The sequence below is a fragment of the Hylaeus anthracinus genome, unplaced genomic scaffold (genome assembly GCF_026225885.1).
Source record: "Hylaeus anthracinus isolate JK02 unplaced genomic scaffold, UHH_iyHylAnth1.0_haploid 12000, whole genome shotgun sequence".
Taxonomy (NCBI): domain Eukaryota; kingdom Metazoa; phylum Arthropoda; class Insecta; order Hymenoptera; family Colletidae; genus Hylaeus; species Hylaeus anthracinus.
The window spans coordinates 7,491,789-7,710,362 of NW_026534347.1; the positions used below are offsets into that span (position 1 = coordinate 7,491,789).

Here is a 218,574-nt window from a genome sequence, read left to right on the forward strand (position 1 = left end):
TGCAAACTATGTTTACCAACCAACGAATGAATATTGTTCCACTGTACAACTCGTAACAGGGGCTTCATCGCCTAGATTATCACAGGAGCCTCGATTATTGCAAAAATTTAGCCTCCATTTCGTGCATTTATCAAGGTCCGACTGCAAACTATGTTTACCGACCAACGAATGAATTCTATTCTACTGTACAATTCATAACAGAGGTTTCGTCGTAAAAACGGTATAGAAAGCAACCCCGCAGTGAAACGAGTGACCATGGGAAGCGTGAAACGAATTCGCCTAGCCAACAGTTTATGGCACACGCGTCGATTGACCTACATTGTTGTGTCACAGGAAGAGATGCCGGGAACTGAATTACCGGAACACCAGCGGGGGCAATGGACGAACCGTGAGGGTGACTTAATTAGCCAATTATTGTCATCGCGAATGGTACACGCAGAGGGTACAGAGGAACCGTCAGGCTCCCCTATACAGCTTTACCTCTAACGACTACCCGTCGTTACCGTTGGTTCGACTAAATTCAGGACAAAGCGGCGTTAACGTCAGGGCCATCCTTGAACTGCTATAGACCCTCCGTTTCGGACATTCCAAAGGACAAAAGTCGTCTAGATATAAGTTCCGAGTAACAAGTAGCAGATAAATTTCTCTGATACGAAATTATTGAGTCTTCAATGTCTGCATGCATAATGTTTTGGATTAGATATAAATTATATCTCAGATTGAACAATTTGTTCGGCCGTGGGGTTCATTTCTGCACTCTACTTGGGGATTATTTTAATAAAGAGAGGTCCAGTAGTTAATAAGGGGCCACGAAGTATATCGTAGACCAGAATTCATTGAACGACAAAAACGATTTGCAGAACATCGATTGTTGCAGGAAAGCGAGGGTAAAGATTCTTGCAATAACCGAGGTTCTTGACGCGTTGATTACCAGACTAATTATTTGTTTAATCACGATAGAAATAGTTACGAGAAACAGTTGAAAATTGTCGATATTGTTTCTATCTAAAGATTCTTGCAATTTCCTCCTAGTAACAACGAATCCTAACGGTCCTAACCAAAAACCACCCCCGAACCGTAACCGTTCCAGTTCGCCTCGAAAATTCGTCCCTCGGAAATTCGAAACAGATGTTAGGACGGAATGTCGATAGGTAAGAAAGTTTGAGGAAACCCGACGTCCTTCGAGAACCTTGTTAGGCACGATTGGCACACGCGGTTGCACCGAGCAACAATTTCTCGGTGCTGCGACTAATGCGCCGCGCGTTGCAAACGCGGCTGCCTACCGCGAAATCTTGATGACTGTCATTCCGTCCCTCACCGGAGGAGGCAAATTATAACCTGGCCGTGGCTTCCACGAGGGAATTACATTTTTTTCAAACGTTACACTCGCGCGCAACCGTTGGACTCTGCGAGGCCTCACCTCGCTAGACCCCTCATTACTCTCGATTTCTTTTCAGAAAGATTTTATAAATAAACATGCCGCGCCTATTGAGTAACGCTACCCCGGACAAGGTTGGGTTCGTAAGTTCATTCACGTCTCGCTGTTTACGTTATTAATCTGCATAGTTTAACGCGGTTGGCTCTGTTTTTTCATTCGGTTAGCGGAGTTTCGCCTGGTTTAATCAACGCGACCCTGGCGTTGTTTGATACGCGCCGGACGAAGAATATTTTACAGAGATACTAATAATCAATGCGTATTGACATTCGTGTCGAAATTGGAGTCAGAAAATGAACAATGAGTGTGGTTGTTTGCGATACTTTAGTCAGTGGTTCGCTTTGTGAAGAATGAGTTTAATTAATTTTTTTAGAGTTTTCTATTGTTTCGTGTCACAGATGATACCATGACGAGTGTGCGCATACATTTAAGTATAGCATGAATATCAGAAAATTTCCTGAATAGTTCTATCAGAGTATCATATCTTTATTTTGCTTAAAAGTAATTACTTTCGTATATTGCATGCCGACATTATTTTTGTTTTTAAATCATTGTTTTACAAAATGTGTAAATTATTAAAATTTGCTCTTGGGAATGGAACCGTTTGAATTCTTTTCTTTTACATTTTCAACTGCAAAATAAATAAGTAAATACCCTACGATAATAAACAAAATAATAAAAAGAAATACTGTATATCTAGTGGATCCCATTGGAGGTTTTGTAAAAGAGGCTTTAATTTGAGAATTTATCTTTTAACGAACACACAAATGGGAGAGAATCTATCTCAATTTCTTTTATCCTCGTACGACAAGCATAACACGGATAACAGCATCTTGCTTCCGTAAGTTAAGGAAAAAAGAAAAGTAACAGTACGGAAGGGACACAAAGCGAGCAGTTACACTGCGACTGAGACGTTATTTGTCGAATGCAATTTCGAGTATTGGAAGCATACCAAGAGACAGGGGAAGCAAAACGATAGTTTTAACGAGCCCCGTCCACGACTCTTTATAGCTACGTGTAACTTCCGTCTATGAATTCTGAGATACATTGTGTTCGGTCGAGCTGACCTATTTTCGTTCGCGCATCACCTATTGGAGAAGGTACCTAGTTTTCTATTGTAATTTTGTTTCGAGAATCGAGAGCGAAAGCTGCGGAGATATTCGCGTTCGCGGAAACGACTACCGCGAGAGATTCTTTTTGTTAACCATTCGTTCAAACGCTTCTCAATTTTCCTGTTCGAAAATAAGTAGACTGCGGATGTTTATGCACGATCATATTTTTATATGCATAGACGAAGAACAGAAAGTTATGTTAAATTATGTTTTGTCTTATTAATGTTGTAACTTGTATATTTTTCTGTATTTATAATTGTCACGAGTGCATAGATATCAATATTCCGAAAACAATTATGGAAATAATTGCTGGAGAATAAACTTTGCAATGAAAAGAAATGTACAAAAAATAAGCGTACTCCACGTGGTCTCAATTGTTTAAATTTGTAAAATGAACGACACGCTTCAAACACCACAAAGAGAATTGTTATCTACATAGAAAACAAGGGACAGTATAAATACGAAAGGAATAAAATAAAACTCAAACTCCTACCAGGTGAAACTAAACAAACCTCAAGTTCATAGCACTGAAACGTTAAAATAGATAGCAAATTGCTCACTGTAGTGCACCAATAGGTCTCCAATATTTGTGTTTCATATACTCGACGTAATATTCCCCCTGTAGCCTCACCTATGAACACCGAAGGGTTCAAACTTGAGATCTCTACTTCACGTGTATCGAAATATTCGGGTACACTAGTAATTAATGGATCCGTCTCTTAATCCGCGTATTTTTACGCTGACACCCGGATATTTAAATACACGGATATCCAGGTACGTATACGTGCATCGAAAGACACGGGTACGCATACATCGAATTATAACTTTTACGTAAAAATGCTATTATTCTAAAATAATGATCCTTGTTAATTTTGGAAAAATTGATATGCAGTAAAATAAATAAATAAAAAAAAATATAAACATAAGAAGAATAAATATAACAGAATAAATTTGTTAGCGTCATTTGTCAAACTTTATTTACTAGTTAAAATAAATATTCAAGTCACGGGTAACAATAGATAATTCGATGTATGCGTACTCGTGTATTTCGATGCACGTGTACGTACCTGGATATCCGTGCATTTCGATATCCGGGTGTCAGCGTATTTCGACACTCGGATACCCCCGTATTAAAAATACCCGTGTTCTTAATCCCTTAACACGTTGATCGCCATGTCACCCACATGTGGGTGACAGTGCTTTCCACTGAAGAACTAACAAAATTAATTCCGAATGTCAAACATCAATGGAAATGAATTTAAACCAAATTCATGAATTTTTATGAAATTACAAGAATAAATACGTCGATAAATGTTTGATTATGCAGTCTTCAATAGTTTAAACAATATTTCATTTTAGTAGAAACTTTAAAGAATATTTGTCTGGCAGTCAACGTGTTAATACACGGTACACGTGTTCCGTGTACCCGTGTATTTTAATACCCGTTCAAACCTGTGATCTCTAGTTAAAACCACCCCTAAACAAAACAATAACAATACTCACGGTCTCGAAAGGGTCTAACTCCCTAACTCTCAAACTCGCAACGTTCAGGAGCGAAATAAACGCGACACTCGCGTTAACTGTTTCTTATATCGACCACGGTGAATTCATAAATGAAAGTTTCTCAATAGCTTTCTGCATTGATGCTAGTAATGACCTTGGGCGGTGAAGAGGAAGTGAAAGAGACCAAGAGTGGGAGGACGCGGCTGACGTTCGATATATCGGTTTTGCTGTCATCAATTTCCGGTTCGGACCGATGAGATATCGGGCAAACCCGATGAAGGAAAATACAAGTTCTCTTGACGCGCCGCGGCTGATATGTGAAATAGTTTATTCATCGGCCAGACATTCATTCTCCCCTATTTCTCGCTTCCGGCGCGTCCGCGTTTATCTATCGAACAGGCATTTCACGATCTGTCTTGCGGCGATTGTTGCTCCGCTGGCGTTTCCAAGATTTTCGTTGCGCGATCAAATTCTTCTTTTGTTTATAATATTTTATAAACAAGTATTTTACTTTTTCATAACTCGCTGGGAAAAGTTTGGAATAAAGTTTACGAGGTCCTAATCGCAATGCCCTTTTCTATTTTTTAGGCGTAACTCCTATTAATTACGAGGAAAAAATTCCCAAAGAAAAGAAGAGAAACAATTTTGGAAGGAAGTTGTTACACTTCTCGATAAGACACGAAATTGTGGTCAAATATATTTTTTCGAGAAAAATATTTTTCGAGTATCACCTTTTTCAAACTTTGCTTTAAGTGAAAGTACACGTACATAAAATCGTAATTAAACCTAAAATATGATATCGTTAACACGTTGATCGTCACGTCACCCATATATGGGTGACAGTGCTTTTCATTGAAAAAGGAAAACTATTAATTCTGAAAGTTAAGTGTCATAGAATATGAATTGAAATGAAATACTTGAATTTTGATGAAGTTACAAACCTAATAATACTAAAATAAATGTCTCATTACGCAGTTTCCAAAAGTCTGTAAACAAACTTTAAACACGGTAGAAATTTTCAAGAATTTTAGTCTGGCAGTGAACGTGTTAAAGTGTCCACAACATGACAGCAACTTTGTTATTAAATAAAACCTAAATCCCCTTTCCGAAAATCCTTTACAGTAACCAGCAAAATTTGATTACAGCTAAACGCGAAAAACGATATCGTTCAAGTGTCCAACCTATTCAACGGCCACTTCGTTACTAAACAACAAAATCCCAAGTCCCTTTCAGACAACGCTCCACGTACTCGTGAAATTTTATTTCCTCGGTCTTTCACTTGCCTCCATGTCAAGGTTTCCATTACTATTTAATCTGGCTACAAAGAACAAATACCAGGGCACGCTTCAGTAAATTTCAATGGAGTTGAAGAAAAGGAAACTATTCTTCCGTACAAGTTTCACAGTGTCTTGTATTCCCCCGAGGAATTCTAGGACGTATCTTTTGTTTGAATAGGAACAATTCACGCAGAAACGTTAAAGCGTTGTCTCGAAAGCGTGATTCTCGGAGAGTCCGTCTTATAAATGTCCTGTCGGCACCGGCTTTCAAGTGTGTCGCAATAAGCTCCGTGTGATACTCGCTTATGAACTAGATTCGGAACGTTGATCCATTCTTTTATCGCTTTTCAAACCGCGTTTCGTGACAATCGATCGAACAACACCAAGGGGGGACTGCTCGTGGTTATTTTCCATTGCGTAAGAAATACATACATTTGTTTGCCTAAACGTCGGTGGTTGGATCAGTAATTTTAGTATTAGGTTGCCAAAAAGTTTCTTTCGTGAGTTGGATTCAAATTATTTTCTGTGACAGTGTTTATATAAATAGACAATCTAATTTCTTAGACATAGATGCTGTAACAGTAACGAAGCGAAATGAATCGTACACAATTCAGTAATGTACCATGAAAACATAAAATATTGTGTATATATTAATTATTAATAAAACGAAAGAAACTTTTAGGACAACCTAATACATTGATTTTGTTTCGGAGCGATTTATATTTCACCCCTTTAAACTATAGGCCGTTCGACTTGACTAGCGATGAAGTCAACCGAAGTATAATCAGGTTCCATAAGAGACACGGTGCACTCATTTTGTCTTGGTTTGGTCTGGATCAGGTCTCAGGGTAATCCATAGTATTAGGTTGTCCCAAAAGTTTCTTTCGTGAGTTGCATTCAATTATTTTCTGTGGCAGTGTTTATATAAATAGACAATCTAATTTCTTAGACATTGATGCTGTAACAGTAACGGAGCGAAATGAATCGTACACAAATCAGTAATGTAACATAAAACATAATATATTGTGTATATATTAATTATTAATAAAACGAAAGAAACTTTCGGGACAACCTAATACATCATCTTCCACGTTTTGGGTTGATTCATGAATAATTTCCGTTTCTTAAATGATGATTCTTTTCCCGATATATTATTTATATATTTAACATTGCTTCTACAGATGATACTTTATTCCACACACAACACGACTCTGGAAATATTTTCTTCGTTTAAGTAAGCCTTACAAGTGCCAAGCATTGATCAATCGGAGTAGGTCGACCTCGAATTATATTGGAGTACGTTCTTGTTCATGTCGTGTGGACGTTTAATAAGATTTCAAATCAGTGGTCTCCGTATCAAGGAGAAATAAACAAAAGGAACATTTCTAAACTCGAGATTTATAAACATTTTCATTGTTTTTTCTTTTAATCCATTCGTGAGCAGGTCGATTTAATAAATATATATTAATTTTCATTGACAAATGGCACCTAGCGTGTCCTACCTTATAACTAATTGTTGAAGATAATTATTTTTTCTGTTGAATGATTGGCCATTCTGTCTGGTGATATTTCTCGTTCTTTTGTTTTTTTTTTCTTTTTTCCGGAGGTCTGTTTCGTTTCTGTCTTTACTTCAGAGAAAGAACGCGGCTGAAGCATGTGTTGCATGTGCATGGTTTGTTCATAATCTGTAGTGTTAACAATTATTATGTGTTGAGTCATTTGTTCATATTATACATATATTTTATTATATCAATTAATATCATGAACGTCAGGTGCTTTTATTTTCCCTTTACAAACCTCGTTAAAACTTAACACTAATGTTCTTAACTAATTCTATTTTTGCCAACTTTAATACTGATTGCCCTCATTCTTGATCCAACAAAATTATACAAATACAGTATATTAAAATCAGCATTTATTAATACAGAAATATTGTAAGCTAGATCTCGACTAGATGCTTTCAAAGCATTTGAAAAATTCCATAAGCATCAACTTGCTCAACTTGCTCAACTTGCTCAACTTGCTCTTGAATAAATTAAAATAAACAAAATAAAATTGTTTTAACTGTCTTGCAAATCTCAGGCGTAAAAATTGTAATTTTGTTTGGAGAGGGAACTCTTTCCAACGAGTTTGGAAACCATTGCTCCACTACAGCGTTAAAAAAATACTCTTTTCGGAGCACGTCGGGTTGTCTAACCGTGTCTCCTGTCTTTTCGAAGCGCTCGGGATGGTTATAAAAGGCCGGACAGGAAAACAAGCACGGAAAATGTCACGGCCTTGTTTCCCCACCGTCAACGCCTGTATAAATATCTGAGGTTAAATCACTTCCCCCGTGTTCTGAACTTGAAACGAAAAATTATGTTTTACTGTCATCGTTGGAGATTCAGAGTAGTCGCTTGTAAAATTGATAAACGCGCGCTGAAAAGCCGCTGCTTTCAAAGGAAACGATTATGACAATCTGGAACGGTAATCTTGTAGGTTCTTTCACCACGAGGTAAATTTGATAAACTATTCTTTTTGTGAACCTCATCGAGCCATTCATTTTTAACTTAGAAAAGTAGAAATATTAAAAAAAAGAAAAGAATGATCGAAGTTTCGACTACCATATAATTTCATATTTAATTGAAACACGTTGATTTGAAGTTCTATAAATTAATATTGAAATCATAAAATGTCAAATACATATAATATAATAAACATAATAAAAGTATTTTAATTCCTCCGCAAATTGAAATTATAAAATTTTAAACACACATGTTTCGATTAAAACTGAAAACAAATAGAAAACAATTTTCCCTAATTTTTACGAATGTACTTTTCTTGCATCCAAAATATTCCATCGATTTTAAAATCAATCCCAAATAAAATTATACAGATATGTTACTTCTCACTCGTTAGCAGAAAAATTCAGCAAGCGTTTAACTGCGCCAGAGGTTGCTTCTAGCGATTCGCGCAAGCTGAAGCAACCCTGTCGCAACTTCTTCCCTTTTCTCCTCGCGACGGTAAGTCGGTGCAACAACATACGACTGCAAACCTCAAGTTTCGTTTTAATCAATACCGTCGCGTGGTCGCGTGCAGAAATTTCTTTCCCTTATCGCGGTAGGCCGTGCGAACGACAGATTCTGGCGTGCAGTTAACGGGGGCAGAAAGTGCATTTACTTTGGGGGCGGGCGCCCCGGGTTATACAAACTCCCCGCTTCATTTATCCTTCTGGATGATAGTTTCGGACGTGTTAGATAAAAAATTATTTCTTTCTCCTGGTTCGTGCTCCTTATCGCGTCTCTCCCGTGTCGTTTATCTTGTATGAGCAACGATAAGGGGATGATATAATGGTACACCGTGGTAGCCTTTGACTGCTGTTTTCGTCGTTTCTTTTTTTTTTTTTTGTTCCATAAGAGGGCCAATTTGGAAAATGATTTATTTATTCGTTCGCGATTAAAGTGGTTGAAACAGAGGAGGAGGTAGTTATTTATTTTGTTTGACAGTGACGGTGCACTGAACTTTTCTGAATATTCTCAGGTTAACGATTCTCATTGATTAGTGATGACTAGCTTGCGGACTTTATGCACTCATGATGCGAGTTAGTATCGTGATACATGGTAAATGTAACGGAAAAATGTGTGCACTTGTGCAAAACGAAACAACGATATTATTATATTAATTGTAAAATGTATTCAGTGTGCATTATGTATATTTTATGAATGTTTTCTATATTACTGTACCGCCATAATAGCATAAAATCTGTAGTCTAGTAATGGTAAATCAACGAATTTTTTTTATATCAAATTGTATATCAATGTATATCACATTCCTGAGATATATGTTGTTTGTTATATTACTTATGATGTTGGATCGCGAAATGTTTAATGTATTAATAGTTGAGGCAGAACATTTAATCGCGTAAAGGAGGGTGTTAAGAAATGCTCGTTTTTGGCATCGCCTGGAAATGAAAAATTCATGCAGGACCTTTTAGAGTCTCTCCCAAGGAACAAAAAATGTCCTTATCACTTTCCCGAGAAACGATGGGAAAGTTGTCAAAAATACGTTCAAAGTATGAATGTGATGATAACGGATCTTATCATTAATTCCTAAAAATTACTGAAAAAACAAACTTCTAGACGATAATACCCCTTTAAACAAAACGACTCGAATGGTCCCTTGTATAGCTCGGGTACCTCGGGGTTGCTAAACCCGTACTGTAGCTACAATCGTAGCTACAATCCCTGAGGGCTACCTACAAATAGCTAAGCTTCTATCAATAACCATTTAATTTCTGACTATCCCTCAATTTCTAATGATCCATTTCGTGACTATCCACGCCTCAATTTACAAACTACATCGATACAAAAAGCACGAACGACCATTCCGCGACAGAAATGGCTCCGATACGTAAAGCCTCGGAATATCACGCGAATCGGTCCAAGCTTCCGGTTTCCCACTTGGAACCACCACGCGTATGGTTTTAATTTCGAGGCAACAGTCGCCGTATGGTGTGCCAACGCTTTTGTCCAGTACTATATGATTTCAGAGGCATCGAACGGTTTCTATGGGCGCTTTTAAAGCCAGGCCAGCCACAGACACAAGAGACAACTCATCGTCACGAAGATCGTGGATCCCCGCGACCGTGAATCGTTTTTGATCGCACGAGGGAGGGGGAAACAAAAAACGAACCGTTTTTCCCCGACAGGCTTGGAGTCCGAGCCTTGAAGCCGTCATCTGTTGAACAACTGATACGGCTGGGACTGGCCTGTGCCGGTCGAGTGATCGATCTCACGTGGACATTCGCTGCCATGGCAGCTTTGCCAGCCAGTCAGCCAGCCAGCCGACGAACGCGTCCGGCAACGAGGTCGTACCAACAGGACGAAAACATCCCAGCCGATCAATTAACCCGAGAGCCCGCTAAAGCAGCATTGGATATTCAAACGAAGAGAATCCCTGTGATGGCTGTGCCACTGTGCAGGCCTCGTCGTGGGTCACCGCTTGCCAAGCGGCTCGTTTCAACGCGAGGGCCAAGAGGCGAACGTAATGCGCCTGTGTCTCTTCTTTTCTTCTGTTTTTTCCTTTTTTGCTGTTCGGGGGACCTCGGAATCGAACGGTCGACTTTAAACGCGTGGACTTGAACGGACGCGGTCGGATCGTCCCTAAAGGCTTGTTTTCACGTGAACGCGAAGTCGTGATTTTTGGAGCTGATAATTTGGTTAATTTGGGTCGCGTGCCTTCCGAGTTGGCTCGGATCGGTGAATTATTAACGATAAGCCTTCATTTTAGGGATGTTCGATTCACCGGAAAGAATCGATTTTCAATCGGAATGAGAGAATCGATTCCTCCTAAAAATCGAAACCAATGAATCGATTCTGCTAGAATCGGTTTAAAAAGAATCGGCTTTTTTGTTTCCTTTTTTATTTTTATTTTTGTAAACAGATTCCCGTACGATTCTTCCGCTCGGCATCGATTTTTGTAAAGAATCAATCTTTTATTCTTTTACTTTTCGTCCTCTTACACCAAAGGCAGACTCTACTTTGTTTATATTTTCATCGCTATTCCTATACTTTTTTTGAATAGTAATGTAGAAGCGAATGTGCTTTTATTGTTAAGAAAAATCGATCTTCGATTCTTACATGAAAGAATCGATTCTGGGGAAAATCGAATACCAAAGAATCGATTTAAAAATCGAAATCGAACATCCCTACTTCATTTGTAACTATTTCTATCGCGATGGGACGAACGGTTAGTCTTGAAGAGACTTTGTTTAATGCGAAAATATTTTACGTGGAATTAAATTGAACAGCATACGAAACAATTGTATATGCTTCGTGTTAGGTGGACTGGAAAGTAATGTCGATTTTGCAATTTTAAATATTTGTCTATCGCTCATCGGGTCATTGATTTTTATCGATCTGGCATTGAAAATTTGCACACTAGATGGCAAGAGGCTGTTGATAACGAAGGCGTATACTTAAAAAAATTATTAATTATATAATTAATTAAACAACAATACAATTACAAAACAATATAAGTTACAATACAGTTACAAATATAACTATATAAATGTAACTATAGCAATATAGTTACAAAACAATATAATTAATTAAAAATAGAAATTTACCAAAAATTTGTTTGGATTTAATGTAAAAGAAACGACATTACTTTCCAGTCTACCTAATATATTGCATATAAGAACTGTATAGAAATATTTGAAAACGGTCATTTGAAGGTTTAGCGTTCGCAATTTATCGACTGGAAGTCTATCAACACATTACCGACTGGTTGGCTATTAATCAGGTTTTTACCATGGTAACCAATACTTGGTTATCTATTATTGAAAATGTTATGCTCCTACTATTACATGAATTACGCAATATTATGTAAATATTGATAAAAAAAAAAAACAGTTCAAACAGAGAAAATAAATATTAAATAATACTATTGTAAAAATAAATGATATTATTGAATTTAATTATATGATCAATCGCTACCGGTCGGTAAAGTGTTAACAATGATTTCGTGACAATGATCCACAGTACAATTATTGAATAACAAGATTTTGAATAAACAAGATAAATAAAACTTTTGATTAGTATACATAATAGAGCACGCAATCAAACGTGTACATAAGCAATAAAATGTTTTTCAGCGTAAAGTTTGAGTAGCTACGAGACGGAAAATTGGAAATGGGAAGTGAGATAGCAAGTTCCGCGAGAAACAGTTACCCAACAATCAAAACTCTGTGCCGTTCGTAAGTTGCAAGGAAAACGTGTTGGACTCCGTAGGCCTCTTGCGAAAAGGACAAGTCGTTGCGTAATAATTTGAATGTCAAGTGTAGGCGACCGTAGACAAATAAATTGATCGATGTCCATGATAATAAATGTAATTTTTAAGAGTGTAGTTCCGTTACAAATTTCATTATAAATTGCGTAATAGAAATTTGTTGAAATGCGTTATAAATACGTGTGCAAAATAGCACACGACTCGTATGAAATAGACTACGATCCAATGAGTTGGTCGAAAAAGAAAAAGAAGACACTGTTCAGCTAGTCTATGAATAGTTGCGTTAAACAAAAAAGTGGCATTGTTAAAGGTCGAGGGAGATTATTATTATCGACTCGATATAACTTTTAAATAATATTTATCAAGAAAAATTTCATTGCCACCGATAGCAGCATAAGAAAATCGAGATTGTATACATAAATATTCACGCAACATTTATTACACATACTCTATACTATTTATGATATCAAATATATAATATTCAAAACTTCTGACTAAAAAATGTCACAACCTCGACAGAAATTTCTTTTAAAAACTCATTGGCAAGTATACTTTATAGATATAAAGAAGTCATCGTACAAAATTCCATGACAAAATTGCATGACAAAATTGCATGACTAAAAAATGTCACAACCTCGACAGAAATTTTTTTTAAACTCATTGGTAAGTATACTTTATAGATATAAAGAAGTCATCGTACAAAATTGCATGACTTTCTGATAAGCAACTTGTTAGGTATAAAGCATAAGAGAGGCCAACATACATGCAGAATTTTGTAACCGGTTCTGTGCATGTTTGTAGCTCAGGATATTTCAAAACGTCGAGAAATGCAAAAAAAATCAGCTAGGTTAAATTTGTACCGGTAGCAACAGTTCTCCTGTGTTGTATTCAGTAACAATCAGTAAATGTCTCGATTCGTTAGAAAATAAACAACTGCTGCATCTACTCGGCAATTTCGTACGTCTCGTGTCGTACGAACACTTGTTAGAATTATTCAAGACGGTTTTCATGGAAGATAAAGATAGTAGCGTCGATAACAGTTACATCAACGATTTTCATCTCATAATTTCAATTCTCATAGTTTCAGTTACGATAGGATATTCCCTCGGATAAACTAACAATGTCAACAACCACTACGATAATCTTCCAAGATACCTCGAATCCTGACGTCGATCAACAAATTTGGCGGTTAGATCTTGTTAGAATCGTTCGAGACAATTTTCACGAAATATATAGGTATAAATATAAAGGGATATAATCGTATAATCGTTCTAATTTTTAGTCAAGATAAGGTATTCCCACGCCTAATTAAAACTAACATCAACAATCGTCGTAATAATATATCACAAGCATAAAGCCTCGAAATCGAGTCACGATATCGGTGAAAGATTTGGCGGCCAAATTACTTCCAACTATCGAGCCTCGATCTGCCACGATCGAAATACAAGAGAAACTGTAAATTTTCACTTTCGCCAAATCCGTATACGTGACAGACGTGTTTTCGGTTTGCATCAAAGCTAAGAGGAAAAAAAAATACATGGGAAGGAAACACGTATCCCAGGATTCGATGACAGTGAACATAGACGGTGAAGTTTGACGATTCTCAATGAAATAGTTAAAGAACGTGTCAGGTGATTACTTACAATTGATGTTGCAGGGTCAGCATGATTTCTTTGAACGAGTAAATACAGATACATGCATTTGTGCGAAGACGACACGAAAGCAGAGATTCGTGGAGGATTATTCAACGTTAGCACAAATTTAACGCGAATATATGAGACGAAGGCTAGTTTCTAAATTGCATCGAGCACCACACTGAAATCGTATGAACGCGCACTTTGCGATACTTCCATGTACGAGAGCACAGCGAATCCCGATAGTCGCTCAAGTTCGTAACACCACTCCGTTTGACATAATTTGTCTGGTGACCCCACGGCTGGTTACCCGTCGACCGACGCAAAGCAACGCAGCGAGCTGCTCTGAAACGTGGTGGGGATATGGCAGGGATAACGAAAATATGTAGATGTCCTTGCAGTTCGTTAATTCGAAGGTAAAACAGAGCCGTCGATTGGCCCGACCGATATCCCTCTCAGGGCTGGCTCTAGCCGTAAACCAATGGGCGCTGATCTCGGGGCGGTAGGCTTCACAGGATGCTCTAAACAAATTATTAGGCGTAGAAATTAATTTAGGGCCTTTATCTTATATAATGTATACGATTGAATAAAACTGCGTACTCGAAATCATACCATTTTTCTGTATAAAACATACTTAAACATCAAGAATAAAGTAGCATTTTGTTAGCAAATACTCTTGCATCAATTTTAATTTTTTCTTTGATACTATTTTATGATCATGTATGTTATAATTCTTCATAAAATAAGATATTTTGTGTACGCAATGGTAGTTTTGAATAACAGCGAATTCAAAAATTTGTAACAACGTGGCAACTGTTGTTTGGATCACTAATGCCCTCTAGTTGTCTTTCATTCTCGATGCGAAATATATATATGTATACATACAACCAATACAACAGACAGATTGTTATGACAGATCGTAGGGGTTAAGTTACGATTTTCTTGTAAATAAAGATTCTTTCTATTTATTCTAAAACCCGAGTTGTATTAAAGATGGAAAATGATAGTCCTGTAATATACGGACTTGAATTCCAAGTATGGGCTTAAATATATCAAATGTTAATTAATTGAAGTGTACTATTAGACACATGAAAACTTATTTTTATACAATTTTATGAACAATAAATTGATAACAATTGTTTAATCTATCAACTACAGTAACATTGTTTTTTTAAATATTGTAGACTAGGGCATTATCAGCCCAAACAGCAGAAACAGACATTGTTAGATTCTTGGTAGGAACACAGTCATTGAAATTTAATAATAACCAAGTTCATTTGGTGGAACTTAATGAAGAAACAGGTGGTTTAAAGACTCAAGTGTTTCATCATCCTATTGGTGAAGTTTGGTGTTTACAAGCATCGCCAACAGATCCAAATGTGTTTCTTACATGTTATAATAGTTTAAGTGGTAATTATAAAAGTACATTAAATTAGATAAATAACAAAATTTATCAACTGCATTCAGACAAAAATAAAATCATAGCTTTTTTATTTAGATGATGGTAGTTGCCAAATGAAAGGAGCTATTTGGAAACTACCAGAATTAAAGGAATATACAAATGATGTGGAGGATCTTAAAAAAGTAGCAGATATCAATACAACATCATACGGTACAGATCTGAAAACTATTGCTTATCATCCTATGGATTCGACAAAAGCTGTTTCAGTTGTAGACAATAAATTTGTATTGTGGGATTTAGCTGATAGTGAACCTCAGGTAATAATAAATCTTTTGATTTATTATTCAAAAATTCATCTTCATCTGTTATATTATTTAGGCTACAGCTTCTGGTACTTTAGCTAGCAAAGGTCAACCACGCTTCACAAATGGAAAATGGAATCCTCACAATGGTTGCAATCAATTTGTCACACTGAATGAAAATAATGTTCGTGGATGGGACTTTAGAAGTCCTTCTGAAGCATCTTGGACAATTTTATCTGCTCATTCTCAAATTATTAGGTACCAAAGAAATTATTTATTATATTTTAATCATTGATTTTATTTTTGTAAATTAGTAGTTTAATATTATATTGATTTTGCACCTAGAGATCTAGATTTTAATGCAAATCGTCAATACTTTTTATCTACTTGTGGAGATGACGGGTATATGAAATTCTGGGATATACGGTCACCTACAGAACCAGTTTTATCTCGTATGGAACATTCACATTGGGTGTGGAGTATTAGAATTAATCGTTTTCATGATCAATTGGTTCTAACATCTAGCAGTGACTCTAGAGTAATATTATGTAGTATTGCATCAATTTCATCAGAACCATTTGGTCATATGGTACCCCCTGAAGATGATAGTACACAGAATGACTATACTTGCAAAAAAGACAAGTAAATATAACGGTTTATTGGAAGGAAAATAGTAATGACATTTTAAGAATGATATGTGAAATGAAAAAATTGTAATATTTTTAGGTTATACGATGGAGTTGTAGGTAGATATGAAGAACACGAAGATAGTGTTTATGCAGTTGAATGGTCATCTGCGGATCCTTGGACATTTGCATCATTGAGTTATGATGGTAGATTAGTCCTTAATAAAGTTCCCAGAAAATATAAATATCAAATACTTCTTTAATTTAAATTTGTATATAAAACTAACCTAAATAAATTTTGCATATATACATACATTTGAAAAGTAATTTTATTTATTTATAAATAAACGCTAATGTTCTGTATACATGTATAGCAGATTTAACAAGTCTTATATTCGAAGTCATTCAGTTTTTTTAAATATTTTACAATCGCTCTGATATTCTACTTGCTACATTCCTCAATTGTCCATAGACTTTGGAAGGTGGACTACCCAAAATTAAATTACATATAGCCCGTCGTGCTATTTGTATATTTTGAAAAGAACCAAGTACATGAATTTTTTGATCTGCTAATACAATTCTCGTCTTTGTTACGTTTTCTATAGTATACTTGGTCCTTCCACCCTTTCCTGCTAATCTCCCAATTGCTCTAGAGAGATGATCTCCTTTTAAAGGTTTCACATCTTGAATTTCAAATGTTTCCACAAACAAGTCATCTAATCGCAATAAAGCCAAAGCATCTTCCACTTCAAACCCATAAATGAAAGCTTTTACAAAATCAGCCCCCTTTTGTAAATTGGCAATGTCAGGAGTTTCTGGTGATGTACGTAATTCTACGTTTCGCGATTTCAAATTAAATCTTATTTGTAATTGTAAATGTTCCACGATAGGTGTAAATATTTTCATCCAATTTTCCTTTAGAGGAGTGTACCTATGTGCGGGCACGGATATCTGAAAATATTTTACTTTAATGATAGTATAAGAAAATAAAAACATGAAAAATAGAATACTGTATTTACCTTTCTTTGTTCTCCACCTTGTACATTTCTAGCTTTTTTGAAAGTTGTATGTGATTTCACTTTACCTTCTACGCCATTGATTACTTCCACCTAAAGAAACATATGAGATATACAAGATATTGTAAATCATAAATTTATATATCAACAATAACTAAACATAACCTCAATTCATACCTCCATACGATTTTCGCTTGCACGTCTTTTTTTTCTTTCCTTAGGTTCCATGAACTTAGTTGGTTCCAAATTATCACTTTTCTCTTTATCTACACTCATTTTTATGAAAATTACTTGGTTAATAAAATAATTGTTTGAATACAGTAGTGGACATGTGTTCAACAAATTGCCACAAATGTTATACAGTCTATATATGTCGCCATATTAAGACCAGGCATCCCTGGATGTAGGCTAATTACGATTCGTAATTTACAAATAGTACAGAATAGAGTTAAATAGAGTGGCAATACCACATAAAATATCTAATTAAAAGGGTTTAGGCTACTTTTATCGACTTCTATAATTATAATTATTTGTTTTCCCGATTTATTTATGCATGTAAAGTATGTTTTGGGCTACTTTACAGTCTTGCTAATCATAGAAATTAGTAAAAATAAATGGTAAACATTTATGTACTTTTCTAATAAAAGTACTAATTTGAATGTATAATCATGTAATCATTGATAATTCCAATAAAAATCAAAGAATTAACATATTAATTGTCGCGCTATATTTATCAGGAAGTTCTACCAGTTAAACTTATGTCGGTATATTGCGGCATGGCCATAATAACAGTGATCGAATTATCGATATTTCATTTCCGATACTTTATGAATTTCTATGTTTCGATAAGTTTTCTTAGAAAAGTAACCAATTTTTATTCTAAATGACATCGAAAAGGTGAGAGAAAATACTTTCTAACGACTTCGATATAATGATAATAGATCTTGTTTGACCTTTTTAACGATTTAGGAGCGTAATATCCAAAAGTATTTAATTCCTACAAGTCTATAGCTAATAAATAATCATATATTCTTCTAAGAATTATATAGATATTTATTAATATCATTCACAATTATTTAAATAAGATTGTCGACGAATTAAAAATATTTGGATAAAGAGGGTCTAACTATTATTACTTTCAATTTCCTTCGTAATTATTTGCACTTGGAAAAGTTTTAAAATACAAAATTAATGCCATACATGTATTACTTCAAACACCGGATGTTTAATGAAATAATTGAATGTATTGACAAATTATTTTTCCATACATCATTAGCAAACGTTAATGTATAATGTGCTTTAAAATAAACTGTATCTATAAAAGTTTATGTAATATTTGACAGGCAAAGATGTATGAAACTTATGATTTCATGTAATATACTTAGTAACTTTACTTACTGGATGTAGCTATACATAAATATTTAAAAATTTTCTATACTAATTTCATAGAAAAGAAATTTCTTCATTTTTTTTACATGTTGACATCTTTTACAAAATAGTTTAGAAGAGAATTTATACTAGTAGACATGTTGCTATATAGTTTACTTTGTTATATTTCCTTACGAGGTGAACACAATGATGTAATCATAATATTAAAAATATACAGAAATATTAACTTGAATCTTGTATGGTATCTTTTATCTTTAAGTGCTTTAGTAGCAAGTGTTTTTAAAATGCTGTTTACTTTCCTATCATAAAATTAAAACTGAAGAAATTCATACAACTACAGAATGTATTTCTGCATTATAAATGGTGGTAAAACTGTTTTGATTTGACAAATATGCACACAGAATATCAGAGTAATTTATGAAACTGGGTACAATACAAAAGAAGCAATTGCATTTTTTATAACACATTTTTCATTATCTTTTAAGTCTATGGTAATAATTAATAACAAGAAAAAAACCTTTTTCATCAATGTGTCTACAGTAATTATTAAAAGGTACAATTAGCAAATTACTATATTGTGTATCCACTTTGTGTAATAATAGGTAATAATATAATTATAATATTTTTTTTATAATCATAGCACGATTTTCTTTTCACGTGCTCAATCGTTTTCTACAAATATAGTATTGTATCTAATTCTTTATATTTATATATTTATATATCCAGTTGGATTATTATCAATTATTTACTTTTACTGCTACTTATATCAATTAACCGAATACTAAAAATACAAATGTTTGCATACAGCAAGTTTTAAAGTCATCAAACTTGATTTTGTAGCTGGTGATCTTAAAACGCACATTCATGTACATGATAAAATATTTGTGGCATTGCAAACAAAATTAAGGAGCTTGTAATGCGTTCATTATATATATATTATATGTATAAATGGGCACTAAAGTGAACATTTTACTCAGTATAATTATTATAGTCTGCACGAAAATGGTGGTATGTCAAATGTGTTTACAAACCACACACTCTAAACACCAATTGTTTATTGAGCGTCATAAATACACCATTTTTGTTTAAAATTGTGTTGAATATCAACAATTGTCACATATTACAATCAACGCGTGATTTTTGGTGTATAAGTATTATTTTTATTACAATAGATACACACTATATGCAATTATATGGCAGACAAACTTTAGAAGCTCCTTAATTATGTGAACATGCAAAAGATTTACTCATCTTTAAAACATTTATATTTACACACAAAACTTGGTTTGTTTATAATCTATACAATCATATAAATGTAATATTCAATGATAAAATTGTAACATAGTAATCCCTAGCTTAGTGATCTAGTATCGAAGAGAATATTTTACATCGAAATTACAACTCTTTTTTTCCCGTTCACGCTTAACTTCTGTTATTAAATTACTATACTTTACATTATACATCATTCCATTACAATGTAGGGCTAAATCAAATTAAACGTGACCTGAATATTCATTTCTTTATACGTTTTATGTACAGCATAAATTCCCACCATGTAAAATAAGCATGCTACTATTTACAATATATAATTCAAGATTCATTGAAATAAATTCTGTTAAACAAGAAATGATCTAACTAAATAATTTAATGTAATATTAAAAAGAGAAAAAAATAAACAAAATTCCAATCCAGAGTGGTTATGATTTTATGCAATGAATAAATTTATTAACATTTTTCCTATTTCGAATATAATTAAATTCGGTACTCAACATTCATATGACAGAAATATCCCTTTGAAACATGACGTGCTGCCCGATAGCCACCAAAGCTTTAATAGGCAATACGAACAAAAGGTTTTCATTCAAGATACTTCGAAAAATTTAACGATCTTGGACTAAGAAACAAAACAATTTTTCTGGAGAAATGAAAGCATATTTTTAAAAGATTCGTATGATTCTGAACCAAGTTCAGATTTATTTATTTATTTCTTATGCATTAATGTAAGTTTGACAATACTTACAAATTGCTCATGATACAATTTTTTTAATGTTTTATGTCATATAAAACAATTCAATATAAAGTAACCGTCACGATTTTTTTATTTTTAAGGTAATTTAATTTGCAAATACATACTTAATGAAAATAATGGAACGTACGTATAATTACAGAAAAATTAAAGTAAATAAGCAGTAAGACTTTCTAAATGCAAGTTCTCAATATAAAGTGCTATGATGGCTATCACAGGCTCACTTAGAACTTCCAACTCTCAACTGTATAATTTACATTTATACAATATAAAACTAGATTATCTGTTCACAAAAACAATAGGTCATATACATCACACACATACATATGCATTATATGTACGTATGTATACACATCCTCGTATCTTTTAAGTTTGCCAAAAGGGTGCTACTAGCGTTCTCAGTGCACAATCACGAAGAATAATTAATATTATGACGACGTTGCACAATTTGAATTATTACTAATTTAATAAAAATTTAAACAGTTCTTATATGTACAACGAGGGGTGCTTTATGTATCTTTACAAGAAATTATTTACAAAATATATTCATTCATATATTACCTATCAAATTAACATTGTTTTAATCGCTTTTCTATTATAATTATTCCTATTATTCTCATATATATTTATGCACGATGTATCCCAACATTCTGTTTATGTTTCATAAATAAAATAAATCCTTTTTAATAACCTTATACCCTTTGACCTCTGCAATATTGTAACCCAAGACGAACTTCCTACTGAAAGACCATGTTCAATAAGACAAGAAAAATAGAGAACTTATAGTACTATGAATTACATAATTTTTGTCATAATTGAGTCAAACTTAAGAAAACCATGAAGGAAAAGGTATCGTAAGCAAAGTTTAGCAAGTTTCAATGTGTATATATATAAAAAAGTATGATTGTCCTACAAATATTTTTGAGAAGTCTTGTTTTATGAATATACATGGATTTGAAGAAGTATTTTCATTTACATCCTTAAAGAGAGTGTATTGTTTTGAGTAATAATGTGGCAGAGTCTTTCCATTCGTGTATAATTATTTATGCGATAAATGAATTAAAATGTAATTGAAATGTAAACGAAATATTTTCAAACAAAGTCTATCAGTGAAGTTGTCGGAGTAGCGACTTAAGCCCCACCAGTTAATGAAATTTGTCTTTCAGAAACGTACATTATTTACGGCAGTACAGTCAGATTTTATGTTTAATAGATTATAAATTTCGACTTTCTTTTACCATTAACCTGTATCAACAATTGCTAATAACGATACCGAAAAAATGAGGATTCCTCTAAATGTTAATTGATTTTTTTATTCACACGAACTCTTTTGATTTTGAATAATAATTAATGTATTAATACTTACTCCAATTAGAGTCTAATAGGGTAATATTACATAGTCAATTTAAAGATTTAGAATGCACTGGTAATGTAAAGAAAATATTTTATAGATTTACTATTAAATGACGTCCATTTAAATTTCGTTTAAAAATTAAATACAGGATCACAAAAGCTTGGCAAAAGAAAGTTGCACATCGACTCGGCAGTTTTAGATCAGTTCAGTTACTTAGTTTTAAAGTTTCATGCATTGAGCAGATTATTCTGAGTAACTAAACTTTGCTGTTTAGGAGTACAGTGTAATTGAGAACGCTAGACGGTCAGGAAAATAGCAAAATTACTTTTATTTCTTGCTTTTGTCGACGAATGGTTTAAACATTTAAAAACATAACAATCATGGTATTCCTAAGTGTCTAAGAAATTCACTTCCAATAGTAGTTTTAATATTATAGAATACAACGTGTACACATTTATAGTCAATGAAACTCAACGTATGTTCTACTGTAACAAAAAGAATTTGAATACCATCCAGCACTCCAAAACACGATACTCCTGCTACATGTACAGCAGCATTGTGCGCTATTGACGCATACAGTTTCACCAGGTGGGGTCCAGCCACACGGCGATCACATAACCACTTACAACAGATACACAATCAGTCGGACAGGCCTTGACGAGCGACGGTAGCTAATCACTGTCAAGGTCACTTCCCGAAGGTCATTTGTTTTCTCGGGATATTCGTCTCCGTTTCGCCTGCTCTGCTGCCTCAGCTGTTACTAAAACAATGTTCCCGCTGTACGAGGTGTTTTCAATTAAAATGGTATGTGAAGTACACAGTGTATAAATTATACTGTCATAAATATTTATGAGAGAATCATCTATCTTTGAAATTTTATATATCACGTGCAAATGTGAAGTCCAGCTTATCCATAGTAACATACGAACATTTTAAATGAGCGTGAATATTTATTTGATTAATAATTAGTTATACTTATAGCGTGTTTAAACATTTTACATACCAGCACCACTTCGAGTTTTCCGTCTAGTAATATCTTCCGTAGATCTAGTTGCACCTCTTGTATTGCTCGCTGGTGTTGCCAGTGGCGATGCCGTATTTTGGCGTACAGACCTTCTCGTTGTTACCTCTCCTAAGGATTCGTTACTGGACGCGGAAGTACCTCGTAGCCTTTCCTTTCCAGCACTAACTACCGCGGTTGTACCCGGTTGTTTGGTTGTTAATAAACGGCTCTCTCTTTGCACTCTATTACTGGCATTGAAATTTGATATATTACTGGAATTAATTTGACTGCCAGAAACAGTTGTGCTTGTATTTGTTCTAGAATAACAGAAATTTATTTACGTAGCGGGGCTCTCAAATCTCTGACATATTCAGATATGCACTGCTGCTAAAAGAATGCACCGGTGTTGCTTACTTTTGATCTTTAGATTTTGGAGATGCAGCGGATGTTTCGTCTGATAATCGCATTCTTGCTTTTCCTACAGATTCAATCAATGGTTCATCATCAGACGAATCAACTTCTACCACAATGGGACCTAAAAATACAAAAACGCTCGTATCAAAATGTTCAGGTCCAATTCTAACACAATATTAACAAGCGATGTAAAAGCAATTTGTCATAAATTGAGAAACGCACGACTGAGATTAAGAGATACTTATGTAACACTTGATTTCTTGTGCAAGTGAATTATGGAACTATCGAAATATATCCATATTCGTATACGCAAATACACATACGTGTATGTATCTCAGCTTCATTGACACGTGTTAATGACAATTACTTTCAATATTAACACAAATTTTCATGGATCATAATTGGCACTTTGAATACTCTGTTTTTGGCAGTCTTTATTATTTTATAAGAAACCATAAGCGGAAAAAAACACCCATCTAATATTTAATTAAGACATTGTTATGTATACAAGGCATCCCATACGAATAAAACATTTTTATTCGAATAACAATGGCGGACGAATAAATATTTATTTGTTATGTAAATAAGAAAACAGTCCTTTACATACGCGCATGCATATGCATGAGTTTTCTCGGTTACATAACGACATACATATTCATCTGTCCATTTTCGTTATTCGAAGAAAATGTTATTTAAATAAGGTATAAGGAATAATGTATTATTCGTGACTCATGAATAAGAGTGTATCTAAATAGTATGTTATTCGTTACTCATTATCTAGATAAAAATATGCCCAACTTTACTTATAATACACTAATACGTCAAATCATATTAATTCAGTGAATTATAAAATAGAATAAACACCTTTCTTAGCCTTAGCCAATATGCTGAATCCTTTTTTTGACTGTTCTTCTTTGACAGGTACTTGTTTCTTTAAAGAACCAGTTTCATCTACACCCATGCAAGCTTTAATAAGTTCTGCGGCATTCTCGGAACATTTTCGTTTTCCTGGTCTTGGTTGTGGATCATCAGCGGTACTAGACGCTACAGAACTCTCGCTTTCTTGGCGTTTTCTTTTTCCAACTTTTATTGTCGTGTTAGGAGATAATTTTGACACTCCCAACTTAGGACTTGCTTTAGCATATGGCGATATGCTGCGTCTTTCTTCTAATTTATTAGGACCATGAGGACTACTTTTCGGAGTTTTTACGATATCAGGACTGTTCAATTTTTGAGATCTAGTTCTCAAAGATCTTTTCTCGTTAGTGTCATTTGGAATTTCAATGAGAAGTTGTTCCAACAATGACTTCGGTGGTCGCTTAACATAATCGTCCGAATTGTTTGAATTCAACCTTTCGACAAATTGTGCCTCGTCGTTATCTTCTATACATATGACGTCCTGTCGCCCTTCTAATTCCTGTTTTCTCCTACGCTTCCTTTTAACATGTTCCACGTCGCTAGAATCTACTTCTGGATTTTGTGCTGCTGGGCTTGGAGTCTCATCCCGTTGTAAAACTACCGAATTAGAGTACGTATACAATGGTGGGGTAATTCTAATCGGCTGAGGATCTTCACCCAGGGGTGACTGAATACCTATACTTATATCACTTGCATCGTTTACAATTTTCTTAACCAAATCATCTGTAACTTTCTGAAGATTCATAGAAGGCTCTCTAACTGATATTTGTTGATGACTTTGTACATTAGATTTTTGGTTTTGATCGGAACATTGTTCTAACTTAACGGTTGTTGTGCTTAAAGAAATGCTAGAGCTTTTCGAAGTATCCGACCGATCGTTTTGCCTTGTATCGTCGACCTTTGTATTAACTTTAGATTCTACTTTGATTTCAGAACCGAAACTCTGACTATTGGAACACGAATTGTCTGTCACTGTGCTAGCCTCATTTGTAACCGTATTATCAAGTTTTTCTGTCTTTACATTACTATAAGCAACATGATTTTGTATTACAGGCACACCATTGCTATTTTGTCCACGAGGTTCGTCACTTAATCTAATTGCACTGTTACCATCTATGACTGTTTTTACATTGTCTTCGGACGCACTCTCGACGGCTCGCGGTACATCGTGTTTAATATTTGTCTTACCCTGATCGTGCTGATTAATAGAACCTTCTAATTTAATGCTACAACTGTCTTTTTCGGAAAAGTCATTTGTTTGTTGCTGCGCGCATTGCAATAAGTTATCACTATCCACATTACTGGGTACAGAAGTTGTCACAATAGTCACCGATCCCGTCACCAAAGGACTGGATACACTTTTATCGTTATCGGTTGCTTCTAAACTAGCAACCAAGTCACTACGACCACCAGTTCTCGATGTCGATGAAGTCGATTTTTCACTAGGTACGTCTTTTGTATCGTGTTCACTGGAGTTTGATATATTGCGATTTATATGATTCTCAAGATAACTTGCTACGGATACAGGACTTAACCTTTGCGGACCACTGGACTTTAGAAGTTCCGAATGGGAATTTGAACACATATCACTACTACTAGTTGAGGAAGGCACGTTCTTATTGGTGGTTGATAGGGAGGATTCCCCTTGGACAGCAGTCTTTGCGCTGCTTTGCGTTACTGATTCGGTCGCTGGCCTATGCAAAGGAGACTCCCCTTGATTCGGTGACTTCTCCGAAAGAGCATCCATCGACTCGATACCTGAATCTTCACCGCCTCCCCCGCTGCTGACTCTTTCTGTGCTTGGATCTACTCCAATTGCGATTGGAACGGTAGTTTCAAGCAATTTCTGCTTTACTTTCGCTTCCGTCACATTGATTTCCCCGATTGGTAGAATTGGTTTGCTGGAAGGTAGATCAATGGTTTGGGATCTGGGAACTTGGTCCACTGAGTTTCCTATTACCGAAGCTTGCGTGGTTTTCAGTAAGCTAATCCTTTGCGTATTATCCACCTTGTTCTCTATTGCAGATCTATCGACTTGTTTCATATGATTTTGAATCACTCTTTTGTGTCCAAAATGTTCTATTTTATTATGCCTGTTAATCGCGGCATGGGTATCACTCTTTAAAACCATATGGTTTTTTAATTTTTGACCGATATTTTGACTTTTTGTTGCCATGCTAGAATTTGTCTTACAATTATCCGATTCCATCTTATTTTTTCCAGAGATAATCCTATTTACAGACGACTGTGCAGTTTTCACCGCAGTTTCTACGTGCACAGATACTTTACTTTCAACATTGGTAGACAAATTCGTATCGTTCTGTGTGGGCATACTCGAAGGTATTAATCCAGGGTTCTCGTTTTCAAACGATGGTTTGTTGGCAGGTTTCGTATTAGTATTTGGAACAGTATTAGCAGAAGAACATTCAGGGACGGTCTTCTGGCTATTAAAATGTGTAGCGTCTGCATCTTGAGATTCTGTAAGGTATTTAGAAGAATTAATTAATAAATTAGTATTAAATAACTCATTAAAAAATGAACTAAGAACATGGGAATAATATTTACCTCCTAAGTGCAGATCTTTTTCATCCATTAAACTTAATCTTCTTCTTTTTTCTTGACTGAGTAGATTCTTTTTTACACCATTTACTTCCGTTAATCTAGAAGCAATGGCATTCAAGGTATTATTCTTCTCGATCGCTGATCTATTGATCTCGCTATCGCTCGTTCTCCTAATTTCTCCCACTTTCTTCACTGCATTAAAATCATTTCCAGCCAAAAGGACATCAGTTTTTCTTAGCGACTGGCTCGAATCGCCCTTATAATTAAGTTTCCTCCATTTCGCTTGGTTATCCAAAATTCTACCACCTGATAACAAATTTTGTTCACGATGTAAACCATCTCCTGATTCTGATTTCTTTTTGGAGTCTCTTCTTTTGGTTTTACCTATAAAATTGTATATAAATATGAAAAAAACCACTTGAAAAAGTAATGTTTTTGTCAAACAATAACGATACGGAAATCTCAATATTCTTACGTAATTATTATAGAATATATAGAATATATTATATAGAATATATAGTATGTCTTACCTCCGCCTATTTTATGTTCTTGCATATGGTTTTGGACGTCCAGTTCCACTTGATTTTTTGTCAAGGATTGTTGCGTATTCAAAGACTGATTCAAAACAGTACTCTTATGTTTGGAAGGTGATGGTATTCTACTATTCAACGGTATGTCATCGACATCGTTGCTTTTACTTGAACTCGGTTTCGTAATGCTAGCTTGAACGCGTACATCTACTGGTAATTCTTGTTTTAAGGCATTAGGTTTTGATACAACGGTTTGAAGTAAATTGTTGACTTTACTAATAGTGTTAGTGCTGTTGATCATCGTAGAATTCGATAAAGGTAATTTGGATGCAGACGAGGTACCTATAATCATGCTTAACGATGACTTCTTTTGCAATAATTTGTTCCCATCGATACACTCTTTCATTTTCTTCAATTTGCCCCGCCTTTTTATACTAGTCGGATCAGATTCGCCGTCTTTCAGTGATTTTTTTTCCTTTTTTCTGATTTGTACTACCGAAGCATTACGTCCTCTTAAGGAAATGTGTAATGGAGGCACTCTTGGTTCATCGCCGGTCCCAGAATTGGGAATACCAGCGTTAAACATTTTATTTACTGACTTATCGGCTTTTCTAATCGGTGGTGTGTTCACGAACGAAACGTCGACTTTGTAAGCTGGCGTGACGGGTTCGGATTTTTCCAATTTTAGTCTTAGTTTGATTTTTTCTCCAGGCATCGGACTTTGGGTAGTGTCTCTAGATTTTATTCTACTGTGCTTTAAACTTCCCTCGCTGGCAGTAGATTTCACCGTGGTCTCTGAATCCGACTGATCTGTGTTTGTTGTCGTGTCGTTCCTTCTTGAGAAATTACTGTCTGCGTCGTCGTCGGAAAATATGGAATTTGATCGATCATTCGATGGGGATGGAAAGGAAAAGAAATCGTCTTGGTTATCCACCGCACTTTCTGGCTCTGAATCCGAACTTTCGCTAGGCATTGGTTCCAGATGTCCGGTTAAAGGGTTAATGAGAAACTGCCGTATTTTACCAGTTGATGTGTATTCTGGTTCAGGTGTCTCTTCTTCGGGCTTAGGAGATTCGGATGGTTCGACCTTGGTAACAGGTGAAGCGGCGTTATTGGCAGAAACGTGATTGGGTTGAGATCCACATTGAGTGAAGGCACCTGAAACCTGGTTCGTAGTTGGCAGACGAGCAGTGTTGACCTGAGCACCTTGTGGAATTGTAGTACTTTGTGCGTTCCACGTGGTCCCGTTGGCATTACTAGGTGCAGCTTGATAATTTCTACTGAGAATGTTTTGACTTTGTCCGTATCGGAAATCAGTTGTGGTACTGGTATTAACATTCATGTTTTTAAGTTGATTATGATGCAATTGTTGTTGCACGTTCAGCGCTTGATTCTGCTGTCCTAAGTGAGACTGCTGTGGAACCGGTTGTCGCGAATAGGGAGGAGGAGTTTGTTGCCGTTGATTGTTTAAGTAACTTAGCCGTTGTTGTGGAACATTAATGTTTACCGTTGAGTGCTGCATTAATTGCTGTTGTTGTAAAAGCGGTTGACTCGAAACTGATGTGGATTGTAACGATGTATTTACAGTTTGTTGCTGTACCGAGGGTTGTTGCTGCGTCGAAGTTTGTTGTGTAAGCAGCTGCGAAGTATTTATATTCTGTTGCTGCTGAGTTAAAACTTGATGCTGTTGTTGTAGTAGCAATTGTCGTTGCTGCAAAGGTGTACGAATTTGTTGTCCATTCACCGGATGCCTGATCGGTAGTTGACCTTGCAGTTGCACCTGCGAAGGCCTGTAAGCCAACTCTTGTCTAATGGGATATTTTTGTTGTATTTGTACTTGAGCATGCAACGAGGATGCAGATTGTTGCATTTGTCCGCTAGTCGAGGTTTGATGCACTATTTGTTGTGCCATAGTTTGTCCAGATCCGCCAATTACATTGACGGGAAGTTGTTGAGGAATAGTTGAAGGTTGATTAACATTAACAGTTGCAAATGCAGACGTAGAAGATTGAGATAGGTCAGGAATGACTGTCGTTCCTCCGATGAGGTCTTCCGTCCTAAGCGAATCTAAATTTGGTGGCGATTCGCTAGGCGAGGCTAAATCTTTCCTTCTAACCGTTGGTTTCTTAGTAGGTCTCATACGACTGGTGATTCCGGAACTATCGATTACAGCTGGTGGCAACATTTTCTGGCCAGGTATCACATTATTCGGATGCGCGCCAGCATCGTTTTGCAAAAGATTTACGAGAAGTGGACTGGACAGAGCAACTTGATTTCCATTACCATTTGAATTCCCTGTCAAATTGTTATTGTTTGGTGACAGACTAGATGTAGTGGTAATCGAAGACTTGTACTGATTCGTCAGCTGACCAACCGATACGACCGATTGAGTAGTAGTATGACCAGTCGTTAATGTTGTTACTGTCGCCAAATTCTCTTGAGCAGGATAAGGCGGAGGTGGCTGTACATGATGCTTGAATTGCATAGCATTTTTAATTGTTGTTGCTTGTGACTCGCGACTATGTATCGCTTGGGCAGCATGAGTCATACTGGCAAATGGGAATGGACCATTATAAGTATTCCTGGACGAAGCACTGGAATTAGTTACTGTTTGTTGATTTCCAGAGGCACCAACGTTGCTATTGCCTGATGTTGACTGTACAGATTTTGCAAGAAACGATGGGATGGGATCACAGTCCGTAGGTGCAACTACGTTTGGAGAACGGAACTGTGGAGCTTTTTCTGACGATGTACCTGAAATAACGCGAAAGTTATATATAAAAGTTTACATATGAGCTGATAGAAACAATTTTAATTTTATGTGAATGATAGAAACATACCAGCTGCTATTATTTGAGCCACGTTACGTAATGCAGATGAAATACTAGATGTATTACTTGGACCAGGTAAAGCTGTCTGAGGATCACTGTCAACATTAGCTGTATTGCTAGTGGGTTCATTTTGAGATTTGGCACCACTGTCTTGCGAGGGTCCTGAATGTAACACAATTTCTTGTGTCTCTCCACTAAAGCGGTTGGCTATCCTCAATGATATTACCTAATACACCAAACCCACAAATTAAACATTTAACGGTCTTCTTTTATTTTATTTTGGATTAAATATATGTATAACATAAAAAAAAAAAAAAAAAACTATTAAACATACAATTGATTTATATTCACACATGTGTATTACCTGATCTCCTTCAACTTGCACCGAAAGAATCCCAAGCTGTGTAAGTGTCGGAGAACCCTGAGCTGCTAATTCTCTAAGACGTAGTGCAGCTTCTCTGGGTATTGAAAATGTGACTCTGACAGAATTCCATGGCTCTACTTTATTTATTCTTAAACCATCCCCTTTATCTACAAATTGTAAAATAATATAATTCACCCATAACATTGTTGTATGTTGTGCTCTATATCAATGTTATTTTTAAATTAAAAAATTTAGAATAATTTTTATATGCAAGAGTTACCTTTGCAAAGCAAAGATTTCAGACGATCGATAATAATTTTAAACTTGTGTGGAAACTCAGGATCTTCCAGGTCACCCACACACGTTACCACCGTCTCAATCAGATCACCATCGCTATCAGCCGCCATGACTAAAATGCACAATAAATTGATACCTAATTGACTGAAGTAATGTCATCATTGTAATTTCATAAAACACTTAAACCAATCTACTGTAAAGATAAAATAAAAATCATACTTATGACATTTAATTTGTTTTGTTTATAAAAGAATCAATAATATATATTATATTCTATCTTCATTCCAACTAGGTGCATATTATTATGTCAAATAAACAACCACTAATATTTATTTAATACACTGCATTAATTGAGAAACAAATTTTCATACTTACCAACTACAAATCACATAACTACCCAGAGAGCTTACGAACGCCTCAGGGTATCACTATAGTATGTAGCGATAGGATGTTTGCCCGTCGGTTCTAAACCGACAGCTCCAAACCACTCCAGCACTAATTAATATGCTTAATGTTTCTATGGAGCAAAATAATACATTTTCATTAGACAATCTGTATAACATATAGTTGTTATGTATAATAATATGAATACAATATAAATGTTTATGTGTTTAATACTAATAGAAACTAATAATTGTTTGGACGATAAAATTTAAGGATAATATAACAATTACTTTTCTAATATTAAGAAGACACTCTGTTCAAATAATAAAATGTTTGGCAAATTGAGTGTGTGGATATAGGAGGTTCACTTTAATTTGACATAATAAAATACCAATATTAATTTATACATGTTATACAAAAGAAATCTATAATCTTTGTTCAATAAATAATTCATTTACAAAATTTAAAATGTTTATTAAAAGTTTTGAAAACATCCAAGATGTAATCACACATTGCATTATCTATAGCATTTCTCATTAATTGTATTTCTCAATATAGAAATACACAGTGGATGTTTAATAGCTACACTACTATACCAAGAAATTTATATTAAGTAATGTAAAAGGTGCAGTGTATTTATTATTAATTACTAACAAAACAGATACAATAGAAGTGCATAATGAAGTACAAATAAAATGAAACCAAAAAATTAAGGAATGAGAATATAACATGAATATTTAAGTATACACTGAACTTATCTTAATAAAATATGAATTAATAATGTATGCATCTGAAAACTTAACATAATTATCAACATACATATGTTCACATTAAAATTTAAATATAAATCAAAAGCAAAATAATATTATATGATTCCTGAATGAGTCTCCAATTACATTAGATAAATTTACATTAAGTATAATCTAAACATTTGGATGCTTAATGCAAATGACAAAGCAAAAGTACAAACAGAATTTTGTAATATTTTCGTGATTACAATTATTAAATTAATGGTATAAAGTTTTAATACGATTTTATTTTATTACAGCAATTATCTAAAAGCTATAGTTGAGAAAATCATTAGATATTTGCGTAAAACTGGGTGTAGCGATACTATAAAAATATAAACCGTACAGAAATTTTCGCAAAAAAATATATTGTAAATAAAAAACTTGGTCATTGGTGGCTAAAAAGAAGAGAGCAATAGCATAAATTGAAATCCCATGTCGAAAACATAAAATTCGAACATAAAATTGACATGTGTTGTCGAAACAAAACACTTACGAAAACATAGTGCATAAACAAAAAGTGAGGCCAACGAGCATTACTATTTAGGTTATAATTTGATCGTGATTTTCGTCAAATTACACCGATTAATGAAAAAACTATACAATTAACATCGATTACTTGGCCGATATTTACAGAATCGTCGGACATATATAAAGTAAACGAGTTTGGATTAAGTCTTACCACTCGCGAACTGCAATTAAAATCTTTTGGGCCATAAGACGGGGGCACAACTTCTATATAGAAGAAAATAGGTTATAGAATACTTTTTTTAATCGGACGCGTTAACGTCAATTGTCGCTTTAATCGGAATTTAGTATTTTGATGAAGAAATGACTCGTTTTAACGATTTCCATAATGATTTTTGGCAAAATAGGCATCCAGAGCACTGGATATCGGGGGGCCACCATTTTGTCCGTCGGGGGAGGTGTACGTGAAGTGGTCTCAAGCATGCTCAAGATAGACCGTCAAAAGTCGAAACATTTTTATTTCGCAGCCTTCCTGCATGTTTTCCAGTCGCGTATACTTATCGAAAACAACATTAAAAACCGAAAACGAACGGCACAGTGGCCAACGAGCCTCACTTCAGTCTTTGCACCGAACGATTCAATACCGTATGAATACAAGAAAATTTTAACGTTACCCCATTTCTTTCCAACTTCGTGCGGGATTTCTCGCGTCCAAAATGCACGCAGCCACACCACAGGAGCACTAATTTTAATCTAAAATATGCCGCGCAAGTCTTACTTCACTTTCTGCACACAGCGCGCGGTAGGAATCACGAAAAAACTCGACATAATCGGTAATATAAAGGGACAAGTCATAAAACGCCATGAACAATAACAAGGAGCCGCCATTTGCAATGCGAACAACTGACATGCGCAAATCAATCGCGCGGGGCACGCTGGGTATTTAAGAGGCGCCATCTTGCCAATCATTTTAACATTGAAATTTTCTAACCTCTTGCTACTTAGATTCGTTTCAACTTAATATTTATTATTGCATTCATAAATATTCCATTACAGCCCATATTTCTTCATATTTTACAAATACAGATACTGGATACGAGTAATTTACTACAACTTTCGGTGTAGCACGAAGTATATTATTACTTTTGTAAATGAATAGTACGTTTCGGGTTTCAAAATAAATTTAAAAAAATGATATATATGTATCATGAATATACACATTTTCTTGTAAAGAATAATTGAAAATATGAAATTCATTTTTCTGTAGGTGTATCCCCTTTAGCTAAAACATTCATACGAATAATAAATGAATTTTCAACTGTACAATAGTTAACATATTCTTTATTTCTTTTGAATTCATTATTACTGTAAAAAAATACGATGCAAACAAAAATAGTAACTTAAATGATAATTATACCATAGACAACACTTAAACTGAGGATGTACCACATAACATTAGGTTATACCAATCTTTCAAATGTATGTCTCAAATAAAATCAGTTTCTATTATATTTATTTATTAAATATGTACATGACTTGACAGATGCAATCTCTTATTAACACTAATCTTTTCATCTTTTCTCATTTATTTCGGGCAAGACTGCATAAGTCCAGCATCGTTCATTCTTTTTAATGCTGCCTCAGCATCATATGTTCTACAACAAAACATAATATTTGTTAAAAATTGAGAGATATAGAAAATATAAGCAAATTATTGTTGGATTTTGTTTACTTGTAAAAGTCTTCAAGTCTTTTCTCATATGGATCGCATATCAACACCTTATAGAGTAAACCAGCAGCTATAGAAATTCCTACAGAAATTGGCAAAAGCCTTTTAGCTTGTAAAGTATGCAAATTACGAAGGTTAGGTTTTGACAAACGTGCTTCCGACATCTGAAATTTAGACACATTGTAAATTTACATAAAAGTATTAAATTGTTTAATACATATTACACATATTTTTATACAATATATTTTATAATAAATATTATATTGATTTCCAAATAGTCATTTGCCTAGTTTTTCGTTTTCAATCAAAACTGTTATCGCGTGCTGCAAGTACTTATGTAAAAAATAATTTTCAATAGGGTGTAACTACAAGCTTTCAATAACATTACATACTACACGAATTAATTAAATTTACACAAAAGACTTTTATATATGAAACATAAAAGATGACTGTATGTCGAAGCAGTTGAATGTATCATTTAATTTGTATTAATTTTAACAAATCGATATATTGTATTATGACAGGTTAAGAGATTTGTAAGTGTAAAATAGATATTATGTAACATTTGATATTTTTTCGAACGAAAGTAGAAATCGATTCAATGTTAAGAAGAATCAGATATCGTAAAGAAATACATACTTTTTCAAATGAAATAAGCAGAGTACTTTATTGAACTTTAAACTATATACTTTATTACGAATCGACGTTATAGTTGTAGCGTATCACCTAGTATCACCTGGAAACTACTGGAAACTGTTCGCAAACTTACAACTCTTTGACTGAGAGTAATTTATGTGTTCTTAAAGTAACATTTATTTCTATGAGCTATCCAAAACTATCTAATGAAAAGATGAGCTTTAGTAGTAAACCAGGTGCTTCGTGAGAGAATCCCATTGGTCAGCTTGCATCTGTGCTCAGGACATCCGAATTATATACAGGGTGTCCCAAAAATGTTGTAACACCTTGAAAAGGGTGATTCAGGAAATGATTTGAAACAACATTTTCGCTAAGGAAAAAGTTGTTTCAAATCACCTCCCGAACCACCTCTTTCAAGGTGTTACAACATTTTTGGAACACCCTGTATATAGAAAATACATTTTTTAAATAAAATGTAAATGAATTTTATATACTTAGCTTAAAATTAATTTCAAGACACTGGGATAACGATAAACGATAATTGTCACCTTTCACGTCTTAAAATCAGTCCTCGAAATTATTAAGCGTTTCTGTTTTCCAGCGAATAGGACTATATTGGATTATATAATTAAGCCTTTGTTAAAATTGTTAATTAGCTAAAAGTAGATAAGAAAGGAAGCTTATCGACATTTCTCACTTCGTTAGTCATTTTCATCATCTTACGTTACTATTATCAATGGTCGACAACCAGAGAAACGAGAACGTCAATTCGCACTCTGTAGGTATAAAGTACACTGTAGGAATTAAACGCGTAATTCGATGACAGTTTATTTATAGTTCTGCGTTAGTTTCGCCTGAAAATGTTGAAAAAATGACCAGCAATGACATCCAATTGATCTGATGTCAGTACGTATTAAAAATGCAGTGGCACTGACAACTGACGAGGTGCTAAATTGTTGCGTAGGTGGCTTGATATTAGAACTACACTTGGACTGTCTCATTATATTTACATTAAGAAAAACTAAAAGTGACTACGGTGGATTGTACGATTCGATAGTGAGTTTGAATAGCATCGAAATTATTCTTTCGTTTAATTAATCTCGTATTGATTGTTATTATTTGACTGCAATCAATTTTATGACATTGTTTGTAAAATTTATTTATGAATTATTTTTGTTATATGTACTTATAATCCTGTGCATAATGTAATTTATCTCTTCTTCTTTAATTAAATGTTTCAATAGCAGAAAGCAGTATTCATAAATACTTCGTACACCATAAACAATACAATGTGTTATCATTATCTGTAGTAAGAGATTATTTCTTTTGTTTTGTTATTTTTTATTATGTCTGATATTTGAATCATTACAAGATTTTGTACAAGTTATAATAAACACTATAGACTTCCCTTTCTTTCTGATATATGTAAGATATTTGTTTTTTCCTTCCATTCAACAGATTTTAATTACGACTGTGTAATCACAGTCAGCTTACCACGCAGCAATCATGGAACAAGTGATTGCTTTAAGTACACGGAGTCCATTGTCTTTATTGATAAAGTTCGGGATAATGACCTGGAATGATACTTGCGGTAATGAAAATTGTTCTGGACATGGAGAATGCCACAATGGTACTTGTTTATGCGAGGTAACATTTATAAAAACTATATTATAATTTTTATCCTTATGTAAATATTAAAAACATACTTGTTTGCTTCTCTAAATAATTATCCAAGTGTATGTGTAATTAGTTAACAGTATGAGTATATGTTACATATTTTAAAAGTAATATTTATATCATATTTTATAGATCCAATTCGATGGATTAGAATGCCATGTTCCAAATTTAAGTTACTACATTGCATTCGCAACAATATTCTTTATGTTGGCATTTGTGTGTCTGATACAACTTATTATGTGTATTGTTGCTGAATGGCAAAAAATGAAAGCACCATCTTTTCTTAGAGCTTGTAGGGTCACTACACAAAAAGTTTTGTATTTCATTGTATTTCTGGCCTCATTAATTCGAGGAGCATATTTTACTTCTCCGGTAAGTAAAAAACAACTTCTAACTATATTCAATGTGCTTCATTATTTAATGTATGTTCTACATTAAACAACTGTAATTGTTTTACTTTTTAATAGACTGCTTTTAAGGAAGGATGGTCAAGAAGTTTATTATCCGCATACTATCCACTTGTTTTAAGTGGATCCTCGTTAATTGTATGCTTCTGGGCTGAAGTATTTCATTTGCGGGATGTATCATGGGACAAGCCACAATTTCTATCAAAATCATTTATGGGGTTTGTTGTATTCAATGTGTTGACATATTCTTTGCTATTGGCAGAATTTATTACCGCTCAAATATATTCACAAGAGGATCAGGTAAATTAAACAAAAAAATAAATAATATATTATAGTACAATTATTAATTCCAAATACATACAGAAACTTAATTTTTTCAGAGCTTTCATACCCATATCTTTAACGGATGTTATGCAGTGCTTTTGTTCATTGTTGTGGTCTTTTTCTTGATCTATGGAGTAGAAGTCTTTTTCAAGGTATGTCACCTTATATACACATGAAATGTACAAGTACATTATATTAAAATAACTTGTTTTAGGTTCGAGGTGGATTTTTGTATGACTATCAAGGTAGTACAATTGTGAACAAACGCATTGTCTCTGATTTAAAAGATAATGCTGAGGAACAAGTTACTGCAAAACTGTTCGATCCTGTTCCGAGTACATCGCAAATATCGGAGGAACAACAACAACAAATAAATATGTCTCAATTGCACCAGTCTCGTATTGGATTATTATCACAAGCTTTTATGCTTTTCATTATTGTTGGATTTTTGTGCAGCGAAATGCTTAGCGAATTTTGGAAAACTAAGTGAGTCCAAAAATAATTTAAAAGGTTCATCCTGTATAAATTGATTATTTTTCATTTGCTCAATATTCATTCGTTTATTTTTTTTTTTACAGAGTTCCTCTGTACAGCAGAAATTGGCATGACGTCGTTTTCCGTGTCATTGAGGTTGGAGTAGTATTGTGGTTTCCCTGCGTGTTATGGAATTGTTTTAGGTGTGTATCGGTATATAATTACAATTTGCAACAGAATTTCTTTAATTCAAGTTACAATTATTTTATCTAATAATGCATTCTTTCATATCAAATACATAGTCCAGAACAATTATGGATTTTGAATCCAAAGCGTATTCTGAAAAGACTAGATCACTCAAAGTACGTTAAAGAAATTGAGTTACAAGACAAAAGTGGAGAACAGGACGCTGCACTCTTCTCGGACGGAGCTTCGATTAGTAGTAAAGATTGTTGGATTTGTTACGATAGCGACAGGCAAGATGCTGGCCCATTAATTCAACCTTGCCAATGTAGAGGTGACGTAAGCGCGGTTCACCATAATTGTTTACGTCGATGGTTAGTCGAGGTAGGATATTGACATTTATTTTTTGCTTCTTTTGAACTCTTTTACTGGATATTACATCTATTGTATACATTTCAGAGCTCTGCAAATACTGATAGTCTCACGTGTAAAGTGTGTGGCGCACAGTATAACGTTGAACATGCAGATAGGTTGGATTGGCAAAATAGTATAACTTCACGTCATTGTTTACAAACTATTGCTATTGTTACGACAATGTGTGGGTCTTCAGCTGCAGCCTGGACACTTATTCAATTAGTAGAGGGTCCCATTATTAGAATGTTTGCAGCTGGTACTGCATTATTGGTGATGTACGTGTGTATAAGGTCAGTTTGCAATGTTTTTCTTGATTTTAATATGCGACTTTTTTATACCAGACTATATTAATGGAACAATTTATTTTCAGGTTTTTAAGTTTAAATACAGTAGTTGCATATCAACGTGCCAAAATTTCGTCTTTAAATATTATCAGTTCCGACAATAATGGATCTGCGCATGTTTCAACTATTAGTCACACAGTTTGCGTGGATCTGGTAAAGTCTGAAACAGCTACGATATAATTGAGACTTGCCTATTTTATTTTCATTCATAAAAATAATTTCCAGAGAAAAGTAGAACAAAGTTCTTAAAATTTTAAATAGATGTAAATAATGCGTGAAATTGTTTTACACGCTAAACATTTTTTTACAATTCCGTTCGTTATTTGACGAATTGTGAAGAAATGTATAGCATAATTTACAACTGTTCCGAAGAGAAAAGCGATTGCCAAATTTTCAAGTTTTCGTATATTTTTCGACTAGTCCGTCAGCAAGTTACCGTAAATTTAAGAAATTTTAATTATTTTCGTGCTTTTAGTAGCAAACGATACATTTAGGTTATTAGACGACACTAGCGACATGTTTGCCAGTATAAAAATTCGTGCTACTAAGAGTTGACAAATTTTCGATCTTTTGTTATCAATATCAATAATGTGATAATTGAGAATATAATTTGAGGGTGATACGAATTTAATATTGGACTTAATATTAAAGTTATTTTTTATATTATATAGTATTATTAAAAATATTTAAAAAAGAGAAAGGTTCTAACAAAAGTAATTTTAATAATGAAATTGCTTCGCTTACATCAAACGAGAAACTTCGATTCTGAAATGGCAAATTTTCAACAGTAAAATTAGTATTTCCTAAATAAAGTAGGAATACGTAGAAACAGTGAAGATTGCAGGAACAAGTATGAATACAATCTTAAAGAAGGGGTTGTTATCAATATAAAAGTAACAAGTTCATAGCATGGTAACGTTTATGAAACTACCATATTCTCGTAGATGTTAAAATAAAATACTTTCCTTTCATCGTAAAATGTAAATATAGTAACAATCATATTGCTAAATATATAGATTCACGTTAATAAGAAGAGAATCAACAAAACAAGCGTATAAGAAAACAGATCATTTTGGATTGCAAAATTAAGTTTCAATGAATAATTATTTTTGAATGAGGTTAAATGAACTTATCATCGTTACGAAAACAAAAATATTGAGAATAGTTACCTGTGTTTTATGGACTATTCATTGATTTGTATTACTTTTTAACAGATTGTAGGACTTACATTGTTTCCCCGTTATATGAATTTTATATTTGAAAAATACTCGTATTTCATATGACATTTAGTTTCGTAGAGTGTGTATATAGTACTGTAACTGTAAAGTGATATGTATTTTTTCTTTTTGGAAGGAAGTATACTATGTAATATTATACTACTAGTAAATTTGATTATGTTATATTGGTTTCTTTTTGTAGAAGTATAAAAGCATTTTAGGTGTAATTGATTATTGTAACTATAAATTTAGAGCAGTCATTTATATGGTGGTTCCATTAACAAACTATTAAAGATTACATTTTGTAGGTTATAACAATATAAGTAATTAGCCATCCTGTATTAAAGAACACTAACAAAATATTTGCTTGATATAAGATGGTAAAATATTAATATATACTTATACGACGCAATAAACAATACCATTTTTAATATGGCGTCTATCTTTTTTATTATGAATTGGCTGTATTTGAACTGTATACATTTTTACATTATAAATGCGATTAAATTTAATATAATACACTTTTTTACATCTGAAATTTCAAACGAGACGAATTCTTGTTATTATTTTCATTACTCTGCGGAAAGAACTTAAAAATAGCGCTTAACTTAATTTTAATAAATGTATTGAAATTAGATCGAGTGACAATTATTATGATCATAAAAAGTAACTGTAATTAGATTAATTATCTATTGGGATTAAACTATAATTTAATTTTAATAAAATAGTTTCACTATATTCTCGTAGAAATATGAAATATAAATGTGTATCAATATTAACCGTACGCGTGTTACTGCATGTTCACATAGGAAGAGAAGGAAATAGTGATAAGCTGTGATAATATGAATTGTACGATATTCGAGTAAGTTGACTATTAAATAAAAGAAGCCAAACGAAAGCATGTTATTGATTATTAATTTTATTGTTATGTTTACAAAGACAATACTTAACAATGTTATGAATGTATCAAATTAAAATACTGATTATTAAAAGACAAAAGTAAATTTTCGATTGGTGAATGCGGAAGAGCAGATTATGATAAGGTGTCTGATTTCAGGAATGATTCTGAGGTACCTTTTATTATTATATTATTTTTTTAGATAAGTAGGTACGCTTAAGAAATACATTTTACAAATTAAATTGAATATTTAATAAGTAATATAATTATAGATATACAGATACAACAGAACTTAAAATATCGTTTAATATGAACTACTAATTTGAAGTTTATATTTCTCGACATTAAAATCTGCTCTGACTGTGCAATAATGTTACCTGTTGCCATGTGTAAGTGTAAATATTGCGGCAGGTTACTTCTTGAGGTTGAAGTTGAATATTGAAGGGTAAATTTTAAATGCAATTTCTTTTTGTTCAGCCTACCCTGGAACACATTACACATGCAAAATAACAAATAAAGTATATATTTTGGGACTGTGAATAATTTTGTGCCATTTTCGTAACGAACGGTTCAAATTAAATTTAATAAGTTTTACCTGCAATGCCTGCAATTGCTTCTGAAGCAAAATATTTCACATCGACGTCGCTATCTGTATTGAGCTTATCAAGCACAGGTTTTACTTGAACCTGCACTGCGCTAGGCTCAAGATAAGGTCCTATCTTCTGAAGAGTTTTCGCAACATTAAATCGTACATTAGCAACATTGTCAGTAGCCATTCCGAGGACAGTTGGAAGCATCACTTTCGTCGTTATTTCTGGACCGCATACTTCAGCCAATACCTGTAATAAGGCACATAACAAATGGAAACACGATTTACATATAAACTAAATATTGTATTGTAACGTTACTTACGTTAATACAAAACAGACACGTCATTCTGTGAAGGTAATTTTGATCCCTCGACATTGCTAACACTTTAGGTATTACTGTATTTTGTGCCCACTCGGGTCCGAATTTTTCTACCAATTTTTTCAAATTTAACGTAGCTGCTTCTCTGATAGCATAGACGTGATCCACCAACCAGGTCATACATAAAGAATTTAATTTTTCGTCAAAGAATTCAACTCCAAGCTGTCCAGCTAGTAGCGGCATGTACCTAAAAATGTGTACATATTATATATTTATTATCATCTTGTGTTGCATTTGTAAAATTATGTAGCATGAAAAATACTCACTCTATAATGGCTAATCTTACTCGCCATTTTGTATCCTCAGCTAATTCTACAATAGCTGGCAAAAGAGATTGTGAAAGCTGTTGTATACCAATGACTTCATTAACGCATTCTAAATTACTGATAATATTTAAGCGTACTTCTGAACATTCATCTCTCAGTTGTGACAAAAATAATGGTAGTAGATGTTCGATTGTACTGTGGATTCAGTGAATATTTTATCATCAACATGTAACAGTTTTAATTATAACTTATATTTAGATATACAATATTTACTCACTTATGTTTCCCAAGTATTGGACTAAGACCCATTATAACGCTCGCTAGAGCTGATTTTACATGCTGATTTGGATCTGACACAAGTTCTTTGACTATTGGTAGTATGTTTGTCATGATAATAGATTCTTGACTGAATTTGTCAAGATTTTGACAGAAATCACGAACTTTGTCAGCGGCTGCAGCTCGTACTTCAGCCTCTATATCTTTTAATAATACTTGAAATGCTGGTACGAGATCTGTCTTTGTGATCTCCGGGCCTACCGCTTTTTGAAGCTAAAATAAATAAGAATTAAAATCAATAAACAATCGATATACACATCTATTCAAAGAAACTTACATCAGTGAACTTATCAGCAACCATATAACGCACACGCCATGACTGATCGCTTGCACACTGACGAAGTGTAGGCATAACTAATTGTTCTACATCTTCTTGTGGTAGTAGGGCTGCGATGGTAACACAAGCTTCAACAGCCAAAAGACGCACCGAATCCTATGTGATTTCATATTGTACATATTAACAATTTATAAAATTTACAAATATACCCTTTAACTCTTTGGATGCCAGCGGGCCGTTGCAAAGGGTTCGTGCATCGGCCCGCTGGAACTTTTCAAAACGTTAAATTGTGAAATTTATATATTTTCTTACTTGTTCGTCTTGAGCTAGAATGACAAACATTGGAATTAAATCTGCTTTTACATATTCAATCTCCATAACCTTCGCGAATTCTCCTAAGTTTGAAGCAGCAGATCGACGTGCCATTGGTGTATCATCTTGGCACAAATTACGAAAATGATTTCGTAAACACGCTGTGAAGATAAGACAAACAACTCTATATTTGTACAAGTGAACTTTGCTTTCCCACATTTTTAAATTAAGCTTTTCTTACCTTTCACTGATGGACTAACTCTAGGGTAACAAACACTAAATAGGCCACATGCAGATGTTCTTGACGTAAACCAATCTCCTGTAGCTAAACGATGTATCAAAGGAACAAACTGCTCTTCCAGATCTGTTGAACTGTGTTGAGCAGCAATTGTTCTTAAAGATTCCATTGCTTTGTCGCGAACAATGGTTTCCTCCACTGTTGCTAAAGTCTCTAGAGGTTGCTGAATGAAAATAAATTCTTCATTATAACTAATAAATTAAATAATATACAATTTTCATTCTGCCTTTCAAGGTACATGTAAACATTATACTGTTGTATATTAAGAAATGCAAGATAAGATATACAATATTTTAAATAGCATTAACATTCATAAGATACATATCATCTTCTTAATTACACAAATTTTCATTCTACAAACAATACTTGGAATTATTTACTTTATTTCATTATGACAATATATGTATAAAAATAATTGAATCATGTTCATTGTTATAAAATATATCATACACTTCTTGGATTAGTCATATTTCTCAGAAGTGAATGTATTTCATCATGGTGGTAGCTAAATCATAGGCATAATGGAGGTTATCAAAGTTGTTTATGTGTTCTGATAAACAAATAATCAACATTTTAGTATCTACTATAAAATTTTAAAAACATTAACACAATTTCGTTGGTATTAATTAATCATATGAATACTTTTTCAACATTCTTCCAGAAAATTCTTAGAAGTTGAAAATCTTATTTCTAATGGTACTCTAATTGTATAAGATTATAAACAATAATATATACCAGTAAGACATGTACATATTCCGGACCTCCTACAAGAGGAGTAAACTGCCCAAGTTGTTCAGCCAGTGCTAGTAGGACTTCATCCTCATCATACATAGAATCTGTTAGAAATGGTATCAATTCGCTACGTGTCCGTTCGATGCCTAGAGCAAGAGCAATCGTGGACAATTTTTTTATCGAATTCAACCGTAACTGTAACAAAAGAAATCTCATGAAAGTGCTAAGCTAATCCTTTGCAATTAATTCAAACGAATTCTCAAATGGAATGGTATTCTAAACATAATATTTGTTTGAGTAAATATTTATAAGCTCGAAGCTTTCGACGAAAGCATTATATCATGATTAGTTTATACTGTCAGACGTACTAACGTACAAAGCAAAACGTTGACGGTAAACTGACAGCCGACTGAAAGAATATTTTATTCAGTGGTACGCTACCGCTTTAGCTACCTTGACACTATGTTTTGTCCTGTGACTATGGACGGTGAAACAAGCCGATTGTCGTGCAATCGTGAAATAACGATTATGAACAGTTTTCGAATTACCTGGACATCCTCGTTTTTTAGTTCGTCGATCAAAACTGCAATCGGATAAAGGCTATCGTCTGTGATAGAGTCGCTCGCTGCCATTTTGCTGCCGACCACACCAGAGCTTGGAAACTCCTGTGCATTCAAGTAGTGTTCAAATTACTGCGCCATCTGATGGTTACTACTATTACAGTGAACTAGCGGCATATGTAAAATTTACTTCCTTATACTGTTCGGAGCTAAAATGATCTGTTCCGTTGAGTACCATGAGGCAGGATGAAGAATGCTTCTTGAGCCCGTCCGCGGACTGTTTCCTTATGTCTGCCGCACAACACTTGTCTGTTAGGAATGACTATAGTTTCCACTTTTACTACTAGATGACATTCTATGCACGTCTTGCTAAGCCATCAAGGAAGGGTGAACCACTGAACTATACTAAATTCAGGGATATTAGTATAGTTTGGTAGCTTAATATCAGTGGCGCCATTAGTGGCAAAATGCCCAAGTTTGTAGTAAAAATAATTCCCATCTTTTTTTATAAGATAATGTCACTGATATATGTTTATAAATTATTCTTTATTTCTCATAAATGCATGATTAATACGATTCATTGCTTTATAACACTACAATATATTATTTCAACTTATCAAACATATGTATTCAGGTTTGGGTTCAGACTGCGGACCTGTAATCACCATTTGCAATAAACGTAACAACGTATTTTTCCTAAAATTAACTTCAATTTAAATAAAGTAATAAATGTAATAGACAATCAAATGGCAAGCGCATGTGTTAATATGTTGAATTGTTCATTTTTAAGAATATTTTTGAATATAGTAATGATACTGGTTTTAGTACTAGTAGCGCCATCGGTGGGAAATCGTCCAAGTTTTTAGTGAAAATAGTACTCACTGTTGTCAGATGATATCACTAACTAAAAGGTTAATAATTATTGCTGCATTAAAAAACTATTCATAAAAATGACAAATTTGACATATTAACTAATAAAATCGTGTATTTATCAGAGATAAAAAAATAATTTGATTAAAGTATATCAGTGGCGCCATCTTATAGGAATCGCGAGAACTATTTTCATTACAAACTTGGGCGTTTTGCCACCGATGACGCCACTAACCCTGAAACTCAGTATATTACTAACGTTTTTCGGTGCCCCTACCCACGAGTAAATTTTTTTATGTCAAGAATTGTGTGTCTAATAAATAACGGTACTTGTATATGGATGTAAATCGACAGGTTTTTTTTTTAATAATAAAGGATTTTCCAAAGGAGGGCCATATGGCAGTCTTTTAATAAAACACAAATGGTTCAGCAAAAGCTTCTTTCAGAAAATTCATTGTAATTTCATGTTCAATTATAATTTGTATTAAAGGAGTGTAGTATTTCTATCAATAGGAAAATGAGACAATTTGTTATAAGCAGTTTTTCTTATTCTTCGAAGTTTTATTATATTTTTTGTAGTTCAATTAAAATAATTAAAAAAATAACGTATCTCATCATAATTTTTATTTTCATAAAGCAAGTAGGTATTCTAAGCTAGCTGTCGCCCAGAATTTACGAAATAATTATTCTAACGCTTCAACTTTGTATATGATATCTAATATTGTTTATCACAGTGCAAGTCCATTTTTCTTTTATCTACCATGCAGGTTCCTCCAAGCATGAAAAATAGTCATGTTTTTGGTATTAATGAGGAATTAATTTTTATGACCGGTACAAAAATTGTAACTTTGTTTGAAAATCTTCGAAAATTAATATTATTCTTTCGATTCATCCTATATGACAATTGTTATCGGAGAGTAAAAGTGGAAAAGCGAGAGCATTTTCAAAAACAACAAAGATTAAACGATATCCATTCGATGCCCACCTTAGAAAATAGTCCCAAGTACATAAACGTAAAAAAAATTCACATAAACTTGATCAAGACTGTTCGATTATTTTTCCTTAATTCGTTATGCATGCAAGGTTTACCTGCTATCATTTCCGTCGAAGTTCATAAATTATATGTCATTTGGTATCGTTAAAAAATATATACTATTAGTACACTATGTAGCTCTATACTCGAGGACAAACTGTTATATGAATCACCTGAAATTCGTTGGTTAAAATGAAAAACTATGAGAGATAAGGATTAATGAGTAAGCGTACATTTCAGAGTGAAAATAATAATTTCCAGTCGATAAAGGACAAACTGGAAAAAAACAAATTGTAGGGGACAGTACTATACGTGTAAACTAATGTAATCGTGTGTGGAGAGGTTTGAAAGTTAAACCAGTCAGGGAAATACAGTGCCTTCACATTAACTGATAACATTTTATGACAAATGCCTATATAAGGCTCGTGTCTACGCCATTATTGGGAAATTGTATAGAGACTCTAACTTCGGGAGGTAACTTAATCACTGTCTATTTACACATAATAATTTACACACTTTTGTTTAATTAAGCACTTTGCTAAATCAGTTAATGAATGCAAAATGAAGGCTACATTTAATTTTTTTTTCATGGCTAAAGAAGATAAATAAAGATTCCATTTAATTATTTGCGTGTGAAATTTATTTCCCTTTGAGGTTTATTTATGCCTTTTTAGAGTTGTTTAAAATAAAAAATCGAATTAAATAAAATAAAAATAAAAATTGAAATAGAAAACGTGATTGAACTGAATTATCAACTACAGGAGAAATTCATGGTTCCGCTCCCCAAAATTGTCTTACGATGTGATTTATGAATTTTAATGTAAATAAATAAATTTATTCTGTTTCAGTCCTTCACTGTCTACGGAAACAATAACGTGCCTTTGTCGCATCGGTCACCATGTTCACAATAAATTCGATTGGCGCAAAAGTATTTGAGGATACAATGAACGACTTTGATATAATAAAAAGCATCATCGATACCGACAGCAAAGAGGATCCCTTTTACATCCTCGATGTAGCTGATATAGTAGAAAAACATCGGAACTGGATCACAAAGATGCCAAGAGTTTTCCCTCATTACGGTAAATACGTTTCTTTCGTTGCTTGAATTTTGTTTAAGAAGCAACGATTGATGCCTTTTGAGGATTCAAGAGCGTAAACAGGCGCTTTATCAGCTAAAATAATACCAGTCCATTAGTTTCGATTTTGAAGCTCGATTTTAGCTTCGTTCGTGTCGCAAATTCTGTTTATATTTAGTAAAACAAAAAAAAAAAAAAAAAAACTACAGAAATTTTATAGCGATGGTATAATGACGTTCCTAGTATAAAGAGATGGTGAATCAATTTTCACGACGTAGTAGCAATAGTAGTTACTATACAATACGCGAGACACGTGCATGAGCTTCTGGAATGATTTAGTAAAAATTTGTTAAAAAATCCTCAATGGTCCCAGCGATAATTTTTGTAAAATAATTAATTGGACGCCTTAAACGTCACCGATTATAAAATATGGTCTCGAAAGATATCGAGTACTTGTTAAAAATTGCAGCCATTAAATGCAACTCGCACGCGACGGTCATAAAGGTCTTGGCGGACATGAACACCGGCTTCGACTGCGCTTCTGAAGTACGTATGGTGTCCTTTGGTGTCTTATCTAATCTATTTCCAAGTATCATTCATTTACAACTGCGTTTACATCGGTGGTTCGGAACAGCAAGAAATAGAGCAGGTGTTGAAGCACGGAGTGTCCCCGGAACGTATAATCTTCGCGAACCCCACGAAATTGCCTGCTCACATACGGTTCGCCAAGAAGGTGAACGTCAAAGTGACCACCGCGGACAGCGAGAGCGAGCTCTTGAAGATTAAAGACCTTTTCCCAGAAGCTAAGTAAGGGTGATACGAATTCATGCGATACTAATTCATGAATTTATTCGCGAGACACGTTTTGGAGTAGAGGGTTTCCAAGTATGGGGGGGCTCATTTCAAGATCAATCTTTGAGTAGCTGTTGATAAATGTTCAGAATCGGGGAAGAAATTTCGTGGCACGAAAATCACATACAGTCTGTGTAAGAAGTATTCGTACAGCAATTTAAAATCAATTTAAAATAAAAACTAATAAGAAAAGAAATAGTAAGTTAACATTAAAAGTAATAAACTTTAATTTACGTCTACTCTAAAGATATGCAGGAATGTTGGTAAATTATTTCTTCGCCAGAAAATTGATTAATAATATAAATATATGATGTTTTATTTTGAATCGGTTCCTGTACGAATACTTATTACACTAATTGTACATAATAAATGTATTACAGATTAACCCTTTGCACTCCGAGTTATATTTCAATTTCTTTACCAGCAGCTCCCGACGCTTTCAAGTGTTTTTACTTGAAATTTACTTTAACTAAAAAATGGGGCAATTTAAAAAGGAAGAAACAAATTCACTTAAATACCAGTTTTTTTTTTTTTTTATTTAAGCTTAAATTGAACTCTCATAAGAGAATTATAAAGCTATACATGAGGCTTACAACTAGTTAAACAAGAGATTATATAAATTTATGGGCTTAATGTCTTTCTGTGAAACGTTACGATAGAGTATAAGTATTTTTACAATAAATGGCATTCTATACTTTTACGTTGTTTTTTTTAAAAAGCTGTGGATTATGAGACACGCTTCGATGTTCGGTTTATGGAGCAGTGACTTGACATTAAGTGACGGAAATAGACCGTAAATACCAGTTTTATTCATACTTTTGTTGCATTTTGTAATTTTCAAGTGTATGATATCTCTTGAAACGATTTCCTTTGCTATTGATCTCGTAAGGGTAAAAAACAGTTACCGTTGCCATTTTCCATCGTTAAAATGCCTTTTCCCTTTCTCACAGGATAGTGATTCGCATCCGATGCGACGCGAAGGTCACACAGGTGTGCTTCGGGACGAAATTCGGCTGCGATCCGAACGAAGAGGCCGTTGATTTGATAAGGCTCACGAAGAGCCTCGGATTGACCTTGCACGGGTTCAGTTTCCACGTTGGTAGCCCCTGCGGCGAAATCGCTGCTTACAGCAGAGGTATCGTAGCGTGTAAAAGGCTGATCGCCTTTGCCAAGACGATCGGGTGCAACGAGGTTCAGATGATCGATATCGGAGGGGGATTCTCTGGCGACACTGGCACCGACATCGACCAAGTGAATCTCTTTGTTTATTCGGGGGTGGTGTTTGGAAAGCAAATCATTTTGTTTATACACAGACAGCCTCGTAAGCCCAATTTTTCTATACAGACAGACAGACTCACAAGACCACGTTTTACGCATAGCCATCTCATTCGTGTCTCTGTGTTTATTAAATAAATTTGTGTAAATTAAACGATGTGTTTGGTGCTTCCAAATAAATTTCTCATTATAAATTTATTACATATTTATAATGAAGCATTTATTTAAAAACAAAACTAGCATCTAATTTAGAGAAATTTCTTCGATAAACGTGGAGGGTAGAAATACTTATGCAACTGTAGAAAAAAATGGTTAGTTGCGTCTACAATGAATTATGAAGCATAAGAAAAGCAGTAGTTCCAAGGAGAATTATACAGCGAATCCTGTGTAAGAGGCGCGTGGCTATCACTTCCTGGAACTGCTGATTTTGAGCGAGTACGATCGATACGTAATAAAAATTGCTTTCGACCAGGAGATTTAAAACTGTGACGTTATTAATTAGCTCCCCTATGAAGGGACATCATTATTCCATCAAACTTTGTTATTTAGATAGACCTTTCGACATATCTCTTTGTACGTGAGCTAGATGAATTTTGCAAATACTGCCTCAGATCTCTTATGACTTTATTCTTGTTATTAAGTATAATTCCACATTCTTAGTTCGCCGCTGTCATTAACGAAGCCATCGAGGACATCGATTCCAGCATCAAGATCATCAGCGAGCCAGGTCAGTACTACGTGTCGTCGGCGTTTACACTGGCGTCGTGTTTGCACACGAAGAAGACCTTGTTAAGGGAGGAGAAGCTGATCAGAATGTACTACATCACGTGTGGAGTGTACAGCTCCTTCATAGATGAGCTGTTGAAGTTGAAGTCCCGAATCCCTGTTACATTGTGCGTGGTACGATTATTAACCTATTATTAACCTATTATTAACCTATTCAATTAAAATTTATTTCAACACGTTGGCTGCCAAGCTGAAACTCGTGAACATTTCTACGATCTTAAAATCCTGTCTGAAAATGATTGAAAATTAGATAATTTAATCGTTATAAAATTCACGAATCCTAATCAGATTTATTTTTATTATTGTCTCACCTGCGGAATTAACTCTTTTAATTCCCAAGTTCTGTCACCCATTTCTGGGTGACTTGGCGATCAACGTGTTAGTAGTAGGGGCGTGCGGGATCCCGGTCGGGACGGGAATTCCTCCCGGGATCGGGATGGAATCCCGAGAATTTCAAAATCCCGAATACATCCGGGATTCCCGTGAATTTCCGGGATCCCGAAGTCATTCGGGATTCCCGAGAATTTCGAGATCCCGTAAATGTTCGGGATTCCCGGGAATTTCGAAATCCCGTACATTCGGATTGCTGAAATTTTCAAGAATAACAACACTTTCGGTAATCACAGATATTATTCTATATCCCGTACATTGCCGGGAATCCCGAATATTTTCGAGATTCCATACATTCTCGGGAATCCTGGATTTTTGTGAGATCTCGTGAATTCTCGGGAATCCCGAATCAACTCGAGATCCCGCATAAACTCGAGAATCCCAAATATTCTAGGGAATCCCGGATTTTTGCGGGATCTCGTGTATTTTGGGGAATCCCGCATAAACTCGAGAATCCCGAATATTCTCGGAAATCTCGAATATTCTCGGGAATCCCAGATTTTTGCGGGATCTCGTGAATTCTCGGGAATCCCGAATCAACTCGAGATCCCGCATAAACTCGAGAATCCCAAATATTCTCGGGAATCCCGGACATTTTACGGGAATCCTGAATATTTTCGGGAATTCCGCACACCCCTAGTTAATAGGAGTAAGGGGCCCTTGTGGATAAACGTTAGCTACGTCGTTTCATCAGTTTCTAACTTGTGTATCTCACTTGTTCAGCCAGAAGGATGCGAGACATTTGCTTCGTCTGTTTTTGGCCCCACGTGTGACTCTTTGGATTGCATAGTGAAGGATGTGCTATTGCCAGAGCTCGAGATTGGGGACTGGTTGGTTTGGAAAGATATGGGGGCGTACAGCCTAGCCGCTGCTTGTCCATTCAATGGTTTCTTGCCACCCACGGTGTTTCCATTCGTGAGGAAACGTCAATGGTTAGTAAAAACATATAAATTATTTTTATAAAATAAATAAGAGAGGAATAATCTGGTAAATTATGGTTGAATATTTGTCGATTTTCAGGACAGAGATCACTGAGTTCATAAATTCACTGCCAAGATCGGAGAAGAACACTGATTAGGAAAGATTGACTAGAAAATTAATTAAAAATCTTGAAAACGTGCTTACCTAAAGGAGATTTGTGGTTACCATAATATTCCGTCCTCTAATTTGTAATAATAATTTGTTTCAGAAATTCTTAATAATTGATAATTACATACAAATATTTAAACGAGACGTGAATGTTACATTTGATAATATGCAGATTTTTAGCTAATTTACATAATACTTTGCAGGTCGTTACTCAGACATTTATTCCAGTATATTATTCACGTTTATTTCAATATTTTACCAACATCGTATGAATAAATTTTCATACAGGAATTCCCTTTGGGCACGAAGATGATTAGTCTAAATATTTTTGTGAGAAAGGTAGTCATCATGAACACGAAGAGTATACACACTTTATCAAATTTTCTTTATTTCGATTACAATAGGAACATACAGAATGAGAAAATAAATCTTTCGCCATATGTCGCGTAACATCGTTTGCCTTAAATAAATCATTAAAAATTCTCATCATTCGTCGTAACGTTAAGCCCGTGCCATCTGTTTAAAAAGAAATAAATAAAATTATTGTATTGTAACAATAAAAAGATCCGTGTAAAAAGAAATAAATAAAATCAAAAAATTGTAATAACAAAAAAATGTTCGGCAGTGTTACTCTTACTTACTCTTTCGCAGTGTTGCACGAGCCTGGCTTCATACCACTGTTTAATTCCGCGTTGTACAAATCCATTCCGTTGATGATATCTTCTCGTGGGGGCTCCGATGCTAACATATCTCGGACCTCGATGTGACAGAAAAAAAAAATGAATGAATACAAAGTATATTAAAATTTTGCTAATCGTCTAATGCGACGCGATCATCTTTTATTTACCAATTCCACAGCTTTGAATACGCGGATTAAATTTCTGCCGGCTAGTTTCTCGAGTTCTTCTTTCGTCCATCTTGGCTCCACTTCGCTTTCATAAAGACGATCGAAAAGATCTGTGTAGGTGGAAACGTCATCCAACCCCTCGGGCATCCTTGACAATTTTATAACATGTTTCGAATTAATTGGGTTGAATTTTAGTTAAATTTTTTATGTAGTCTGTGTGATCGAGGATGAAAAATTGTCCTTTTGTTTAGGAAGGGTAATTGTAGTCTTGTTTGGCTTTATTTTCTATTTTAATTACGTGACAATTATAGTATGGAATTTGATGTCTCTTATTTCTTATATATTCTAAAAGTGGAAAATGAGAGATAAAGAATTCTTGTGAATGAATTAATGATACCGAGTACTTTATAGATATAGAAGTTTAATTTTTATGATTAATGAAATACTCACGACTCCACGCCGTCATAGTCTGCTCCAATACCAACGTGGTCCGCTCCGATAAGATTGCGAATGTGATTTATGTGATCTATAAAATTCGTGATAACGATATACTTTGGTTAGTGAAAAGTAAGACGGTAAACTAATTGAGATAAAGTGTTACAAGTGATACACTATCGGCTACTGGAATTCTAATCAAACCAATAAGTATTATGCTTTCCTATACAAAACAAAAATCCATGTATGAATAAATATGTTATATAATTTATATAAATTCGATATGTTTCACGTCACTTGTGCGTGTTATTAAAAATAAAGTATCTCATTTTAAAATAAAGATGAAGCAAAAGCACGATAAGACAGAAAAAAAGAAAAATTAAATAAAACAGGATAGATATTGCAACACAGAATAAAATAAAATTGTAATCATACATCGTGTGTATATAAAAATTAATTTAAAGAATATAGTACTAATTATTCATACCTATGACATCCTGCATCGTCGCGTTTCTAGAGGAGTTGCAGTTCACGAAACCAGAGTAAAAGTTCACCATCACGACACCGTTGTTATTTTTCTGAAAAAGCATTCCTAATTATGTTTCACGTATCGTTAAAAGATGCCCAAGTAGACTGAAGAAAAATCTTACGACTGAGTGGAGCACGTCGTCGGGAACATTACGATAATGGTTGCAAACGCTGAACGCTGACGAATGCGAGAACATAACAGGAGCCTTTGTTATAGCAAGGACTTCCCTCATAACGTTGTGGGAGACGTGCGACAGGTCTACCATCATTCCCAGTCGATTCATTTCGTAGACAACCGCCTGAATTGCAACGCAGACATTGTAAATATTTATGTAATGAACTTGATAAATAAACGAAACAATAAAAAGCTTCAACCTACAGCTCCAAAGTCTGTGAGGTTGTGGACAGAACCATCGTTTACTGGCGATGCATCAGCCCTGAAAGGATGACAATTGGTATTAATCGTTGAGTTATGTATTCCATCTATCTATTAACACGTTGATCGCCACGTCACCCATATGTGAGTGACAGTGCTTTTCGCTGAAAAACAAACGAAATCAATTCTGAATGTTAAGCATCAAAGAAAATAAATTCGAATGAAATTCTTAAACTTCAATGAAGTCGTCAAAATAAATACCGTAATAAATGTTTGATTATGTAGTTTCCGATGGTCTGGAAACAAAACCTAATCAAAGTAGACATTTTCAGGATTGTTAGTCTGGCAGTCAACGTGTTAATATATTTAAAATATTAAAAAATAAAAATTAAAATATATTATTCCCTTTTTCTCGGTTGTTTAAGATCGATGATTCCGATCAGAAGATAAGATATATTGCTAATGGTTTGAAGTTTATTATTGAGCTAAATGAAAATTTTTGCTTGATCCTTTTTTATCATACCACGGCGTGTTGCACGAGTGAGTCAATGTAAGGTAGCGCACACCGAGCTGATAATAGAGCCTTAGAACCGCCAAACTGGAATCGATGGAGTGGCCTCCTTCGACGCCAATCATCGAGGCAATTTTTCCATTTTTAAACGCTGCCTCGATGTGGTCGGCCTTGGTGACAAATTGCAAATCGTTCGGGTATCTGGCTACCAGTCTCTGGATGACATCGATTTGTCGCAACGTCAGTTGTACCGCGTCTTTGAATTGCGAGGCGCACGATACGTACGCAACCCAGAACTGAAATTCACGTGTTCCACTCGTTATTCTATGTAAGTCGCGTGAAACGAACCAACCAAAATTAAATCGAACCAAAATATTTGTAATTTTGGTTTGGCTAGAATTATTATTATATTATATTATTAATATTAGAAAACTTTGAGGAAATTTTCATGGCGAAGCTTAACGTTGAATAAAAAGATTTTGTAGATACAGAAGGAAACGTACCTTAGATTTAATTTAATTTAAATTTAATTTCTGATATGTGTTTATAGATATACTCGACGATAGTTAATCTTATTGACCGTGGGTTGGTAGAAATATAGAAGTGTATGAATTTTCATTATGAAGTTTAACGTTTACTTAAAAAGATTTCGTATACAAAGAAGCTTATAGTGGTCGATATTTAAATTTTGTGTATTATTAATGACACGAAGGTTTAACGACTGAATAGTGTCTGAATTGAGAGAGAAAACGAAATATCAAAGAATGACGCTGCAAAAAAAAAAAACTAATTAATAGTTCCACAACGCGAAAGATAAAAAGGAATTCCTAGATATTGTCTGTTTATCATATTCGCATGTTTCTGACTCACTTGTCCGCCCACTTTTCCCTTCCTCAATCGAGGGAGATCTGTAAAGCAGAACTCGCAAGCGCTTTTCCCCCAAGTCGGGTCGCTGCTGAGATTCTTATCGAAATCGAATCCCTGTAACTTGTTGTTCAACTTCGAGTACAAATTGTATGGGAAATCGTTGTGTCTGGAACAAAGACAGAACAAGTATTTCCATTTATCAATCTATACCACTTGCAAATCTTAATTATCAGAATGCGTTCTTTTATTAATTACAAATCGAAGGCTTTCATTTACATTTTTCATTCAATTACAAATTATTTAGTGACTCATAAGAAATCTCTTTATTTATTTTATCTTCGTCATCGCGACAAGACGCATTCTTTTATAAACTACAAATTCAAGGCTTTCGTTTATATATTATATAATTATCTAGTGAAATATAAGAAATCTTTTCGTATACAGTACAAAAGTTACAAGACCTCGGATCATTCTAGCCTCCACTTATAAAAACGATAACAGAGTATGATGAGATTATTTTCTGTAATGTGTTCACTCGATTTAAATGTATCATATATAATACCGAAACGATGTTTCGAAAATTGTTGTCGTTTACCATTGCGATATAGTAGTCTGGTATGTTTCAAACAATAGCAGAAACCGTCTCGTAGAAAATTATACTATATCATACTAATGTTTAAATTATAACATAGATTAATCACGATACAAAATTGAAACAAAAATGTGAAAGATTATGTCGTTACCCATAGTGTCCGTTAGGAATTTTGTTATTAAAAAACCCTAAGATTCCAAAGCTCTCATCAGAAAATCCTTCGTCTCAAAGAATACGTACTTTAAATGTCACTGTACTTACCAATCACTTTTGCACCAATGCAACCACGTTTATTCTGTCAATTTCTACGGTTATAGGGGAACACTTACCCGTCGATAAGTGGCGCAGAGTTGAGGACATCGCTTCCTTTGAAGTTACCAACGCTAAGCCCTACGGATAGGCCAACTACGAGCAGCAACACCGAGATGCACACCGCAGCGTTCAAGTACACCATCTTTCCAGTGCAACACGTCGCTGCGAACTCTGAAAAATAATTCAGCAGCAATTACTTCGGCACTGAGGCTTCCTCTCACTGGCCAGTTAATTTATAGAACAGATAGAAAGTGACAAATGCGAATCGATTTCTTATCTCTGGAAATTTCGCATCGATCAATCACGTGCAGCGACGGATATCGTGCTAACTCAATCTGGAAATTTATGTTTGTATACACGCGCGCTGGAGAGGATTATTTTGTTTATAATTTCAATGGGAAAAAGAAAACAATTTTTGGTATAAGCGACAAACGACAAGAGTTGTACGAATGATATGGTGTTAAAGGTTTTACTTGTGAATATCTCTAATTAATTAAAAACTCCGCTGATCGTATCGATACGGGTCAATCAATCTATGTTGATAATGACTCTGTCGAAGATGAATCTCAAAGTTTCCTTTCGCGAAGGTGACGATGAAATGCGCCGAATTAATTTGTATTAATCTATCAATCATGTCTTATAATGTTAAAAAATGAATTTAGAGTATTATAATCTGCTTTAAAATTAAAATGTCAAACTGTGAAAATTGCAAGTAGAAATGTTTATATATAATTAAATACAGAAACTGATAAATTAACGAAGAATTTAGATATAATACTTGTACACAAACATATGGTTGCTCCTTGTATAGGTTCGCTGTACCGTAGAGATACGCTGTAACTTGTTACGTTACTTTCTAATTCGTAAATATTACAGGTATCGCGATATATTTCTGATAAGAACACAATCCGTGGTTTATATTACGTATGAGAGGATAGACGAGAATTTCCCGAGAGAAAAGACACTATCGCGACTTCGATAAATTTGATAAAAGTAATAGCTTTCTATTACATCACGCACGGCTCGTTCCTCTCACTTAGCTTGTAGAAATCGTTCGTTATACTCTCAATGAACTCTTGCAACCAACTGACTCTCCAGCAACTCTTTTCGACAATAACATCATCAACATCCCTCTCGAGCGCGCACATACACGTAACCGACTCAACAACGCACATTCTCCGAATTTTGTTACATTAATTAATGCGTTTACGTAAATTAATATACGCCTATGTAGTTATTTTATTAATAATCGTTTATAGCGATTGTATTCACTGTTTGTTTAAAATATATTTTGCAAGGAAACGTCTACCGTGTACCACAATAATGTAATAATACGTAGTAAAGTACTTAATATATTACTTAGTATAACCATCATTACAAAGGCTTCATGATTTTGTTTTTCAATTGAACATAAATAGTTTAGAACATATCCTATTTATACACTTTAACAGTTTTATTCCAACAAGGACGTAACACAATACAATAATATTTTCATTTTAATTTCACCAAGGCGCGCACAAAGAAAATTAATTGTCTCCAGATAAATTTAAATTAATAACGAGATAACGAATGATTACATCGCGATTACGGTAATTAATTAACGTGATATAATATAACAAACGTCGAACCGTTCCAAGTCGAATGACCAATAATCGATTCATCCATCTCAAAACGTAAAACAGAACGTTCTTTTGATGACACTGTTCACGTTCGTTCCTCGATAATGACTCGCTTCGTTATGCCTTTAGTGCGAATCTTTTACAAGTGCTCGCTGTTTATCCTCTACTTTAAGCGCATCCAACGATTTATTTGCGGTACCTGCTTCTCCTCACTTCGACGTGGTTCGACGAGTTTGATCCTTTATTTATTTAATGGATGGAGAAGGATATCATATACGTATCATATTCGTGCGCGAACATGAGAGATCAAGAGAGTGATCAAGTGCTTCGCTTTTATAGGCCAATAAAAGCATTAACTCTTTGCGCTCGTATTTTCCTTGGGCATAGTAGTCGCACTGGAATTACTTTTTGGTATATCGAGTTCAGTAAATTGTTGCTTAAAAGACGTATAAATTGTATTTGAACTAGTTCGTTTAAGCTGTACATATTATTATTTACATGGGTATCATTTACTATGATATATTTTAATATACACATTGTAAAATTATAAATATTATTATTTCTTTTGCTAAAAAGATCGTTGTACTTCCAATTAATCCAAAATGCTTAAACACAATATCGTTAAGACAATTATGTCTGCGTACAATTACGTATAAATTTCATATTTTTATTATTAAAGTAGATTTACCGTAACTGTTACAGAAAAAATAAATCTTAGTATCACAGTAGTATTCTGGTTTTTATGTACATTACACAAGATAAACTTTCTACACAACTTTATCGAATAATACTGCTTACGATGTTCGATTAAATTTCGCGCGCTTTTTCTGCGATCATTTGAACCGGTCACGTGATCCATCAATTTCGGCGCGCACTTGTTGCCTTCAATTCATTCCAGTTGCCTCTTTGTTAGTGTGACAAAATGTAGTTTATAATCCTCTGAAACAATATTAATATTGGAATTAAGGTATGTACAAATGCGATAAACATTCTTCTTCTTTGTAATACTCAATATTGTTGCCATACTTTCATTGTAACGGAGGTTTATGACTTTTTAACCTAGTCAGTGAAACTTTCTTGATGACAAGCCGACAAGTAATTGCGTTTCATTAATATTCTAATGGTGTTAATGTTTTTAATAAAGTTTGATGAATAACGACGAATTGTTAACTAAATGGTAAGTGGTTAAATAATAATTTCGTGTTTAATAACGTCAATAATAATAATACTAGGAAATGTCTACGTATGTAAGGTTAGAATCGTTGAAATCGAAAGGAATATGTACAGAAAACTCTTGTTATCAAGTTAATTTTCGCTTCATTATTGATAGACTGATCTTTTACAGAATATTTCATGTAAAGGAGGAAACAAATTAAAGTAACAATGGCAGACACCGTGTATAGATATATGAAAGTGCAGAATAGACCATATAGTGTTAATGATATAGTGTCTAGTTTACATAACGAGTATGGTAAAGTAGCTGTTCAAAAAGCTATAGATAAGCTGGTGAACGATGGGAAAATATTTGAGAAGGTAAGGATTAGTAGTATAGAGAATAAAAACCAAGGGATATAACTAAAGAGATATTTACATTAGGTCTATGGGAAGCAAAAGGTTTATTGTGTAGTTCAGGACTTAAATCGTGATGTTGAGGAGTTGATGAGGATAGATAAAGAATTGCAGTCACATGCTAACGAAGTCGAGAGTCAATATCAAGCATTGGAAAACGAGATAAAAAAACAGGAAGCTTTCCTAGCTTCTATCAAGTCTAGCATCACAATTGAAGAAGCAAAGCAACAAAAAGCTGCACTCAAGGAGGATGTTAATGTGCTAACGCTTAAATTGGATGGGTTGATGGAGGCAAGTGGTACAGAAGATTTGAGCGAACGTAAGAGGAAGGCAGAGAGAGCATTCAGTGATTACTCACGCGAATATGCAAAACGAAAACGTCTGTGTACCGAAATTATAGATTGCATCTTGGAACACTATCCTGGGACTAAAACTGAGTTATACGAGGAAATAGGCATGGAAGTAAAAATTGTTAAGTGACACCAATATTATGACATGTTCCATGATATTTAGATATAAGTTTATATTTTTATATTTAATATAAGTAACTGTTTAAAAAAGTTAACTATTTATTATTACCTGAAAATGCATTTTCTACTGATACTCAATTTTCCTAAAACATATAATTAATATTACTAGTTATGTATATGTATTTTATAAGGTTACAAAGTTTAATAAATTAGAGGAATTTAATAATAAATAAAACTCTACCTCTACACACTCGCCCAACTTCCTCATCAACACATACCGGAAGTGAATTTCGATACCGCTTGGACGATAGAGTGTTCATGTTCGAAACTTATTAATTGAAAATTATTAGATCTATGGAGTTCTAATGTTTAAAACGTGTTTTTTAATTTCGGTAATAATTTCGGCGTATATTTTAACATATTTTATTAATATGAAAAAGACAAAAAAAGCTGAAAAATTATGGCTTTGTGTCGATATCGTTGGAACACTAAATTTATTACCTATAATCCTCAATTCTTTCAGACTTAACACTGTTCTTGAAAACTTTAAAAAACTTTTTTCGATGCTTTTACTTGTTACAGTCACTTATAAGAAGTATCCTTGCTAGAGCTTAAACGATACAAAAGAGGCAGAAGTGATAGTCAATTTTTGCAGTGCAGTGTTGTGTTTCCTGATCGACCCTATCCCTTCCTTAAGAGAAGCATGAACCATAAACGTTACAGCCCTGGATATCATCGGTTTCGAGTTCTACGTGGAAAAGGATCCGATGTTCTCCCTGGAGCTGAATTAAGAGCACCACCAGGTATTTAATAAAAATTAATTTATCTATCATTAAGCTTAGGTTGACGCCCGAAGTATTAGGCTGTCTGGAAAGTTCATGGCGCTTTTTAGTAGGCGGCACAGGATCTGAATATATCAGAATAGCTGAAAACAATTAACATGTGTACATTCCTTAAAAGGTGGGAAGGTTGTGGAACAAAATGGTACATATATCATTCAATAAATATACATTAAAATTCAAATATACCTTTGAATTTTTCTTAAAAATAGGCACGAACTTTCCGGACAACCCAATACCTTGATTCGTGATCACTAGATTGGGGATGTTTATGCATTATTTGTAGCAAGTGAAAATAAGGGAAAATTTATGAGGATGTTGTGTCTTTTCGCTCGTTACTATTAGGTTGTCCCGAAAGTTTCTTTCGCCAGTTGCACTCAATTATTTTATGTGGTCGTGTTTATAGAAATAGACGATCTAATTTCATAGATATTCATGTTGTAACAGTAATGGAGCAAAATGAATCGTGTACAATTCAGTAATGTAACATAAAACATAAAATATCGTGCATGTATTACTTATTAATAAAGCGAAAGAAACTTTTAGTACAACCTAATATTTCGCAGCCATTAGCTCTCGATATTATTCGCGACGAAGGATTGTTTAAAAAGCTATCTAAGTCGCGAATAATACCGATTACCAGGTCTCACCACGTGGAGGTTGCTGCGAGGAGACCCGGAGATAGAAGGAATCAAAGTTCCTTCGATCTCCCTTTATATAGAGTATACATACATAGATGCATACTCTACATAAAGTCGACGAGCTTAATACTAAGTAGGAAACCGTGGAAATCAAAGAAAACAAACTCCCTTTGATTTCCAAAGTCCATGTCTGACTCTGCCAAATAATTATTTGAACTAAATGGAAGCTAAATGGAAATCGCGACACGACGCGACCACGTAACTGGACCTACTGAGTCAGTTCCGTTTCCTCCTGATGGATCTGACTCGAGAGGAAGACGACCGACGCCTCCGAGCCAGTCCTCCACACCCAGCACCCCGTTGGGAGCCACTATAGGACCCGACTTGCACCCGTCTCACTGCGCTTTGGACTTACTGCACTGCGCCGGGAGCCTTGGACTACGTGATAAACGTGATGCAGGAAGTAGAGAACCGATCCGGAGGAACCGATTGTCGTCCTCTCGAATCAGATCCACCAGGAGGACGGCAACCGACCTTTCTGTCTAGTTACACAGTTGATCACTACACTTATCACATGAAGTAATAGTGATCGAAATGGAGAACGAAGTTGCGAGTCCAATATGGACCTACGAACAAACAAAAGAAGTTGATTAATAATTCTTTCGTAGAGGACAGACACTCGTACACGCATGCCTTAAAACTAACTTAACCATGCCTTAAAACTAACCAAACCAAACTAAGCTACTCACACCTATCACCAAGCAAACTAAGCTACCCACAACCAATAGGACGGACGCGAGACACGGACGCGCGATCGCGAGATCCATATCGACCGATGGATCGTCGAAGAATGAGCTCTCGCCCCTCGTATACCTGTGTCGAGGGTCGCGGCTCGCTTTTGTCTCTCAAAGTAGAGAAGGGGAAGGGCGAACAACACCCCGTGACGCTCGATTCGAAGGCTCGTTTTCACAGCAAAATCATATTCCTCATCATTGTTTAACACGTTGATCGCCATGTCACCCATATATGGGTGACAGTGCTTTTCATTGAAGAAGTAAAAAAATTAATTTTGAAAGTGAAGCATGAAAGGAAATGAATTTGAATGAAATTCATGAATTTTGATGAAGTTACAAAAATAAATACCACGATAAACGTTTGATTATGTAGTCTCCAATATTCTAAATAATATTTCATTGTAGCAGAAAGTTTCAAGAATATTTATCTGGCAGTCAACGTGTTAAATAATAAGTGTTGTTAATAAGTAGTTCAACTATTGTCAGGAATTCATTTTTAGTTATTACTATGTATAAAATTGAGAATATAGTCCCATTTTTCTCCGTTGAGAAACAACATTCAAAAATACCGTCATTTTAGAATTGGTCGATTAAAAATTATTTTAAGATTATCCGTACAATACCAAGAGTAGACTGCCTTTGCTACGCGCAATAGGCTACCGGCACATGGTTTTATAGAAAAATGCAGGATAATCTTAATGCAGTAACTATTGTTTAGTAATAAATAAATGTAATTGAAGGAGAGTCAGCTTTCAATAATCATTCTCCACATTATTAAAACAATCGTTATTATACAATATGGAGAATGTATAATTAAGAACTGATTCTTTTCCAGTTGCAATCATTAATATAGGTACAAATATTAACACTTGTAAAATAACATTTGTTGCAGTCGGTTTGAAAGAAATATTTCAATTACAGAAACTATCGAAGAATTGTGTGTGTGTGTGTGTGAAAAAAAACTGCTCTTCAAACATCTGTAAAATCCATAATCTACGAGATTTAGAAAAATTCTTTGAGAAACGTTCAAGTATCGACAAAGCCCGCAACGTATTCAAATTTGCACAAAATCTGGTGCTCCCTTTAGCGTCTAATTTCGCGGGGAACAGCCCACAAGTAAAATAGTCACTGACGCCCCGACTATCGCTAGAAACTATCCAATTCGCGTGGTCCCCTCTTTCATCCCCCTGGCACGTCCTTAGGTGAAATTGCATTCGAGGTACGCGTAACGCCTCGGTACGTCAGGAAGCGTTTGGTAACCTATATCGCAGGTAGTAGGGTCCGATCTTGCATGTGTACGGTCCAGAAACTGCGCAGCATCCCCCTTGCCGCCGCGACGAGGGGGGTAGACGCCACGCAAACGGGGCACAGGCGGGGGCGGTAGGGGAAGGATTTCGGTTTTTAATCCGTGGGTGTGGATGCGCAGTGGGGTGGGGTGTGGCAGAACAAAGTAGGGAGGACTCCACGTCGGGGTGGTGCACGCGCAAAACCGGCGCTCGTCCTTCCGCGCCCTCACCCTCGCCACCTTTTTCGCCCCCGCTTTTACACCCCCACCGCCGTGGTCCTCCCTACCAGCGAGCATCCCTCCACGTCGTCAGACGTTCAGGCATCCTGTCTCACACCCTCCGGTCTCCGCGGCAGGCGGGGGTTGCCTACTGGCCTCCTAGTGACTTTCGTGGGGTCGAGTAACACGTGCCAGAGGTAACAACACCGGTCCAGAACCGGTGCTCGGCTCCTCCAGTCGTTCGCGATCGGCCGATTTAACCCGCGTAATCGATTCGTCTCGACCTCGTTTAATCGGATCGCGAAAAAAAGTGAGCGTCGCGAGTCGTTCTAGTCGCGGTTGTTGTTCGCGATACAGTGATCGGTTCCGATAAAGGCGTTCAGACCGGTCCTGATCGTCCCGATCCTTGCGATCGCGGCGATTCGTATGTGACGGTATGGACAGGGTGTTCTGTGTCTGTGAACGGGTCTGGAGTACGCGATGCGGAAGATACCCTGGACAGCTGGGAGATCAAAGTATTATTGGTTCCGGAGGCTCGATGAGTCGCGTCGGGTGATTCGACACTGCGTACCGATGATTTTCGATCGGGGTTTTGAATACTTTGTGTTTGTCGGTGAAGAGAAGGGTGTTGAGTGAATACAGTAAGTAGAATGTTCGAATCGTCTTCTTCTTTGGAGGAGAATGTTTAGGGGTGTGCTTTTGGTAGTTTGAGTTGACTGATCGGTAATTTTTGGAATTGTTTCTATGTAATTGAGATTTGAGTTTTCTAGAATGAGTTGTTGTTGGTGTAAGGAAGGATGTTGTATTCGCGATCGAGATAAAGTTTGATGAGAGGTTGTATTGAGCAATAGGGCTGGTTCGATTTGTTTGGTAGCTAGAGGACCCATGGGGGTGAACTTTGCCTGTTTCAGTTTAGAATTCTGAGGAATTCTACTCCCACCAGAGGATAATTTAAGGGCGAAATCGTGTAGGACGTTGTTTGATCTTCTCTACCAGTGATTGAAATAAATCTATTTACGTGTAACAATGAACAAAAGCTTTGGTTCGATATGTTCGTAACTAGGGGAGCCATGGAATACGAATTTTATTTATTTTAGGCTGATTTTAGAGTTTGAATGACAATTCGATGTTAAATTTGTGTAGGGCGTGTTCTGTTTTTTTTTATCAGTGGTTAAAATAAAGATTGTTAAGTGGATAAACAATCAAGAAAAGATTTGGCTAGACTTCTCCTTGCCAGAGGAACAATAAGATGTGAACTTTATCTTTTTCAATCTATAATCCTGATCGAAATATTCCTCTTCTATGAAAAGGCAATTCGAAGTTGAAAGTGTGTAGGGCGTGTTCTATTCTTTGTTATCAGTGGTTATAATAAATCTATTTAACATAGTAAAAAAACAACAATAAGACGTTCGGTTAATATTCTTCCCAATCAAAGGCCCCGCAGGCTACATAATTAATAATTTGTTCGTTGTAAGTAAACGTATGTCCTAAATAAATGAACGTACCAATTATTCTCGTAATGACATTTTTACTTCGCTGCACAATGATTTTATTATGATTCATGTCGTATAGGGCGCAGTTGCCCTCCTTTTATTTGTGGCTGAAATAAAGCTCGTTAAGTGACTACAAAGCATACAGTAAGTCATACAGTGCAGTTTGTTTCATACTCTGACTAGTTAAAGGCGATATACTGTTGGCATTTCGACTCCATATAACAATGTCTCATATCGACATTTTGTGAAATATGTTGTTTTATTAACCACCATTCCCCTTTTCAATACTTTTAATGCAACTTGAAATTCATGCAACTTCTCGATACTTTTAATAAAATGTTCATTTATTCTTCTTCCAAAAACTCTTTCAAGTGCTTCGGAGACATTTTTCCTCTCTCCTGAAGATCCTCTCTCTCCCCACAATCGAAAACAATCACAGATGATATTAGAACGATTTGCCTTTGATGGTTAAAGATGTTGAAATTTATCCTAGTGCAATCGAGACTTGAATTTTTCTCGATGCAAGTGAGCATCGTTACCTCGAAAAAAGGAAACGTTATTAGGAAACAATATGTCATAGATTAGTTATCCATAGATTATAGTTTAAGCTTGATCACCTGCACGAGGTACATATTGCTAGTTACACAGCACTCAGGATAATGATAAGGCCAGAATGCCAAAATATAATTGCGTAGATTATCAAAGAGCACCACCGTGTTTAACAGGAAGGAACAAACAGTCCTAATTGTAGGTGTTCGAATTACTCTAGCTAACCCCTGTACACTCGCCACTTCATCCCTTCAAATCAACGGATGTTTCTCGCCCCTACGAAAATATTGCCGCTGCTATGCCTACTATTGTCGAAGCTATTGTCGATTTTAGAGCGATATCGCGTATGTTTCGTTATCCGTGGTTGAAATTAAATACGTTCAATTCACAAACTAAACAAAATGTTCGGTTTAAACTCTTCGTAGTCGAAGGCTTCGTAAAACTGATCCCATTCGTAATTTTCACGTATACTCTATATCGAACGATGGTTTCAGATTGGTATCGCGTGTCCTCTCTATTCTTTCTTGCGGTCGTAATACTATACGTTAAACGGATGCAGCAAATAAAACGTTCCGATCGTTCTGTTTATAGTTGGATGTGGGTCATCCGTTTGGTGTTTCGTTGTTAACCTTTTCGAAATTTACTCGTTCGTCAACAGCAGTTTCAAAATTTCATTTGATTCCTTTGTCAGTGGCAGTTCTTTCAAAAATGTGTTCTTTTATGGCGATTTAAATTTGCTTTTGCAACATTGTTGGGCTCTTGTTTTACTGTATATTTCAGGCGTGGTTTGCCAAAATATTGTAATACTTGGCATGGTGACTCCTGTATATTGGACAATGATGAATTTAATTTGTAGAAAGGGTTGGCGAAGGATTGACATGGGGGTTGCTATATTTCTTCGATGGTTTCAGAATATTTGGTTAAAATTAAGGCTGTTAAAGGTGAGAAAATGTGGTAGGTTTATAAATAATATTGGAGATGTTGGCACTTATTTAATTGTGATTGAAGTAAGGGTTGTTAAGTGGATACAGTGAGTAAAGCCATTGATTCACAATTTTTGGTTAAAACTTGAAGTCTTTCGAAAGTAAGAAAATATGATAGGTTCCTAATCGATATAAAACTTGTCTTATTTTGTGATTTTTTAATTACGATCGAAATAAGCGGACACGCAGTTTAGTGGACAGTTTAAAATCTTTATTCTCGCCTCCTCTCATCGAAATCAGAGCAGTTATAGCATGCACCTTTCTCACCTCGACGGCCATTGTTAGTCGCTGGATGTCCCGATCAGTAATTATCGCAACAACAGGAGTAAAGCCGGCATTTCTAATTGGATGGACCCCAATCTCGTCGAAGGACGCTCGTTTTTACAGAGAAGGGAGGTTTCCAATAAAGTCTTTGTCGCGTGGAGACAATCATTCGCGGGGCTAGAAAAGCTCTGACCTCGGGCAATTCCAGCCGATCTCGATTTAAAATCGCGTAATTTATTTATGAGAAGCGTCCAGAAATACTGGCGCCTTCTACTCGACGCTCGCAGATGACAAGCGAACCGAGGAAGCGGAACGGGGCTATATTTGGATTAAATGAGACTTAAAGTATCAAATTTTTATTTAGATCCTGTTACTGGACGAGGGTAAACGTTTCTTCATCTAGAGCAATCAGGTTTATTAATTCACGCGAGCAGTATTTAGGTCGTTATTTTGTAGACCTAATCAGGTTCTATATCATGTTGCTAGTGCGTGGCCATTTTTGGACATAAAATAGTGTAGAAGTTGTTAGAAGCGTAGGCATACTTCTTTGGAAAGGTCGAATGGTTTATTCAATCGACGTTTTTCTATAAATTATAAATGATATCATAAAGTATGTAGATTATAAATAATATTATAAACTATATTAATTCTAAATTATATTGTAAATTTTATATTTGGAAGACTTTACCTTCTTACCATTTTCGAATTCTCTTATTTCGTATTTTAATTCGTGGTTACAGTGTCGTATTATTTTTAAATAATTTCTGCCCTTTCTAAAAAGAGTCGCACCCTTGCATAAACCATTCTACAGCATTCAAAATGCTCATAATTTCCCCTCAAAAAAGTGCAATTGTCCTCCTAATACTTTGCCTCGTCCACACACGCACTGCAGCAAAGAAAGAAATTTCTAATTCTCAATACACATTTGTTACTGTACCACGATAAAGGACTCGTATCTTCACCGATTCGTCGCAACTATACTTCAGGTGTGTTCTTACATGTTTTCAGCTCAGGTGCGAATTGCAATTTACCGCATAGATGTTAGTATATCATAATAAAGGACCCGTGTCTTCGACGATTCAAGGTGCGAGCTATAGATAATTTCAGATGTAGCGAGGATAATTCACCTAGGTCGTCGGAAACGGCGACCTCGTATATTTGGATTAGTTCGACGTTGCTGTTATCGTATGAAATTGGATGCTAGACGTGCATTCTTGTCGGGAAAGGGATATCTGCGTTATGTGCGCCCTATTCGTAACAGTTACGCGGATGAAAAAGGGAGGCAACCGAATGGGGTCAATGATAGGATAAAGGGAGAGGAGCGCTGGCCAGAGATTTTTCCAGCAGTTTTTCTTAGGACAGTTTAACACGTCGATCGCCATGTCACCTATATATGGGTGACAGTATTTTTCACTCAAGAACTAGAAATATTAATTCTGAAAGTTAGACGTCACAGGAGATGAATCTAAATTAAATTCATGAATTTTGATGTAGTTACAAAACTAAATACTACGATAAATGTTTCATTACCTAGACTCCGATAATCTAAATAATATTTAATCTTAGCAGAAATTTTCAAGAATATTCGTTTGGCAGTCAACGTGTTAACACTTTGGTAGTCTAAAGCCCAAATCTAAAGCCACGAATACGCCAACGAACATTGTTTTTTTTTTTTTTTTTGAAGTGTTTTCCCATGCAATTTATTTTGTAATTTTTGCAGAAAAAAAATGGTAATTCGTTAGTGTACATTTCGGTCGGTTGAAATTGTGTAGGATACTTTTTTTTTTCAGAATTTTGAGCCATTATTTTATTCGAAATCGTGACGTAATCAGTCTGGATTATATTCCACGACTTTTCTACGTGTCGTAAGTTCACGGTTGTAACTCGCGCGTCGTTCTCGCCTCGCAAAGTAACATTGAGTCACGATGCGCGTAAACTTTAAATTCGGTACGTGCCTCTGGACAAGGATGTAAATGGTATATTTATGTCCGTTCCGTTTGTTTCGCTCGGAGCTGACTAGAATATTATTTCAAATAGTAAATAGTGAATCCATTCGCTGGGATGAGTTTTTATAGTAGTAACGATTAGTGTATTGCTGTAAGGATACTGAAATTAATCGTGTGTTTATTTACTTTGATTTATTTTCGGTTAATTGAAGTAAGACTTGTTCTTTTTAATTTATTTTCAGTTCGTTCATAACATTTACATATTATTGCTAAGGATATTGAAATAATCAGAAATATTCTAATCCATCTCACGTACGAGTCATACCTGACTCCAAAAATTGATTTACATCGTCATATATTGTAATTACTTTGCATAACATTCTTTTAAAAATAATTGTGGTTTTTGAATTTCACTAACGACCAATTAGCCTTGATGTGCCAACAAAAAAATTGAGTATTTGTGTAAGGGCGGCGCGAGAAGATGGGAAAGGGCCAGAAAATGGCGAGGTAGACATAGTCAGCATATAGGTGACGTGGTCGAGGACCTGGTCATGATGTTTCTCCCTGGTTTCCATGTGTGACGTGTACTTATGCATTACAGTGTGTGCTCGTTAAACAGCGGCAGCAACGCTGTCAACAGGGAAGGATGTACTTGGTTGGCAAATAATTGTCATCGTTAAAGGAATTGGTGTTTTGCGATTTAGTCGAGCAATTAAGGAAATTGCTGACGATTTCTTTGATTCTTTCCGAGGTCCTTGAGGTAGACTGTTTCTCGAGTGGATTCTGGAGCAATATTTTCTCAGGTCGGTCCTGGAGTTTGTGAACGATTAGGGGCTCCTTTGATCAGGAAAGACGGGATTTGGAAGGAAAGGAGGGATTTGTTGGTGTTAGAGGATATTTTATATTATGGTTGGAATAATTGTTCGGTACATGGAAAAGACATTAGGAAATTCAAATTAATTTTCTTCTTGAATATTCCTGGGAATTTTATATAAGACTTCTACAATTGCAGTAAATTTTACAACTTCACCATTTTCAATGAATTATTTTTATTTACTGGTTCTTAGGATCATGTGCGATCCTAAGTGTGATCCCTAAACTACTTTCTGTTATCAATTAATATATGTGTACTACTTCAATAATTTTCACCAAAAATTCCAGTGAAGTCGTTGTCAATAATTCAGTAATTTTAGAAAAAAGTCTAAGATACGTAGATCAAATCGATTGGCTTTATTAGTTCTGTAGAGGTATGAATCAATTAATATACACGTCCCTACATATATTACTTCAATAATTCTCACCAAAATCTCCAAGAAAAATATTGTCAATAATTCAATAATTTTCGGAATAACTCTAACATACACAGATTAAATAGTCTAGCTTATTAACTTTATTATCAATAACCTAAATATTTTCCACCTCGAACCAAAGGAACCCGAAATCACCACGAACAAACTCCCAATCCCCCTATCCTACAATCTCTCAAAGTTTCATAGACACCAAAAAGGACCGCTCCCCATAAGTCCCTTTGATACTTCCTCTCCGCGACCACAATTACGAACATATCTCCGCGACAAAGGAAGATGATCTCCCAACCATATTCGTAACGAACGGCTGGTGGCGTCCCTTACGTCCTACCTTGAATGTTCCACCGAAACCGAGGAGGGACGGTCCCCGCAGGCCCCTTGTTAGCCCCTTTGGTACTTCCGCTCCGTAACTATAATACAATTAATTATGAAATTGGCAAGCACGGGTCGTGAGATCGACGTGGATCGATATTCAAAGGCAGTTGTCACACAGCGGGGGAGTAAAATCACGGCGGAATCCGCGTAGGTGGCACGTTTCCTCGGGGTAGCTGGTCGCGCGCGCAGTTTATGATAATATTTAATCCAGTTACTGGGAATAGGGAATATAGAACGGGCACTTCGAACCTCGTGGTGGTTAGTCGATGTCCCGATGCACGGTGTCGTTGGTGGCCGGTAATCCAGTTATGCTCGAGCTTTGGACTCTACTCGGTGGTCTACTAACGTTTCGACCGAGTTCTCGTCGCCGTGCTGGCTCGTGCTACGTTTATCATTCGACGTGTCGACGCGCAGCCTCGTGAAAAACCTTGAAAAACTACTTTCCATCGAGATTAATCGAAGGATAGAGGTAACTTGAGCAGTGGATATCGAGGAAGCGTCTAATTTCACTGTCGAGAGGATTACGTGGTTGGCCATTGACGCTACCTTTTCGGGGGTTGATTCGACTTGATATAATCCCGGGTCTATTGTTGGGTGAAGCAAATTGCCTCGATCTCGTTTCGTATGCGAAACGCGCCCCTCGATAACGTTAGGTTCGGTAATCCGTCGCTAATCTGTCAGTTACAGGGAAGAGCCGAGTAGATAACAATGTCGAAGATTAGAGCATCGATTGGGAACTTAACTTTAACGTACTTAGACTGTCTCCGCGGGGTCGTCGCCACAGATAGCTCCAGAGTCGCGGAAACCAGGAATCCACTCGTCACGTGTCTTTCGTTAACCTTCTTCGTTCTCTCTTGAAGGTGTCCCGCGACGTTCCTTGGGACTCGATTCATCGAACCTCACGGATCCGAGAACCGTTTCGCCAGGGTACTCGGTTCGAAAGTTTAACTTCGGTTCTGTAAGACATCGGTGGTTGGACGGCGTCGGTGGATCTTGTGTTGTGATTAAGAACTAGGAGAGTGAATCAAGATCTGGATACTTTCGAGGAATTAACTTGTCCGTGAAGAGTTACGAAGTTGTCGCGGGGATTCGACAGCCTGTAATTTATTGACATCGAACGGGAAGTCCGTGAATATTCCATGGAGAGGAAGAGGTATCTCAACAGAGACCTAATAGAGATCTGAGTTTAGGGAAAGAGGACCACCAGGTTCGTCGACTCCAGGAAGCCTGTGAATATTCCACAAAGACCTAATTCAACAGAGACCTAACAGAGATCTGAGTTTAGCGCAAGAGGACCACCAGATCGATGGAATCCAGCCAGATTGACCTAACCCAGACCTAACTAACAGAGATCAGAGTTTAGAGGACGCCCAGGTTGGTCGAATCCTATCCGGTTGATACGAGGAAGACGTCGAGGAACGGGATCCTCCCGACCGAAGGATCCAGGCTCGAGCGACCAATGGTTCTTCGAGGACTCGCCGAACACCATGCTCGATCACATCCTTATTCCGGTGCCGAGGTGGCTGTTGGCATAGAATCGATCATAAGGAGCCAAAGGGGGGAGAAGACCCGTGGAAGACGTCCAAGCGAAGTGGCAGCCAGAGGGCCGAGCAAAGATCCCGATCTTTCCACCGCAAAAAAGGATTTCACCCATAGCGTTTGGCACGCTCGATTTTTAATGAACACTCGACCTTCTAGCAGGCGCCGAATAAAGAGAAGCAGGAAGAAGGTGTTCAAGGAACAAATGGTTCGTCGGTACAAGTGCTTATACTGAAGTAGGACTCGAATTTAATCAGGGGGGTGGTTAGTCTCGAGGATGGGGATACTGGACGTGAAAAGGTGACGAGGAACATTGAACCTAACCCAGATCTAACCCAATTTTCCAGCGTCAACAGGCGCCGAATAAAACGAAGCAGAAAGAAGGCGTTCGAGGAGCAAATGGTTCGTCGATACAAGTGTTTGTACTGAAGTAGGACTCGAATTTAATCAGGGGGTTGGTTAGTCTCGAGGATGGGGATGCTGGACGTGGAAAGGTGACGAGGAACATTGAAGTTCGCGCCTTTGAGATACGATGTTAATATTAGGCTGTAAACAGTGAGTGTTATCAATTTTGGAAGAGGAGTGAATTAGAAGTATCACTTATTTCTAGGGGTGGGAGATCCTGGAAACTTCCCAAGGGTCCGAGGGAGTGTGTTTATCGTTTATGAAATCGTGTGTTCGCGACAGGTTGAGTGGAATCTTAAATTCGGTGTAGACCAGGAACGTGGACAGGAGTAAAAGAAGAGCTTTCGGGATCGATACTCCGAGTCCATCGGGAGGAATTCACTCAGCTTAACGATACGGCTGTAAAAAGGAATTCTTCCAGTCGGACCGATATCTGGTTGCCTTTAAAACCCGGTTGAAGTCGTTTTGCATAAAACGGATACGTTGAGGGCTGTCGAAACATGAGAGGACGCGCAAAGAGATAGAACAGGACCAAACAGTCGCATGTTCTCATATTTTTGAGAAGGGAAAGGGGAGCGCTACTCTCTCGTGACGTCAACGAAAAGATAGGTGGTCCAGGTTTATTTAAAAAAGAGTCCACGAGTAGAGAAGAGAATTCCGCTCTGAAATTCCTGTTATAGATGGGAAAATGGGATTGAAGGGAAGTATTGGTTAACGACTGATTCTCATCAGGAAAAAACAGGTGCTGGAGACAGAACCGAGACTCGTAGCAGACTCGTGCCAGACTCGAGGGTGGAAATAAGGATTGGGAGACGAGCAGGAATTAAAGAAGAAGCAGCGACAGAGGAAGATTGATTAGGACGTCTGGAGCTGGATAACGCAAAGAGATAACGCGGCAAATGCGATTCGCCGGGGTTCCTCGGTCCTTCTTTCATCCCCGTTGGAGGGATTTTCGTCGCGGCGATTTGGCTGCGTGGCGCTCTTTAAGAAGGCTTAAGTTCACCACGAAGGAACGAGGATGTGCACCGGGCGGGGCATCAGGCGAATCGGACCCTTTATCGGGAACACGAAGAAATGAAGTTATCAGTGTCGGCTTTTAGAGCACAGGCCAGCGCTCACAAAAAGATCCTTTCCAACTATCAGCATCAGCTGAGTTACGGGGCCACCTATCAGGCGTCCTCGGCCCGGACCCCCTCTGATCCCGCGACGTTCCTTACTCGCCTCAAGGTGAGTTACTTCAAGTACCTTTTCATTCGCTATTACCTACTTTATTAACAATGTCAATTATATTATGATATTATTCGTTTTTTTTATTCTTATTGATGAGGATACACAGAAATCAGACTTACTTCACTTCGTTACTTCAAGTATCTTTTCATTCGCTATTACCTACTTTATTAATAATATCAGACTTCAGACATCAGAAATCAGACTTCATATAGGCTGTAGGATCTAGGCAAATTTTAATTAAAATGAAAATTAGAAATGACTGTTCAAAATAACTGATTACATGGTGGGCCATTCGTGGAGTATTTCATTTTATTAATAATATTGTTTATTCCTCTCAATGATGAGGATATACAATAATCGGACTTCATATGGGGTATAGGATCTAGGCAAATTTTCATTGAAATGATCAATTAGAAATGACTGCACTATAATTCTATTAGATAATAATATTATTTATTCCTCTCAATGATTAGGATATACAGTAATTCTGTCAGATCAGGTCAAATTTTAATTAAAGTAAGAATCAGAAGTAATTGATTACGTGGTGGACCATTCGTGCACTATATCATTCTATTAACGAAATTATTCATTTCTCTCAATGGTGAGAAGACACAGAAATCAGACTCTGTATAGAGTGGACCTGGGTAAATTTTAATTAAAACGGAAATGAGAAATAACTGATTACATAGTGGACGATTCGTGCACTATCTCATTCTATTAATAATATTATTTACTCCTCTCAATGACAAGACCAGGCAGAAATCAGACTTCGTATACTGACAGAGAAAATGAAACGTAACTGTTTGAAATGATAGATTGGTAACCATTATTTTACAGTTATTTAAAAATGAAAAGAATAGCTACTTCAAATTTCAGAGACAATCCTCAAAACAGTACGCAATAAAAAGAATGTATACAAAGATTAGTTTCATTCATTTATTCAAGGAAAATATTTTATTCTTTTATTTTAAATCGAATATATCGAAGGCATTTCAAGTATACAAGGAGTCAAAAAAATTCACAAAATTCATCTCACTTTCGTTCGTCTTGGTTGTATGTAGTCCTTTAAAGAAGATATGTCCCTGCAGTTGACCTTGGAATCAACTATATACTATTAAAGTATATAAAAGTCTGCCTTTTTTAAAATCAGCTGTCTGTTTTGGACTTTTCATTATAGACAAATATTTTTTTGTTTGTGAATCTTATTATTTGAAAAACATTTCATACATTCTAATATATAATTTATATATAAATATACAATACTTATTATATGAATATACACTCAGTATATATTATAACAAATGTAATTAATTCGTGAATAGTATAATTTCATCTACATTAACATGAATGGAATTGGTCAAACTGCGATGAATTATTAACAACGGCCCATTATTTATGGATTCGCATTATGAATTAGCTGAAAGTACTTTCGAACGAACCGAATAACTAAATCGTTCTTTTTTTTAGAACTGATTGTGAGAATGAAAATAAATGACGGTGAAACGCGGCGAGATAAAATTAAGTAGGGCACTCTAAAAGGGTGCAGAAAAGAGGAAAATATATAGCGGAGTCCACCCACCTGGTTTTATATAAAACTTAATTTTTACTTTCTTTCAGTTCAGGTTTTCGTAATGCTCTGGCCTCCTTTCCGACACCATCTTCATTTTCATAGCACTTCCGACACCGTTCCCATTGTGGAGACTTCGCGCGATGTTCTCACAGGAATATTTAGAATGTATACGCAGCTGTTCAAAAACCACCAAACGTTCAAATTATTTCTGCACGTTGTTTCTTCAAATTATCGGAGCATTGGGCATGCTTCGTATCAAAGTTATTCCAAATACTTGTTACAAATTGGACAACCTTCAAATCTTGAAATTTAATTTTACGTTTCAACTGTAAGTTCAGTGTCCAATTTTTATCAGTGATATTGATATAATATTTCTATAAAATACCGAATAATAAAATAGGTAGAATAAATTTCTAGTAAAATAGTGTATATTCTTCCAACTTTATTTGCATAACGTTCATTTTTATTTCTCTACTATGTACAATATATTCAAAGAATTCAATTAACTTCTCCTTCTGTTTTTTCTTCTTTTGTAAATTCAAAGATGGAGATTAATTAATCATTTTATTTTTATTTTGCAAAAGAACGAATACTGTATTTGGGACATCTGCATCGAAATTGTTTCAGGATAGAGTTTCAAATATTCGGTAAGAATTTTCGCAAAATGAAAAATGGTTCAGCTATGCAGTTTCTTATAGTTTCACGAAGGGTTCGGTGAACTTCGTACCAATTCCTTTTTCCCGCTACCGATTCATTTGGTACGTAGGTCGAATCGAGAAGTAATCCTTTAAATTTTGACAGAGCGATTTCTTCAGTCGCTGGCTTTTTATTCAGCGGGATCTTGTACTCCGTTTCTTAATGGTATGCTCCATTTGCATTTTAACAAGGGAATTTAAATTTCAAACGAATTTCCGCCACAGCGCGCGTATTGTAGACTTATAAATGACTTTGAACTCGCGAACATGGGGTTTGTCGAATGAAAGACGCTTTGCTCGAATGAAAGAAACTCATAGAAAAGTGATCAGAATTCTTAACCAGAGACTAATTAATTATATGGTTACTAGAGGAATCCGGAATATTATTTTATTCAGTCACTCAATAGATATTATCGAAATGTAATAATTAGAGGTAAAAGGGTATTTAATTATTTAGTTATTAGAGATATCATTTTATTAATTTCAACTCAAGTTGAAGCCATTCAACAGATATCATAAAAATGTAATAATCAGAAATAAAAGGGAAGATTTTATAAAAACTAGTGTTGCTCCTCCAGACGAGACATATCATTCCAAAAAGTACAACTAAAAATAAACAAAAGTCCCCGTGAGATACAATAGGTGTACCAAAGTGTTCAAAAATTGTCCCCAATCGTTGTACATATTAACATCCCCCTGTTTCTTCGTTCGACAACTCGAACGAATATTGTAAATAACAGTGTGCATCATAATGTTTAATGCATATCAAGATAATCATTAGATTCTTCGGTTAAATTGATTTTTTTTCTTTTGTATGGATGCAGCTCTGAGTACGCCAACTAGGAGCAAGGGCGCGCAGTGATAGAAAATGTCGAATAAACTGCCAGTGGTTCGTATATCGGTCCCTGTAAGTGTTACTGCTACCTAAGCTCGTCGATTGCAAAACCTTTTTCCTCGATGTCGACAGGAACAAAAAAAAAAAAAAATAACGCTCGTCTCGTTTAGCATCCTAGCTAGCTGTCCAACTATCTCGCTATCAAGTAGTTCCCCTTAATCTTTAAGTGTCGCGACCGCGCAACGTGTAAATATGACGGACAGTTTGACTTTTATTTTTGTTGTGTACGTGTGGAACCCAGTGTCCCCAAACTTGGTACGAGTATTTTGAATACGTCGAACTGGACTCCAATATGTAGTTACTGTTCCGTGGGTAGATCGTAGATTGTGTGCATTTGTAAAGTATGCTGATATGGAAAGTAAATGGAAGATATATGGAGAGTGTACATACTTCGTAATGTAATATAATAATTTCTAGCATTGTATAAGTATAAGGGTACACGAAGATATTTGATTTTGGAAGGTTTTGCAAGTTCAAGGCTCGCCAAATTGAAGTAAATAATATATATGTATATATGTATATATGTGTATATGTATACATATTGGAAAAATATATATATATATACATATATACATATGTGTGTATCTATATAGTCAGTCCCAGAAATATTTGTATCATATACAAATGTATGTCTATTGAAGAAATTTGTTTAAATTAAATGATAGGAATGATGTTTCCAAGTGTATGTTTCTATAAATATATAGATGTAGAAGCTTATTCATATACATACTTATAATGAAAAATTCATTTGGTAAGATTATAACCGTCATTTAATTCAGTCAAACTTGTTCAATACACATAGAGGGTACGAATATTTATGGCCTTGACTGTATATTGTATTTTGAGTATCTATAGCTGTTGATTTTTCCAATTCTTTATTTTATTATATCGTTTGCATATAGATTCGTTTTTGGTTATAGGAGTAGATTCAATTTAGATAGTAAAAATTCGTTTCCTTTGAGAAAAGAGTTCACAAGTGAGCTTTTCGGTAACACGAATATGAAATTATCTTTTTTTTTTATGGAAACTCTTATAAATGCAAGTTTCTTTGTTCCTCGTACCTTTGCATGGTTGTATATAATCCTAATAATATGTATTTGATTTATTCTTGAAGCGAGCATTATACTCGCAAAAAAAGTGAATGCTAGTTGAATTGAATTTGATCGTATGACTAAAAGAAGACTTGGTTTCTTCGTCTCGTCTCTTATATCATACAGTTGAGACTGGCGCCGTGCGACTTTCGACCTTTTTCTAAAATTAAAGGATTACCTTCTTGGGCGTCTGTTTCACTCAAATGATGATGAAAGAAGAATTATCAGGGTCTGGCCGTGCAGAATGATTGCAAGTATAGAGTTCTGCAAGAGGGACTTCCAGATACTTGTCTCTCTTTGGTAGAACGAAATATTATGATAATTATGATAATTACGTGGAAAAAGAAATGTAGTAGTTATAAAAGGGCTGGTTTTTAGGATTACTTGCTTGCATCGATCATTTATTAAAATTGTTTTGTTTAAATCATGTTTATAGTTTTAATCTTTATTAAGTGCAATAATCAAGGTCGTAGACTAAGCACTTTCTAAAATATATAAACTTGAACTAGTTTCAGTCTGAGCATAAATTATCTAAAATACAAAGGAAATGATTAGGCAGTTTATATGTATAAAATCATAGTATTTAATAGAATACTCTATTATGATACAAGACTTGTAGTATAGATGAATAAAAATGAAATAATTGGAAATTGTTTATAAAACTGTCCTAGGAAGCATTGACTCAAGCAAAACAAAAATAAAATTAAAAATAATTTTCTATATCAAACGAACTGAATCAGCGTTCAATTATTCATAAATTATTTCTGCTCAAACATTGCATTTGAATAATACCAAAATCTGATTATGGAGGCGCAGGTATTACTTCTCATCGAACTTTCATGATTTTAGGTATTGTCGAAAATTATTCCCATAAACGTTCATTACATTACCGGATTTTATGCTTGCCGTTTAATGCGGCTTTGGCGCAGAATTAACAGCTGGCGAGCTATAAAACTCGCAAATATAATATTTTACGGTTATACCTTGACGAATTTCATAGGATAGCAAGCAAGATCGAAATGATCGATATCCCAACAACATTTTATTCTCAAATACAATTCTCTAAAATTGTCTATAATAAATATACTCATCCATAGTACACATAGTAATGTTCATTAATAGTCACTTTTGATACTCGTCAAAAAATTATTAATTCTAAGAAATTTAGGAATTCCTTCCTCCCTTTCTAAAAAATTTAATATTAATCCCCAAGGAATTAGGAGAGATTAATTTTAATTAACGAACGTGGATATTGTGCCTCACGAACAACACAAAATATTTCTAAAGATTACTGTTGGACATTCTCGCAAAACGTGCCTTTAACTTTCAAAAAATATTTACCGACAATGTTCTCACGTGCACGAAATTCATCTTCGAGAGCAAATACTAATCGCATTTTGAAACGGTCGAAGTCTGTTTGTTAGTTCGGAGACACTTTGTTACTAGAGTGCCGTCGCAGTGTCGCATCGATTCGTCTCTTTCGAGACAGATTCCAGACTCAAAGTGGCAAGAATTCCTGAAACTCCCGTGACGCGATATCAGCGAAAACTCGTAAAGATCCTATCTCGCAAATGCGATTTTCAATTCACTTTCGGGAACACGATGCTTCCCAAACCGATTATTTCCGAACTCGTGAACCGCAGATTTCTATCAGTTAGAGAAGAGCCGGAGATAAGGACCGATGCAATTAGATATCGACGAAGTAGATATCGATAAGCGTAATATCTAATTGTAAGTACAGTAGAGTCTCCTATATTTGAACGCACCATTTGATTATCATAATTTCTGAATGCTCTTCGCTATCTGAAGGTTTTGTTATTCGGGTTCTTTTTTAGCGACAGATTTCGTTTCGCTAGTTAAATATAATAGTTATTAAGATGGTCGTGTTTTAGGAGAGACGATTGTATGATATGGGATTCTAAACAGCCAAGTACACGAACAATGGAAATTACGGAATAATCTGCAACGGTTTACTACGGTCTTTTTTACGTTGATGTGTAATAGTAACTTTAAAGTGTCTTGAAACTTTCAGTTACCGAAGTTGTGCAATAACTTTGCCGTAAAGGAGCGTTTACACTCCATCGTAACGGTGTTACTTGGATATCTGAATTTTTCATGTAAACTGATTGCTCGCATCGTTATGTGTATAGAAAGTTTAAGGTCGTCGAGAAGACGATTTACAACTCGTTTTACTTTAGCAGATGTTTGTTTTATTAAATATTAAAATGTTACTTAAACGCCTCTTATTCTAGACATTCGTTTAACTTCAATATTTCCTTCCAACTATATGTTCCTGAATTATTTATGAATCCAAAAATTAAAAGAGTAAATGAAAATAAAAATAGCCCAAATTTCGTACAAATTCTGAACGTTCTGATTCTCCATTATTCAAAAAATATGTATTTCACTTCAAAGTAAAACGTGATATTTGACAAGTTTAGGATCGAAGACATCTAAACGCTCCAGTACTAAAAAACAAAAACCAATATCTTTCAAAACATTGAATTCTCGATGACCCAACTTTATACCTTTCACAATTAAGTTCAACTTTCTGGCTTTCTTTCGCTCATCAGCTTCTTGTTCCGCCAGGGATAACGCTAGAAACGTCAACCGAGTGGTTCGACCACGAACTTTTCGCTACAAAGGGAGTTTCGCTTGTAAAACTCAAGATAATCGAGAAGTATCAAGAACAAGGGAAGTCAGGTTCACGCATGAAATATTCATCCCTTGAAAATTAATAACTTTGGTACCGTTAATGAGCCTGTCTCCCAGTTGTGTAGGTTCGAACTTGACGAGGCGAAGGCTACGCTAATTAAAGCAATGAAATTAAAGGTAGCGTTAAGCTTCGTTACTGCCTGATTATCATTTATAATGCAGAAACTGTGAACGATTAACTAGTTGCTGGCGATTTCATGCGGAACAGTTGCGGCGCCATCATTTTTGACGTATCAGTGGCAAATACAGTTACAAAATGGGAGCAATTTGATAATATGCATTAATTATGTATAGATAAAAAATATCGATGAAATGACATTGCACAGTAATGTGATAGGAGAATGATATATTATAATGTTATGATACAATATGTACATGTTTTTAAAAATCTTTACATGTTCTAGTATTCTTTATAAATCATTTATACATATTTATTATTCAACATTCTATATAATACATCATTTTATTTTAATATAATACTCTATAATAATACGTTCTTTTAATATTCTAATTTTAATATTCTGCACAATATACAGTTTTAATATATTATATAAAGAATTCATAAAAAATTTTACATTTTATATACATTTTATATATATCGATAATGTACTGGATTCTACAAACCGTGCAGACCAAATATGAATACATATTATAATATACCATTCTTCTATCAATTTACTTTGCAATGTTGTTCGATCAGCAATCGAATGTTTCTCTATTATTTATCCAGCCAGTCCTACATCATCCCAACCAGCTATAAATCCGATGATCGATGGGGTGTATTTATTACTTATCGACAGTAGCATAACAACCATTCCTGTACAACTTTTGATTCATGCCTGATATCTTCCCAAAACTAAAATCTGTCAACGCGTGTTAGAAAATTTAAGATATCCACTTGATCTCAAATAAAACAAATCTTCCCAAAGCCTCGCTTTAAAAACGTAGACTTTCGAGAAACTTTTAAAAAATCCTCAAAGTTGGGGTCGAAACAATCCAGGGAAAGATTGTCTTAGGTAGTATAATATCGAGGTGAAGTAAACGCCACGGTACTAATTTCGCGGCGCTTACCTTCGTTTCCGCGAGATTTCGTTGCGTACGAAGAAATATGGAAAGACGGGGCACGATCGTAAATTCTCCGCCGGTAAATTACACAGGACGAAGGCCGAATCCTCATTAACGTCGCTCGGTTAAGTTAATTTTCCTCCCTTGGCTTGAGTCTCGTGCCGGTTCCGTTTCTGGCGTTCCGCGGATAAATAAGTCGCTCTTTTAGAAATGAGGAGCTCACGTTTGTCCATTTGCCGATTCCCAATTACATCTAATTGCCGTCGAACGTTCTCGTTTCAAAGCGTCCCCGCGGGAAACGTTTCGGCTATCGTTGCGTTGCGTGACGCGCAACGCGCTACTTCAATTAACCGGGAGCGCGGAGGCAATAACTTCGATCAGCTGGTTCATATTTTCGGTTCAGTCCCTCTCACGATGATCGCCACCGAGTCTGCGAACATCGATACCGCGGTAGCATTACAGTAAAACGGTGCATCGAGCTCCCAGCGACCCCAAATGAAATGGCTTTTAAGAAAATAAGAAAAACTTCGAGGGCAACAAAAAAATCTATTCGGTTGAAATCTAACGAAGCCGTTTCGGTTGCTTTTGTTACTCCTCTCTCAGGACTTTTTATTTTATTTCGTATTATTGAAACAATGTCGAGTTGGATATTTGGCTTCGAAAGCTTTCGATTCATAGTGAATAGTTTAGGGGATATTTAAAATTAAGGTTTCAAGCGGTATTCACGCGTATATTATAAGAATTGTTTTGGAGCAGCTTGAAATTCTGTATTTTCGATGTGTTATATGAGTTGGTAATGTAGGACACTCGGTTGATAAGATAGATCGTTTTGTTGGTAATGTTGGTCGCTCTGTGGATAAATACTTCTATCAATAAATTAGGGCTCTGCATTTCCGATAGATCGCAGTATATTATCGACAGAGTACCTTACTGGCCAGGTATCCTCTTCTCCCCTTCACTAGAGTATATATATTATTACTGCAACGAATTCTTACAACACAGCCGACAAATACCTTCTGAATAGCCATAAATACATTCTAAATTATTAATTGGAAGCCTTCGAGATTTAAATTACGAACGGATTCACCTCTTCGATCTTTAATAGTAAGTGACATTTATGAAAGAAACCGTGACACGACGTGTACCCATTTTTTCAATATTTCTTGTTTAGACACAAACGCGTGCAAAGGCATAAAAGTGACAGGGCGGCTGAGAATGAAAATCGCGTCGCGTCCGAGGCGTTAAAGTAAATTGATGTCGTGCAACGGCTTCAAATGAGGAGATTAAACAGGCGATGCGTTGTCGATAACGAAAAGCGATAAAATATACAGGGTCTTTCTAAATTGTTTGCCCGGTTTAACAATCTGCTGATCAAAGTTTGCCATTATTTTACGTGTCGCGTAAACGAAAAATGATTGGGAAGGAGTCGAACACGTAAAAGAGAATGATTATAGTTAGAAATTATTTTATATTAAAGAGTTTTTAGGAAGAGTTTTTATCCCTCGGAGTTCGTAAGGAAGGGTACACGTATATAAAATCATGAAACTTGGTTTAGAGGGGTCTTTGAGGGCGTTGATCCTAAATTTAAACTCAAAATTTAGAAATTCAACATGGTTGATCCAATATGGCGTAGGAAGATGTAAAAAGTGACTCGATTTTCATGAAACTTGTTATGTTGGCCTTTTGGGAGGTATTGATTCTAACTCTGAACTCAAAATTTAGAAATCCAACATGGCTGATCCAACATGGCGGATCAAAATGGGAGAAGCGCTTTGTGAAGTCCCTTCTCCTACCAACTTACTTAATTTACCATTTCATTATAAAGCAAATAAGATATCGCCCCGACACAGAATAGCATTAACCCGTCGTGGAATCGACAAATATACTATCGAGCTTCTCGCAGCTGATGTACGGGTTGTTGATGTTGACGTTTGTAATTAATGGCTCGAGGAAATGTAAACCTCGCGATAATTGTGCCACGGCATGTGTAAATACAAATAATTCGCGTACACTAGCGAATGAGTTTTTGTATTGTTTTCCTGGGCAAACGATCGCGCGTGTGAATCAAAACATACTCAGCGCGAATCGTTTCGTGTTCAGTACTTGCAATTGTACGCCAGTGACAGAGACAAAAGTTGATCCGAAAAATTCAATAATTAGACGTAAACATTTAACTGTGCTCTTTTTAATTTAAAAATGATAAATTATCGAATTAATAGTTTTAGACTAAAATATCTAATATCGGTTAACACATATAGACAATTAGAAACACAATTGAGAGTCACGAGTAAAATTATGCACCGATGTTAACAACTCTTCGGTTAGTGTGCTTTTCATTCGACACCTAACAGCTTGTAAATGTACAGTGGCCTAGCCATGTGCAATTATAGTATTCATTCGAAATACAAATGGCACAGTAGACCGTTACAGTAACTACGTAAATGATCAACGAATTATCGTCGCGTTAATGTAGAAAGGTAAACATATTTCAAGCACTCGGTGCATAACATATTTGACAATCGTGTTTAATCGACGCCTGGTTATCGTTGGGATATAAATTAATGCAACAAATGGAAATTGATTGCGTTTGATTGAGTCTCAGCTATATATTTAACCACTCCTACTAACGAGTCAGATATACGATTTCCGAGGAATATTTCTGTAAAATATACGAGTATTTACAGTATTTTATTTGAAAATTGTTTCACTGTCATTATTACAGTATATTATGCCTGTGAATTTTTTCCTAATTTTTACATGCATCCCACGATTTTCTTCTACTCAAATTTTTGATTTCGGTGATATTATCTCTGTATTCTGGTCATCCTCAGCTCTTGTCTGCATTTGTCATTAACTCCGTCTACTGCACAATTTCAAACGATACTACCAGCGTGTTCTTTCGCTCGAATCTAGCATCAGATGTTCTTAAAATCATTCATACATAATTTTGGAAATACATAAAATGAAAAGTAGAGACTGTTATGAAAATTTTCTTAAAAAAATTAAAATTAAATTCTGAAAGGTCCACGGTATCGTTTCGCGTGTGTTACATTTTTTCCAAAGAGCAAAAGTAATTGAAATAAAATTTAAATATGGTACGTGCTTAATAAAATTAAATTCTGAGAAGTTTACGTATGGTTCCACGTGTGTTACAATTTTTTCCCAGGCAGCAAAGGTTATGGAAGTAAAATTTAAAAATGGTATGTGCTTAGCGCAGAGGTCTTCGTTAAATTTGTTTGTTGGTAAGGACGATGGGAAGAGGACAGCTGTTGAAACGTACCGTCGTCGGGTTCAATTACTCGATCCACACTCGAGTTCTTCGTTTCCACATCGACGAGCTTAATAAAGTCCTCGTTGTGAATCAAGCGCACGTTTTATTTGTCCAAGTTGGGACGTCTCTGTTCGGAACACGTCGACCGTGCCTCCTTTGACATGCGTGACTAAGCTTGAAGCGTGCTCGGTTAAGTGCTACAACCTTCGGCAAACGATGTCTACGTACAGCGACATCGTTTACTTCGTTAATTAATTTTCGAATTAATGTGTGCTCGCTAAACGCCGCCTAATCTTGCTAAAAGCCCCGATCGTACGTACGGATCGCTATATTCCGAGATATCCCCACGCTACGACCGTTTAATATTTTAATGCTTACAATTAACGATTTCGTGGGTTTCTCTGTGCTTAATCTCGTGGAACGGTCGCGAACATAAATAATGGAATTGATAATTGATTCCCAGAGGGAAGTAGTTATTATTATGGTTATTGTTATTGCCAGATAGGTGGGAGGTAGGGAGGATTGGTGACAAAAAAGTGTGACGCTTGTCCAAGAGATTGTGACTTGAAAAATAACAGGAAAAATATTTTGAGCCAAGAAATCAATCGAAAATGAATTTTTAAAAGTATACCTATGTATGTTTAACTTGATAGTCACTCTTGGCAAGTATACATACACAAAAATATACAAGGATGAGTTCAAATGCATAATTATATAAAATATAAAAAATAAAATTACTCCATTTGGAAGACGAGACATACTTGAATGCAAGTTTCTATTCTTCATCTGTGTGGTCATAAAAATATAAATTTAGATAAATATTCACAGTGATTATCTACGACACAGTAACTCATAAACAACAGAAAATGATCACTCACGCGTTGTGGGAATCGTATCCACGCGTTGTTCTTAAGGAAGCGAAAGAGTCCCAAGGGAACATATCCCGAACCGTTGTTCCCGTTCTAAATTCTCCGCGCTAGCGGCCGGTTACTCCCACGTTTCCGTGGAACAAACGTAGCTATCTTATTTGCGACGCCGTCGACCCGTTGGGACCGTCGCGCGGTATATTATTATTCGATTACATTTGCATTGCACGCAAACGAGAAATAAACGGCGCGACGTGAGGCCAGGTGAGGTAGTAATTCGACAGGAGTTCGCGGCAGAAAATCACACGGTCGCGAACAGGACGGTAACAGTCTAACGACCATTTAATGTTTTTTTAAATTGATATCTTTCGTCCTTTCTTTTTAGAATTTTTACTCTGGCGCAATTCTCTTTGATTATCGATGGGATATTGTATGATATTCAAGGTGTTCCTTAATAAACGATTTGGTTCGAAGGTAACCGGGTGCAAAATGGTAGCCAACGATTTGTTTGGAAGATATAGAAACTTTAAGGGTCCTAGAGAACCTGGGCATTCCCAATAGTTCAGAGTTCTTCTAGTCTAGGGACCTCTAGGGGTTCTAGATCTCGGAGGTGCTCAGAAATTGTGAAGTATCGGGAGTCTCCAGACTCTTCGGGGAGCCTCGAGGACTTTTAGGGTTTCCAGCGTATCCAGAATCCATTAAATATCGGAGATCTTCGATGCCTTCGGCGTCCTTGAGGTTCCTCAGGGTACAAAAGTATTCGAGATTTCTGGAGCAGTAAATCTCCAGGATCTTCGGGATTCTTATAACTTTTTGGTCTGTTTGAATGTCTTGGACCTCTAGAGTATTATTCTTGAGTTGAGGACCTTGGGGACACTAAACTATCTACACTTTCTAGGTACGAAGGGTAGCAGAATTCTTGAAGCAATGGAAATGATGCCTTGATGTTTTGATGTCTTGATCTCTAGAGTAATCGAAGCCTCAAGGTTTTTTGAAGCATACAAGATCCTTAATATATCGAGGAGCTCCTTAGACGTGTTTCCAAGTCTTCTGAGGTAACCGAGATCCCTGAAGTACTGGGAGTCTCTAGGGTCTTCAGATATTCTATAACTGTGGAGTATTAGAAGTCTTGTGACCAGAGTTTCCAGCATCTCTAAGAATTTTTAGTCTCGAGTTATTTGAGATTCCTGTGGTTCTAAGGGTTCCTAATGCCTCTAAGGATCCTCAGGTTTATAGATCTTCTGGAGTGATAAGAATGACTGGGGTCTTAGCAGTCATTGGGATCTTTGGGAGTTCCCAAGGTTCTATTGAAATCCTGCAATCATAGAATTTTAGAATCTTAGAATCCTAGAATTTTAGAAGCCTAGAATCCTAGAATCCTAGAATCCTAGAATCTTAGAAACTTAGAATGTTAGAATGTTAGAATCTTAGCACTCTAGAATCCTAGAATCTTAGAATCCTGGAATCTTAGAATCTTAGAATCTTAGAATCTTTGAATTCTGGAATCCTAGAATCCTAGAATCCTGGAATCTTAGAATCTTAGAATCTTAGAATCTTGTAATCTTAGAATCCTAGAATCCTAGAATCCTGGAATCTTTGAATTCTGGAATCTTAGAATCCTAGAATCCTACATTCTTAAAATCCTAAAATTTTTAGCTCTTCTCATAATTAGTCTACAATATCTTCCAATTTGCTTTTCAGATCCAAGTTCCGTTTTGTGTCTAGTAGTAAGCGTTGTCCATCAATGAACTAATGAACTTTACGAATGAGGGGTGGATCTTTGCGTCGGGGGTCAGCGATTGGAAGTGACATGATTCGTGGAAGCATTTGGAGTAGATTGCTATGCTACTCTGTCAGAACTTGTGCAGAGTAGGGTTCGAATTTCGGTTGAGTGTATACAGGGTGGCCCAACCAACCCGTGAACATTCTTGCTTCGAGAAATTTCATCGCAGAAAGACGCAGAGACTCGAAACTTTAACAATTTTTGTTTACCTTGATGCATCTGTTCTACTTTAAAAGAAAGTTTCTAGATGGGAATGGCACCGTTTCCAAGAGATTTCTTTTTCCGTGCGAAAAGAGAATTCCATCGAGAAGTGGTCGTGCCGAAAGTAAATTTCCACTAAAAAAAAAAAATATTTTCTCAAGCATATCGCCGTGTTTTATGATTCTGGCACAGTTAAATAGAATAGTAGTGCCGAATAAAATGAACATGTCTTCTACCTTTAGAACTATAATTATTTATTGCGATTTTATACAAATTTTATACAAATTTTATTAATAATATCTCTAATACGTTACCTCTTCGTTTCTACGAGCATGATCGTGCGTAGTTTGCCGCATGTCTTGGAAAATTTTCCTCTCCCCCGTATCGACACCATAGTTCTTACGTAGTCCTGGAAAATTTCGTTCTGTTGCGAGTAGGTTCGCAAATGTGTGTGTCCAATGGTACATTTGTATGCGCATAAACTGCAGGACGACCGTGACCTGCGCATAGTGATGGGAAAAGGACGCCTAGAGTTACTCGGAGTATGCGATGGAAACTTTTATGCTCACTGGTACTAGCTTGTCGAACTGAAACTCAGGTAACTCGATGCTTATCTTACAACAAAAATTATTCGAATGAAAGTGATGTAATTTTATACTATTAGTAGAATTTATTGTATCACTGTAATATTATAAAATTATACAATTGTTATATTAACTGTTACATTATAATTTTATAATATGGTAGTGATAAAATAAATTCTACTAATTTAATAAAATTGTACCACTTAAGGTATGCATCGAATCACCTGAGCGTGATTTTACTATTTCGAGATATGAGGATATTTAATAAAATACTTAAACCATCATCCAAACTCGATATAATTTCTTGAATAAATCCGGAACATGCAAACGAGTTTGTTGAACGAGGAAAGTAAATATCGAAAATCGCTACCCGGGGGAAAGACGATTCCGCAACGTTCCACGATCTTCGATTCTCATCAGAGCCCCTCGATAGCTCGAAGATCTACAAAGCATTTAAATTCTCTCGCGGCCCCAATCCTTTCAAGAGTTGAAACGCTTCCGACGTTACCGATCGTCTCGATAACTCCTCGCATCGGAGGTTGAGCTTCATTAAACGGATAGTATCGAGTATCGTCTAGCAGCTATCATCGGCCATCGAAGACTCCTGGGGAGATTACAATTCATCGAGAATACCAATTGACCTAGACCTGGGAAGACGGCACGTCCAAACGTCGGTTGACATGCTGGCATTGTTCCTGCGTTGAATGGAATAATTTTCAACCATCTGCCAGGACAGTTCGAGACGTCCGTTTGACACACACAGATTGGAGAATTGCTATTGTAGAACTTGCTATATCAGGAAGTGCCTTGCAACAAGATTCGTTTGTTCTTGGGACCTCGCAGAGGGTGCAAAGACAAATTTAATTTAATTCAGTTCTCGAGTTGTCTGCTTACGATATACAGGCAATTGCTGTTGTAGAATTTATATTAGAAAATATCTTGCAAGTTTTTTGTGTTCTTGTGGCCCCACAGGGGGATGGAAAGACAAATTCAATTAATCTCTCGAGACATCTGTTGGAAAAATAGAGATAATTGTTGTTGTAGAATTTATTATATTTGCAACAAAATTCGTATGTCTTGTGATCTCACAATGGAAAGAATAATGAAATCAAAAATCAGATGTGAAAAATGGAAGAATTTATATTAGTAAGAAAAATATTCCCAAAACCTTGTCATGTAATTTATTAGACAGGGTGTTTATGTAACACTTGGTCCATAAAAGAGTTGAATACCCCTCGGGTATGGGTCACAGAAGACCCAGTCTTGCAAGTGCTGTAAAGGAAACCCAGCAAAGGAACCAGATATGACGAAGTGGCCACGATTCGCGACTAATGATGAATCGTGGCCAAAGGATTCGTGGACACGCATGGAGTGACCCATGAAGGGGACAGACTGTCAAAAGGGAAGGAAAGCAACGGGTCCAGACGAGTCGTCTCAGAAAAAGAATCGCGAAGTCGAGCCGTAAAGGACTCGAAGCGACCACCACGACGATGCTGCACATGACAACTCCCACGGAAGATCAATATCCCCACCAATCGTATTTCTCTCTTGACTACGGCACACTGCCTCTCCTCGGTACCACGATATAAACGCCCTTTTCCCCTTGCCTCGTTCTTCATGGTTGCTTATTCCTTGAGGGGTCATTTCTCTGACGAACCTATTACACAAAATTCTACATATAACAGAGCCAAGAGTCCAACTATGCCAACAATGTTATAGTTTAATATTCTGGGATCGTGCAATAATAATAATAATTTTCTTCGTGGTTGCTTATTCCTTGAGGGATCATTCCTCTGACTAACCTATTATATATTAAAATTCTATAACATAGCCAGGACTCCAAGTATACCAACAATGTTATAGTTTAATATTTTGGGATCGTGAAATAATAATAATAATAATAACTTTCTTCCGACGTAGGAATGTTGGTACCGTTTGAAAATGGTGGAGTACTACCATCCACGCCTTCGATTCAATATCCATAGCATTAATTATTGAAATACCTCACGTTCGCTTAAAAGAAAAGCTGAACCTTCCGGGACGGGAGTAATCCAGGGTAATGCGAGGAAGGTGGAATCGCCAGGAGCACTTAAAAAAATGACGCGGAGGATTAGCAGCTTCGAGAAGGATTAGCCTGCAAATTGGATTTCGTCGAGCCATAATTTTTGACATTGGCCTCCTTGAATAAGGGAAGTGTAAAAATTCATACATTATTCAATGTTCGTGTAAGCAGATATATCATCAGAGCCATGGGTAGTATTTTTGAAACTTGAACCAAACTGATTTTCATCCATTCGAAGAGAGGCAAATATTTCTATAAATATTCCTATTTTCATAACAGAATACATTTCACTTTGTGCATGTCGTTACGAAGATCAGAATCGAACCTGAAAATTTTGATTTCAATGAAAGGACAATTTCTTTTTCTTGTAATTTTATAACGAAACACGTTACGTACCTTCATCTTCTGACCAAGGAAAGCAGTCTCCTCTCCAAAATTACATTCACCCTGGTAATTTCGCAATGCAACAGCATAATAATTTTCTATAATTTCTACTTGGGCATTAAGTAATTATTATTCCTAGCGTTGTGCAACAGACGAGAATTCAACGATACCGCGTTATCACTGGCATTTATAGAATCGATATCTTTCAATTATTTTATCCGACTGTAATTTAACGTTTGAACCGACTCGCTCCCTTCTTTCTCGCTCATTTCACGTTTGCTTTGGGTCCACGTGCCAATTAAACGCGCCTCCTCCTTTAGATAGTTCATCAATTTTATAAATCATCGCTCGACATTCAAAGGCTTCCTCCACCTCTTAGCCTAGCGAAGTTCGAGAGTTTTTCCCTTCTTCTTCGACGGCTCATCGGTTTCATAAATCGACATTCGGAGCACAATGCTTTCGCTTCGCTAACGTCCGACTCTCGTCTTTACAGATAGTGATTCGAAGTTCGTGGATTTCTCGTTTCCCTTTGTTCGCCATTCGAAACTTGTATCGTGGCCAGTTGTAGTCGAAACCAACATTTTAGTTCTCTGTTTCTCCCAAAGTTGCTTGGAAACAACCGAAACTTGTTTGATACAATAGGTGATGTTACTTCATTTTGGCAAATAATTGTTGGAGATAATTTGACTTTAATAACTGAAACAACTGGCTGTAGAACATTACGCAGAATAAAATCTTTGGAGATCTACAAAAATGAAACCTAACTTTACCTTCAATATTTTTTTTATACGATATTTATTTGAACTCTACTTTCAATTTTTCTTTTTTTTTATATACTTTCAAGCAGTGTACATTTTGCAAGTTTTTGTTGATTTAGATTTTCTACAAATGCTTAAAGATTCACAGTTTAGAAATAACATTGTTAGTATTCTTTCATTAATTTGTTCTTTTATTAATATCTCACGACAGTTTTGTAAATAAATGTTTCCTTCGGATTTCACTGATGAAATAGTATTTTGTAAAGAACGTTATCTTAGAAATGGTCAGGGTGTAATCAAGGGTGCTCGAATTCTGGTTTCCTTCAATAATCCACGCGGAGATTACCGAACCTTGATTACAGCAAAATCCGCTACGACTTTGGGATTTTGAAACAAAGGTACCGCGAATGTTCATTGTCAGCATCAGCTTGCGAATGCATCGAGGTCCTCGGAGGATTTATGGAATAATTCGCGAGGTTTTGTCGACAATGCTGACTTCACGTGAATGGTATCCGAATTTACACGTTCCGAATGCTTAGTTTACATTTCACATTATACTTGCGTTAATAATCAATTCATAACGATAAGCACAAGCCACGAAACGTATGAATTATTATTCCTATTCCTCTTTATTAATAAACATTGTTAGAATACACTCCTGGACAAAAGGATAGCACACGCGTGCTATCATTAATATGAAACGAGAAATAAGAAAATCTTCGCATAACTCAAAAATAGAGCATCGTAGATGAAAATTTGCAGGATGAAGCAATGTACAGAGAAGTACAAATTAGGATACAAAAGAGTTCGAGATGCTTGCCATTGGATTTTCTACCTATCGTTAACATGGTACGAGAAATAAGGAAATCTTATACTCGCATAACTCAAAAATAGAGCATCGTAGATGAAAATTTGCAAGACAGAGAAATGCACAGACAAGTACAAATTATGACACAAAAGAATTCGAGATACTTGCCATAGAATTTTCAGTCCTTGGCTATTTGAGTACTACTAATTAATAGATAAACAACAGTAAAGGTTGTTTATCTTCCATTCGCCATTCGATAAGTTTCCCCAGATAAGAAATACCCCAATCTGTAGGTGAATCTTTTCCTCGAAGAGAGAAATGTGGATCCTCCTTTTCGTGAGAACGCACTGCTTAAAGTTTCGCAAAGACGCGCGTGATATAATAGCGAGTTGTTATTTCCACATCATTTATCCAGAGCGATAAGACCCGTGGCTCGGGGGCGGAGGCGAAGGATTTCCGGCAGATTCGCGGAGGAACAGGAATCTGCTGCCCTCTTTTCCATGAATCTTCGCCTGTCGTCGGCGCGAACGTTCCGCCTGTTCGTTTCTACTGGAACGAACGAAGACAGTCCCGTTTCGAGACGTTTCGCTGTTTGTTCTGCCTCGTTGAAAGCCGTGAAGGCGTCTTCCCCGTCCAGAATTTACTTACCGTTACGCCAGCGACATGTTGTGATACGGTCCCGAGGGTGTCTCTAAGGAAACGTGTCTGGAGCACGAGATTAATCTTTTTTTTGTTCTTTTTTCATCGTGTGAGGTCTGTAGGCCACTTCTGGGGAAGAATTTGGGACGCGGTGGAGGTGGTGGACAATGGTGGAGTCTCAGACGACACCCTGTTATCGAACCGTGGACGTGTTTGCGCGATAGTAACGTACTGATGCTCAGTTTTATAGGAATTATGTAAATAACAAAATTCGGAGAGTTCCTCATTTCTTTAAGTGCGCCAGGTTTATCTAGATGCTTCAAAGTAAAAATAATTTTTTGAAAAATGTAGTTATCCGAATAAAATTCTTTTTTGCACCATTTAATTCACTGTTGAAAACTATTTGAGAATATACACTTTGAAATTTTTATCTAGAAAATTACTAGTAGTTGATTTCCACGTGAACGACCATCCTTAGCACTGGACCAGTAATTTAATATAATTAATAATTTATTGATAATATATATTAATAAATTAATTAATTATGTAGATATTATAGAGAATATGTCGATAATCCAATAGTTTTGAGAAATCTAATGACCCTTCCGTTGCCCCAAGGTATATAATGCAGAGATGAGGAATTGCCAAGCGAGTGTGATTAATTGTGGTACAATCTCCAACCTGCAGCCCTGCCTTTCATAGTATAATCTAGGAGGCTATTCAATGATTAATCAGACCTGCTAGCCAACTTCTCATTTCTGGGTAGCATTGTACATGGTTAGCAATTCCTTCATTTTTGGGTTCAGTCGGAGAATCATCCTCATAATTCACGCATTCGATCATTTTCTATTTTATCGCTAGTTGAATTCTGCATATTCCATAAGAGGAGGATTTGTCTTTTAAATATTTGACATGTATGTGCAGTCATAATTAATTTCTCGAGTTGGAACTTGAAGAAGGTTAAAGAAGTATCGTTCTTGCAAAGAGTACAATGAATTTTCTTTATTTTATTTGCTTTTATTGCTATAATTATTTTAATTATTTGCATCCAAGTAAATAAAAATTATTCTCAACGAACCTCATCGACTTATCCCACTGTTAGATTTGAAACGAAACCTGTCAGAGTTAGTGGCCCGCAAAGGTTTCTAAATTAGCACTTGGACCTCTTCGAGTTTCTTCTTCCTCTTCAGTAACGAATGGCGAGTCGTAAAACCGCGCTGAAACACAGCTATCTACCGAGTTTCCCGAATTACGTGGTTTCATTCGGAAAGTCACCCCATAAAACGTCACCTTGGAAATTGATTGATTTTCTAATCCCTCCTTGAATCGTGCTCCTGCAGGTAGTAGTAGCTTGTCAGAAATCTCTGTGCACGAGAAAGCGTACTTCCAGCATCGACGCAACCATAACTTTTACGTACTGCAAGGTGCTATAAAGAGTGACCTTGTTTGATATTAATAGTGTAAAGAAAATTCGTTTTTTCTATCATGAAATCCATCGTAGTCTTTCTTTGCATGTGTTAAATAATGTTTTGAGAAACTTTGATTCAATAAGTTGTAGTACAAAAATGATGTAGTTTATTACATTCGATACATACTTGAGTCAAATAACCTAAATAAATTTTTAATCAATCTCTTAATTCGTAATACCCTTCGTGCTCGTTTAAAAAATTTTAAAGTTATTCAGGGAAGTTATTCAATTATAATTGAAATCTAGTCGTACGATGTATTTCATTTAGAAGCATTGTATCAAAAGACCATGCGCAAGGTACACACCAGCTATTTCAGTCCAATGTAAACGTACCCGGATAAGGGTAAAGAGAAGAATTAATAAAGAGCTGACGTACTTAGCAGAATGAACTCATTACCGTCCGACGTTACGTACTGTTTTCTATTCTATGGTCATCCTTCGACGTTGAATTGTTTCGTAACGGTCCACAATTAGTACATGTGTTTTATGAAATGAACCAGTACACTTGTAGTATTGATTCATTTTAACTAGGTTATTTATTTCTATCTATGTTAGACATCTTGTGAATTTTTTCCAACAACATTGTCCTTTACGAAAAATATTTGTTGCATCTGATGAGGACTTGTAGTCAAATTTTGTTTGTTAAAGGCAGTTAATATAATTCAAATATAATGTTGAATGTAATTAAATATATTTAAAAATATTACTACATATTAGGTTGTCCTAAAAGTTTCTTTCGTTTTATTAATAAGTAATACATGCACAATATTATACGTCTAATGTTACATTATTGAATTGTGTACGGTTCATTTTGTTCCATTACTGTTACAACATCAACATCTAAGAAATTAGATTGTCTATTTATATAAACACTACCGCACAAAATAATTGAGTGCAAATTACTAAAGAAACTTTTCGGACAATCTAATATATATTAAATATATTTGACAATAAAAATTTAAAGAGAAGTCATTAATATTACATACACATTTATTTATTTAATCTGTACCAATGTCGCGTAAACAAGTAAAGTAGCTATTCTAATCATTACTCTTCGTATCCTTTAAAATAAATAAAATTGAATTGAATACCTTCCTAGTGTATAATTCACAGAAATCACTGCAAAACATATTCATCGTCATCCTCTTAGAAATATGTTAGAACCACTTCGCATAATTTCGCAACACGTCAAAGCGTTTCGGTAGTAAGCGTTTCCCCGCGAATTGTCGAGCAATATTCGCCGCGGCCTCGGTAAAGGGGTAGAAAGCAGAATTGAAAGCCTCCGCTTCTTTTAGGTTCGCCTAATTGGGGGTTTTGCCGATGCATATTGACCTAATTATCGTTTGTATAGCCTCAACCGCGTGGCTTTGCTTCTTCAATTAACTCCCTCTAGCTTTGGTCCGTTTTCCACCCTCTGTTCACCCTTCCACGTTGCAGGTCGCACGTGAAAAATGAAGGGATGAATCTTCCTTTCGTTTCAGCCGCGACGCGGGAACGTATCACGCTTCATCGTGATACGGTGCCAGCAACTACCCACTTTCTTCCTTCAGATTAATTCTGATCAAGGTGGATCGAAGGTGGAGAGATCTTTCGGTGTTTCGAGTCGATTTGTTCTCATTATGTTTGCTTCTCGAATGGGGAATCATTTCTAGGATGAAGCGTTTCAAGTTGTCAAACTAACGTTACACAGTAGCCTTTTCGAAAACAACATTTTTAATTGCTATTACATCGTTAAAAATATTACTCAACATGGCTAAATTATTCCAACTAAACATAGAGTGATGATTTTTCTAGCAAAAGTTCATTGAAAATTAGGAATCGTGACTCGGCAAAATTGTATTTATTTTTGTTTTCGTTCGATAGTGGTAAGAAGCTTGATACACACTTGGATAAAAACACCGAGTCTTGGAGGGTAAATGCGTTTAGTAGCAAATAACTGGAAGTAAGCAAACTTAGCCGCTCGTTATCAAGTTCTGAACTGAGAATCTTTCTGGTAAACTTTGATATTGGGAAGCAGAGTTTACGAGGAACTTTTTATTTATCCAAAATTTGGAGTTAGCCGCGATATTTTGGTCAGTGTTTGCAAAAGTGATAATATTCTTTTTATTTTTTACATATAATTGTACAAGATATAACATCTTAAACTTTAGTTACATTATTATATTCCTACCTTTGAAAAACTACTTATAATTAATTCTATTACATATCGTTCTCCCAATAATACATCTGACTATACCAGAAAATCCATTTACGACCCAGCAGCATGCATCTCGTGATAACGTTCGATACCCAAGGGTAAATTACATTGCACCCTCGAAATATGGCCCTATATTTAATATCGACGATCTTCCACGTTTCAACGACCAAAACTGTTCATTAATTTAATTGTCGACAGCCACTTTATTCAACTGTTACATTCTGCCCACTCTTCGACGAAACAGTCCCGATTATATTACCATTTATTTCACTTTTTTTTTCTCACATTTCTCCTCATCGACTTCCTTCCACTGGTTGGACTCTCGCAGATAAGAATTCGAAGGTGGAAAAAGGGGTGGAGACACGTAAATGATCGCGCCAATTTTTCATAGGTGTTCGAGACAGCTGCGAAATTAAGTTCGCTTCGAATAATCATGGCCCTTTTGACAAAGAAACGATAGAAAAGAAATTGGAACGTTGGCTGCGCTTCTCACGGTGGAAGAATAACGATGCTCCGGGAAGAACGTGCTCTTAACGACTAGAGTGGTTACATCGTGAATAGTTAATGCAGTCTGTGTGCCAACAGGAAACATTTTCTTAAGGGGGCGCGCTTTTGATTCTAACGGGAGGCACGTTTCATGATCTTTTTCTTGCCAAAGTAGTTGACGAGGATTTTTCCAAATTAAGGAGGTTATTTATACATGTATACAGAAGATTCTGTAAAATTTCCAACTGCCCTGGTCGATTATTTTCAAAGTTATGACAGCTGGAATAGGTCCCGTATGTCATAGGGATCCTCTGTTACTTTCTCTAGTTTGGAGGCAGGCTGTAGATTTTTTTTCCTGCCAAAGTAATTGACATAGACTTTCGCAATATTCTGGCGTTATTTATACATGTATACAGAAGATTCTGTAAAATTTTCAACTGCCTTGGTCGATTATTATCAAAGTTATGTCAGCTTAAAAAATGTCAGCATGAATGTCAACAGGGGTGCCCTTTTACCTTCACCATATTTTCTCCAGATCCCCATGTATATAAGGTGACACAGGCTACTCCAAGCATTCTGTAATTATAATACTCAGTCCAGCCACTAAAACCGCGAGACCAGTTACATTTATTTCGAGAAAAACCAGCGACGTTTTCGCGTTTGCGATAACTTCGCCGCGTTCCCTATTAGCATGGAAACGCTCTTCGCGCGAGTCGGTCTTCCGAACAAATTAGAAAAATCCCTCTTTGCCACGAGAAGCCTCGTTAGTGCGGCTGTTAATGAAAAAACGTGGTGACATATCGGCGCAAACCGGATAGCACCGTCTATTACGCAGAAATGCATCCCCTTTGTGACGAACGCGTTCGTCGAAAGCAATTTACGGGATTAAAAGGCATCACGCGTCGTTTCTTCGCCGATTCGTTCGATTCGTCCACTTTTGGTACATACTCGTCGGCCCTGGAGGAACGTCGAACGCGTCGGGTTCGACTTGTCACCTGTTTCGACGAAATTACCGTCTCCCTTGGCTCGTTTTGTTTCGAGCCTGATTGCTTCATTTAACGAACGCTGAATAACGAGTCCATTGTGTATCGGGTCCATCCATAGTGGGGCGAATGGCGTTTCTTTTTTGTACCATGGAAAAAGAATTTTTGAGTGATATAAGTATAGTATGAAACAAGCAACCATGCCTTTGAAATGTATATCAAGGATTATAGATTTGTATCAAGCAGTTTGTATCCCTATGGTATGTGTTCTACTCGTATTTATAGGTTCCACTTATCCATTTTTAATATATTTTCTATTCATGTTTTTTTTTTTTTAACCATTTGTATATTTACATTTTACACTCTACATTTATTTTCAAGAGACTACAAGATGTTCCCTAACTTTTCCGGAAAGGATCGATAAGTCGTGAATTTCAAGAGGCTTTTCATCGATTTCAGAATCGTCAAAGCACACTGCTTTCTTATAGCTTATTATAGTCACGGATGCACAGGCTCGTGGGTATCGAAACAACTTTTATATTCGATCTCAAGGACCATTGGAAAAGAGGTTTGGAACGAGCCTGGAATAATTGATGGCTATCCGGTATTCCATTTCGCTCGTTTCTCAACTTTCTCGGGTGCAGCTCGTGTCAGTTCTTAATTCAACAGCTGCAGCTTTAGTGCAACTACGCCAACACTTTATACGGTTGCCAAGAATAGTTGGGAGATCTCGACAGCGAACTACTAAAGTGGTACCTCGGTCTTTAACTTCATGGTCCGTTAAAACTGTTCAATTTAACGAAGTGCAGGCTTCTCGCCATTTACAATTAAATGACCACCATGTATCTGCAGTATTAAGTCATTACTGAACCAGTTAAATACATTATTAAATCACAATTTTGTAAACACAGCATTCATAATAAAACGACGACTCCTGTGTTAAAATTTGTTGGCTGATTACCACCCTAGCAGATGACGCCATTTCCAGAGAATCGCATTATAATCGATTCGCGCATCAATAATTTAACCTCGTCATTATTACTCGTTCATGGGCGTGGCATTAAATCCGATTTATGTAATTAGTCGATCAGTCGCACGGAACAAACGTAAATCCTTGTAATCGTTGCGGCAGATCAAAGGTTTCTGCATCTAAAACCATCGAAGTTCCTATTATTCTATAACAAATGCCTGGAGTCACTTTTAAATATATTACTGACTACAGAAATTTCACAATAACTTGCAAATTTAAAAAAAAATTGTTCAAGATACTTTTGTGCAAGTTGGTGTATTTTCAATTATTGTGGAACAGAGGAATATCATTTTTAAATACTATTGAACAGAGCTTTGAAGAGAAGTCTATAGTTTGTTCTGGTTATTTAAATGATCCCCTGAAAGGAAATATAATATCGAATTTAATTTTGAATTATTGTTGTACAAAGGTCTAAAAAAGGTCCATAGCCTGTCCTAATTTTGAAAAACTGCAAGGAAATACAGTATCAAATTTACGAAATTCACAGAATATTGTCCTCAGGTTTTATTTTCATCTCCGCCACGTGGTATCTCACTGACGTTTAACGTCGAAGCAAGAAAAATGCTGAAAATTTTAATTGGACCAGATTCATCGACGTATAGAGAGATTCATTGAGTAATTATGTAAGAGTTCGCCGCTCCAAGGTATCGAAAATTGCGATAGCGAGGGGGTTACGATCGATTGTTCACGTATCGGTCTCATTAATCACTATGGATGTTTTAATTAGAATGTCGTGTTCGTGCTGAGTGAGAAGTGTGATAGTCATTGGATTTAATTCGAGTGTAACTTCTATTGAAACGCGATTGAATTGTATTTCCACGGTCCATACTCTAGGAACGTTCTGTGCTATAATTAAATCCCACCTGGCCATTTGAATCGATTCGAACGATGTGTCTTTGTAGGATTCTTAGGTAAGCTCAGTGAGAGTATGTGGTAGTGAACTCTTGATGTTTTTAAGAACAGCAACTTCTAGAATTTTTGGTTGTCTTCTTACGGGCTTCTTCGAAGATACGTACATACACGTGTGCATTGAAATTTGAATACAGAAGTTCAGAAATAGCAAAAAAGAATACAAAAAAGAAATACAACTATTGTAAGAAATATAATAACAAGCTATTAATTAAAAATAGAGTGTCTACGTATATAATGTGTATATGATTAATAAATCTAAGGTCTATTGATATTACATACCCACGTATTTAAAAATCGAATAATATCGATAAATTATAAAATTGAAATTAATAAAATAATAAAATAAAGTATCAGATTCAGATCCTATAACAATTACCTACATAAATCAATGTTCTTATCAACTGGGAATTTGAACACCACACGTAATTTTAAATAAAACAACATTCAATAATCTGAATGGTCCAGATCTCCTAAAACACGTTCCTCACTGACAATAAAATTCAGTTCTCTACGTATCAATAATTTTCAAACGAGTCACTGCCCCAACAAATATTGCCACGAAGCTCGCGTTCATTCGTTCCATCCAGCAAATGGTAGATCAGATTGCAGTGCTGCACAATGAAACACGATATCAATGTACTATTACCTCGTCGAGGAAACGACTTCGTATTACCCCTCATCGAAGCCACCTTTCCAACCCCCCAACTTATCTTTCTTTTTATCCATCTCGTACACAGTGCTGCTTAGCGGATTACGTTGACATGGCGCACCGTGACAGTCGACGCTTTTAAAATGATTAAAGTGGCCTTGATGCGACGGTAAATTATTGAGCGTAATTAATTGACACGGGACAACGGCGACGATTCCATCGCGAGGCTATTAATTAGTTAACAACGACATCGATTGATGGATTTCTCTTTTTGTTCCGACTGTAGAGATATTTTGCAAAGATCAGGTTTGTTTATTAATTATTAGGATGGATACAGGCGTGGTTTAGATAAAAATGTTTATTTGTTGTTTTCTGAGGAAATTACAAGGTGTATGATTTTTCTCGAGATATAAAATTAATTTCTACATTTAATATTATTGACAAGTCACTATATATAGTAATTGTATTGTGTGTGTTTTCTTTTAAATTTATTTTTTGGGATTTATCTTCTCACAGTATTCAATTATAAGTATATAATTCTTAACTTTCTTTGTTTCACATTGTTTAGAATTAAGAAAATTGTGCACAGGAAGCACCCTCCGTGAAAATAATTGTACATGATACAAGTATTACAAAAGTTGGCCCAAACGTTACAGTCTTCAAATATCAGATTTGCAAGTGAGCGTCCTCGCACAAAGCATTCATTTTCACAGGTATGACAGGCAGAGGTTTCCGCGCAATTCCCTTTGAAAGAACCGATAAAACGAGAACTTCACAATTACAAACTTTTTCTACAGACATGGTTTAATTGGCCCTGATTGTCGACACAAGACGGTCAATCAAGCTGGAAATTTAATGATACCCACGCGTACGAGATTAGCCTTTTAATCAAGAACTCGTTCTCGAAGTATAATATTTCGAAAGACTTGTTTACGTTTCATTTGAATTCAGCTGCCATTGTGGAGATAGTAGAGGCATTCCAGATCGATTTTCCTTTTTCCACGAAGCTGTCACAGTGGAAAAAAAAAAATAGTAATAAATTGTTAATGATGTCCACGCGAATTTGAATTCATATGCTATTGTGGCGATAGTGGAGGCATTCCAGGTCGATTTTTCTTTTTCCGCGAAGCTATCGCAGTGGCAAAAAAAAAAAATAGTAGGAAATATTTACCGCTGTCCACACAAACGAAATTAATATTTAAATTAAGAACGACGTAGAATTTTTGAAAGTTTTGTTTACGTTTCATCTGAGTTCAATTGCCGTTGAGGCGGTATTCCAGATCGATTTTCTTTTCTTCACGAATTAACAGTACTGTTGTGAATGAAAATAGCGCGATCAACGTCGATCAAGGTTCACGCGGGGTGGCTTTCTACAATTTACTGGGGCGTGAATGAAATCACACTAGGCGTTCCAGAATTCCTCGAACCGCAGTGGCAATTGCGGTTTCCGTTCCTGGGGATTTCACGTTTCGAAACGATGTTGAATCATACCTCGGCTGCACACTCGAGATCCATTCAACGTTGCCACGCCGCCTAACGACTTCCTCCCTCGTTACTTTCGCTAGTTAATAATTGCAATTGTAACGGGGCATTAAGGGATACTCGAGATTCTTAAAGTGCATTACGTTTCGCAAATGAATTTCGGTATTTTAGGGAAACGACGTTGGCGTTTCATTAAAAGGCACAATTACAGGAAAACCATCGTTCTGAGGAGATTCCCAGTAATCCTTAAGTCAATTTCAACTCTTTAGAGCCTTAACTGTGTAATTTAGATTGCAGTTTTTAGTCGACGAGTGAGCATTCGAAAGTTTACCTCTTATTCGAGATTTTCACCTAGGTAGAGAGATTTTCTTCTGAACTTTCCATCTCTGTTTTAAAGTGGCTGATTTAAAGCTGCGTGAGAAGAATTTATACGTCAACCTTAATCGTTTTGGACTTCAACGATATACTAATTTGGGTCCAGATCGAAGACAGCTTGTTTTAGAGAAGTAAGTGCGAGATAAGGTTGCGATATTTCGTGCGCAGAGGCACTAGGGTGCAAAGTTTACCGACTAAACTGCAGCTATGCGATGAGCCATGACCGAGAAGGTCCTTAGGCACGCGTGCAACACGGTTAAGTGGTTTCTATCTCATTACGGCGTGAACCACGGCAAGACTGTCCCAAGTGGAGACGGTGCATAGAACATTGTAGTTGGAAAGAGCCGAGCTTGGGTACCACCCCAGATGCTGTTCCACGTCAACTTAACGTAATAATACGAGGCAACAAAGATACGACAGGATAACGTCGACAGGTTTGGCCCGGTTCTTTTGCTGCACTGTGCTAACTCGATGAACGTTGGCTTCGGATCTTTTGATAGCCCCCCCCCCCCTCCCACTCCCCTCGAAGCTCTTCAAACGGCAGGGATATTGGGTGTTCATTAACGAGCTTATTTTTAACTTTGGGATCACTTCACCTCTGACGACATTTGAACATTTTATTTACTCATTTATTTATTCATTGACGGAGTAGGGGTGCATCTCGGTACTCAAGATAAGCAACGTGAAGACAGTTTAAAATAAATAAGACAGTTTAAAATGAATGGTTGCCAGAAGATATGGGTTGCCCAGAAAGTTCGTATCAATTTTTAAGGAAAATTTAAAGGCACATTTGGATTTTGATGTAGATAGATAGATAATTTATTCTTTGTAATTTTTAGATAAGGAAGAACTTTTTGCTTACATCACATTTACAAATCGTAAAAATAAAAATAAAAAATAAACATTTAACACGTATTACATGAGTCTGAAACAAAATAAGTCTGACTCTAAATTTATAGAATTGTGATATATATTTATTGATTCATATTGGGTTGTCCGGAAAATCCATGTCGATTTTTGATAGTTGGTGCAGGTCTGAATATGTCGAAATGGCTGAAAACAAATAACATATATATGTACCCCCCCCCCCCTTAAAAAGGGGGGTAATTCCATTCTTTAAAAGGTGGAAAGGTTGTGGAACAAAATAGTACCTATATAATTCAATAAATATACATATAAATAAATGTATATTACAATTGAAATGTGCCTTTGAAGTTCTCTTAAAAATTGGCACGAACTTTCTGGACAACCTAATAAAAGCAACATTTTGCTTCATAACTGTTCCACCTTTCAAGTGGATGTACACATGTTATTTGTTTTCAACCATTTCAATATATTCAGATTTGTATCGCCAACCAGAAATCTGCATGGACTTTCCAGACAATCCACTATATAAGTTTTTATTATATTATATGAAAGATGAACGTCGATGGATGAGTTAGTACTGTGGCATTTTATTCGGTTCAAATTTGGAGGATTTATTGTATCGCAGAGTAGAGAGACATAGTACATGGCAGGTTCCACTATTTTTATTTTTTAAATTTTCATTTCGAACTTGTGATTGGCGATCTCAGATGATCTAAAATGCGAAGTTCCAACCAACTCGAGTCACTTTTCCCATTTCCCTTTAATTTCAGTTAATTGCAATGCACGATTAAACGCAGGATGAAATATATGAAAGCTGTGGTTGTCTTAGCAGTCCTAAAACTTGCATTTATTAATTTTTAGTACACTGGTTATTGTCACAATGAATGCGATACTTTCCAAGCGTATTTTACTATCGAAAAACAAATTCCTACAGGCACTTTCAATTTTTTTTACGTAAAGAATTTTCTTCGAAATACAGAATTTCACGACCGACGTAGCTTTCACTGATCGAACATTGTAAAGCAGATAAGACACGCATGTTGTTCAGCGGTAGGATGGGTCTATGATCAAAGATCGAATGCATAATACGACGAGTCCTCAAATTCCTGCTTATCGATCAGCCGTTTCGATGTTGACGTAGTCCGCAATGTCCATGAGGAATATTTATATTTCCAAGTGAATTGAATCGCGAGGAAATATTTAATTCGGTAACAAAATCTCGAAGCCCCTTTCGGAAAAAGCTCTTTGGTATCGATTAGCCTTGACATCCTGCGAGGGTCCCCTCTCGACTCAGTTTTTTCTTTTCCTTTTTTTTTTATAGAATACATGTATCGATTGATGTTTGATGCGAAGCTGAGAGATTTGAAAATAACGAATTGAAACAACGCCAGCGAGGAATAAAAAGCGTACACCAGTTATAACGCATCGGTGTTTCCATCTGACATTTTAATCGGGAACAGAGGAATGATCCCATTCACGAATCGATATTCTGATAATTGTAACTACAATTACAAGTTAAATATTCAGTGCTTGATAGTATTATAGAAATTGATGCATCTTTTATGGAATAACTCGACGATTAAAAAAAGTAGGCAAAGTTAAATTTCTAATTGAAAGACAATTATATTATTTTATTTTATAAACATAACAATAACAGTATTATTTCAAGTGTTTCTATTGCAATGTCTCTTTCATGATCTGTTCTGTTGCTTTGTTATCAAACTATTTACTTTACTTATTTATTTAAAGAAAAATGAATCGTGGATATGTGACATCTGTTACCTCCGGAAATTAATTATTTCATATTAAAAAATAATATCAAGGTCTCACATGAATTATGGTGCACAGCAGGCCAGAAGACGTTACAGCTACTTCGCTGCTAATGAAGCTATGAAACATATGCGGGAGATTCAAGCATGTTGACCTAACCGTATCATAACCGCACCGCGTCGGAGATATAACAGGTTACGATCAGTATTTCAAATCTTTATGGCTGATACATCACAGGGACGCTTAATGTCATCGTCAACTGTGTCTAAATTGCGAAATTTGCGCAGACACACGTGCACTAAACAGGAACTTGTAACCATCGTTGTAAATTATACAATGCTCCACTAGCCTAACCGATGCGTTTTACCTGCTAAAGCGCTGGGCTAAGCCTACACATTTGAAGTACTTGATTACTCGTTTGTAGTCGATAATTTGCCCTATATAAGCAGCGATGAGGATATCAGAAGTCAGTTGGTTGTCTGCTTATTGTAAACCATCCTGTTGCAATTGTTCAGCTGGGATGTGCATAATATTTCAAATTGACTTTATCGATCTCTGTGCATCTGTTGTGCATTGTGGCGCATGTGGACTCTAAAATCAAGTTCTTAATACAAAATAATAATTCGGTTTCAAATTATAAGGTACTAAAGACACTTTCTTGGTTGTAATTACGTATTAAAAGAATAATAAGTTGATAGTGGGAATATTTACTGAGTAATAGTTTCTGTTCTCAGGCTTAGGGTAACAAAAATAATAACAGAAGGGTTAAAGATTATAAAAATTTAGATGTGAATTGATGGATTTCAGATATCAACCACGAAATGCGGTTCTTCAAATGTTTCGACTCTGTAAGTATTTGCTTCGTGACTGTTGGAAACTCACAGCACTGGTAATCGATGTTCTGTAAATGCACAAAATTAATCACTTTTGCTGTGTGAATATTAATATTTCCTCTGGTACTATAACAAACATGTTGGTTCGTATCATCTATTCCGATACTATAACGTAATATATATATATTAGACGAAGAAATTAATTCTGGGGTTAATTTTTTCACCTAATATTTCTTCAACTTTTAATTACTGACTCTGAGACTCTAAAACTCTAAGACTCTGAGACTCTGCAATTCTGAAACTCTGAGACTCTGAAATCCCGAGACTCTGAGACTCTGAAATCCTGAGACTCTGAAATTCTGAAACTCTGAGACTCTGAAATTCTGAAACTCTAAGACTCTGCGATTCTGAGACTTTGAAATTCTAAAACTCTAAGACTCTGCGATTCTGAGACTTTGAAATTCTAAAACTCTGAGATTCTGAATTCCCGAGACTCTGAAATTCTGAAACTCTAAGACTCTGAGACTCTGAAATCCTGAGACTCTAAAACTCTGAGATTCTGAGACTTTGAAATTCTGAACCTCTGAGATTCTGAAACTCTGAGACTCTGAAATTCTGAAACTCTAAGACTCTGCGATTCTGAGACTTTGAAATTCTAAAACTCTGAGATTCCGAAACTTTGAGCCTCTGAAATTGAAACTCTGAGACCCTGGAGATGGATAAGCAGAAAATCTCCTCGATCTCGAAAATGGCATAAATCCCACATACGCATCACAAACCGAAACGAATCCCAAACAACGACGATTTCTAATTACCCGATAAAGAAGTCCATCCCTTAATTGTCGCACCTGGCAGCGATACCGCGCTCAGACATACGACTCGCAAAGGAATCGAACACATATACAGAGCTCGCACACGGCTAATTAATTTCGCAGCGGGTGGAGATTAAACCCGGCTTATCGCTGCTCGTCAAGACTGGGCTAAGCTGATATCCATTTAATTAGGAAGCTCAAAGTACGCGGTAGAATGTCATTATCGTTTCAGCCTCGTGGAGCTGCTCTTCCGTCTGAACGGAACTTGGATGAAGTGCGCCACTGTACATTAACCGCGTGCAAGTCTTGCGCTGTTTGCGAGCGGGGATCGAACTTCTGATATTCGTCGATAAGTTTGTGCCGTGGAAACGGGCTTCCTGTGCGAGAGGATTCCGATATCGCTAGGTGAAGAAACGTCGACGACTCCCGGGGTGCGCGTTCGAAACGCGAAGAGGAATGTCTGATGAATACACTGAGGATGTTTGTACAAATCGTATCGACGCGGCCAGGAAAAGGAAACAGGCAGCAAGTATGCTGAAAGGAATATGTGATAAGGAATATTTTTGTTTGGTTAAAGGGTGTATTAGCTAACTTTGTAGATATTTCGATCGTTGGGAAGTACTTCAACATCGTTCATATTGAGGGGTTGGTTTTTGTTATTGGGATGAACCTGAGCCTTAAAATTGGAGCGAGGGTTGATAATTATTAGAATGCAGATGTTTGTGACTTTATGATAAGTATAGATAGAGGAAAATGCACAGGGATGTGCATAACTTCAAAATGTTATATATTTAAAATAATCAACAATTAAATACATGTTACACTGTTTGCAAATGTAATATTATTTCTACGAACTATTACATAATTATTTTATGCTTATACAGCATACAGGAATAGACCACATATATGTATTTATACATGTAGATATTCTACGTTTATATCAATTTTGCATTAATTCATACTTCATTATCGCACTCATCAGGGCTGATCCAACTACACATACGCACTTATACTAACTAATTCGCTGTTTTATATTATACGTTATTAGCTCGTTGTTTCGCGATGTTCTTGGGCGAATTGCACGTTGAAGCAACGGTAATCCATGCGGGGATTTCTGAATTTTGCATACGCTGCGCGAAATCCTCCGTAAAGCGGCCGAGTATACAGAACAAGGTCCGTTGTACGCGTCAATAATTTCGTAGAAAGCTGGCTCGTATATCTTGCGGTTCATTACCCTCGAGATGCGTTGAAATCGCGTGACGTTTACATACATTACATCACTCGGTCCCGTGAAGAAGTACAATCTTCAGGAAACGCTGAATCTTCCAGGTTTTACAGGTCGTTTCGATTCTTGAACCTCTAGGCTTGTTATCAGATCAGCTCGATCTGAATATCTGAATAATATTCTGTTATTATATTGATATTAACCCTTTCAGACCTGAATTATTTTTTTCTCGTATTAATGTAATTTAATTTTGTGGGTTAACTTGGACTTAAATTATTATGAAACGAATAAAAAAAAAGCCTAATACCGTAGTCATCGAGGAAAATTGGTATTTTTTCATGTGTCGGTAATTTTTAAATTTGTTGTGCTCAATTGTGGACGCCAAGTCTGAAAGGATTAAATCAATCTGAATGATGTTCTGTAAACAACTACACCCTCGTTGTCCAAGCGTTACACTTTAATGACCTCGTAACGAGGACTGAAAACGACGTCGTGCTATCGTACCTCTTCCTATTAAATTCACTCCTTTGAAAAATGTAGTCGCCATGCTCGCGATGAATGGTTCACACAAGAAGTTAGGCTCCCTTCTAATTTAATGTTGGTAAAAGTGGTGTATTCGTGGGTCGCCCCTAAGGTTATCTTGGAGTTGTGTCGACGAGTAGGCGCACACACGACCTCGTCGACGATCGACGTGACGACTACTGGCGATAAAGTTTCCGCTACTATGGAAACAACGCTTAATACGACTACAACGCAACGAGATGGAAGGCGATCTGACGTAACGATCGCACCCCATTGAATATTTCATCCGCTTCGAGCGGAGATCCCTCTCCCTTGTTTGTGCATACGTGTGTTTGGACCAACCGAAATGCGAAAGGAACCTATGGGGGAGGATTGTCAACTATAATATGCCGGTTTTGTTGAAACTTTGCGCAGAAATTTATTGGCATTATTTATTATTAGACTGGGGGATGTTTATGGATTTTTTTGGAAATGAAATTACGGGGTATACATGAGAAATGGTTTCGTTTGAATTTCAATTATTGGGTTGTCCGGAAAGTTCATGCCTATTTTTAAGAAAGATCCAAAGGCATATTTGAATTTTGATTTATATTTATTAAATTATATACGTACCATTTTGTTTCACAACCTTTCCACCTGTTAAGGAATGTACACATTGTTATTTGTTTTCAGCCATTCCGATATATTCAGACCTGTACCGCCTACTAAAAATCGGCATGGACTTTCTAGACAGCCCAATATTTTTCTGTATCTGTGAAAATATACATTTGCATAAATAAGGCTGTTTGCTATTACTTTAACTGTGTATAATGTAATGTAGTGCACAATGTGAAAAATAATCTGAAGAGTATCTTTAGTTAATTTAATCTGAAAATTGTGGAAATCGAGGAAGTCATAGTTGAAATTGTAATTGGCAATAAATTAGGTGTCCATACATTGTTGTATTCTGGTTACTTAAATTTAAATTGAACGAACTCTACAAGCTCCAAAGACACTCGATACATTTATATGTTTCTTAATTATAACTCTTCACCTAAAATTATTCAAAATGCAATTAAGTCAATTTATAAAGTGTTGCCTAATAACGCTCCACTACCCCTCAGGGGCTGTAGCAGTGGTTTTACGAAACTACAGTACGGGCCTAGGAACCCCGAGGTACCCGTGCTAGACTGAAGAGATAGATGAGAAGTAAGAGATACTGTAAACAGTATTAAAATAATGCAGGAGTCATGTAAGACGAAAGTAATGAAGTAAGTAATGAAGAAAGAAAATGCAAATGTAAACAAATAAAGAAAGCGGTAGTGAAATAGCTTTGTTAATTCTAAAAAACTGATCACTTTAATAAACGACTGAATTGAACGCTCCGCTAAAAAGATCTGACTATCGAAATTCCACCCTGGTTATCTAAACCTTCGTAATAATTTTATTCTGAACATGTAAATGTTCCTGTGAAAATTTATATTCATGTAGAAATATTATATCAGCTGCGTCAACATTTTGTACAGTTCCATATACGTCTTATAATATCATAAGACATTCTACAAAGTCAACAGGACTCGGTGTACCTGCTACCGTTCGATGTTACGATTGTCGAAAAAAACATGTCCGTAATCGGGACGTTTACCTTGTGTCACGCTCGGAAGTGGAACGTACGCACACGTCCATTGTGAACTTCTTGGCTTCCGTGTTATGGAAACAAAACGGAGCCAAGGGTTTAGTAAACGACGCTGTTCTTGAATGGATTCACAGTCTCCGACGGTGAGAACAAAACAACCTTTTGTAGGAATCTCAATAGGAAGCTTCACTCGGTGTTCTCGTTACTCTTTGAACGTTCCCTTTAATAGAAGATCGAAAAAGGGAGCGCGTCAAAACCTTCCTATCCATTGTGCCGCGACGGTGTTCGTGATCTTCCACTGATAGTGCACTCGTTGCGCGAATGTCTCTCGGGAGTTCGATAATTGTTTCAGATATCGAGACGTGTGCGCCACCTTACGTGGCAAGGTAATTTCCGAAATGGAATTCCTTCCATGTCCCGTTACATGGTTTCTTCTCTTTGTTCTGGGCAGCCAAAAGTCGTGTGTCGAGGCGCGAAGGCTTCTGAAATTTTAATTAGGTCACTAGTTGCTTCTATAAATAGGTTCATAATTTGTATTTGCCTAAGATCACAAAAGTGAAAGTTTATCGCTAAGAGTATTAGCAAAAATATTCAGATAATAGTATGAATGCACATTATATTTGTACCGATATTCAGTAAGTACCAAGAGAGAAAATTAATTTACTGAAATTAATCTACAAACATGGCACAATGATTCTCTTCTCTGGATCTACATAAGATTTCAAATAATAAGTTTATAATCATCATAAAAATTCCTGAAAATCTTTCCCTTTACTTCCGCTGAATTCACCATTTATTGAGCACGCAAGCTCGCCAATTATTTCCTAATTAGTGTTCCAATCGAACAAAATCCGGCGCCGTTTCCCGAACAAGGGACGTTCGTTTCCGCGTGGTCGATGATCAGTATTATCGGAATAGTTGGTGCTTCCTGTGATAGCCGCCACGGTCTCTGTTAATCGATAGGAGCCTCAATAAGGAGCCACAGGTATGCGTTCACATGTACGCGGCTTTATCGTCGAGTGTCTTGTTGGAGTGATCATCCAAAATGTCGATGACAGTACGGGCCAAGTGCGTTTAAAGAGGGTGGAAGCTCGCTGACCCCAAAAAACTATCGTACAGACACTAACGATAGAGTGCAGTTATTTGATGACTCACTGGAATTTCATTTTAATTGTACAACCGCCACCACTGTCGTTACAATATGTTTAATTAATACGAATACCTCACTGGGTAGCAATTATAAAATATAGGAAGTAACTGGAATATTGAGGTGTATTAAAAATATTTTTGTCAAAATTTTACGATTTATATTCAACCCCCAAAAAATAAATATCGACTCTGTTACTGTTAACACTGGCCTCCTCTACGACCCCTTAAACGTTTCAGTAATTCCGTTGGCTTTAATTTATTTCTCGAACCTGCAAGAGACCTACTGTCTGTTATCTTTTCGTACTATTCCCAGAGATCCTCCTACACCTAAAAAAAAAAAAAAAATAATAATAAGGAGCTCAGACCTCACGTCGTTTTTTCTTGCAAGACCCAAGCGACCTCTTCGTCAGCATCGATTCCAATTTCAGGACGTCTTCCCTGGCACAAAACGCTTCTATACTCGTGAACAAAAAGATACCACGCCCGTGGTGTCGTGTATTTACGAACGCCAGACCTCGAACGTGCATCGAAGATGGCCCCGTATAAATATCCCAGTTTTAATAGAAAGAGGGTTAGTCGAAGCAGAAAGTCGATAACGCGTGACCGAACGATGCGTGCGGAGACGTCCAACGACGTTTTGCTTGCACTCCATCCAACCAAAACTCGGGAGACCTATATAGAATTATGAGATCCCAAGACAAAACTCTCTTCCAACACCAAGCTACCCTGGAGCCTTTTAACTATAGCGATAACTTGTTTCGCAAGTGCCAGGAGGGTGAAACCAAAACTAACGAACAAACGAGATACCACAGATGACGTTTGCAGAAAGGAAGCAAGGAGAAAAAAGGATGACAAAAATGTCGACAACGCGTAATAAACTCCGAACTATTCCAAGTGAAATGCATCACTGGCCTTTGAGTGAAGTCTCGAGGGTTTTCGTCATTCCAGAACCCTGAAGTTTGGGACTCCTAACTCAAATCTAACAATTCCTTTCTCCAAATTCGACACTGCAACAAAATGATCAAATTATAATCCAATTTCTTCGTGCAATGCTCCCTTGATGCATCTGCAAACGTCATAAAATACAAAACTACCAAGAGTGTCAAATTTCGAATAAGCAACGTTCCCCTTCCCTGTAATCAATGATGAGTTTTCCCTATTCATTGAACGTTGTATTTTACATACAGTTTCGATTCATTTTCATTTCGATATTATGTTAACATATTAGAAACGTGTGCTTTTCTCTTTCTTTCTCAATCAGCCCAAGCCACAGCAACTCGTGTCCAGGTACAGCTAGTTAGTAATAAAATTTCTCCCTGTTACGCCATCTTAAAGCACCTCCAATAAAACGCGAAGATACCAAGGTAGTCAAACTTCGATGAAAAGCAACGTTTCCCTCCCCCGTAATCAATGAGAGTGGGCGAAAGTAAAAAGAAAAATGGAGTAGGGATAGGGACCTTGATCTTGCCCGTTGACAGTTTCGCGGGAAGCGTACCCTTAGGGCGGGTTTCCCCGTTGAGCGTCCCGGTGGCAAACGAGCGTCGAATGCCCCAGCTTTAATGTGTATCACGGGGCTGGCTGCCCCCTCTTTCTTTATTCTCCCGCAGTCTCCCGGCCTATCCTCATCTGTCCTCGTGTCTCCCTTCATCTCTTACCCTCTGCCGCTTTTCTCGGTCCCGTACGGAGGGACGATTGACGTATCGATTCCAGTCAGGGTGGTGGTGCAACCAGTCTGGCCTTCGCCGTCGTGTCTGCGTGGTCCAAAAGTGCTGGCGTCGTCTCAGCGCCAACGGTTCTCTCGGTGCTTCCTCCGTCGATCCACCCGTCGCGGGGGAGGATCGATGCCGTCGACCGTTACGAGCGAGTCGCGACTAATCGCGCGCGCTCCACGCGACCAGTTATCGTGGGACCAGGGATTGGCATAATTTTATTCCATTAATTGGTAATCGATGTAAACTGTGCACGATTACTTTTCTTAGGTTTTTGTTAATTTTCTGTGTTGGTTGTCATGTGTACAAGATTCTGTTAAATTTACAGCTATCCTGCTCGATTTATTTTGATTAATATATATCTTTTATTTTGAATATTAGTGTACGAAATTGTTGAATGAATCATTGCTGGATGATCGTCCTAAATAAATGTCCATTGTTTGGATACATTCAGGTATCGGTGAGAATATCAAGAATCTGTATTGTTTACTATTTCATGATCTTAACTTCGACATTATGAAACCCAAGCAAACATCTACATTATTCAATAACAACAAGCTGAATACGTAGATACTATAAATATAAATACATACATAGTATGACAGATGTATAATATAAAGAAAATTACAATTTATCGACTTAAATGTTTGACAATTAAATAAATTGATAGTAAGATATAGCTACGACCAAATTACAATTAATTTTCTGAAATTTTTGCCTACAACCACAGAATTTTGCCAATCTCTGCGTCTTCCGCAAGAAAGCATATTTCTTTCCCGTGATTCTCGCGACAGTGTTCCGCGAATGCAAATCGCGTGTGACGGGAAAGGTTCGACCGCAGCCCATCGTGGATTCTTACTCTTCGTCCTGCGAGCGGGACTCTAACGAAGGCTTCCCGAGCACGAATCCCACGAACGGAATTCGAGGGGATAGTTATTGGAACCGCCAGCTCGAGCACGTGACTGATTTCCAATCGGATGGCATCGAGGCTGGTTTCCTCGATGACACTTGGAAGTCGACGAACGGTTTCGACTCCTGGATTGGTCGTCCGCGGCGATTCTTCGTAGAAGTGGTGAACCGAGGGAGGAATGTTTTATTAACTAGTTTCGTTAACGGTTTCGGGGTCAACCGCGACCGTTCGTGCCGATATGAAATTCAATTTCTGCGAAGCTATCGTGAAGGAGTGTCTTGTAAATTAACGGTGTTTTGAGTCTCGCGTGCGTTCGAAGATAATTGAGAATATGTTGTGAGTTATTTGGTAAGTTCGAGTAATAAATCTTCACACAATGAAACGTGGTTGGACGTCTATTATACGATCAGGGATAGGATTTATTCAGGATTCATAGTACGAGGAAGTGCAAAGTTGGATTTTTGGTGTTTGATTTAGGAAATATGAAAGTGGTGAATGTTTCGGTTTGAGTGGTAAAATTGTTAATTTATGAATTGATTGGATTTGAGTGCATCGATGTAGGTACTTGTCACATTTCCTTAAATATTCCTAGTCTTTTCAAGGAAGACTATAATTCCAACATCGCACCTACTAAAAAAGCTATGTATTAGCTTTTTAACTCTAATGCTTATCTACTGGTATTTATTAACAGTCTCGTTGATTGTCTACTTACAGTGTATGTACAAAATTCTCTTCTAAGTTGTAAACTCTTTTAACAAACAGTAAAAGGGCTAAGATCCTCCTCTCAAACGTTAAATATATATGAATGTAATACAAATTAAAAGCACAATCAAAAAGAAGTATTTTCATGTACATTACACTTGTGCATCATTATGTTTTCTTTTTGTTCTTTTTTTTAATATTTTCATTAAACGTGACGACTACTATCTTTACCTTAATTAAAGAAACAAACGTTTTGGATCGTTCGGACAGCCAATTTTGGCGTAACTATCATCTTTGATTGCCATTACAAAGACATGTTCTTCGGGAACAGAATGTGATAATTCCCGTCGAATCTGCATTTGACGTTAAATCGAATCGCTCGCCAGCTTTCGCTTCTCTGAAACAGCTTGATGTCGACGGGTTGTATTACCGCAGGACGAAATTTAATAGGAGCGTTTAGGGGTGTTGTGTTCACTGATAACATCCACGCGTGTATAAATACCCATCCGCGGCCGTGGTGGGGACTCGGATGCGGTGTTTATATCCGTTGGTTCCATTCAACGCCGTTGGCTTTAAGCTGAATGCCCCTGACACACTGCGCCACCCAGGACTCTCGAGGACGAGCTAGTCAATTGTTTAGTCGTGTCCTCGTGTGATGAATCCAGCGCGACCTTAAGTGGGCAATTGCTTGTTTTCGGACAAAGAAACCAGTTTCTTCGTTATTTTTTATTGACGAAAGTATGCAAGATTTTAATTGAAAAAAAAGGGTATGCGTTCTTCAAGGATTGTACCGTTAGATTCTGTAATAAAAGGACAGTATTTTTGGCCAGAAAAAAAATTAATTTCTCCCATTCTGGACTCATTATCAGCGAAAGAAAATCGACGAAACGGCGCGAGCCTACTTATTGGATGCTCCGAACAGAGCATCCCCGCAGACTGACTAAGAGGATTCTGTCATTTAAGAAGGCACTCCCAATGTTGGAATCTATCCGGAGAAACGGAGCATCGATCGAAAGAAGGAAATTACCGTGGGGCCGCAGTAATTGGATTTCGCGAATCAAGCGGTTCGATCGAGATCCCTTTTCTTCGCTAAACTGGAATCCTTTAGAGTCCGATGGCGGACGTAAATAGTGTTGCAACGGAATGCTGGCGAGACGAATTAAGTGGTTTGAAGATGTTGCAGGCAGTGGCATTTAATCCTCGAGAAGTATCGTTACTCTTTTCATTTTAGTGGTTCGAGTCTTCTTCTGTAGTCAAATTTCATGTCGATTGGAAATAGTGTGTGTTGCAACAAAATGTTGGTCGATGCTTGTCTCGAGACAATTTAAGTGGTTTGAAATGGTTAGGAGCATTCATATTTATTTCTTATCAAGTGTTATTACCTTTTTCATTTTAGTGGTTCGAGTCTTCTTCTGTAGTCAAATTTCGTGTCGATTGGAAATAGTGTGTGTTGCAACAAAATGTTGGTCGATGCTTGTCTCGAGACAATTTAAGTGGTTTGAAATGGTTAGGAGTATTCATATTTATTCCATGAAGAGTTCAACATTTCCCACTCTAAAATACTAAAAATACTTTTTGGAATTAATTGTACATATACACAGTGTGATACAAGTTCTGAAAACGTAAAAAGAATTTGCACTGGAAGTAAAAGTATGTGCCCATTAATCGCTACGAAAACTAAAATTTTAATAAAGATACTCTAGCGAACTTGGCATTAAAAAAAAATCCGGACAATAACTACGCTGCCCTACACAAGAAAACACAGCTGAAAACTTTTCAACATACTTGTCAATCGTTCAACAAAACAAGCGTGTCTGACTTGGCCTCCCCAAATGGAAACCGTCGTCCAACTAACCTAAACGTGGAAATCTTCGACCTCGATGCTCTCAATGCGCGATGGGTCTCTCAGTGTCAGGCCATCGCTCATACAACGATGAATTCGGATCAAGAACATCTCGGTTGGAATTTACGTTCGCGGTATGATCATGTTTGGTGCAAGACGGGCAGACGTCGTGACCAGAATCCCACGGGGATCGTACGCGTCGAAGAGTCAATCTCCTGACGCTAACGCGAGGACAGAACCACCCTGTCGTCGTGGGAATCGAGAACAGTGCTCCATATTCAGCAAATGACACAGTGCGCGCTTCGGTTCCCATCGGAAAATGCTAATTGGACGATGATCCGGAATTTTCGTTCGCGGTGATCAACAGCAAAAACCACGGAGTCGTCGCCAGAGATCGGTGGCGATCGAGCGACAGCTCTATCGCGATCACAGGTTGGTGTGCCTTATTTAGAACCACGTTTGGGGGCTACTTTTATTATTATTTTTTTTTACTAATTTCGAGACAATTTTCATGATTTTTTGATGGAGAAAGCAGTTGACATAAACTGTTGAAATTTGGAAAGTTTATTTATACATACATGTACAAGATGAATTTTAGTTCCATTAAGGAATTTAGAATTTAATTAGAATTTTAGTCTGTCGTAAATCAGGTGTATGCATAGGTTTCAGGTCCTTCAACCTAACGTTGGACTTGTCAACAAATTATTGATTACTTCTTTCATTTCACTCTTGAAATTAAACGAAACGCTTTGGAGGCTCATATTGCATAGCTAAAAATAATTTGACGTTTCTGTAACCAAACTGATGCAAAATTAAAGGATAAAGTTACTTTTTAGAGTTTCTTATGGTGGTATTTTTAAAATCGTTTGAAAAGTTTGTCACGCAATTTATTATGAATCTCTGCGGAATAAAGGGAAACTAAAGAAAATGAGTTTTGGCACCTTTAGTTAGCAGATTAGTTAATAAATTCATAAAGATATGAACCGAAAAGGAGTTTTATTCTCCGTTTCCGTCTAAAAACGAATTTCTTCCGCTTGTCTGGCTACACCAACATTTATTCTACTTACTAGACTGGAAATACTATTCTACGCGTCTGACCATGCGTGACCCTATTCTCCTTATCTGGTGATATATGTTCCCGCGCTATTTGTCTGGCATGGGTGGGACATACACTACTTGTCTAGGTAAAAATTGCTTTATTTCTGGGAGGTACGATAATGTCGAATGTGAAAACCAGACGAGGGAAAAATGATCTTTTTCGAGTTTCCTGTTAAATCGATTCGTTGATATTTACATCAATTTGTTTCCCATTACTACCTGTCATATGGTCGCCTATACTATATTTTTCTATCCCTTGTAGCTTGAAAAGACGAGATGAAGATCAAAGTGTATTATAGAATCCACATATCTATTAAAAATAAATAATGATCGTTAATTATTTATTAATTCGGTCGACATTATTTTAAACACCTGTAGAGTTCACATAGTTGGTTCTAATTTATCGTTGAGATTTCTATGCACCTCGATATTTCCGAAACGAATCGTTTTTAAAATTGGAAATATTTTATTTCACTGAATTCGCGTGTTTTATTTAGAGATGCAAATCAAAGTCGTATATCAGCCAATTCATTTTATCGGACGTTCCATTTTATTGAGTTCTCGTTTTCTCTGGATTTCGCTGTCCTCTGCTACGACTATCTCTCGAATAAATTTTTTATTAGTCGCACTCAAAGGCGCAGTTAATTGTTCCACTAAAGTTCTTTTTATCGCTAATAATTTTTCTTCCAATATCCCGAAATGCTCGCTCGAGATAACGGTAGCGACCATTTTTATTTTCGAACATTCACGCTTTGTCGTTGCGATCTTTCGAGCGGTATTCTATGTTACTGATAGCAGCACTCTGTTTTTTACAATTTAAATGCAAATGACTGCAGGCAGATGTGTTCACATTTTTCCATTTACTTACTGTTTTATATTTTTTTAAATTCATAAGAAAAATATTATACCGTATGCAATGAATCTTTATTTTCTAAATAGATATGTTAATGAAATTCACTTACCTCTATCAGTTACGTCCGGGCCTATTTTAATTTTTAATTGCAAATCTGTTAAGCTGGTGCCAAACTGCATTGCGAAATTACCTATCTGCGCTAGGCTATTTCGAGATTTTTTTCATTGGCGTCGATACGTCCCACACATACGATCGTACTTGAAGCGTTTTCCATTTTATCTGTTCAACAGGTAGACCACAGCTGCAACCGTGGTTGCATTACCGACATTCCGTTAAACCGAGCGAATCGCAGTGCACGATGAAACTACCGCATTTTATTTGTCGAAACTGATACAGGCTATCTGTTCTGCGCTAAAATTTAACGCACCTTTAGGTACAATTCCGTACATACTGCCATTCAAATGCATTTCATCCCTTGCCATTTGTAGGGAGAAATTTGTCCGAATTAAATGACAGGTTTTATGTTTACAAATCAATTTTTATTTATTTTTATTTATTTTCATTTATTTTTATTTATTGTATATTTATAACGGAACATTTATTTGGAAACGGGTACGAATATTCACCGGACTGAATATATGTGAATATTTACATTTTAAAAATTCTTCGCAAAGTAAGATGATGTAGTCTTCGATTAACGCCATTTTGGTGAAATTATGAGACCAGCTTTTCCCTATCTAAATCTTCAATAAAACATACTAAAAGTTTCAAAGCAATCTAACTCTATAATATTTTTCATAAACAATTTCTGGAAGCACTTCCTTTTGGAACCCTTCGTCGGGGTTGTTTCTTCTAAATTGATTTGCATTGCGTACTGTCTTTGGTCGTCGTTTCTTCTGTCTATACGTGTCGAGTTCTCACCCTTGAAATCCATTAATCACCCTGGCCGGAATCCGGAAGGTAAACGATACGAGTTAACAGTCCCAGGGGTTCAACAGGGATGCAGGAATAGTCGCCTATGGAGAACCCTTGATTGATACGTGCAAACCGATTGGCACTGCTTTACGCCCTTGGGATCCCTTCTCGTGGGCTCGAGATTTCCGACAGGAACTTCCGAGGGACGCGCCCCCGAGAGTTTCGTTTCACCCTGTGGCAAATAGGGATCGGAGCTTGATGGATTACCAAAGTAGCGTTCGAGTCTCAGCATTATCATAAAGTAAAGAAAGAGGTCGAACGTCATTCTGTTGATAAAACAATGATTCGACGTCAGGACATAGGCATAGGTGATGTTTATTTTTCGGGAATAAGAGTAGCGTAACTTTCAATCTGAAAGTTTTTGGCGGTAGTTTCTAGGTGGATACTTTTGGAATCAAAGAAAAGTGTGTTAGGTGTATGCATAGGTTTTGTATAATTTTTGTTTGTTATCTGTCAAATGATTGTAATTCATATAACGTGTGCAGTTTTAGAAAAAGCTTTTGAGAATTTCATAGAAATATTTATACAAATGTTTTAATTGGAGTAAAGAGTACTTTATATATATTATATCTCGTGATTTTATATGTCTATCTCTTCGGTGAATAAGTTTCATGTATTATATATATGACCGTATTAAAATTACCTGAATACCTGAATACATAATATTTCCTGCCTGCCAGCCCTTTCGCTTTTGCTACCTGCACCTGTTGCTTTAGGGGGTCTAATAATTCACTCACATCAAAACGCGATTTAAACGAATCCATGTGCAGGTAGTTTATAGTATTCAAATCCTAACAAGTGTAACTTTAGGGAGGTGGTAAATCAACTATACTGTTCATTAGAGATAGTCGATTAAGTGTGATCTACATTAGAGCCAGACAATTAAGTATACTCTATATTAGAGACAGTAAATCAATGTATCTTCAACATATAATTGACAATTGATGATATATAATTGTCAGTTGATAATGCACACTAGAAAATAGCGAATCAAATGTATTCTACATTAGAGAGAGTCAGTCACCCATACTCGACATTATCCTCCCAAAGTTGGTACAGCAATGCAGCTACGATGACTCCCAGATGCCACTGACGTCGTCGAATGGGAACAGCTGGGACCAGGATAAACAGGACCCCTGGATATCCCGGATTCCATAGATAAAAATCGATGCCAGACCAGTTATCGGGTTCGTATAATATACCGGTGGCCACCGCAGTCTCGTGGAAGTGGACAAATTGGAAAATGGAGCTGGAGCTATCACCCTCGGTATTGGAAATCATCGATAAAGTGGCAGAGTGGCGACGTCGTCTTACACTCTGGATGTAATAAGGTCATATTCGAGCTGGAATGTCACTTTTGCCTGAACTAGCTCAGGAACAAACAAGAACGGGGTTAAAATTCAAGCTGGAAATTCTTTTTGGCTCCTGCAGTCGTGCGAGGATCAGGGCAATGGATAAAAATGAGATTAGAAGGGTCTCCGAGGGTGAAGGTAACTCGTGAGGTGCAATTGAGTGGAATTAAGTTAGTTGAAGTATTATAATAGACATAACTGCACTTCATTCGTTAGAATTATGAACTAGTACTTGACATTTCGATGCACTTTTAAGAATATTCAAAATAAATTGAAGAATAAAGAAACGAAAAGTGATAACCACCTACTTCAGCAATATTATTAATTATAATAAATTAATAATGAATATACTTCCCCACTAGTGGTTAATATTTTTTTCTGCACGGTGTAGATTTCTCACATCTTGAACTAATCATTCTTATCACAACTTCATGCTGTCTAGAAACGTTTCTTGAGACTCGAGCACTGGCTTATTTTTCAATCGAACTTCTACAAAAGTGGCGATCTCCACTCGACGCCGAGGAATCGAAGCCAAAGTCGAAGACAAGAAATAGACCGGTTACAATGGTCGACGCAACCGCTAAAAAGTACTTTGCTGGAATGGAAAAATGAAAGGAAAGTTGCTGTCCATTCCATCGGAAGACGCTGTCGTTATCCGATAAAGTGCGAAACGGAGCGTTCCGACTGATTAGTTACAAAAGTCCCAGACATAGGGTAGAGTACAGGAATTCGTAAATCAAGGGTAGTCGTGGAAAGTTCGATCGTGAAATTGAATTTACGCCGGCTCGGTTACGAGAGGAGGATAAAAATAAACGTACTGTACATGTTTGTACATGTTTGTTCTCTTGAGTAACGTACAAGGCGCTTATCCACTTGTGATAAATATTTTAGTTGCATGCATTCATATGTACAGGGTGACCAAGATAATGCAGACGTACAAATACTTACAGAAAAGTAAATTACTAATATATTATAATTTCTATTGGTATATATATTGTATTTTCATCAGAATCGAATTTTAGGAATAACCAACAGTATTGCACTCTGCATTTTTCTGGCATCTTGGCAAAGTTCTCCAAACGTTGATCAATCTTTCGTTTCGATCCATAAAATTCTCCAGTAATTCGTCACTTATTCCCCCAGGGAGAACGGTGAGCGTTCCACAACACCTGGTTCCGCCACTTTTTGTTGTCTTTATCCATCGACTTTTATTCTGGCTATCGCGGAGTGAAGTTCAGCCAACGTTGGTTTCAAAGTTTCCCAACAACGTTAATTCTCCAGCGGCGAACTTGGTTGGCCCAAGTGTACGACACGGGTCGGCAATATCTCTATAAACGGACGCAGCCGTGTATAGCTTAATGTCACGGTAACATTTTTGTTGGCTCTAGAATTACTTTACCTGAAATAAAATGGAAGTTGCTACGCCCGCGTGCGGGAACGTAGCGAATCCTTGTCGAAGATTTTCAGTTCGAAACCATTAGCGAACTGTTGGGTAGTAGTCGACTCGAAAACGTTATCACTTTCATTGTTCATTGTTCAATGTTCATTGTTTCATTAAATCGAACAGTTGAGTTTAAATGGGCTCAGATAAATGTTTATATTCATTACATCAATTTAAAAAAAATATCAGCTCATAGGGGATGATGAGACGAAACTTTTTTATATTTGCAGTTTATTTATAGGAAGCTTAGTTTCGAAAATAAAAATTGAAAAGTTAGAAGTTTGTTGCGAAAATTGAATTTTAGGATGGTCTTCTAAGTTTTCAATTTTTATCTCTGAAACTAAACGTCGTATGAATAAACTGTAAATATAAAACAGTTTCGTTTTGTCATTCTCTATAAGCTGATAATTTTTTTTTTATTCACACCTCTACGTCTCTTAGAATCTCCGGCAAAAACCATCCCTCAGTCAAATGGTCAATGATGACTAGACTGCGGATTTCATGCACTTATGTAAAATGAAATAACAATATTACTATAATAATTGTAGATTATATGAAACATAGATTATGTATATTTTGTGTTCTTCGCGGTCTAATGATAACGTTTGATTTTTTCCGAGAATTCATCAGTTCATTCATATTTCATGTTACTAGTACATTTATTTACGTCATACCTGTTAATCATATAAATTCATTTCTTGTCTGGTAATAAAATCATATCATTGCACTCAGTTGAATATATTAAAGAAATAATAACAAACTTCGGTACGATCGCGATAGTGTCAAATATATTTACACAAAAAATCTACCATTTAAGCCAGGATCTTCCAACCGACCATTTCCCGATCTATACGTTTTCGTACCGTTCCCCAAATCTCAGAGCCGATCCACGTTCTCTTAAACACGTCAGTCACGTACCAGGGAACAGAATGAAGGGCGAAAAGGGTTGCAACTTTAATATCCCACCTAAGTGACGCGCTTTGAGGTCAAAGCGTTACGTTTCCTCCTCGTTTAAAGGGGAGTCACGTCTTGAATTAGATACACGGTCTCCCTGAGCCGCTTTGTAACGTGTGACTAGAAAACGAACGGTCCCCCCACCGAAGGGGTAAAACACTTCAATAAATACGAGTGGCGGTCCCTTTGACGTCTGATATTAAATTCATGGATTTTAACAGGCGGCGCAGGAGCACCGAAAGTGAGTTTTTTAATTGGCTTTTGTCCAGCATTAAAGCGAATTAGCGATGCTACTGTCTCACCTGTTGAAGTACCTGTACTACAGGTGAATTTATGATTCGCCATTACAGCTCGACAATTTTGTCTTTTTTGTCTTGCTGTCATTTCTCAGTAATAGATAGCTTGATACTGTTTAACGTTAATTATACACATTTAACGTTAATATTTCTATAAATTAAGAGGGCTACATTTTCTGTCCAGGCATGAAGAGCAACTAAGTAAAATTTCATCTCGATTGAACAGGAATAATTAGAGTTACAGAATCGTCCCAGACAAATTTTGATTTTATACATAACTGCTTATGGAACAATCCTGCAAATGATATAAAAAGAACAGTATTACAAAATAATAAATATTTGTGTTTGTTCATCGAACATATTTGCAGATCAAATATTAGGTTCTCCCGAAAGTTTCTTTCGCGAGTTGCGTTCAATTATTTTATGCAAAATGAATCGTGTACAATTCAGTAATGTAACATAAAACATAAACCATTGTGCATGTATTATTTATTAATAAAGCGAAAGAAACTTTTGGGACAACCTAATACGAAGAAAGAGAAATTTTTGTATTTAGAATAAAAAAAATTCCGCTAAAAACGGTGGTAGTTAAACGTAGGACAGCGTCCAATTATCGATTTGCAAAGCAAATACGGCTACCACCAATCAGGAGGGGATTAATCGTCAGATAGAGTTATCCAAATAACGTTTTTGTTTAACGATAGTGTCTCGCGGAAATGTTTTTTTTTTTTTTTTTTACTACTGGCCACGATGCAAATATTTCCGTGCATCCCTTACAATGTTTACATCTTCCACTGTATGTATAAAAATATGAATTTGTGTAAATATCCGTAATCTAATTATAATTCCGCAAAGTAAACACGCTAGTAAAATTGTAAATGTCACGCTCGTATCGATACACGGCCTATTCTTTCGCGACGCTTCCGCGTGTAATTGCGCGTCAAGCGATCCGCAACGGAATCCCCGAGGAGAACAAAGTTAATTTCATATCTGGTGTACGTGGGTGCAAGCTTTGGACCGCTCGTCGCGGAGATTTCGTTCGGAACAACAGCACACGGTTGCAATAAGGTCGCGCTTACTATATACCCCGGATGCTCGGTGAAGCGCAAGAAAAACAGATACCGCTCGAGTATACAAGTTTCTGTTCCATTGTACCTCAACATGTTTCAAACGTGTCGTCGAGCTTGTTTCGCCGAATGATTCTTTGTGTTTGCCCGCGTCAAGTGTGCCAACGTCGCAACTTTCGCAAATGTCAGGCAAAAAAACGTAACGAGCGTGTTTACTAGTTTCCGGGAAATATTTAGAGGCATGTTAATATTTACATTAATATTTTTGTCACTTCTCTTGTTATCCTATCGGCCATCCAATTTGATTTTTCATTATCGTTGAATTATTATTTTGACGTTCGTTCATTGGTGTCCCTTTGAATTTCAATTGATTTATAAAATTATTTTTTTTTTCGTGTTCATTATTTGACGACCCATTGAGTTGAATTGATTTATTCAATTATCCTTTTGAATTTCAATTGATGTTTATTGATGCTTGTTATCGTTATCAAATAATTATCATTTTAAATGGCTCCATTGAAGTCATTTATTAATATGTACATATATAGTACACATTTATAAACATATAATGATATAGATATATATATACAAATTACATTGAATTACAGTTATAAGAAATCATACATAAATCTGCCAGAAATATTTTCCTGTTCTTCCGACCCACATCATTCAATGTTTATTCGCTCGTACGGCAGACTCGCATACGAATGCCATGAAAAATATTATTCTCAGACCTATCGCACAATCACAAAGGGCCTCATTTCGTGATACCAGTTGTTCCCACGTCCTCGTCTTCGCCTCGTCGCAGGAAACGGAATCTCCTGGCGCAGGAACGTCTATCGCTCCTCGTTTCTCACTGCGAAGCAAAGGGGTACAGAACAGGACTCTTCACTGTATCGAACGTTGCCTCGTTTCTTTTTTGGCTATATAAGGCGCAGGCACAAAGGGGATGGTTCCAATGTATCTGGCGAGAACGGCTTTCTTTTGTAACCGAGAACTTCGCAGCGACGTTTTTCTCTGGTGAAAACTTATCCAATTACGACACCCTTGTGATCTATTAAATAGACAGCTGTGCATCGTCTCGCATTGCGAGTTCGTTGTTGTCGAGCAAGCTTGCAAAGCTCCATTTTACCTTGGAAAAAAAAGATACGATACTAATTGTAATTAAACTCTAATAATTAAACTCATTCAGGTATTTTATGATTACCTTATTGCACTGAATGGAAAATGAAGTTACAAACATCACCTGAAAATATATGTACATATTGAGTGCATATAGGGTTTAAAGAAACAAAATAAACGATACTAATTGTAATCAAATTCCAATAATTAAACTCATTCGGGTATTTTATTTTTACCTTGTTACAATGAACGAGAAATGACATTGGAAACTTGTTTAAATTTAAATGTACGTGTACATCTGTATATCGAGTATACATAGGATGTCCCCCACGAAATGTATAGACAGTTAACCGATTGTAACTTCAGTCTTAAAAGGTCAGAATTGATTCCTACTCCCACATTCTACTCCTACATAAATCGTTTGAGACTCCAGCAAGGTGTCAGCGATCGAACGCCATATGAGAACGTTTCGCATCGCTTTACGACTTCCAAATCTCTCGAAGCTTGAAAGAATAAGCACAGAACGAGTGTATGTACGTGTTTGGGAGTCGATTCGATGAATGCATGGAGTGTCTCCAGACGCAACCCGATTACGCTTTAATGCATTCCGAGGGAAGTTCGAGGAGCTCCTGGGTATTCCGGGTGTCTGGCATCAACGACCGCAATTCCGGTGCTCCGTGACTCGCAGTTCCGAAAGCGAACCGTGAATAAATGATCCACGGCTTTGAGCGCTCTTCGCAGTTTCTGCTGTCGCTCTGATTCATAATTGACCGAGTTTGGGAAACAATACTTTTAATGACCGAAAAGAGAGACTTCTTTCTGCGTGGCGTAATTTAAAGATAGGGTAGACCAGGTCTTGAAGTAAAATAATAAGTTCGGTATTGGCTTTGCTTAGCTTTATTTACAGTGCGTTATTGTTAATTTTACAATATATACACTTGTTCTTTACTTCTGTTTTTTTTTTTTTTTTTTTTTTTTTTTTTTTTTTTTATAAGATAATATCACTTTCATGTTCAGTATTTACAAAGAGGTATTTTCTTCTCTGGATTAAAAAATATATTTCACGTCTTGTTCATATTCTTGTTGAATGAGGTCTATGAATTATTTCTATCGAACTACATTAAATAGATTTTAAAATCGTTCATTTTCAGTTTCTTGAAAACTGAGAATATTAAGATAATTATTTACTAATTATACCACTCACATCAATTTCGAAAACAGTACATCATAAATGTACATAATCAGTAACCAGAGACATAAACTTGACAGTCAAGAGAAGGAACTAATTCTACCATTTTCGAGATCTACCACTTATTTAATCTTTGAAAACTGTACATATGCAACGATATTATTCAAATTTGTACAGCTCTTTAAACGTAAACTTTTCTCGGGCCAATTTTTTTTTTTATTTATTTCCTGCTTTTCCCTACGTGAAATCCGTTTAAAGCGAGCGACGTTATCTTGGCAACGATATATCCCAGTGTCTCAGCCCGACGCAAAACACAGCGTCGCGAGAAAAAGATATATCGAAGCGTCTCCGCGCTGTCGAAGTGCATTTTTGCGACGGACGATATTCGCCGGGGATTTTTCGAGCAGGAGTTTTGAACCTCCATCAATCATCGATTGGAGGGTAGACGGCGGATGACAACGAGGTGGCGATTTTCCGTTCAAATATGTCGACCATCGTTTTCTTAATCCATCAATCATCGCCGCGGGGATTAATAGCCGCGATGAAGCCGCGGTTTCACGGATTTTTAGAGCGAACAAAATTTTTTTTCCCAATTTTCTACACGCCACGGAAGTTAACGCGCGGGTTTACTGGAGTGTCTCCGATTTTCATTCGACCTCGAACAATGGGCCATCGCGGAGACGAATCTCTCATCTCGACATTCAAACGTACGATTAAGTATGATTAATCTAAAAATTAGGTTAACGTTTATATGTGAGCACTTGTGAAAATTTATGTGGATATACAGTCAGTCTATGTTGATTAAAGAAATTTGTCTAAATTAAATGGTAGGTTTGATATTTCCAAACGAATTTTTCTAGCATTTTCAAGAGCTGCGAGAGCCCTAAATATTTTAGAATTTAGAATCCTTCCGAACCAATAATTAATTATTAAATTAACTTTTTACGTTTCCACCACCTCATTCATGAAACCTCCAAAAATATTGCTCAATTTTAAATACATTCCCACGTCTCAAACTTCCAGATATTTCGAAGGATAAACAGAGAAACAAAGTACTCGGATTTTCCTCGGGTGATCGAGTTCCTCAGAAAAAAACTCATCATGAAAATGCAAACAGCGTGTCGCACGAAGCGTTTATACGTCCCTTATCTTTGAGTGGGTTTTTGCGAGCAAGAGCTGTCTGCGTAATTGTGCATTCCATAGAAACAGCTCTTTTTCCCCGTTTCTTTGTTCGTAACGAGGTTAGTCATTTCGCGGCACCTCTCGGAAAGGTAAAAACAATTCCTTCGTCGCTGAAGAAGCAGTTTTTTCGCTCGCGGAAGCGTTGGACACCCCAAAGCTAAATAAGGGAAAACAGAATTTTTTAAACTGACTTCAGGAGCCAGTGGCATCCTTGCATGAAGAGGAAAGCTTCTCCAACCATTACAGAAATTAGTGTTACCACTCGGATCAGCTCAAGTTACAGGTACAAGCCTTGAACTCATTCAGGAATTAATTTAAATTTAATTATTGCTGTTTGATGGCAATCGAAGGGATTTAGTTCGTTCAACTCGATTCGTGTTAATCGAGAAATATAACGAATAGAACATTCATAGATCAACTCAAGTTACAGGTGCAAGCCTTGAACTCATTCAGGAATTAATTTAAATTTAATTATTGCTGTTTGATGGCAATCGAAGGGATTTAGTTCGTTCAACTTGATTCGTGTTAATCCAGAAATATAACGAATAGAATATTTATGGGTATTGCATCTGCAATTTTTTGTATAATATTTTATTACGAAATAAGAAGAAGTCAAATGTTTCGTGCTTTTAACGATTATCCCACTCGATCACGGGAAGATTGCTTCTACAGTCCTAATCTAGACCAGAATACCCTTTCAAGACTAACCCTGGTGCACGTTCCAGGACGTGAGCGAGGATTGAGCTTCGAGTCATCGATAAATCTCTCTCGACGCTACCGCGATTCATCCATTCTCTCGAGGCTGTGCTCAATTTAAATTTATTCGCGCGGGGGCTAACCTCTAACGCGAATCTATTCTCGCGAGATCTGGCACCCCCCCCCCTCGCTGTTGTCTCATCTAAAACCTGTAACTGCTTATTTGTCTCGACGGCTTATATATCACGATCAACCTTCGAAAGACTGATGGAATATCGCGAGAGGTAGATCTCATACGTCAGAAATGTCGGTTCCACCGTGACCCGAATCTACCAAAGTAACGTGCCAAGATTTATCTCAGCCCCGATATTACTAACGCTGGATCATCTTTGTCAAATACCGTGTCATAGGCTAAAATTACACCGCGTCTTCATCATATCGACTGCGACGCGAGGTTCATCCGTATTCATAAGGCCACGCGATGGGGGAGGTCGTAGACATCTTCCTGATAACAGGAAATTTTCTTTTTGGTACTTTAGGCAATCTAGGAGAGAAATCGATGGTGTTCGTATCGTAAAGTACAGTGTATTATAATATACAGTCAGTCCAATATTCGTACCCTTTATAGAAGAACTCCGTCTAAATTAAATGATAGGTTTAATATTTTCAAATAAATGCTTCATCGTGGCTCATAATCAAATACACTTTGAAACATTAAACCTATCGTTTAATGTCGAGAGATTCCGTTAATAGACCTAGATGGTACGAATGTTTATGGAACTGACTGAATGCATGTTGTGTAGCTATAGTGGAGTATTACACCTTTATTTATTGTACAGGCGAGAATTTTGGGAACACTACTTTTAAATAATAAATATTTTGTGCCAGGAGCAGTGTAGAAATATTAGAAAAATTACGCAGAGAAATTCTTGGAATAATTCTGTGGGTGCAATAGTAAACAACGTAAACAAAATATTCGTTTACCCAACGCTAAAATTCAGGAGGATAATCGAAATATAAAGGGTAGACAACGTGCATCGCTTTTATTTAGTTGAACAGCTTTCGGAGTCAGGTCGAGTCCATCAAAGCAACCGCGTTTGTAACCTGGCTGGTGAAAAGTTAAGTAGCTTAAGTGTTCTTTTAGTTCGGTTTGCTTGGAAAAAAAGAGAGGAAACCAACGAACGCTTATTACTGGCGTGAGTGCACCGAAGCAAGCCTCGATAGAGAAATGTGCCAATCGCTCCCTGGTAATTCGCTTCCTATATAACAAGATAACATTATTAACGCAGACCCCTACGTCGCGGTGTTGGGTATGCATTAAACGTAGCGCAGTTTGCACGTACGCGAACGAGTCTGGTACGTTTACGTGCGCCATCAATCGTTTTCGCTGAAACGTAACATGATCGCGCCCACCCTGCATCTTTGTCGAACCATTTAGCCCACCGCTCGATAGTATTTCATCACTTGTTATATGTCTATGCTTGACGAAAGAATAAAAGCAAAGAAATTGCTGATGGTCAGCTGCTAATTTAATTCGGAGTTTGTTTTTATTCAGTAATGGACATAGCAAGGAGGAATCATGTTTCTATTAGTCGAGTGATCAATAATTGATGAATATAGAAAATATGGTTGGGCCTTACTATCTTTGTTGAGACAAATAGTGATATGTAATATTATGATACTATACAGAGTGTCTCAGAATTAGTGTAAGAACCGAAAACGGGGGTAGCTGAGACGATTTTAAACGACAATTTCCATTGCAAAAATTTCGGATGGTGCTTCGTTCACAATTCAAAAACGAAGCACCACCCAACATCTTTCCAAAGCAAATTATGGTTCAGAATCGTCTCAGCTACCCCCTGTTTCTATACTGAAACATTTATTTGGAAACATCGAACCTGTCATCTAAATTAGACAATTTCTATTGATAGACATAGATTTCTTTGATAGACATAGAGTATAACCCCAAAGATAGATCTCGAAGAGAATTTCGTGGCGAAAAATTGTGCCGAGAAATTAACATAACTTATATTATTCATAATTCGCCGCCGCGGGATCGCGTCGAGAGCCACGAAGCGCCGGACGCGTAAAAGAACGAAGGGTGCCCGTCGTTCCCTGTAATTTGCTATGTAAATTAATGCGCATTTAAATTCCCTTCCGAAATTACGTGCGTTAATCAGACGCGGCAAAAAGTCAGTCGTCCAGACGCTTGTTAGCCGATATTGTTTCGCTCTGGCAGAATTTAAGCCCGTAACACAATGACCCATATGAGCCAACGGTGAAGACGTGACGCGCATTCGCGAACCTTTCGCATTGTGGCTCTCGTTAACCCTTTCGCTGCGGAAATACACAGTGGGGGTGAATAATTGTAGATCCGAAGGTAAATACTTAATATTTTAACGAAAAAAGGAGGTGAAATTATTGCTTTTTATATTTAACTAGTAATCTACATATGTAATATTAAAAATTGTAGTTGTGAAAAATAATTTTTTCGTAGTAGGAAGACATTGTTTTAAATCTTTAATTATTCAAACCACTGTATATTCGGCTATTTTATATTCACCAATGTACAGTCAGTCTCATAAATATTCATACATTGCTATGTCTATTACAGAAAACTGTCTAAATTGAATGATACGTGCATATTTATATTAATTGTATCCAATCTGACATTTTTCATAACCAACCCAAGTGTTGCGTTCGATCGTGTAACTGTACGTACAAAACGAACGTGATAAAATGACTTGCATGCAGAAAAACACCTAGGAAAAATACCAAAGGAGCGTCTAGGAGAAAAGTTGCATGTATGAGTATAAGTGATCGTAAAACGTTCTTAACGCGTCATCCGGCGACTTTTATTCCCGATGTTTCAATAACTCACACGACTTCCATCAACTCCCGTTCATTTAACTTCTTCGATCGAGCGCGCTCTCTCAGCTGATCCCGTTTGGAAGTTAAACGGAACACTTTGTCCACATGGGCGGCAGTAATGTTCATGGGATGCTATATAAAATTTCAACGACCTCTTATGCGTCATGGGCTATTCACATCCCGTGTGTGCCTAAGATCTAACAATTCCAGATGATATCGCCAGGGGCAGAAGTAAGACTGCTTCGCGAAATAATAGTATTTTAGATACTTCACGAAGCTTCTTTGAAAAATAAATTACTATTCACATTTTTGGCTCTTGTTGTGGCTCGAGAATATTTTGTAGAATGGAAATTTTTTAATTGAATGTTAATCGATAGTTTGGTTCCATTAGTTAGTGATCTCCTTGTAGGTGCAAAGATATTCTATGAATAACATTATACATAAAAATTGAGAAAATATTCTTCGAAGAATATTCAGTGGAATATATTCCTTAATGTCGTTCCTAGAATTTTATTATAGACGATTTGATAATTTATTTTTATGGGTCTCTTTGGTATTTGAAACTACTCGATCAATAATTGATTATATACTTATATTAAAATTGTAAAGGTGAGAAAGTCTTGTAAAATAAGGGACATTACCTAATTTTATAACGCCTAAGAGTATATTTCACATATTAATTTGAGGACGACCGAGTGCTATATAATTCATTAGCGATTGAATATTTTCAAATTATAATATAATTACATAGAATTACACAATATACTATATTTAATCAAATAATCACATATAAATGTGTTATATATTCCTTAATGTCGTTCCTGGAATTTTATTATAGACGATTTGATAATTTATTTTTATGGGTCTCTTTGGTATTTGAAATTACTCGATCAATAATTGATTATATACTTATATTAAAATTGTAAAGGTGAGAAAGTCTTGTAAAATAAGGGACATTACCTCATTTTATAACACCTAAGAGTATGTTTCACATATTAATTTGAGGATGACCTAGTATTATATAATTCATTACCGATTGAATAATTTTAAATTATAATATAATTACATATAACTATACAATATACTATATTTAATCAAATAATCACATATAAATGTGTTATAGTACAAACTGTTATTGCGCAAACGTACACCTTCTCTCAAATTCGAGCCAAACGTACCGCATCGTTCATGAAATATGTAAAACGCAAACGGGACAATACTCCTCCAAACACGAAACGTTACGAGGACTGATTTCGATGTAACTCGAAGGGGAGAGTGAGGAATCCCCTGAAAGCTTTACGCGAACACGTACTTCACAACGCGCATTAAAGCGCGCCCTCGTAATCACTAGACTGCAGCACCGCGGAACAAAGGACGCCAGATCTACACGTAGCGTGTAGCAGCATCCTAAATAGAGACGCAGCGTCCGTCCCTGTCTCGCAAGCAGCGATATTCACTTGGACGACATTGTCTGCGACTTCGGTATAACGTCGTATGCAGAGCTCGATCAAGAGTTGGCGATGCGAGACAAGAACACGATCATCATTAACCCTTTGCACGCGAATGTAACCTCCGAGGAAGGGGGTAGGTCTAGCAAACGTTGGTGGAGATTGAAAGCAGGAAAGGAGGGAAAGAGTTGACAAAAAAACTTGTACGTTCGGGGAATAATTGTGAGAGGAATAATGGGAATGATTAAAGGGATCGAAAAATGAAGTAAAAGATTGAAGGAAGATTGGTGGATGTTCGAGAAATTAATGTAATTTCAGAAAACATTATTACAGGTTTCATTCCTTGGGGAAATTTTCAACGACGATATTGATTTCATTCCATTTAATTCCTGTGGAATTATTGCAGTGTAATTGTAACGTTGATTACAGATTTTTTAAAATATTTATTGAAACTATGTTTTCACTGTTTGTTAATTCTATACAATTTAATTAACGGAATCACGTGGAAATTAGTTCTTGCCTAATCAGGATAACATTTTTTTTTTTTAAACAAAGGTATAGACAAGCATGAATTTTAAATTGTATATTTTTTCGAGGAAGTACTCTGTTATATAATTACATAACGATATTTCGGTTTAAAGAGAAAAGTACGGACGGTAACACACAAAAATATAAACTGGTAAAAAGAATCATTTTCAATAAGAAATTCCTAGACTGTCCTTTTTGGCGATAATTTTTTAAGGAAAGATTCTGGCCCAATTGGGGGAGAGGATTTATTTCTGGATCTTAAATTTCTCATCATGAGCATCGATCGATATCCTGCAGTCGTCACGCTCGAGTTCACTCGGATTGCAGCATACACGAGTTTTCAAAACGACACGTGTTTCGCTGCGGTCAACCGAACCGATGGAATACAAGCCCTACGGGGCGGAAAATATGATCGCTGAATCGAACAGTATTCTTTTGTTTGCTTATAGGACATTGATTTCTAGCTTCGAAGCCCAGAACCTCATAACATTTTATTCATATGATAATATTCGAAGTAGGACAACGATTTCTGACCAACAATCTCGTCGGGCTCTATTCAGATAATGCGTTACGAATTAGGACAATGAGCTTTTAAAAGTTTCGCCCTGAATCTCATAAAATATATACGATTTTTTGTTCATAATGAAAATTCTTTTTGTAATACATTTAAAAATATTAATCATGACCGCATTAATCATGAAGAACATTTCTTGTAGTAGGATCAAATATAGAAAATAAATTTGTATACGAGAGGAAAGTCTTATTAGAAATATATATAGTCTCAATTATAGAAATATAAATTAGCTATTTTTTGGCCTTAAACAGTTTAGTCCAGAATCTCGTCAGATACAGATAGTTTATTACGAATTAGGTCAATCTTAGGTCAATCCAACCTCTCGAATTTTAAATAAATTATTTGTTGTGCTCCGAATCGATTTTAACACACAAATATGCGATCTCGCTTCAAGATTATATATTTGTTAATCCTCAAAGGAACTGTGATCGTAAATAACGATAATTCTGATATAAACCAGAGGTACATATGTGTCAATATCCCTCGAGAAGTTAATGTCTCTCTCATAAACTGGATAATTTCCCTTCCAATCGATACACTATTTTTTTTATCACATCAGACATAAAATTTCGCGATCGTCGCAATCAACCGCAAACCCTCGACAGAACGAGGACCACACGGTCCACGATTGAATCTGCGAAAGGCAAACCAAGGATTCGAAGCTTTTCCCGGTGTTTATATGATCCTCTTTATGTCAGGGAAGCTTGAGGACCGACGGAACGCGTTTCGCGAAAATAAAAGTGGCGTTTACGGTGTACCAGGCGAAATCTTCGAGCTCCTCGCGTCACCGCCGTTTACGAGCCGGATTCGCAGCTTTGGTCAGGGAACCACGGTTATTTATTCGATAATGACGCGCGGCGATTAACGAAATCATCATTTCGACGTCGAGTTCGCGCGATCGTTGGAAAAGCTCTTTCGGCGTCCTCGGTGTCCGACGGATCGATCGATGCTCCCGATTTTCGAGGACCCCGTCGGCCGTCGATTCGATAATGAAACTAATTGCTCGGTAGTCGATCGACGACGAATTTCGTCGTGATACCTTCGATGCCGTTCGACAACTCGACGACGTCCCGCCGTAGCTTGTTAATCGAAGAGGCGAGAGAAATTATCTCTGTCGATGAAAATCAGCGGTGCATAGCGAGGCGGAAGTGGCGACAACGCGACCGAAATTCTCGAGTGCAAAGTTGGCAAATATTCTACGCGAGCGTTTTTCTTAATTATCTGCTTAATAAACACTCGCAGCTGTCGTGGTCAAAATTTAAGAATTTTTTTTTTAGGATTTAAGTGCACGCTTTGACACGTCGATTGCCTCGCAAATATTTGTGAAATTGTCTTGAAATGAAATCAGAAAATCTTTGCAAACGATTCGCAGATTGTATTTATGGTAGTGTAAACAATACATGTACAATAAAACGAAAAGTCATACAATTTTAATAACACTGCACGTCTGTATATTCTCTGAATTCGTTTGGCAAACAAGTGTTTTCATTCGCATTGTCTCTTTGTGAAATTGAATTGTTTCGAGTATAAGCGTACCAGGGAAACCTAACGCAATTAGAGATCCACAATACAGTCGCAATGTTGCGAATGTTAATAAAGGCCTTTGATTGTTCCCGTATTTCAGTGTGCCATAATCGTTCCACGCTAAACGGGGATATTTCGTTTAACGCCAGGTGCTTCATGCGTTCCATTATTACACGTGGTAACTGACCGCACTTCACAAAGCACTGTAAACGAGCAATTAACTTAGTCCTGTTGAAATGCATTTGCGGCTGCATTTCCACGTAAGCGACTCGTAACAGGGTGCTACAGAACTTAGGGTGGTCCCAAAGAGATGCATATTTGGGAATTCATACGGGACAGACCCGTTCTTTATGTATAAACAAAAAACTAGGCTAAAGAAAAAAATAAAACCTCTAGATAGCGCTTAGATAATTTAACAGCAAAGGGTTGACAAGCATTTTATAACGTTCACTCCCATTCATTTTCTCGCAATTCCTGTTTAAACAAATGGAATACATAAAAATAATATAATACACACAAGATAATAATAAAAGTAACTAAACAACTAAACGAAAAGACTCCTACTACCACCCAGAAAAATATCCTTGAGTCGAGACTCCTTAAATCAGTAAACGATGAAAGAATAATCATCACACACAAGATAATAATAAAAATAACCAATCAACTAAACGAAAAAACACTCCTACAGTCACCTGGAAAAATATTCTCGAGTCGAACCTCCTTAAATTAGTAAACAATGAAAGAATAACCCACCAGAATTTCCTTCATCACCCTCTGTCACCTTAACTAAATCCACGGAAAAAAACACGAGGCAGGAATTCCGTAAAAAAATATTCGCGCAATTCTTGTCGTCACTTCGCGGTCTGAGCATCGATCGTCGAGATCGAGTGACGTTAACGAAAATATTTTCGACCGTAGTTTGGTTTCATTCTGGAAATCTCGCGAACGCAGCCGTTGGCGGCGACAAAAGCGTATCGAGGCACAAAAAAAAAAAATAACGATTTCTGAACGACCCTGGTTCTCGTTCTCCACTTTGCGCACTGTTTGTGTTAAATGACGCATGAACGCGTAAAACTTGACACGTTGGCGAATTCGAAAAAGTTCCCCCTGGCGTGAACCGCTCGTTTGTCGCGAGACTTTTGCCCCCAGGAAGTTCGCCGCAAAGTTGAAAGCGAATTCTGATATATTTTCGCGATGCCTAAGCGCCGCTTGGCCTTCGTCGGAAAATTCTTTTGCAAGAATGACGGGAACAGCGGATCTGGAAATTATACTCCAGCTGTTCGTGAGTTATCGCCAGCAAACACCGCGTCACTGGTTAACAATGTGTCGGAACATTTATCATTCGAGGCTCCTTGACCTGCACGGAGCATTCTGAGCCTTGCGCTGTGCAATTATCTTCGGTATTGGTTCCGTCATTTGTCAATTTTGTGGCAATTCGAATTTTAAAGCTGTTCTTTTGGCTCTGGAAAATGTAGAATGTTTTATAATTTTATTGCGTGGCATTGACTTTAGATATGGAACGACTACTTGATAGTTGCTAGTTGATAGTTGAAGGGGGTGTTTTTTTTAATTTTTACCAGTTGCAGAGACAATTTTCGTTATTCTTTTACCGCCAAAGCAATTAACACTGGCTTTTGAAATTTGTTATATTTATTTATATAAGGAAGTACAAGATTCTATTCATTGATTTAGGAGAAGTGTTTCAGAGCAGAGGAATTATCGTGATTCTTTTGTGGCAAAGCAATTGACCCGGGCTTTTGAAATTTGTTATATTTGTTCATCTAAGGAAGTACAAGATTCTATTAATTGATTTAGGATGAGTGTTTCAGAGCAGAGGAATTATCGTGATTCTTTTATGGCAAAGCAATTAACACTGGCTTTTGAAATTTGTTATATTTATTTATATAAGGAAGTACAAGATTCTATTCATTGATTTAGGAGAAGTGTTTCAGAGCAGAGAAATTATCGTGATTCTTTTGTGGCAAAGCAATTGACACAATCTTTTGAAATTTGTTATATTTGTTCATCTAAGGAAGTACAAGATTCTATTAATTGATTTAGGATGAGTGTTTCAGAGCAGAGGAATTATCGTGATTCTTTTATGGCAAAGCAATTAACACTGGCTTTTGAAATTTGTTATGTTTGTTTATATAAGGAAGTACAAGATTCTATTAATTGATTTAGGAGAAGTGTTTCAGAGACTTTAAGCGATAGAATATTTTTTAAAAATTCATTTCGAAATAAAAGAATTCTTTCATAATACATATTCTTCCGTACGTAAAGTCCGATCCACCCGTCCGATACGTGAGAATTTCGTTGGTACGTTTATGACATGCGGCTTTTCGAGGATGAACACTTCCCCATCCGCTGGCGCCAGCGTGACGCCATACGCGAGTTGATGCTCGATTCCAGGTGGCACCGCGATGGTGCCATACGCGAGAATTTGGGAATTACTGCGACAAAGGCAACTCGACACGATCCACTTGGACGACTTCTGTTTTATTCGAAATAAAATATTGTAAATAGATATGATACGATGATTAATTTCAAAAATCAGCTATTCAGTCTAGTCATCATTTAAGAATCCATAATTAAAATCAGCTGTTTCGACATTAATTTGACACATTTTAGATAAACATTTAGTAGAATTTGAATTACGAAAGAGTTCTTACGCAAAATATGAAACTGAGGGATAGAACACCCTTTTTTATATTTCAACGTCCATTTTGGTTTCCTTTAAATCGACGCTTCGTTTCGCGGATTTACCTAAACGCGAAAGTTTGAGGACCATAGTTAACCTACTTGCGAATTTCTAGTCGACGGAAAGTGGGACGTTGTTGGAAACTCGGTTGACATTCGCCAAGTTCGACGCAGATTTCTGATGGTCGGGATTTGTTAAAGTCGGTGAAAAATTCAGGCTGAGCGATGGGAATACTTATTTCTCCAAGTTCACCTGATAACCAACATTAATAGTGCGATTAGCGACTATGTGTCCATAGCGCATTTGTACTTCTTTGTTTTTAATAAGTCAACTTGCAAGAATTTTTGTTCGGGTTTCAAACACGTATGCGAAATCGAAAGAAAGATTAAATTATAATGCTCCAAAAATTGTAATATAAATTTATAAAATTACTGTGTTTTTAAACGTGTAACGTAACGTAGGTATCAGAATTTTTTTTAAAAACTGTAATTTTCTAGTACACGTATTGATATATACAAGATATATATACAGCAAATACTTAGGAATGTCTTCTTCTCACGACTTTCTATTTTACGACCATAAAATATGTATTTTAATCATGAAAAATAATTAGTCAAAGTTTGCAGGGAAGTTTTATTGCGAAGTTATAGCGAAGTAGACAACGGCGAACGTTAATCTTTTTCAAACGAATGCTGCTTTTTATTTACCACCGTTTAACATCTGCGGCGTGAATCGAACACTATGAATCTTGTCTGCCTTGTCGCTGAATAAAGAATTTAATTTAAAGCGCGGACGTGCACGAATTCCCACGTTTCGGTTCGTTAACGATCCCTAACACGTGCTGCCGGGTACAGAGAAATCATATTTTTTTTCATTCCGACAATCAAGTTTAACTAACGTGTCAACGAAGAAAACGCAGCGCGCTTCGTTGTATGTACGTGACATTATCAAATATAACTGGATGAGTTTCATGACAAGACAATTGTTCAAAAATATTCTCATACCTAATTAAATTTCACGTTTCAAAACATCGTAATTTTCTAAATTTATATCACAATTTTTGGAGCATCATAATTTAATTCTGAATATTATTTAATTTTTCTTTTGGTTTCAATTTTTCAAACCTCTAGTTCCTTTATCTTGTTAAGGTTTATTGTATTTTATTTTACATGTAAAATATCCTTCTCTTTAAATTCTAGAACAGAGTTTCGAAACGTCGTTAATTTTCTAAATAATAAACAATTCAGATCGCTGCCTAAAACTGGGAATATCACAACTCCCTCAAACGATAAAAACTAACTAATAGAACGTACAAAAATCAACACAAGGTATTTTTTTTTTCGTCGCGTGGTTAAATATGAATTTACATAGAAAATAAGTGTGCAGAAACGTTACCATAAAAAGCTTTTCACCTCCCGGTATGGCTTTTCGCGTTGGTCCAGTCTCGCGAAGAAAATAATTGGCTACCCGAAAAGAATCACATTCAGCCTTCAATATTGAGAATTTTGTATACTGCTTGCTTGAAATTCGTTGGACCGCCGCTTGACTTTTTTGGTCGAGGGAACTCCTTTCAAAAAAATTTCAGTTATTCCTTTCGCGGCATATGTAACGAGTCCACGTATACTGAAATTCACATGTACGTGTGTAAAGTGAGATCCTTAGTGCACTTAATGCACAGGCTGTCCTACAATGAGTACGAACGAGGGGGGAGTTACTTCTAAGGCAGGTTGCTAACAGAATATGACTGCGCTAGGCTCTCGCATCGTAACTATACATTTCTCTAAAACCTCAGGTGCAATTAACACGTGTTCCTATAGTTGTTAAAAACAATGTTAATAAACAATGTTAATGTCAAAAATGGCACTTATCGTTAAACATACTCATTCTCATTTATAAACAATTCACGTTCTCATTTATATACTTAGGTATTTATTATTCAGTTAAAGCCTGAGGATTTTTTGTTATTATTTTATCTTCCTCCATGCATCAGTATAATATTACAGAAATGATAAATATGATGCAAATCGTGCAAAAGAATTTTGTTTTCCTTATCATTCCAAGTAATGGTTAATTCATGTATTTATTCGTGTAAATTATTTTTTAGACACTTATTATTATGTCTCAAGCCTATCTATTACCTTTTATTATCACGCGTTCCAAAATAATTCTTACTTTCCTTGAGAAAAATGTATTTCCTTTTGCCAAGCATCGAAGAAATCATATGGCTCGATAGTTTTGTTCGAGACTGTACATATGTAAGTATGCCAGCGAGGAATTCAAACGGCTCCTCGAAATCGGATCATTTCCAGAAGTGCTTTTAAACCTGGATACTCGAATCTAAGGGCCGCTGCATCCAATTTCGTCGTCGTTTGTGATCCCTGGATATCACGAAATTTGTGGAAACACTCGCGATAGATATTCTTACCATGGATCGAATAGAAGTGCACCTCTAGCGCTCGTCACTAGAGCATAACCAGCCGATCCTCTTTCAGCGAGTCCTCGATCCTTTCCTTTCGATACTACCGATCGTTATAGTCGTGATCATTGTACTAGCGTATACAAGTGGTCACCGTAATCATCTGTCAAAATTCTCCACCGATTCAAAACTTCGATCATACATATCGCAGCTTGGTAGACCTTTGTATTTTATTATTATATTATACTGATACACGAGAAAAGATAAAATAATAAAAAATAATACGTCGGCTTTAAACAGAATAATAACTACTGCGTTTTCACGACTGTCGATAATTATCAAGTAAGTTGTGAGAGAAATTAATATATTTAAGAATAGAAATCACAAAAGAAAAATAGATTTTTCCCAAGTAGAGTGGAATTGAAAAAATGATCCAGTGTACTTTGAAACGTAAATAAAATATTCGCGAAGTTATACAAGAATCAAATGAATTCTACACTGTCAACAAAAATTATGAAAAACATTTAATATATCACTAACCAAGGAATCCAATTATCAAAATTTAAATTAGGCGTCGGGACACCCCTCCATAATTTTCCTCAATCTGACATATCTGCTTTCCCTTTCTGCTACCTTAAATCAAATCTCTGAGACCCATTCTACATTACAATCGAAGAATTTCAAAGATCCTTTGTAATCAAATCCCTTTATTAAAATTTTCCCAATCAATAAGAAACGCATTATTATCATTCCTCTTTACTTCTATGCTTGAACGTTCTTTGTTATCGCGAAAGAACGTTCTGAAAGTTCGTTTAACGTAGTATTATGTTTCACCAGAACATCATTGTTGCGCGATCCCCATTGATACTCGAGAAATTGTAGGTAAATCGAATATGATTCAGGGGGAAAGAAAATAACGCGAGTTATGGCACGTAAAAGCGACGTTTGCGGAGCTATAGTTTAGCTTGTGTACGAATCAGCATTTCGATAATCGAGCACTCGAGGAGGAAACGTTCGAGCGACGAAGATTCCCTCGAGGCGATATCGATGCTTGCTATTGTCGGTGAAAACAATGGCGACGATTTTCCAGAGAAATTCGTGCAGCTTGAATAAACTGTTTCGACTACGAAGATGTACGAGGGGTATCTGTGGAAAAATAGAACGACACGCCATGAATTCTTACGTCGGTTACCATAACTCTTCCTAGAGAAAATACAAGCGGAAAGTAAACAGCGGAATACATAGGTGAACATTGAAATTATCAATGAACACGTGTGACGTTTGATATGCTTGGAGAAATGGGGGATCATTTGAACTGTTTGAAGAATTTCACTCTCACTTTTTCTTACATAGAAGAAGTCACTACGAATTTCTTGTTGGAGGAAATACGCTGTCAGGTTTGATACAGTAGCTCCTATAACTTCAGTTTCTGGACTTTTAAATTTCGTTTCGAATATACTGGCTAGAGATATTGTATTAGGTCGTCCCATAAGTTCGTGCCGAAGACTGTGTCGAAATTTAATAAAAAACCACAGAAATTTTCTAGTAACGGTATAATGACTATCTGAGAGAGGTGAGAAACTGTTGCGAAATGAGACAGATTATCTTTTCTTGTGACACTTAAGAGTATGTTTCACATATTAATTTGAGAAATAGAAGTATAAATGGCACAAACTTTTAGGACGACCTAATAGAATTTAATACTGGAACTGTTGAACATCTGTGTCCTTCAAATTAAAGGGAGAAGGGACACATTGATTTATCAGGGTAGTTAGCTTTTATTCCATTTTAATATCTGCCATTAAAAATTGGAGCAAGAACAGTGTTAGTAATTGAGTGATTTTTAAAAGCAGTTCGAGATGTACCTATTTTATATTAAATTAACTTGCTTGATTATTCTAGCGTCAATCACAATAAAATTTAATATTTAACACATACTATTTTACCTTATGTCCAATACCATAGACACATAAATCAGCCAGGAATGATTTTCTTTATGCAAGATAGAATAAAATTCATGTAATAGATAGCTAACAGACAGCTAACAGAAAGCAAACAGAGTAAATACACGTACGCGCATATATAATATTGAATTTATATGCCAGTGCACGACAGCGTTGCATTTGCATACCAAGAAGCGTATTTACCCAACTCAGAACTATACAAAATATTTATATAAAATTCTATTTTCATGTTGATACGTAAAATAGCACAGCACACAACTTATGGCGGATTTGCATATGAATAAAAATGAAATATAAACCCGAAGGATGAGAATCGGATGAAAAATTTTCTCGCGTTGTTTTATCTCGAGAAAAGGAAAATTAGAACTGTGCGGATAAAAGTCTAAGAAAAAATTGGGTCAGATTTACCGATTATTTTCAAATATTTCAAACGAAGAACCACCGCCTGCTGTACCATACTTAATGATTTTCCGCGACAGGATCATTTTTTTTTCGTATACCTGTGTCGCGGGTCGCGACTTGTTCGTACCTCTCGAAGTAGAGAAGGGAAAGGGCGAACAACAACCGCGTTATGGTCGATTCGAGGTCTCCTTAGATCCATTGAGAAAATAATTCGTGAAACATTAATATCGCAGCAAAATCATATTCCCCAGCATTCTTTAAATAATAAGTATTGTTAATAATTAATTTAACTATTGTCAGAAATTAATATTTAGTTGGTGCATTCGATAGATATTAAAATATCGACAAATTTCTCACGATTAATGTCTCGAATAAATACTTATTCTGAACCATAATTGTTATTAATGTTTAATCGAACACTAAATGATACTGCATGTATCACAAATGTTTAATTATATCGAAGATACTAAATTTTATTCGTTCCAATCAATAGATATTAAAATATAGAAATATATCTCACGATTACTTATTCAAATTTTATTCATAAATTAAATTGTGCGTCTAACGAGCGTTTCACGGTTGAACAACTCGAACGTTTCTGTAATTATTAGTTCCTCCCGCGTAAATAAATGACGCGAAAGTACCTAATTAAAAATTTCTAGATCTGACACTTTCAACAATTTCGTTAAAAATCCTTGGAAAGTGTGGCAAATAATATTCAGAAAATTTGAGACGAGAGAAGTGAAGGATCTATTTTTATTTTTATACTTCGATCTTTCGTGGACATTTTTTTTCTAATCAAAGTTAGGTATTCTTGCATTTCCTCGATTTTAGCACAAATTTCTATACCTACATCATTATAATTAATATCAGATAAATTGGTCACGGAATAAATTGTTGAGATTCTATATTCGTTATGTTTTAACATTCTGCAGCGAGGCGAGTTTATTATAAAAATTAGAAAATTTCCAGTTAGAAATAGCGATAACTGCGAACTGAACTTTCGAAGGGCTTAATTAGTGTTGCGACTTCGGCAGAGTACTATAAAATTCCATCATGCGTGAGTTCCCTATATATTACCCGAGCAGCAAGAAATATCTTCGTACTTCTCTCGAGGTAACTCATGAAAAGTATTTCCCAAGGAAAGCTAGATATTACAGCGATGGGAAAGCTTCTACCGAGATGGAAAATTTACGAGTAGATACATCTATATACCTACTAGGTAAAAAATACAAACGTTGTCAGTGTAATGTATAGACATTAAAAGAATTTATACTTGTATCATACTTGCATTGGGATGTGTAATTGCATCATTTATAATAAGTATAAGGAATGAGTTTATATTCAACGATTTAAAAAATATAAATTATGGTTATAATGTGACATATTGTATCACATCATACTATATTATTTAATATTATATTGAATTGCATTGAATTATATTGAACTTAACCAAGTTCCTTCTTCCCTGAAGAACTCTCAATTCCTACCGTAACTTCGTTACATCTAAACATTAAAATTCATTTCACTCGTTATTTATCTTCAACAAGCAATTGAGACAATACAAGGAAGAAATGACACGAGAGGAATGAAAAATTGCACGATCCCAGGTGCTCGTAAATTCACATCAGGTGTATATTATTACTGACAGTCGTATTTGCAACGCGATTGTCCATTACGCAGATGCATCGCCCCGCAAGATGTCTCTTTCCGTGCGAAAAGGCAATATGCATTTGAAAGCGCGTTGGCGCATGGGGAATCTGTCAGCAATAATATCGCAATCTAAACGTCACTTATCCACCCCTTGACGAACGAACAAAACGCTCTTTGTTCGCTTTTCCACGCGCCGTCTCCAATTTGTCTCGTTCCTGTTAGACGATGCTTACCAAATTAAGTATTCCCAGTTGATAATGGACAGGAAACCGAGAGAAACAGGATGCATCGAGTTATAATGCGTTCGACTAATAGCCTTGCTTAAATTGGGTCAACGGGTTAAAGTAATTTAATTGTTCCCTCCAACTATCGAGGAGAGTCACTCTCTGCCGAATCAGCTCGTCGAAGGACTTGTTAATGGCTACGTTAATTTAGTGTGTCTACTTTTATTTGGCCGATCAGTTGGAATTATGGTCCTGGATTCGTGATTAATTGACTGCGGATGTATACGTGAATTTATATTTTTATATACATGGATAAGGAAAATGGAAATTTAAATTCAAGTACGGTTTGTCTTGTAAATTGTGTAACGTGTATTTTACTTTTTGTATTGTATGGATCTATGCATTTGTACATATTTTTGTACATATACTTGCAGTCTAGTGATTGAATATTCAGCTAGCAATATATATTCTTTTTTGTCTTTTAAATGAATATTATTTTTCTGAAGCACTTGAAAACCTTGTCAAATGATTATGTCACTATCAGCCTTTCGATACCCTCATGGAGACTTTACCTAAGACATCCTGGCTTATCAAAGATTATTCAGAAATTTCAAAGCAAGCACCTTGACACGTAAAAAGAAAACACTTTAAAGTAATATTATATTTAAAAAACTCAGAAGCTGATGTTAATCTTGAAGCATAAATTAGATGCAATCTTGTTTCATGAAAATCAAATTTACAAGCGAAACGATAATAACGTTTCCGACCTTTTCGTTTCACATTTTCGGAACATCGATCAGTTACTTGTTATAAAAAACTACAAATAAATATATTCGTTGCATTTACTTAGCAATTTTTCACGTTCCATTGGATTCGCCACGATAGCTGTCAAGTATTAAGCATAATAGATGAAGGGTTTAATCGATGAAACAGATTAAAATAATCGTGTGGGGCTATTACATCTTCGCTCTTTCGATCAAGACGAGATTAGCGGTTAATCGATTGACCTAATTATTCGCGTAATCCCCGAAGGTGACGTAACGTTAATTCTAAATGCAATGTCTAATACTGCACTTAATTACTGACCTTTTTCCACGATAAATTCTGGATTCTCTCCTATTTTATGCAGGAAGGGCTTCTTCGATCAATATTTAACACGTAAATTGAACTCGATGATAAAATAAGATGAATGATAAAAATTTGAATAAAAACGTAATAAGTATGAGTAGTATGGAATACTTAGTGGAATGCCACCTGCAAGTCCATTAATAGTCCAAGAGCCAGTAACGATAAGATAACATTTAAAATGTCTAATATTCACAACTGTATTTTAATACAAAACATTTGATCGAGGTCAGATAATATATCCTTACGCTCAATCCTGTAAAATAATCAACACAAAACATTTAATCATTTTTATACGCAAGAACACGAAATGTTATTTTCATTTCAGAATGACGTAAGTAACCTCGTCGCTGGTTCTTAGACTATAACAAACTCTTGTTTTATTTTTCTAACCCAGTCGTGGCACGTTTTTTTAGGTGGATCGTGCGGAGAACGAGGAGGGCCAGGGAGGGGGTGGTCTGTCGACGTCTTTGGCGGGCTACAGCGGTGCTTCCGGTTCGAGGATGGGCCCTGGGCCCGATTCCGGTAGCAGTGCTCCCTCTTCTGTTCCCCACTCGCTGGCGACCTCGAGGGACGACGAGGACGACGAGGACGAGGAAAGCAGCGGCAGACGATCGAACGGCCACTCAGGAACGCGGTGAGTAAATCCGATCCCTTCGATCCTTTCTGGATAATCGTGTTCGCCCCCTGACAGTCACCCCTGCACCGTACAACCCCCCCAATTTGATGAACTCTCCGAGTGGAGGATCCCCGAGTCTCTTCGAGTGTCGCCGACCGATCCAAGATCCATCCACGTGCGATTAGACGTGGACTCGACGTCCACTTTGGAACGATTTTACCCTGTAGGATCGATACTGTACCTGTCGTTCCTCGCTTCCTCGTAGTTAATAGTATCACCCTGTATAGACTACGTTTGGAAAGTACCCGACCTTCCCTTTCTTTTATAATAGATGCAGTTTGGAGTGTCGTCCTGATTCACTCACGCGCTCTCTATTTTGTTCATTGTTTTCTACCATGGTCCTGGGAAGAAATTATTTTTGTCAGATCTGAGAAGAACCCGACCTTTCCTTTCTTTTATGATAGATACAGTTTGGAGTGTCGTCCTGATTCACTCACGCGCTCTTTATTTTGTTTATTTATTTCTTTTGTTTCCATGGCCCTCGGAAGAAATTATATTTGTGAGATTAAATGCGATACTTGTGTGGAAAATGTTTATTAAAATGTTTGATTTAACACATTATTCACGTGGAAACGTTGTCCCTGCAGATTCTGTTCACTTGATTAACTGAAACATTCATCATACAGGAATCGATAAATGACCAAGGATACTCTTTTTCATATGGTACAATAAAATACATATGGTAAATTTCATGGAAAACTTTATTTAAATAATACATGACAAATAAGAACACAGTATGTATGCTAATTTATTGACATCATTTATTCGAACAAACAGGCTTACAAATGAGTTTTCATTCATGATAAAGTATAGTATTCATCAGGAAAATAAGTAATACATTTCCCAATCTTTTTTACAATCTGTATTATTCTCTGTATTATTCTCTGCAACTGATTAAATAATTAAATAATAATTGGAACAACCGCGCAGGGCATTAAACAATCTTAGAAAAGATAATTCATGAAGGAAACTACTAACCAGAAACTCGTAAAGTTTTCTTCGATTCGCGCTCCGATTGGTCGAAAGGGATATCTACTCGAGCGTTCCCATTGAGCTTTTGACTTCGATTTCTCCGCGGGATCTTCGGGGAAAGTTCTGAGCGACAATCGCGAATCCAGTTGGTCGCATCGCTTGTAGCTCGATGTCCTTATACTTCGATCTTGTGGTTGTCCGTGGAAACTGGTCTGGAAGTTCGCTCGTAAATAGAACGCGGAAGGGAAACAATTTCATTCGCGAAAGGGCATTGATAACTTTAGAATGACCGGAAAGTGTTGCGCGATGTACAGCAGCGATAGTCGCAATTCATTGTGTAGTTTCTTCCTCTTCCAGGTCACTGTTCAGAGAAAACTAGCTGACAGAGCTTTAATTTTAATTATACTGAATTCAATTTAATTCAATTAAATGTAGACCTTATCCATTTTTCATTATACAAATAAAGTTAGTTTCACGAAATTGATGTTCAGTAGTTTTACATAAAATGGGCCATGTATATAGGGTGCACGAAATATATCGATTTTTACATATAACTCTTTAAATATAAATGAGAACGTTGGATGGGCCACGTAGTTGTCCCACATCGTAGCTTCTCGTCCTTCCTCGGAAGGAACAGGTTTTTCACGTACAAACACGTTCCAAGAGCGTACGTGATAACCGCGATAGGAACGTGTACAAAGCATGTCACTAATCCTGACAAGTTTCTTCAACATTTATTTTTTGACTCTCCAAGCATCTGGGAACTCCTTTCTTGTAAACTAACGTACGCTGCACAGAACCACGCGATAAGATCTCCAAGAGATTGAAAAATGATCGTTTTTCTTTAAAATTTTCTAGATATTCTTACGTTTTTCTTTACATTTTATTTGTATTCTGTGTATTGTATTGTGCTGTGTTTGGATCATTTCTGATACTCTGTAACATGAGAACGTTTTGTGTGCTAAATTTGTGGTTCACCATCATTTCTGCAGTGAAATGTTTACATTCGTTAAAGACGAATTTTCAGATGATAATTTATGTTTTACATAAATGTTATGTTATGCATCAGTAAAATTAGAAGAGTAGGATTCCTAAAAATGTTATTAAAATTTTATTTTTATTCTATTCTATTAATCTTTGAATCTTATTCTTTTTGATGTCACGGTTCTACTACTTTGAGTTTCATCAAATTTTCTAAAGCAGAAAAAATACTCTATTAATTACTGAAAGTAAATACAATAAATAAATAAACAACATTGCCTTTACACCGTAGTATGAAATATTCCGTGCTTTACAATTGTCCTCGTTGAATTGCAAAATAAATATACATATGTATCCCGTTTTTATTCCACCCGGTGGGGCAAATCCTTCGAGCATTAGCAGGATTCGAATTAATCCAGCGAATTTAAACCGTTTCATCGGCGCTGAATGCATTTAAATGTCCCGTGATCGTGGTCCGTCATCGAACCGCCTTTGAATATTTCATATTAAAATTAAAATTCATAAGACCCACGCCTCTAAGTCCCGATGGAAAGTTTCTATCAGCAGAGGTAAACTAAGATTACCTTATATTAAGAATTCCGCCGCTTCGCGGACGACCGCAAAACCCTGAATCCCTTGCCTTTGACAGAATTAAACTTCGCCCCCAACTTTGTCACAGCCATCGTTAATTTCTTCATCTTCTTTGCGATGCGACTTCCCCAGCAAAACATTCGCCCCCGTTTCGCCGCATTCTCCACTGAAAAATTACCCTCGCGTTACGCTTTCATAAATTTCCCTGCTTCATAAAAAAAAAAAAATATCACCGAGATTAATTGTACGTTCCAGTATTCGCTCATTTTAAATTCGAAAATTCAACATACTTTCCGACGCTTTCACTTTTCGTACGTTTTAGGCCACACGATATATCGTTTGGAGTCGCGAAAATCGTCAAAATATTTTTATTCGATCGATGTCGTTAAAATTTGATTTTTATTTTATTTCATTAACTTTGAATAGAGAGTTTCAATTTTATTGTATCATCTTATTCTTTTACTAATAAGAATTTACGAAAAATTTTGATATCTCGTCAGCTCTTTCGACGAATGTTTATTTTTTTTTTATCAGCCTCACTGCTGCTCTACAGAACAGACCATCCTCATTGGATGGAAAAGGGCGAAGTAATACATTCCATGGGATTATTCGACGCATCCTGCTTCGTTTCAAAATGAAAAGATTGCATGGAAATCGTGACCGTCTGGTAGGAAGTTTTCCGGCCAAGTATTTAATTACCTCGTCGATGTTGTTACGGTTTCCACTCAGACGCAATAAGAGCTTACCATCTGGAATCTTTAATCAAAAGTCGAGTTCTCGGAAGTCCTTGCAATAATTCCTTCCAACTCCGATTTAACAAGCACCCTCGATCTTCGAGAGGTAAGTCTGTTCAAGCTGGTGCGTAGGAGTACCAAGGACGCCTTCTGTTCTGGAAATCTGCGAAACTCTCCTCTGCGCAACTCTTGCTCGCAGCTTCTTTTCTTCGACGCACGCGCGAAAATTTGTCTGTGCTCATCTTAATTAATCTTATTTGGATGTGCAGAAGAATATAATATCTGTTTACTCGAGTGGATACCATAGAACGGTACAACAATTTTTATGAAGATTGAGGATTTCGCCTTTTTTACAAAATAGCAAATATTACGATTTATTCACGTACATTATAATAACAATGTTTATAACCGAAATATGGAATTATTGAATATACTTCATTTTCTATTTTTCGTTTTAAATAGAAATGATCAGCATCTGATATCGCTATCAGTATCTTTTATGAACACAATCTGTTTATTTCCATGAAAATTTAACGTCCAAAAGTTTTTGCAAAAGTGATCGTCATTTTTTCGTTAATATATTCATTCGAAGAGTTAACCTCTTTCAAAGTTACATACACACCGTGCAAGAAATTTGCACTTCGTTCAACGTTACCAACAAACTTATTTTCAATGCATCCGGAAGCAACCTTCGGGTGACACTCGCCATGGTCCGTCTCTTCCAAAGTCAACACTCGCTCGCGTTCGATCAAACTTTGTCAATTCAAACAATAAGTCAACCACTATGCGTCAGTCTCAGTTTACCATAAGCAAAGTCGCTTACTAATATGAGTACCACAACATTTTGTCAAATTAAATTGTTCACCAGCAAGCATATCTCTACGTCGAAGATATGTCTACACATTTGACCAAATTTTGAAAAATTATTCTTTCCATTTAGATTACTATCAGCAATTTGTTTCATACACATTTATTACATTTATTAAATTTATAAAAACTTATGTATTTAACAATTACCCACGTGTATTAAGTAATTTATTTTTATAATTACCAATGTATATACTCTTTAAATACATCAATTTGTATAAATTTAATAAATGTAATAAATGTTACAATATCTACTTAATGGTAACCTATCGTGAATTATTTAAAACACAGTTTTATATTGAGAATAAATTATAAATTTCTTTGATCTGCATTTATTATGCATCGTATAATAACTTGTCGACTATGCTTGCTATTTTGGAGTAAAGCGCCACAAACTCGAAGATAAATGTAACTCGTGGCGAATATAAATTACAGAGACGAAACATTAATCGCGCGTTGCGGTTTCATTTACATATTTTCCCGTGATTACATAATACATGCACGCGTGAATTATTTGTCATTTGTTGCAATGTACGCAGTTTACACGGATTGTATATACTTTTAATATTTAATTTCAATTTCTCTTGTACATTATCCATAAGATATAATATTTTCTTTCCTACAGACGAGTACCTAATTTATAGGTAGCAACCACATTTAATATGTAGTTATATACTACTGTAAATAATGTCTATAGCATGACAAATTATTTTTGTACATATGTATAAGTATTAGTTTCTAATCGAGACAGCGATTTTGGAATAATATTTCATAAATCGAATATTTTTAATTTTTCAGGTAAAAGATTCGAATCAATTTTCTTCGAAACGTATCCTCGTACAGACAAAAATTGTCCAACATTCTCCATTTGATTTTTTTACACTTACAATCATACCTTCGTACGAACTCCATTTTTATGTCACCCAACAAAATTAACATAAATTTATTCAAACACAGAATTCCCAAAGAACCATGCCTTAATCCATCAACGTTCCAAACAGTAACCATCCTCTACCAAATAAAACACTTTCCATTTTCCACTTTCATTATATTCTGTCCATACAGGGTGATCCTTAATTAACCGTGAACATTTCCAGAAGCAAAACTGAACTTGCCCCTCTCCCTAGATTTAACGCGAATCGAGTTCTTCAGACTGCACAGGTCCATCAGGTGAACGATTCTCACCTTCAACTCTCGAAAAAGAACGCAATTACGAGCCTGATATCGCGTAAAAATCGCGCATACAAAGTGCACGTAGGAAACGAAGAGTGATTTTCCGAGTCCCAGACGTGGCGATTAACTTCGCAGCGGAGTATCGGTGTTCTTTGCGAAGGAAAATGCGCAAAAATTGTTCTCGTTCGTTTGGAACGAATCGATATAGCGTCCTATTAATCCCAGTGAGATTGGCCGTAGAATAGAGGACCTCGATATATTGTACAATGCGATGGAGATGGACAGACGGACACAGAGAGAAAGGATGAGCGTGATGGCACGCGTGAAAAAAAAAAGTACGATAGACAAACTGTATGGTGAAACTGTGAGATAGAGATTGAAAGTGAGAATGAACGATCAGTTTTTATTGTTTGCACTGTTAACGATCGCTATTGAAATGCCGGAAGGTTAGAATGTCGCGCGCGAGAAGCGTTTCGTGCATTGGACACTTTTTGGAATTAGCTTTTTTGTAATCTTCGGACGATACTTCATCGTATCGTGAAATTTTATCTAAACTTTCGAAAGTGGTAATTTTGTAATGGTTCGATGAATAGTGAGATTTACGAGACGGTTTTTCGAAGCAAATAGAATTTATTGATGTTTGGAGTTAGTATTTAATTATAATGGTTTTACAGTATTTAATTGCTCCATTTCATGATAGTAAGTGTTACGGAGGGTCTTCTAAGGCAAATAGAATTACAGAAATGGACATAATAGAATATTCATTTATTGACGTTCAGAATTAATAATAAATCATAATCATCTTCCACTTTGTAATTGCCTTATAATAGTAGCGAGTAAGTAAAATTTATTGATGGATTATACATTTTTGAACGTCGATAAAGAAATTATTGCTTAAAAGACCAACGAGTCTCACTGTGTGAAAAAGATATTTTATGTTTTATTCGTTTTCGATGTTATTATTTAGATAATAATTTTGTCCATTTCGACTCGACATCATTCATTTACAGGTGACAGAACATTCTCTTTAAACCAGGTACATGTTTTCAATTCTTCTTGTAATAGACACCCGTGTTTCTCAGGTAGATAGAGGTAAGCTGGGGCAAGAGCAGGAGTCGTAACTGAGTTGTGTACAAAGTGGCCTCGAGCAGTCAAGTGAATTTGATCCGATTATAGTAACCGCGATCGCGTTGATACCCTTATCATTCACTGTAATGGATGTTTGAGCACTCGCAGCTTAGTTCTAGCCCCATTTCTCTCGTTGAATTCCAAAATTACCTTCCCTGTATAATTGCAGACATACGTTCTTTGAAATGTAGAATTTCGTTAAATTTTTGTTTATTAATGAATACAGAGAAAAAGCTTAAGGAACTTTTTTAAGCAGAACTCAATTCTCTTTGAGATACACTTGTACCATTTTTTGATATTTTTCCAAGTTTCCAAGATATAGTAGAAGAAAGAATAAAAGAGTAATGGATAATCATTATTCATCATTGATCAAGTCCCTGTATGCATTGAAAGATTGTTCTAACCTCTGTTTAAACATTTAACAAATAAATAAAGTCTGTAAAAGAAACGAATGTGTACCTTTCACCAGACATAAATGACAGTTTAAGTTGATTTATGAACTAAGAAAAAAATATTGATGCATACGCCTATGAAAGTCGTAAATAAGCTGATGCATACACCTATGAATGTTGTCGAGTCCTTCCAAGAAAAAAAGGGGCAGACAGCTGCGTCTACGGTCTCCCCCATTTCTCATAATCACGTACGCATTTCCAGGAATTTATGTAGGTCACTGGGAGCATCATTCATTCATTAATGGATGGATCAGTTACGAAACTTTCAAGTGTCGTAGCTCACCGTAGAATCGTCCGATTCGGTTCTACCAAAATTCAAATTAAAGGGTACGAGTTCTCCTATCTAATGAAAATTTATTATCAGTAGCAGATATCGTTAAACAATTATTTGTTTATTGCCAACATGTTTTACTTTCGAATGATTTTCATGAAACTTGGTATCTAGGGGTTTTTCGGGGCGCTGATTCCAAATTTGAATTCAAAATGGCGGATCCAATATGGCGGAACAAAATGTGAAAAGTAACTCGATTAGAGTGAAATTTGGTATTCGGGGGTTTCCGGGGTCGCTGATTACGAATCTGAACATAAAATTGCAAAATTAAAAGCGACGGTTCTACATTAGAGATTGTCATAGTCGGTAAACAAGTAATAATATGCAAACCGTTCACGAGCATAGTCCTACAAATAAAATCTTCCGAATACAATTACCAATAAAAACATAGCCAACTCTACCAAGCACGATCATCCAACGAAACAACCAATTTATTCCAAAGAGTGTCCCGTAAAGAATGAAGATTAAGTAAAATCGATCCATACACTCTATATAAGTCCTCGTCGAGGCTCGCTGGCCTGCAGCTCTAGCGCGCTGGTGCGTCTCTGTGTGTGCAAACGAATGAAGCCGGCAAACATGGGTAAAAGCAAAGAACGATGCGAAACTTAAAGTGCGCGAGAGTAAAGAGACGGTCGAGATGTGATGTTGGTCGGGTGTAGGCTTGGAAAAAATGAGAGAAAGAGAGGGATCCCCGGAGGGTCTGGAGCGTATGGGCTAAACGAAAGGAAGAGAGAAAGTGAGTGAGAGAGGCAACCCGTCGGGGTTCTGTCTTCTTCGCAGGTTATCGGAGCTGTACCGTCGTGGCACCTCCTCGAGCCATGGAGGGTCCTTGGAGAACGATGCCCCGGGACCTAGCACAACCTCGACGACCTCGGAGTCCTTGGAGAGCAATGGCCTCGATACCGAGATACCAGCTACAGCCAGGAGACCCCGTAGTACGAGGGGCTCGCAAAAATGGAGTAACGTACGCGCCGTCATGGCGCTATATTCCTCTCTACGCAAGATCAAGAGGTACTCCCGTCATTGCTCGATATGGACGGTAACCTCTGAACTCTGCACTCTCACGTCTGTCAACTACACTGGTACACACACGTACACACGTATTATTGGGAGATGGAAGGAAGATCGGTGGAAGGAATTCGGTTAACCCTTTGCGCTCCTATGTCGAGTGTGACTCGGCATCTGCTTTTGTCTCAGGAAATCCTTTGTCGAGTCCAACTCGACGTTCTTTCACGTCCAATTCAATAAGGAAGGAAATTGTTTCGAGAGATATCATACATTTGAGAATTGGAAAATATAACAAAAGGGAGAATAAAACTGGTGTTTAAAGCCGGCGACTGACTTGTAACAGAACGCTGTAATGTAAAGCCGGCGACTGACTCGGAACAGAACATTGTAATGTAACGCGAGCATTCGCTTAGTCTGGACGGACTCTAGCGTTCGGTTCGCGCTCGACCGTGTTCCACTGGTCTGTCGGTTTTTTGACGAACCTCTTTGACCGTCTACTTTTCACTGAACTGAGTAGGAAGCATTGAGAGAGAATTCAACCGAAAGTTCGAAGCGAGCGTGATTCCAAAAACGACCTTGTAATGTAACGCTGGTGCCGAACTGTAAAATTCGTACCGAGCAGTTACATTACAGTGTTCTGTTGCAAGTCAGTCGCCGGTTTTAAGTCCGAACGTACACGGGCGCAACCGATTTGAAATTAGTGTTGCAAACCGTTTGCGCTCTTTGTTTTACCTAGATCCACAATCGCATGCAACTAGTTTCAGAGTGGTTTGAAACTGATCGGTTGCGCCCGTGTGCGATCGGCGCAAGTGAATTTGTTTCTTTCTTTATTTATTTAAATTGCCTCATACTTTAGTTAATTAAATTTCGAATATAAAACAGTTGAAAGCGTTGGGAAGTGCTGTGTAACGAAATTGAAATATAATTTGGAGTGCAAAGGGTTAAGATTGTCGACAGTGGGACATCTCCAAATCCATCTTCAAATAGTACACAGTAAACACACACTCGCGGTACATTGGAACAGATCACTCGAGGATGAGCAGGAATGAAATTATTTTGTAAGTGGACAGAGGGAATTTGCGCCAGTAGTCGACATTATAGAGAGTTTTAGGAAGAACCTGCCATTACGTGCTAGCAGTACCACTTTGTAAGGAAATGTAGTATCCTGTCATCGATTTTCAGTTGTTGACGCTATTAGCGAAGAGCGCACGATGGGAAACAAATGGGAGCTTATTTGTCTGAAGTGTTTACGCGCTTGGAATTGAGGAACACACTGTTGTGTAATTGTTTATTTTCGAAGTGAAAGGGCTTGTTCTGGAGAACATGTCGCGCTGGTGAGGTTTTTACAGATTTTTCCAAGGATCTATCAACGAGATACGAAGCGTCGATTATTGCAACTTTTGAGGAATATAGAAAAATTTGGAGGGATAGTAGATAGAATTAATGACTGGAAAGTTGGATTATATGAGTGTCACCCTGTGCCTAATGATTTGATAAAGCATTGCGATAAACGATAAATAAATTGTAGTAATGTTTCTAGGGAGAGTGAGAACCAGTATTTGGTGAAAATTATTGGAATACAAAATTAGGTACATGTTTATTAATTGATTCACCCCTTCGCTCTTTATTTACAACAATATAGTAGCGAGCATAAGAAGTATGACTTTTTTTTTTGTAAAATCACTGTGCTATTGACAACGTAACGTTTTTACCGAAATTTTTGGTAGTATGTATATTAATTAATTCAGCCCTCCACTCTCTATTTTCAAGGATACAATAGTCTCCATAAGAAAATATAAATTAACCCGATAGTTTTAGTGTTAAAGTAATTGTGGTGCATGGGACAACAATTCCATAATAACACCATTTACGATTCATGATTACGATTTACACCGTTTTTCTGTTAAATATGTCTGCTACTGGTGCTTTTCCCTAAACTATCGAATAGATTCGTAATCTTTAATTTCCAAGTAGATTACAGATTAACAAGGCATTCGTCGTTTGAATAGTATCTGGAACACATTTTGCACATCCCTGTTCTGCGCATACGTAGTAGCTCTCTCTTTCTCTCTCTCTCTCTTTCTTTTTCTCCATACTTCTCTCTCCTATTAGTACACGCATAGACACGCGTACGTACACCACTTGGCCTCGTTCACAATGCAAATCTGCCGCGGAAATTCGACGACGCAGAAGCCAGCGAAATCCGTCGCCCTGGCATCGCCAGAGGAGTAGAAACCGCGACCGAGCCTTGGGGAACGCTTTGTTTTTCCCACGGTCCACGGTCTCCTTGTCCCCGCGACGATATTCCCTGGATGACGTTTACCGGGAATTCCTGCCGGAACGTTCCTCTTACAATTGGTTGCGACAGAGCCTTTAAGGGGATTCTCCTGTGTCTAAAAACGCCCGACGATCAGGATTCTTTTAGGGGAAGAGTACTTACTTATGGGGTAAAGTCAACTGAAAGTTTTTCTGGTTATTCTCGTGCCACCAGAGAGAGATAATAATTTTATACTTGATACAATGTATACTTAATTCATATGAGTAGTTCATTGCACAAATTGATTAATGACCTCTGAAATAAATTATTTATTATTCAATGGTCACAAAAATTTTATCGTTTAATGGTGTTAATTGTTATTATTCGTGAAAGTTATTACAGATGTTGATGCACTATACATAATTGATTAAAAATAAATAAATAAATAAATAAATAAACAGTCGTTGGCCAAGATTGAGCTTTGCTTTGTACTAAAATGAATTGGGAAATTATAAAACAGATAAAATAGCGCCACTTCGACGTCACAGTATGATTTTTACTGTCCATTTCGAGAAGCTCGAATATCGTTTCTTTTACATTAAATTCTAACAAATAAATTCGTAACAAGTTTTTATTTTTAATCAATTATGTTCGCACTCTTTACCAACAACCTTTTTCTCTCCAGTGTGCAAATTTTCATACTCAGATCGATAAAAATCAATTGGTACACAATGACCTGACAAATGATAAACAATTATTGACATCTCCAAAAACGACATTACTTTCCGGTCCCCCTAATACTACGAATTTTAATTCTTGCATAAATGTAGTTCCTCATTCTATACCCCAATCGAGCCAATTCAATAATAGGGGAAGGGTGAATACATTTTTTTGGGGGACTTTCGCGTCAATTGGAATTTTTTTTACTTCGTCCATGGTCCCATTGTCCTAGTATACGGTTGCAATCGATTCGATTTCTCACGAAGCTTGACCTACACGTCCACGTGCCGTGGAACTCGGGCAGGGGAACGACTGAAGCGTCTTCGACGTCCCGATTTCCTCCATTTTTGCTTCGTGAACGTGGCAGTCAGAGGAATCGAGGCGACACCGCACAGAAAGTATTGGCTAGCCGCTGGTCACCGCAACGCCATCCTTTTTGCCACTCCATCTTAGTCTGCAACGTCGACTTTACTGCACAGTACATACGCTCCACTTTGTATTAGATGACATGGCTGATGGCCGATCGCTGTACCCACTTCTTTTTTTTTTTTTTTTTCTTTTAGCGATTTTGACCGCCCACTTTCAACGAGAGACGGCTCGATGAGAAACGGACAGCTTGGGCTTCTTCGTGTTTCGAGGAAGAGTATAGTGAATCGTAAAATTATTGGGTCGTAGGGTACACGAGGGGTAGATAAATAATAGAAATGATAGAAGATTTTACTTTCTAGTTGAGGAATATAATAATATAATATTCAGTGGGGTTATAATAGTGTGAAAATAAAAAGAAAGTGGTTGTGGAAAATATTTGGGTCACGGTATACAATTAAGGGGTTGATATAAGAAATAATCGAAGATTTCGCTATGCATTTTATTTGAGATATATAATATACAGCGGAGTTGTAATAGTGTGAAAATAAAAAGAAAGTGGTTGTGGGAAATATTTGGGTCACGGTATATAATTAAGGGGTTGATATAAGAAATAATCAAAGGTTTCGCTATGCATTTTATTTGAGAAATATAATATACAGCGGAGTTGTAATAGTGTGAAAATAAAAAGGAAGTGGTTGTGGAAAATATTTGGGACACAAAATTATTGGCACAGACTGTAAAAGTTAATAATTTTACTATTATTGACATTTGGTAGAACAATTTTTTTCATTGGTCACTCTGAAAGGTATCTCTGGCATTGATTCTATTTTTCAAATAATCCTCTTCGATATGATATCGTTCTTTCGTCAATTTATTTTTTAATGCTTCCTAATTGAGAACTTTTTGACAGTACGACAACCATTTCAGCACAATTTTTTATTTGTCTTTAGATTTCTTATCTTAATAAAACTGAAAAGTGTGTAAAAATCCGTGAACTCGACCGAGGAAAATAATTTACCACTAAATGATTCCAATACTAAATGCACGATTCGCAATTGGGGAACCAAAAGAGTTTTCTCTCAGCTCTGGATCCAATCGTTCGACGTTTCAACCTTTATAGGGGAACATAAATTTGTGCGTCTCAAGTCCGAGGAACATCCGTTGGAAGCTGCTGAGCTTTACGATCGGTTTTACTGTCTTCGAAGGAACACTGTGAAGACTCATCGCTGTCCGTTTTCTATCTTTAGCGGTTTACAATGCTAACCTTAGCGAACAACCGATAGAAAGAGAGGGAGAGAGGTTAGGGCGACCCGAAGGGAGTAGTTTTTCTCGAACGATTCCCGCGATTACTGTCGACGTCTTTAAAGAACGATTTACCAAATGAAAACGACTGTAAAGAATAAATTAATCGATCGGGACAAGAATCGTAAGAATTTCGGTAATTGGGAAGCGGTAAGAAGGAATCTAATTCTAATTCTCCGTTTGAGCGAGTGCTTGAAGAATGATAGGAAGATATTCGATGAGATTGCACGCATTGAAATTGGATTGCAGCACTCTCTGGCATTTGGCATGGATTAATAAGAGGATCCCCCGTTCGTTCCCTTTCTCGAGGAAAAGGATGGAATCCAATCGACCGGAAATTACAATATACTTCCTGAAAGCCTTTTTCACTGTTGCAGCTAGGAAAAGGTTGGAGGGTTCGGTATCGAGTATTCTATCCTTTCGGGGACGGGAAGCATTTGTAATCGCGGACGGATTCGGCTGTAATTAGAGTTGCTGACGTAGAGACAATATTCTGAGGTTACTCTTTCTTTTTACTGGATTAAAAAAGTGTATTTCCTTTTTTGTTGCTGGTGGTCCTTAACATATCTCTACCAAATTACATAAATCTGGTAGAAAAATTGTAGTCGTTACAATAAAAAATATATATATTTCATATAAGCAATGATGCAATTATAATTATAGTCATTTTATGTATTACAATTTATACGTAATGATTATATGTATACAATTATTTTGTTTCAGTTTTGATACATATTAAACTTTTCAAATATATATATATATATATATATATATATATATATATATATATATCAAAATTAGAATAAAATCTGTACCTACATACGTATGAATAAAAAGTATGTACATACATATACATATACATATACATATTAACTTGCCAAATTTTACAATTTTATACAGCTGCAAAAAAATCACGAAAATTGTCTCGAAAGTGTTAAAAAAAAAGAGTATCCCTAAAAACAAATTATTCTATCATTTTGCACGAATTTTCCAAGGAAACGTTCCGCAAGGGACGAATCATTTTCACCTTCAACTAGGAAACAGTTCTCCCTACCTATTCTCATTTCCATGGGACTCCCAAAAATATAAATAACTGTGTTTCAACCCAGACCAACCAGATCGAGATAAAATCTCGCACAGAAAAACCTTATTGCCGAGTGAAATTGGTTCTAGCGTCGAGAATGGTATTCCTCGCGAGCGAAGAAAGCCATTTGGCGGTCGGTAATGTATTAAAGGTGTCTGCGAAGCACAGTACCATCTGCATGAGAAATTAGAATGCAAGAAAAGTAGAATTCTGTACGAAACCGTAGTTGCAAGGAAACCTATATATAAACATTCTTGAACGAAGGTTGACGATTGCTATGAGTAAACGACAAGTAAATAAAAAAATAAAGCGCAATCGCTGTGGGTGTTCTAGATTAGATCAACGAATGACGGTATGAGTATAGCGATGTTTCTGAACGGATGTTGACGCTTGACACTGTCTGAACTGCTTCCCTTCTACCAGCTCGGCCGATTAGAGATGAAAACCTAATTTCCCAAGCGTACTCGATCCGCCAAATGATCCGTCAGACTGTAACACGAACAAACGTACACGAACACCACGCAAACACCACGTCACCACGACGACGTACACGCAACATGGGTGTATTAACGATTAAAGAATGCGTAGTGGCATAAATAAAATAAAAACAATACGTTTACACCTTTAGTTTCGTTCTGCCTCTGTCTAACGTACTTGACAATTCTCTCGATGTTTCTGTCTCTGTCTGTTTGTCTATATCTGTCTGTCTGTCTGCCTCTCATCCATCTGATGCTCTGATACTGAACTGATCTTACTCGATTCTCGCTCACTTCTTACTTCAAGCAAGAATCGCCTACCATCTGTCTCACATAGAACTAGATTAAGGAAAAAGCAAAACTAATAAATATGGATATCGCGTACGATGATATTAATAACCGACGACGATCCGTCGATTGTATCGCAAGGGAATGGCGTGCTTCTCTCGTTTCACTGGGTTTGCCGAATGGAACGAAAGTAGGATTAATTTTGTCTGCTAGCAACCAAGCATAGATATGTATACGTATGTGTGTCCATAGCGAAAAGTGTTGAACGAGATGCAAGAAGGCTTGCAACGACGACCCGTCACGCATGGACATGGTTTATGGTTTACAGGAAGGTTCTATGGAGCTTCAAATGACATAATTATATTACAGCGATACCACTGTTACTTTGTTGTTTAATCGGTTTGCACGATGCATCCCGATAGGAAATAAGTGAAAGTTTGATGGATTGGCTCGTTTTGATAACCAAAGGTATGATAGGATTATCGGGTTTGTTATTAAAAGAGTAATGGAGTCAAAGTGGAACATAAGGATCATTGTTTGATATTTTGTGACACTATTTGGTATAATGATTCAACTCGGGGATTCGAATCACGTTTAGACGTGTAATTAATTAAAATAAATTCTAATTTTTTAATAACTGAGCATATTCGTTTCGAGGTACCGTTAATTATAGCAGGAAATAAATGGAAATGTAACATGAATTAGCTACACATAGAATTTAAAAAATTTGTTTTCAACGAAATAAAGCCTCATGCAAATTTTATTCGCCACAGTTTACATTGTGCAATGAAAAGAAGTATAAATTTGTTTAAATTAACTACGTTTTCTGAATTTTATTAAATAATTCTATTTGCTCCTTTTTCTATGAATCGAAAAATAATTATACAAAATATACAGAGTTCTGTAGATAGCATAGACTTGGTACGAAAAGGTTTCGTTTACATATAGCTTGTAAAGAAATACAGAATTGAAATTGAGATGATTTAAATTTTGGCGAGGAGAACGCATCGTCCTCTCGATACTAAATTCGTTCCGAATTCGTCGAAATGGGAGTCTCTTCAAACAGTAAAACACGTCTAAGCCAGGGTTTGCCGAGTCAGCATCACCGAGTCCAACGGATACCTAAACGAAACGCCATCCTTTCGTCGACTAATCTATATTCTGTATAGACCAGTCGTACAATTTACCAACAGAAAATTGCTCCTCTAAAAATGGATCCATTAGTGTCAGTTCGGTTAACACAAGTCTGCAAATGTTTCAACTATTTTTCCTGGCGCCACGTATTTCTTGTGGTAAAGTTTACTTGTATTTTTGGAAATTAACTAAACAAAGAAATAGAGTATTGTAAGGTAATCACGAAATTGTTAAATGTTGAATGTTCTAATGCTCACTTCTGAATCTTTTTTGGTTACAATTAATTAACTTAAATTCAACATGTAGGAAGGGAAAAACTAGAGAAAAATATTTGTCAATGCTGTTCAAGGATATTTACATATAAGTTAACAAAATTCTCTTTTATACATTTGCATTTCTTTAGAACTATTTGAGCGAATATTTGTTATCAAAGAGAACTATTTAAGCGAATATTTGTTATCAAAGAGAACTTAAAAGTGAGGTCGATTCTTATTTATTCAAAGAAAAATTAGAACTAAATTAGTTCGCATATTTTATAGTAATGATCAACAACTGTTACGATCGAACGGTTCGATATAAGCCTTCGAATCGCCATGTTTGGTAAAATAAAAGGTACGCGTCAAGTCCAATAATTCAAGCCAGTTAGGGATTTATTCCGAGTCCGTGAGGATTTGCACTTATTCAGCCTTTCCTTGCGAGCGGAACGGTTACTGGAAGTACGGCCAAAACGAAAACGCTGTTTATCGAAATGGCGAATAGCAAGCGATCATCCAACCCCCTCGAGGATAACACGGTATTACGTCTTTGAACTCGAAGACGGCTATAAATGCGCAGACCTCGGCTTTTCTCGAACGTCTTCGTTCGCTGCTCGCTCGTACATAACCTGAATTTACTACTTTCGAAGGGGAATTCGCGTCGTAAAATACACTTTTAACGGCGACGCAGGCAATACGTATCCTAACATTAGCGTTCACCAGAGCCTCCGAGGAATTAAAATGGATGCTGATAGTACGAATTACGAGCTGAATCACAGTTAACCCCTTTGCCATGTTCAAACTGTGTGTACAGAGCGTTTTGAACAAGGGGAAAGGACAGTTTAACACGTTGATCGATAGACAAATATTCTTGAAAATTTCTGAGGGTGTTAAATATTATTTAGAATATTGAAGAGTACGTAATCAGACATGGTGAATGTAGCATTTCGTTTTTTAATGATTTTGTTTAAGGTCGCATCAACGTCCAGGTTATTAGCAAAGCTACTAGTTGTTTATGTAAATGTCATCCGCATACTTGAATATCTAAAGTCTTTAGGATATGTAGACTCCTTCTGCATTTACTTTTGTAACCATCAAAATTCATGAATTTCATTTAAATTTATTTTCTGTAGTGCTTGATGCTCAGGATTAATTTTTTTTCTTGTTTTTATTCTTCAGTGAAGAGCACCCGTATATAGGTGACGTGGCGATCAACGTGTTAACGGCATGCAGGATAACGAATTCGAGAATGAAAGAAAAATGTTCAATTAATGTAGAGTCGAGGCTAGAGAAATTGCATCACTTTAAAACTATCAGTGATTTTAATTTAACTTTCACACGAGAACCAACTGTATTATTAGCCATTAAAATTTTGATGTGCAGTATAGAAAACATGTTTTGTTAAAAAAGTTTGACGACGTATAGTTAAGTCGAGAACAGATGGAAAATGTCCAATTAACGACAATGATGACTATAGACATTGCATCGCTCTAAAAATATCGTTTTCAACTTAATTCTCATAGGTACAGTAACATTATAATATTACAGAAAACACATTTTATTACAATACCTTCTAGAGAGTTCCTAGTGCAGAATGAAATTGTCAAACATTTCAGAAACGTAGCCGAAGTGACACTAAAAATAAATTTCAAATCAGCTTTTCTTCCTTACAATTCCAAGCACACTCTCGCCAAAGTCTCTCGAAACAACCCCTATTAAAATACGAAACCGTTTCTAGGTAAGCAGACTCTTCCATACCTAAAAAAAAGAAGAACCTCGAAAATCGCCAATCTCGGTGACGATTTCTCTCATCTCGGGAACTCTGGTGCTTCTCCATCGCTCGTGCTACGCCGCGAGCCCTAAATCCGTCCTTGACTGTCGATCTATTCCTCTTTCTGTTCCCAGAACGAAGAGCAACCAGCGGTGGATGAAGCTGCGCACCACCGTCCAGCTGTCCTCCGCGATATCAACGATCCAGAAGAAGCCTCCGCTGAAGCGCGAGGACTCGTTCCTGAAGAGATTCTCCACCAGACAGATCCCGGAGAGCCAGGAGACGTTGGACACGGGCGAGGGCGAGGGCGACGCGAACGACGACAAGGATTCCAGCGGTCGTCGCCGTCGGCGTCCTCGACGACCGCAGAAACCGCCGAAGACGGTAGTGAATCCCGACGAGAACTTCTACTACTACTGGCTGATGCTTCTCTCGGGCTGCGTCCTTTACAATCTCTGGACCCTGATCGTGAGACAAAGCTTGCCAGAGCTGCAGGCGCTGGCGCCGGCTGGCTGGCTCGCTTGCGACGGTTTCACCGACCTGGTCTTCTTCCTGGACGTAGCCGTTCAATTTCGCACCGGCTATCTCGAGCAGGGCCTGATGGTCTACAACAGCAAGAAGCTCGCCGGTCATTACCTCAAGTCGAAGTCGTTCGTCCTCGATTTGCTAGCGTTGCTCCCGCTCGACCTGCTCCAAGTGAACCTAGGCAGCAACCCCATGCTCAGGTTTCCGCGGTTCCTCAAGATCTACCGCGTTTACAACTACTACTACATGGTCGAGTCGCGGACGGTTTACCCGAATTTGTGGCGCGTGCTGAATCTCATACACATACTGCTGATCCTGGCCCACTGGTTCGGTTGCTTTTACTACTTGCTCAGCGAGGCGGAGGGATTCCAAGGGGACTGGGTCTACCCTTACAGACCCGGCGAGTACGCGACGCTTACCAGGAAGTACCTCGGATCCCTGTACTGGTCAACCCTCACTCTGACGACCATCGGCGACCTACCCACCCCGGAGACCAACGCCGAGTGAGTGATATCTCTCTTCGACCGTACACACACGCATATGCGCACATGACTTTTTTTTTTGTGTCCGTTACGATCCGTACCCGGGCGTCCCGTGAGACGTGACGATTAGTTAGCGCTCTGGTGGTCACCAGGCCCCGGCCACTCTTAACTAGACTTCACCCTACAACTTGAGACTCGAGAGAGAATGGAATACCATATTGGGCTTGGAGATTAAAGGATACGTTTTGGTTCGGGTTCTTTTCGGAGGAGATAGGGGTAGATTTTGTGGATTTCGGGTGTCCATGGTTTTCGAGCTGTGAAGTTGGATTCGACGTTAAGTTAAATGAGAGATGGAGGTACGAATTAATCGTAGATTGTAGAGAGGTTTTAGGGAGGTGGTTTGGGAAAAATTTGTGGAAGAAAGAGTTCATGTGTATTCATTGGAAACGGGGTAATTGAATTGTGAAGATTTTGGGGGAGGATTGCACCGTCATCGGCTCTTTGGGTTGAGTAAAACGAGAGGTGGACATATAAATTGATTATATGTGTGAGAACAGGTTTATAGAAAAACGAGTTCATATAAATTCATTGTTAAAAGAACAATACAATTGCAAGGTTTAGAGGAGGATCGTAATTATAGATTAATTATATGTACGACATGAAAAGGAAGAAGAGAAGTATGTTTGCAAAAATTGATAAAATATAAAAATTCAACTATAAGAATTTGTTGTAGGGAAGGATTGAATTTTTTTTTATAATTTTTTATAATCAGTTCTACTAGACTGTCGTATGAAAAAAAGAAACATTGTCCCGTTTCAAAAGATGATCTTACATATATAGAAAGTTAAAAAAACAAGTAGAAATACAAGTAAAAGTGGATTTTAAGACCGACAGATTAATTTTGACGACAGGATAACATCAATCATCGTGTTCTGCTATACGATAACGCTCTTTGTTCGTAATTCTGATAGTAACAAATCTAGTCGTTACGTGTAACGGTGCACTGCATTTGCGTCAATTAATTTTAACGCAACCATCAATCTATTCAGTTGCCATACAGTGGATAGTCGCTGTAACTCGAATTTAATTGTTAACCGAATCTATGAAGTGTGGTAAAGTCTATCTCCCTGGTGTCTTCGAGCTCAAAATATTTTCTGTTTTACGAAATAAATTCAATAGTATATAAATTCATGTATACACGTCGATCTTGATTCCACCTATTGAATGAAAGATAGCCTATCGAATGCAGCAGCTGGTTATCGGGCGACGAACGCGCGCAGGTATTTCCATTTTCTCTTGGGTCAAGTCTCTAGCGAACTAGATGCCTAGGAATTAGATTCGTGAAGCGGCCTTGTTGTTATTGTGTTGGCAGAGTCGTAGCGGGCGGCAATCCCCGGAGCCTCGCTCGTCGTGGCCGACTGTCCCGGCTTCTGCAGTTCAAGCATAACGGAGGGTATCTGTATCGTTTCCAAAACAAAACAAAAAAGAAAGAATAACAATGAAAAACAAAAAAAAAAGAAATTACCAAAAAGAAACAAAAAAGTATAGAACAAACAACCGGATAACAAGACGAGAGAACGATATACGAGATGTATCATAACATAAAGGAGCCAGTTCAATGGTGGATTCGGAGGGATGCAGAGGGAGGGGGGAAAAAAGTTCGTGAAAACATGCGACCTAGCCTTATTCCCGAGTTATAGCCAATCTTGTGCTCTTGTAATATGCAGCTGCTTATCTTTATGGAAAGTGCTCCGAATGGCCAACAGAAGTATATGCTTAGACGTCGGAGCTCTCAGCTCTTGACGACTCCGAGTGTCTCTGGAATTCATTGGCAAACTTTAGGATACCTTCAGGAAATATTCAAGCAGTAGGCGTTGAATGCGAAATTGTTTAGGTGACTCTAGAAATAGAAATCTAGCGTACTTAAGTATCGCTGTATATTAGGAGCAGACTAGGTAGCGTTACAGGACACGTTTTCGTCATTTTCTATCTGCGTTCCTAGTCCACTACCGATGTGGGTCCCATATTTTATGATACATCCTGCATGGATAAGGACACTTAAGATCAGGTCACTCGAATAACTTGTTTAGCTACGATTATAGAAATGGTTCGGACTGATCTTGCTTGGTTTCTAAAGGAACGTGATCTGATGTCTGGCAATTTGTTGTGTAATAGACGAGGACAGACAGAAAATGATTAGATCAACTTGCTTTGTTAATCGAATTCCTAGCTGTTTATGACATATTCGATCTAGTGTTGAATTTTGAGAATAACGAATCGAAGGAATAATTTTTAAAATGTTTTGAATCAAACTAGTCCTATAGAATCAAATATTAGGGATAATAGATTCTAATGGTGATATAGAAGTCGTATATTTTAGAAAATATTCTGTTTGAAGAAAGAAAATTCAGTTGATTTACAATTAAAACCCAGTCAAAATTACTTGAAGACGTCGAAGGTCGATCAAGATTAAATAGTATTACTTTAATAGTTGAATATCTAAATCGTTACTTGTAGAATGAGTATACCTTCAACTTTTATTATTACAATTCATTATTCATAATTGCATAATTGTCAACAGTCTTATTTTAAAGAAGTTGACTCACGTGTCTTCTTTATACTTCTTCGCCAAAAGATTTGTATAATTACAATTATAATTGCATAATTGTTAACAGTCTTATTTTAAAGAAGTTGACTTTCATTTCTTCTTTAAACTATCATCAACATCAGACTCTTCGTTCCTGACACCGAGCAAGAGATGCTGGAATCATATTTGTCTATCAATGAAGGCAAGCATGTTATTCTGTAGGTGGCCTGTAATGAAACGGAGGGGGAGAGCATGTGCCAAGACAGCGAGTGAGAGGGATTCAAATTGAGATTGAACGGTCGAATGGACGAGTGTTGCGAGGTTAGACTGGCTGAGATGGAGCAGAAATCGGGAGCGAAATTGGCGCGAGAACGTGAGAGGAAAGGTTGACGCAACGAACAAAGAAACTAGAGTGGGAATCAGAGAAATAGAGAATAAAAGCCGTGGCGCATCCAGAGATTTACCGGGAGGGTTGCAGCTCAAAAACGGATATGAATACGTCTGGGTAGATTGCGACACCCTAAAAACTTTATGGTAAAAGGTGGAAGGAAAAGTTTATTCGACTTTTTTATGTGAACTCAATTTTTATTTGGAATTATTTGAAATGTTTTTTTTTGAATTCTTTACTAACACAAAGTTTAAATGGATTGACCCAGAAAATTGCACAAGATAACCGATGTTAACAGTGGTACAATTTTTAAACAAATAGACTCTAAACAGATTTTGACATAAAAATATAAATCTTAGTTCTCGAGTCTTTATTTATTAACTTTTAGATTTGGTCAGTCATTTATTTTGTCTCTGTCATCTGGAAATAGTATGTCATTTGACTTAAGAAATTCTGAGTATCCAGGAAATACTATCAAAATTGGAAATTAATAATTCGATCCCGTTAGAAAAACGTTCTGTCGACTGCAATCGAAATTTTAATAGACTTTCACCACTCCAAACAAAAGAGCGATATCTCCATTAAACCCCGGAGTGCTTTATACATATAAATCATTTTCATTGAATGTTTTTTTAATTAAAAAAGTTTCGTTTAAAAATCCAATATGGAAAAAACCGATGAACCTCGTCATATAGTATCCTAGAAAAATGTCAAGTTTACAGAGTTCCCACGGTAACGATCATAGGACGATGAAAATTTACATAATGGGAAAAATGACTCGCGTAGGGAACAAAAGGAACACTCGTTGATTGAAAATTGGGTGTTCGCAACCAAGGAGGAGGGGTTGACGTAATTGTTCCCTCGCGCCTTCTGGGTGCGCCACTGGGTGCGAGTATGGATATTGGAAAAATGGATGAGATTGAAGGTGGAAGGAATGGGTGGTTAGAGAACGAGTAAACAGGAAACGCGACAAACAAAATAATTTCTCGCGCTCGTTCCGGCAAATTACAAAATTTCCTTCGTCAAAGTTGACCCTGGACGAGCCCGAGCGATACGTCGAATTTACCTTGATGTGGGTGAAATAAATTAAATTTGCAACGCTAATATTTTCGCGAAATTCCGTTATGTGAGGCTGAAGTGAAGTTTGCGATACATCTGTTGGTTATGCTCTTTAAGTGCATACGCAGGGAGTCGATTATTGGTACAGGAAGCAAGTAAGGAATGTGAAAGATAAGAAAAATAAGAATTTACCTTTTTTCCTATTTAAGAAAATATGATATTCAGGCAATGAACCTCTGAAACTATGAAAAAGAAATAACTTTTAGTTGATATGAAATAAAATCAATTGCACAAGACCAAATGTATTTGAAATCTGAAGTTTGAAAAGTGTAAAAATATTGGTGGCGGTACGGTCACGCTCCAAAGTGTATTGCTGTTACAATTCGCTCATGAAACGTTGCGTAACTAATTTTAAAGAAATGGTAAATAAATTTCACACGCTAACGCACTGATGAGGCGGTTTTCAAGAGTTATTCTCAGAACCGTGAATTTATGCGATGCACACGGTGGCCACGGAGGGCATTTACGCACGCTAATCAGGGTATTCATGGCCTCTGGCCGGCGGAGGCTTTGACGACAGGACAAGACCATGCAAAGCCAGCAATTACTCTTTGTCGGTAAAGGTATCGGTAAATAGGTGTCGATGCTGCAATGACACGCACGGGAACGCCTTCCTATCTCGCGCGCGCGCTTCGAGTGATCGATGAACGACGTCGTCGAAAAGAGCCAAAGGCGGAGAACGGATGAGAGTGCGAGAGAGGAAGTCTCCGCAGATATCCTATTTATTTATTTGGGAACCTCAAGCCTACACTTCTTATATTTCTTGTATCTATTACACTCTAATATAAATCTTTGCTTGATCGATTTTATATATCCGCCAAAACCTGTAACGCTGCAAGGCGAAAAGAAACAGAAAGATGAATCAGGTGGATTTATGCAAGAGAAAAGTATACAGGATGATCGTTTGCTTGATCGATTTTATATATCCACTCTAATATAAATCGCAAGAATTTGTCGAATATTTCAATAATATTGGAAACACTACAATGTCCAAATATTGAAGCAAGTGAATGTAATAGTTCATTGAAAGGTGATGTTGCAATGTCCACGAAGGACATTATCCATGATAGATAAGCAGACTTGCGTTAACATCAATCTTTCTCTATGGGAACGCTTCTTGCGCAGACCTCCATCAACGACAGTCGTGAATGCTTTTTGCCAGACAGGAGGGAAGTATCGTGGAAGGAGGATAAGATATAGGAATGACCAGAAATAATCTGGACACAGATATATTTGACATCTCCGACATTTCCATATAAAATCAGCTGAGGTGCACTCTATGTCTACCAAAGAAATTTGTCTAATTTAAATTATAGGTTTGATGTTTCCAAATAAAGGTTTCGGTATAGAAATGGAGGGTAGCCGAGGCGATACCGAACCATAATTTCCTTTGCAAAAATGTCGGATGGTGCTTCGTTTTTGAATTATTAACGAAAAACCACGGACCAATCACAGCGCCCGAGTAGCGCGCGCTCCGACGCAAACTATGATTGATTGCTGGTTTTTTGTTAATAATTCAAAAACGAAGCACCATCCGACATTTTTGCAAAGGAAATTGTGGTTCAGAATCGTCTCAGCTACCCCCACTTCCAAGTCTTACACTAACTCTGAGACACCCTGTATAATTACACAGCATAGTATAATATCATATTTTTCACCCTTACTTAAAAGTCCGAACTATTTAAAAATATGTTTGCCAAACTCATCCTCCACACAAAAGCTACGAATACTTATAAGACTGACTGTGAGTCACAAAAGCCATTGCACATCGCATTTTTTATCTTTCTATAGCATTCAGTGATATTCTCGTCTACTTATGGTCGCGATTGAACAGTTCATTACAAAAGAGTAATACGAGAATTTTCTGAAAGCATGCCAAGTACCAAATAAAACAAAACTCCACGAAATTCAAATTTGTTTTGGGGGGTAAAGGCACGGATAATTTTGCTTCGCTTTGGCTCGAGGGGTTGACGCGGAACTATGATTAAGTTCTACTGATATTTGATTCCGAACTACGGTGCACAGGAACGATGGAGCTCGCAAATAAATAGGATTCTGCTTGCGCCTTGCGCGACGATGCGTAGAAGCGTCGAATATACGATTCTCTCGTTCGACTGGGAGTTATGAGCTGTCGCTTGATGAAGAAACTTTTGTATGGGTGTCTACAAAGTCTATGTGCAATTTAAACTTTGCTAACTTGCAATGCGTATGTGATACAAGCAAGCTCAATGGCGGTTAGAAGCTGGCTACTTAAGGGAATACTTTCATTTTTAATTTTGAAATTTACGTTAATTGACGAAAACATCCCTGATTAAGTTTACTCTTAATTATAATTATAATTAAAATTTTAATAATGTGTGAACAGTCTTCGTCGATTAAAAATCTATTTATATTTTTTCCTTATAGTTCAATTACACGAAAAGGTGTAATTTGGTCGCAGCATAATCAGAGATTACGTCGTTCAGAAACCTTTAATTCCTGGAATCCTATTTACGTGCGACGCGAATGGATTTAGATTCCGTTTTGTCGCGACTGTCCAATCCCGCGTGTGGCTTTGAAATCGGATTTCAAGTGATACTGAGCTTCCTGTCGTAGAAATTAGCCTACTCGCGTAAAATAGGAGAGGAATGTATATTTAATCCATGTTTGGAGGTACTAGTATTATCTTTTTTTTTTTTTTCGAATTCAGTAACTTTTCCTAGCGCATTTATCATAGCCTTGACAGGGAGATGCTGAGGTAACCAAGATAAACGAGACTCTCTGTATGTCATGCTCTAATTGCTTCGACTACTACACGAGGCAAACTTGATAACAGATTGGAATTGTTATATCACACTTTATAAATAATGTGTAACAGCAACGACAAACAAGTGACCGTTAGACAAATAAATTTGTTCGAAGAGAATGTGCGATGTTTCAGAAGGGACGTTTCAAAAACTTATTCACCTGACGCGCGAGGAATGATTAGAAATTAGAAAGTCGGTGCTATTCGTCACAGCGTGCCATGAATATCGTAGTTTGCGAGCGAGAAACAGTAGCGCGGTTAATTAGTGTTTGTTCCATGATTGCTAATGCTTTCGGTACATACGTGACACCTTGATACTTTGGTAATCAAGCTTTCAATATTATCCTTCCATCTTAATAACGTGGGTAGGTAATTAGTTAGCGTCAATTATGATTTAAAAGTAGCAGTATACCTATCATCGAACGTCACTGTTCACTCGAACATCTCGTTTCAATTCTCGATTAGTATCACGATTTAAAAATTTCAGGAAGGAACTATCTGGAGCATTCGTCTTATGAAATTATATTAGGTTGTCCCGAAAGTTTCTTTCGCGAGTTGCACTCAATTATTTTATGTGATCGTGTTTATATAAATCGACAATCTAATTTCATAGAGATTCATGTTGTAACAGTAATAGAGCAAAATGAATCGTCTACAATTCAGTAATGTAACATAAAACATAAAATATTCTGCATGTATTACTTATTAATAAAGCGAAAGAAACTTTTGGGACAACCTAATAGTTTTAATTTCTAGGTGCCTTTCATTGATCGTCACTGTTCACTTAAACATCTCGTTTCCATTCTCAATTAGTATCACGATTTAAAAATACTAAGGAACAAACATTATCCAGAGCACCCTACTTTTAAAACTACCCTTTTAATTTCTAGGTAGCGTCCATAGAACGTCATTGTTCACTTGAACCTCACGTTCCAACTCTCAATTATTGTCAAGCACGATTTAAAAATATCAGGAAGCAAATATTATCTAGAACAGCCGATTTTTTAAATAAAGCTTTTAATTTTTTGGATAGCTTCCATCGAACGTCATTGTTCACTTGAACCTCACGTTCCAACTCTCAATTATTGTCAAACATGATTTAAAAATATCAGGAAGCAAATATTATCTAGAACAGCCGATTTTTTAAATAAAGCTTTTAATTTTTTGATAGCTTCCATCGAACGTCATTACTCGCTTGAACCTCACGTTTCAACCTTCAAGGAACGAACATTATCCAGGACACCGTACCTTTCAAATTACAATTTTAATTAGCAGATACCTCCGAACCTCTCCTTTACTTCGCGGATCGAACGCGATCGTTCGCTCGAACGTCCCGTTTTAATTTCCCCGCTCGAATCTCAATATGTCTGAAAGCCTTTAAGAGATTGGCCGAAGTGGTGGATTACGGTTCACAGAATTTAGGCTAGCGGACAGTCGAGGTCTCGCAAAACGCGTGTCGAAAACGAGGGGAATGTTCTTGTCGGAACGTAGCTGAACCTCGTCCTTTATCGATGGCATTTGGAATTCCGGCCCAGCCCTGTTGCAAACGTTCCGCGGCCGTGGTCTAGGACTGTCAGTTCATCCTAATTTGAATAATACCTCGGTAGATATTCTATCACGTAGCAGGGGCCAAAGCAGCCCGCAGGAAAGCCTTCTCTCTGTTCCGTGGAATTTTCATTCATTCTTCAATCGACCGTGCTAAGTCCACCAAGGGGGGCATTGTCGCGAATCGAAGCCCTTTTTCTTCGCTCGAGATAGTGTATTACAAACGGGGGAGGTCCATCTTTTACTGGATCGGTGTTTTCCAAACCTCTTCCGCCAAGAAACGATATTTACTTCAGTGTGTTTCGCTTTTTACTCAAGTCCACTGGAATTCTAATCTACCAAAATCTACTAATTTATCAAAATTTACGTGCAATGATTAAAGTGATAGTTCGCTCTTGAACTAGAAAATTCGACGTCACGTTCTAATCTAAACTTAACCAGTAATATATATGAAATAGACATTCTTTTATCTGAACCGAAGCAAAAGAGCGGCCAATCATCGGCGAAAAGAAAACGGAGATATCACAGCTGAAAATCAATTGGAGAGCGAAGGAATAGGAAGCAGAGGGTCCCGTTAATAAAAATTCGACGGTATTGCGTTACTCGCCAGCGCTAATACCTTTAACTCGACTTGAATTGCCACTCAATTCCGAATGAAATAAACCCGTACAGTTCCGATACGGGTAATTTACTGGCGAGCTCTCCTGGTGGTCGTCGATACCGGGAATCTTTGACATGGTTAACTTTATCTTTCGTCGGCTCGCAGTCGCGGAGGATGGATGGAAACTCCACGGGGAAAATTCGACGGCTAGATAGAGCCTGGCATTGGTAATTCGTTTCCCGAATTGAACCAACTTCCAGTGAAAGATTGCCGGCTGGGATACTTCCTCGAATATCAATATCGTTTAATGAAACCAAACAATAGTTCATTCAACGTTTTCGATCGACCAATTTTGCTCGACGATGGAATTCGATTAGATGGTGTATTTGGATCATTTATTCAAATTAATTCTGTGCCTTTATATTTCGTCACTCATAACTGTAATTTCGTTAAAAATATTTTCGTCAATATTATTCGCTCCGTTTTTAATCAAACCAAACAATACTCCATTCAACCTTTTCGAATGTCCACTTTTGGCCGACGATGGAATTCCATTAGAATTCTAGTATTATTGTTTATTACGTTCGGAAATGAATTTTGTGCACTTTTATTCAACGACTTGTAACTGTAATTTAAGTGCAAATATTTATTCGTAATTTTCTTACGTTCAATTACCAACCTTCTAAGTTCTCAAGCTGATCTATATAACAAATGAATATGGAGATAAGTAGATGAATAAGTAGATGAACTTAGTTTCAACCTGATGGTCGTTACAATTCATCTACATATACGAAATTCAGTAACCAATAAATTTATTATCATTGTTTTAGTAACAGATTATAAATATACTTGGCAATTGCTACCCATAGAAATTATTTCTCTTCTTTCACATTGAATTAATTACCAACCCTCACAGTAACAAATGAGTGCAATTTTCATGATCACTACTATACCTTACACATTTATCGTTTTATTTCGAATTATGTCGGGGAAACATACGTCCATAGCTGTTGAAGTTTCAGGGCTGGGCGAGTTAACAGGAACGAGGGAACAATTTTTAGCCTGAAATTTCATTTCACGCGGTTCGGTAACAGCCCCATTTAACCGTTTCCGGTCTCAAATTAAGCCATTACGCAGCGGGGGCAGGAGATTTAAATAACGTTCATTGCTTTACAGGAGTCCGCGATAACGGCAGCGATGTAAAATTTAATCGAATCAAGGGGCAGATTGACATTTCCGCGCGAATCCTATTTCAATGTTCGACTGAACGTTTCAAAGAGGCTCGACATTTGGCAACGCTGCGTATCGAGACGTCCCGTTTCCAATTACATAAATTTTCCGCTCCACAAAATTCGACCGAACATCAATTTCACCAACCAGGTTGCAAAATTGGACGGGGGAGTATTAAAATTCTACAAGAGATTACGCGAAGCGAACAAGAAATCGTCGATTAGCATACGTTCGCTTCGTATGCGTACTGGATCAACAATATTTTAGCATTTATTAAGTGCAATGATCTTAGAATTTGCAATTCTTTGTAATTTCTGATAATGAATCTATTTGATGCAGTTGGTAGAGTTTCAAGCACTTTGCAAGTATTTGCAAACGTACCTACAAAAATTTTACCCAAATAGGAATTCATTTCACTCTGTAATTATTATAATATAAATTTTACTTTTGATATTTCTTGATATTTTTACATATTCTCTGCACTTTACAGTTTCTTGGATATTCAAATTTCCAATAAATGTATAAAACTTCGCAGTGCGATGATTACAGTGAACTAAATAATTTGAGAAACTTGGATCTCGCTATTATTACTACTAATTAAAGAACACTGAAGTTCAAGTACACAATTAATGATTAAAGAAATTATTTTACTGCTGCATCGAAAACGAAATTCTATAAATCTTCTTAACGCGACAAACATGCTCGACAAAAATCCAAGAAATTATTAAATATTGCAATATAACAAAAAGTAAGGACTTGGGCACGTGAAGGGGTTTCCAAGTCACCCCCAAAGTTCGTTTTCCCCCGTTTCAATTAATTCGCAGACTCGAAGCGAGGAATCAGTGGCCATCCCATCGATTCCATTCTTCCCAGTAATTGTCGATTGGCGATGTTACAAGTGACCGTCTAACGAACTCGATCTGTCGCCCAGAGCGCGACAGCATTCAAATCCCCGACGGTAGAGTTAAAGTTTCCAAACTTTTCGCGATTACGTTCGCCAGCTCTAGAGGGAATTGTCCGCGTTTCAATTAAAATTAAACACCGAAGTTCCGCGGGTCATAATTTCATTCGATGGTAGGAACTCGGATGGAAGCGTCATAAAAATTTCACGATCCACTCGTTTCTCCTCGGAGAGTCTTTCATACCAGTGGCTGATACTCGACGTCGTCCACCATCCTTTCTGTCGGTGCTCATAAAGTGCATAGGTGGGACACTTGCCGTAAATGTTGGAACGCTTCGGTTGTACTGTTCACATTTTGTGTGTGTGTAGTGTGCTACGATGTTGTACTAAATGTATATAACGTACCGGGTGAAATTAGAAACTTGGGCAAACTGCAGGTCTCTCGTAGATATAACAAATTCATGCAGGGAAATATGTTCGATGTTATTCGTGTGTAACAGTGCAGTTACTTGTTGCAGTTGCATTTTTTTTTTTTTTTTAAATTGAAATGAGTTGATATTATAATTTTTATAGATTTAAATTTTCTAGCCTATGTATTATATCTGCTTTATTTGTAATTCATTAATGAACAATATACCCAATCCTTTTTAGAAAAACCATTTGTAAGCGCACGTAAGAATTTAAGATACCATGGAATGGGTACATAAGTGCAATTGCTTGTTGCAGTTGCACTTTTTTAAACAATTAAAATCAGTTGACATTCTAATTTCTATAGCTTTGAATTTTCAAGCCTATGTATCATATCTTTTGCCAATATTTAAATATGATATATTCCACATCATTCATAATTTCAAATCTCTTTTAGAAAAACATTTACAAACATACCGAAAAATTCAAGACACCATTTTTAAACTTAAATATTGATTTAGACACGACGATGTCGTCGTCAGAATTTCTGGCAAGTATGGCCAACCACCCTGTATAATTTTCCAACCCCTGAAAGGATTAATTGAGTTTTCAACTATGCTCGACGTCGAGACTCGCATAATTTCCCCTAATTTCCAACGGAGTCGCAGAATTCTTTGGTTTCGAGCGCATATTTCAGCGTCGATACCAAATTAGTAACACGCCAGGAGATATTTGGCTGCTCGGTTATATTTTCCACGGGAATATAGGGGGTCGAGCGAGCAGAAAACGCGATACCAGCTTTCTAATACCACCGGGCCATCGTATATGAACAATTGCGCGGTCCACCGTGTGTTCGATCGGTTACTTGGTTGACCTTAAGAGGGTCGGCCGAAAAACGAACGTATGAAGCTGAAAAACGCTTGCCCTGTCAGCGTGATAACACTTTAATGATTATAATTACTTTAATGTATACAAAATACTTGTGTCATGCATCGTTGAATTTGTCTCGATCAACGCTTTCATAATATTAAATAAAAAATACATAGTTCCGTTTAAAAATTATATCAATGACCTTGATAGCTTCGAAAAACGTGACCCTTTAACAAAAGCTTTTCTTCCATCAAGTTTGGTCGTTGATAGTCTTCGAATCTTTCGCAAACTCTTTTATGTATCTTCAAATCCAAGGCAGATATTTAAGTGTTCTGTTTTAGGTGACACACCCTATATATTAATATCCTATAGCTCCACTAGAGAATTCCTTGACCAACAAGGTGTTGCCACTCCCCCAAACCTGCTAATTGCAATTTGTTCAAGTTTGGTCGATGATACTCTTCAAATTCTTTTGCAAACTCTTTTACGTATCTTCAAATCCGAGGAAGATATTTAAGTGTTCTGTTTTTGAGTGACACGCCCTGTATTAATATTGTATAGCTCCACCAACAAGGGGTTACCACTTTCCCAAACCTGCTAATTGCAATTTTATTCGTACAAATAAAACGTTCAAATAATCCTAGTTCAACTAGAACCTCGACAATGTCTCCATAGGATGATTGAATTCACAAGAACCGCGAAGAAGGAGGGAGCCGACAAAGAGTATAGCGACCCGGTGCCTGAAAGAGGCCGAACTCTCGAGGATTTAAATCCAGCTGCTCAACAACACGGAAACGCGAAAGACTTCTCGAGATATTTCTTAGTTTCGAGGCTCTCCTGCTGCGGTACTCGGCGAAATAATTTCAACGGAACGAAGTCAGGGAAATTGCTTTGATTAAAATATTGAAGATACCGAACGAGACGCCCGAGGCTGGCCGGCCCTCGGTCAAGGCCAGCTTTGAATTGCGATTTTAATTGAATGGGAATAAGAAGTTACGACGGCGATCCGTCGAGTCTTCCGCTTTAATTTCTTCGTCGGTCGGGACGGATCCACCGAATAACACGCGGACGTTCCTTCACAAAAGGCACGCTAATATTGTTTCCCCTTTTCAAACCGTTGCGTCGTTGTCTTCTTGAGAAACAAACGTTCTCCAGGAAACAATTCCTTGATCGTCTCGCGGATATTTACCGTGGGTACACTTGTTTTTCAATTGTTTCAACCATCCTGTGATTTTTAAATGGAACGAATCTCTTCCAGCAGTGGAATTCTATTTGAATGTTTCGTTAAGGTGGCGGTCTTCTCTTCTGGGTTGAAAAATAGAGTTTTTGTTGATGTTCTCGTTGATTAAATGCTTGGCAATATTTCTACCAAATTGTAGATAGATTGATGAATATTTGTTTCTAGCAAAATATATATTTAGAAAAATAAATGATCAATGTTGTACCTTGCCCAATGGAAGATTTTAGAAAATCTTGCGTATGCATCTACAAATGAACATACCAAAATTCAGAAGTGTATGTCAAGTTCTCTGTTTGTTGTACAAACAAAGAGTAAATAAAAAATTGTTGACTCCTCGTAGGAATTATTTTCTTTAAAATGATTTGAAATCGAATATCAATTGCAAACGTAAATATTATAAAATATACTATAAATTTTCAACTCTGCATAGAGGATATTTTCTGTAAAATACTTTCACAAAATGATTTTAAAGCCATCGCAAGGACGTCTTCCACCGCAAATAGATTTTCCCAACACGCCACGACGGATCGATGGCTCTCGTCATTAAGATATTCCAAGGGTGAAAGCGTGACGCATAAAAAAACGAAATACATTCCATTTCGGTGGCATCGGAGCTGACCCGGCGGATATTTCCAGCTCTCCGCGTTCTGGCAGCACGCCTAACGACTCGACCGCTTAATGACCAGAGATGCATAGTTGTACTCGATGAAACTTAAGGGTTCTCTCCAGTTTTCAACCCCCAAAAATTGGATGACACTGAAAAGTCTTGTTTTTAGAAAACAATTGGACGATTCAGTTTAATACTACAGTTTTATTTATTTATGGTTCGCCATACTACAAGAATTTAAATTATAAATAATTGGTTAGACGTTTACTTTGTATTGAACTAATTTAAAAGTTTTGTGGATGTATTTATTTATGGTTTGCCAAACTGTAACAATTTTCATAGGTATAAGTATAAATAATTGGTCAAAAGAAAGTAATGAATTTTGTTTTAGAACCAAATGATGCGTTATTAAAAAGAATGAAATATTTTATTGGTCAACAGAGTGCAAGTACTCATTCTATAAAATTGCAAAGGTACCCGAAATTAATAAATAAAATGAATAGCTCAGAATAGTCGGTTGAAGCACGTGAATTCGAGAAACGATCGACAACTGCACTAAATTAAACGTCACATCTCTTTCACTTTGCCACAAGTAATTCAGTCAATAATTTTTTTTTCGCGCCAGTAAATTAAAGTTTTGAAACGCGCATAGTTTCCACGACACCGTAACGCGACGTAGATGAGTCACCATGATGGATTAAATGTTGGAATCGTAAAAAGAAGGGAACGAGGTAAAAGCTTGGAGAAGAACTTTCGAAGGAACGGTATAGTCATTACTCGCAGGATATGAATCGATCGATTTCTTTATCTCCTATCTTCTCGGTGAAGACTTAAAGCGAATCCTCCCTTACGAAATTTTTCTTGCGAATACTCTGAGAATCGAACCCGTAGAGAACACTGGAAAACCGACTTTTGTTAAGCAAATACAGGTACTCGAATCCTGTCTAAACATCTCTCAGCGTTAATGAATTCGTTAACGACTTCAATTCTTTAATTTGAAGCTGAAGTTACGTTTGTGTTCGAGATCTAGAGCAAGCAGCTCGGCGAACAATCAGAATCGCTTTCGAGGGTTCCTTTCCTACATTTTTCAAATAATTAAAATAGGTCAAATAAAATAAATAATGAAATATTTCCGCGTGGAAGCAGATTTTTTATATAATTTAACAAGACGCGTATAAAATTGTACGAAATTGCGTATGTACCCTAGATAGTTAGAGCAGAATAGCCCCTATAAAGCAAATGGCTGCGGAGTTGCGGGGGATTCGAGGAGGGTTGTATACACTACGAGAAATACGATCGACAGGTCAGGAATCTCGATCAAGAACGGGTAAAATTTAATCTGCCGTTAGCTTGGAAGTACGTCCTACGAATCGCAAATCGAATTTCCTCGTTTGCAGCTGACCTTATACCCCCGAGGCGAGACTCGGGATTTTCGAAGATAGTTTGCTCGACACTCTACTTCTGTAATTTGTTACCGAAGACTGCCCGCCAAAGATGGCCACTCGAAGCTGTACCCAGCTGACAAACGATTTCACGCGAGTAGAGATCGTTCTGTTTTGAAATCGATGCACAAAGGCCCATTATGTTGTTTTATAAATTGAAAATAATTAACGGTTCAATATCTTTTAGAATTAAAAATCTATATATATATTATATATACGATATTAAAGTGAGGCAGTACGTACTTGTGTACTTTGAATAAAATAAATTATAAAAAATATCTGTCGCAAGAAAAATTCAATATTTAAAAATCGTCCCTTGGAAAGTTAAGTTTAATCACCTTCAAATTAAAAATAAATTACGGTCATAGGCACACGTGAGTCTATCAAACTGAAGCATAATGGAGAAGCACACCTCTAAAAAAAAAAAAGCGAGGAAATGGTCACAGTACAATATCCCCAAAAATGATGGCATCTGTTAGACATGGAAGTGGGAAAAAGAAAGATACCTAGCAGAACTGATTTACTACGAGTGACTCTAGAAGAACAGCCAAAAACATGAAAGCCAGAAACTGATAGAATCTGTGCCAAGAAGGCTATAAGCCATTATTCGAGCTGAAGGGGTGCATACTAAATATCAGTTACAATGTACGACTTGCTTAATTTTTATGTTTTCAGTTTGCACATTGTGCACAGCAGATTATTATTCAAAATAATTCTTATTTAAGCGTCACTTGCTTATATAAAATTATTGCAAAGAACCTAGAAGTAAACATACCTTTTCGGTGCATTATATATTTTTAAATATAAACAGAAACGTTGGGTGGGTTGTAATTTTGTTTTGCGCTGTAAAATATTAACAATATAGTAGGAAAGACTGCGAGATCCACTCGAAGTCGCCGAAAGTATGAGAATTCTGTAGCGAATGGAGAAAATGGAAATTGGACGAATGAGAATTTTCGCTGAAGAACGAACGATGCTCAAGGAAATTTGATAAAAAGACCCGGGAGCCTGTGCCTTTGTCTGTTACACGTATATTTCTGTGTGTGTGAACGACTGTGCGATATTGGCGTGCGTTCCGCGTGTGTGTGCGCGTGTGGGTGCACGCGTGGAGGTGATGTACGAGTAGTTACGATGATCGAAATGAAAGAAGAAGGATGGAGGAACGTGGGTGGGGAAGAAATCGCTCAGAAAAATGTACGTTAACAAGAGGCGGTGGCAAGAATATCGAGATTCCAATACAAAGAACGAGAATAGAACTGCTATCAAATCCCGTTCGGGAATGACGTTTCGATGTATCGAAAACATCGCGCCTCAGGTGCGAGCTCGTATTTTTCCCAAAATATTCCCATCTCGTCGTGATATAATTTCACGAAAGTCCAGGCGTTATTCGTGTCGACGACGATTTGACAAATTATCTGGAAATGGAATTTGACTTGAAAGTTAACGAGGCGAATTTTCCTCCTGGCTGGAAGACGAACAAATGTCTGGATAATTTATGTATTGCTTTTTATGGTTCCCATCGATATCATACAATGTTACATATATAAAAAAAAAATATATATATATATAAAATAACATGTATGTAACATTACATATACATATAAAATTATTCAAAGAGCTTCTATTTCGAGTGCAAAATACAAGCGACTTCGTTTCAACCTCTGCATTCCTACAATGCTCTTAAAGAATAATAAAACAACATCTTTATAAAACAAGTCAGACTGGAAATTTCCAATTGGAAGAACGCCACGTTCCACCAAAGTTCTATTCACGTTCTATGACCGTCGATAAATATCCGTCACATTTTTTAAAAGAGAACCTTAGCAAGCGCAAGATATTTTGGAAGAATTCCAATATCCCATTTATCTCGTCTGTAAAAATTCCATGAGACGAAGCTACCGTTCGAAAAGCTAAATCCAGTGAAAATCGATCGGAAAAATCATGAAAATCGTAAAGCAGCACCCGGAAACGCGTCTCGAAATCGTCGCTCGTATAAATTGCGCAACGGGTCTTCCTCGTATCTTTTCCCGTGCGTTCTTCTGGGCGATGGGGGTTCCGAGTGTCGCGATCGAGGGATGAGAGAGAGAAAGAGAGAGTGAAGTAGAGCAAGTAAGTAATCACGTTTGGGTTAAGAGGAAGGAAGGAAGAAAGATGGTCGAACGTGAGGGAGCAAAACGGTACGAAAGAAAGTGAAGGAGGCAAGTAAGGGAGGAAAAAAAAAGGAGAAAGGTTCCGGCGGGGGCCGCTCGTCCATGAACGGAGGACAGGCGATCACATCCTCCTTGGACTGATCGGCTCTTTTTCTCGCTTCCTGATCCGCAGGTATGTCTTCACGATAGTCAGCTACCTGATCGGCGTCTTCATATTCGCGACGATCGTCGGACAGGTCGGGAACGTCATCACCAACCGGAACGCGAACAGGCTGGAGTTCGAGAGGCTGCTGGACGGGGCCAAGACCTACATGAGACACCACAAAGTGCCGGGAGGGATGAAAAGAAGGGTTCTGAGGTGGTACGACTACAGCTGGTCGAGAGGACGGATACAGGGTGGCGGGGACATTAACACGGCCCTGGGTCTGCTTCCGGACAAGCTGAAGACGGAATTGGCGCTGCACGTGAATCTCTCGGTGCTGAAGAAGGTCACCATCTTCCAGGTGAGCAACGCGGTTATTATCTGTTGACATGATGAGGAGCTATGACGAATTATAAAAGTTTGTCTGAGAAGTATTCTTTTATTTTTTTCAATTATTCGCGACGAAGGTTCGTCAACGTTGATAATTGTTTTAGGGCAGTCTAGGGAAACATACGCTACTTTATGTAATTTACGGTTTTTTCTATCCTGAATTATGCGGTGATTTACCTATGATAAGGAAGGAGCAGAGTTGAAATATAGACATTTGTCTGAGAAGTATTTTTTTATTTTTTTCGATTATTCGCGACGAAGGATCGTCAACGTTGATAATTGTTTTAGGGCAGTCTAGGGAAACATACGCTACTTTATGTAATTTACGGTTTTTTCTATCCTGAATTATGCGGTGATTTACCTATGATAAGGAAGCAGCAAAGTTGCAATATAAAGATTTGTCTAAGAAGTATTTTTTATTTTTTCGATTATTCGATAATTGTTTGAAGGTAGTCTTAGGATATTTAGATTATTTTATAACATTTAGAGTATGTTCCGAAAAATATGATAATGAATACGAACATGAATGTGAATATGAAAAATATTCGTAACAAGACCCTATCAATTTTAATGATTGTTTTGGTATAGTTTCAGGATTTGTACAGAATTTTATAACATCTAGGACATACACCCCTTCATCTTCAAAAATTAAAATTCATAGAACCAGCTCTGTACCATTTCCTCTATTAATATTTGAAAATTTAATGAAACCTTGATATCTTGTCTATAACTTTGATCGAAGACGTTACCTGGCTAGTGAGATTCGACTGGAATGTTCTAAATCCAGACACATGGTCGCTGAAATAAATAATGTTTAAAATGCACGATGACGTACGACGATACTGACATTCGATTCGAAGGAAAATATTTTTAATCAAAACGTTGGGGTGCATTGCGACGATTCCACGAATTATTGGCGAATTCCCGGTTTTCTCTCGAAAATCGTAGACACAATCCTATATAAAGCACTACGGAGTTCCATCGCGACTATTGATTCGTGGCTGACATCCCATACTAAATTTTCACTATTCTCCTTAATACGGGAAAATTTAATTACATCCGAAAAATAATTTTCTTTTGTAATAGAAAAGCTTCGAAGCATTACATCTTCTCATTCATCTAAATCATCTAAATCTAATCCTTACTTAAGCTACTCCCAATCCCCATCAAAGGTGCATTAACATAATTTTCATAATACTAAACCGATTTTTTCTAAGGACATCGTCGAAAGAGTATAAGATAATTTCCTTTCGCAGTGGAAAATTGACTGGAAAATCAGTTTGGTCGGTGCAGGGGTTTAATAAATAGAGCTTTCATGCCTTCTGATGAAAGATACATCGGTGAGCTCTCGGCAATCGTTTCGATGATGTAGTGGTTCGTTCCGTTGCAGACAGAATCGAAGAGGAAGAACAAATAAGAACGATATTTCTGCCCGATGAGGACATGCCTCTTAGCTTTACTCTTTTCCTTTTTCTTATCTTCATTCTTCTTTCCACCTTTCATGACTATATTGTCAATGCGTAGGGGTCGATACATACGCTACGTGACGGATAACATCGTATTATATTATTTACAAAAACTAAAGAGACGTACTCATTGGAGTCCCACCAAAAATTCATTTTTTATTAGGCGATTCGGAATAATTCTTAATGAGATATAAATTGGTATAGAATAATTAATACCTCTGTGCTAAGGGTTTCCAAACTTTACAACAAAATTTTTATTGATTACATTTTTATATCACAATTATCTTCACATATCTGTTACTTGAATCACACGCAATTGTTCATCCTAACACTCCTTTATTTATTATCTATTACATATTTCTATTCCCTACCCAAATTTTTTACAAAACTATAGACACTTTCACACTATTCCTAACTTTCGTAGGCAATTTATAATGCGATATCCCTAGTCATATCGCTCGAGTTGTAACTTTTGATAAACGTTCGTTGGCTTCCATGGCGGAAAGTTAACCGAATGCATCTCGAACGCAAAAACAGAAATTAATTCCGAACGAAATAACCTTCGTGTTTTTTTGATACCTATCCCCGTTGTACGAATTTGGAACGTCGTTTGATAACGTGTATTATTCACCAAGCGAGGCATAATACGCAACTGGGCTCCTCTTTTAACGTTTAATATCGCTCGTAATTTTAACGTTTCATATTCGATCGCAAAGCAATTGAATACATACGCAGACAACTGTATCATGAAAACATCGTTTTTCAGTTGAACTGTCCATTGTGTTTAAAGGGAGGCAAGAATAAACGTGGATGCGTGAAAAAAACTCAATAAACTGGAAATAATTGGTATTTTTCATCTCTAGTGTGGGCATCCTTGTAAAATATAAATATTTTTAGATATTTTTTTGTGACGATAGAAACATATTTTACGAAGTTTATATACAAATTTATTTTTCGAAGCTTTTATTTATTGACTGATTTTAAGTGTCTTCTTTGGAAAATAAATTAAAAATTGTAACTTTTCACGAGGAAACATAATTTAAAGTTAAATCCAAATTATTTCAACTCTACTTATCCTATTCTAAGATATTTTCTAAATGCCAAATTATAAATAACTGTATTGCTAACAACGATGCAGAGAATACCGCATAAGAGAAATCATGTTAATCCTCGCAATTAAACGGAAATACGTCAAAATGCAACATATTGTACGTTAGCTTGAGTTGTAATTGAGAAACCAATTTCTCAGGACGCTCGTCATTCTGATGCATTTATCTGTCCGGGATGTCCATTTCGCTCTAGATAAGATCGTCGCTGAAATACACGCAATCCGGAGAGCTTATCGATCACCTTAATGGTAATTCTAGTTCAATTCAGCATGTTCGAGGATGACTGGCCGCGACGACTCCGGGGCAACTAGTCCGGTAATGGGTCTGCTTTGTGGCGCCTCTAGTTAATTTTCGTGTGATCGAATTTATCCACTGGAAGGATCTACTCCTACTCAAACTTCGTGTGTAATTGCAGAAAGCTTGTCCGCACAAAAAACTGAAAAAGAAAAGAAGTGTCCATGCTAGTTTTACACGAAATTAGAGTCGAAATGATCAATTACCAGGTTGAGAAAATGATTGGATCGAAAAATATCGTATTTATTGCAAATTTACATTAAATTCTTCGAAATGTAAAGGATATGGGTATTTTAATTAATCAATTAAACGTGGTAATTTCAGTGGATAAAGGTTAACTGCTTTGCACAGTTCACTGTATCAGTTATTTTTAATAAAAATAAATTATTGGTAATTAAATAGGTTGAGAATGTGACTAGATTCAAGAATATCTCATTCATTGCAAATTTACATTAAATTTTTCAAGATGCCAGCTACATAAATGTTTGAATTAATCAATTAATGACGCAACTACTTTTCGCAATCAATACCTGTTTAAATGGTGAAATTATACCAAACAGCATTGTACAAAAAAAAAAGCATAGTAATAACACTAATAAAAGCATTACAAATGAAATAATACTAAAAACATACGCAAGTACTAGACGAATACCTCGTTTATGTTGAATACTTCCTTTCCTTGTGAAGCAGATGGCGATATCTTCGTTTAATTAAAGAAGATAAATGTTTCTACAAAAAGTAATTCTCTAAAACACTCCGCGAACATTTTATAGAGGGTGATTTTTATAGGAACGCCCCCGGGGCGACGCCACTGCATTAGGCGTTGCAGATGGCAATTTTTTCGAATCCAGGAGCATGTTCGCCGCAAAACCGCTCGTTTATCACGAGTACAGTCGAGAAACCGTGGAATGGATGCGACAAGAGCCTCGAAAAGGAGATCGGAAATCCCTCCGCTCCAGAGGGAAGAGAGCCAGGCATCATCGTGAAAATAATATCCGAAGAATTTCCATTATCCTGAGGCGATCCCACGTCATCTTCGACAGACGCAAGAAAAGTGCCAAAGGGAGGAAATATTAGAAGTCCAGTTCTCAATCCCACTTGAGATTTCCTCGCCTTTCGCGCTCGACAACCGAAGCCAAACGAGAACCGCGAAATTTTATACTCTTAATATATCATTTACTCGAGGCTTCGACAAGCATCGAACTTCTGTTTCAGAGTTTCATCGGAAAATAAATGCGATACTGGGAAAGGAATAAACGTAGATTCCAAGCACACGAAGTAAAGGAACAGTCGATCAAACAGGGATGAATATCTTGGAAGAATGGGAGAGGATAGTCTATAATTTATTATTTAAAAACCACATATATTAATTCTTGACTTGGTATAGAATTCGTACAGTGGGTGTCGAAAGTATTCGTACACCGATCAATTTTCAAAAAAACTCTGTAAAATTGTAATTTATTAACTTACTTTTTATAAACAATGACATTCTACGTATTCTCGGATATCTCTAGAATAGATAGAATACAGAAAAAAATAGCTATTTATGTAAGTTACGAAATTAACAAAAAAAAAAAACCATTTAATCGATAGAAATATTAAAGCAATAAGTATTCGCACAACTGTTTAATTTTTGAAACTTCATTAAGAAAAAAAGAAATTTACATTAATTTATAAGTATATAATACTTTGTTCGTGGGATTTCCTTTTGATTTTATAATTATTGTAACTCTTCTAAACATTAAATTAAGTAAATTATTAGTTAGAAGTTAATAATAAGTGCGATCTTTTTCCATTCCTCTATTACAGCCATTTTTAAAAGTACTTGACTGGAAATTTGATGTTTTCTAATTCATACGGAGCAATAAATTAATGTGTTTACATTACAAACTCTACTGTAAATGGTTCGTCATAAGAATCGTACAAATACTTATTGCTTCTATACTTTTACCCACTTTTCGCATTCTTTTGTTAATTTCACAAATTATATTAACTAGTAAATATTGTTTGGACTATATCTATCTTAGAGACTTCCGAGAATACGTAAAATATCATTGATTACAAAAAAAAAAAGTTAAGAAACTACAATTTCACACAAAAGTTTTTTGGGAAATTGAACGGGTGTACGAATACATTCTACACCCACTGTATATTAATTTATTGAACAATCTGTAAAAGATCTCATCGATCGTAGCCATGAATGGGGAACTAGGAGCTAGTGAATAGAGAAGAAAAAAGGACCAAGAAGAACGATTGTCTAGGGAAAAAAAAGGACAGGGAAACGGAAGGGTTGCGTGTCTGAATGAATTACGTCACGCCTCGTTTTCCGATAACTATTTATATTTAACAAGCGTGAACGTGCGTGGCTCTGTTTACCTTTGAAGATGACATCCGCTAATATGCCCTAAGAAACCCTCGTCTCAATATAGTGTACGAGACCAGAAACCGCAAGGTCGTCATCGAAGAATCGATAAGAGGGCTGCTAATTTTAGTCACTTTACGTGCTGGATCACATCAGTTAATATGCGTGAAAATACTCTGTCGCGTGGAATCTGTCGACGCTTGAACAACGAACGTATTTCTTTAAGACTATTATATTAATCGAGGGACTGTTGTCATACGCCTGCGAGAGGAAAAGACTTTCTTCAGAATTTTTACTTTACGTAACAAACAATTGCGGAATGCCATTGCTTTTATACATAATAGTAGACACGTTTAACTAACGAATACAATTCTTTTCTTATTTATTTTAGTAATTTTTTTCATTGATATAGAGAAATTTATTCTTTCTTTTCCATGATTAACACGATAACTTAAGATTAAATCATCCAAGACCAACATTTTCAACAGATTATTAAAATACAGTTTTGTAGTTCTCGTGTGTACTTGAATTAGAATTATTCATAAATGATTAAAGTTCGAAAGAAGTGCTAGCAAAAATTCAATCATCCCTCATTCGTTCTTTTTATACTCAGAGATGTTTGATCCTAGTAAATTTCAATAGATTCTGTAGATAACCGAAGTATAAATGGTACGTTTATTTTTAGAGGCTCAGAATTCATTTCTACACCTAATATCTGAGCCTGACAACCCCTGTCCTATCCTAACCCTATCGACATTGGCTTCATGGTTGCCAAATATTCTCGATATCAACCAGTAATATTTGCACGCGTTAACAATTACAACATAAAATAATACCAATATTTGATCCCATTTCCGTGTAACGTGTCACGCGTTTCCGCAGCACTCGAGCCGTGTTTCGATCGCGATGTAAAATCCAGATGTAGGAGGTCGGAAGGGCCGCATAAAAATCTCAACGCACCTTTAATATTTCACACGGCCCGTATTAAGTGAGCAAACAGGTGCACGAGGGAAATATTTCTTCTCAGGCGCTCGAGCGAATTAATATTTGAGTCCAGACCGCGTTTCAGTGCGTTATTAAATCGGCTTACCCCTCGAGTACGAACAAGGCGAATCGAACGAACACTCGAAAAAAATGTTAGAAGATGTAACCAAATGGCTAGTAAATATTTTCTATTTAAACTGCACCGTGGGACCATAGGTATAGCACCAGCCATATTATTAACAGTATATATATGGACGTCTCATTTGCACCTATTTAAAGATATTTATCAATTACGCGTATTAAAGTCACTTTTCTCAATTGAATACAAAACTGTGGTTGCTGTAGTCATGCTCCTGTAATCTAGAGTTATAACTGATTAAATGTAAAGGCGTCAAATTAATTTCTACTAATTTCACATTTTTTTTTTTTGCTTTGACAAGTCAAAGTGGCCAAATAAAATTTGTAAAATAGTTTCTTGCAAACTTCATCGTGCATCGCGTTTGGAAATCGAAATTAAATTGCCCCCCAAAAAAAAAACAGAAACGTGAATTGAAAAAGCCATCGAGCATTTTCTCTACGAAGTGCTCTCGATTATAAAATAAACAATTAAATGGAAAAGGTCACGAAATTAATTTTTACACGTAACATTTTATTTTCTTTGACAAGTCAAAGTGGCCAAATGAAATTCTTTAAATATTTTTATGCAAACATCGTCGTGCATCGGGAAACGAAATTAGATTGCCCAAAAAGAGAAAAATGCGTAACGTTGATTTAAAAAGCCATCGAGCATTTACGCTGCGAGATGCTCTCGATTATGAAATTCCGTACGCGCGATAGTCGAGAGCGTTTGATGTTTTGATACACGAGAAAAGCCCGGTAAAATTCCGTATCTGATTCTGACGGAGAGGAAAAACAAACGTTGCGATGGCTGCGTACGTGGCTACGATTACGATTACGATGGCTCGCAGGATATCGGTGAAGAATTTATCGTTGCGCGATAGAAAATGGAAAATCCAATGCGAGAAAGTCCTGAAGCTAACACGTGTGTTATTAAATGCTTATGTTTCGCAAATTATTCTGCAATGCCATCAAAACAAATTATTAGATAAGACATGAATATTTAATATCCACTTTTAGCGCAGTGGACGCCTCGTCACCCAGAAATTGGTGACGGTACTTTTCATTAAGTAACAAAAAAAATTAATTTGAAACAATAATAAAAATAGATCAAGGTAGAATTCGTGAAGTTGACGAAGTTAAAATTGAATACTACGACAAATGTTAAATTATCTCGTCTCCAATAGTCTCGAGAAAATTTTAACTTTGTAGCGACGTTCGCAAGTTTTAACCAAGTGTCAATTACTGTATCGTGTCAATGTGTACTTTAAGGAAGCCTGTGTTTTTTTCAGGAGTGTCAACCGGAGTTTCTGCACGATCTTGTCCTGAAGATGAAGGCTTACATATTCACGCCAGGCGACTCGATATGCAGGAAGGGCGAAGTAGCCAGGGAAATGTTCATAATAGCAGACGGAATTTTAGAAGTAATCAGCGAAACGGGCCGAGTTTTAACTACCATGAAGGCCGGGGATTTCTTCGGGGAAATTGGAATACTCAATCTGGACGGGTTAAATAAGTAAGTGACTGTTCGTTGCCTTATTTCTAATTCTAGAATCGCCCACTTAAATTTTAAACAATTTTATATGATAATAACGTGTTAAATTTATTCGATGTAATCACCTGAAATTCTAAATTCATATAATAATTTCAACGTGTTTCATAGGAGAAAAAAAATGCGTGTGCAGGTATGAACGAGTGAGAGGCTTAAAAAAAAAATTTGTTTCTCCATCTCGTTATTTTGTTTTTTAGTGAATTAACGGAGCGAAAGTTCCGCGTATGCGTCGTATGCATGGTTTGTAGCTTTATGCGATTTGCGAATTGAAACAGCGGAAAGTCCCCCGGAAATGCACAGTTGAAAAACTCGGCAATGGTCAAAGAATGGAATCAATAAAACCACCTTTCAACTTTGTCCTTTTTCACTTTTCTCGTTCCGTAACCCTGACATACATATAACTCGCCCCAGTTTCCTGTTCGCCGTTTTCTGCCTCCGGACACGATGTATTTTACGCATTGTTTTCCATTTCAGATTTGGTTATTGTATCGAGGACTACAGGGAATTTCCTGCTTGAATTATTGGTTCAGGGAAAGATCAATAGACTGCGGATGTTTATGCAAATTCTTATTTTTATTGACACTGATGCGACAACAGAAACTCGAATTAAAGCGTACTTTATCTTCTAAATATTATGATCTATATTTTACTATTTATATTTGATGTATTTTTACATATTTACATCTGTCATTAATACATAAATATTTGCAGTTTAAGGATCAGTAATAAGTACAATCTGAAGTATACTTTGTCTTCTAAATATTATGATCTATATTTTATTATTTATATTTGATGTATTTTTACATATTTACATCTGTCATTAATACATGAATATTTGCAGTTTAAAGATTCGCAATAAATATAATCGTTTCCTTCTTGCCTTCTATCTGCAAGATTGTTATAATTTAAGCTCACAATCTTATTTCGTGTGGCATCGATAAATTACTTAAAAAGAGTTTTAAAATATTAACTCGCAAAATCATTGCCTGTCTCAATGTTTCAATCAGCGAGTAATCCTCTTTGGTAAAGGGTCATGAACTGAGAAGGAACTTCCTTAAACTTTGTACCGTAGTCGAGTGGCTTAATTCAATTGCAATAGCTAATAGTATAACGAATTTAAAGTAGAGCATAGTTAGCCTGTAACTACAATGGAATAATTAGCGAAGCCCATCGTAGTTTCGAATATTAACGATCCAATTCGTGACTAGGAAAAAGTCCTGTCTACCATTCTTAGATACCAATGTTGTAAAATTTAGCTACTTTATACTTTACAAACATTTTTACCAAAAATTAATCTGTTATTAATTGTAAAAGTTGTGTATATTTTTATATACTTTCTAAATATGACAAGTAATATGCATACGTAATACGTACGTGTATTTTAACATACGTATATAATATACAGTATACAATCCATTCGATAATTTTTAACGACATCAACTTTAACATTCACAACCAATTTGCACTAATATACAAACATCATAGACAATGTTGTTTAAGAAATTATCGATTAATTATCTAACTTTCCAGAACTTCCAAACATGTAAGTTGTCCAGTAAATAAACAGTAATAACGATAATTGAAGAAATTTCCTTGATTAAATTAAATTTGCTAGACCTTTCATGTCTATTTAATTTAAAATGTTTCTCATTTCACGTACTCATTAACACGCTTTGGCTACGAGAAGATTAAGAAACGATCATTACAACTCCTTATTTATTGGAAATAGAAAGTGCAACAGACCAGGAACTATACACAATCTGAAGTTACGTACGTTAGTCGCAAATGTGCCTTAAGCATATAGGGCACTTCATCCTTGCACGCCCTGGTGCATCTACCTCGAACGTAGTGCACTTAGTCCTTGTTTCCTCCCTAATGACCGTGAAACTCATTTTTGAAATAACATGCCAAAAGGTCGTTCCGTACTCGGCTTTACTTTGTGCTGAAACTTTATACCTTAGAATCACAGCTAATTCGTTGAAAATTATATATTATACATATACATAAAATCCTTCTAGTTAAATATTTATTTCCAACGAATGTCCTCCATTTATTCAACAAAAACAAATATTCACCTTTCACTGTTCTCAGTCATTAAAAATTGATCTACACATATTTCACTCGATAATTCTAAAGCAAAGACCCTCTCGTCACTCATCACAATAGAGTGTTCACAACAGGTGTTTATCGTAGAAAAAATGAAATAAACTTCGAGTCGTCAATATAATTAAATTATAAATTATTTACTTCCTCCGATAGATTCCATCATGAATATGAACCATCAATGCCACGTCTGTAAATTACAGACGCACAGCCGACGTCCGTTCGGTAGGTTACTCTGAGCTATTCAGCCTCTCGCGAGAAGACGTCCTGGCAGCGATGAAGGACTACCCTGAAGCGCAGGAGATCCTCCAGAACCTCGGCAGGAAGCGCCTGATGGAGGCACAGAAGGTCGCGAGAGCGTCTCGACAGCCAACATCCCCTGGTCACGATTCCTCGGACAACAGCACTGGGAAGAGGATCGTGGACAAGCTGAAGAGCGACGTGAAAGGTCTGAAGAACGTATTGAGGAAAAGCAGACGGAACACCAGGCCGGAGGAGAGTCTCGAGTTGCAACCACTGACACCAAAGGCGCCCACACTGAAGAGACAGCAGAAAGTCGACGACAGCCAAGAACCTTCAGCTTCGAACATCCAGGAACCACCTGTGTCGCCATTGGGAGCAGGTCTGCCTCTGCTCGCCAGGCTGAGACTGCTCAAGGAGAAGGAGGAGCGCGAGGAACGACGCAACCTGATGGAAACTCCTGTTCACGTCCCTGAACCCCAACCAACGCTTCCGGATGCTCAGAATCCGACCAATCCGAACCTGCCCTTCCTACAGAGAATACTATTGTTGAAGGCCAAGAATGAGCAAGAGGCTCAGGCTGATAAAGAAGCGCTCACGAAGGAACCTCTGCTTCCCAAGAACGTCATACCGGAAGAGGTCAAGGAACAGTCGCCAAAACCGACTCTGAAACTGCCACCGAAGCAACCGTCGACTCAGGTAAGGATTGTATGATGCTTTTGTTTATTAAAGTGCCTAACTATTTTTTAAAATTAGTTATTGCACCGAAAAATCATCTTGCATGTTCTTACAAACGTCCCTAATACTTTTTCTTAGTCGTCCATTTATCTATAACAGATTATAAAAAACGGTTTGCTATAAAATAATATAATATAATATAACTTTCTCTCGGGGTACATTAAATGTTAAAATATATATAAATTTTCTTCTCAAAGACTCTTTATTAAAATTAATACTGTTAGTATTGCTTACCTCAGCAGTCCTTTTTCTTAATCTACTTTGGCGTTTTTAATACTAATCGTATCTCTAACTTACTTTGTATTGCGGTCAATTTTGGAGCCGCAATATCTTTGTATGTTTTTCCGCTAATATAAAAATCCTATTAAAGTAGTTAAATATTTTTATTTATCGCGTTATTCATTCTCAGCAAATCGGAAGTATTTTCCCTTACTGAATCTATTTCAGATCGGATTGAATTTCTCAAGTTCTTTGTACGTTATATAAACCACACTCGAAAAGTATTAGGTTGTCCCGAAAGTTTCTTTCGCGAGTTGCACTCAATTATTTTATATGGTCGTGTTTATAGAAATAGACAATCTAATTTCATAGATATTCATGTTGTAACAGTATTACTTATTAATAAAGCGAAAGAAACTTTTGGGACAACCTAATACATGGTGTATTGTTTCAGATTCCATGCCGCACTCACAGATATCATTATTAATATAGTTTTTACGTGATAAAGATTCGTTAAGATAAATATGTTTATTCTGTATCTGTATTTGTGCGACACAGGTGAGCCTCGATCAACCTACGAAGCCACCAACGACCTCCACGGAGAACATCAATGGTACCAACGTGAAGAAACCCTGGGCAATGCTCAAAGACGCGTCGTTGACGAATAAAGAGAATTCACCCCAAAGGAGTCCTCCTAGCAGACGGATGCAAATAAGGCAAAGTCTGGTGCACCTCAGACAACAAACGAAGATGTACGCGTCCGTGGACGATCTATCGCCGGAATACTGCGGTCTGCCGTTCGTCAAGAAGCTCAAGATACTCAACGAGAGGCAGAAGTTGGCGGAACTCGAGAGGGCCGTGCGAAGTTCGAGCCTCGACTGCGGCGAAAACACCGAGCTCGAGTTCGACGGGAACTTGACGAGAAGTCACTCGGAAGCCAGCGCCATCGAGTACGCCAGGAAATTGAAGAAACTGAACCAGGTACGTGAGCTGACGGAGTTTTGTCCGAGTTTTCAGCGGGGACGGCGAGTTGCCAAGACTTCGGAGAGGATTTGATGTCGGGGTAATTGTTCGGAAGGGTGGAGAAATTCGAGGGAATTTTTGAGGAGTCATTCGGTTAATTGTTGGCAAGGAATGTTGTAGGATGTTTGAAGGTGGAAAGTGGATGGTTTCGATGGGCTATTTAACCCTTTATAGGGCAGAACTCCCGGGGTATTTTGTTCACTTTATAAACTTAAACATACAAAATTCCCGCTCTTTCCTTAGTGGTGACGAGTACCAGTGATCTATAAAGAGATTTTTTGCTAGATTTATGTTTTTGGGGTAGACGACGCTATTCTTAGGGAAAATGGTCTTACGATTTAGTGAGGTGAATGTGATTGTTTGGAAGGGTGAAGATTGGGGAGAATTTGGGACGAGTCACTCAGTTAATTATTGATAAGGAATGTTTTGAAATGTTTGAGGGGGAAGTTGATTGGTTTCGTGGGGTACAAAATGGATCGAATTTTCATCTACATCAGTGTTCTTCATAATGGAGAGCACGATACTGAGGGAAATTAGGCCTACAAGTACCAAGTTCAATGCATTCCTATAATATTAGATGTAGACATTAATTCTTCTTCGACACTTTCAAGGACCACCTTATTAAAACTTCAATATTTATTTAAAATCCAAAAGTCACCTGCTTGAGAAAAGTTGAAAACTTGAATTACATAGCTTTATATATTTTGGGAGCAAAAGTTTTCTTTCGAGGAAACCACCTTCCTAAAAATTCAACAAGCTAAAAACTTGAATTACAAAGCTTCAAACATCTCGAGAACAAAAATTTCCTTTTCCTCCAAGTATCCTCCTTCCGAAGCCTCTGAAAATCCACTTGAAACCTGAAAGCCCGCTCGAAACAAGTTGAAATCATAAATTAAACTTCTTCTTCTTCTATTGCACCGCGATACCAATTCTTCCAGAGTCGTCGATCTTCCTCGTCGCCAATGGATCAGCTGTCTCCGGAGAACGAGACTCTGGAAAGGCGGAACTTGAAGAGCATCCTGAAGAACCTGTCGGCCAGCAGCAGAACGGGTAGTTCCGAGACGTCGACGAGCACTCTGGATCGCGAGGCTGCCACTGCCGAACTGAGGAAGTTGATGAGGGCTCCAACTATAGAAGGTTACGCCGCGCGGCACTCGAAGCTCTCGAAGAGTGTCACGTTTAATAAGTATACGCTGCAAAGCCCGCCGTCCGAGCAGATCCCGGGGAATTATCCACTTGGGTCTCAGTTGCCCGACTCCCAAGAGCAGGCCTCACTGCCACCGCCCAATAAACTCAGTTTCCGTCCTTTGGGCAGCGGAGGTATCCTGCAAATGGTATCTCGGCCACGAGAAGAGGAATACGTAGGGGAGCTGGTGTCTGGTATCAAGGAAGTCATCAAGGGTCGCCTCGTGAGTCATTTTTCTCTTCTCTCAAACGACTTCACGGGCAATTTTAAATTTTATTCTGCGTAGACATTCTCAATGTTGAATTGGGAATTCAAGTAGTACACGCTCTTCATAGAGTGATGTAAAAAAATATATTTCATCAATTTTCAGGAATTAACAAAGCCTTATTTCACACGAAATTTAATTTCTTTCACATTGACCAAATAATTTACTTTTAAGTTTTTCTTGTCGTTTCAACATTTTTGTATATTTTATGCTATCATCGCTATGCTACCATTCATTTTTGTTTGCGTTTAAGACTATATAATATTTTTTGAAGAACTCCAAAATCATATACCCAAACATGACAAGGCAATAAATTATTTTTCCTTCGTCTATTACAATAGTCCTTACGTCAAACAAAATTTCACATCCTTTCAAGGCCAATAATTAACATTGAATTTATTTGTACATAAAATCGAATTGCATCAATATTTATAATTACGTTTGTAATAATTGTGATACAATTCGCTTTTGTAAGTCGCCAAACGATTTTCAATACACGCTTTCAAGAAGCGAATTTCAAGGAAAGTTCCCCGAGATTTCCCAGTCCGAAGTAATTTCCCCCGAAGACATCGCCGACTTTGGAACAGTTCACGCGAACTTCCCTCGCACGCACCGTTTGCGAGATCTTAGCTCCCTAAACACGTATATACGCGTTCGATTTGCATAGCAAGTTCTGTTTACAAATCAGTAAATACATTTCTCGTTCGCCTGCGCCACCAGACTAGCGACACCCGCGTTCTGTGACTTCCCACGTGGATCAATTTGCACCTGTGTATCTTGTAAACGTGATGCTTGTCAATTAACGTCGCGAGCAACGTGAATTGGCAAGTTAATTTTACGTGAAGATAAAATCGATCTTTGGAAGAATAGAGGAATCGTTACACGAAGGTTCGTACGATTTACAAACCTCATTTGGAACAATTCGTTCACTAATATTTACACGATGCTTAATCATCTCGTTTCAATACCTAGTTATAATAAATACTTTTTTTTTTTCATTAACACATATTTCGTTTTAGCACATACGATAAAACTGCGAGCAGTACAGGAGTGTAAACATAAATTTTATTTTGCTGACGTGATTATCCTGAATAATTAATTTACTAGCAATTACTTACGCAATGCTTAACACGTTGACTTCCAGACAAATATTCTTCAAAGTTTCTACTAAAATGAAATATTATTTAAACTATCGGAGACTGCATAATCAAACATTTATCGTCGTATTTATTCTTGTAATTTCATCAAAATTCATGAATTTAGTTTAAATTCATTTCCTTTGATGCTTGACATTCGGAATTAATTTCGTTAGTTCTTCAGTGGAAAGCACTGTCACCCACATGTGGGTGACATGGCGATCAACGTGTTAATCTAATGCTTAACTGAAACTACCAAGAAAAGAAACAGTTATCTAATCGTAAGCTGTCAATTGACACGTTCGGGTTTCTTAAGAGCGAAACTTTCGCAATTAACTCCACCGTTACAGCAGAAAAACTTTCAGGAGGACATCCAGTCGAAATTCGAGCGGCAATTCACGTCGCTGGAACTCGAGATTCGCAAACGAGACGAGATAATATCTCAGCTCCAGACGAGGATACAGGAGCTGGAGCAACGAGAGTCGCAGAACGCCGACGAGTCTCTGGGGGACAGCACGGAGCACGACGCATCGTTGGAAGAGGATTTGGACGACGACCGCGAGGATCATCCTTTCATGAGGGACGGCTCTGTGGACACAGTCCTGACCACTCGTTCGCATTACAAGCGGTCGTCGCCGTCCACGGAGTCCGCCTCGCACAACAGGAGGTCCTGGGAGGAGCACTCCGAAGAGGAGACGCTGGAGCTCCAGGAGTTGCCCAGCTCGATCGTTCCTCAGAGTCTGTGGAAGGGCGACGTGGCGATCGACCTGGAATCGAACAGCGACAGCAGCAGATCGGAGGACGAGCTGGAGGACAGGGCCGGGAGGAACGACAGCGGGAACGATGAGGACGACGAAGAGGAGGTGAACCAGGACGGTCACAATAACTGGGAAGTGGCGATGCTCGCTCAGGAACTCGAGTCCAGACGGAGGAGCAGCGAAAACTCCAGCCCTGGTTCCTAGCGCATTAACGAGATCCTAGACGTGCTGTGTTACCTCACGAACACCTTGCACCCCGAGGGATGGTGCAACGGGCCGGCTGCCGCCGGTACTGCAGCTTTTTGCGAAAACGATTGCCCTTACTTGCAGTTAGACTTCGATAGTTTGACCAGTTGTAGCGAGACTATGATGTAATCTTGTCTTGTCGGGAAGATTGTTCCTTTTCTATGACCCCTGAGCGTCGAGTCTCGCTCCGTACTCGAATCGATCATTTGTCCTTGTTCCAAAATCGAGATTGCGAAGGTGGAATCGAAATATGTCGTAGCGCGCGTGAAATTAAGGGAAGCTTAAGTCACCGATCTTTACAGTTTCAGTTTATGAAAAAATGCATTCAATTTCGCTGTTTTGTGCGTGCTTTCCCGAATACATTTCACATTGCAATTTGACCTTCCTTGGTTCTAGATGGAGATTACGAGGTGGAAGCGAAATATGTTGAAGCACCCGTGAAATTAGGGGAAGTTTAAGTCATCGATCTTCAAAATTTGTGTTTGGTAAAAAGTACAGGATGATCGTATAATAAAACTTTGTTCGAAATAATCGAATCTAAAAATATTATATACTACTAGCTGTCCCCGACTTCTAGATAAATAAAAAAGAATGAAAAGAGAAAGCACACATCTCTAATATGTTAAAATAATCCGATTAAACGAATTATATTCGAACTGAGGCACTGAAAATATTACAAATATTACAAATCTATGCTAACTTCTAATTTTACGTAGACAACAACATATTTCGACTTAATCAGTATCCCTGACCTTCAACACAGAAATCAATCAATTCGACATGAAATGACCTGACTATAATTTACAATTGATTCGCCTTCTCTTTCTCTGCATATAACAATCTCTTTTTTTCTCAAGATGTAATTCTAATAATTTTTTACCATCGATAATCACCTCTTTTCATTCATCTTTAGGTAACTTCCACATTTACTTCATCTGAAACGATGTTAAAATTTTCCAATTGCTAAATTCTTCTTGGTTCGATAAAGGGACTCCAATGATTCCAAAAAGTGAAATTAAACTACGGTATACTTGTAACGTGTCTAGTGAGTAACCATATGATTTTCTCTTCCCCAATTCTAAAGTTCATAGTGATTTAAACTTATATTTAGATACTCATATCTATTATAAAGACTTAACTAAAGCTAATAAATTACAAATCCTTTCAAACTACTGTTATCGAGAAACGAAGATGCAAAATATTTCTGAATGTTAACGCGACGTGTATTAACGAGTCTACATTCATCGTGTTTCGTTTTGAAAATTGATTGTCCGCCTTCTGCCTTCGATTCTGTCGATAACATTCCATTTAACATCCGTAAAGGGCCAGATGTCAAAGGGTTCAACAGTTCCCCGAAATTAATTAAGTAATACCGAAAATTTCCAACCTCGCGGCTGTACAGGGTGTCCTGTAATTCGTGATATAATCGAAAAAAGAGTGATACGTTATTAAAAAATTGATGGAAAACGTTGAACAAAATTTTTAGTTCCAAGTTGATCCATTGAAATATTACAAAGTTTCGTTGGAATTCCAACCGGACGGGTCATTATTTATTTACGAGTATTACGATAAGGTCAGGAAGTGTAAGTTCTGATAACACTGATTCAGTCGTCAATTATTTACGTTCGAACAGACTTTAAAATGCTGCAACTGTGATTCAATCTATTTCTTTTAAATTTTAAACAATTTGCACTATTCTTCGTGTAATCGAATTTTCCAAAAAAGTTCCACCAAAATTAATTCAATCTGGTTACTTAAGAATAACTTTAAAATTAAATTTTCACTATTCAATTTTCAAGATTCAATCTTTCCTGGAATTAAATATTTCGAAATCTGTTTGGGAAGTATTTTAATTCCCATTTCTGTCTTGTTATTTAAAAGAGAATTATCCCTTTTTTTTTGTTTATATTGCAAGTTACAAGAGATCCTATAGAAATGTTATTACCTCGTGAGATATCGCGTGCATGGTACAAATGACGATTATTTTATATTAATACTCCTCTGGTTATCCTTCGATAGCGCTAATTGTGATTGATATCGGTCATTTTCAGGTAATCCAATTGTTATTAATATTTTGAATTTGTTATGTTCAGTATACACAACGTAAAAACAATAGGAGGCGATATTTAATTTCCATAAAGTGATTTGCTCGTGGATTTAATCAATATTTCGAGACAGTATTGCGAATAATTATTACAATTAATTGTCCCTGTCCCTTCCTTTCTCACAACTGTTAGAATTTACTGATTTCCGAAACAAATTTCTCCTGTCCATGCGCAAATAGTAGATTACAATTTCGACTAGAACAATCGATTAAGTTTCCCTACCATTAAATATGCACAATAAGTAGCTACGTACAGTTATCCTCTTAATTGCAAAAACAAATCGAGTAGAGGTAGGCCAAGTTTCTTGAAGTTAATTATTAGAGTTAATTAAATTTACTTTATTTACTATAAGATTCAATTGCATTCATTCTAAAATAAAAAGACATAACTCTATTTATTTTCTACATCAAAGTCAACGATTCTTTTTCATTTTAATAAAGGAATTTTTTCCTCTTGTGTACCTGTACTTACATACAGTTGTGCAGTTTCATTATCGAACTGTGCAATTTTTATTTACTCCCGTGGGATACTTTATTTAAATTATTCAGCCCTTGAATTGTAAATAATCACAGGTGCCTGAGAGGATATTATACTTGGAATGTTTAGAATTAAAACGTAAGCACCTATCTCAATATGTAACCGTGTACACCAGACGAACATTAACCGGTAAATTTAAGCTCTCATTCCGCGCTAGATTTCCATCGAAAATTTATTCGATCGCGATATAATTATTTCCTAATTTATTCGACACGGTAATTACGAATTATTTGTCACTCCCTTTCATAGCGTTTCATTTATAACTCGATACAAACTTTCATTTGCAGACCAACACGTACTTCTATAAATTCAAATAATTATGGATATGTTCTTACAAAAATGTATATCCACACACATATACGAATACTTAAACACACACACGTACACAGATAATTCCAAGAAATGTACATACATATAAACGAACGATTTTAATTTCGCGATATCGAAACGTTACTTAAGAATTCTGCAAATTTTCCGTAGATCTAAAATTTGCGCAATTTTTAATTCCCCTCCCGATCCTCCTCCTCCTCCTCCTCCTCCTCCTCCCCTCTCGAACCCCTCCCACGATCATTTACATTTCTGAAAAGCTGCACCACAATCGAACAGAGGATACATATTCGGCGCCACGAAGTAACGAGTAAAATAATTTCGAGGAAAGTGGTGTATTATATATATACACACACACACACAAACATACAACACGCATATAATTTAATTGAAACGACAAACCTTAATGGGAATATGTGACGTATACTGACCAGACCAAGCTCAATAATTCTAGAGTCTTTACAAGGTGAATAAATCTGTTAAGTGACAAATGACTATTACGTAAGAGAAGAAATTCTATTAAGATCTTGTACATACTAGCCTATAATTTATTTATCTATGAACGCGAGGAACCGTGCGAATGGTTATTTAGAAAGCGGCGATAATTATAGGAGAGGTGTGACTTACGACGTTGTTAGAGTGTGTGAGTGTGCGTGAGAGAGTGAGAGCAAGAGACGAAATGAGAAGAAGCGTGAAGAATAAGAGAGTACGAGTGAAAGATAATGAAAGTAAGAAATTGGGGGAGAATAATGGATTCGCAGGGGTTTCGATCGACTATACGGTGAAAAGCATCTTAGATGCTGATATGTACCTACTACGCGAATGAAAAGAGTATACAATAAAGTAAACAATGTTTTCAAGTCTCACAGTTTTCTTTCTACCACCCAAAGTGATGCTAGTTAGCGTATACACTTGTAACTTGCGATCTGCATCGTTGACGAATAAAATACACACTTTAGATTTAAATTTTCAAATTAAATTGAAAAATTACGTAGGTAAAATTGTAATGCAATAATTTAAAAAGATGTAGAAGCAATCTTTAATGAATGCAAAAGTTTCAGAAGTAGAACAGACGTTGAAATGATAGTTATTTATTTTCTTTAAACATTGTCGAAAAAAATAGTAATAAAATAAAGCAGAAAAAGTATTTAATAAATATCGAACAACTCCAGTTCAAGAATGACTAATTACCAAAAAAAAAGAGTTCAAAATAATAACCAACGAAATTAAAATTCTCTTATAAACACTCCTTTTTGTAAACTATTTTTATGGGACCACAGAGCCTGATTTCTTTCGGTAAATTCAGTAATAAACTTACTTTTAGTTCCACGATTACGATAGTAACACAATTGTTGCAGTTCATCTTTTAATATACCAAATAAATAAAAACTTCTCCCGATATAATTCGATGCTAGTTTCGCCGCCATTTTCATCATTCAAACGAAGCGCACTCGCGTCGATATATATCGAACGCGATACGCGACTACGTTCGACCGCGAAGTCGCTACATAACCTTGCGATCATAATAATAACAAAAGCGTCGCGGCTGAGTTTTGTTATCAAATATTTGTGTATAGTTTTCGCGCGATTCCCGAAAACGCGGCGATTTGTTGTGATGTGGAAAACGTGATTTCGTAAGCAGTTCTCCAAGGATGGGCGACATAAGGGCCGGCCTCGAAGAATTAAAACTTGACGGGGCCCTGTTTGCCGATGTTAAATACTACGTCAGCGGCGAAGGTGATCCCAAGGTATGTCATTTCACCGTTTCCCGCGTTTTTCCGCTGGCTTTCATCTAATGTCATCAATATCGCGACAACGATATTAGCGTAACATAATCACTGTAAATTGCAATTTGCTCGCGATTATTTGAGACAAATCGCGTTACACGCGATAGAGGTTATAAAATGGAGTCAAATTTAACAGACTCCAACACTGTGTGGAGTTTTTTTCAAATTTAGAACTGCATGGCTTTCTCTCATATGTAATATTTCTCTGTCCGATCAGTTAAATTTAAGCGTTCGTTATTATTTCCAATGATTACACTGTACATAGAAAATTCATTAATGATAATATGACAATTCTAGTAATATTGTAGTAATATAAATTCATATTCCGTATGAAGAATTATACAAAAATAATTGTGCTTGCCCAATTGTGTGTATTTTGTGTGTGCTTGCTTCTTTCGAAGAGGAAGTATAATACTACGCATGCCTATAACAGTATTATCCAAACATGCATTTTTTAACTGTTTCCAGATTTTAAATTTACTACAAGAGGGTGGTGCAGAGAGATCGAATTATTTTAGTGATTTTGTTACACATTTAATAGCAGGCTATGACGCATTGGAGAATGATATATCTGCTGCAAAGGATATCTATGAAATACCAGCAGTTACGCAGAGCTGGATTTTGTACTCTGTTAAATGCAGCAAACTTCTACCGTATCCTACCATAATTTTTAGTTTGCGTGAAATCATTGTATTAATTTTATCTTTAAGAACATTTAATTTAATGTTGATGTAACAAAAAGACCTAAATTTACATATGTTACTTAAACATTTTCAATAGCATGAACTAATTAATTTCCTTAGCAGTATCATTAAAATAGGCCACACTATTTTTCCCCTGAAAATACACAATTATTTTCGAATATACGAGCATGTGTATCTCAGGTAAGCCGCGCCGACAGTAAAAGTCTGTGGGCAATGATCGCATTGCAAGGTGGTAAATGTCAATTACGTTTAGACCGATATTGTACGCACTTAATTACTGGAAAAGCTGCTGGCTTGAAATACGAGACTGCTGCTAGGCATCCCATTCAAATAGTAACACCAGACTGGATAACAGAATGTTGTAGAAAAGGAACTATTGTCAGCGAAGTGGAATATCACCCTAGACTTTTAGTTTACCCGAATAGTTCCACAGCTATGATCACTGGTTTTATGGACGAAGACACAGAAAGCAATACCGCGCAAGAAGAACAGGACAGAACTAAAGCCATGTTGGAGCAACTTAAACAACGTATGCCCTGGAATCAACCGAGTCCACCTGTATCTTCCAATACATCTCATAGTATCAATACAGCCAATGTAACCGTAACAACAATTCCCTATCCAACAAATGGACAGAATACTGTTAACGCGCAACAGCAGCATCTTTCACGTTCAATTGCAACCACAAGTTTGTCTAACACTTCCACAATCGTATCTTCTGTATCTGATCAAAACGTGACGCAAACTGGTTGGCTATCTCAAGCCTCTCAACAAAACAACGTTGCACAATTGAAATCTGTCTCGCAAATACAGCAACCGGAAATATCTCCACAACAACAGCAACAACAACAAATGAATATTCAACACTCATTATTACAACAACAACAGCAGCAACAACAACAACAACAGCAGCAGCAACAACAGCAACTGTCGCAGCTCACCCAACATCCACAATTGCAACAACAAACGTACGCCCAGCAACAGCTCTTGAATCAACAACAGTCCCCTCAGTTAACATCGCAACAACAATTAATAGGGGCGCAACAACAGTCACTCGCGCAGCAGTCATTAATGCCACAACAACAACAAATAAATTCACAATTATCTCAGCATCAATTGTCGTCTCCCCAACAACTGCTGTCACAACAACAAAAGCAATTGAATCAACACCAGATACTTTCTCAGCAACAGTTGAATCAGCAACAACATTTGTCTCAGCAGCAGCAGATCACTTCCCAACAGCAGCTAGTTCAACAACAAGTGCAATTAACGACACAGCAACAAATAGTCCTCCAGCAACAGCTACCCGCGCAACAGCAACAAATCGGAACGCAACAGCAATTAAATCAACAACAAGCTACGACGCAACAACTCACAACCGAACAGAGACAGATAATATTGCTACAGCAGCAACAACAACAACAACAACAGAAAATCCAGCAAATTTCTCAACAGCTGCAGCAATCAGCACCCCAAAGTGCCCAACAGTTCGTTATAAGGGATGGTCAGTTGCAGCAACAGCCTCAAAATCAACAAATAATGGGACCCAATCAGCAAGGCTTCATCGTGCAAAGAGACTCGCAATGGCAACAGCAGCAGTATCATCTACAGTTACAAAGACAACAGCAGCAACAGCAAGTGGGCCCTCAAAGGCCGAGTGGACAGTGGACGCAACAACCACCCCAACCACCGAGACAATTGATCCAATTGGATGCTCAAACGCACCAGCAGTTGCAGCAAATGGACCCGCAACAAAGAGCTCAGTTCATCCAGAAGATTCAGAAACAGAAGAACTTGATACTCCAGAGGCAGATGCAAAATCGCCAAGCTCAGCAAGGTGCGCATATCGCCGTTATCAGAAGTCCAGGGAAGCCTGTGCAGCCTGGTGGGTTGCAGTGGGTCCAGCAACCGCGGCCGCAAATGATAGGGCCACAGATTGCCCAGACACCCAGCCAAAAGCCAGTGCATCCTGTGGTTCAGCCTCCAGCTCTAGCGCCATTAAATACTGCCAATCCAGTGATCGTACAAACAGGACAAACCGTGCAAGGACCTCAAACGCCCCAGACTGCCCAAACGTTCCAGCAGGGCCAGCCTTTAACGCCTCAGCATATAGCACAGTTGCACATGCAGAAGCAGCAGATGGCGAGATTGCAACAGCTGCAGCATCTACAGCAACAACAGCAGCAGCAACAACAACAACAACAACAACAACAACAGCAGCAGCAACAGCAAGGTGCTCAGCAAGATCCACCCCTGACGTCATTGTCCAACAACGTTCAAATACCGCCTGATCAGCAGTTGGTCGTCAACGCGAAAACGAAAACTGCCTTGGCGAACATGCTGACGAACAGACTGCAAGGTAGCGCGGCAGAAGGCAGCGCAGCTGGTCAGCTGAGACTAATGACCGCCCAACACAGACCGCCGCCCCCGCCGTCGCAGGATCCTCAACTTCTCGCGGCTTACCAGCGGAGGACCGTAGGAAACATCACTAACGGGGCGACACCAGGGGCGCCGATCAAGATGCAATACGCTTCGCTGATGACTCAAGCTAAAGCTCAGTTCTACGGACATAATCCGAATCTAAAACGTACGCCACTTGATTTGTTTAAACGCTTTAACTCGGTCAAAGCTGGCAAAGTTTACCGTAAACGACCATATTGAGCGCATGACTTGTACACGTATTAAAAGGACATACTTTGAATAAAATTTCTACTAATTTTCATTGGCAATATCAAGGGGTACGATAAATGAAAAATCAATGCGCGTAAAGTGTTAACCCTTTGCACTCTAAGTGAGCCTCTCTGGCACGAGAACACTGCATTGAAGATCGAACTATTTTATGAAGGTATTACATTTTAATATTGTGTGTATCATCATGTTTTAAAGAACAAAAGTCTCCGCTACAAGTTCTGCATTATTTCAAACGATTTCGTTATAGAGATCCGTTTCGATAAGGCTTCTAAAATGTTAAAACCAACTTTCAGGATTGTTCAATTTCAACTAACTTTGAAGACGTTGTAATCATGGTAGAAAATTTCAGATTGTATTTGTATTGTAAACACAAGGACGATTAACACTGTTATCAACGCATCAAGGTGCAACGAAACTTAATATAAACACATATTTTCAATAAAGTATATAGCTCAATGTAAGCTGTAATGTATGAAGCTCAGGTGGTGACTGATACCTCTCGAGTGCAAAAGGTTAACGATCATCGATCAATCGACTCCGACGCTCCAAATTTCAGCGAAATCCGAAATTTGAAATTCGAAAACTTACTCCAAAAAAAAAAAAAAAGAAAGAAAGTGTCCGACTCGACGACGTAGCGACCCCTTCGCAAATAACGTTCGTTGTTATTTGTATTTTCAGTGCCACCAGATCTATTTTTGCTAGGTTGTATTTTTGTTATCGTTGAGTACGACGTGCAGCATCCGAACGACGTCACGATATGGAAACAAGTGATCGAGAGGCACGGGGGAGAGGTCGAGCCCCAGTATTGCACAAGGGCGACCCACGTGCTGGCGATCACGCAGAAACATCCAACCGTGGTGCAGGCGTTACGCGAAGGGAAGCGCTGTGTCAGCGCTCACTGGCTGTCGGACGTTGTCAGTAAACAACAAGTGCTACCGCCGTGGCACGCGTTGCATTTCCCAACGCCTTTCAGCCTAACGGAGCTGCCATGCGCGAAGCAGATCGTCTCCTTGTCTGGATTCGAGGGCGAGGAACGCGCCAAAGTGAAGTTCATGCTGGAAGCTTTGGGGGCGAAGGTCACCAATTACTTAACCAGGCACAACACACTCCTCGTTTGCAGAAGGTAGCCAGCATTTCTTATGATTTAAGTGCTCCTGACACTAATGCTTGATTTTATGAAAGGAAGGAACAACGCTGACTTCGCAAGGATTTTGATGATTTTTAATGTGGCGATTGGTGTGAAGAGTCGTGAGGAATGTTAGATAGAAGCTGCGATTGGAGAGAAGACTTCAGGATGAGTTAGGATAATACAGGATCACTCTTTGAGCTTTTTTTTTCTGTTGCGCCTTAGTATAGAATAGAAGATGTGTTGTGTCTCGTGGAGGAAGAGATATTTTTGAAGAGTAATGCTTTTAAATCTGACCAAGGAAGTTGAATCTGAGTCGGAATGAAGTAGTTTGATAGAGTTTGAAGCATAAATGGTACGAAACTAAGTTTAGATGATAATTACAAAATTTAAATAGGAACACGTTGAGAAATACAGGGAGAATGAATTATTAACGGAAATATTTCGATACTGTTAGACTGGCCATGGTTAAAGATTATCAAAATCCGTAGAGGTGTCAGCGATGAGCGCCCTTGTAAGTATCCAAGTTTATCTGGAATTTCTCTGTGGTATTTGATTGATCATATTCATTTAGAGAACTATTCGAATCTATTCGACAAAGAATGTACAATGGATAGATAAGAGGGTCCCTAGATTCGAGCTTCCCCTTCCAATCTCGAACGACTACATCAATCACTGAAAGAAGTTTACTTAGATACCAAATAAACTTGAATACTATCCCTTCGCTAATTCACGAGGCTTGCTTTACTCTAACATGGAGGATGATCGCTTAAATCGAACCACTTTTTCGCTATTACGTTTCTCATTCCATGAAAAACATTTCAGACCGGACGGTCAGAAATATAAAAAGGCGCGGGAATGGCAAACTGGGGTAGTGAACGCTCAGTTGTTGACGGACCTATTGTGCGGCCAGATGAACGCTCTCCATCAGACCGAAAACCCAAAATATCAGCAATACAGCCTGAGCAATCCCTTTAGATTGGATTATTCGCTAGTGCCTCATTTAATGGGTATCGTGAACGTCGATGATTACGTTGTTCCCTCGCAAAGAATTACTATTCTTTCGTACTAGCGGCTCCGTCTGTAGCCGCAGCCGTATTAAAACGATGTTTCTTTCAGCTGCGTGGAAGATGCCAATAAACATTACGCAGGAGTCGTACGACAAAGTAAAGCAAGTTGGTCAGGGTCCAAATTCGATAAGAAAGTATAAAAAGCCGCGATTAGACGGGCCGTTGTTAAACAAGGACCCACATTTGTTGGGTCTGGACGAGCCTATAGTCGTCAGTAATCCCGACCCTCCGCCTCCGGATAAACAACCGAGAATATTGTTCTCTGGTATCAATCCTAGAAATCATGCGAAGGTAATAACATCCAGTGTGCCGATACTATCCAGTTTCCGAATATGGAAACATTACTGTTCAACGATACTTGAAAGACTATAGCGTGAGAACCACGATTGCTACGGTTAGGTGACTTGCTAATTTCTGATTGTTCATTCGACAGAGAATTCGGGAATTAGGTGGTGCGCTGGCAGCCAGTTGGCGGGACGCTACTCACCTCGTGATGTCAGCGCCGATAAGAACTGTAAAATTTTTGTGTTGCCTGTCACGTTGTAAATATATTGTCACGTTACAGTGGCTACTCGATTGTTCTGCAAGGAACACGTTCTTAGATGAAAGTGGATACATGCTTGGCGATCCAGAATTCGAAAAGAGTTTTAATTTTAATATCGAGAAGGCTCTGGCGAGCTGTAACCGGGGAACAGTACTTAAGGTGATTACTCAGCATGACATCAACACTTTCGACCCTTTTATGGAGTTAATCGCTTTGTGCTATGGCTCATATGCCTCAGTAAATATTCCTGATTGCCTTTGGCCAAATTATATGTGAGACTTACAAAAACATGTATAAAGCATGAAAATCATTCACTCTGGGGCAAATTGACTTTTCTTATTCGACTACAACCATATATAACCAACCCTAGTTTAATATAATTAATTTCTAAAAGAGGCATGAATAGATTACAAATAGAAAAATGTCGACTTGAAAAAGGATCAACGATACATCTGTACCGTCCAAGGCATAAAACACCATATGCAGTTCTAACAAAAATTAACTTCCCACTGTTACTAATAATCACCATGACTTGACTTGATTAATAAACAAGAATATGTTTCACTTTCTTCAGAGGCAAACAACACTCTAATGTGCCACTTTCCCATCTATTCCTTATAAACATGCATGCAAGTAACCAGTGTGAATATTTCTGTTTAAAATAGACCCATAAACGATTGTATGCAAATGCACAGAATTAATCTCTACACCTATCGTTATTCAAAAGGGGCAGACAATTACGCTTTTGTTATAAGGTTAACCATTGTGGCCGCAATTTGCATTTGTTTGATACGTCTTTTCGTCGAACAGGGTAAAATATTTTATGTCACACCGAGTGTGGTGCCATCGCCTTCGGCAATCGCAGAAATTATCGAGAGCGCGGGCGGATCGTTGGAGAAAACGCGGAGATCCGTCGCGCAGATCCAAGAAATGAATAGTAATAAATTAACTTATGTCATCGTCACTCACGAAAATGATATTCATCTTCTTTCTGACGTTTTACGTGCAAAGATCAGTAAGTGGAAATAACGATAATGCAGAGTAAAGGATGATGATCTTGCAGTATAACACATGTTATTATTTATTTTACGTTTCAACTGTTTCTTTTAGGGCCATCTTCAACACCTAAAAATGGTACAATTCGATTTACTAAATTAAACAGTTTATTTCATTTAAGAATCGCGACAATATAATTGTCCGTAAATTGTTTTGAGTTAATTATCAAAGTGGAAAGACCCCTTTTCATTAGTTGATTTAGTGAATACACTTGTAACATTTCTAAATTATGAAAATTAGTCGGAAATGTAAAATAAGTGAAACTTGTTCGTGACTGCAATTTACATACATGCAAACTTATCTGTGTATAATTAATACAGAGCTTTTGTTTATCTAGATCACTGTAATATCTGCGTTGCTTTTATGGATCGACTCGATGTCATGTTAACTCTCAAACCAAACGTTTTCTATAGAAATACATCGATCGTAAATACTTTTGTATTCAAATTGATCCGATTTTCAAGATCATCTGAAGATCAACATATCTTGCGTGGTTCTTCCCTTGTATGTGTTCTCGTATCTTACGAAGCAACGGAGACGTTAAAATTGTTAAGATAAATGAAACGCCCTGTATAATAGAAAATGGCGTGTATTCTTACAAATTTCTAATATTTTTAGGTGTGTTCACTGCAGAAATCGTGTTAAGAGCAGTTGCACGACAATACTTCCAACCTGACGAGGTATGAATACAACGCAGTTCACTGTGTACTGCATTTTACCCCTGATGCGGGCTCACTAAAGTTTCTTTAGTCAGCTATTTTGGACATGAAATTTTTGCTTACCTTCTTCGATGGGACAATAAAGAACATAATTTTATGATACAGGAGGAACTATTTTCAATAATACATTCCAAACCTCTCCTTCTCATGTTGCTTTTTTAAAAAACAAAAAAAAACACGCATATTTTATATATATATATATAGACGTCCACGTGACAGAATTTAATAACTTTCATTTTAACGTAGAAACATATATAGATATATATTGTGTACTGCTAATTACAATTAAAACGTATTGTTTTAATCAGCATGTTTGTAGTTATTTTTACACGACAATTTTAGCGCGCATTAACTCGTCACCTTTTTATCGTGCATATACATATACACACATATCATTCTAGTTTATATTATTATTGTTGTACACTTATTTTCTTCCATTCAATGTGTCCGCTTACGCTGTCTTTATGTATAGTTATAGTTATGTAAGGAATAAATTATGTGTAAGAATGTGTGTAATTGCAAATAAATAGAAATACACAGCATTCGTATGTTCTCTTACCGATGATGGAGACGTCGTTATTTTCAACCCTGTCAGCGGCAGCGGGTCCAGGTGACTTCCAGGTGAATTTCATATCACACGAATGGAGGTATATGATTGTACAATAAATGAAACGTAAGAAAAATACAAGGTTTTATTCGAGCAGAATAAGATCATGGTCGTTCGTAAAATTAGCGATAAATGATTTTCTACGAAGCATCTATCTAACAGTATATATACATTTTCAATTAACGATACACGAGTACGATACGATCATTGATAAAGAAGGATTACCTCGCGCGTGACGGAACAGTTCAGTTTAAGATAGATTTACGTGCTATACTTATTTTACGCGGTATGCAATTAGAATTATGTCAAGAATAAATATTACACGGTATGAATAAATGGAAGAGCTAAAATACATACGCTGTCCTTACGAGTAAAATAATCGAGGTAGGGTCGATCCTTTATTCAAATGACCCTGTTACTTTTGTACAGTTTCCATCGTCCATGTCGCGAATATTAACGTAAAGAGAAATAGGAGTAAAAGCAAGATTTAGGGTCTTTCACAGTCGAATTATAGAACGGTGATTATTAATCACTGATTACTTTGTGATAATTGTTCATAATCGTCGAATTAATCGTTGACCACTTAAATGTATAATCTGCAACCATAATCTAATAATTTCTAATGCCTCAGCATTAATCGCACGTGTACATTCATGATTATACATACTGAGTATACATTAATCATGATTACTTCGTTTATTAACGGGATTAATGATTAAAAATTATCGATTATGATTCTTGGATCACCGATAAAGTACATTTTGCCCAGCACTGCCATAAACGAGCTCTGTAAACTGCTATAAACAATTCTACGTTCGAAAACAGGTCGAAATGTGGATTCGCGATATCTTGGGATGTCGAAGCGGAAGTACATCGAAGATAAAATGAAAAAAATCAGGACGACAGTCGATAAATCGACCATGCAATTCCACTTGGCGTTGTCCTGAACGGAGCTACCAGTGTCGTGAGAATAATTTCTATCGAGAAGCTGATCGACTAGCATGTTTAGAATCGCGGAAGGACACTACGTGGCGAGCTGTTCCAATATCCAGTCTCTGTATTGCGCGACGTCCGCGTATACTACGAATTGCGACAGGTCGCAGGACATTCTGGTTCTGTCCAACAGCGATAATGAAACGATACCGCGGAGATAGTAGCGTTCCGTGTAGGAATCGTAGATGACGAAGCCACTTCCGCTGTCGCCGTTGCAAGGACCGGTTCCGTTGCGCAGACCCGCGCAGAATGTTCTGTTCGTGGTTGTCTTCGCGAACTCGCTGTTGCTCCACAGACAGACCTCCTGCAATTCGAGTAAACGAGCATCGTTAGATTAAATGTAGATCGTCGTTCTGGGATTTATGTGTTGGAAATAATGGATTTAAATTATTTGAGCAAGAAATACATGTTCGTTCTGTTCAAAAGTTCTGGGGTAAGTCCCACTGTAGGTGTTTATGCAAGTTCATATTTTTACAAATTTTGAAGAATGAAAGCTTGAATAGAGATATTATTATAGAATAGATTATTGTTGATATTTTATATATTTGTTCCTTTTTTCTATGTTTTTATTCGTCATATGTAAGAAGTGACAGGGCTATGAAAGATAAAAGAAAAAGGAGGACGATACAGAAGATAGATTTTATACAGACTAGGAAACAAATGACTGTAATATTCGTAGATCTAAAATTGGAATAAACGTGTGAAATTAATATCGAATAATTCCGGAGAAGAACCCAGTTAATGAATCTTCAATCTTCTAAATAGTCCTTCTCGAAGTACTTCTCTAAAATGAGTGTTTGTATTCACATAACAAAAGTTGGAATTTCTACATAGTATAAAATAAAGTTTCTGGTAAGCGTCTATCTCCAGAACACAACATTTTTTCCTGTTGACGACAAGAGAAAAAACGATTAATGTCGTCTATAAGGAGATCTTATAAGAACTCTTAACAAAAAAAACTTTTGGTAGAGAATTCATGATTGCTTCCAGGCGAAGCCACGACAAGTCTAGTACAGGTATAGTAAAAAAATAGATTAATTAATTCAGTATTCAATTATACGAACAAGATTTTTAAACTATTCAATAGTACCTACAAATTCTTCCAATGAACTTTAATTAAATGAAAGAGGTTCAAATTTCCCGCGGAAAATTCCTGTCGCCATCTAGCGGTAAACATGCCGAACTATTTTCGGAGTTTGGTCAGCGCCTCTATCGGGAAAACGCCCAAGTTTGTCCTCGATAGTTCCTTTTTCTCCTGCTAGATGGCGCCATTTTCAGTGTTACTTACCGACCTGTCGATACATTACCATAATGCGGTAAATAACAAAGTAAATGGCGCCATCTAGCAAGAGAAAAAGGAATTATCGAGGACAAACTTGGGCGTTTTCCTGATAGAGGCGCTGACCATACTCCGAAAAATAGTTCGGTATAATCACCGCTAGATGGCTATTTATTTGAGCGAAAATACCGGGAAAGTATAAAATTTTTAAAAGCTTAAAACAGAAGGCCAGTGTATACATAAAACAAATGATATATTCTAAAGAAGAATCGTGTTAACGTATCCTCGAATTTTCTGCATGAATATTAATATGCACAGAGAACACATTGGACAACTTTTTTGATTCCAGCTATCCCATCGAGGCGTCGACAACGAAGAAGAAACCGGTTGTAATCGTTATCTCGTGATTATTAAAATGTCAACATTAAATGAGCATTGTAACATTTTAAACACCGCGAGTGATACTTTAGCAATGTTTAAACCATTTCAACATTGATACTACAAAATGTTTACACTGTTGCAAAATATAATGTTTTGTACGTAATAAAAAGTAAAATTTTTAAAATGGAATGAAATACAAATTTTTGGAAAATAAAGACGGTTAGAGTAAGACAAAGCTTTGCAATTGAAATTAAGTAAAGATCAAGAGTTCACATATGGTACAAAGAAATTGGTTTTACCTGAGATACGATCGGAGAAGTGGACATACGAGGTTCGTCAAGGTACGGATTCCCGAATTCGTCGCGTCCCCAGCCCACAACGGTTCCCGACCTTCCCACAACAAGGTCCAGTGCCGTAGGGCTTGGCCAAAGACAAACTGGTCTGACCATCGCGCTGTACTCCACCCTATCTTTGAGAATCAGCACGGCAAGGTCGGAGTCGGCGCTGGCTTTCGAATTGGCGTCGACCTGGAACCTGTAATCGGGGTGGATCCTATATTCCGCCACGTGTCGATTCGAGTCCTTTTCCTCCCAGCCTCGAAGACGATATCGTCCCACACCGATCGACAGCACGCTCGCTGGGATCATCAGGTTGCCCAATTGAAAGCAGTGGGCAGCTGAAAAGGAATGAAAGTTTTTTAAGAATTTTATTTTGTAGGATGACGTAGAAGACATAGAAAAACCATGAAAACAGGCTAGGAAAAATCAGGTTGGGCTGGAAAATACTTCCTTGCGGTTTACTAATACTAATTACAGTCATATTGTTAATACTGTACAGTACGATAGTACTTCTTTGACAGTCGGTTTACTAATATTGGGTTGTCTGTAAAGTCCGTGCCGATTTTTGATAGATGGTACACGTCTGTTTATATCGGAATGGTTGAAAACAATTAACATAGGTGCATCCCTTAAAAGGTGGAAAGGTCGTGGAACAAAATGGTATTTATATAATTCAATAAATATATATTAAAATTCAAATATGCCTTTGAATTTTTCTTAAAAATTGGCACGAACTTTCTGGACAACCCAATACTAATTCCATTCATATTGTTAATGGGATTTTTCTTTTCTTTTCTTTTCTTTGCATTCGGAATTTTCTGATTTCAGTACTTCTTGTCGAGCCTCGCTAGACATACGACCGCAAAGAATCAATACCGTAGAATACTATTACATAATTGTACTACCACCGATAATACCCGCTACCATATACCAGCAGCCAAACCTACTAGCCAACTCCTCACCTCTGGATACTACTTACTAATACATTTTTCAAGCTCCCCTACGTAAAAGGTTTTCGCATATTTTCCATGAATGAACATATCACCCCTCTCCAACGAAAAAATACCCAATTGCACCACCTTTAAAGATCACCTACCCGTGATAACATGAGTGTTCGTCACCAGATTCCCGGCACATTGGAACTCAAACTCGTACTTGACGACGAAGATCGCCACCAACCAAGGCCACTGACCTGGATACGTTTTCAAACCTCCTGCTATCAGTTGGTTAATCGTGTTCGTGTTACTTGGACGACCGCATAATTCATTGGTCTGATCGATGTTAGGAATCGGCTTTGGAGTCACGGGAGGAGCTGGTTGAGTGGTCTGAGGTCGAGTTGGAATCGGTCTGAACACCGTACGTTCAGTTCCAACAGTTTGAATCGATGATCTGGTCACTTCGGGCTGGAAAACTGGCGGTCGAGTGGGTTCGGTTTGGAAAACTGGCGGTCGAGTGGGCTCGGGTTGGAAAACTGGCGGTCGAGTGGGTTCGGGTTGGAAAACTGGCGGTCGAGTGGGTTTGGGTTGGAAAACTGGCGGTCGAGTGGGTTCGGTTTCGAAAATTGGCGGTCGAGTGGGTTCAGGCTGATAAACTGGGGATTCAATGGGGTCCGGAATAGCAGGCTGCCACAGCTTTTCGTCTACGTCGGCGTGCGATGAAATCAGGTTCGATTCGTCCAAAACTTGCATCTTCCCCGGTGGATACAAGGTGTGGTTCAATACGATGGACGTGACGATTTGTCCCATTGCTGAAATGAGAATGATTTGGTCACTTGATTCTGGACTCTTTACTATCTTCGATCTGCGAAAGTTCGGTGCAGTTTGAATTGTGAATAATATTTTGCAAAACATTCTGCAATCAGTTCATGTATACATAATTACTATTTCTTATATTGTAGATCTTTATTTATTACATAATCGTATCAGCTAACTTGTCAAAATTATTTCAAGGTGATGATACGATATTACAATATAATATATGCCTTGAAATAAGCAAGCTAGATATAATTTAAAAGATCTCAGTAAAACATGAAGAACATGATAAAAATACAAAAATAGACATCATTTAAAGACCTGCACTATGGCATAGCCCTCCAACAAATTTATTTTCAGAAACAGATCAGA

General features: G+C 36.9%; 12 protein-coding genes across 43 annotated transcripts in view; 6 read left to right on the plus strand and 6 right to left on the minus strand.

The window, feature by feature from the left end:
* LOC128890464 (uncharacterized) overlaps positions 1-14,274 on the minus strand; it is a 46,967-nt gene extending 32,693 nt beyond the window's left edge. For 2 of the 6 annotated variants that reach the window (XM_054148966.1, XM_054148965.1), the window contains exon 1: positions 13,739-14,268. The gene's annotated coding sequence lies outside the window, so the exon portion shown is untranslated. Of the gene's footprint in view, positions 1-13,738 lie in introns of all 6 variants that reach the window. The other 4 variants (XM_054148962.1, XM_054148961.1, XM_054148963.1 and 1 more) reach the window with 4 other exon arrangements.
* LOC128890472 (ornithine decarboxylase 2-like) overlaps positions 1-51,974 on the plus strand; it is a 107,023-nt gene extending 55,049 nt beyond the window's left edge. The window contains exons 1-8 of one of the 3 annotated variants that reach the window (XM_054148991.1): positions 46,675-46,833; positions 47,208-47,441; positions 47,908-47,984; positions 48,073-48,245; positions 49,241-49,541; positions 50,226-50,465; positions 51,465-51,673; positions 51,762-51,974. In XM_054148991.1, the coding sequence (XP_054004966.1) occupies positions 47,258-47,441; positions 47,908-47,984; positions 48,073-48,245; positions 49,241-49,541; positions 50,226-50,465; positions 51,465-51,673; positions 51,762-51,819 (1,242 nt within the window). In that variant the 5' untranslated portion in view covers positions 46,675-46,833; positions 47,208-47,257 and the 3' untranslated portion in view covers positions 51,820-51,974. Of the gene's footprint in view, positions 1-46,673; positions 46,834-47,207; positions 47,442-47,907; positions 47,985-48,072; positions 48,246-49,240; positions 49,542-50,225; positions 50,466-51,464; positions 51,674-51,761 lie in introns of those variants that run through there. The other 2 variants (XM_054148992.1, XM_054148994.1) reach the window with 2 other exon arrangements.
* On the plus strand, positions 14,616-16,372 carry LOC128890473 (EARP-interacting protein homolog). Its single transcript, XM_054148995.1, has 6 exons — positions 14,616-14,764; positions 14,914-15,139; positions 15,228-15,448; positions 15,510-15,691; positions 15,779-16,075; positions 16,160-16,372. The coding sequence occupies exons 1-6, from the start codon at positions 14,723-14,725 to the stop codon at positions 16,320-16,322; spliced, it is 1,131 nt and encodes a 376-aa protein (XP_054004970.1). The 5' UTR covers positions 14,616-14,722; the 3' UTR covers positions 16,323-16,372.
* On the minus strand, positions 16,301-17,471 carry LOC128890476 (RNA-binding protein pno1). The gene is made up of 3 exons (XM_054149000.1): positions 17,253-17,471; positions 17,079-17,168; positions 16,301-17,010 (listed from the first exon to the last, which is right to left on the minus strand). The coding sequence occupies exons 1-3, from the start codon at positions 17,349-17,351 to the stop codon at positions 16,483-16,485; spliced, it is 717 nt and encodes a 238-aa protein (XP_054004975.1). The 5' UTR covers positions 17,352-17,471; the 3' UTR covers positions 16,301-16,482.
* On the minus strand, positions 20,250-33,281 carry LOC128890456 (uncharacterized). Of its 5 annotated transcripts, XM_054148937.1 has the most exons (12): positions 33,078-33,281; positions 32,618-32,670; positions 31,139-31,280; positions 30,747-30,875; positions 30,467-30,633; positions 30,112-30,328; positions 27,272-30,025; positions 26,745-27,125; positions 24,126-26,657; positions 23,262-23,382; positions 22,848-23,164; positions 20,250-22,604 (listed from the first exon to the last, which is right to left on the minus strand). In XM_054148937.1, exons 4-12 carry the CDS (start codon positions 30,871-30,873, stop codon positions 22,546-22,548), a joined length of 6,675 nt encoding a protein of 2,224 aa, XP_054004912.1. In that variant the 5' UTR covers positions 30,874-30,875; positions 31,139-31,280; positions 32,618-32,670; positions 33,078-33,281; the 3' UTR covers positions 20,250-22,545. The 5 variants fall into 5 exon arrangements, 4 of the variants coding, with proteins under 4 accessions (XP_054004912.1, XP_054004914.1, XP_054004910.1 ...); XM_054148939.1 differs by lacking the exon at positions 32,618-32,670 and having other exon boundaries at positions 22,848-23,095; XM_054148935.1 differs by lacking the exon at positions 32,618-32,670.
* On the plus strand, positions 35,505-39,991 carry LOC128890467 (uncharacterized). Of its 2 annotated transcripts, none has more exons than XM_054148976.1 (10): positions 35,505-35,728; positions 36,227-36,415; positions 36,578-36,817; positions 36,913-37,152; positions 37,233-37,328; positions 37,391-37,662; positions 37,755-37,853; positions 37,953-38,217; positions 38,293-38,537; positions 38,618-39,991. In XM_054148976.1, the coding sequence occupies exons 2-10, from the start codon at positions 36,275-36,277 to the stop codon at positions 38,769-38,771; spliced, it is 1,752 nt and encodes a 583-aa protein (XP_054004951.1). In that variant the 5' UTR covers positions 35,505-35,728; positions 36,227-36,274; the 3' UTR covers positions 38,772-39,991. The 2 variants fall into 2 exon arrangements, with proteins under 2 accessions (XP_054004951.1, XP_054004950.1); XM_054148975.1 differs by having other exon boundaries at positions 35,506-35,824.
* Positions 40,869-44,805, minus strand: LOC128890465 (serine/threonine-protein phosphatase 2A 65 kDa regulatory subunit A alpha isoform). Of its 3 annotated transcripts, none has more exons than XM_054148968.1 (11): positions 44,647-44,805; positions 44,445-44,561; positions 43,900-44,091; positions 43,108-43,327; positions 42,867-43,027; positions 42,555-42,710; positions 42,219-42,490; positions 41,942-42,136; positions 41,619-41,862; positions 41,302-41,545; positions 40,869-41,189 (listed from the first exon to the last, which is right to left on the minus strand). In XM_054148968.1, the coding sequence occupies exons 1-11, from the start codon at positions 44,692-44,694 to the stop codon at positions 41,185-41,187; spliced, it is 1,854 nt and encodes a 617-aa protein (XP_054004943.1). In that variant the 5' UTR covers positions 44,695-44,805; the 3' UTR covers positions 40,869-41,184. The 3 variants fall into 3 exon arrangements, with proteins under 3 accessions (XP_054004943.1, XP_054004945.1, XP_054004942.1); XM_054148970.1 differs by having other exon boundaries at positions 44,445-44,558; positions 44,647-44,799; XM_054148967.1 differs by having other exon boundaries at positions 40,869-41,184; positions 44,445-44,770.
* A 218-nt stretch (positions 51,975-52,192) lies between the features above and the next one.
* LOC128890471 (dipeptidase 1-like) lies at positions 52,193-58,032 on the minus strand. Of its 5 annotated transcripts, none has more exons than XM_054148986.1 (11): positions 57,927-58,032; positions 56,316-56,469; positions 55,398-55,560; positions 54,540-54,823; positions 54,020-54,077; positions 53,763-53,939; positions 53,600-53,690; positions 53,128-53,203; positions 52,678-52,825; positions 52,472-52,587; positions 52,193-52,346 (listed from the first exon to the last, which is right to left on the minus strand). In XM_054148986.1, exons 1-11 carry the CDS (start codon positions 57,961-57,963, stop codon positions 52,304-52,306), a joined length of 1,347 nt encoding a protein of 448 aa, XP_054004961.1. In that variant the 5' UTR covers positions 57,964-58,032; the 3' UTR covers positions 52,193-52,303. The 5 variants fall into 5 exon arrangements, with proteins under 5 accessions (XP_054004961.1, XP_054004962.1, XP_054004963.1 ...); XM_054148987.1 differs by lacking the exon at positions 57,927-58,032 and adding an exon at positions 57,310-57,442; XM_054148988.1 differs by lacking the exon at positions 57,927-58,032 and adding an exon at positions 57,319-57,415.
* A 735-nt stretch (positions 58,033-58,767) lies between these two features.
* On the plus strand, positions 58,768-60,180 carry LOC128890477 (homologous-pairing protein 2 homolog). Its single transcript, XM_054149001.1, has 3 exons — positions 58,768-58,884; positions 59,263-59,450; positions 59,514-60,180. Exons 2-3 carry the CDS (start codon positions 59,301-59,303, stop codon positions 59,964-59,966), a joined length of 603 nt encoding a protein of 200 aa, XP_054004976.1. The 5' UTR covers positions 58,768-58,884; positions 59,263-59,300; the 3' UTR covers positions 59,967-60,180.
* Positions 60,181-71,645: 11,465 nt separating this feature from the next.
* Positions 71,646-204,017, plus strand: LOC128890458 (uncharacterized). 9 transcript variants are annotated; one of them, XM_054148947.1, is made up of 12 exons: positions 113,352-113,529; positions 114,027-114,554; positions 116,140-117,183; positions 146,823-147,043; positions 165,112-166,005; positions 167,357-167,437; positions 184,030-184,360; positions 192,014-192,237; positions 194,580-195,315; positions 196,132-196,554; positions 197,535-198,005; positions 199,549-204,017. In XM_054148947.1, exons 4-12 carry the CDS (start codon positions 146,910-146,912, stop codon positions 200,143-200,145), a joined length of 3,891 nt encoding a protein of 1,296 aa, XP_054004922.1. In that variant the 5' UTR covers positions 113,352-113,529; positions 114,027-114,554; positions 116,140-117,183; positions 146,823-146,909; the 3' UTR covers positions 200,146-204,017. The 9 variants fall into 9 exon arrangements, with proteins under 9 accessions (XP_054004918.1, XP_054004919.1, XP_054004921.1 ...); XM_054148950.1 differs by having other exon boundaries at positions 116,445-117,183; XM_054148948.1 differs by having other exon boundaries at positions 116,510-117,183.
* A 652-nt stretch (positions 204,018-204,669) lies between these two features.
* LOC128890457 (PAX-interacting protein 1-like) lies at positions 204,670-212,955 on the plus strand. 3 transcript variants are annotated; one of them, XM_054148940.1, is made up of 10 exons: positions 204,670-204,904; positions 205,412-205,596; positions 205,764-208,234; positions 209,017-209,461; positions 210,290-210,474; positions 210,584-210,825; positions 210,968-211,237; positions 211,889-212,093; positions 212,472-212,638; positions 212,753-212,955. In XM_054148940.1, exons 1-10 carry the CDS (start codon positions 204,809-204,811, stop codon positions 212,777-212,779), a joined length of 4,293 nt encoding a protein of 1,430 aa, XP_054004915.1. In that variant the 5' UTR covers positions 204,670-204,808; the 3' UTR covers positions 212,780-212,955. The 3 variants fall into 3 exon arrangements, with proteins under 3 accessions (XP_054004915.1, XP_054004916.1, XP_054004917.1); XM_054148941.1 differs by lacking the exon at positions 212,472-212,638; XM_054148942.1 differs by lacking the exon at positions 204,670-204,904 and having other exon boundaries at positions 205,462-205,596; positions 205,724-208,234.
* A 565-nt stretch (positions 212,956-213,520) lies between these two features.
* The window catches only part of LOC128890466 (clotting factor B-like), a 13,237-nt gene continuing 8,183 nt past the window's right edge, over positions 213,521-218,574 (minus strand). For all 4 annotated transcript variants that reach the window (XM_054148971.1, XM_054148972.1, XM_054148974.1 and 1 more), the window contains 3 exons: positions 217,548-218,198; positions 216,413-216,789; positions 213,521-214,757 (listed from right to left, as the gene is read on the minus strand). In XM_054148971.1, the coding sequence (XP_054004946.1) occupies positions 214,485-214,757; positions 216,413-216,789; positions 217,548-218,198 (1,301 nt within the window). In that variant the 3' untranslated portion in view covers positions 213,521-214,484. The remainder of the gene's footprint in view (positions 214,758-216,412; positions 216,790-217,547; positions 218,199-218,574) is intronic.

What these genes read in the sequence shown, in the direction of transcription:
- LOC128890476 (XM_054149000.1), bottom strand. Translation starts at nt 17,351, where the DNA reads ATGAGTGTAGATAAAGAGAAAAGTGATAATTTGGAACCAACTAAGTTC. An exon ending in CAAGCGAAAATCGTATGGAG is followed by an intron (nt 17,169 to 17,252) that starts GTATGAATTGAG and finishes ATGTTTCTTTAG; the next exon opens with GTGGAAGTAATCAATGGCGT. An exon ending in AAGGTGGAGAACAAAGAAAG is followed by an intron (nt 17,011 to 17,078) that starts GTAAATACAGTA and finishes AAATATTTTCAG; the next exon opens with ATATCCGTGCCCGCACATAG.
- LOC128890471 (XM_054148986.1), bottom strand. Translation starts at nt 57,963, where the DNA reads ATGGATGAATCGATTATTGGTCATTCGACTTGGAACG. An exon ending in AGGGAAAAGTGGGCGGACAA is followed by an intron (nt 54,824 to 55,397) that starts GTGAGTCAGAAA and finishes CGTGAATTTCAG; the next exon opens with TTCTGGGTTGCGTACGTATC. An exon ending in GACGATGCAGGATGTCATAG is followed by an intron (nt 53,204 to 53,599) that starts GTATGAATAATT and finishes CGAATTTTATAG; the next exon opens with ATCACATAAATCACATTCGC.
- LOC128890456 (XM_054148935.1), bottom strand. Translation starts at nt 30,873, where the DNA reads ATGGCGGCTGATAGCGATGGTGATCTGATTGAGACGGTGGTAACGTGT. An exon ending in AGAACATAAAATAGGCGGAG is followed by an intron (nt 27,126 to 27,271) that starts GTAAGACATACT and finishes ACAATTTTATAG; the next exon opens with GTAAAACCAAAAGAAGAGAC. An exon ending in GAAAACTCGAAGTGGTGCTG is followed by an intron (nt 22,605 to 22,847) that starts GTATGTAAAATG and finishes ACATTGTTTTAG; the next exon opens with TAACAGCTGAGGCAGCAGAG.
- LOC128890473 (XM_054148995.1), top strand. Translation starts at nt 14,723, where the DNA reads ATGGAAAATGATAGTCCTGTAATATACGGACTTGAATTCCAA. An exon ending in TATACGGACTTGAATTCCAA is followed by an intron (nt 14,765 to 14,913) that starts GTATGGGCTTAA and finishes TAAATATTGTAG; the next exon opens with ACTAGGGCATTATCAGCCCA. An exon ending in GCTCATTCTCAAATTATTAG is followed by an intron (nt 15,692 to 15,778) that starts GTACCAAAGAAA and finishes TTTTGCACCTAG; the next exon opens with AGATCTAGATTTTAATGCAA.
- LOC128890465 (XM_054148968.1), bottom strand. Translation starts at nt 44,694, where the DNA reads ATGGTACTCAACGGAACAGATCATTTTAGCTCCGAACAGTATAAGGAA. An exon ending in AGTTAGTCCATCAGTGAAAG is followed by an intron (nt 43,028 to 43,107) that starts GTAAGAAAAGCT and finishes TTATCTTCACAG; the next exon opens with CGTGTTTACGAAATCATTTT. An exon ending in TTGCTGATAAGTTCACTGAT is followed by an intron (nt 42,491 to 42,554) that starts GTAAGTTTCTTT and finishes TATTTATTTTAG; the next exon opens with CTTCAAAAAGCGGTAGGCCC.
- LOC128890457 (XM_054148940.1), top strand. Translation starts at nt 204,809, where the DNA reads ATGGGCGACATAAGGGCCGGCCTCGAAGAATTAAAACTTGACGGGGCC. An exon ending in AAATGCAGCAAACTTCTACC is followed by an intron (nt 205,597 to 205,763) that starts GTATCCTACCAT and finishes TCATTAAAATAG; the next exon opens with GCCACACTATTTTTCCCCTG. An exon ending in ACATAATCCGAATCTAAAAC is followed by an intron (nt 208,235 to 209,016) that starts GTACGCCACTTG and finishes TTGTATTTTCAG; the next exon opens with TGCCACCAGATCTATTTTTG.
- LOC128890467 (XM_054148976.1), top strand. Translation starts at nt 36,275, where the DNA reads ATGGAACAAGTGATTGCTTTAAGTACACGGAGTCCATTGTCTTTATTG. An exon ending in GAGCATATTTTACTTCTCCG is followed by an intron (nt 36,818 to 36,912) that starts GTAAGTAAAAAA and finishes ACTTTTTAATAG; the next exon opens with ACTGCTTTTAAGGAAGGATG. An exon ending in GTGTTATGGAATTGTTTTAG is followed by an intron (nt 37,854 to 37,952) that starts GTGTGTATCGGT and finishes TCAAATACATAG; the next exon opens with TCCAGAACAATTATGGATTT.
- LOC128890477 (XM_054149001.1), top strand. Translation starts at nt 59,301, where the DNA reads ATGGCAGACACCGTGTATAGATATATGAAAGTGCAGAATAGACCATAT. An exon ending in ATGGGAAAATATTTGAGAAG is followed by an intron (nt 59,451 to 59,513) that starts GTAAGGATTAGT and finishes TATTTACATTAG; the next exon opens with GTCTATGGGAAGCAAAAGGT.
- LOC128890458 (XM_054148943.1), top strand. Translation starts at nt 73,670, where the DNA reads ATGAAGTTATCAGTGTCGGCTTTTAGAGCACAGGCCAGCGCTCACAAA. An exon ending in CGTTCCTTACTCGCCTCAAG is followed by an intron (nt 73,823 to 146,822) that starts GTGAGTTACTTC and finishes ACGTTTTTTTAG; the next exon opens with GTGGATCGTGCGGAGAACGA. An exon ending in AACGGCCACTCAGGAACGCG is followed by an intron (nt 147,044 to 165,111) that starts GTGAGTAAATCC and finishes TTCTGTTCCCAG; the next exon opens with AACGAAGAGCAACCAGCGGT.